This window comes from Citrus sinensis, chromosome 8 (assembly GCF_022201045.2).
Source record: "Citrus sinensis cultivar Valencia sweet orange chromosome 8, DVS_A1.0, whole genome shotgun sequence".
NCBI classification, from domain to species: domain Eukaryota; kingdom Viridiplantae; phylum Streptophyta; class Magnoliopsida; order Sapindales; family Rutaceae; genus Citrus; species Citrus sinensis.
Genome location: NC_068563.1, coordinates 28459349 through 28697483, shown reverse-complemented (window position 1 = coordinate 28697483; position 238135 = coordinate 28459349). Strand labels below are relative to the sequence as shown.

Genomic DNA, 238135 nt, shown 5'->3' with positions numbered 1-238135 from the left:
GCAAACAATTAATAGGGCATTTATTATTTTATTTGTAAAGGAATGGCAACAAATCAAGAATACCTGCCATTCCAATCAAGACATGCCAAATTCATACCAATAAATGTTGTTGTTAAAGTGTTATATTTTCTTAGTACCAAATTAAGCTGTAAAAAACTTTTAAAAATGATTTTAGTCAAGTCAGAAAAATTGAAGAACTGATTATGTAATTGAAAACTTGACTTAATATAATTTATTTTTAAGATAAAAAAGTATACTTTCGTGTAACATATCGAAACATCAAAAGTAAGTATATACAAAATTAAGTTCAAGAAAAAGAAATCTAATCAAGTTGAAATGATAGAAAAAAAAATGATGTTTTAATACAAATAAATTAGCATCAATTTTATTAATTTAAAATATTTTGTAAGTTATAACTTACGTTTGCCTTAACTTTTTAAAAAATAATGTTTTTTGAGAAGCATAGCAATTGGTTGCATCCTTATATGGTATTATTGTTTAAGTTATAACAAATTAAGGAAATTCTTTTAAAAGTAAAGAGAAAGATGAAAATAAATTTATAAGGTTATTTTAAACGTAAATAATTAAAATGGAGAACAATGATTCAAAAGAATTAGAATTTTCTAATTTTTTATTTAAAATTATCATGATCTAAAACTTGAATTTAGACATTTTTTATTTGAAATAGAATTTTATTTTTCAAATTATAAATTTTTCATAGCAAAATGAGAAATGATAAATGAACAAACGTTTGTGTAGAGGTCAAAAGGTCAAGTATGGATAATCAAATTAATTGATTAAAATAATCTCTCAAAATAATTAATAAAGATTTTTTAATCTTTTTTTCTCTTTCAAGTACAAACAAAACATTTTTGCCAACCTTTAAAACTTTGATATAACATATTAATTTTCATGGTTCATGGAATAATCGTATAATAAATATATAATTTATTTGATCATAACAATTTGAAAAATAAAATGTTTGAGGAGTATAACAATTGCGTGCAAAGCTGTTAAAATGAATTTTGGTTGAAGTCAAAGAAATTAATTATTTGAAAATAAATAGAATGACAACAATTTTAAACGAATTGATAAAAAAATTATTTTCCCAAAAGCTTGTAAAAAATTATTATATACAAATGGATGAAAATTTTGATTTGGTTAATTTTTTAGTGCACTGGATAACTTAATAGGGCATGATAATTTCATTTACAATTGCAATCATTCTCAATTGTTATTTATTTATTTACAGTTGAAGTTATGAAAAATTAAAGCATTTAGTTTGAGAAGTAAAGAGAAAGATGGAAATAAATGCATAATTTTTTTTAAATATAACAAAATACTATTAATTAAAATGATTAAATGATAATAAATATGTATAAAGATTAAAAGCTTAAGTATATATAAATTCAAGTTTAGAAGAACTCATGAAGTAACGAAGATTAAAAAAAAGGACTTAAATTAAGGACCCAAAACGTTGAAAATGATAAAGGGTTGCAATAAAAAAATTTCAGTATTGTATAGTAAATTGATATTTGTTAAAATAATAAGGGGTTATATATAATTGGCCTTATTGATATTGTTGTTATTTTAAAAAAGTAATATTATTATTAGTTGAAAAAAGGACATGGAACATGTATCTATAGTGTTGGAATATAATGAAAATAATATGAACATAAAACCATTGTAAGGTGTAAAAGAGTAGGAATAACTTAACCTAGAATTGAGAATAATTTACTAAAAAGTTGAAAAATTATAACGGAAAGCATGAATTTATGAAGTAAACTTGGATCATTAGCCAAAATATTAGAATACACTTAAAAGAGTAAGAATATGTAACCAAAAAATCTTGAAAATAAAGTTGAAATTGATTAAAAGAAACTAGGAATACAAAAAATAAACTTGAAACATCTAATTAAAATATTGTAATTCAATATAAAGAGTGGGAATATAGAACCAAAAAATGGTGGAAAAATGAATGGAAGAGCAGAATTTAAAAGTTGGAATAACTTGATAAGAGTTTGATAAATTCCAATGAAAAGTAGAGATCCGAAAGTTGAACTTGAAACATTCACCTAAATGTTGGAATTTAATAAAAAAAGTAGAAATATAGTATCGTGGAAAAAAGAATTGAAGAGGTTAACACAATAGTTGAAATAACTTACAAAGAATTTGATGAATTCCAATGAGAAGTAGAGATCTTAAAAACGAACTTGAAATATTAACTCAGAATATTGGAATTTAGTATGAAAAAAAGGAGGAATATATAACCAAATCGTGATGGTAATAATAGTTGAAAAACTTAACCCAAAAGTTGTAAGTATCTACCAATAATCTGATAAATTCCAATAGTGAATAGGGATCTGAAAAATAAATTTGAACCATCCACATAAAATATTGAAATTCAATTAAAGAGTAGGAATATAAAACCAATATATTGAGGAAAATGAGTGGAAGTGCTTAACACATAAATTGAAACAACTTGACAAGAATTTAATAAATTCTAATGAAAAGTAGAGAATTAAAAAATAAGTTTGAAACATTTACTCAAATATTGGAATTCAATAAAAAAGAGTAGGAATATAGGACCAAATTTTGGTAAGAAAATAAGTTGAAAACATTGACCCAAAAGTTGGAACAACTTACAAAGAATTTGATAAATTTTAATGGAAAGCATGGTTTGGAAACAGAACTTTATATATTTACCCAAATGTTGGAATTCAATAAAAAGAATAGGAACATAGAACCAATAAATTGTGAAAAAAGAGTGGAAAAGCATAACCCAGAAGTTGGAACGACTTAACAAGAGTTTGATAAATTTCAATAAAAAGTAGAGATCTAAAAAATAAACTTGAAACATTCACCCATATGTTGGAATTCAATAAAAAGAGTAGAAATATCAAACCAAAATTTGATGGGAATAAAAGTTGAAGAGGTTAACCCAAAGGTTGGAAGAACTTACAAAACAAATTGATAAATTTTAATGGAAAGTAGAGACCTAAAAAATGAACTTGATATATTTACCTAAAATATTGGAATTCAATAAAAAGAATAGAAATTTAATACCAAAAAATGGTAGAAATAAAAATTGAAGAGCTTAACCCAAAAGTTGTAAGTACTTACCAATAACTTGATAAACCTCAACAATAAATAGAGATTTAAAAAATGAACTTGAAACATCTATGTAAAATATTAGAATTCAATGAAAAGAGTAGGAATATAAAACCAAAAAGTGCTGGAAAAAAATAGTTAAAGAGCTTAACCTAAAACTCGGAAAGAATTACCAAAAATCTGATAAATCCAACAACAAGCAGGGATCAAAAAATAAACTCGAAACATTCACAAAAAATATTAGAATTCAGTAAAAAGAGTAGAAATATAGAATCAAAAAATGGTGGAAACAAGAGTTGAAGAGCATAACCTAAAAGTTTGAAGAACTTAACAAGAATCTGATAATGTTTAACAAGTAGTCGAGATCTAGAAAATGACCTGAAATATCGAAGCAAAATGTTAGAATTCAATGAAAATAGTTAGAATATAGAACTAAAAAGTGCTGAAAATAAGAGTGGAAGAACTTAACCCAAAAATTGAAATAACTTAACAATAATTTGATAAATTTAAACGCGAAGTAGGGATCTAAAAAGCAAATTTGATACATTTACCCAAAATATTGGAATTCAATAAAAATAGTAGGAATATTGAACCAAAAGTAGTGAAAAAATAAGTTGGAACCACTTAGCAATAACTGGATAAAGTCTAATAGAATATTGAGATTAAAAAATAAACTTGAAATATCAACCTGAAAACTGGAAATTTAATGAAAGAATTGGAAATATAAAACTAATAACTGATGGAAAAATGAGTTGAAACAACTGACCAAGAATTTGATAATTTCCAACGGAAAATAGGGATCTAGAAATTGAACTTGAAATATCCAAACAAAATTTTGGAATTCAATAAAAAGAGTAGGAATATAGAACTAAAAAGTGGTAGGAACAAGAGTTGAAGAAATTAACTCAAAAGTTGAAATAATTTACCAAGAATTTAATAAATTCAAATAAGAAGTAAGGATCTAAAAACTGAACTTGATATATTTACCCAAAATATTGAAATTCAATAAAAATAGTAGCAATATAGAACAAAAAAGTGGTAGAAAAATAAATCGGAATAAGTTACCAAAAACTAGATAAAGTTTAATACATTACAGAGATATAAAAATAACTTGAAATATAGACCTAAAAAGCTGGAAGTTAATGAAAAGAGTGGATGTATGGAACCAAAAACTAGTGGGAAAACGAGTTGAAACAACGTACCAAAATTTAGATAAATAACCACGAAAAATAAGAATTTGAAAAGTAAACTTGAAATATGTATTTTAAATATTGGAATGTGACAAAATAAGTAGGAATGTAACTATTTTGTGACATGTTTATATTTTTTTATATTTTTTGTACTATTTTTAAATTTAAAATTATTACAATCTTTTTTCTCATTTAATAACAATTTTATCCTTTTTTTCCAAATTTTTTCATAATTTTTTCACATTAAAAATAAATAAAAATATAATTTTCATTATATTATCCGGTTAAAAACCGGTTGTACCGGTTGCATGCATGCGCTGTATGAGATACAGCGCTGCATGGTAGGTTGACTCCTCACATAAACTGTGGAAAGACTTCTTAATAAAGTAAAGGCGGCAGAAAATGATTAGTTCGATTTGATGTAATTTTTTTTTTAATTTTTATAATTAAATTGAACCGAACCATCGGTTAAGCTTAGTCTTTTAGTGGGCAATGATTTTTTTGTCCACTCCTACTTTTTAATGCTTAGTACTAATAAATTCATTTTGGTGAGCCCGTATGATAATGAAAATAATTAAAAGCTCTTGCATCCATCTTTAAATTGATTTGCAGAAACAAAAAAACCATAAGTTTAACCGGGAAGATTTTCATTTTTACATTAAAAAGTAGATTTAACTCTTTTTTCTACTCACTTATTCTAGTGTCGAAACGGATGTAAGAAAATTTAAAAGAAAATTGTCATATAAATATTTAGAAGTAAGTAATCTAAATTTTCTAAGTATGGAAAATGAGTCTTGGTAAGCGGAGGTCTTTATAAGCGTTTAATAGAGAAATATTTTCTTCAAATATTTAAAGCCTTTAATAGACCAAATTAGCAAAAGCATAATTTGCATTTGTGTTTACGTCCGGATTATAAAATAGTAATTAACTAATTTAATTCATTGATACAAATTCGAGTGGCAAATTGGTGACATCACACACCGGCTTTTGGCACACGTGGCACCAGACTAGATGCCACAAAGAGTTCGGGAAGACAACTTACGTAGCAGGAACACGAAGCATCCAATTCTGTCTTTATGGAAAGACAAAAGAACCAAAGTTCAATTTGTTTTTTTAATTAGCCTTCTTCAATTTTACGCACTAATAATTTTCTGATTAAACTCTTAACGTTCCTGAATTATCGGTTCACTAATCACATTACTTCCTCGGACTCCCCAAAACACTCACTCCCAACACCGCGGCAAAATAGGTAACACTAACAGTAGAGTTTTTATGTGTTTTTGTTTTTTCGAAATAATTTTTATTTAACGTTTCGTATGGTATATATAATCTGTTTTTATTATGGTTATCGAGCAGCTATCATGAAAGTCCATAACTTTTCGTAATATTGAAGGCTCCAAGTTTGTTAATTTATCTATTGGTTTTTCTTTTTCTTTTTAAATTTGCCATTTGGTGAAAGAAGTTTCGATTTTTAAGGACAGTTTTTGATTCTATAAATAAGGAGTCTCTGATCTTGAGCTTTTGTGGATCAAAACAGCGACTGAGTTCAGGTCTTTTTTCCTCAGAAACGAACGTTCTCTCATTTGTGCTTTCTTATGTTAAATTTGGATCCTGTTTATGAATCTGTGAGGAAAAATTGATGTGGGTGTGTTTGAAAATATTGATAGGTATTGAATTTGATAATTGAGATCTGAACAATGGCTAATGATGGAGAGAATCAAACAACTACTAAGCCGCCACCATTGCCATCTCCATTGAGATTCTCCAAATTCTTTCAGGTAAAGATTGCATCTTCTTTTATAATTTCGGAGCAACATTAATATGATCATTATTATATAATTTTGTTGTTCTTTTATATTTGATATTGATGTGTATGCTACTGGATATTAGCCACTGTTTGTGGGTTCCCCTTGATTACATTTTCTCTTTTATTGGAATGATTTTGCTGATCACTGACAAATTATTTTTGGGATATCTATTAAGACATTGAAAGTATTAAATTATTAATACAAAGAACTTCATTGTTAATGGCATCTGATCGGTTTGGTGATTGATGCTTTTATGGTGTAAGAATATATGATTTTGGAGTAACCACAGTGGAGCAGCGGTCAGGTGTTGTGGTCCAGTTCTATGGTTGAACCTAATGTGTTTCACAAAGTTGAGGAAATTTAATTTGTTGAGGTGGAAGTAAGCATTAGCAGTTATTGCTTGATGGATTCAGCATTACTCTGATTTATGGTGCACAGTATTACATAAGGCCAATAAACCCAGTTAAGGTTCTGTAATTATTCTATCATGCACTTGAAAGAGATGGAAGCTGAGAACTTGTTTGGGGCACTTCTATGGAAAATTGTTCTTAAGTTGTTCTTAAATTAACCAATGTTATGTTTAAATGCTGGTAGTTGGTATATAAATAAATTAATAGAAGTGTAGAACTTCTTTCCAATAAGGGTTGAGAAGACAAATCCTGTTATTATTTCCAGCAACATCTAGATATCATCTTACAGAAGTAATGAGTTGGAATGTCGGATGGATCTGTGATCGGAAGATATGCAGTCCATCTTATTATGATCTAGCTCCTTGAAATTTTAGCTGGATTCTGGCTCCCTTGTTTTATTGTTTTGATTGCTATGAGTTTGTGTGCTTACTCAGAGACGTATTGTTGCATGTTTGGAATAAAAACTTGCTTGTAAAATAAATTTTGTTTTCTAGAATCAACTGTTGAATGATTATCTTCATGTCTTCTTGGTTGTCATTTTAGTTGTGTTTTTATCAATGTTCTCTTGAATAATATTTTTTGTGGCGATGGCAGTCAAATATGAGAATTTTGGTGACTGGAGGAGCTGGATTCATTGGTTCTCACCTTGTTGACAAATTGATGGAAAATGAGAAAAACGAGGTTAGCATGTTTTCTATTACGTCTCTTTTTTTCTTTTTATAAATTAAATAATTAAAAGCAATTGGATGCTTCTGTTTATGACTGGCACTGTACAAATAGGCAAGGGACTGTATACATTGTCTCATCAACAAAGACTTGGCTGCTGCCTTCACGACTAACAGGGTAATAAAATACTAGTATGTTGACAATTTGTGTTTCTCACTCAGGTGATTGTCGCTGATAACTACTTCACTGGCTCGAAGGACAATCTTAAGAAATGGATTGGTCACCCAAGATTTGAGCTCATTCGTCATGGTATGTTCTTAATTTTTAGTCTGTTATGCTAATTCATGGTTTTTAGTTATATACAGTCTTTAGTTGTAGCATGAACTAGCTCTGATGTCATTTTTTTCCTTGTTATGGTTTTTAGTTATATACAGTCTTTAGTTGTAGCATGAACTAGCTCTGATGTCATCTTTTCCCTTGTTATGGTACTCCATGGAGGTAACAATTTAAGTCAGTCTTGAAATACAATCTGGCTAGCACCCTCTGCTCTCTTTGGTCAAGTAAGGATAAATAACATAAAGTGTTGCAATTTAATAAACCCATTTGGCTACTGTACATATAGCATTTAATCAAACACTTCATGACGTAATCATTCACATATAGCTAGGTCGATATGTCAGATTGCGTGATTAATGGATAAAGAAATAAAATATATTGCAATGTCATCTGTTTGAATGTTGAGGCAGATGCCTGCCCATTCTAGGAAAAGTGAGATAGATTGTTTCAATTTTCAGATGATTATATGTCCTTTATTATTATGTTAATTATTCAGATAGCTTGAATGTATCTTTTGTTTTTTGTTACTTCATAGATGTGACAGAGCCATTGTTGATCGAGGTTGATCAGATTTACCACCTTGCATGCCCTGCTTCTCCGATTTTCTACAAGTATAATCCTGTAAAGGTGTGTACATTGATTTTCTTATTTACTGTGTGAACGATCTGTTAACATGCTTGCCACTTGTTGTAGTCCTTGTCAGTCAACAAATTGCTTTCATATGTTTATCTGTTTGTATGCCTCTAAGGTGATCAGTGAACTCGTTAAATCATTTCTTGCACCACTCCGTCTTTTCTGCCTTTCAATACTGTCAGGATGAGGCCTGCCCAGGAAATCACCTCCCCCCACCTTCAATTGCCCATCTAGGTTTAGGAGGATTCAATTCCAGACCTTCTTTACAAAGGAAACTGACATAATCAATGGAATGGTCTACGCCTTCACCTCCATCTTTTCATTCCAAAAGGCCTTGGCCATTTACTGGTTCATTTCACAATTGCCGTAGCATAACACCCAAAATCTCATTATAGTCTGAACAAGAAATGGTAACTAAGTTCTTCATCAAAAAATCCTAATATCAGCCGTTTAATGATCAAAGTGTGAAATTATCTACCTTGTGGATATGACATTTATTCTGGAAAATACAAAATGACCATTAAACTGATGTATGACCATTATTTGGCAACATTTAGTCCATCAATTAAGGAATAAAAAATAGCTGCAGCCAGACTATTTTCGATGCATTTTTTTTTTTGATATTTGTAATTCACATAGTGAATCTCGAGACAGTTTCTCACTGGTATGCTTATGGTGTTTCCACAGACAATTAAGACAAATGTGATTGGCACCCTAAACATGCTAGGACTTGCTAAGCGAGTTGGAGCGAGGTTCTAATCGCCATTTGTGTATATATATACATAGATATTACTGCCTTCAGTTGGTTTAATTGATTATCATATGGTCCAACAGGATTTTACTCACATCAACTTCAGAGGTTTATGGTGATCCTCTTATTCACCCTCAACCTGAGACCTATTGGGGTAATGTCAATCCAATTGGTAAGTTCTCCCAATTGAAAATGTGTCTTCTACATTTTGGTTGATCAAATATGATAAATACTTGTATTCATATGTAAGATCCATAAAGAAATTGTTTTTGAAACATCAACACCTTTCCTCTGCTTTAGTACTTGGTTAATGGTTTATTAAAGTGTAGTCTATATAATTAAAGATTTAAGCAACCTCTTGACAAGATCAGTACTAACACGTCTTCTTTTGTAAAATAGGGGTTCGTAGCTGCTATGATGAGGGAAAGCGTGTGGCTGAGACTTTGATGTTTGATTATCATAGACAGCATGGGATACGTAATTGCTTTCTTTCTCTACTCTGAACAAAGTTTTCTATGTCAATAATTCTATTATATTGATAATTTCTTTTATCTTTGTGGTAGAAATCCGCATTGCTAGAATCTTTAACACTTATGGACCACGCATGAATATTGATGATGGGCGTGTGGTCAGCAATTTCATTGCTCAGGCACTACGGTAAGTGATTGTGCTAATCCGTGGATGACACACCAATCTTGTCTTAGATTAGCTGAAACTTCTTTTTGCACTTTACAGAGGTGAACCTTTGACTGTCCAAAAGCCTGGAACACAAACTCGCAGTTTCTGTTATGTCTCTGATATGGTATGAATATTTAAAAATCTCATTTTCATGCATTGAAATGTTTGAGCACAAATAAGCTGCTTCCAATATTTTAGGTGGATGGCCTTATTCGCCTCATGGAAGGAGAGAACACTGGCCCAGTCAACATTGGAAACCCAGGTTATCTTGCATACTATGATAAGCATTGAAAACATTTTGGTGCTTGGATTAAGTTATGCCTTCACAATATAAACATTATTGGTCAAACACTGACTTAGGTCTGTTCTTCTATGGTTGCAGGTGAATTTACAATGCTTGAGCTTGCTGAGACAGTGAAGGAGGTTAGTTCCATTGTTGTCATTGCTTTGCTTTGATTATATCTTGTTTCTCTGGAATTCCTATCAGTTTACCTATTTTCTTTTATTTACTTGTTTACTTTGTAGCTTATCAATCCTGGGATTGAGATAAAGATGGTTGAGAACACTCCTGATGATCCACGACAAAGAAAACCTGACATCTCAAAAGCAAAGGAATTGCTTGGATGGGAGCCGAAAGTCAAGTTGCGGGATGGACTTCCTCTTATGGAAGAGGATTTCCGATCAAGGCTTGGAGTTCCCAAAAGGAATTAATAAAAACAGCAAGAATTATATCGATACAGGGTGAACACTTGAGTCTTGGATTCTTTCCACCTAATGTGGGAGTGCTTTAGAATTAGAAACACAAGTCCTGTGTTTGGGTTGGTGCTTGCCCTTGCCTCTTTTCATTTTCACCGAGCATGCCATGCAAATAAACACTGAGAAGAATGTTGCTTTTAATGTTATGGATTTACTTCAATTTTTGGCTTTCACAACCATTATATAGTTAACATATGTTTTTTCAGTACTGCAATGCCCCTATTTGTCCCAAATTTTGTTCTTAGTAAATCAATAAAATCTATATACATTCTTTATGTTTCCATCTGGAATTATTCAGTTTTGCTATAGGAGTTGCTATCATTGTGCTCTACCATTGCTTTCTGATTTCTAATACTACTCAGATTACAAGAGCGACAATGCTGTAAGTTTTTCCTATATTTTGAGGTTCTGGTGGCGGATTTATGTTTTATGAGAAAGAGTCACATTCCATGAGATCACTCTCCTTGCTTTTGTAATTTTCCTTTTAATAAATCTCACAAATAATAGACTTTTCTTAATAGTTTTATTAAGCTTAATTATTAGTACAAGAAAGAAATTGCAGGCAGGCAGAACCAAGGTCGTCAAAGTTGTTAATTTTGAGGACGAACAGCAGAGTAAATGGTGAAGAAGGTTTGTGCCACAGTGAGAAACAATAAAATCACTGCACCGCATTGCAGGCGAGCGCGGTAACTATACTTGAAGGCTGCCCACTGGACGCGCCAACTATAGCAATAATAATCGTGCACATCTTTGAACAAAGATGACAAATAGCACCTATCCACATCAAACGCCACGTCCTTCTCCAGATTATAGATGAAACGCTCAACTTCTGCAGGTTTGCCCAGATAATTCGTTATAATGTTTCGATCGCAGAGATGTTCAACATCTGTAGATGTGTTCACCAGAGAACCTAACAAACTAGCATAGACACTGAAGTGCTTGGAGCAGCTCGAGTGGCACTGTTCATATGCCACGCTATTAACCAGAAAACAGGTCATGAAATCATCAATCGTGATGCTGGGCATTTCAAACGCACCGTTCCTGAATTTTACGGCCAAGAAGCTATCTGCGGGCGCTGCATTGAAATTGATTCCCGCGTAGAGAAGCTTGGATATGGGAAGGATTGTATGAGTTACCGGAATGACATCCCTCCTTGGCTCTGCCAGATCGGATGGAATAAAGCTTGAGCGGACCAGGTCAAGTAAATGTACGCCTTCGTGATATTTGTAGTTTGCAATATCATCATAAGGCCTCAGCATAGTGTTGTTGAAGAATCCCAAAGCAAGAGTAGCCAAAGTGTGCCCAGATTCCTCTCCAGGAAGTTTTGATAAATCAAACAAGCATTCAAGAACGAAGTATGGTATTTGATTCTCAAGTCGAAGGAAGTCTTTGTAAAAGGATGATAAGATCCATGTCACGGAGATCAAAGGATCATTGGCCTCAACTGCTACCAATCCCGCTACTAATCGAAACAATTCAATGAGAAAAATGCCATCAAGAACCAACAACTCGACAAATTCATCGGTGTCAAGATGAATAGTTTCTGAATAACATTCTCTTGCCTTCATTTCCAGTGGTTCTACAGCTTTCAAAAAGTCTTCCAATCCCAAACCTTTAGCATTTTTTAATCTATTGAGCAGGTTGCCGAGATATCTCCATTTGTGCTCTTGAATCATTTTAACATGATCTTCACCATGATGATATGGGCCAATAGAGACGATATGAGGTTCATAGGACTTACCATGGACTTCAACAAAGCTCTGCGGGACTCTGAAAATGCAGCAAGATTTCTTACCCGCCGACTTGCTTAACAATCTTGGTGGCTCCTGGATTTTCTTGTGCATCGATTCCAAACGTTCCTTGTTTACTTCCCAAATTCTTATGACATGACTGGTGGCTTCTGCTTCTACGGGAGTGCGACCCATTTCTGCCATAAATTACGTATTTGGAGAAATTTTTGCCCAGAGTGATGTCAAAGTGAAAGCATCGATAAATTTGGGGGAGAATAATCAAAGTCTCATGTCAAGTTGTCAACTCTCACTACCCTTCATTTAACAAAATATCTTGAAAATTGGAAGTTGGAACAAAAGAAGTCAATGCCCATGAACTTGAGAATGGTCCACCCCATTAATAACAAAGGTCCATCGAACATGCGTAGCCCATTTTGAGGTTTTGTTAACAGAACTCTGCTTTATGAGGGCACTTTTTGGGCTCTTGGCCAATCAAAGATTGTGCAAAATAATGGTATTTCATCTCTCACTTTATCTCATCACCCCCACTTTTTAATTAATCATATTTCATTTTAAGATTATTCTTGCAGGCTATGATGAGCACTGAAAAGTGAAAATTTTGGGAAAATTTACAAAATTAATCTTAAAATTTTTTCTTTTTTTGAATTTAACCCCTCAAAATTTTCCATATCATAAGTAGCCAACAAAAAAAAAAACTTGCCCCAAATTACCCTCCACATTTCCACACCCTAAACTATCTCCATCCACACTCAAAACTTTGCTCTTGAACAGGGAATGGCAACGGTGAACTAAAATCTAACTAAATCCACTATAATCTATATGGATCGGAAACAAATCCAAAAAATTGAAAAGAGTTCAAACCCTAGGTAACCAAACTTCAACATTTTTTAATGATTTGCGTGAATTTGATTGGGATTCTAAATGATTATAGGTTATTGGACTGATATAATAAAACAAAATTTAGCTAAAATAATGAGTTATAACTATTTCATATTAGGTGTTTGACGAAATTCCTCTTACATAATTGATGTTTAGTTTTTGTATAATGAAGGTGTGATGGGGGGTTTGTTGAGTTGTGTGCATTGTTTTACGTATACCAAGTGCGATGGAGAGTAAATTTGGTGATCGATGAAAGAATGAAAGGCTCGACCATTGCATGTATCACACGCAGGCGCTCGATAGGAGCCCTGTCGCACATAATCAGCTCTGTGTTTATGTGAGATAGACACTTGTCCGACTTCCTGTCTCACAAAATTAACTTATCTCGTTAAATATGTGTTTCATTTTTACTTTGAATTTCTAGCATTTTCATTTTTTTTTTATTTTCTACTCAAACAAGGCACTTTAACAAATTACATTGTTTTATGAATGAAAAATAACAATATTTACAACAAAATCATATCAATTTTGAATCTAAACACTAATCTTTACATAAAATGTTCATATTGTGCAAGAACATACACTAACTTCAAGAAACTTCTCAATTCTCAATTGATAATTATGTCTTCAGTTATATCATGCTTGTTTGATATGATCTGGTAATTTGTCGAGAGTAATAAGGCTTGGTGATTTGTTGAGAGTGTTGAAAGTGTGAGTAGATTGCAAGAATGACATTTGTTTAAAGTGATGAGGACTATTTGCTCCAAAAAATTAGTAATTTGATTAGTTATGATAGGAAAGAGTTTGGGGGCTAAATTAAAAAAATTAAAAAATTTTATGATTATTTTTGTAAATTTCTCAAAATTTTAAAGCTTGGATTATGTGGAGATCACGTATTCAGGTGATAGCCGACTAGTAGTAGTTGGATGGGCTTTAGAAGGTTAGGCTTGTTTTAATTTGGATCCAACCAATTGCCTTTTCCCTTGCTATAAAGCTGCAAATAAAATAAAGGGAAATTATTAGCCATATATCCTTAAATGACACCCGTATCAAACGTGCTACAATACTGTTCAAGTGTATCACTCGTATACCTTAAATTGACAAAACACTTCTGCTGTCCATCAATCCGTTAACTTTTGTTTGCAAGTGCTGACATCATAAGGGTAATCTAGTCTTTTTTTTAAAAAAAACGTCATCTCATTTACCTAGTAAAAACTGACATGTCATATGATATATATTAATAAACATGACATGTCATCTCATTTATTAGATAATCGTTAATAATTACTTTAAAAAAGTTACTTTACAACTGAATCTACTCCTCCAAAATTTTACCTAAATTTTTGAAGATCTACTCTTCCAAGCTCCAATTGGAATTTTGTATGGTATAATATATATATAATTATAAATGATATGTTGTTAATAATTTTTATGGTGTAATATGAATATTTGTTTATGGATAATTGTTAATAATATGTATCATTAATAATTCATATTTTTTGAATAAAAAATGTATTGTTAATAACAAAAAAAATTGTGTATTAAAATTTTATGTTAATTTTTTGAGTAAATTTATATTTTTATCTTATTTTGAGTTTCAACGGCGAAATAGTCAATTTACCACAATTCTGTTAACTTTCTAACGGAAGTTAACTGATTGGTGGACGGCATAAGTGTTTTGTCAACTTAGGATATACGAGTGATACACTTAAAAAATATTATAGCACGTTTGATACGAGTGTCATTTAATGATATATAGCTGATAATTTCTCTAAAATGAATACAAAATTGGTTTGAAGTAAATTTAGAAAGCCTTTGTTGTGTCGACGAAAGATACTATGTGGTTTCGCGAGGATGAAGGTATAAAAGAGCTTTTGTTTTTTGGAATACTGATTATACATCAGATTACTGTATTGCACAAATATTTACAACTGTTATTATAACAGACATTACACTGATATTTACAATCAAATATATATAACTGAGATTTTCATTATTACATTAAATAAATGAAGTACATGTCCAGACAAGTAAACCTCATAGTATACTCCACTACTATTATAGCAGATATTACACTGATATTTACAATCAAATACATAACTGAGATTTTCATTGTTACATTAAATCTATGAAATAGATGCCCAGACAAATAAACCTTCACAGTCTACTCCACTCACATTTCGTAAGAGAGAAAGACTTGCTAGTAAATTTCACACAATCATACATAATGTTTAATTGAGAGAGTTTTAAGTTCATGAGAACTCGAACTCATACCCTTACAATCCTCCTTAACTGTGAGGGTAGGGGTTTATCGCTGGGCCAAAGGCTTATTGGCACAAAAGAGTTATAATTGCTTATCATTAAAATGGCAATTTTTTTTTTTCTTTTATAAGCCAGCTCTAAAGAGAGGAAATTTTGTCAAAAGATTAAATTGGGTAATATATATATACACACTAGCTGATAAATGATAATAGTATTAGACGCCATAATACTTAGCATATTTTATAAATTAAAATGGCATTTTTTCTAACGATCAAAATTATGAATTATCAAAGTTACCTTAACTACTTATCAAAAAAAAAAATTACCTTAAACTATTTAATCTCTTCAAATTAGCGTGAATGGTGAGAAATTTTTTTTTTTTTAGGAATAAGGTGGATGGTGAGATTTAAAATAACTAATTCGTGATGATATTGGTGATATTTAAATTAAAACTTTAAATTTAATATTGGCTTCCGCACGCCTCCAATCTTTCACGAAATTTTCGTTTCATACATTTTCAAAATTTCCAACTGAAAAATTGGAAAACTTTCAACATTTGCCTCTCTTTGAAACCCGCCAAATAAAATGTCACAAGCATATCTCAACCGTCGATGAACGTATCTACGGCTCATATCTCCTAGCCGTAGAGGAAATCAAGCGAACGACCATCATTCCACAAGCGTAATAGACTTCGAACTATGAAATCCAAGAAAGCACAACGCGCGCGCTTTCACGCGGATCCATCCTTGCAGCCGTCGATAAGACAAGATCTATCGGCCATTATTTAATCCCGCTTTGATCCACCAAAAAACACAAATCTTCCCGCACTACTAATTTTCACGCGGATTGTACCTCTCCACCGTTGATCAAAAACTTAAATCTAACGGTCGAAATCAACCCAAATATCCTATATAAATACTCCCAAATCCGCTCCGTTCTCTCACCAAAGCAACTAATCAAGGCACATTCAAATTTCTCTATCCAAATTCTCTTTCGAGGAACAGCGGAAAGTCTTTTAAGTTCCTCGCTAAAATGTCTGGGCGCGGTAAGGGAGGCAAGGGATTGGGAAAGGGAGGCGCCAAGCGTCACCGTAAGGTGCTTCGCGATAACATTCAGGGTATCACAAAGCCGGCAATCCGGCGTTTGGCTCGTAGAGGTGGAGTCAAGCGTATCAGCGGCTTGATCTACGAGGAGACACGTGGCGTCCTGAAGATATTCTTGGAGAACGTCATCCGTGACGCCGTGACCTACACTGAGCACGCCAGGAGAAAGACCGTGACCGCGATGGACGTCGTTTACGCTCTCAAGAGGCAGGGCAGGACTCTTTATGGATTTGGGGGTTAATTGTCTTAGGGTTCTGGAATTAAATGTTAATAGATCTTGACTCTAGATCTTGATCTGGTAGATGGGGCTCTTAGTAGTTTGTTATTAGGTTGCTGCTTTGTAATTCTATCAAGTTAAATCTTATCTTTATATTTGAGGCAATATAGAACTGTTTTCTTTGAAGGATTGTTCCGTGGTTCTGGATTTTATTTATTAAACTATTTGATGTGCTGTTTGGATACATAGAAAGTTGTAGGCCAATGACAATGATTATACTTGGAATTCATCAATATTTTATCCCTATAACTGTTAATAACCGCTACTCAAATTAATTGGTCATTTAGTTGTATTTTGATTGATTGCGGACCATACGTTTGCTGTAACCTAGAGCTGCATTTTCTTAATACAGTTTTAGCTAGAGAAGTTAGTGTGATTTTTGCAATTACTGTAAAACAGTTTTAAGTTGTTTGGCTTTAAATAGCATGGTTAATTTTAGTTAAAGAGTGTCGAGGTAAGTAAATAGCGTGGTTAATTTTAATTAGAGTGTCGAGGTAAGTTCGGTGATTAATATGGGTCTCCAATTTGTAAGTAAATTGGCAGTATTTGCAACCTCTCGCATTTGTAGAGCTCTCTATCTGTGGTTCTGGATTGGATAATGATCAGAAGCAGGCATCATTAAGATTCCATTTGCCGCTAACACTGTTTAACTTAATCAATGGTTTGTGAGTATTATGAGACGATGATGAATCAGCTCTGGTGTCAATTGTAGAATCGGTGAACTCCTTATGTTTTGATGAAATGATCCTGATTTCTGATTCATGCGAGTTGATGTAAGTTATTTTTCCAATTGGTTAGATGGTGGTGGCTAAGAGCCCGTTTCTTCGGGGATCATGACTCCTTACTCGGGCCGGCTGAGTTCCCTGTTTTCTATAAGCCCATTTACTAGGGTTTGGACAAGTAACTCCAAGCCCATAATTTAGAGTAGATTGAGATACCGTTTTGGTATTACGAGACGACTAGATCGAGATGCACGAGATTAAGCAGAGGTGTTATAATTTTTAAATTACAGTAGTTGTGGTAAAAGAAATTATAATTATAGAATAATAATTTATAATACATGGTAATTATGATTTTTAAATATTTTTTTTAAAAAATAATAAAAATATTATTGATATTTTATTATAATAAAAGATCAACTTTCAAATCACAACCAGTAATATTGAAATTTACAGCTACTTATTCATAATAATAAGGGCTAATCGAAGACATTCAATTAAGTAACAACTAGGGATGGCAAAAATCCCCACAGGGATGGGTACCCTCAGGGATTTACTCCATTCGGGGAGGGTATGGGGATAATTCATACCCAATTTCTTATTCGGGGAGGGGATGGAGAAATTTTTTTATCCAATTTTTTATTCGAGGAGGGGACAGGGATGAGGTGGAATCCCCATCCCCTACCCATTTCCCCATTTTAATTTTTAATTTTATTTTAATTTTTTAAAATTACTAGTAAATAAATAATAAAATTTAAATAATAAAATTATAAATATTGGTAAAAATAAAAAATATCAAAATATTTATATTATTAAACTTTTAGGCCTAATTAACTAATTAAAGTCCTAAATAAAATTTAGGACATTAAAAAGACCGAGTAGATTCTATTAGCCAAACATTTTTTTTAATTTTAATATTCTTTAAATATTTTAAACTTAAATCTATTTTTTTATTTATTTTTAGATGTTATAATTGCCCACAACGAATCACAATTTTAATATCTAATCTAATCTAATTTAATATTTACTTTTGATTTGCTCCTATTTAACTATTGTGTTGTAAAAGGAATAGTCCACATTTATAAAGTGCCCATGCCACCATTGAAAAAGTTAATTTTGAATCTAAATTTGATTTTTTTTTAATTTTGTATTAAACTATTAATTTGTTCATGATAGTTTGTAAAAGAAGTTTGTATTCCTTGCATGTTGCGTTACTTACTAATTTAATATATGTGATTTTTGTAATAGATATTAATATAAGATATATTTCGAACTTTACTTTTATTTGAATTTTTTATTTTAATATGATTAACTCAAAATTAAAAAAAAATGTATTAGTTATTCGGGGATCGGGGACTCTTGGGGATCCCCTGTTATTATTCGGAGAGGGAATGATGATTCTCTCAAGTAATTCTGACAAGGACGGGGAGGAGACGGTGACATACGCAAAATATCAGGGATGGGTACGGAGAGATCGGTCCCCTCCCCTCCTCTCCCCATTGCCATCCCTAGTAACAACTTCCTTTTTCTTTTATTTATTTATTATTTAATTATTATTATTATTGGCTGAAAATGACTCCAGATTTCTCTTCTCGTGAAAATTAAAAAACAAGAAACATTGGGCTATCTCCTTTCTGCCCCTGTGAAACAAATCTCTTCTCCAGTTAAATAGTTAAAAAAGTACCAGCTGAACAGAGGCTCTTGGCCCAAACCTTATCGAATGCACGTGCTCGCTTTGGGATCACTTACCTTAACCTCGTTTTATTAGTTAGTAATATTGTTAAAACTTGATTACAAACTTCTAGTAGTACTTGTTATGTAAAAGGATGAAGGAAATATAGCTAAATTTCAGTTATTTTTTTATTGGTTAGTTACATGGGTCTACGGTCATCGGTTAAAAAGAGAGTGATGATAAAACATTCTATTATATTTTAAATAATATGATATAACTGTTTATTAAGTAAGTAATTAATATTTTTTCACAATATTTTAGTAAATTAAGACATTATCCTGTTATTGAAATAATAAATACCATGTCGTTTATCATCAAAATTTAAAATAAAATTTTAAAATGTGCAGCACTAATCTTAGGGGAAACTTTAGATGTAACTGTGGTACCGTGTCACAGTTGCATTCACTCGTTAAATTTTAATAAATTTTACCAATTTAAATACATCTAACAACTAAATATAATTAAAATATGGTGCCACAATTACACCGTAGTCTAATCCCTAATCTTAAGGAAAAAAAAAAACTAATTAGAAGAAGAAGAAAGTGCTTCTCGACAAAAGGGGTCACGTATTGTTATTACCGACCCGTGATGATAGTAAAAATAGCGTTGTTGAAAAAGAACAACCAACTGAAAACAGTATCATGGTGACACCTGTATGAACCCCACATCTTGGAGTTGGCAATGCAATAGGATGCGAAATCTAATTAATCAGCTACCATAATGCGGCCACGTGTTAATCACACACGCTTCTCGATTGCGGACGACGACCCCCCAACGACGCCAAAGCAAGAAACAGCTGCTCCGCCTCCCATTTTAATCCTCACTTCCCCTGGTCTAGAAAAATAGATAAATAATAATAATAATACTGAAAACTCTCTTCCTCATTCTCACTTCAAAGGCAGAGAAACGCTCAATAGAATCCCCGGTCTAATTTCCGTCAACGGACGGTAGCGCGTTGCATTTAGCTCGTGATTAGTGTACCGGTGCTTGCCGGTTTTCTTTTTTCCTTTATTTTTTTTGTCTTGTTCCAAGTATGGGAGTGCCGAATGACGATGTCGTTTTAATCCAGAAGGGTAAACGACCGGGAGAGCCGCACGTCATTACAGTTAATTGTCCGGATAAAACCGGTCTTGGATGCGATATTTGTAGAATAATTCTTGATTTTGGGCTCTATATTACCAAAGGAGGTAATTTTTCTTTCGATGTTATTGTTGCCGCTGCCGTTAGTTTTACATTCTTTGTTTATGTTTTGACTTACTTAATTGAGTTGTGTTTTTATTGTCTCGAAATGGTGGAAATACATTCATCTGGCTTCTTGGTTTGTTTTAGCGTATTGTTCAACATTTAAATATATTCAACTTTTGTAGTTTATTTGATTGATAAAAATTTTTATTTTAGCGCAATTAAATATCTCATCACATGTGAATGTGGAGCTTTGAATTGTATACTTATATGGAATTTTGTAGCAATTGCAAAATCTGGTATGAAAGAGTAAGAAATTTCATAGGTTCCATAAATTACTTGTTTGATCATTGATCGAATTGGTTGGTTCAATAATGACTCAAAAATATATTATGAGGTTTTTAATTATTAATTGGTTGATGTTGTCGATTTTCCGGATTTTGTATTTGATTATCAGGAAGCTCTGTTAACTGAAGATAGTGGGTTCTTTTTTATTAAATTTTTTGTGGACGCTGGCTTGCTAATAATTTTTTTTTTGGGAATATTTTGGTTTTGGTTCTAGATATTTCAACTGACGGGATATGGTGCTACATAGTACTCTGGGTGGTTCCTCATTCTTCTTCGATTATAAGATGGACAAATTTGAAGAACCGCCTTATGCTGGAATGCCCATCATGTTCAGTGTCATTTTATTTCAACCAGCTGTCTACACGTCCCACATGTTCTCCAGTTTATTTGTTGAAGTTGTTTTGCCTTGACCGGAAAGGGCTATTGCATGGTAATAGAAATAGATGAACTCATACTCTCATAATAAGTTTATGTTGTACAATACACTAGCGTTTTGGTGGTTCTAATGGGTTAATGAATCTTTTCCTTGTAGATGTTACTCAAGTTCTCTGTGAGCTCGAGCTTTCAATTCAAAGGGTGAAAGTGACGACCACACCAGATGGAAGAGTCCTGGACCTGTTCTTCATAACAGATAACAGGTGAGTCTATTTCAAGAATTTGTTTTGATATTTTATGTCCAATTTGTGGGACCTTGAATAAGAGTTTGTTTGATTATATCTGATGAATTATTCATCTTCTTTTTAATTTTGTTTCTATATACTTTGGCTTCTTGTCAGACGTGAAAATGCTGTTCACACGTTACTTGATTTGGACAACCTAAAATGGTCCAGTCTGCCTAAGTTGAACTAAATGTCATGTAGTTTGTTATTTCACTTGTTGTTTATATAAACCTGTTACCAACATGCCTTATTTTGATCTGGTGGAAGTTTTTCTGGTTTATTCTTTTTGTAGGTTTTTGTTTATTGTCTCCAAAAGAGCTAATGAGTCTTTGCTTATCAAATTGATATATCTTTTTTTTGGAACCTATAGTAAAGATGATGCGTCAATATTTAGGTGCTAGGTGTTCAAAAGTTACTGATTAGAGATAGTGAATATTCCAATTGGTTATAAACAGATCTATTATCTATTTGCTTCTCTTTCTTCAAACTCATTTAATTGAGAAGTTGATGCTTTTTTCAAGTTTCTCCCTGAGCTTTTTGTGCACCAATGAAAATAACATGGTTCAAATATTATAATAGAAGAAATGTTAGTTGTGTTCGGAAAGAGGACCAGAAGTGGCTGATCCTGTTCAGCCAGGGTCCTCCATTTCATAGACAAATGTTATTTGGTTGTAATGTGATTTTTTCTTTTTAATATGAACTAATTAAGAAGTTGAGATGTAATTGTGCTCGTTTTTTCATTTATCTTATTCCATAAATTTGTTTCAGGGAACTTCTACACACAAAAAAACGACAAGATGAGACGTGTGAACAATTACATGCTGTGTTGGGTGAGTCATGCATTAATTGTGAGCTTCAGTTGGCGGGTCCTGAGTGTGACTGTCATCAAGGTGTCACTTCTTTGTCTCCTGTGGTGGCTGAAGAATTATTTAGGTTCGAGCTTTCGGATAAAGAAACCCGACTGCAAGCCCTAAGCCCAGATATGACAAAATTGAAGAAAGCAAATGTCGTGGTAGACAATTCGTTAAGCCCTGCTCATACATTGCTGCAAATACATTGCGTTGATCACAAGGGACTTCTTTATGACATAATGAGAACTTTGAAAGATTGCAATATGAAGGTATGGATTTCCATATTCCTTAATTAGATGTCCATATCTTGTCTCGATTAATAATGAACTTTTAATTTAGACCCTATTGTGGGATATCTTAATCTATTACATTACTATGTCGCTCTATATAGGATGCTAGGGTGGAAATTGACAGTTGTAAGTGGCAAATCAGAATTTAAATTGTTACTCTTCGACCTGAACTGTTAACAACAAATTATAAGGTTTTGTACCTTGACTCCTAAAACGTCTCAAATCAGAATTAGGTGATCAAGGCCAGAAGATATTATGTTAGCTATCAACATGTCCTGTTGCTGTGTAGATTTATCTAACTGCAGACTTAACTTCCGTTCTAACTTCACTTGTTTCTGTGAGCCAGTGGAGGTGACACTTTCTCCTGCTGCTAGATTTATAATTGGTTTCCAGGAAAAATCTGGGATAATTTTACAGTTTTTAAATGTTGAATGGTTCCTTTTCAGTTTCTACAAAAAATACCAGTTTTTGATAATTTTCTTCCACAACACCTTGCAGATGTGCATCTTTTGCACTGACAAAATATTATGTTTCTGTTTCTGATATAAACCTATTTTTTCCCCCCTTCTTTTTCAGATATCTTATGGTCGATTCTCACCAAATTCCCAAGGTTATCGTGATTTGGACCTTTTTATTCAGCAGAAGGATGGGAAGAAGATTGTGGATCCTGAGAAGCAAAGTGCAATTTGTTCCCGTTTAAAGATGGAGATGCTTCATCCGTTGCGTGTCATCATTGCAAACCGAGGGCCTGATACTGAACTTTTGGTTGCTAATCCTGTTGAGTTATGTGGAAAGGGAAGACCGCGAGTTTTCTATGATGTAACGCTTGCTCTAAAAGTGCTTGGGATCTGTGTGTTCTCGGTAAGAATCATTACCTCGGAGGTGATTCAAAGACCCATCAGCATGTTGTGCTTCCATGAAACTTGTTATGATATCATTGCTACCACTGCTTTCCATGTATTCATTGGTGGATAATACTAACCAAAGTTAATCATATAAAATGGTAAATCGCAGTTACATGCAAGTCTTAAAAGTGCAGATGGGCTTCTTGAATCATTTTCCATTCTTTTTTCAAGAATTCAAGATGCAAAGTACTCTTTTAACATTTTCCTTTCTTGGCTTTCAGGCTGCAATTGGAAGGTATTCAACTTCAGAACGTGAATGGGAGATTTACAGATTTCTTTTGGATGAGAACTGTAAATTTCAATTATCAAGTATGGTAGCAAGGGAACAGATTGTAGACAGAGTTAGAAGAGCATTGATGGGCTGGTGAGTTGATTTTTATTCTTTCTATCCGGCCAAATTTCTTTTGGGCTGGTGACCATAGTACTTCCGACCTGATGCTTTTTATCTTCCCCTGCATTTTTAGCTCTAATGACCTGTGACTAGTTTGTATGTTGTAATGATTTGCCATTGCGGCTACATTTATAAGCTTGTCTGCTCGTATCACTTTTAAGATATACATCTTCAGCCCAATTTTTTTTCCGAGTAGTTATTGCCTTAATGGCATTGTAGAGCAAGCTGTAAGATTGATGAATCTCCATTTGTATTCTGATGTAAATCATGTAACTCGTACTGGTCTCTTTATTTTCTCTAGTTGGGTAGTGTTCGGGTTGCGAGGAAATTAGTTCCATGATCCTGCTGGAAATCCTAATGGGTATTGTAGATTGGTGTCACTTGTTCATTGCTAGAAGAGAATATGCTGAAAGTGCATTTAGGGTTTATCAAACGAAGGTATAGATTTTGAACCCAAAGGATTTTCTTGAATGAAAAATGGCATTTTAAATTTGAAATCTGAATATCACTTCATCCAAATTTTCAGTCTTTGCTTACGTTTTACATCATCTTAAAATTATTTCTGAACGTGTAAAGCCCAAAATATGGATGTTGAAAACATACCATTGATCACTACGAACGCCATTTAATTATGTCATATTTGATTTAAATAAAAATTGTATATTCAATTAAAGGATTGGCTCCCTTAAAAGATTAACTTAAAGGGTTGCTTAAATTTTCTGTTTGTCGATTTAAAAGTTAAGAATTTAATTCATTATTTTGAGTTGAGAGAGACTTTAATTAATATGTTTAAGTAATACCAATGATAAGAAAGCAGGTTATGCTCGATATGATTAAACTGTCTTTTATAAAATGTAATCTTCTAGATTACTATACATAAAAGTTAGGCTGTGATTGTCAGTGTAGGTTGAAAAAATTAGACGGAAATTATTTAGCACGCAAAAGCTTACGGATGTTATCTAAGCGAGGCTCGGAATTTTTTTTTTTTTTTTTTAATATGTTGGTAGACTGCGGTCTTTTTGTAGGAGAAATTCAAAAATCAAAATCAATAAATATTATTTAATTTTAATTTTGACAATTGCTGCCTCAACTGCCACCAAAAACGTGGAAAGGAGTGATCGCAGGTGGACCTTCCACTCGGACCCACACTGACAACCACAGCCATGCCCGAGCCCACGCCACGCATCAGATTGAAGTCCAAACGCAAACACAATCACCAGGTGCAAGTAAAAACCGAAACCGAAAACGAAAACTCATCCATTACAAACAACACGTGTGAGTAAAAGAGACGAACGCAGCACAGGTAGTTTGCTTTGCTTCCCAGACACAATTACCAGGTGTTGCTTCCCTGCCAAGCCAGATCAACAACTCCTCCTTCCATTTCTTGTTAATTGATTAGACAGCACAATCACTGTGAAAGTTTTTTACTGTCGGTAAAATACCAAAACGCTTTTTAAAGCAAAAATCTAGCGCAGATTTGATATGTTTTGTTTATTAATTACATCGATAGATGATTGAATATTCAGAGAAAACAATAAGATTTAATTTGATTTGATTTGCGTGCCTCGTCAAATGAGATTGAATTTCTCGCGAAATGTCAGAAGCATCCTCAAGTTCAACGCATCGAGGCTCGGCTTATCTGAACGCTCTCACTCAAGAAATCGAAAAGAAACTCCAGCGGGTTCGCTCGATTTCTGTTTTGAAATCCACGTGACTGTCTGTTTGTTCCCTAAGAAAATGCCTTGTTTAGTTGAAATTAAGCAAGTGCCTCGTTGATAAAAATAATATATATATATATATATATGTGTGTGTGTGAAATGAAGATTGAGATTGGAAATTCGAGTCATGCCGATTCTATTAAAATTGCTGACAAAATGACGCCGTATTGCAGGCTTTAGCTTCTCCTTCGCAAAGACGGAACCTGTTGCAAGAGTTGTTTGCTGATATAGCTTTAGAAGTTGATGATCGAGCAAGAGGTGAGTCGAGGTTGCCACGCGCGCAAAAAAATAAAATTTGTTTATTTTTCTATTTTTTATGCTGAAATCAGACATGTGAATCGATGAAGACAGGCCGGTAGTAATTACTGTTTTCTATTTATTAAATTAAGAAGTTTATAAGTATCTTTCCTGTTATGCATGTAGGAATTTGACAAGCATCTGTGCTAGCGATAGGATTCATGTGATTCGAGGCTGATGGCCTGAAAATGGCGTTACTCCATAATTTAATAAGGACATGGAAAAATAGATTTAATGGGTGGGGAATGATACACACGTGAGAATTAAATTGCTTTAAAACTACTTTTTTTTGTTATTGCACCACACAAGTGCAAACTTTGTGACCATACACGCACATGCATCTTTGATACACGCACAAGCAGAGTCCTGCAATTCTGAGGCAATTGAGGTTCACCTGCCATGTACTGTGAGTTTAGGATTCTTATATTTTGCATTGAAATTGAAAACAGATATAATTCTCAGCGGGGAAGAAGGTGGAATTTGTCCTGCAGAGGATGGCATTGACAGTCGACTGTGTTTCTATGATGTGCTTGCCGATCATTATGTTCGGATTCCTGAGAGTGGACAACGTATTCTTGATTTGATTGTCCAGCTCTGGAGCCAGTTATTTGTGTCTCATATTTTCGCCCTCTTGTTCCATAAATGGGTATGTGAGCTTGTGTGAATGTAGCGGTAATTTTTCCCTTGAAAAGGTTTTTTTTTTTTTTTTTTCCAAAAGTGTGACTGTTAATCTTTCAGGATTTTCAATAGAATGAAAGCTTACCACATCTTTTCTGTCCTTACTGCCTATGGAAATGGAACTTTAAAATCAGCTAAACCTTGGTTAACAGGTTTAATTGCATTTGAAATGCACTTTGTTGCTATGCGGTAGTTGAGTTGTTTACTATATTTTCTGCTGAATTACCTATACCTCTTATCCGAGGGATTGCTTTGCCTGCAATACATTTTAGAAATGAAACAAATCTGTTTTTGAATAACAAAGACTGTAGAGAGGTGATACTATATTTTCTTTGCATATCATGGTGTCCATATGTAAATATTTTTCTCTCTTTTACAGATATTTGAAGTTCAACTCAACAATGACGAAGTTCTCCTTCGTTACTCGTCTGCTCTTGTTCAAGGTGCTACCAATGTTTTTTGGTACGAATGTTAAATTACATAAATTTTGATAGTCCTTGAGTGCTTATGTGTTGAGTTGGCCCTGATAGCTCTGGATGCTCAGTCCTGTGTTACTGCTAACCATTTTTGCATGATTGATGCTTTCTGGTGGTCATCCTATCAGAAACATAAGAATAATTAAGCTTAACATAAGAATAATTAAGCTTAAGTTCTCTTTTATCATGTGAGATTTCAAATTTGCTTAGATTTCACTGTCTACTTTGCCCTGTGCCTCTATGCTCAGTAGCGAATGCATGCTTTATGGAAATCATTCCGTGTGAGAGCTAGTGTTGGAGCAGTTGAATGCTAGAAACTAGAATTTAATTGCTGGCGACATGTAGTTTTAATATATTATATCATTTGACATTTTTCTTGAATGTTTGCAAGCAACCCATTTTGCTTAGCTTCTTCTGCTGTGTTTTTCTTTATAGTTTTGCTGCCTGCTAAATGCCCTTCTACTTGCTACAAATCATTGATTGAATTCCAATGTAATGGTGGTACTGTAATTCTTTTTCTTTAGTGAGATTAGTCTGTTTTCTATGAGGCTAGCTTTTAGGTGTACAAGCTGTTGCTTGTGTTTCTTCGGGTTTTAAACAATCTGCATGTGTTAAAACTGTCCTATGAGTGTTTATTGGTCTGATAGAGGTAAATGATACCTAACTTTATTTGGTTGTCATGATTAGTTCTGGCTAGGGAGGTTTGAAGTAAATTGAAGTGGTAGCGTGCGTGTGTGTGTGAGAGAGAGTGTGAAAGAAAGAAGGGGTGGATAGTGTTTTGACATGTATTTATGTGTGTGTAGCCTGACAGTATAACCTTATGTCGGAAGAAACTTCATTAATAATGTAGTGGTTTTCTGTTGACAATCATTGTCTAATCATGCAGGATCGACATCCAGACAAACTCAAGGCACTTCCAGTCCCTCTTTCGGGTAAGAGCTTTCAAGAATAATTGATATTTAGCTATTAAAAAAAAAAGTCTCCTGGAATATTTATTACTAATGATTTTTCTTCTTTTTTCTTTTCTGTTCGATATCTGTCCTTTGAATTGGATACAGTACCTTCTTGAGGAAGTTGCATTGGAACCTGCACGATTAAATAAAATTCCTGTGCAGGTGAGCCATTGATACTGTCCGTCTCAATTTTAAATGCTGTTATTGATTTGGATGGACTATTATATTCTAGTTCCTTGCATGTTTCTTTGGTAATCTTCAGGTCCAAAGAGATCTATTTCTTGTACTTTCAAGGTTCATATTCTTTTACAACTCAGGTAGATGTTACCATCATTTGAACTTTTCCCTTGAATGAGACCTTGCATGTTTTTAAAAGTACATGTGTTCCTTGCAGTTGATAAACTTGAAAGCTTCTTGAAGCAGTTTCCTGTTTTTCCAAATGCCTTTTTGGTTGGTGGTTCAGCTGACTTCTTTGTTATTGAGGTGGCAGATCAGGTAGAGCTGATAACTTGTTCTTCACCAAATTTGTAGTAGGAACAAGTCCTTTATGTTCAATGGTTTCTATTTTAGTTTTTTATTTTTATTTTTTATTTTTAAGTTTCTTTAGTCAGTGTGACTATACTCACACGGTACTATAAATCTCATTTTCAGCTTCAAAAATTGAAGGTGGAACCAGTTCTCTTGCATTATCTTTCACAAATTAAAGTTCTCCAAGGTATTACTATTTCATCCCTTATGAGGATAAATTTTTCCTATATCTGACAAACGTTAGCCGATTGGTTTATGCAGGGATGGAACTGAGAATGACGACAAGTACAAGGTTGAAGACGTGCTTGTATAGCTTTACTTCTCCCGGTGGTCCAATGTATCCCACTAGAGCTGTTCGTCATGCAGCCTGGGATGCTTTGGATTTTCTTTTTCCTGTAAGTTGTTCTCTCTTTTTTTTTTTTTTGATTATTGTTATAATTGTAATGGTTTTGAATCTCTGTGTTGTGACATTATTGTTATGGAACAGGTTGGGCAATACCCACGGCATGTTATAAGTCTGTTTTTTCGACTTCTATATCCGTGGTGCTGGCCTTCTTCGTGTTGGAACTTCATAATGTCTTGGCTTAAAGCAGTATTGCATACCTTGTTGAGGGTGGTCTTTTCCAGCTGGGAGAAAGTGAGAGCGGAAAAGAATTCTTAAAATGCTGATACTAAAATGAATGGTCAAGGTTCTTGCAAGTTCTAAAGCGGCAAACCACCTGATTGCTTATTAGATTGTTTTGGAGATTACAGATTAATTTAATGTGTGCTGTATGTTCATTTGTACTAAGTTGCGTCATAGAGTTATCATTAGCATGGTGATGGTCTTTCCGTTTTAAGTATACATGGATGGAATGACAGTTTCTATCATTCCATATGAGCTTCTCGCTTAGGATTATCCTATTTTTCTGAAATACAACAACAAAGTTCCAAATTACTATTTTATTAATATTATATCAAAGTAATCCTTTGCGAACATCTACCAATATTTACTCCAACTAATGATGAATTAATGAGTGATGAAGTATGGGCGACGACAGTATTTCTTCGCCAACATGTATTATCTAACGATTTTTCTGTAGATACCGCGGAATAAAATCACTTTGGACGCCTTAGTTCACATCTACCTCGTGTCATCTCGCGCAGAGACAATAGAAATCTTAAAAGAGACAACTACCCAACGATGGCGATGATCGCTGAATAACGGCACGGGGAAAGACAAGAAACGGACGCAATTAAAATCCTAAACATAGAAGGCGTACACAACACGGCCATCCGGCGTCGGCCCAAAAGCTAAGTTAAAACGAATGCAAACAATACGGACGCGTACCAAACAGACTGCTTCAGCAGTGTGTCTGATTGTAGAATACTCCCCCTCTAATGTTTAATGTTTACATACTTATTTAAGAATGGATGTTAGAATTTCACTCTATGGACCTCACCGACTTTTGAAGTGTAGGTTGAGTGGAACTGTTCTTTTTTTAACACTTCCCTCTAGTGTTACTATTTATCATAAATGAAGTACTAATTACTATTCTACATTCCCACTCTAGTATAAGTAAACAACTTTTATTCTTACTCTTACTCCACACTCCCAATCTCAAAATTTCCACTCAACATTCCCAATCCATTCCCGAAAATAAACGCTACTGAATAAATAAACGCTACCTTTATTCAGTGCTCTGTATCTGTTCACCATCATGCAATGTAATAGAAGCAAGTTTCCAACTAATGACCAGCCTTACAAAATAAAAAGCAGACCAACAAGATTTTGACCGTGTAAGAATAATATTTACACCGACACGTCATTCTCTCATTAAGCGGCACAAGAATGGATGACAATATCAACTTTTCTTGTTGAATAGAAGCACAAAACATTAATTGTTCAAAGCTTCCAACTAATAACCAGCCTTACAAGATAAAAAGTAGACCAACAAAATGTTGGCCGCGTAAGAGTCCTATTTACACCCAAACGACGTTCTCTCATTAAATCACATAAGAATGGATGACAATATCACTTTTCTTGTTGAGCAGAAGCGAAAAACTAATCAATAGTTCACAGGAATTAGTGTATGCATCTCAAAGGCACACCGGTTGACTACACCAAAATTAAAATATTTCTAAAATTGGCAAATCTCATGATCCAAGCTACAATCTTTCAACGACCAATCCAAGTCACTATTGGGGGAGCTCGAAAAGTGAAATGGAACACGCACAACAATCTATTACATGCGTGCCAAACCACAACGAGACTCGGTGGAAGAAAAAAATATTCAAAGCAATCATGAGATAGATGAATTTATTCGGTGACAAGAGCAACGTCTAGCAGCAGTCAGATTGCAACAGAAGAAAATCAAAGAATATTGCTGATGTGTGTTCTCTAGCACCACTTATCACTCATTAATCAGCACGAGCATAAGTTCCAACCTCTCAAGTCGATCGGTGCACTTAAAACTGCTGGAAGGCTTAAAAATGAATTAACCATCATTACAGAATGAATTGCATAGTAGAAATGGAGTATGGAGCAAAAAAGTAACAGGAATTGTCAGCTCATCTCAGGGTAAATGCATGAAAAGAAGCAGCCACCCAAATGCACTTGTGAAGTGTACATAACAGATAATGCCAGGCCTCCAACCATGCAAGCAAACAGAGGAATTCATTCCACAGACTTTAAAAAACTGAAGCCCATGAAAAGCGGTTCAAAGATGTTGAACTAACTCCTAGAAACATTTTTACTCAAAAACAATCTCCAAGAAAATACTCCTAACTACATCAAAAGGTTAATTCATTCAAGTATCCCACCAATGCATCAACTGGTTGGACCAATGCAACATCAACAGATATTCCAACTAGCTGTACAGGAAATAGAAACAACTCAATAAGAGAAATGCATCACCAATAAAATCAACAGTACAATCAACAGGAGAGACAACTCTTACCAGTAAAATTTAATCCACAGCTAAAGTTAAATTATAGAGATCTACCTAGATTGAAGTCTCCCTTGCCTTAGATGCCAACGCAATCCACAGACATCGCAGCTGTGGGAGAATCTGTTAAGGATCGATCCGCTAATAACTTGCAGCCACACTTTCTTACTGAATGAGAAAGCAATACACAAGTTCCATCTTCTAGACCCGAGCTTGTGGAATATATCAGAAAAGATTAACGAAGCTAACGATAGCGTGAGTGTAGAATACATTCTCACAACTGTCCATTAACCCAAATTTCAAACCGAAGTAAAAGGAACAATAGACAACAATAGCCCAAACTCCACAAACCGAGATATATAGCTCTCCCTACTAGCGTTTCCTTCGTTCTCTAAACAGGGATTTTCGTAAAATGACAAACAAAAGTATTTGACGTCGTTGCTCATCAAGCACAAATTAGTCATAGAAGAAAGATGTAGCTCTAAGCAATTAACACAATAAATGCCTTCAATTTGTCTGCATTGCCTCTGATGCTTCTGAATAATACTTGTCCAAATCAGCATCAAGATCTTCAGCAGATATCTTCTCATTACGTTCTCTTCCACGTCCACGACCTCTTCCAAATCCACGGCCGCCGCCACCCCCACCTCCACGAAGCCTTCTGAATGCACCACCTCTTCCTTGTCCACTGCAAAATTACCATCAATAGTAACCAATCAAAAAGCCTAACTAAAAGATCAGAAATGCAAAAGGAAAAACAATCCCCACCGTAAGAATACTCTGACCTAGAATAGATCTATCAAAAAATGTCTAAAGGAACCACGGGCATGTGCAGTGCCAAATCCAACCCATATAGTAGTAGTACAGCTAAACGACTGCAACTAACATCCCAAACTGGATCTCTTTGACTATATCTCTTATCTATTAATCTGATTGTGTGCAAAGTGCAATGACAAGTATACTAAATGAAAGCACATGCATCAATCACCATAAACTTCCTTCAGGGAAAAAACCATCTGAATAAGATCATTAATGTGTTTTAATAAAGAAAATGAGCTGGTATATTGGTAGCCAAAATTTCGGGAGGGGGCTGGAAGGCACTGCCAAGTCCAGCAGGGAGCATAGCTGCAGTTAAACCAAAATTCGCCATACACATAGCAAACAACTTTGTTCATTCTAAACGAACATATTCAACTCAGAGCAAAAGAGCCATCATAAAGGAGAATTTTATGCAGTTACAACATGAAATCCAACGTCCGGATTCCAATGGAAGGGCTCGTCGATGAAATTAAAAGTCGCAAATATAATTTTAACCACTAACAATTATGATCAACTCACAAGTCAAGAACAGCACAAATCATACAGCTCAGATGATACTGCAAAATTTAATTTTTTAAAAAATCCATAAATAAAATAATTCAACACAAGGGGGAAAAAAATAACACGTCAAAACGCAAAATTTCACACATAAGCGCAAATCGAGAATTCCATGGAATTCAAATAAAAAGCATAAAATAAAAGTAAGGCATACCCTCTAGGAACACCATTTGAATTTCCAAAGTTGACATTAGCAGCTGGAGCTGCAGTACGGGTTGCAATGTTTGTTCCCACAATCTCAATTTTCATCGGCTTCCCATCAAGCTGCACAGTGTTGTATCTCTTGACTGCAGCCACAGCATCTGCTCGTCGTGAATAGACAACCTCTGCCGTTCCCTAAGAAAAAGAGTTTTTGGTTTCTAAACTAGTGGGACACAAAAATTCATCAGAAGGACCAGTTTATGCCAAACTCAATTAGATACCTTTGATCTCCCACTTCTATCATAATGGATTGAGTACCGCTTCAAGTCACCAACTTCAGAAAACAGTTCCTGCATAAAAACAATATCACATTAGAAATATAATCAACAAGATACAAAAGCTGGGAATTTCACTATCCCTCTTCATCCAAACAAAAGAGAAAACTATAGAATTAACACTTGAAACATAGAATCTATTGTCAACCAAATTGACAACAAATTAAAAACAAAAAATACAAAACACAACTCAAATACAGTTATTGGGAAGAAGCATGCATCATTAACCATACAAAAACTCAACCATATCACAAAGTTCCAGTCTAATTATAAAGTTTTTCTATTTCGATAGTCTTATATATAAACAGATAAAGTAAAAAACCCATGGAACAATTTGCAAGAGGCAAACACTTGGAGATCAGCAGAAGAATAACATAAAAGTCACATAAAATAGTTTACATAAATCCAACAAAAAAAAACTACACAAATCTCATGTATATTTAAGTTGGCTAATTCTGTGCGACGATTAAATAATTAAGCAAAAGCATATAGAAATAATTATATACCTTGATGTCTTCATTAGAGACACCGTAATCCAGATTTGATATGTACAGCTTCGTTCCAGTCTCTATAGCTGAAGCCCGCCCCGCCTGCTGTACCGGGAAAGCACTCACCTGATCTGCAAACATATCGTGCTGCCACGTCGTCTCCGGCGCCTGATTTTAACGAAAGAACAAAAATACGTGACTTAAAACGAGTAGAAGTAGCTAGAAGCGAAATCAGCTAGCTGAGTTGACAGATCTAAAACAATAATCTGAAAATTCATATTAATTACTTTGGCGGTGGTATACGGCGCCACACGGTTTGCACCACGATTGGGGATGCGACGAGCAGGGCCGGGTCCGGATCCTCGACCCCGGCCCCGGAAGTTGCCAGATCCAGACTTTTTGTTGTTCTTGATGATATCGTCAAGAGACATATCTAAAGCGCTTGACATTTTTTACTATAACAAAAAATAGAAAATCAAAGATAAAATCGTAATAAGAGAGAGAGAAATTAAGAGGAAAAGTAGAAAGAGAGGAAGGCTGAGGAGGAAATTTAGGGTTTCCTCGAACAGAGGAAAGTTTTTGAGATAATAGGAGAAGAAAGGGTGAGGAAACAAATTGGACCGGGTCAGAGAGGGCTCGTGGGAGATCGGTATCTATCGCGTATGGTTAATTAAAAAGAAATACGTTTGCCAGTCAACAACGGTGTCGTGGTGTAGTTGGTTATCACGTCAGTCTAACACACTGAAGGTCTCCGGTTCGAGTCCGGGCGACGCCATTTTTCATCTTTTTCTTCTTTAGACTTCACAAAATCTCACAATTGCTGCTTTGGTGCTTTTCCCACTCTTCTGTTTTGTACTTTCTTTGTCTTTCAAATAATTTTTAGGACATTCCATAACTGTTTCACATTTCTCGTGGTTCTTCATGACTCCTGAGTAAAACAAAATGAAAAAAAATGTATTGTGATTTGTGAAAATAGAAGACCTCACCTTTGTCAAAATATTACATATTTGACAAATGCTCACAACTTGGTTACAAAGATTTTTAAACTCGTTCATTGAAAAGATTGTTGTGCAACACAAATGGTAATACATAACACTTAATATTGTCAATATTCAATGAGTTGCCATGCTCTAAACTCTAAAGCTAGAAGAGAAATGCTCAATAATTTTCGTGGTGTCCGCTCCTTCAACACTATAAAAATTAGAAAAACCATTACCCACCAAAAAATCTAGTTCACTTCGGTTATAAAAATTAGAAAAGAAAATAAATATAAAAAAAAATAAAAAAGGAAAAAATATAAAGGAAAAGAATTCATGATTTAAAATTGAAAAAATCAAACTGAATTAAACTGAAAACTAAACCAACTTGATTTAGTTTGAATTTTAATTATTTTTAAAAAAATAAATTTGCTCAGTTCAATTCATAATTGAACCGAACTAAACAAATCGATCTTTTGTCATCTCTATTGGGCACATCAACTAATGAGGAGATGAGAGGAACAATAAATTTTTGGAACACAACTAAGGAAATAAGAATTTGGCAACAATTATTAAGAAGGGAAACGTCTATAATGTAGCACTGTTTAGTACAACGTTTCGCACTATCGATTGAAAACCTGTTATAAAATTTTAGGCTAGTATACAAAATACTTCATGTGTCTTTGGGAGAATCAACAACAACCAAAAAAAGGAAATTATAATTTTTAAAAAGAAAGTGCGTGTCATAAGATAATAATAAAGTCATATTCTCACCATATGAGTTTAACCGTTACAAGTTATTAAAGATAAAATATTAAGAAATGGGGTGTTGAGGGGAATAATATCGCCACTCTTCGGACTAAATGGGTGCATTTGACATCACCTAAAGAACAATCAAGGTGCGGTAGGTGGTGTGTGGGAGTGCTTATCAATTATATCACATAATCATTACACTTAAAAAAATTCTCTCCCTTTAGGTTCCGCCAGTTGTGTGGCTTCAATTTCGTGACAACTGAACATTGCACAAACGACCATTCTATTCAAAACGAATAAAGAGTCGCAGAGCTACACGAAGGATGTGCTAAGATCAGAACATTTAGGCTTGTATTGAGGAAGAATCTGAAAACAGAAGAAAGATTCAAAAAGAAAATCTTTGTTTGTCTTAAGGCATTATTGCATGAAAACGATCAAACCAAAAACAGAAGAGATAAATTATCAAATTATGACATGTTGTGTTCTTAAATACACCAGATTCCTTAGCTTTTGCAACTGCGCTGTGCAAGATGAAAAATGAAAAAAAAAAAAAAAAGTTAATAAACTAAAAACAATTGTGGCCGTGAATAATGAATCAAGCTCTGCCACTCTCCCACAAGCCGAGAGAACGAACGGCGAAAGCAGAGCCAGCGACGACAAGAGCTGCAAAAACTGTAGGCACAAAGAAATCCATCTTTGACCTCCTCACCATGTAAGAAGGCAAACACACGCTCTCCCTGGGAAAGTCCAAAGGAATCCTCACAGACCCATCTGCATGACATGACTTTGAAAACGAAGACGAAGGCGATATAGCCGACACAAATGCAAACTCCGGAGCAAATGATGCCAAGGCCACCGTCAACGTTAACAAGATTGTCCATGTTGCAGCGCAGAGAAGAAGCGGCCAATGCGCCGTGACTCGCCGGATAATTGAGTACAGAGAAAGGAAGATGAGCATGATGTTAGGATGATTCCTGAGGTTGGCGATAAATGTGGAAGAAGTGGTGGGTGCGTGATGCGAACTTGGTTTTGATCATGGGATTTTGCAGTTTTGGTGGAAGATTAACACACTGGAGGGGAGGGGGAATGATGCACGTTTAACTAACTTCTTATAATAAGGGAAAATGACTGATTCACCCTTGTTAGTTAATATATATCATTTGGCCTTACAGACGCTCACGTTTTTCTCCTCTTGAGATAAACCGCACACGTGTCGATTTCTCATGAAAATATGCCAACAGTCCAAAAGTAAGATATGAATAAAATATGTAGCTAATACGCTTGGAATCTTGGATGACGATTAGCATATATTATCAATTACGGACATTGAGATTTTGAATTTTGTGACTTAAAATATATAGAAGTGAAGTGTGTGATTTATATTGAGTAATAATTGCAAGCGTTTTTCTTGTATAATGTTTCGATCATATCATACTTCAAACCTCAAACCACAAGCTTTGCCTCAGGGAGAGAAGAAAGAGAACACTGAACACATACGACTATACGAGTATTTCCAATTGCTCTGCCATTCAATCCATATACTGTATCTTCAAAAAATATGCTGGACAAAACTTCTACTCTAACCACAAATGTTATTTTATCTCTAGATGATCAACTGATTCCTCAATTCAATCCTTGCACCACGTCCCCAAAATTTCAGGATCATGATGCAATTCTGGCTTCCACTTCCAGTCTACATACAATTTCGAAACACAGGAATCAGTATCACCAACCTTTGACATTTTGCAGGCCTGTCTATACACTAATGCCTCTACATTCTAGAGATGCATCACCATTACAATCACCATCCATGACAGCACTATTTCATTGAAATGATAGATTTAAACATCAAATTTACTCCGCACGAATTGACAGAGCCTTCCAAATTGATCATCTGTGCACAGCTGCTAGCATGTGGCTAAGCATGTTTGACTCAGCGAGTCACTTCCCAGAAAACCTCCAGAAGCTATATGCAAGCGTAAGCTTCCTGTTCCTGATAAGGATGCAGGACGCATATCAGAGTCCATATTTCAGCATTGGGAGTGATTTCAATGGAAATATCTTAGCAGTTGTCACAGCTCAGCGTCACTCTGTAAATAATGATCTGAACAGCAGAGTTTATTAATCTTCTTGTGGATCTCTTTTCTCTAGGCCTGACAGGTGACACAGGAGGCATCAGCATTCCCTTGGAAGAAATGAATATGATCAACAACACAACAAACATGAGAGAGGCGTAAAATATTCTTCATAGGCCCCAAAACTACACACCAAATAACTATTTTATCTCCAGATAAATAATTGCCCCTTTAATTATCTTATTTATCTAGAGACACATTATTTGAACCTGCACAAGTTGGCTTGAACCTGAAGAAGGAAATCCCATTAAGTATCACCATGGGCACAAACAATACCTAAATAAGAGATCCAAAAAGTTATTGCAAGGGTCGTTTCTGAGGATCAATTCTGATGTCAGCAATCCGACTATCAGTTTTAAGTTTTAACCAGTGTCTACCAAGCTCCATTCAGTTCAATCTTGCAAATACATATTAAAATCTCCATAAAATCATAAACATTCAAAAATCTATCCATGTAAAGATGAGTTTATCTCACCTGAAGCCTCTGGTGAACATACTGAACTATTCACCATGATAAAGCCCTTGCTAAATTTACTAATTAAGGTTCCTGATCCTTAGACAATTAAGCAGGGCTCACACAAATCCAATGATTTGTAGAGCTTTTTTTTTTTTTTCCTTTTTTATTATCTCTCTTGCTATGTCAAACAATCTGTTCTCAGTTTGCAATAGCATTTAGTTATATACACTGCAATAACTTCTTATTTGGTCATAGCCATGTTGGTCTTTGAATCATTTTATCACCATAATGACCATTTTCCCTCATAATTAAAATTAGCAACCGGCAATTAATGTTTTAAGAATCAATGAGAATGTACCAATGTAAATTACAACTGTGATTTAAAAAAATAATAATAAAAATAATTCGGAAACATTCATAATATTTAAGACCATATCTTATAAAACCAGTTGCTAAAATCCGATATCAACACATTGATCGAACATAATAAGGCAATATAAGTCACTTCTATCAGCACCATGCCATTTCATTAATACTAACTACTTACATTATTACTCCAAGAAAGGACACAGCAAACATCACTAACCCCAATTTCATCGCACATAGTGAAACCTAACCCTAATTTAAGACGAGGTGAACTTGGTAACCGCCTTGGTACCCTCAGAAACGGCGTGCTTAGCCAGCTCACCAGGAAGCACAAGTCTCACAGCGGTCTGGATTTCACGAGAAGTTATCGTCGGCTTCTTGTTGTACCTTGCCAGCCTGGAAGATTCCTGAGCAAGCTTCTCGAAAATATCGTTGATGAAACTGTTCATAATTCCCATAGCCTTGCTCGAGATTCCGATATCTGGATGGACTTGCTTCAGGACTTTGAATATGTAGATCTTGTACGTCTCAATGCTCTTCTTCGTGCGCTTCTTCTTCTTGTCACCCGCTGCGGCTTCCTTCGGAAGTTTCTTCCCGGCCTTCGGCTTCTTCTCGGCAGGCGCCTTCTCCGCTACCGGTGTCTTCTTCTCCTCCGCTGGCTTCTTCTCCGCCTTTGGTGCCATCGTCAGAAGAAACTGTGGGTTCGCGAGGAATTGAAAGTAGAAGACAAATTGTTAGATTCGGTGAATACGGGAGATTTTGTTGTGAGATGGAAGAGGAAAGGGCATTGTGGTTTGGTATTTATAGATCGGTTTGATGTGATTTGATTGGTGGATTTTGAAAGATGAGGACTGCTGACGTGGATACATACAGCCGTTGGATTCCATTGGGGAATCGACGACCCATATGAGATGCGTTAGTAATGGTTAAATTAGTCTTGTATTGGAAAATGTGCAGATACACGGATTGACGGCTTGGCTAAGGATACCGTGGATTAGCCTCTCGGAAATCGGATCGACGGCTTTGAATAGACGCGTTAAATTAGTTAATTAATTTTTAAGGGTAATTTTTAGAGACCTCCCCTGAGGTTTATCGTATTGACACATAGAGAGAATGTATCTATGTAATTACAACCACCTCCCCTCCCGTTAGTATCCGGTTAGTTTGACTGTTAGTTGGCTGTTGAAATTACTAAATTACCCTTCCCGCTATTATTTCCCCTCTTAAAGCAGCATATCCTCACTAGTTAATAAATACTCACAGACCTTGTTTGTGGGTCCACTAATTTTGACCAAAAGTCAAATCTGAGGCCTCCTAGTACAAATATACCATTTTCTTTAAATTCTTTTGTCATTTTTCATGGAAGTAATTTCAGTTTGCGAACCTGCAGAATGAAGGCTATGAAGGCTATAGAAGAAACGCAAAAGCCACACCCGCGAGTATTTAAATATCACACTCGCTTTTCACAATTTGTATGCTTTTACATCTTTCGCATCAAACATGCCCACATGAGGTGTCTTCGTCAGGGGCCGTGAGTTGAATTCACACGCGCAGGTACGAACAAAAGAATCTTATCTACACCGTGGCATCATCGTAATTTTCAATAAAACGAGTGTCGTTTTTCAGAGAGTCCATTACCGATCTCTTTGGTAAGACCTTTATCAGAGAGAGAGAGGGAAAGGGAGAGTGAGAGAGAATGAGAGAGACTTCAAAACGAGAGATAAGGACACATGCATGATGCCCCCCTGCTGAACGGTCAAGATTCTCTCAATCTTTTCATCAAAGCAATGCTGACCGTCAGATCTGTAACCCAGTTAATACTCTTAACCACGGTTGAAAACTAACCCTGGTTAATTACCTAAACTCAGAAAAGAGTTTCTTTTTTCCCCTCAAGTCAGAGAGAGAGCTTCACTGAGTTACAAACACAAGCTCTTGCATTGTGTTCTTGTAGGCGCCATCTCTCTTGATCCTTTGGCCTCTCTAGATATGTTGTCTGTTCTTAAATTGTCCTCCAATTTATTAACTCTCAATTCAACTTCTTTGCTTCAACTTCCATTTGGTTTGAAACAGCTTGAGTTTTCTTCAGCTGGTCTTTAAATTGTAATAAATGAGGATTACCTCTTTTTTGCACCAATTCCAGTCGCGATTGAAGGCGTTCGTCGCCGGTACTCACTTCGTTGCACACTTGGGCCACCACCAGAACTCATCTCGTTACCTCTTTTTCGCACCAAATCCTTCAGGCAAATGAAGCTCTCCTTCACAGCTACATAAAGATGAAGATGTTGTTGGGTGTTGTTTACGTGAAAGAGAAGGCTAAGTGTAATATTCATTTCGTGAAAATTTTTATTTGCTTTTGTCCACTGGTTAGTGCAGAGCACTGGTTAATGGAGTAAACTCTTACAATTTTCTCAGACGTCAATCCTCACAAATCTGCACTTTTGATTTCTTTTGAATTTTAAAGGGTAATTTTACATATTTACCCTCATATACTGATGGCATAAGTAACCGGATACTAACGGGAGGGGAGGTGGTTGTAATTACGTGGATACATTCTCTCTATGTGTCAATACTGTAAACCTCAGGGGAGGTCACTAAAAATTACCCTAATTTTTAATTGTAATCCTTGAAAAAAAAAAAATTATTTGTAACTTTTTGAATTCATGCGTTCGCGCTTAAACGCGCGGCGAGTATAACTTTTTCTCTCAGCGCGGGCTCTAAATTTTCAGATGAAAAAAATAATGCCAAATAATTGATGATAACTAAATTAAAAATAATACTAAAGAGTAATAATAAGCCATAAAATTTAGTATAGATTTATTGTGTATAAATTATTGTGACATAATTTTGTTGGTTTCATTCAAACTTTTGAAATTAAGTAAAAAAACAAAAATAATTGGTTAAATAACTTAATGACTGAAAATTTTTGTTAAGCTAAAAAAATAAATGGACTTATGTTGTGTTTACTTGCTGGAGTAGGAGTGAGGAGTGTGGATTCCTCCCACTCCAGCGTTTACTTTCTCTAAATGGGAAGAGAGTGGGAATCCCACTCCGTGGGTCCATCCATTTTTTGAGTGGGGAGTGGGAGTGGGACTCCCATTGGGGGAGGTGGGAGTGGGAATCCACTCCCACCTCTCCCTTTTTTACTCTTTTATTTTTTTTAATTTAATTTAATTTAATATTTTATAATTAATAAAATAAAATAAATATTATTATATTTATTTGAATAATATTATTATATTTGTTTGAATAATAATATTATATTTAACTAAATAATAATTTGCATTGATTCTAAGTTAAAATTATTTTAAAATAATATTATTATATTAATAGAGAATTAATAAATGTAATATTATTATATTTATTTTAAAAATAATAGTATTATATTTATTTATTATTATTAATAATAAATAGTTTATTCTAAGAAAATATTAATTTTGTACTAAATAATATTATATTATTATTTTATATAATAATAAATTGAATAAAATTATATTAAATAAAATAAAATAAGGGATCATTTTGTATTAAAATTAAGAATTTATTGTTCATAATTAAGAATATTAATAATTATAATAAATTTATAAATATAATAAAATAAATATTATTCATTAAATATATTTTTTATTAGTTTTGTAATTAAAAACTATAATTCTTTAAATAAGGATAAAATTGTAATTTGAAACTATTTACTCGCAATCCAAGACAAAGTAAACACATAAATTGGATTCTGATCTCTAATCCATACTTCCATTCCAGTGTAAGTAAACAACCTACTCCCACTCCCACTCCACACTCCTAATCCTAAGATTCTCACTCCTCAGGATTCCCAATCCAATCCAAAAAGTAAACGCTACCTTAATGACTTAACCGATTGAAAGTAATTCAATTAAACCGTTAAGTTTAAAACATAAATGCCCCTAAGATTAAAAACTTGACCAAATTTGTGTAGGTACTAGCATTTTTAAAATTCGAATAGAATAATTGATAACATTCAATTTTTTATATGAGTAATGCTACACATCCCAAATTTTTTATCCCAAAAAATTATCGCAAATGATGTGTCATTTATCAATTGGTTGGTGAGATAATACAATTAATTCACTTAAATCTTGTAAAGAATTATCAACCACTTAATTAATGACACATCATTTGAGATAATTTTTTGGGATGTGTAGCACTACTGTTTTTATATATTGATTTAGCTGTTTGGTTTGATTTTAGGAATTTGTATCCACCTTTAACCAAGCCAAAACATTTATAATAGAGGTGAGCAGACAAATCACTGCCAAGAATGTAGCCAAAGTGATCATTTTGTTAACTTAAGTTTTAAAAATTAACAAAAATCAATCGGTTCATATTTAAAAAATTCAAAAATTGAATAAAACCACAAAATCCAAAGAATCGCTCTAATTCAATTCAGTTTAATTCAGTTTATATATTAAGTAAAAATCAATCAATCCAATTCGATTTAGAATTGAATCGAATTGTGCCCACCCAATTTTATATACAAAAATGTAAACAATAATTTAAATAACAAAAGAATAAACTAAAGATCCGCATTAATATGGGCCAATGATCTTTTAGCCTTTAAGAAACTCAATAGGGTTGAGCTTTTAACACTCCTTTAAAATTTAAGAAATTCTAAAATACATTAGAGGTATTATGTTAGCCATACAACAAATAAATGATATTATGACATGTGTGCATTTAGTTTGAAAAACTATCATGCAAGTTGTGATTATATTAAATTCAACTACATATGACATGCATGCATCAATTGATTATAATACATCAAAAGTATTTTAAAATTTCTCCTAAAACTTTTATAATACCCCTTTTAATTTATTTTCTAAAATATCCTAAGTTAAATTGATAAAATGTAAATTCATATATGAAAATTAATCATATTTCTTTTTAAATTACATACAAATCCTGAAATATTAAATATCTTAAATTTTTTCTTTTTACTGTCTAAAATCCATTTTGATAATTCCAAACTCTTCTAATTTTTTCAAATATATATATTTTATTTAAAATTTAAAATATTAATATTAATTATAAAATAAGTGTGTGTAAAAAACTTGTTAAAAGAATAATTTATGTAAGTTTTAACCAAATTTTCATTGAAAACAAAAAATACATTAATTTATTTAAATAATTGCAATTAAAAAAGATTCTTATGAAAAATTTGAAGGGTGTCAAAAGGCCTACTCAACCCAATAACTCACAATCCATTATTGTGGATCTTTAAAATGTCCCCTCAATGTCTCAAACTCCAAACTGACCGGAAACCCTCAGATCCGGTTTGACCCATTTACAGTCTCACAAGAAGTCCTGAACTGAACTCTTCACTTTCCCATCGCAATTCGCTAGATGAAGCTCACCCTCTCTCAACGACAGGTAACAAGCTTAAAATTCCACTACAAGCGCAGAAATTTATGCACTCACAGACCCTTTTACTCAGATAATGACGAAAAAGAGTCACAATTCATTGACACACTTAAAAAAATCATACGAGGAAAACAGAGCTGGAAGCTAGCATTGGACGATGCCGTTTTATCCACCGCATTAAAGCCTCATCATGTTGAAAAGGTCTTGATCCAGACTCTAGACGATTCCAGGTTAGCTTTAAGATTCTTCAATTTTCTAGGCCTGCATAAAACCTTCAACCATTCAACGGCGTCCTTTTGTATTTTGATTCACGGTTTGGTGCAAAACAATCTCTTTTGGCCTGCAAGTTCGCTATTGCAGACGCTGCTTCTTCGTGGGCTAAGCCCAAAAGAGGCTTTTGATTCTTTATTTGATTGTTATGAGAAATTTGGGTTTTCTTCAAGTTTGGGTTTTGATTTGTTGATTCAAAGTTACGTGCAAAATAAGAGAGTCGCAGATGGTGTTTTCGTATTTCGGTTAATGAGAGAGAAACATTTGATGCCTGAAGTTAGAACCCTGAGTGGGGTTCTAAATGGGCTCGTCAAAATTAGGCAATTTGGGTTAGTGTTGAAATTGTTTGAGGAGGTTGTTAATGTGGGTATATTGCCTGATATTTATATACACTCGGCAGTGATGAGAAGTTTGTGTGAATTAAAAGATTTTGTTAAAGCCAAGGAAATGATTCATTTTATGGATTCAAATGGGAGTGATTTAAATGTTGTGGTCTATAATATTTTGATTCATGGACTTTGCAAGAGTCAAAGAGTTTTTGAGGCTGTTGAGGTCAAGAATGGTTTTGTAAAAAGAGGAGTAAAAGCAGATGTTGTTACCTATTGCACATTAGTGCTCGGATTGTGTAAAGTGCAAGAGTTTGAGTTTGGTGTGTGGTTGATGAATGAGATGATCGAGTTGGGTTTGGTTCCAAGTGAAGCAGCTGTTTCAAGTCTTGTTGAGGGGTTCAGGAGGAAGGGGAAGATTGACGATGCTTTTAACTTGGTAAATAAATTGGGGCCACTCGGGGTGGTACCTAACTTATTTGTATACAACGCGTTGATCAATTCGTTGTGTAAAGAAAGGAAATTCAATGAAGCTGAGTTTCTTTTTAACGAGATGAAACAGAAGGGTTTGTCTCCAAATGTTGTTACTTATTCTATTTTGATTGATTCATTATGCAGAAGGGGAGAAATGGATATTGCAGTTAGTTTTCTTGGTAAAATGGCAGATGAGGGGATAAAAGCAACCATCTATCCTTACAATTCTCTGATAAGTGGGCATTGTAAGTTGGGCAATTTGAGTGCAGCGGAATCGTTCTTTGAAGAGATGATTCATAAAGGATTAACACCAACCGTGATAACATACACTTCCTTAATAAGTGGATATTGCAATGAAGTAAAACTGAATAAGGCATTCAGGCTTTATCATGAGATGACTGGGAAGGGCATTGCACCAAATTCTTACACCTTTACTGCACTTATTTCTGGTCTCTGTCGAGCAAATAAGCTGACTGAGGCAATTAAATGGTTTGATGAAATGCTGGAACGTAATGTTATGCCAAATGAAGTGACTTATAATGTACTGATTGAAGGTTACTGCAGGGAAGGTTGCATGGTAAAGGCATTTGAATTGCTTGATGAAATGGCAGGGAAGGGCCTTGTAGCAGATACATACACTTACAGATCTCTGATAACAGGTCTTTGTTCTGCTGGTAGAGTGTCTGAAGCTAAAGAGTTTGTGGATGGACTTCATAGAGAGCATTGCAAGTTAAATGAGATGTGTTATAGTGCACTTCTACATGGTTATTGCAAAGAAGGGAGATTAAAGGATGCACTGGGTGCTTGTCGTGAGATGGTGGAAAGGGGCGTGAACATGGATCTTGTGTGTTATTCTGTACTTATAGATGGATCTCTAAAACAGTCTGATACAAGGAGATATTTTGGGCTTTTGAAGGAGATGCATGACAAGGGACTGAGGCCTGATAATGTAATATATACAAGCATGATTGATGCCAAGGGCAAAGCAGGTAATCTCAAGGAGGCATTTAGACTTTGGGATATAATGATTGGTGAAGGATGTGTCCCAAATGTTGTGACATATACTGCTCTGATAAATGGCTTATGTAAGGCAGGGTACATGGATAAAGCTGAGCTTCTATGTAAGGAAATGCTGGCTAGCGGTTCTCTTCCAAATCAAATAACATATGGTTGTTTCCTTGACTACTTGACTAGAGAAGGAAAAATGGAGAAAGCTGTACAGCTGCATAATGCAATGCTTGATGGACTTTTAGCAAACACTGTCACATACAATATACTCATTCACGGCTTTTGCACAATGGGGAAATTTGAAGAGGCCACCAAGCTCCTTGGTGGAATGATGGACAATGGCATACTCCCTGATTGTATCACCTATTCAACAATAATCTATCAGTACTGTAAAAGAGGTTATTTACATGAGGCTCTTAAGTTATGGGACTCCATGCTAAATAAAGGTTTAAAACCTGATCCACTGGCATACAACTTTTTGATATATGGATGCTGTATTAGAGGAGAAATCACCAAGGCTTTTGAATTGCGTGATGATATGATGAGAAGGGGCATTTTTCCTTCTCTAGTCAAGTAGTCAAGGAAACAACCATATGTTATTTGATTTGGAAGAGAACCGCTAGCCAGCATTTCCTTACATAGAAGCTCAGCTTTATCCATGTACCCTGCCTTACACTTGTTTCTCTCAATCTTGCAAGTTGCTCAAAGTAGTTTGCCCCTGGATACTTAGTTGTAACATGTATCGGACAGAAAAGCACGGACTCGGAACATGGTTTCACTAAGATATTTTCTTAAATTTAGGCCAGAAGAATGATGCTTCAAGGTAACATTTTTTACCTTGGCTTAATCTGATGGCCGGCATTGCCCATTGAAATATACATTTTTAGACACTCTTCATGTACGTTAGGCATTACCTTTGACCTTGTAAAGTGGGTGAGAGAATATGACTAGCATGATGCTTGCGAGGGAACCCTGTCCTCGTTACAATAGAAACATTAATAAACCTGCAGACTATAAATTAGTTGTAACCATCATTTTTTCTTTGATTCTTCATAGCTATTACTTTCACTGAAATGAAATTTATTACAATATTTTGATTGCCAACTTGGAATTATAGAGGTGGGTTATTCGTTCGCTTCTGACTTTTTGCATTCAAATTCGAAAAATCACATCTATTATGTCAAAAAAGCCTTGTAATTACAAGTGGTAATATTACTAAGACAAATTTCATTCCTGTTTATTTCATATCCAGATTATGACCCTTGCCATGGGCTATGAATGTGCCAATGCAGCCGAGGGCCAAGTGCTCCAGCTTCAGATTTCCATGTTTGGGTAGAGGAAAGATTTAAGATCCCCACTATTTGGTGATGCACTTGATCCTTAAAATCAGGCAATAACTCATACTTCGTTAATTTGATATTCACAAACCATAGTATGCATAATTAGCAAAACTACCACGTATTACCATAGAAAGTAGCTTGGTTGTGTTGACAAAAACCAAAAAGAGGTAACTTCGATCTATTTCATACAAAAGTGTCATTGCACTATCAACTAGAATCGCACAAGAAAAATGAACGGTATTTCTTCACTTGCCAATTATGCATAAGTAACAAGAAAAATGAAACATCCATTTATAAAGTTCAAAATGAAACATCCATTTTCAAAGTAAAAACAACCCTAACAGAGGGTTATCCATCCCCCATCAATTGAAACACCTTAGCTTGACGAAATAGCTATAAGTAGCCACTCATCCCATAACTTCCACACCACAACAAATCAATAAAGACATCATAAAGACCACTGAAATGGTTCTAGACGAGAATACTGCATCGGTGAAACTTGAACAACAAACCAATATCATAATTCAGTTAGATTCAAGCTGCCGCCACAAACTATTAACATTTCACCTTTAGGTAAAGCACAAAAGATAAAAACAATCTCAATTGCTGAGATCAGGAGCCTTTATTTAGTTGGCACGGTCTTTAAATACGTCAAGACCCATCTCAGATGGATCAGTTGCCTGCAGCTCCACTTGAATGCCATCTAGCTCTCTCTTGAACCTGTCCTTGGAGCTTGCATAAATCATCTTGCTTCTTACTCTTGCAGTGTCGGGAGACCTTCATCAGTAAATAAACATTACCAACCGTGATTGGAAGTACATTTTGAAAGAAAGTAAGCTTTAGGAATATGATATTTACCATGCAATGAAGAAAATCCTGCTTTTTTGGCAGTTCTCTGCGGTAACAAAATCATAATCATACACAGCATATCGGCACTCCTCAGCAGGAAGGCTGGCAGCAAAATCTTCATAGGTTTGAGTTGGCTCACCAAGTTTTTCCACAATGACCTGCTTCTGCTTCTCCTCAATCTTAAATACTATGAAGCGGTAGGTTCTCTTGGCTTTCAACTCCAAGAACTTTAGCTTACAGTCATCATGTACAGCCATCCCAGAAGCAGCATTAGCCTGCAGATAGAACGAAAAGGAATTACCCATGAGAAACCTAGAAAAAAAGGTGCAAACAGGCATGAAGTTAACTTAAAACACCTTGCTCATTGTGATTCCATCTTCATTCTAAATAAGTCAAAGGCATTCAGCTCATTAGCAGGGCTACTAAGATCACAATCTGCAATATTTTATTATTATTTTTTTCAACTTCTGTTCCCGATGTACTTGTAAAACTTTTCAAATGTTGAATCACAAATGTTCAGATGAGCCCAAAATAAGCAAGTATACACTCATGCATCACAAAACCAAAATATCCATTACATCCCTTCCATGTATAAATAAAATTACAGTCTCATGTAGTAAACAACATGCGGCATTGAATTTTGCAGTAGTTGGAAGGACACTAGATTATGCTAGTAATGGAAGAAAAACAATCAGAAATTAAAAAAAAAAAAAATTACAAGTCAATGACTTAGTGTCAATGCAAATCCTTTCAAAACAGAACCAAGTCAAGCAAGGCAAACTTGGTGGCAAATCAAACAATATAACATGTCCTATCAAGCACCGTAATCCATATCCACACGTAACGTCCATAATTGCAATACAAAAAAAAACATCTTGAAAGGCAAAATAGCAAGATCAAAACCACTTTCTTTGAGAAACCATGGACACTAAAGAGCAAGGATAGGAAGAAACAAATTACTAATAGGCAAAAAATTTATTCACCAATTATCATTACTTTAATGATAACTAAAAACATGACAAGAATCTTATGATTGCAGAACAAAACACTTGAGGCATCAATATAATATCAGACAAATTATGGCAACTACAACGGAAGGAAAATGGTAGACAATTCCATCCAATCAGCATAGAATCAGAGTGTCGCAAATTAACCCCAGAACTAGAAGATCAATTCTAAGAACATACTACTGAATAACTATTTCATCTTGCTCTGTTAACAATCATGCAATAGCAAAGCTGTTTGAATTGATACAGCATAATATTTACTAAAAACACCTTGGAGAACTAATGAACTATAACACCACCGTTATAGGAAGTGTCTTCAACAATCTGTGAAGTACTTCAGCATCATCACTATGAACAACACTAGCAAAACATAACTCAAAAAAAAAAAACATATTCATGCATTTATAAGAATCAAATACTCACATGGCTAACAAAAATGATCAAATTAACATTAAAACCAACAGAAAAAAAATACCATCTATTTGCCAAACCAAATACTGCAATTTTAGAATTGTACAAGACACGAAAACAGAACAGATCAGATCAGACCCACTACAAAAGTTAGAAATTCCCAAAACAATTAAGCATCCATTTATAAATTTAAAGATCTATAGTCAACGCACAGTGACGATATAAGAAGACCCACATCAGATCTAATCAATCTTTAGCTCCAAAGAAACATATTTCGAACCCAAATAAAAATTATAGGAAAAAGTGAGCAAAAATTTAGTCGTAAAGTTGAAAGAGAACTAACTCACCATGGTTTCTAGGATCAAGATCTAAGAAGCAAAGTACAGAGAAATTTTGCAAGGTGAAGGAAAGTTTGTTGGAGAGGAAATGGAGGTTAAGATAATGAAGGACTCTCTTCTACTTGTTTTATATTGTTTTTATTCTGGTTTTTTTTCTCAAATTTTCTTTTTGCTTTGCTTTTTTAATATTATGAAAAATCTGACTGGTGACTGGTGAATTTGGTGGCTCCACTGTCCGCTAAATATCATGATGGCGGTCATGCGTGACAACGGAGGGAAAGACTGGCTGTCGAATGAGAACATGACGCGTGTAGCGAAAGTGAGATGTCTATTATGCCCTACATTTACATTCCTTTCTCGGTCGGTTTTGGACAAAACATAACAAATTTGACGTATTTGCGCAGTACAAACTTCCTTATTAGAGAAAATTGGTGGTAATTTTCTTAATAATTTTCTAAAAGATTCAACTTGCGTGCTTATTCACAGCGTTCATGTATAGAATTTTTACCTCACGACTCACGGGGCGATCCTTATTTTAATAAAATAAAATATTACTAATAGATTAAAAGAAACAAATTTTAATACATTATCAAAGAAAATATTGGGTCTTTAATGCATTGAAATGTATAATTTTTAATATTTTAATAGTATCCTCATTTTATTATGATTTTATTTTTGAAAAAATTCATGAGCGGGAGATTCTATTAAGACTATATATATATATATTCTTTTAAATGAGGGTATTTGTGCTTGGATGGTGGCTCAAGCTCCATGAAAATCTTATATTGGTTAAGGAGGTTCTACTTCATGGAAAATAAAAGAACTTTAGTTGTAGTAGACTATGACCAAGAAACCATCGGCTTCGCTTGGTGGGCCAAGAATGCCTAGCTTATCAATTTATCTAGTAAATTGTTGGGCGCTTATATAGTCATGTTAGATTAATCGACTCTGGCTAGAGTAATGAACATATTTGAAATGGCTCATTTTTGCACCAAAAAATAATAATAATAAAAACATGTATAAACAATAATTAATTTTACTTCCCTGTTTGCTACTCTAAGATGGGGGTAGGTCTTGATGGAGATGTTATAGATACCTTTTCAAGATGATCATTCTTTCAAACACTTTGGGAGTATTCTAAGGTCTGCATCAAAATAATGAATTAGAGCACACGGAGCTGTTGGATTTCTATTAAATAGTGGTAAAACAAAAACAAAGGAAAGGAAAGAAAAAGTAAGTCATTGAACAATTGCAACTTCTTCCATTAACTTAGAAAACAATTTGAATTGATGAGACACTAAAATAATAAAGTTATATTAGTATATAAGGGATTTGGATGATATTTGCCACATAGAAATCTATATAGACATAGATTATGATTTTGTAATTCAAGAAAAATAAATAGAGTGATTGTTTACTTTTTTATAACTTTGAAACTATCGATAGAGACTATTACGGAATGACGGTTTTGAATTAAGTAACCCAGTTAATAAAAAATCACCATAAATTAGAAAAAAAAATGAAATGGATTTTTTGAAGTATCGAGAAAATTGATCCATTTTTTCATTTATACAAGAACAAGAAAAAAATTAAGTTTACTGAGAACTTAAAGGGCTTTACCCCTCAAATCACACAAAGATGGGAGCAACATGGTAACTTGAGTTCTTACGTGAGCGGTTCATCTAAAGTGAAGATGTTCTCACTAGAAAAGAAATCTCTCTCTCTACACACACAAATATTGAGAGTACATTAAAAATCATATTTTTTATCTTTAAACTTCATCCGCATGTGAGAACAACTTTTCTTTTGGTTTAAAATTATGGAGAACACATTTTGTAATTAATTTATTGTTCACGATCAAGTTAACGATAAAGTTAACAATTTGTTATCCGTTCGAATATTTTTAAAATATGTGTCACTTTTTTAAAATTTATCAAAACATGTGTCACCCAATGATAATTAACCTTTTTTTTTTCATACACTTACACAAACTTGCATATCTATTGTAAGTTTCAGTTGGTAAGGCTAACACTCGAGGTGGGGGTTGTTAAAAGAGTAAAGGATTATTTTTCACAGTGTTATGGTATTATATTACATGTTAGGTAGTGATATTTATTGTAGGTATCTCATATCCTATTTGTCTTTATATTTGCCAGTAAGCTTTTAGCGACTTGACCGATTGTATGGAGTAATATATTAATGGTATATTAACGTAAATGTATGTAATAGACTATATATTTATAGGCTGGAACTTAGGGGTGAGCAAATAACTTGACCTGCAAAATCTGAGTTCGAATTGGATGCGGATGAAGAATCCAACTTGATCATGATCGGATCCAATCAAGAATCTAATACGATCCGAATCACAATGCACACACAAACATAAATTTCTAATCCGATCATAACTATGTTCAAATCAAATTACAAGTTCAACTTGAGTTTGAATCATTTCTTTTTTTTCCAACCCAATTAATCTAAAACTTGATTGAGTTGATTCAAACCCAACCCAAACCTGAATTTGTCCAACCCCATTGAAACCTATATATACTGTTAAAAAAGAAGTGTAAATGATAAGATTAAATCGCTCGTCTTTTTTTTTTTAAAATAAATTTCCACTAGTAGTACCATTATTAGGGGTGAACATGGGTTGGTTTGGATTAGACTTTAAGTTAATTCAAATCAAATTATAAAAATATAGATCCAACCCAAATACTTTTAATACAACCCAAACCAACTCACTTGGGTTTGGTTTGAATTTTATAATCAAAATATTTTTTATTTTGATCAACTTAATTATATCAAAATTATAATAATTAATAATTAATATTAAAATATGAAAAATATTGTGGATAAAAAATTAGAAAAGAACATGACATCAATAATAAACTTCCACAAACATGACATCAAAAAGTAAATTAAAAGAAAAAAAATAAAAATCTAAAAGTATTAACCATATTACAATACAAATAAATAACCAAAAAAGAAAAATTATAATGTTGAATAGTTATAAAGATGAGTAAATTTAGAAAAGAACATGATTCATACCAAAATCATGAGAATAACAACAATTTAAAGTCATCGTCTATGTTATTATATTTGATCCAAACTCTGCATTAAATAAAAAATAAATTAATGGAAAAAAGACTAGTGATAAACAAATATATAATTTTTTTAAACTTATTATGATGAACAGTTACCTGACATCATGACTTCATAAAACTTATTGTTGGTTCATCTTGTAATGGGACAAAAGTCTTACGTAACCAATTTTGTGAGCATATCAAAGCTTCGACCATCTTCAAACTTAAAGAATTACGAAATGAATATATGATGCGTCCTCTAGTACTAAATGCATATTTTTAAGCTAATGTAGATATTGGAATTGCAAACACATCATTTGCAATGTGTGAAAGGACTCAATATTTTATTGAGTTCATTTTCCACCATGCCAAAATCTCAAAGTCATCGTCATCAACATGTTCACATGGCTCCAACAAGTACCTCTCTACTTCATTTTTTTTTTTTATCTCAACACAATCATCTTTTCTTATTTTTTGTTTGAACTTTACAACACTTGAAAGTTTAGAAAACCCAACCTTTTTATCAAATTTCCTACTATCAATGATTGATGACTTACTAGCACTACTAGATGATCCACAACCATCAATCTTAGTGTTAAAATATTTATAGTAATTATAAAGACGTACTAAAAGATTTTTCGCCTCTTTAGTCTTCTTACCAATCTCATCAGTAATAAAAATGTCTTCAAAGCAAAATGTCGCTTATTTTAACTTATAATGTTGATCGAGAATAATTGAAATGAGCAACAAATTATTCAAGTTATGAATTGAACCCCAATATTTATCATATTTATTTTTCATACTTGTTGCCATTTTATATAAGACAAGATTATCACTATTTTCAATTAGTAATGTCAAATTAGAATAAATTGAGCACATTAACACTTAAATATATTCAACATAAAGTGAAAAAATGGCAAAGTATTGCGAAGGAGCCCAAATCTCCATAAAACCAATATAATTTAATCTTCTCATTTAGTTTTTCAACTAAGAAATTGAACGAGTAAAGTTCAAGTCAAGTGGTTTTGGTTCGACTTGAATTTCAATTTTAACCATCTGAAAATGAACAAGTTTTAATTAGATCTTAATTTCTGACAGATGCTTCTAGAGACATAGCGGGAAATTCAAAACGAAAATACTGGATACGGAAGAAAAGCCCTTAAAATTTTCAAAGGGTTAATTTTGTCATGCTCCCAAATGTTTCAACATTTTTCACCACGCACCCATATATTTCGACAATGCTCACTTCACACCCAATTTCGTTAATTTGACCGTTATGTTTAATGGAGCTATTTGAAATTTAAGTAAATATTCGAAATACCCCTTATCTTGAATTAGAGAAAAATAAAATGAGATAAAATGTTAATTTAATAATTAATGTTTACATTAAAAAAAATTATTTAAAGGTTATTAATAATAATTCTATCAATTAAATTATCAAATAAATTTAATTTATCATCATCAAATAATATTTAGGATATAAATTTTCAAATTTACCTTTTGACCGTTAGAATAAACGGTCAAAATAACGGATTTGGGTGTGGAGTGAATATTGTTGAAACATTTGGGGACTCGGTGAAAAATGTTGAAACATTTGGGGGCAGGACAAAATTAACCCATTTTCAAATCGAAGCTCGCTTCCCATTGGTCCTTTTTAAACGACGCAGATCGAAATAAAATCATCTACAACCGTCGATTTCCTCTAAATCCAAAGGTCCAGATCCTACACTCCAAACAATTTCCCACCCTCAAACTCTTTAACACTCATCTATAAAGCAGCGCACCCAACAGCCACTATCTCGCATTCACACCCACGAAACCCGTAACTTTGTTGAAGTAAATCTTTCTGCATTTTGAGGTTGGGTCATGGATACACCAGTCAAAGTGAAGAAGGGAGCCGGCGGAAGGAAGGGAGGAGGACCGAAAAAGCAATCCGTTTCCAGGTCTGTGAAAGCGGGGCTCCAATTCCCAGTAGGTAGAATCGGGCGTTTCTTGAAGAAGGGAAGATATTCGCAGCGTGTGGGTAGCGGTGCTCCAGTTTACATGGCCGCTGTGCTCGAGTACCTAGCTGCTGAAGTAAGATACAAGCTTATCCTTGCTTAAAAATTTGATTAAATCAAAGTTAATAATTTTTTTTTTCCAAAATTGAACCCAGTACCAAGCAAGCCTTTTTCTTTTAAAATATGTCTTAGGTGTTGGAGTTGGCTGGGAACGCGGCACGTGACAACAAGAAGAAGAAGATCATCCCAAGGCACGTGCAATTAGCGGTGAGGAATGATGAGGAGTTGGGGAAATTACTCACAGGTGTGACGATTGCAAGCGGCGGCGTTTTGCCTAATATCAACCCAGTGCTGTTGCCAAAGAAGACTAAGGAAAGTGTTGCGAAGGAGCCCAAATCTCCATCCAAGGCTACCAAGTCCCCAAAGAAAGCCTAGATTAGTTGTATCTTGAGTGCTACCGCATGTAATGTTCAGTCTAGGTTTTCCCATTTTGCTCTTTTTTCTTTTGATATATGCTGTGTGTGTGTTGTTAGCATAGCCTCGGCCTGTTAAATGAATCGAAACAAGTTGTTTTTTGTAACTATAAACCCTTTCAATATGGGGATTTAATTATAGTTTATAAATCTTCTACAAGAATTTGTTATTGATATAATCGAACTCTTTTTCTTTATAATTGAAAGTTGGCGCCTTTAAATTTTAATCGAGATTAATTTACCAAGCTGAAGCCCGGTTTGTTCGTCCTGCTCGCTTCTTTACTATGGAAAACGGTGTCGTTTCGTTGAACATTTTACTTTCCTCTATAATGTAACAGCTCTACTTACTGTAATTGAAACGGTGCCGTTATTTAGTAACACATCACCGCTGGCAACTCTAGTGACCAATGCCCGTGCCTGTCTGGTGCTCTGCGCTTTATGCTATTGTGCACCTCGCTGTCGGCACACGATAAGAGATCATGCAGTGGTTGAACGGCAGCGTTCGTTTTTCCCATTCAGTACGCTTCATCAGATTGCTATCGGATTCAAACTCTCGTACCAAATTATTCATTGGAGGTCTCTTCTCTCGATTTTTTCGCCTTTGATTCCCCTTTTTTTTTTTTTTTTAAATTTTGGGGCATATACATATTATTTTAGAATTAATGAAACTCTTTTAGAGTTACTGATTTTAGGCTATTTCAATGGTGGGTCTTATTATTATTATTATTATTATTATTCACTCTGAAATATATCCTTCATGAGATCGTGTCCAAATTATATGCAAAAACATAAATTGTATCATTACTCTAAGCTAATTCGAAGCTGTAATTTTTTTTTTAAAAAAAAAAAATTGCAGGGCTTTCGTATGACACTAATGAAACTGTTTTGAAGGATGCTTTCGGACAGCATGGTGAAATTATTGAAGGTGATGTCCTTGGTGAATTTTTGGGTGACCATTATGGTTCTTTATAGCCGAAAAGTCTTATCGGGAAATCATTGTTATTTTTAGCAGTTAAGGTTATATGTGATCGTGTGACTGGGCAATCAAGAGGATACGGTTTTGTGAAGTTCGCTTCTGAAGCTGCAGCCGGGGAGGCTATCAAGGAAATGGATGGCCTGGTATGTAGAACTTCAAAAGACATCGATATGTTAAAGTACAGGCTAGTAATGAACTGTTATGTTTCTTTGTAATCCATGTGTGGCTTTATGGTTGTTTCAGTTACTGGATGGCAGAAACATTCGGGTGAATTATGCGCACAAGGATTGATACTTGGACTCAGGTGTAAGCATATAGTGAAATTGGTATAGTTGATTAACTCAGGTGTAAGCATATAGTGAAATTAGTATATTTGATTAACTTTGAGAGAAAAAGGAATCGCAGCTGATGAGATCATTTTTTTTTTTTCAGTTTGGTCAGTGGTTGCTTGGACTTTGTTGGGTTGGTTGGGTTTCAGTTTTGCTCACTTCTTGTTTTACTATTTTTGGTAAGCTTCTGGGTGCTCTAAGATACATGTGATGAAGGCTTGAATGCCTTGCATTAATAAACCAACTCATCATTTGTATTAGTTTGAATAAGTTCTGGGTAGGATGCAGGTTGTAGGCTGTAGGCTGTAGTTAGGACTTTATTGTTTAACATTTGAACAGTTGAAAACTTAGAGTTTAATTTGAACATTCCAGGTTTATTTCACTTAATCAGGCCACATTAGGATCATGGCTTGGCATCAAATGAAATTGAATGAGTAGGGGAATTTGTTTAGATAAACCGTATCTTCTTTTGAGACTACTCGTACTGAATTCTATTTCTAGGCTCATCATGCTTTATTTCATAGTCGATTGATGATCACCCACTGTTCCTAGTTCCTACCATCACCATGAGGTAGGAATTTGGATAAAGGAGATGCCAGGATTCTTTCCGTGGCGTTTTCCATTTCCTTTTCCCCTTACCAGTTGCTGTTCTAGCGCCTATTTTAATCTCAACAGGTAGTGCAGTCCAACAGCAACTGGCTCATCAACATCGACAACCAAAAGGATTTATTTTTCAACAGCGTATGCCACATTCTTGTATTCCAGACATTTTAAAGTATAAACTGCTTCTTCAGTTGTGGAATTTGGAAATAAGAAAACAGAATTTGAAATTAGAAATCATGTGGAAATAATCTTCAAGCATGATTTAGAAACAAAGTTGAATTGCTTTATGGAATGGTGTCGGCAGCAAAACATTGTATGAGCTAATTAAGAAAGCTAGATCACTGTGATCTGTTGCTGCAAAAGCGCCTTCTACTTGTCATTTACAATTTTTAAGCCTTTCAACAACACACTCAATTTTCTGAACATGGTAACAGTTTGGCTCTTGATTTATGCAGGTCTAACGATGCAACAATTGCGTTTAACAAGAACTGCCATGCAACCTAATCATTTTCTAAATGTAACTTTTCACTTTTAGATTATGTCCTTTCAACGACTCAGACTCCTGAATCTTTCTCAACTTCTTCCATCTTTTTGATGATGAAACATGTAACTTGTTTTATTTTTTGATGATGAAACATTTCGAAATCCTGGTTTCCGCGTACATTTTTTTTCTATAATTGAACGGGTCTCTCTATCTTACATGCATGTAAGATACACTCTCCTCACATGAATAGTGTGTGGATTCCACACATATACTATTCATGTGAGGAGAATGTATCTTATATGCATGTAAGATAGAGATTGCCTAATTGAACTGGCTTGAAAGTTCCCAGCAAATCTATATGCATTCTTCTATTCTTTGTTGTGTGATGCTGTGGTTCAAGTAAAGGAACTTGTTTGAATCACCAGGGATGTAATGTCAGCCTCAAAGACTTGAAATGGTTATACTACTAACAGAATGGATGCACGACCACAGACAAAAAAAAATGTTAATTTCAATTTGATCTCATATGACACACAGGTTGACAGGCAGCCATTTGATTACATCTCGGATATCATACAGGCTGCCATGTGATAAAACCTATCACATGTTACACACTATTTTTGGTTGCCGAAGCTAAAAACAGATATAATAAGGACTGACATAGTCAAAACTGCTTAATTTTCAAGGGCTGGCATCCGTTCCAGGACTTCTACTCTTTGCAACCTCAACAAAGATCAGCCTCCCATTCACAATCTGTGCAAAATAACAAGATAAACTGACATTGGTAGGACTCGAGGTCAAGAATTATAATTTCACGACAACAGCAGGCAGCCTAATCACATGCAAAATGCAGCAAAAGTAGTGCATTTTGGCGGCATGTATTGCGGAAATGCTGATGTAAAAATCTGCCATTAGGCAGACTGTAAAGAAAACGAACTAAAATTGCAACAATTCAAAGAGACCATGGAGGGTCAGGAAGTTAGAAATAAATGACACTAGAATTCAAATCGACAAATAGTGTACGAGGGAAGAGTTGCATATAACCCAGAAGTAGATTTTGCTTTTAATACAAAAGAGAAGTTCCAACATAGAATCAGGAAATAAAAATACTGGAGTGAGAAGAGCCACACAGCTATTAACTGCAAATATATATTACCTGTGATTAGGCTGCAACATCAATACCCAACTCTTTCATTAGTAAAAATTGTAAAATTCTTCTTAGCCAACATAACAATTTGGGGGGGGGGGGGGGGGGGAGAGGGGGAAATGATTATGGAACGAAGTTTCTAATAGTATGGTCTTACATCTCAACAAGAATGGATCCTTTATTACAAACAAAATTAACTTGACTAATAAACCCATATGAGTTAAACCAAATTAATTAAGCTATAAATGCAGTGCATGAGAACAAACATCTCAGAAAATGTGAAAACTAATAAGCTTCTATGAGTTGCCATTATTAGCAGTCATACAATGGACAATATAGAAAAACCTAATTCCTATCAAGCATTTTCCACGATTTTGCAAAACTAATTCATAGTGAAATCCTTATACATGAATAAACCTCAAAAAAAAGGTATGTTTATACACACACACACACACACAAAAATAAAACTATAATGCATAAATCAAATCAAAAGGAGCTGGTACCCTGCCATCCATGGTCTTTAATGCTTTCTGTGCATCATCCTCTGACTGAAATGTGATAAAGCCAAACCCCTTCGGTCTTTGAGTCTTTGGGTCCGTTATTAGCTTAGCTGCAGACACCGGCACACGATTTAAAAGCCCCAAAACAATAACAAACTAATCTTGATTTTGAAAATTATAGAATCAATTAAAACATTTGATGAAAATTATGCTAAAATTACCATCCGTAACGACACCAAACCGCGAAAACAAAGCTTTGAATTCTTTAGTTGTGATGTACGACGACAACCCTATAAACGAAATCAGAAATCAAAACCTAGACAAATTCAGAGAAAACATATTAATTTTAATGATTGAGAGAGGACATACTGCTGACGAAGAGTTGCGCGCCTTGTGCTTTCGCCATAATCGCTGCTTCTTCTATGGCCCAAACAGCGGACGGGTTCCCTCCTAAGTTAAAGCGGCTAGGCTTCTCATCTCCAACGACATGTCGTCCTCAAGAATGTGAGTATACGATATGTAGGTTACAATTATTTTAGGAAACGTCTTGACGTTCTTCGTGTGATCAGGCCTTTTACAAATTAGTGGAATGGGAGGGCCCGCCCAATGAAATTAAGCCGTGTTTTAAATCAAGGCTAAATTTTGTGCAATAAATCACTTGTTTCTCTAACCTTCTAGCTGCCTCTGGTCCGCGAACAAAATTTTATTGACAATCCCAACTTAGAGGATCGGAAGTGCGCATCTCTAAAAGATTTAACATATATTATGATAGATCATTAATCCAAAGATTTAACATATAGCAATTTCTTTTTTTCTGTTGAGTATTTAAGGATCTTCTAGCCTATTATACGTGTCTTGTCTCTCTGTGTTAGGATTTTATGTATGTCGATGATGACGAAACCAAGACTAATGCTTAACATCCCAACAATTTTTCTTAATTCAATTTGGGATGAAATATTTCTTAATTATACACTTTAAGCGACTCTTCGGAAAGACAGAATGTAAGAATTCCTAAACCCCATGACACCCCGGTGGAGGCAACGCAAAATCAACAATCTATCCCCGATCCAAGCCGGGGAGAAAGTCTGGCTACCTAGTCTTAGGGGGGCATCTATCTGGTGCACCTATTGGTGAAACCTGAGCGTAACTATGTCACGTGAAGTGAAGAACCTCTGCTTCCTTTTTTAGACACCTTCCCTGATTATTCCCCGGTAGCCATAGGGGAAAGTGGCTGGATCGAATCCATGGCTAGCATGGGTTCAAGCATCTAATCTGTTTTGGTAATGATTGTTGTCGGAAATAACTGCTCCGTCAAAAACAAAAAAATTGCAAATCTAATATTCAAATTATAAATTACATTTTATTACACAATTTATCTTTTCAGAAACTAGTTATCAAAGTTTCAGACTTACAATTGCAAACACACAAATATTATCGCATCAAATTAAGGAGAGAGGAGAGGGGGGGGGGGTGAAGAACAGACACAAGGGGTTTGCTTTCGTACCAAATTTATTGGCAAACCATAGACACAATCTTGAAAACATTTACATTTATCACTTAGCCAGAGATCTCAATGGCCTTAACTTCAGGTTTCTTCTCCTCCTCTTTAGGAACAGTGACTGTGAGCACACCATTCTCCATGCTGGCCTTAACCTGTTCCATCTTAGCATTGTCGGGCAACCTGAACCTCCTCAGGAACTTGCCACTGCTCCTCTCGACGCGATGCCACTTGTCATTCTTCTCTTCTTGCTCCTTGCTCCTCTCTCCGCTTATCTTCAGAATCCTGCCCTCTTCAACCTCAACTTTCACTTCTTCTTTCCTCAGCCCTGGAAGATCAGCTTTGAATACGTGAGCCTGAGGAGTCTCTTTCCAGTCAATTATTGCATTGGCAAATTGGGATGTTTCCCTATCCGAAGACGGCACATTGGTAAGGGCAGAGGAGAAGAACCCGTCAAAAGGATCCCACACATCTAGTGAAGATGGATCGAACACGTTGGTTCTTCGGCCGCCGAAGATGCTTGGAATGAGTGACATGATTGGAAAATTATGAAGCTAAGAAAATGTTCAAGAGTTGGAGTAATCTTTCCTTGAATGCTTTGATCAATTTCAGGATGAAAATGGAGAGTCACAAGAGGCCTATTTATAGGATTTTGAGGAGGATTCTGGTAATCTGGTTGCTTTTTATTAAAGTAAAATGAAATTTCTGGTTCTTTCGTGGGCCTTCGGGATATTTAATAAGATATATATAATATATCTTTCTTTTGTCTTATCCCTTCAATAATCAATATATCACAGTCAATGGTTCTCTCTTCTATAATCTTCCACCATCTTCATAGCTCATAGCTCATAGGCATCAAAGAATCTTTAACAAAGATAAACGCAAAGGTCAAATTTCATTTTTCAGAATTATAAATTACGAATCAATAACATTATCTTGGTTCAGGTATAGAAACCAATGGTGCAGCAAATTTAGAATTATGTTAATTTCTTAAATATGTGTACAAGTTCATGTAGATAAAAATAACTGATGAGGGTGACTTGGTGAGAATCATGTACAACCGATATGTGGTGAAGTATATAGGTTCAACAAAGGGTAATTGACACGGCAGTCCCCGTTGTTTGGAGAAAATACAGAAAAAACCAGTAGTTGGCTAACTAGTTGCCATTATGGAAACCTGGTCATCAGACACAAAATGCCAAACAAACAAGTAAAAGTAACTGGCTCAATCCATTATGAAGCTGGTTCACATTACAAGCAAACATATATACCGAAAGATTTGCGAGTGAAAAAACACCAGAATTTTCAGCGAATAGCAGCTTCTGGTGTTAATTTTGATTGATGTATTTCAAAGCTACCAAAAGTATTCAAGCGCCTCAAATATCTTTGTAGCAACTGTTGTTACAAACAAATAAGCTGCTGTTCTTTGTGTTTGCTCCTGCTAGTACTCTCTGTTTCAGCTTATGATCTTCGGTTTCTTTATGTCTTCTCGGCTGCTGGACTTCTTCTTTGGCTTCTTGGCTTTTTGACTTCTTTATGGCTTCTTGCTTGACTTCCTACTTGCTCTGCTTTCTTCTTTCTTGCTCTGCTTCTATATTCCTTTTTTTTCCTAGTGTTCTTTTATAGTGAATTTAATAGGAGGTGTCAACCAACTATAGTTCTATTTATTACATCTGTCCAGCAACTATTTTTAATTGATATTATCCATTTCAATAATAACCTCACTTATTTTATTCACTAATAGTAACCATGAAAAAACAATTCATCTCCTTATATCATATCCAGAGTACAGAGAAGATTAAACAAATCCGTAAAGAATTGACCTAAATGGAGAAACAGAAACGGAAAAGAATCATGTGGAGCAATTGCATGTTAACCTAGCTACCGCTGCTCTGATGTAATTGAACTATATATGTCATTACCCCGGTTATCGTCTAGTGACTAGTGATTACGTCTCTTATTTTCTCGGCACCACTCCATCTGCTCACCACTCCAGTACAGCAACCTGTCCCTGAAATTAAAAGCCTTCACTCAAAATTCAGAACCCAGTCATAAAACCCACATTCAGGAGCAAGCCCCGTGGCAAAGCTTTGTATGTTCTGAAGTTCCATTATTGATTCACAAACTTACAGATACAGGATGACTCTTATTGATTCACAAACTTACAGATACTCTTATTGATTCACAAACTTACAGATACAGGATGACTCTTCCTTCTTTGATCAAATTAGTGGGAGATTCAACTTCAACCTGAAGAACATAATGCATGAATATTTTGATTCATTTGATGCAGAAGACAGAAACTACAGGTGCAAAATATGATCTTACATATTGCCAGCCCAAGGGTGTTCTGCAGTAAATACAAGACATATATGCCATTTTGGTTCTGCCAGAGGCCACATAATGTTCTGGGATGCTTTTCACCAAGTTCACTCTATATGTCAAACAACAATGGGGTCATACTTTCTAATGGAATAGTACTTCATCACAAAAAAATACAAATTCTAATATATCAAGTTATATTGAAAATATCAATGGATGTCTCATCAAGTGTAGTTGAAGAAAATATCTTACGCGGTCTCCAGGTTGATTGACCAAGTATCCCCATGCTGCAGAATGTATTGTAAGCAAAAATTATTATTAGAACATGGGGTCGCTTCATGTCCAAAGAATCTGGCCTTTCTTGGTAAACAAACTCAAGCAGACTCAATCACGCGCGCAGAGAAAAGAAAAAGCACCCGAATGAAATTATGAAGTACAACAAGATGATTAGAGAGAAAAAGACGTACAGCCATATCATTATCTCCAACCAAAGCAATATGCATTTTGCATTCACGGCACATGTAGAACTTAATGCCTTGCCGAGTATGATCAAAATTAACAATATCAGAGCACTCTGCCATTCCAACTTCAAGTGATCAAAGATCTCAGCAACTCTCTAAATGCTCTTAAAAAGAATCCTCCAAGAAAATCCTGCAGCTTTGAACTAAAAATCAATCTTATAGCAGCTGCAATGGACAAATGGTTGAAAAGAAAGAAAGTGATGGAAGAATTTCAGTTCTTGGTTCTGATATTTCAATTGGGTTATTTGTTGAAAGAGATTAAGAGAAGGAGGGAGGGGTTCTTGAATCTTGATGATCGTGAGTTTTATTTATCACAGAGGAGGAGAAGGAGAAGGAAAAGGGTGGAGGGAAAAGCAGCTTCGGTGATTCTCGGTTGTAACTGTCGTCTTGAGAATGAGGCGACATCGTCTTAATCGTTCGCAAAGTCGAAATAAAGAAGTCCCTAATTGGGACCCACAGTCTACTGTCAAAGTGTCGATGTGTATAATACTCCAAACATCTTATTTTTCTGTCCGCTCATTTAATAATTTTAAAATTTTTATTTTTATTCTACATACTCTTATAAATACTAAAATAGTTCTCAATTAAATTACGTGTAATAAATATTTTATTTTTCTCTCTATAGCCATAAAGTTATTTACTGCACCCAAATAACTTTCCTTCTCCTTCTCTTCTTCTAAAAAAAATAATCTATGACAATTTCTAGATTCCTCTAGAAGAAGTGGTCCATGATTTTTAATTTTCAATTCACTACTACATAAGAAACCAAAGAAGGTGACTTTCTCTAGTCATGATTAGAAAATTATGATAAGAATCAACCGTTAAGTTAAAGGTAAAATAATAAAATAAAATAAAATAAAGTCTTTAAAGATTCATTCACTTCACTAAATAAATTTTAATGAGTGCTCAATATGGGTGTGAAGAGTATAAATTGTCCTTAATAACAATTAAATTATTGACATTTAAGTAATATAAAATTTAATTATATTAAAAGTGTCCAGAGTAGATTTGAAAGTAGAAATAACTTTAGTGCTTTACCATATTCAAAATTCACTATTTTTTGACCTTTCAAAAAAAAAAATAAAATAATTTCTTTGAAGTGAACTGGCCAAACGTACTCATGAAAGGGAACATCAGCAATACCCAAATAAAACGAATCAAATTCTCTTCTGATGTAAGCTTGGATTATACAAATACATTAATTAGTAAAATAATTATAGCAAAAGAGTAGATTTTGATCGGGCGAAGATTATCATTCTATATAAAACATTAGCAAAACCCAAATAAAAAGGGTGTGCATTAGGGATGGCAAAAATTCCCACGGGGACGGGTATCCTCGAGAATTTTCCCCATTCGGGGAGGGTATGGGGATAATTTCATACCCAATTTCTTATTCGGGAAGGGGACGGAAAAATTTTTTTACCCAATTTCTTATTCAAGGAGGAGACGGGGATGAGGTGGAATCCCCATCCCCTACCCATTTCCCCATTTTAATTTTTAATTTTATTTTAATTTTTTAAAATTACTAGTAAATAAATTATAAAATTATAAATATTGGTAAAAATAAAAAATATCAAAATATTTATATTATTAAACTTTTAGATTAACTAATTAAAGTCTTAAATTTTTATTTAGGACATTAAAAAGACCGAGTAGATTCTAATAGCCAAACATTTTTTTTAATTTTAATATTCTTTAAATATTTTAAACTTAAATCTATTTTTTATTTATTTTTAGATGTTATAATTGCCCACAGCGAATCACAATTTTAATATCTAATCTAATCTAATCTAATATTTGCTTTTGATTTGCTCCGATTTAACTATTGTGTTGTAAAGGGAATAGTCCACATTTATAAAGTGCCCACGCCACCATTGAAAAAGTTAATTTTGAATCTAAATTCGATTTTATTTGTAACAATTTTGTATTAGACTATTAATTTGTTCATAATAGTTTATAAAAGAAGTTTGTATCCCTTGCATGTTGCGTTACTTACTAATTTAATGTATGTGACTTTTGTAATAGATATTAATGTAAGATATATTTCGAACTTTACTTTTATTTGAATTTTTTATTTTAATATGATTAACTCAAGATCGAAAAAAAAAATATATTAGTTATTCGGGGATCGGGGACCCTCGGGGATCCCCTGTTATTATTCGGGGAGGGGATGAAGATTCTCTCAAGTAATTCTGACGGAGACGGGGAGGGGATGGGGATTCTCTCAAGTAATTCTGACGGGGACGGAGAGGGGACGGAAACATACACAAAATATCGGGGATAGGTACGGGGAGATCGGTCCCCTCCCCTCCCCTCCCCATTGCCATCCCTAGTGTGCATTGATGACTTTTTGGGATCTTTGGGAGTAAACCAATGTTTGTAAATTTCGTCATATGGGTAAATTGAATTTGACCCAAACATTTTGAGTTTTTTGTTTAGATAATAGATACGCCATAAAACTAAAAAGTGATACTTTTCAGCAATATGCTCGCTTCTTTTTTTTTTTTTTTTTTGGCTTCACAATGTGCTCACTCTTTAGTTTGTTCACTGATATGACCAATTAACATGACAAAGACCAAATTACCCTTACTTTGTATAAAAATAAAAATCCATTTTTCTCAAACTATTTTTTTTTTAATTATGTGACTTTCATCATCAATAAGTTTAGATTAATCAAGTGCTTGTTTGACTCCTTGAAATTAATTAATTATTATAGTTCTTGATAGTATGCTTTTTGGTTCGCCATTATTTACTAAATTCAAAACCCAAAAGGTATAATGGAATCAAAGTTTTTCAATCAAAATTCAAAACCCAAAAGGTATACTGGAATTATGGAACTTGTATATTCTTCAGTGCTTCCACTGTTTCGAAAACTCTTCCTTCTCAGGAATAAAGTAAGATAGCTAGCATTATAACATCAATAAACGACTTGACATATTTCATGGACTTGAAAAGAGATTCTAGGAAGAGATTGATAAATGTCTAGAAGATCTTAAGGTTTTATGGCTTAGAAACCTGCGGCCTACAACACAATGCAACTCTATCCAAGTGTAAATGCGAATCCTCAAATAGTTTCTTGGATAGGGCACCAGCAGATTGAAACTACATGCCAAGAACATAACAAAATCATAGTTTCAGATGGTTCCTTAAGCATCAGTTATCAAAGACAATAAATAATCTTCAAGAAATATATTACCCATTATCTATGATCATTGACCGAGTTGGTACATGCTGCAAAACGAATTGAAAACAACTGTTAGACCAAAGCATTATCTCCAAAACAAGTAAATTAAGGATAAATTCTGAAGCAAAAAGGGTAGTAGTTGAAGCTAATTGACACCAGAGCTACTCTATTATAGATTTATGTAAATTCTTGTTCGAAACGGGCCCTAAATCTAATTCCAGGTTTTTAACAATCCAAGAAACTGTTGCTGTATAAAGTAACCAAATAATTATCACCAGAAACAAATACACAAGGATTCACATTGTACGTGAGAATTATATACGAATTAAGCTGATCAAGGATCTCTTGAATGGCAAGTGCTTTTGAGAAGAAGTGCCTCAAGAAAAGAGAGAGTAAAGAAAGAATTCAAGTTCTTGATTTTGGGCTATCAGTTGAGAGAAATGAGAATCCAAGAAGAAAGAGAGTGATGAAATGAAGGAATTCAAGTGCTTGGTTTTGGGTTATAAGTTGGGAGAAAAGAGAAAGAGCGGTTGTTGATAATTATAAATTTGCAAAATAAAATCTGAGCTTAAGCTAAAAGGTGCACGGCTGATTGGTAGGTTATGCAGGGTTAACAGCGCCAGAGTGCTTCCTTTTCTTTGAGGTCAGGTTCTTCTGATTATCACTCCGATCATACAAGTATTGTTGTTTGAAAATTTTAATTTTGGGGATGGTTTTTTAATTACATGGAATTTCATTATTGTGTACATTTAGTGCAAGATTCTTTATATATATAAATTTGCAGCATACATAAGACAATAATTCAGTTTCTTCATATATAAAAAGCTTTATAAACTTTTTTAATGTGTTGGTATGAGATGTTACATCTTTCAGCTGAACTGGGTGTTTGTTTTCTGGCTGATAGAACTGCGCCTTCAGTTGCTTCTTCACCTTCTCCCATAATCGAATTGGCGCATTTTAATTCCCACTATCGCCTCCAATTTACAATCATCTATGTACACTATGCGCCTTGAACTTAATTATTTAAGCAATCAGTTTCAAACTAGGGCAATGTCAAATAAATTTTCCACACTATTCAACCAATCTTTGAAAAAAAAAGTTTTACATGCAAGAACCCCTTGCCTTTGACCTATAAAACACCCATATATTGACAGATAAAACACCCATATATCCTCATCAGAATCTTCCTCTGATCATGATTCCTAAAATCCTTCCCGCGGCAACGCTCTCTCATCTGTTGGGGCCATCTTCCGCCACCAGAGCCTTCATCCTCTTATCGTCATCAACAAGTCGTTTGTCTCCATCATCTTCCTTTGGTGCCATAGAAAAGGAAAGCGTAGGCTATGATACTAATTTGACCCATAAAAAAAATTGAACAAGACAATTTATTCATAAAAAGTTGAGTAAACAAAAAGTTTTAATCTACTTCTCTTTATACTAAAGGAGCGATTGTTGAAATACCTTGGAATTCCTCACATTTATGCCAGAGTTCAAGAATTTATCTCCAAATATAATACTAATCAAAAGAAACAAAATGCAAAAATGAAAAAGTCAAATCGAGTTTCTTTGAAAAGAAACAAAAGTTTTCTTGTTACACTAATCCAAAATTTCCCCTCACTCCGTATACATGTCCATGTCCTACATTCAGGATTTTCTTTCGGACGAATGCGAACTATATGACCCACCAATCAGCCAATTGCATGGAGTCCAATTTACTTTTTCACATGAATGCATTAACCTCTGAAAGTAAAACTAATGAGAAGTTTGACTTGTACGTAAACTGCTTAATGTTAGGGTCTTGCCAAGTTACAATTACAGCCAACTTAAAATGATCTAAAAATTAAGTGAATTCTATTATTATATTACTTATGTTTACATGTTTTAAATAGGTAAATTATATTAATTGCAACTTAATAAGATCCTTATTGTTACTACAGACAAACATTTCGACACAGTACACTATTAACAAGACAGTCATAGTTGAGTCAATGTTAACAAGACAATCGTGGTTGAATCAATGTATTGAAATTAAAAGTTAATGCTATTTTCAACTCATATTTTTTTAACACAACTTAAACTCCGTTAATTACAGATCGATATTCGAGACACAATTCTTTTGGATATGATTCAAATAAAGACAGTTGTAGGGTTGTAGGTAGTTGAGTCGTATTAAATTATTTCAAGCTGCAAATTAATGTTATTTTCAACAACAGCAATAATAATAATAATAATAATAATAATAATAATATAACTCGAATTCTTTTTTCTTCCACAGGTTAAACTCTTTTTTTTTTCAATTATTAATTACAAATCGAGTAGGAAACATCCTCATGAAATCATTATAAGAGGAGATACTTCTCTAATTAACACATGCAATTCTTGACATAACGATTCTTTGGTTTCCGAGAGATATTTTTGATCAATCAGATTTACAATGGAAGGTGACAGAGAAGCAATTGTTTATGATTGTTTTTCTTCACAGTTCTATTTGTGCCGTAGCTGCCATACCCACATTCTTTTGATTCAAAATTGCATACACACCGTACGTAATATCAATGAATTATATTTGTTATAACAATTGCTTTCAACGTATTTTTGTAGCATGCACAAAATCGTTCAGTTCATGCATCGAATCCGTAAGTAATTTATTTGCTCAGTTACATTTGTTGACATGTTGAATTAAGAAATTAACTCCCCTTAATTTTGCATTGTGATTAATTTCTCGTGCTTGACATCCAGTGACAACTTGGTTGTTCCAACAGAAGGCAATCATTTTAAAATTGGTGATGTGACATTAGCGTATGTAACTTGCACAGGATGCAAGACTGTGGTGGGCTTCAAATGTGTAAGATCATATATATCCTTTGTATTTAAGTTTCTAACTTTCTGTTAAGCTCCAGTGGGAAGAAGCGGCCTTCTTAAAACTTAGGTTTTAGGTTTGACCTTCAACAAATGAGTGAGTTAATAATAATAACCGAGTTATACACATTTTTATAACTGAAAATTGTACTGCGATTTCAGATTCAAGTGAATTATCAAAGTAGTTGTCTCTACCAACAAGGAAACGTTGGACTGTATTTGTAAGTATCCCTTTTTTTTTAAACTGAAAAATACTCTCAAAAAGATTTCTCTTCGTTAGATTTAGTTATTTCCATTTCAATTTTTTGGTTTTAATTGAAGAATCTTAATTCAGGGAGGATTTATTGTTCTGGGATGGTAATCAGATTCTGGATGCCGAAACATTGCAGCCAGTTGAGGAACCTCTTAAGATTTAAGCAGATTTATTGAATGAAAGTCGTCAAGATTTTTTTTTTTTTAATTTGTATTCGTTTAATGTCCCGAGTACTCAAAATCTGTATGTTTATTACAAAATTTGCAAGAGACTGTATGGTTACTTTTTTATTTATTTGTTTTATTACTGTTCTTTTTCCCTTTTAATTTCTCGCGGTCCGAGTACTTGGTTACAAAAAAATTAAAGACGCAAAAAATTGTCTGCAGCTCAGAGTCTTCCACGGCATGAAAAATTATTTGACGACTAGCTATTTTATACGGATTAGAATTCTTTCTCAATGATCTCTTAATTTTATTTGTTCTTTAGTGTTAGTGTATAATTAAAATTTAATTATTTTATTTTTAATTTATTAACCACCAATCCTTTAAGTGAATTTTATCCCATAAAAGATTTAATCATGAGAGGAGATCTCAATAAATACAAACTAAAGTTAGTTCACTTTAGTTTTAAAGTTAGTTTCCCTGGAATGCTAAAATTTTAAGATTTTCGCCTTTTATTTCATGTTCTTGACTTAGTTACTCATGATCTCCCTTTTATTTCACAGACTCTCATTTTTTAGTATTAAATAACTACTGTTGGATTGTTCATGTTATATCTATCATAGCAAGTTTGCATTTCAGCCTATCCTATGCTTATCACTAGTATCATTCATACTATCTACTCATAAGAATCATTATTAAAGCTCATCAATTTACTTGGAACTTTAAAGAAACTCATACATTGTGGATAGAGCGCGCGCGTGCACACACACACACACACACAGTCCCTTGTAGACTTACTAAATCACCTTTAGTAACTACATGTAAAGGTAGTCCAATTACTGACGCCACAAAGTGTGCTTCAAATATCAGTCAAATGTCATTTTTGTAATAAAAATAGACTTACAAGGGAAATTTTAAAATACATTAGAGGTAATACAATCAACTAATGCATATATGATGTGTGTAATTAAATTTAATATAACCACCACTTGTATTGTGGTTTTTTAAAATAAATATATACGTGTTATTACATCATTTACTTGTTGTATAGTTAACATGACGTATTCTTTATTTAAATTTATGATTCGAATCCAGGTAGTTGGCTAAATAAATTTGTTTAACAAATAAAAAAGCTAAATAAATCTACTTAAAAAAATAAAAATCAATTGGTCAGGCCCTTAGGTGCGGCTTCAAATGTCTTTGCCTTTCTATTGCTATTGCTATATGATCCCAATGAGTATTCTGCGTAATTAAGACTTAAATTGTCTTTGCCTTTCTATTGCTATTGCTACATGATCCCAATGAGTATTGTATATAATTAAAGGCCAACTTAAATTGTCTTTGCCTTTCTATTGCTATTGCTATATGATCCCAATGAGTATTTTGTGTAATTAAAGGGCAGCTTAAACTGTCTTTGCCTTTCTATTGCTATTGCTATATGATTCCAATGAGTATTGTTGTAATTAAATAAATGATATACGTTATTCACGTAGAAAGTCAAGCACGGTGGTATGCCTGAATCATAAATGGCAAGTACTCTTAGAATTAATTATTAAATTAGCTTTACTAACTTCATTTAAAGGCAGTCCACGTACTGATACCACAAAGCAATGCAAGCTTCAATCTCTATCAAGGGGCATTTTTGTAAGAAAAATAGACTTCAGGGACAAGTTAGGGACAAAAACTCTATTGCCATTAAACTCCACTTATTCATTACCGCAGGAGAAAGTTGAACAAGAACAGATGTTTTTCAGGACATTTGTTCCATGTTCTTTCTGTGTAAATGCTCTGGTGGTTTTCAAGTTCAAGGAGCAGAAGCTGCTGCAGTTCATCATAATTCTCCACCATATTCCTTGGCGCTGGAAACTCTGCCTGCTGCTGTTACTGGTGAAGTTTGTGGGGAGCCGTTGGATTTGGTGGAGGATGAAGATGATTCGGTTGATCAGAGGGCTGACAAGTTCATTGAATGGTTCTATCAAGAAATGAGACTTCAGAGGCGGGATTCAATTTAGGAGCCACTCATTTCAATGACGGATTTCTTTATAATTTTCTTATACGAATTAACTTTTGTTAGCTTTTTGTTACTTGTCATATTTTCTCCACATGACTTTTACAGATCATGCATGGAGATGCATTTTTTTAAAATTTTATTAATTTTTATTCATTGTCTAGTGCGATTATGTGTTGAAAGTTAATACGTATTCTTTAATTTGAGGGGGAAAAAAAAAAAAAAAAACTCTTGGCACCTAGTTCCTTTGGCCGGCAGATGATTTTCTACCTAGCACGGATGATACAACTGTGCACGTATCAGCTTCCAAGTGGGTGCTGAATAGTAGGGCCCACATTCCCCAATGGAATGCTAACACTCTTGAAGTGGAGCGCCATAACAGTGCACAACTGGGCACACCAGAACAACACCCGTTTCCGCCCGAAATAATTTTGGTTTGTTAAGTCAGTTAAGCACCAGCCCTTTTCACATTGCAATTTTCTTTAAAATGTGTTTCCAGATTTGACTGCATATAAAGTCAGTCCACTTACTGATACACAAAGCGGGCTTCAATCTCTATTAAGGGGAATACGATCAAAATTTCACTTTGAAATTTCTTAATATCAGGATATTAAGCAAAGGTATAAATTATTCAGTTATCTATCGGCACAGTCTGTGACAAAAAGATGGATGACTAAATATTATAAACAATGCCACCTGACAGCTTCTTAGTGGGACCTCCACTTTTTGGCGACGAGCCACGCGGTTAATCCTCGAATAATTTTCGGATAGTCATTTCTATTAGTTTCTTGCACTGTATTCCGAGTCTCGTTTCTCAGCACCTGCAATGGCATACAACCACGAGGTTTTGTACAATCCAGGGCTCGAATACTACCTCTGCCGAAAGTGCAGCACACATATTTGCTTGCTTCGAGATTGCGCTTATGTAGTAAGTAAATGCTTGTTCTTGCCTTGCCTTTACTTTTCTTAGACTTGCGCTTATTCTTCATTGCAGAGGTGGATTGGCACTGCTTTTTCCAGCGCTCTTCCTCAACTAGCTTGATGCCTAATGTACATTTTTTTTCTCATAACTGCCATAAAGGAACTGATGAATAGACAATGGCTCATTACCATAATGAGAGATTTTTTTCTCATAACTGCAGATTCCATGGCGAAACTTGTTGATTCCTTACCCCTTGGACTTCATGTCTTTGAAAACCCTCCCGAGGGTCTTGGTTATTGGTTATATAATGATATATATGGGACCTCTATTCCCTGTTCTGTTTAGCCTAGTTTTACTAGGCTCCAATGTATCAAAAAAATATATATATGTGCACAGACTGCACTTGTCACTGTAGTATAATCTTCTTTAGCTAGTTTTCGTTCACTGTTATTGTCAAGTCATCGTTTTATGTTTTTTAATTCATAAATTGGTAGTAAATGCTCGATTGCTCTCTTCTTCACAATTATGGTATGGGGATAATAATCTCTCACAAATGGATTCTTGGTCATATTTGGTTTAGTGCTTTAAATGGCTCTTCAAATTTTTAATGTGTGTTTGTTGCAAAAGAAGATGCATAGCTTTTATCCAAAACAAGGTATACAATATTATTAGTCCTGATTCCGATTCTTGTTCCATATGAAAAATTAGCAGTTTCAGCATCCTTTTCTTTTGTTTGATGTAAATTTTCTTTATGTGCCAATACGAAAACATAAAGAATGCTTGTTTTAGTAAATAATTGATTTCTTCTCTGAGTTTATCTGTTCTTGATGGTGCTGTAGTGGCCTCAAACTTCCCACTACTGGATTGTTGAAAGTAACATCTTCCTCTGTTCAATTTGTTACATCAACTTTCTTGATCATACTGTTTTTATCTTTTTCCCTATGGTTAGAGAGTAGATAGTCAGCCTTTTATAATTTGCACTTGATTTTATAGATACTTCTTGGCTTTATACACAAAACTGAGTGTTTTAAGGAAATTTCATTGCTGCTTAGGAGAAGGATTTAATCATTATATCCTATGGTCTAACATTTGGTTTCCATTTTATGCATTTTGCAGCACAGAGAATTTAAGACTGTTCACACTGCAACTCTGTAAGTTATTTGTTAGCATATCAATTCTATTTCAGTAACAGAGTTTGGGAATTCTGTATTTTCTTTGTTGGGTTGACGTTAATTTCATTTTATATGAACTTCACCAACTTCTCTTTAATATTCTTTTGTGAGCCACTTTATTTTGTCGATGATTAATTACATTTATGGTTGACGTGCAGAGACAACGTGGTGATTGATACTACTCCAGAAAATCATATTATGCTTGATGGTCATATTTTAGCAGTTGTGCAATGCTCTGGCTGCCACAAGGAATTGGGCAGCAAATGTGTAAGATTTCTTTTAAAGATATTTCACCTCTAGAATTTTAATCGTTCTTTTACATATTAAGTAATTTTTTTTTTGTGCCTTAATGTTCCATTCTTCAGATTCAAGAAGGAAATCACAGCAACTATCTCTATGACTATGAAGAAGGAAAATTTGGTTTGAATTTGTAAGTTCTTTGCTATGTGAAACAAGGGGGCTTATTGCATTATAATATATTTGGTTATGGTTGAAAACTTGTTTTGCAGGAAGAGCCTACTCTTTTGGGATGGTAACCAAATGCTAGAAGCAAAAACACTGCAACCATGGGATGGAAACAACCTTGAAGAATGGGAGATGGAGCTCAATGAAGATGATCTCACTTGAAGATAATGATGCCACCATCAATCTGTAGTGAATTGTGCCGTCTTTCAATTAGAATGCTGCAATATGCTATGGTCTGATCATTGGGATTCAAGCTATTAGCTGTTGGCCGTTCACTTCTTGTTGTAGAGACAATGCTATTTTCTTTCCTTGTTTCTTATTCTAGGAATTGTGTGACTTTTTCTACAATTTGTTGACAGAAATCAGGGCAAAAAACCATACTCTGTTTTTGAATTTTGAATACTTAGAAAGTGAGATGAGACAGGGGATTGCTATCCCGGTTACTGTAAAAAAAAATAAAAAATGTCTTGCTTGTTCACTTGTACACAATATGCTCTGCGGTTGCTTGTAATTTTTTAGCTTCTCATTATCCCTTGTGTCTCCTTTGTCCCATCCCTGATACTTGTTTTGAGCTGGCTATTTTTAATTGGTGAGAAAGTAATTAATCAGCAATGATTAGACCTTTTTATTTAGTCACAGAAGTTTTAAGTTGTCTGATGCATTGCTTAGAGATTAGTAGACAGCTATATATAAGTAGACAAGCCCAAACTGAGTTGAAATGGAGAGTGAGTGGTTTTAGTGTTTTTAACGTCCAAGGAGAGAGTAGCTTTTAGCCAGATCTGGTTTACACTGTGTATAGAAGATTAGTTGAGCTGAAACTTAATGAGCATGGTTTAGACTTTAGAAGAGTATAGCATGCTGATGGCTGATGGAAGCATCTCAAGAGCTGGAGTTGAATACCCTGAAAATGATAGTCAAGTAGCTGAAACTTAATGACTTACTTTCTCTCTTTTTTATGATTTTTTTAATTTTAATTTTTGCTCTCTCACTCTTCGCAAAGACAAATTCATTTGTTTCTAATTTTCAACTCCCAAGTCCCAAAGCTAGCAGGGACGGTAAGAAAATTCGGGCCGGCCCAAATTTGAGTTGGCCCTGGCCATCCTACGAGCTTTGGCTCGGGGCTCCCGTATGAGGATCTGGACAAGAGTTTAGGAAAAAAAGTCCTGGCCAAATCCAAGTCCTCTATTTAAAAAAAAAATTAAATTTATAAATTAGAATAATATGTAAATTAGTCTCATTAATTATCTCATTGTAAATATCAGTAAGTAATTGTCTGATTGTAAATATCAGTTATTATATTATATAAACTAACGGGACTTATCTAGGCAATGTTAGTAAACTAGTCTCAGTGATTATCTAATTGTAAAGAATACAAATAAAGAACATAATCTTTTTCTTGGAAATATTAATAATGAATTAATGGGTTATATAATACTTTTAATTATAGCCCTTTAACATTAAGGTTATTGAATATAAAATTTGTACAAAAATTCTTAATTGTAGCGTAATTATTGATTAAAGAGAGACCTAAAAATTGACTTTCCTATTTCCTATTATCAATTAAAAAGATATTTATTAATTTAAATATATCAAGGAAATAATAAAAAAAAGGTATTCCTAACGTGATCACAATAAGGCCTTCTTAAACACATAGAGCTCAAGGTCGACCGCCTAACTCACTTATGCTTAAAGCCGGCCTTGTGTTCTTTCCCATCTCTTGTTGAAGTAACATCTTTTTAATTTAATTTTTATTGGGCCATTATTTTTTAATATTGTTGTTACTGTTAGCAATGCGACCTGTCAATAAATACAACTTATAAAGAATTAGGACGACTTAAGACAAGGGGTTTTAAGCTTTTCTTGGATGAGTTTTTTTTTTTAATAATCTGCTTAATACTTTGGGGTTTTAGTAAGTTTTTTGTGAAATCTTGATGATAAAAGAAAATCATTGATGAAGAAAACAATTTGTGTTTTATTTGTGGATTTAATTAGATGTATCTTTGTCTTGTCCTTTAATGTAATTTTAACAAAAATTAAAATCATAAAATACTCTAATGGGTTTTAAGAGGGTTTTGAAAGGGTGCCAATAGTCAACCCTCGAAGTATTGAATTCATTGTTGGGTTGTAATTAATCGAGATTATGGTCCAAGTATTATTGGTCTTGGTCCTAAATACATTTCTTGACTTGGGCCTAACATGAGGAAGCAGTTCACAGTTCAGGCCTTCACGACATTAATTATTGTTGTGAGCATGATAAAGTTTATGAGATGTATTTGGTACACTATATTTGTATTATAATATATTATATTAATTAATAAAGGATGTGTTACATTTAGTTATATTACATTAGCATTATATTATATTAATGTTATACAATGTTTGGTGTTATATTATTATATATAATAATTTTGTATGTTATTATTTATATTAAATTAATTTTTATAATTATAAATACATAAAAGTTTTATAATTTATATTTATTAAATTTATTATCTTAATTATAAATAAAAATAAAATTACTCACAGCTGGCATCGTGAGCCACTGGGAACCATTGCCAAGATTCATATTTCGATATATTTTGACTTCAATTTTGGTGCCACTAGAATCTTCATAATGGGATCTACACAACAATACATTTTTCATGAGCAATGGAGTTTCCTATCATTGTAAACATACAATCAAAGTTTTTATTATGAAACTCTGACTATAGACCTACGGTGGACAGTGGACAGTGAACAGCGAATGGAAGCTCCATTTTTTATAGTACATACAGCATTGAGTAGCTCCAGTGATAAGGATTCTATTGGTACTATTATTAAAGTCAAAGGATACCAAAATAATATTGTTGGCGATGAATTGTGGTGGTTGGTGGTAGGCAATGTTTTTGGCATTTAAATTTATTATTTTATAAATTAATAATAAATAAACTAAATATGTTTTAATTGATTAAATAATTTTATCTTTTAAAAGTTACAATACAGCTTATACACAAGGGAGGCACATGTTTTTATAATGCGGCAAAAGTTGTAATAAGGCTTTAGTTAATGCTGCTCAATGCATTTCATTTCAATTGTCAAACATGGGATTATTTCAACAAATACTAGTCCCATAAAGTTTCATTTCAATTGTCAACATACGTATATATTATTATTAATACAATGATGCCACAACACAAATTCATGTTAATTTATTATGTTAATAAATTGCCAAACATGACTTCATTACTACTATACCATTTTGAAAGGAACACACCCATTTTCAAATGCAATAATATTGAAGAAATGTTTAAAAATTACCGAGGATAATTCAGCGTGTATTTTACAGAAGAGAAGTTAAAGATAGCTATGAACAGGGAGGTCAAAAAGAAGCTTGCCATATACAAAAATGTAAATACAACGGACAACAACGGGAAAAAGATGAGGGAAAAGGAGGTTCAGTTTTTTCAGTTTACATCCGCCAACCATTTTGATTTTGAGAAGGAGATGTCATCCGCATAATACATGACATGTCGGTTCTTTGAATATTGTATGTAACACATGTCGTTCCTTAAAGATGGCAAGTTTATTATATAATATGATAAAGGAGACCTCCAAGAAAAGCATAAGGTACTTAGCCCCCATTTGGTATCAAGGCGTTATACTTTTTAAGTTATAATTGTTGAAAAAATTGTAATTATAAAATAAAAATTAATAATATATAATAAATATATATATATATATATATATATATATATATATTCTAATAAAGATATTCTTACTTTGTTAAAGTGAAGGTGTTATTAAAATATTAAAAGAAATTAACATATTAAAAATTATATTTTTTTGAAAAGCCTCAACACACCACGATATTGATGCCCAATTAAATTCTCGCCACTCGAAGAATCAGAGCAAACAAACATTTTTGGTATCATTCTAGTTTCTTGAACAATGCAAGCCGCTTATCATTCAAGAGACTAGATGACGTATTCTTTTGCTTTTCTATTCTATGATATTCTTTCCCCTTAATAAGCTAAGACTATTTAGAGAAGTAAAAAAGAAATACATGATGTAATTGTGTTTCAAACAGCACTTAGTGTGTTATAGTTATCTATGTTCAATGACAGAGTATGAATTACATATATTGCTATTTTAGATACATTTTTCTTACAAAATCATAATCCTTCAACAATAATTTAGAAATTGGAATTTCCCATCATCTCACTTGCATAAAATGAAGTACTCAAGAGAATCATACAAAGAGATTAACTGAAATGGATGAACATTTAAAAAAAAAAAGAAAAAGTCCTTTGCTCCCTTTGTAATTTGTCCTTGAATTATCATTGCTCTGGAAATGCGTCCACAATTGGTTGCATTCTCATTGAGTCCATTATCAGCTGACCATTCCAGAACAACAATTTACGCCTGCAATCAAAACCCAAAAGGCAATATAAAATATTCTACATACTGACAAGCAATTTTGTATAATTTTCAGTCAGAAGCTTACAAATCCATCAGAATTCTTCCTTCTCGAATTATGTCATGCGAGTATTCCACTTGAACCTGAAGAATCTAACATTTTCAGATACAAGAATTTGAATCGGTTACGCTGTTAGGGAAAAATTGTACAGACGATCTTACAAACTTGTAGCCAATTTGCGCGAAGCATCCAACACAGTACAAATTTGCCACAGTGGATCCGTTGACCCTTGAATGAGTTTCTGAGCTGTCAATCACCAAGTTGTCACTGCTTAATTATCAAAAACACATTGAATCATATAAAATTTAAATTTCCAACATATCTATTATCAAACCAAAAAGTAAAATTCAAGCAGCTATCTCACACACTCTCTAGGATGACTGATGCAGTCTGCGTATCCTGCAAAATGCATTCACAAAATTGGTTAGACGACGGGAGAATTAATGTTCGAAATTCATTTCAATCAATCGACAAGGTGCTTGCCGCAATATTAATAATTGAATTTTGTTCTCAAGGTTCGTTCGATGTGTTAAGTGTATGGCATTATGAAATAATAGGTTTTGAAAAGTATGAACACAAACATATATATGATCAAAGAGAAGAAAGTTGAGAGGTGTTACTAAGGAGAACGGTTCTCGCAACAAAGCAATGTGGGTATGACAAGTAGTACACAAGAAAAAACGTGTGTCAGGATTCTGATCATATCGAACAGCAGATCGCTCTGCCACTGCTTCTTTTTGAGCAGGTTTCATTTGTCAAGATCTAGGTTTAGGGTTTTGAGTTTTGAGTTAAATAAAGGGCTCTTTTTTATTTATGTGATACTTTTAAAATATATATGTACACACACATTTATATTTCTGAAATTCTATATGAGCAAGCAAATTGGGTCGGGCAGAATAACGGGCTCAGAAAGAATTATGAAGCTATTGATATTGGCTTCACATAAATGTTTTTGAAAATATACAAAGAGCATTGCGAAAATTACAAGCAATATATTATAGGATTTTCAGTTGAAAAAATAATGGTCAGAATCTAGAGTAAATTGCAACTTCTCTTTATTTCTGAATTTGGGGTATATCTCAAACCTACCTACCAAAATTACTCTCGTGTCTTGAATGTTTTTGAGTAATTAGAGAACCAAACAAATCTGCAATGAGAAGAACTAAGATGGAAAGAGAGTAAAGAAAAAGAATCCTGAGCTGTAAAACGAAATCTTTCTGAGTAAGCCCTGTCCTTATGCAATCTCAAGTTTATCAGAAATATTTACTGTCTCAAAGTTGTTATAATTCTAAGAAAAACAATTCAGCTTCTCATCTCACTTCTGAGTACTAAGACAAACAAGTGAACAACTCTATAATGACAACAACGAAACAAAAGAATAACAAACGAGAATCCTGTGCCGTGTGCAGTAGGTAACCAATGTTAATTGAACTTTGACACAAGTTAGCCCCCCGAGTTGTCCAGGATCTGCCATACTCATTGCCTCACAATGAACAAAGCTCCTACCAAACCGCTTCCTTCCACTATGCTATGACCACCAAGTACTGCAGCTTATCACTATAATCAGATTCATCAATCAAAACCCTGAAAAGTTATAACAGTCACGCCATATCCGTTTTATAAGCTTACATTGCGGTAAGAATTCTTCCTCCTGGGAATAAAGAGTCATCATCAGGTTTGGGTGGATCCAATTGAACCTGAAGAATGGACATTTGAGAAACAAAATTTGAACTCACTTGGGAGTAGAAAGTAATTCTAGAGGAGAAAATATATAGTAGCATTTTCATGTTAATGAACTGTAGCATTTAGTACAGAAACTTGATGGAATATTTTCATTGGAAGACACCAGAAATTTTCAGTAAACTGCAACTTCTATTCTTTGCTTCTTCTATACAGAAACTTGATGGACATTTGAGAAACAACAAGGACAGAAATTGCACTTTCTCATCAGAGATACAAATCTATAAGACGAACTAAAAGGAAAGAAGAAGGAAAATGGACAAGAATCCTGCGCAGCAATTGCATTTTTAATAGGACTTCTAAGAGAGCCCTTCTGTGATATCCTCGAATTAATTATCATTGCTTCACAGTAATTTAGTCGTCCTCTTCAGGCTCAGGCGGAAGCAATGTGATTGCGTCTATCACCTGCTCACCATTCCAGTAAAGCAGCTTCCGCCTACGAACAGAATCTTCAATCAAAACCCACAAAAACTTTGTATACCATACATAAATATATTTCGATAACTTACAATTCAAGCATCAGTCTTCCTTCTATGAGTCTTTCGTGGAATGAATCCACTGCAATCTGAAGAATGTAACATTCATTTACATTATTTGAACCTAATTTGGAGCAGAAAGCCATGCAAAAAGAGGAAAATTGTACAGAATATCTTACAATTGTCTGGCCCAATAGCATGTTGCATCCAACACAATGCACATCTGCCTCTATCATCTCAATGTTGTCGAAGGCGTCTTCCAAGTAATAATGTTCCGGGGTGTCAACCACCACATTGACGCTAGCCACGTCGAGATTATGATTAATCATAATTGTGAAATTTTAAGGCAATTTAAAATAGAACACAAAGTATTACTTAATCTAAGAGGAATAAAAAGTTTATAGTTGGATATTGAAACAGAAACTGATGTGTAATCAAGTATAATTCAACAAATAACTTACGCCTTTTCCAGGAGAAGTGACTCATTCGTTCTAACCTGTAAAATGCATGAAAACAATAGTTAGAACAACAGATCAAGTTTGCAACAGGATTCGTAAGTAAGTAAACAGGATAATCATTGCTGCATGTTATAATTAAGTACTTTTCTGTCAGAGCAATTACATTTTCTTGGACATCATTCACCAGTAAACGTTTCTGTGCAAATAAGAATTGTCTTCTTTGTCACAAAAAGAAACGATGAGGCGCTAAAAAGAAACTCAATTAAGTGGTTACTGGTATTAGTCTTTCTTGTCACTATTGTTGGCATGTAAAAAACGATTGATGCAAACAACCATGAAAAAGCCGAAGTTCAACAAAATATACAGATTGTGCAGACAACGTTCACATGCTTAAGCATAAATCATCCTTACATATTATTACTCAAAAAGTATACACATTGATCAGAGAGAAGAGAGAGAGAGAGATGTTACCATAGAGACTACTTCTTGCCGCAAAGCAAATTGGGTATGGCAAATAGTACACAAGAAGATACGTGAGTCCGGAGTCTGGTCATATTGTATGACAAAAAGCCTTCCCATTGCATACTTGTATGATCAAACAGCTCTTGAAGACTTGTTTCTGTTCACAATAGATGGTCTCAAGAAGATGGTTCTGCCCCAAACCAATGATCAGATTCAAGTTTTATGTGGAGTGGGGAAATGGGTGTAAAGAAAGAAAGTGCTTCTAGTTCTTGATTCTGATTTTCAGAATGGCTTATTTGCTGAGAGATAAAGAAAGGTTCTTGAATCTTGATTGTGAAATTGCCAAGATAAAGCACTTTCAAATAAAGCTGCGAAGAGAATACTGTACAAGAACAGAGTAGGAGCGAGAAACAGGGGAGCGAAAGCAGCTTCAGTTTTTCAGTTTTAGTAACTGTCATCCTGAGGACACCTATAAATACACACGCACACACCCCTGGCTAGAGTAGCCGCGCGCGCTTAAAATAGAATTCACATAGAGAATACGTTGCCTGTTTATTTTAAGAACAACTTCAAAGCATCAATCTTCAATATTCTCATCAATTTTCTTTAAGCTTCTGCTTGATTAAATCACTTCTTCTGAGGTTGATTGGAACATCTTTAGATTACTATAGTCCTTGTAACGACTGAAATTCTCAGTATACTGCGGTGGGCCAGCATTTCAGCAAATGGGTTGTACTGATCACGTGACATCTAATAACTTTCCTTAATTCCAACTTATAATTTTGGGCTCAAGCAAGATTTGAAAATTGAAGAAACCAGCCATGGCCACAATAGACAACTTCAGACGAATCACAATTGAAGCCCCATTTAACCGAGAATTTCATCATAATTGTTCATTATACTATTTTCATTTTCTAACATAATTAACATGCAAAGCACTAGAATTCTAGATCAATTTTTAACACGGATTATGAGTTCAAAGAGGAAGTGATGTTCTTGATTGTGACTGGGATTTGATCAGAATATCTCGGAAAGTATTAAGCGAGAGATATAGAGGTGGGAAAGGTGCCCCGTTACTTGGTTATAATAATAACCGCTTTTCTGTGAAGGATCACCTGTTTTCAGGATGCAGGCAGACTGATTTGTGAAGTTACAGTAATAATATCTTGTCATGCAAAAACTACTCACATTTCTTTTATCCGTTTCTTTTGCCTAAATGCACAAAGGCCTAACGAGATTTGTAGAAATATCAACATGTAAGGAGAACAATAAAACATAAATCGTAGGAGTGCAGTGATCATTTTGGGAAAAAGCGGAGATTTCATGAACTGTGGCAATTGTACAGAAACTTAATGGAATGCATTAGTTTAGAAATCCTGTAATACAGACACCAGGACATCCAGTATATTGCAACTTCTATTCTTTACTTCAATTGCCACGTTTCAAATTCACCAGACATATTACGGTGTACCAGGAATTCCACTTTCACGTGTCACTTTACAGAACTTATGAGAAACAACTCTATAACGGAAGAATTAAAAGGTAAAGGAGGACAATGTGGCCAAGAGAGCCCTTCAGTGACGTCCTCGAAACATCATTGCCTCAGAGTCTCTACTGCCATAACTACTTCAAAAACTTACAATTTAAGTACCAGTCTTCCTTCTCTGAGTTCATCTTGGATGATTTCATTTGAACCTGAAGAATGTATCATTCATTTACTAGTTTTGAACCTAATTTGGAGTGAAAAGAAAAATATATATATAGAGAGAGGAAAATTGCATAGAAGATCCTACAATTTTCTGGCCAAAGAGCATGTTGCATCCAACACACAATACACATCTGCCATTTCCATGTCAAACCCATAGCTGTCATCTTTGTAATGATTTTTTGGGCTTTCAGCCACCACGTTGACACTAGACATTGAAGATATGATTAACCATAGTTATGTAACTTAAAGCCCTACAAAAAAGAACGCTAATCATAATTAATCTAAACAAAACGCTAACAATAATTAATCTAAGAAGAATGAAAATTTATAATTGTCGGTTATTGAAACAAAAATCGATATGTCATCAAGTATAATTCAAAAAATCTTACACATACACAAGGATAACTGGCTGATTTGTTTGTCTGGAAAATGCATATAGACAATGGTTAGAAGTTATAACAAGGGATCGCTTTCTTAAATCAGTAGCACGTTACGGATACACTACTGTAAGTCAACACTCCTCCGTCAAAGCAAGTGCATTGTAAATTTTCTTGGACATCATTCGCAAGCAAAGAATTGTCTTACTCGATTACTCACAAAGAAAATCAGATAATAGGCAATTGAAAAATCTAAAAACAAACATTCAGAAAATACAAACAACTGATCTTATTCTGAAAATAGTGAGTGCCCATCAAGCAAAAAAGATACACATTCAGTAGAAAACAGTCGATCGTAGTAACAAAACCACAAATGATGGAACAGAAATCCAAAATCCAGAGCTTGAAACTCATAATAACCTTGACTAGTTTGTCGTCAAGGGGCACAAATAGTTCCTTGATATCAATCTTTCTTGAAAACAGTGGAAAATCTTAAGTTCAACGGCATGCTGAAAAGTACAATGTTTAGATACTATGTGTGTACACAAGTTTTACACAAGAAGAAACGGAAGCATGGAGTGGGATCATTTTGTAAGACAGAGCCTTCCCATTGCAAATTGGGTGAATCAAACAGCTCCTCTTCACAAGAAATGACCTCAAGAAGATGCTGCACCCAAATAATCAGAGTCAAGTTGCATGTGTGACGGTGAAACGAGTGGGTAGAATGAAATAAAGCGCTTCCAGTTCTTGATTCTGATTTTCGAACTGGATTAGTTGCTGAGACATGAAGATTCTTGAATCTTGATTGTGAAATTGCCGAGATAAGGCAGATTCAAATAAGATGAGAAGAGAACGATGTACAAGATAGGAGCAGGACAGAGAAACAGGGGAGGGAAAGGATTCAGTTTTCAGTTATAATAACTGCCATCATCAGGACACCTGTGCTGTTTGCATACCTGGCTCCTCTTACGATGCACCTTATTAAAATAGAATTGTTATGGTCACTGCACTCTTTCAAAATCTTTCACCTTTTTTCATTGAGCCTAAGATATGTATGTACAAGGTAATTGACCATAAACTGAGAGAAGCTAAAATATTGACTTCACAAAATAGAAACAGCGGCTCCATTCAGCAGAAACTGAAATTGTCTGCCTTTGCCCATGTCTGTTAAGAACTTTGAGAGCATTAATCTTTTCATTTTCTCATCTTGCTTCCAACTTTCCATTAAGGTTTTTCTTGATTAAATCCGCTTTCACAAGGTTGATTGGGAATATTTTCAGATTCACAAAGTTCGGAAAGGAGGCAAATAGGTAAATAAATTGGAATTACTCTAAAGGTAGAGGAAAAGCACAAGCAAGTAATTCACACCAATCAAAATATGTATATACATCTCCAAATCTCTGAACTGGTTAAAAAGGGACTTCTCACAACACAAGAAAGCATCAATTCTGTGCCCTTTTTTTTCACACCAAGCAATTTCACAATAACCTATCACAATTCAGAAAAGAACCAACAAGGGCAATTCCGAAATCATATTTCATTTTCATATTCTAACATAATGAACATGCACATCACCTGGATCAGGTCCAAATTTCTAGTACATCCAAACAAACCCTAAAAATCCACCAAAGATTTGAAAACACAAAACATAAAAACGACTTCATCTAGTAAAATTAAAGGCCTAAACTACTAACTACACAAATCACATAACACCCGAATTCACCGACCGATGCAACAAACTTCCTTCAAGAAGAAGTAAACTTAGTAACAGCTTTGGTACCCTCAGAAACAGCGTGCTTAGCCAGCTCACCAGGAAGTACAAGTCTCACAGCGGTCTGAATTTCCCGAGATGTAATCGTCGGCTTCTTATTGTACCTTGCAAGCCTAGAAGCTTCCTGGGCAAGCTTCTCGAAAATATCGTTGATGAAACTGTTCATGATTCCCATGGCCTTGCTCGAGATTCCGATATCGGGATGTACCTGCTTCAGGACTTTGAAGATGTAAATCTTGTACGTCTCGATGCTCTTCTTCGCGCGCTTCTTCTTCTTGTCGCCAGAGGCGGCTTCTTTGGGAAGCTTCTTGCCGGCCTTCGGCTTCTTCTCCGCCGGCGCCTTCTCGGCCACCGATGTCTTCTTCTCCTCCGCTGGCTTCTTCTCAGCCGGCTTCTTCTCCGCCTTTGGTGCCATTAATTTCGGTTTGGTAGAGAGAGAGAAAGGCAAGGCTTGTAGATATTTTCTTTTCCTTTTACTTCGAAACGATAAGAGTAAAGCTAGGCGTTGTGAAGAAGCGTCAAGTGTTGGAGAGATATATATAGGACGGAGATCTGGAGTTTAATTCGTGGATTTGGATTCACGCGGATTGATGACGTGGAGTGCGTGAACCGTTGATGGGGTAATGGGAAAATAATCGAATCGACGGTGGAGGTTGTTGGAGTCAGAAAGTGTGCTAGTTTGTGTTGCGGATCGCTGACTTGGCATATTTGACAGTCGTTAGATTGTTTAAGATTATTTACAAAGTGGACGGTTTAGAGGAGACTTAAAATTTCGGCTGTCGTGAATATAGTTGAAAATTAAAATCAGATTCGAGCGACATCAAAAAAAAGATCAAACTCGCGCGGGAGGGGGTACCGCCTTCATTATGGCGCCTTTTCCCATTTGGTTCTTTGGTCGCTCAATTACAGAAAGTCGGAAACACCCTTGGATTGCGTAAGAATGCTTCCCATGAATTAGGGGCATGCTTGTGAACCGGGGCAAACAAATCCAAAATTCCAATTCCCTCTAAATCTGAAGAAAATCGCACGCCATAAGTCAATATTTTATTTTTTGAAAATTTTGAAATTCACTCCAACAATATTAAAATGGTGCTTGTCTAGTTGTCTTTCAAAAAATGAAATGATGTTAAAAAAAATTTACATAGATTGAGACAATTATCAATCTCCTTTTTGTTTTTTTCTTTTCTCTTTTTTTTTTCTCCCTTCGCAAGGAGCTTCTCATTTCATAGCTCAAAGGAATTGACATTTACTCAACATCAAGAAAGCTCAAAGCAAGCAAAAGTACATAAAAAATTTTGAAGGCCAGTTCGAATGTTTGATACTGTTGGTCTTGTGGAATAAAATAAAAGTAGTTTTAAACAAGCAAGTGATGCGTAGACATAATCTAGGAAAGTTATTGTTAAACAAAATTAGTTAATTGATACGCTTTTGGATTCAGCTGAAATACAACATTTGCAGAGGAGATCCAAAGATCATGCAACAGTGGATGTGGAAGTAGAGAAACAACAAATTGGCGATGCAGTGTAGAATAAGGTTGATTAAGAAGAGACACAGCACATCAGAACAAATGTGCCATGTCTTCGCCTTCATTCAAGCATCAAACATGCAAGACCAGGAGTCCAACACAAGTAATAAAAGAAACTTAGATATCAATTGTCAAATAAAGCATAATGCTTCAGATAGGCAATGTGTTTCTTGCCAATTAGAGGTCCCTGTGCAATATGTTGGCTGTGGACGGTAAATTATGGACACATCCCCGGTATTTCCTTTTTCCCAGAGAAGTTCCCATGAGAATAGAACCATATCAATCAGAATTTAAATTATAGAATGTATCAGCATAATAGAAAGGTAAAGGAAGAGAGCTTGTTCTTTTGATCTTCAGGCTTGTATGCAACATTTGCAGATGGCAGCTCTCAAATCCTGCAAACAAATTTTAAAGAAGATAATAAGGCAAGGCACGTCTTAATTAGCCCAGTTTCAAACAAAACATTGAGTAAGGATGCGTTATAAAAATATCAAAACCAGCACAAATATGAACATGCTTGAAATCATACTCAGCAAATTAAAAATACTGGTGAATGATACAAATAGAAATTTATGTTCAGATCACCAATTCGAACCAGAGAAAGCTAGGCTCGCCAGAAGGATCTATGACAAAAATTTGTCCAATTGGTTGGGATGTGAAAACTGACACACTCATAAATGGAAACATATGTATTTGCCAAGCACATACTATATGTGTGGGGGGACAAATGAATGAATAGAGAGACAGACAAACAAATTTTATGTGGCTATTATTAACAAGGGTATATTAGAAAACAAATTTAAAGTTTAAACTAGCCGAGCACACTGAAACAACGAAAAAAATAAAGAAAAGAAAGATTCTGATGTGTGAATTAGTGATAAAGATGATCCCAGCAGTAACGCACCAAAGGTAGAAGATTTACAGAGGTGTACCAAAACCCTACATATGAGGTCGGTTCTACCAAGTCAAAAAAACTGTGAGCTAAAATAACATGCTAAGTGGCACTAAATCCCTCGGGGACCCATTAATGAAGGAGGTCAAAAACAATACTCGCAGGTCAAAAACCATTGATATATATATATATATATATAAGGTTAAATATTACAGAACACAGTTTTTCATTGTTCAATTTGAGAGTCATACAATTCATCAATTTACAGAATAAGCAGCATATAAAGTTGTCACTGTTGATCGAGTAATTTTCCTTTTCTTTTATTCTGACTTTTGAGATATAGAAAGTGTTTGTTAATCAGAGAACAAATTGCAATGATGTCCAAAACAAACAGAACAGCAAGAAACTACAAATGAAAAAGTATAACTGGCACATAAGTCAAAACTAATGTCTCTTTGCATCCAACACCTACTCTCTACTAGCAGCTTAATACAAACCATCCAACTAAACTTAATCACATAGTTGGAAATTCCAATTCTCATATTTTCAATAATATTGCTATCACACCGAGACAAATTGGATAACCATATATACAACAATATCAAGCCCCAGTCCAACAGACTAACAGAGAACACCATGAGACACTGTATGTAGTAGTGTATGTGGCATAAATTCCGCAATCATCAAATAAAGAATAAACCATTTACATCCACAGTCACAAATTTAGGCTTTTAGCCACCATATGTAAACAAAAATAAATACATTCCAACCTCAATTAAAAATAATAGATATTACCTTTAAAAAATAATAATGATAATAGATATTCGTGACACAAACGTAAACAAGATTCTAAAATATACATCAATATAGTTTTCATTATAAAATATAAAATCATTACCTCCTCGAATTATCAGTGAAATTTCTGCAAAAGACTCTTCCATCCATCAAATTCATACCACCAATAAACTCTCTCAACCCCAACCCAATCCCCTTCTCCTGCTCACTCTCGCCTTCATCTTCGTCGTCACTAACCACCACTTTCTTCATCATCCTCTCAAAATAACTCCCATACACATACTCCTGAGTGTACCCACGCCCCTCACTATAAGACACCACGTGTCCGTGCCACTCCCACACTCTGCAATCCGACTCCTTTTCCTCGTGAAACGAGACACACACATAGTGCTCCCCTATGGATATCGCTTCGCCCGAATTCGGTTTCAAGGACTCGGGTTTGCCGCTTGTGATTGCCTTAGTGATTTCTCTCTCGATTTTGGCCTCCTCTGTGAGTCTTTGAATGTTACTGTTGGTGGGCTCTTGGGAATGTAAATGGGTTTTTGAGAGGTTTAAGGGAATGAGGGATTGGATTGAAATTGAATCAGAATCGCTGTATTTGCATGAAGCCATTGACTTTATTTACTTATTGTAGTCTTTTGTGATTTGGTTGGCGGGTTTGCTGGCGATCGTGAAAGAGAAAATAACAGGGTTTTCGGCCTTACGCAGACGTCGATGTTTGGGAAAAAAATTAATAATCTAATTTAATATGAATTTTGAGGGTATTTTTCACACAATTAAAGGTCTTTTAATTTTTTTAATAAAAAAAATATATTTTAACTAATTTCTTATCAAAATACTCAATATTAACTTCAAAATCAAACACGGGCTAGTCAGATATTAAAAGAAAGATTGACTTGCTTAACTTGTTTAATATCATGTTAGCTTAGTGGGTTGTTATACCCCCACAACGTACGTTTATGGAAAATGACACAAAATTTCTTAATATTTTTTTAAAAAAATTAAACTTTAATTTGTTAACAAATTCTATTAATTTAAAAAAAATATTTTCGACTTATAATTACTATTATCGCCTTCTAACATAGAAGTCAATATATTGACTTACCCATTTTACTCATAAAATTAATAACAAAATTATAAACAAACCTTTAGTTATAAGAGTTGGAATTTTACAATAGAAATTCAATTTAATATTTTATTTTTCTCAATTGTTTATCTTCAGATTCTAAAAGCAGGCCATGTTCTCTATTATTTATCCGAATCACAGTCAGGAAAAAATTTCGTCTCCTTCTTCACAATCGTTACAATCTACTTCTTCGCCGCCTTATCTCCAACTTCTCCTCTACTGTCATCCCAATGTGATACACTTTCGTCATCAACACGTGCTATGTCTTCATTGTCATCATCAACATTTTGACCAGGGGTGGCCAAATTATCCGACCCGATCCGAAAATTTTCGGGTTCGGATCGGATCGGGTGGTCAACAAAACCCGATCGGGTGAAATTGTCTCAACCCGATCGGATCATGATCGGATCGGGTGAAACCCGATCGGGTTGAGACAAAAAACTTGAGCAAAAATTACAGATTCACACTTACAGTATCACACATACACACACATGACACACTCACATCTCACATGTGTACAGGCACTGAGTCAGTAACTCACTCTCACAGAAACAGAATACAGATCACAGTACAGAGTACAGACTCACGGATTTACAGTAATTCACATTTCACAAAGTATTCACCGCAACAAAAGTTACAAAACAATTCAGTAATTCACCAAGAAAACAACACAAGCGAAGCAAAATAACAAGTAACAACTCACAGTCACAAACCCTCACTCACGGTATCACTATCACAATTCACAAATCCTCACTGTCACACACAAATCACTGAAACCAGCAGCCGTCAAGCACAAGCAGGCAGCAGCCAACCCACAGGCCCACACTCATTCATGCCTCACGGAGTCACGGCCTTCGTCACTCACCACACGCAGCAAACACACACGTACAGTTCACGGAACTAGCTTCAACCGGCCACCACACACAGCCAGCAACCACTTCTGAGAATGGCTGCAACCAAGAGCCGGATCCACGCCTACATATCTACTGCAACCACTTCGCGAAGATCGTGACCCGATCTACAGATCTGCTGCAACCAAGCGCCGGATCCACGCCTTGAATCCGAGAACGGCTGTTGAGTGTTGACATCCGGCCACCACACCCATTCACAGTCACGCCTCACGGGTCACGGATCCAGCCTCCAGTCTCAAAAGGTTTCTGACTCTCTTCACTCTCTGTTTTGGAATTGGAAGTTGGAAAACGTGGAAGTTTGGAATTGGAACTTGAAGGCCTGATGCCCGAATCAGCAAGACAGCAAATCCGGCTTTTAAAGTTATTTAAGAGATGGTATATATTATATAATTATATATGCATTAATGATTAATTATAATTTTTATTTGTTATATGTTATATGAGAAATGTTAATTGTAACTCTGTATGTTAATTATATATAATTATATATTGTTTAATTTTATCAATAAAATGAAAATAATCTGGCATTAATTTTCTGTTATTAATTAATAATTGATTTTTTGTATGAATAGTAATGTTAGACTAAAAATTAAAATTAAATATTATGTTACAATATAAATTATAATTATATATGTCATATGATATGTGTATTTGTACAATAGTTTCAACTTCAACAAAAAATTAACCAATTTAATTGCAGTAGTTTTAATTTTCAACTTCAACAAATAATTAATCAATTTAATTAATTGCATGATAACCATTAACCAATAAGTAAATATTAAGTGGTTAAGTACATATAATGTGGGCATAATAAGAATTAAGAATTTAAGATACGGATATGAATTAATATTATATTATTTTGGCCAATGGATAATTAGATATTATAAATTAAATAATTACATTAATTTCTTGGTTTTCTTTTATGGAACATGCATCTTGAATTCTTGATCATATGTAAACATTATGGTGGAAAATTGGAAATATCGATTTAAAAAAGTTTCATAAAATTAAATTAACAATTATTTGAATCAATTTGTAATACTAACTATTAAGTAGATTTTTTTAATAGTCTTTTTGTGTTTTAATTTATGAATTAATGATTAATAATTATTTTTTAATAGTCTTTTTGGTTTCTTTTAAACGGCTGTATGCCTGTATCTCCCGAGGTCCCCATGGCAAAAAGAATAAAAAAAATAGAAAAAATACAATAAAATTATAATAAATTAATTTCCTTAGTTAGAATGTGACTTTCCAGCACCAAAACCCCTCAGGAAAAAATACAATAAAATTATAATAAATTAATTTCCTAATTTCACCTCCCCAATTGCCAAATTAATTATAACCCGAATTGATCCGAATAACCCGAATTAACCCGAATCCGATCCGATTACACATGACCCGAATTCATCCGAATAACCCGAATTTAATCCGAACCCGAATTAACCCGAATCCGATCCGAACTCCACCCGACTTTTTAACCCGATCCGATCCGAATTTAATTCGGATCGGATCGGATCGGGTTTTAAGTTCGGGTGGAGTTTGGATCAATTTTTATCCAACCCGAAACCCGATCGGGTTGATCCAAACCCAACCCGAACCCGATTTTGCCCACCCCTAATTTTGACGAATTCCGAAATGAGTAGCGGCGCAAGCAGTGATTAGGCACGAGTAACGGTTGGGCATGAGCAATGGCATGAACAGTGGCACTAACAACGAGGTCTACGTGCCGCAAGTTAGGAAATTTTGTTAAATGTTTGTGATTTTTTGATAGGGGAGGAGAGTCTCTAGTTACTAATCAATTAAAATTTACTGCTTTATATCTTCAGTTATATAATTCACTCTACAATGACTTTTCACTATTTGTTAGAAATAATTAGAGTATATGCTAAGTTTAATTAAAAACGGTATAATCAAACATTATTTGATTGTGATCACAGAATTGGCGGATGACAATTTGTGTTGTCGTTCGTGGCCAATACAACAACTTGTTTATTAAGCGAATAACATGATTGGACGCGATCAATGAACTAATTGTTATTGCCTTTAACAATGTCCAATTAAACATAATTAACCTATTTAGCATTATTTGAATTTTGACACAACTGACTATTAAATATGTTTGATATTAAATAATACATAATTACTCAAAACTCAAATACAATAAGAATATAAAACAAATGCAAACTAATACGTAGATCATTTACTTAATGATTTGTGTCATAAATATATTGACGCAACAAGACCTCAGAGATAATTATTTGTATCATATAAATGGGATTGTGATTTATGGTCTTAAACATAAAGCCGACATAAATAAAATGTATACGCGCTTGACATGTTACTTATTATGAATGATATTTCAAATTATCATTGATTCTTCAACATAATGGAAAACAATATATATGAAATATACAATAGGTAATTAATCTCATTTTCAATGTTATTAGGTTACTATTATTGCATCACAATTATTCTTACAAATTGTTTTTAGTTGAGATCAATTAGTTAAAACTATTGCACCACACACAATGTTAAGTTACATATTAATAAACTCACCACCAGTTCTCTACTGGATCCGAATCTTTCCCGCCACTCGCAGTTGCAAAGGCCCATGCTCAGAGTTAGAGCAATCGAATTAGGTCATTTTCGGAAAATCCTCTCCATCCGAGGTCCAAAAGTCCAAAATGCCCCAATAAGATCTTCCATTTGAACGCCGCCGCTTAAAATCAAAACCCTACTTCACTTTTGTCCTTCCCATCTTCTCTCGTTACAAGCCCCAAAAACGCAGCCGCTGTTGTAGAGCTCAGGTAACATCACTGGCCAATCCATCAATTAATTTAACGGATCTGATCTGTTTTTATCTCTGTTCTTCTGTATATGTTCTTGCAAACTTTGCACTAGCTTCGTGTTTTTGTTGCACTTTCACGTTCTATAATCTCTTTCGCTTGAGCTAATGTCGTTTGTTCAAACGCATAGCGTACTGAAATGTGTTTTGATAATCACTAAGAACACAGCGTAAGAAATCGTTCAAATTTAATTTTCTTTAGATATCAGTCATTTGTTTTTTTAAAACTTACGAAGAAAGAAGCGATCGCTGATTGATTAGTCATTTGCATTTAGCATACAAATATTTAGGTCGCATCTGTTCAAGTAGCATTATTGAAATTTCATCACTATATTGTTACTTTAATTTAACAACAGAGCTCTATCAAAGATATAGAGATTTCAGGGCACCTTTTTTCTTTTCTTTTAAATTTTGACTATCTTATATTAGAGAAGTGGACGAATGATTGGCTACTTTGCTTCTGATTTTATTTTTCCTAATGAGTTGGATCTTTTAATGTTTTTTGCAGCTTCATTTTGAAGAATGGTGCGAGTTAGTGTCTTGAATGATGCTCTCAAGAGCATGTATAATGCGGAGAAAAGAGGAAAGCGACAGGTCATGATCAGGCCATCCTCGAAAGTGATTATCAAGTTTCTTTTGGTCATGCAGAAGCATGGTTTGCTCCTTCACTTTGCTATAGATATGTGCTTCTGATTCAAGCTCGAGTAGGGAGCTATTTGGAACTTGAAATATATGTTTCCTTATTATTTTTTGAAAATTGATTTTATAGGTTACATTGGTGAGTTCGAGTATGTAGATGACCACAGAGCTGGTAAGATTGTGGTTGAATTGAATGGAAGGCTGAACAAGTGTGGAGTTATTAGTCCTCGCTTCGATGTTGGTGTGAAAGAGATTGAAGGCTGGACGGCTAGATTGCTTCCTTCAAGACAGGTTAGTGCAGCCTTTAACCATAGTGAATGTTCAAATAACTTATTTTTAGTTATGTAATTGTTATTCATGAGATTTGATTATATCAATATATTAGACACTGATAACATAAGAGAATGGAACAAGGGCTTTTATTGTCGAAACCATGTTTGATGATTTGATAGCATAGCGCATATCCATTTCATATAGGTGTACAAGTAAATCAAAGAAAAGTATACATTCCAAAACTAGTGTGTAGGATCATGCACGTGATATCTCTTATATTCCTGTGCATTGTCTAATATGAACAATTTATACGTTGCTAGTTTTCTTAGTAGTCTTCTGCCTTTTGTGGTTGTATGCATTCTACTAGACAAATTCTCTGCAACTGAAATGATATGACTATGTTCTGACAAATGCAATTAAACTTTGCAGTTCGGATATATTGTCCTGACAACATCTGCTGGTATCATGGATCACGAAGAAGCAAGGAGAAAGAATGTTGGTGGCAAAGTACTTGGTTTCTTTTATTGAAGCAAGATATACGCATGAGAGACACTTTTGGAATTTTTGGCTTATTACCTTAGTATTTTTACCCTTCTAGCGATGGAAATCATGTTTTTTTTCGTGCCGGATGATTATATTTATATTGCATACTTTTTTTGTTATGCTTCATCAATATTATGTTTAAATGCAAATTTGAGATTTTGGTTGTTGGATCCTTCATTTGCAATGATTGTTCTGCCCAGATATTTTGTGTGGAAGTTGGTCTTGCTGTTGATTTTGTTCTCTATCCCACTGTGAAGTCTCCACTCTCTTCTAGTGTGTGCAATTCGGGTTTTATGAAATTTGATGAATTCATTCATATTGATCTTCAGGATTGATGAAGACTTTATGGTGTGTCCAGTGGTTACTACTTATGCATTAAAAATAATTTTCTAGCTTATGGATAAATATGATTACACAAAACGGCGGCATCATTGAATTCAGCAACTTGTGTGGTTGTGATTGCTCTAGTCGTTTTAACAGTTTCCTGCCCATTACGTGGCTTGTAAAGAGATTGTGTTTCGTCATCCTTCAGTCATCTGGGTCTCTATTCAGTTTTGTAATTTGTTTATTTTCAAAGTTGCTGTGGTTATGGTTAAATTAATCGTTCTTCATTTGATATGTGCCGCTGGGTTTGATCCGACGGTGATTGCCTACTGAAGCACTTATTCTAATTCTTAAATTTGTTTAAAGATCATACGACTATTACTTTATCTGGCTTCAAGCCTGATAAATTAAAGCAAGCAGCAAAATATCCATTGTCTATTTTATCACTGGCTTGCCAGATTTGAGAAATTGCGGATCTCACAGGTTCATTTACAGGTCGTTTGCAGAAAGTATAATTTTCTGCATAAATTCGGTCAAAATGCTGTAATTTACAAAAACTAAAAACTCCATAGCCTTTTGGATGCATGATTATAATGGTCCTTTTTCTTCCAAATGGGCAAGTCTTTCTCCTCTTCTCTTGGATGTGAACAGAAAGTAATCCTGAGCTCCGAAATTCGACTATTCCAGTAAGCTTTATATTTAGTTATATGCCTCAGTTAATGTACAATAAGCAAAGACATCAACATAAATCATATTGAGCTTATTTCTTTAATTTGTTAATCACTAGTTCAATAAAAGAAATGAATGCAGTTTTTTAAAGCTAGCAACCTTTGCTTAAACTGAGTTCTGTTAAAAAGGCTTATTTCTTTAATTTCCGGATTGCACAGAAATCTTATAGCAACCTTAGCCCAAATCCGGAGTAACCATCAGCCTTTATAACAGAACTCAGCTGCAACTTGCATTTCCAGATTGCACAGAAAGCTGCCACTTACATTAGCGAAGAAACGAAATTATATTGAACTCAACGTACCATGGATCATATTTTTTTAAGGCTAGTTTCATGGCAAATAAGTGAATAGCACGTACAGGATAGAAAGCAACGAAACACATTTAAATCACAATAACATACAAAGTAAAACAACGAAAAAACTTTGAAATCAATAGCTCGCTTGAGCATCAATAACATTTCATCCAAGCTCGATACGTATTACATAATGAAAAAGTATTTTTTTTCTTATTAATTTTAATTTTTACAAACCTTTCAGATCCTACAAAAACAGCTTAACTGGTGTGGATATGCATGCCTGAGCCGTAAAGCATCTCATCCGAGAAGTACTGCCAAAGGTTCCAAAGTTGCCCATCTGATCAAAGACACGACAAAACTTCAACTGTCAGGAATTAGGACACGATCATCATCCTGATCACTCCCCTCATCACCATTTATCTCGCCTCCGGCGTGAGTAGTACTCGTTGATGCCATTAGAAACATCACATTGAATCGCTGCTGGCCAGCGCCTAGATTTATCAAAGAGAAGAGTGAAAGAGAGGTTTCTCAGCTTTAAAGGGAAAACAAGGAAAAGCTAACTGGGTTAATTAGGTTACTGGGGAGAGGATCTTCCTGGCATATGCTTGAAGCATTAAGTTGCTGGCCCATGCCATTATTTTTTCAATCAACTTTTTGTTATTTTTATGATTATAATGGTGAAAGAATGCATGTAAAGTAGGAATTCCAAGCTAGTTGCACTTTTTAGTCTATTGGCCTGTTGCTCCCGTATTTTTTTTTTAATTTTTTTTTTTTTTTTTTTTGCCTTGTCATTGTATTTTGGACTTGTATAGCCTTCCCCATACACCCAATGACCCAAACTACTAATGTTTGTCTGGTATAATGGACAGTTATACTTTATTTCTATTTGAAAAATTGAGAGCTTTGTCTGGTATAATGGACAGTTATACTTTATTTCTGTTTGAAAAATTGAGAGCTTTTCTACTATTTCAGAAGAGGAACATCTAGGTATCTTTGTTATTGAATTTCGTGTATAAATTTGAGTTGAAATAAGGAAATTATAATATTTTAATTTTGGCGAGCACTTCATCGTATTAATGTCGTTATAATTCATCAACAAGCGCGTAGATCAATTGGCAAGAGATTGTTCTGGCTTAACTAAGATCCTCAATTCGAAACTTGGGAATGCAGCTGCGTTAAATACTTGTTGGGAGAGTTTTGCTGCCCCAGTGGTCCTACCCGGCTCGAATCTGAATTAGTCGAAATCTAATATAATTTTCGGATACTAGATGGTTTAATATAAAAAAAAAATGTCGTCCATTCAAATACACGAAATTAATTTACTAATAAAAGGAGGTCAATTCAAAATTAATGGTCATTTCCAAAATGATGAAGGTTTTAAAACATTAGGGATCTAATTGTGAATTGGAGCAAACATTTTACAACTCTTCTCCGCATGATTTATTGACAAATTTATACTTTATTTCTTAATATAGTAGCTTAAACATTCAGCGGGCAACTTGCATTTGAGAGTACTTGACAGTTGACACGCTGGTAATTAACCATTATTTTAAAGAAAAAATGTGAGTTTGTAGACCAATAAACATGTCATGTGGGGCATTATGATTAGTAATATGTCCGTATTTTATGGAGTAGAATGAATGAGGGCGACCGACGAGTAGCGAAGAGATCATAAATTATCAAGTGCACTACGTAAATTAATAAGACTCAGGAAAAAAAAAAAAAAAACTCACCTTGCATTGGGATTTTTCATTGTGAAGCGGGCACAGGCCACTGTATCTATCTGCAGATCTATCTGTATTTCATTCATTTGGTCCAAAACTCACTCGATCTCACTGTTGTAGAGAAGAGTCTACAAAGGGTTACGTTTTCTTTAATTGTTATTGCCTAATTTAAACTTTAAATGTTATCCATTAATAAGTACGTAAGACTAGAGCGAAGGCAGAGGACATAATCAATAATTAACATAATTTTTGCTTTTGTCTCACACGTCAGGTGTATTAATAATTATGGTGCATTAATTAGTCAATGCTACTTCTCTTAACTAGCTTTAGGTTGTAGCTGTTGAATTGTTAACGAACAATCCTATTGTTTGCATGGGCAGGTTGCCTTTCTTTCGGATTCGGGTTTCTGTGATAATTTCTACACCACCACTTTTATCTGCACCATTGGTTTGGGTGTGCATGGTTCCGTTTGGAAGTGAGGAATTATAATTTTTAAGATGCAGCTGCTGTAAAATAAAAGTTATAATTTTAGAATAAAATTCTTAACTTTTAAAATGCTAAACTGTTAAAGTTTAGTTATAAGGTATAACCAAACACCTTGATAGTTAGATTGTGGTAGTCCAATTATTTCACGTCACTCTCAAACGCACTCTATATATAATTTAAATATCATGAAGTAATAATAATAAAATGCGTAATTTGCGCATGTTGGTGGTGAATATATAATCTCATCTTTTGGTCTTACTAATATTTTAGTAGCATCATTTATATGTATTAGTTTCTTATTAGTTCTTCTTATGTATATATAGCTGAAATATTGTTTTTCACATCTATTTGTGGTTCATTTTTTTTTTTATTCCTTCCAAGAGACTTTCTATCTTCTTATCTTCTTATAAACAGCTTACTATCATGGGAATTTTAATGGCGTATGCACGACGTAATGGATGAATCATGCTTCAACACTAATCCTCATGATAATTCTCTTATCTTCACGGATCAAATTCAGTAGCCAACTGGCTACATGTTAATAAAAAGATGGCCTTGTTTCATTTGAGAGGATGATTAAGAATCTGCAAAAAACTTTATCCCATTCTTTTTTTTAAAAAATTTTATTACTTAAAAAATAAAATTTGCTTCTTAATTACCATGTTCAGATATTAGGAATTGGATTGAGGGCATCGATCAAACTTCAGTTGAAGTTAACAAGATTTTAGTGGTGACTAAAGCTGATGTGGATGAAAACAAAAGGGTGCGTTATTTTACTTGTAATCAAGATCCAGCATGAGTTTGTTCGTGATTTATGAATACCTGCTCAGAAAGCTTGAAGATGGTAACCATTTTCAAGTCATTTTTACTTTTGCATATTGTGCCTGCACAAGTCCGACCCTTGCATGCATTCATAAATCAGTGCTCTGATCATAACCTTTTTATGTGTACTTTCAAGCTTTCGCTGATGAGCTTGTGAACAAATTTTTCGAAACCATAACTATCATCATTTGCCGATTGAGGAATCTAAATGCGGAACAAGTTTTCTTATTCACAGCACATAAAGCAAAGGATTCTTGGTAATGGTACGGACTCGAGAGCTGAGGCATCTAAATTCCTTTCTCTGTTACAATTGAAGGAAATAAATTTCGATATTCATTTTTTGATGCAAGCACACACACACACACACACATATATATAGACATCAAAGAAGTGTCCCCTTCCTTTAATTTAGTTTCTTGTGGAGTGTTAGAGATTTTAAGACTTTTAGCTGCGGATGAAGGTTTCAAACGGCACCAGTCCTCAAAAAATAAAATCAAATTAATTCCAGCTCTCTGCAGATTCTCGTTGCATCCACAAACTTTATTTTGATAGCAGGACCGACAACTGCAAGGCCCCAATGCAATAGTCAAATAAAAGCTCATAAGAGGTTTATCAGCTTTTCGAGTAAATGCTTGCCTGAAAATTATAAGTCGGTGCACCTAAAGCACAGTTCAGCTAAATTATTGTCTACTCCTCTAATGGAATATCCCGCAATCATTTTTGCTTTAGAGGATTGCATGTGCAGGTGGTTGTGTTGCCCGTTGGTGTGAAATCCGTAGCTATTAAATTTTTCTTTTTTGGATATACCGTAGCTATTAAATTTAAAAGGAGCTATATAAGTCCTTAATTGGTTCATGATTTATTAAATCAAGACACAACTAGCTACAGTTCTTGACTGATACTTGTAAGATGATGCTATTAATAGCCGCCAGAGCAGTTAGCAGTACAACAAGAAAGCTTTTGCCATCAATTTCTAGAAGAGCTTTCATAATATTTTGCTAATAGAACTTTCATAATTTATTCTAGAAAATATTTATAAAAAAAAATCATATCAAAACCTCTAGTTCCAGAAATTAAGTAGCTTGTGTGATCATAGGCGTAAAATATATTCACGACCAATCAAGCTACACCCAGGGTGAAATTACTTTCATTTTTAATTTCTTACCCAGAAGATAGAATATTTTTGAAGTCGGGGAATTATAATCGGATGTGGAAGATGATCCTGGTCTAGTATTGGAAAGACCTTCATGTTATTCACACCCATTTAAAAAAAAAAAAAAAAAAAACCCAGCATTGATACGAACACATACAGGCTGTCGTATCCTTAAAAGAGAGAATGAAAATGTTATATGAACGGGCCCAAAATCAATTAATTTGGCATTATCCAAACAAATGTTACGTGAATAACTGAATTCAATTTTTCAACCACTAGCCTAAGTTGCAATACTCTGAGAAAACTTCGTCAAAGTCCTCAAAAAAACCTATTTGGTTTATTGAATTAATAAATAATTATTACAGCGAAAATTTTCTAATCCGAAATTAAAGTTGAGAATTAAGGTTTGAGATGAATTTATAACGTCACAAATCAATTTTTATAATGATATAAATTAATTTATGACATCATAAATCTATCCTAAATCTTAATTCTAAATTTTCATCATGTATTTAAAGTTTACTCATTATTGCATACGCAATACTTTAAAAAAATTTAATTTCAAGTTAAAGTTCGAGACAAATTTACGGTGTCATAAATCGACTTTTATAATATTATAATTTGTTTTATAACACAATAAATCCATCCTGAATCTTTATCCCAAATCTAAGCTTATTCCATTTTTTTTTTTATATTTCACATCTCTATCATTTAAAATCTTTTATGATCGTCGTACTAGACCAATATTATATTATAAGTTTTATATCCAACATTTTTTTTTATATATATATTATAGAAATTAGATGTTTTATTCTACAAGACCACTTGTCAAAAATATTGTATTGTGGTGATGATTAGGATGCCAGCTCACACAAACTTTTTTCATACGCAAGATATCTAAACTCATTGGTCTCTCATAATTGGTGGAAATATAACTCAAAAGTAGCAAACGAGACAGGTGGCCTCTGCGCCTGGAAGTCTTGCTAGCGTGTACTAGGAGTGATCGGCGCACCAGAACGAGGACAAAAAAAAAAAAGCAACTAATTACTTTTAAAAAAATAGAAGGCGCATTTTAGCTACACCCACACCATCATAGTCGGGGAGATCGGAGAAGCTTGATTTGCATTGCAGCCTTCAGGTGGATAAATAAATTATCTCAATTATTTTTTCGTTTTTGCTCAAATTAAAATCAAACGAACCTTTTTTTTAAAAAAAAAAAAAATTCACCTCTCTTTATTTGTAGCTGGCCTTCCGCTGTTTTGATCTGGTACTTTTGAACAATTAAGTTCATTTATATGCATGTAAACAAAGAAAATGAACGTGTGTCGTTTTGCTTAGTGATTTGTGCGTTTTGTTGTTTTGATGTGCAGAGAGGTGTATTGTCTTTGTTTCTAGCTTTGATTTTATTTAATAGATGGCCGCTCCACCTGCGAGAGCAAGAGCTGACTACGATTGTCTCATTAAGCTTCTATTGATCGGAGACAGCGGTGCGTGGTTTTGCTTTTTTCTCTTCCATTTTCTCGAGGAACTAACAGATCTTTGTTTGGCTAGATCGCATTTTCTGATTATATTTTGTCACGTGCATTTTGTGAGATGTTATTTCTTCTAAGGATCTACTTCGAAAGGGGAGGTATTTTAATTTTTTTTAAGTTGTTAAAAGAGTCGAATAATTGAAGAAACAAAGAAATTGCACGTGTTTTAATTTCGCCTTTTGAAATTTGATGCATTGTTGCGATTTGAAGTTGACCTTGTTAATGTCTCGATAATGCCGCGAAATAGATATATACATACTCTATCTCTCTAATGAAAGCATCAGTAGCAGACATGTTGGTGTTGTATATTACTATCCATAAATTTGATGGCTTGCTTTTTAACTCCTTGGATGAAGCTTGTATAGTTTAGTGGTTGATTTCTGAACATGATTTGTTTGGCTGTGCAGGTGTGGGTAAGAGTTGCCTTCTTTTGCGTTTCTCAGATGGTTCCTTCACCACCAGTTTTATCACTACCATAGGGTGTGTGTTCTCTTAACGGCGGAGTAATGTTGCAGTATCTTGATGTTTTGTATTTCTTTTCGTTCATTCATCTCTCAGCCCTTACAAGTTCATTCCTTTTCACACAGCATTGATTTTAAAATAAGAACCATTGAGCTTGATGGGAAACGGATCAAGCTCCAAATTTGGGATACAGCTGGTCAGGAGCGCTTCCGAACAATCACAACCGGTAAGTTTTCTGATCCTTGTGTTTAATTATAGAATTTTGTGTGACGACCGTCCTCCTTAACTGAACAACTGAGAAAGAAATTGGCAATGATTGGTGATTTGTACTTTTGTTGTTTAACTCAGAGATCCCAGGGCTAACATAAACTGTTTTGAGGAGCCTATATACTGTATATTTGTGAATGTTAAAAATTTCTTTGTTGGAATTGCGAAAATGGTTCCTGTAAAGCAACCTAAGAGCAGGAATCGACGATCTACCGCTCCCTCTTAGTTGCAGATGCCCATCAAAACTAGTTGTGTCCAGTTTGAGCTCAGTCAAGGCCTCATTAAAGAATTGCTTGAACCCTATCTATGTATTCTTTCCCTTGCTCTAGTACCCACATGAGCCCTGAGGTTGCTTGCATACTAGTAGACATAAACTAGTTGCTTCGCTTGCATGAGTGAGAAACTTCTTGCTGTCCCTGATGTCTAACAGATGCCTGATCCCACCCTCTTCTCTGCGAGTCGAGATACTGATATTTCTCCTAACTTACCCCGGTACGGAGTGCGAACAATCTACAAGATTATTGGCTCATTGCCATTCTTCCATTTTATTCCAAGGAGGCTGCTGTAGAATAGTAACCTTTAATGTTTAGGGCTGGATGAGAATCTAAGAGTGGATGTGATTGCTTAAAGGCTATAGACAATTTCAGAAAACTGAAAGCTTGATTTTTATTGAGGAATTGTTGCATTAAAATAGCCCTGGTGGGCATGGGGGTGTATGGGTGCCGCATTACACAGCTCCGTACATGGAAGTCGAGCTGGAGATCCTATGTAAGCACAACTCTATGGGAGATTATTGTGAGTGGGACCTTGATGCCTAATAACTATAATGCTGCAGGTTAACTTTAAAGCCAGTTGCCGCATAAGTGGGGATCACTTGGATCTGCACATGCAACATATGTCTTAGAAATAAGAACGCCTTTCTGGTTGGCTCAAGTCTTAGGTAAAGCCTTGGATTATTGTGCACCTGCCTGCCACTTAGCCAATTACCTGAAATTATTCCATCATATTGCCAAATGTCAAAATTCTGTCCTGATGCTATAAACACCGGAGCATGTGGCTGTGGCGTAATATCTAAAATTTTTCATTGCTTTCTTGATACCTCTATTCAGTTAGAGTCTATATCATGTCACTTTAAGAGAGGCAGTGTCCTTTGTCGCCATTAGAAGTACATGAATGCTTGGAGGTCATATGAATTTGAGCTTTGGTCATGCTAAAGTTTTTGTAGAATTGTTTCTCTAATGGATTTTATGTTAGTTTTTTTATGTGTTGGAATTAGTTTCTAAACTCGGTTGTGGTTTATTTCGAATTCTTCCCTATTAACCTTTATTTCTCCCTTTTTCTACAGCTTACTACCGTGGAGCCATGGGAATTTTGCTGGTGTACGATGTTACTGATGAGTCGTCTTTCAACAGTAATCCTCTTATTTTAAATATTTTGAACGCACTTGGAGCCATGCATGTGAAAGGATTCTGTCCTACTTTTCTCTTTTTAAATTCATTTTGCTCTATATTCATGTGTTATTTAAGGTGCCTTTGTTTTATTGGGGTGTATCCTCCTTATTTGGCAGTGCTCTGTCGGTTTAAGTATTGTACTTATAAAATTGCTTCTTATCATTTTTCAGATATTAGGAATTGGATTCGCAACATTGAACAGCATGCTTCAGATAATGTCAACAAGGTTTTGGTAGGAAACAAAGCTGACATGGACGAAAGCAAAAGGGTAAGTTACTTAATTGGTAATCAAGATCCATAATGTGTTTCTTTATGATTTCTGGATCTTTCTTCAGAATGGAAGATGGCACTTTCACAGTATTTCATAAAGCCTCTGTAAAATATATTCTTTTGGATTAATAATTGAGGCAACTCTTTTCTTTATCTCCACCTCCTTGCATGCATTTGTAATTCAGTGTTCTGATCATATCCTTGGTATATATTTTCAGGCTGTGCCTACCTCAAAGGGTCAAGCACTTGCTGATGAGTATGGTATAAAATTTTTTGAAACCGTAAGTATCTCTTGTGGATCGTGGAAGCATATAACATGCAGGTGAAATAGTGTTGGTATGTATTGAAAGATACTGTGTATTGCAGAGTGCAAAGACAAATCTAAATGTGGAGCAAGTTTTCTTTTCAATAGCAAGGGATATTAAACAAAGGCTTGCTGATACTGACTCAAGATCTGAGGTAATTGTTTTATTTGAATTCCTCACTCAATAAGTAAATTTATGAACCATGCACAGTTTCGTTTCTTGACAAGTTTTGGTCTTTAATTTTCAGCCCTCAACAATCAAGATTAATCAACCAGACCAGGCCGGGGGGGTTGGTCAAGCCGCCCAAAAATCGGCTTGCTGTGGTGGTACTTAATAACCCATAACTTCTGAGGCACGTCCAGGTGTAACTCTTGGAAAGGGAAAAGGAAAAAAGAAAAAAAAAAAAAAAGAAACAAAGAAAAGAAAAAACTAATTGTGATGACTGTGATGGATGCTTGTAATTTTTCTTGTCATTCTTTTGAATCTTGTTTTAGCGTGTGAAATGTAGTTTTTAATTATTGAGAATTTCCATTGTGGCAAACAGCTCCTTCTATCTTGTGACTGACATATTTTTCCTTTTTTACCCATTTTCTTTTTCTGAACTTTTTATTTTTATTTTTATTTATTTTTGTTTCTGCTTGTGACATGACATGCTTAGTTTTTTGGGTTTCTGTTGTAGAAAGGCAAATTTTGTTATTGTCAAAATTCCGTTAAAACTTGCTGTGGAATTCCGTTTCTTGATGTGAAAAATTAAGTACCGATTTGTTATTATACTAAAATGACTTGAATATGACCAAGTGTGCCGACCCTGAACCAATGGAGTTTGAAACTGGAATCCAAGTTGCCATGGACGCTGCGGCTGGCTTAATACCTACCGGTATTATTGAATCCGATGCAGCGAATATGTAAGAGTGCCCTGAGATTTTTTTAGTTCTTTGTGTTGAATAAGACAGTATTTCATATTTTGGAAGGTTTCAGAAATTCAGGGCTTAATCAGAGGAAGGAATTATTTAATTAGCTGCAAATTTATTCAAGATGTTGTAATTACAATGATAATAATCTAGGTCAATTAGTCTCTCTTGCTGTGATTGACATTCTAATTTAGCTTAATTAGTAGAAGGTAGGGCTTCTAATACTATTTTAGAAATGTAGGAAAGCCTTTGGTGAATTTCAAGAGTTTCAGAAACCTCCACTTACTGTACAAACATCATCACCACCACCTCCATGAATAAAGAATATTTACATTGAAGCGGTAAAAGTAGGCATGGAGCAAAACAATTTCTATTGCACCTGAAAGGTGACAGAGTTGAGTCTTCACAGATCCTACATCTCAAACCTAAATACACATAAGCTTTGCTCTTGTGTCCTTTACTACACACTTCTTTGTACATCAAAACACATTGTCTCAACGAACTACAAAGCAAGAAACCAAATTCTGGACAATTTGGAGAGCATACGAGTGATTGGGTACATAGGTTAGTAACAACTTGTTACTATGCACACATTTGCAAAATGCTTATTAATAATATCAACTTACAAGTTCAGTTCTTCTCTTCCATAAATTCGCTGAAGCTCACGGGTAGCTGCTTGAAATGATTCTGAGAATAGAGAAGAAGAAAAAAGGTTCAAAAAACAGAACTAGAGAAAAGTATTGAATCCGCCAAACAGAAACCCAAAGACAAGTAAGAGTCATGCACAAGAGTATTTAATGACAGAACTCAGATCAAAGAGTATTTCAATTACCTTTCCAAATCTTAAATGATTTCTGGTTAATAGGTGCACCAAAAACGGTTTGAATGGTATCAAATAACAAGCTCTCAGGAGTGCTCCTTAATTCTTGTACTATCTGATAGATTGTCTTTCCATTCTCAAAGTATATGTGATTGTTCGGATGTTTTGTTTTGCAACCAGCATGGCGTTCAAACTCATAAGCATTTAGCACCTTATACAACCATATATATCCAATCATTAGGTCTATAGAACTTCACAAGAATATCTAGGATATGTTAAAAAAAAGACTCACCTTGGAGTAATTACATGATTGACACCCGCAGAGATAACCCGAACCTTTTATAACACCGCGAAGCTCCTTGTTACAAGCAGGCATATACCATAAGTCATTACAGCAACATCAATGAAAGAAACAGATAAAAGGTTGGGAATTTACCTCCCGTGACAAAGATACATACTTCACAGGAACCCCATCAAGCATACCAGTTGATATCAAGCTTCTGACATTTGAAGGGAAGCTGTTCGGAGCTTCTTTCTTGGATGTTTTAAAATCTAGTTTACTCTTGGAAAGAGATTCAGGCTTTGATTTAGCTGCTCGAGAGGAAGCTGCAATTGCAATGGCATTGTTAGATGTATTCAACTGTTTTTCCGAAGCTGCTTCAGTTTGATCTGAAGATTGATTGTATGAGGAGTCATAGCCACCAATTGGCTGACCCATGGAGATAATTTCATGTTCGTCATGAAATCCAACAAAAGATATTATATTGTTATCATCTTTACTATAGGTGTCAGACAAAGATATGGCACCATCCTCTCCCTTGCAATAGGTGCTACCTGTTGATCTGATATTAGTATCCCCCCGGTTATATGTATGACCCATCAGTGTGACAGTGTCATCCTCCTTATTATATCCCTGTGCCATTGTCATATAACCACTTTGGTTCTCCCTGGTATAGGCTGGAGCAGTAGACAAGTCATTGTTATTTTCACTATCAAAACTATGTACCTTTGGGGCATTCAAACCACCGATCGAGTCCTTAACCTGATTGACTTTCACTTTTCTACACCCACCGTAGTTAAAACATGATGCTTCAGGACCGCCTATTCCATGAGATATTGACAATCCAACCGATGAATCTTCCCCAAAATGGTCCTCAAAACCCTTTCTTCTCGAATCATCTGTTCCAACAGAAGATAAGTTCCTTTCAGCAAAATTGACAGACCTGGCAGACTCAGATTCAAACAAACGGCCAATAAATTGATTTGGGACTGTCTGAAAACTGGAAGTGTTTTCCCAACAAGGAACATTTGAATTTGATACTTCAACTCTTGGTTTGTTGTTTGCAGCTTGTACAGCTAGCTTCTTGTTAGGAAAGAGCTCTGAATCGCCAGCATCGACAAACCACTGATGAGGCCGCTTTGGTTCAATCCTTGAAGGATTATCAAATGCTGCATCTCCATCATGCCCAGTTCCCTTTGCCATCCAAAACCCCTTGTTCTGAAAAGAATGCCAGAAACAAGTACTTTAAAATTGCTAATTTGCTTGGCTCAATGCCCACATGATTCATATATACAAGAACAGAAGGAAAGATTGAACACCTTAATCCATATACCAATAAAAATGAAGCATTATGACTCCAGAATCAACATTTTTCACAACTTATATTCTTCTCCTTACTGTTCCCCTCATTCAACGAAACTGAAAGGGTTACTCTTTCACAAGGATTAGTCTCTTAAGTAGACTATATTTCCAAAACTCATAGGGGTTACTATTTAGTTTCAGAAGAATAACTTAACTTACACTCTCTCAAGTCCTGAGCACTTGCATGTTATACTTTCAATAATGACTAAGCCTACTCCTACATCACGTTATCATGACCCTCCAAAAGGTTTTATTACCTTAAAAGACTAGAAGTTCGCATCTAAAAAAAATCATTCACTGGGGGTTCTAGCATAGCTCTCACTTTATGCCTCAAACCAAAATGCAGCAAATTCATTTATCTCTGTTTGCTTGTTGGTCAAAGTTTGAAAAACAAATATGAAGAATACAAGCTTTACCATGCTAAAAGGATCAAAATTGTACAAGTAACTAACAAAGAACAAGTATATTAAATGTGAAAAAAAAAGAAAAGAAAAAGTAATTACCATATTTCGTCTTCAACTAGTACACTGAATTTCAACTTCTCACTCTGCTTGTTTTCACGATTCCAAAGCAACCTCTGCACAAACAAAAGCAGAACATAAAAACGACAGCCATTTCGTGTACAAACAAAACTTTGTACGTCCTTAAGCACACAAGAGAAAAAGAAACACACACAAACAGAGACACTAACCAAAATTAAAATTTTTCCACAAATTACTAAATTGCAGACATAAAAACCTAAATTTTCATAAAATCATCATTTTACACAAAAAAAAAGAAGGTTATGCTTTTGAAACATATTCGGATGCAATTTATTTTCAGCCCAAAGAAATGTGAGCATCAAAGGTTTTGCTTTTGAAACATATTCGGATGCAATTTATTTTCAGCCCAAAGAAATGTGAGCATCAAAGCTTTAAGGACTCAAAGTCCGTACCGTCGAAAGAAGATCAACGGAAATCCAATCGTACGGCCGATCGCCAGCAGAAACGCCGCGAATTTTCCGGAAAAAACACACCGGCGGCGGAAATTAAGAGGAAACGGTGAGCTAGAAGCACTTGATTTTTTCTCTTGAAGGGAAATGTACTAGAGAATAGGATATAATACACCCGCACGATCACTAAGTCACGGATGCATGGTGTCTTTATCGTACACGTGTGAAGAGGCGCATTGATCTATGCCGTTGATTTTGGCGAAACAACTTTCGTGAGGGTGTTTCAGTCATTCTGGTTTGAGAAGAGTGGAAAATCTTAAACGGGTGGTGGTCAGATAGACTATGTAACATTCGTACGTGGCCGAATAGTAATGGTCATATGTGCACGAGTCAAAGGCAATTTTGTTGTCAGGTGATTGATTTCAAATAAGCTTGTTCCTGTAGGCTGCAGCTTCTGTGATTTTGTCTATGTATTATATTATTACGAAAAAATAAAATCATGCTTCATTTTAAAAAAAAAATTTAGTATTATTTTTTTTTATTTTACACTTGATGAGACTGATAAAAAATATGAATTAATTTTTTTTTAAGATGAGACAGTCTTATAAAAAATAAAAAAAGCTATTAGCCAACAATACAAATAAAGAAGCAATGCAAAATAAAGAATAAAATAAGAGAATATATTATAGAGTGATTTTATTCATTTCAATTGTGTGTGTACAAAATAAAAAGATGAGCTCTCTTTTTATAGTTATATAATCACTCCATGAAATTAATAAAAAATTATGGATCATAATTCCTTGTGAGATAGTGAGAGTTATAGGGAAGCTAAAGGTTGCTAATGGGAGGTGGTGGAAAAGCTAAGAGATATATGTTATGAACATCTATATTTATTTTAATAAATTCATAACACTCTCCCTTAAATGTTCATTACAAAAAATATGTTTTCGTCATTCAGAATTTGATATCCTTCATCATCCCATCCTAAGTACTCTTCCTCATAAACACAAATATATACCAAATTTCTAATTCTTTGTCTTTGTAAACGAGAACAAATTCAGAGCTGTCTATATCCTTCAAGGCCTCACCTAGCAGCATATATCACAAACAATTATTTACATAATTTTTGTTGTCTATGTTTTCTACTTGTGCATTATTTAATCTTGTTTATGTCGTCTCACTTGTTCATTAATTAATTATCTATCTTGATAATCAATTTTATGACAAGCTAGAACATCCATACATATAGTTATCCAATCATCTATTCAATTTTAATTAATTAATATCCTTTTCAAAGAAAATTTCATATAGCTAAATCAACTTTAAACTTCTTTCCATATTTGTATTCCTTTATGAGCTAACACCGAAAAAGTTGTTATTTGTATTGTAACGCATGCATATCAAATAATTATTATTCCTTTACCTTTTAAAACACTTAACAAGCTTAAAGCTTTGTACATACCTGACAGATTGATTTGAGAAGATGAATTTTAATTCAACTACTTTTGACCGGTTAGAAAAATGGGAAAAGGAAAAGTTTAGAGTTGTAGAGAGAAAAAGTTGAAAGGGATTTGGGAAAAAAATAATAGAAAGTTTTTGGGCTTTTTCTTAGGGTGGGAAGAATAGAGCACCAATATGGAAAATTTAGAGCCATTTTAGAGATTTTTTTATATAATAAATTCTATAGCACTTAATAAAAGTTATAAAGTAAATTTTCAATATTTATTTTATAACTTCTTTACAATTACGCTATCCTAAGTATATATTTATTTAGCATTTTAAAAAAATGTCATAATATAATGTTATAATATGGGCGCCAATCTAATGAAATTTGGCGCCTAAAAAAATTTTTTTTAATGATTTTTTTTATTTCTATAGCATTTTAAAAATGTTATTATTTGTTTTTTCCAATAGCTTTTACAAAAAATGTCATAAAAACTATTAAGTAACAATTTATTTTATAATTTTTTTTACAAAATGCTATGCTAACTAACGTTTTTATAACTTTTAAAAAATATGTCATAATAGTAATGTTATACATATAATAAAATTTCAGTTTAATAGCAGTTTTATGAAAAATGCTATAAATATAAAACTGCTATAAATTGTATGATTGTGATGACATTTGATATAAAACGCTATAAATTAGTGATATAATAAATCATATTTGTTGTAGTGTGAAATCATGAATCATTAGTAATTTAGGATCATTAAGAAATTAATTAACTCCAAAGCTTTTACGCTTTAATAATCAGTGGTATTATGCATGATTATTACACTTGAATTCTGATTTCAATAGCTTATAAGTTGGGGTTGTTGACATCAAATTAAAATATTTAATTTTAAGGGTGCACAATAATCTTATTTCCCCAAGACTAAGCAACAGGTTATGTAGTAATGGGGATTCCGGCGATTAGTATAATCAAGACAATGTATTTGTTTCAAGTTTCTTCTCGTTGAATTGGACTTAGTTACCCTTAATTAGTCTGAGAACTTGTAATTTCTTTTAGAAGTTAGCATTTTGAAGCAAAATTCCTGTGAAAGAGTAGGGGTATTCATATGTATGATCATTATATTGATGACATGTAGTGTTTCTTCGAACTGCACTTGTAATTTCTTTTAGAAAGTTAGCATATATTTTGAAGCAAAAATTCTCTGAAAATTTAAAAAAAAAATGATTTTTTTTTTTTGGCAGCTTTTATTGCCCGATAGAATTCAAGCCACAGGAATTTTCATTTTATTATTATTTTCTTTTTCTAGCTTATTTTTTTTTTCACTTTTGCATATGGATCATTCTGTTTTAGAAAAGTTTTGGAGCTGGAGGGCAAAACATGCATCGCATCTAGGGTTTATCCAACCGTAGCGGCCTTTATTGATCCCCATTTGTACGCATTCAACAATGGGACTTAGACTATTACTGTTGACAAACTTAACGTATGGAGCACGAATAAACCAGTGAAGATGAACTCGTGAAAGGTCATGTGCAACCTAAAACATAATTTTATCAGGTCTTCAGATATTACAAAAATTTTTAAAAGTAGGTTAAAAAAACAAAAAAAAAAAATACACACAAAGACAATCGCAGTTGAATCAATATCCTGAAGCTACAAATTAATATTATTTTCAATAGCCGTTACTTCTACTATCATTATTATTATTATTAATTATTAAAATAAATACAAATAATTTCCCTACTAACTTTATTTTATGGTAATTTTATTTTGAAAGGCTATTTATGGGCTTAAGCGGTTATTACTCGACTAAAATTTAGAGATTCGTTGGCCCGATCTCAGATGGGCTCTTGCATGGCCTTAAGAGACCGATAGTGGGGGACGACTGGGGGGAACGGGGGACTGGGGAATATGCTAGAGCTTTGAATCGCCCACAAATTTCTATATAAATTAGTATGATATTAATAATGAGATTGTTGCGTATTTTTAGATTTAAATTAATAATGATAAGGCTATTGTGCAGTGTGCACCCTTAAATTTAAATATTTTAACCTCTACCATTAGTATAAATAAAATTTAGTGTATAATTAATTAATCAATAAGCAGAAGATAATATTGAGGCCGCATATAAAATTTGGCTAATGGATATATTTTTATTTTTAATTAATTGATTAACATTTTCGTGCAAAAATTTATTGGTAATTAATAAGAGTTCAACTAATGGAAAAGGATAGAGATTTAAAATAAGTTGATGAATTCAAATCAAATGAAAAAAAAAATTAAAAAATTCAATAAAAAAGAAAGAGAGGTATTGATCCATTATAACTCTTTTTAAAAAATTTTATGTTAATAAAATCTAACTGTGCACATTTGATACAACTCAAATAGATTTTTTTTTTTTTTGTTGACAACGAGAGTGTGAAATTTTAGAATACATCAGAGATAATACAAATAATTAATATGTATATGGCTGTGTATTATGATGATTATTTAAATTAAATACATATACGTCGTAACATGATTCATTTGTTTATAAATGATATGATCCCGCTGATATATTTTAAAATTTTTAATTGAGCAGCAGCCACAACTTGTTTCCAAATATATTCTAGTTGATTATTGCCGTAGTAGTCGAGTCATTTACAACACAGTCCGGATTGCCAACGCTGCGCAGAGAGTTTCTTTCGAAAATCCGGAACCCCATCTTGACTTTGTTGAAGGGTTTTCTACATTTTTGTTTTTAATATATAAACACACGCACACGGGGTTATCAATAAATATATATATACACACAGACGGTTATTATTATTATTATTTTAATCACACAAGGAATTGACCCAGATTAAAGATTATAATATTCTAATTCCGCCGTTTGGACTTTGGAATAGCCTCAAATTAAAAATTTCAGTATTTGAAAAAAAAAGGGGGGGGGGGGGGGAAGTTCTAATAATAAGCATGAATCAACAGCAAATGGATAACTCGAACAATTGAAAAAAGAAAAAAAAAAAAGAAAAAAAACGAGGAAACGAACTCTATTACATATATGTACAAAAAATGATATCTCATTATCTCTGGAACTGAAAGCAAAGCTGATGATGAGAATCAATAATAAGAATCTTTTTGTTTTAGCAGTGTACAAATAAATGAATCAATCCGAGAACAAAATCCCAATAAATCGGTAAATACAGAGGGCTGAAAATGAAATTATAAAACCAATTATCTAAAAGGCTATAGACTAATTACTAACAATGAAAGTAACTAACTAAGCGACCCATAACTTCAAATCATCCCCAGTAGGCATCAAGTTCAAATCCAAGCACAAAGCTCTTTTACAACTATTGGATTTCTTCAGAACGGGGAGCTGCAAAAGAGGACGAGTCACCAATCCATCGGCGGCGGCGCCCATGGCAGCTGCTGCCCTGTGTCTCCTCATGTGACCGCCGAGCGCTTGCCCAATAGCAAACTCAAGACCACAAATCGAACACTCGTGCGTTTTAGGCTTCTTGGGGGAAGCTGGTGGCATCTGGGCTTGATCAAAATCTTCCCCTGATGAAGCCATCGTCATCAGCTTCGGCTTCTTGTGACTTGCTCTGTGGCCGCCTAAAGCTTGGAACGATGGGAACTCTTTGTTGCATGTTTTGCATGCAAATACACGCTTTCCCTGGTCTGTTTCGCCAACTTTTGAGAGCAGCATCAAGCAATTTGCGGTGTCAATGGCTGCCATTTCTCTATCTCTCTTCATCACAGACTCAAATATGAATGAGCGAATGGATGAATACGGACTTCTGATTTGAGATTTTTTTTTTTCCGAATGTTTTGCTGTCTCAACTGTCTTTTGTTGAATGTGTGGAATGGGAATGTGATACTAGCGGAGGTGGTATATTTATAGTTAATTTTTTAGTTGCTAAGTATGACCTTCAGGTGACTTTGACTAAAATGGCGGACATGGCCCATACTGAATTGGCGATCAAGGTTGGTCTTTTCGTGTAATTTTGGTGAAGGGGAGGGTCGGTTGCGGGGTCGTGACGTTGTTGCCGTGACCGCGTTATTGCTGTACGAACTTGTCAGGAAAGTCACTTTAGGCGAGCAGATTGAAGTCGTCTTCGTTCGACACTTCTAGTATGTGAATCTCTGACTGTTCTAGATGCTTTTTCTATTTATTCGCATTGAAGCGCGTGCAAAACACATGCTATCCAATTTCAGTTGGAAGCTGGAACCATTGTTTTGTCTCAGATGTTAAGAACTTACAACACCGATATTCAGCCCACAATAAGCACCACAGTAAGTCCCGAACGGTGCGTTTTATTTGTAATATAAAAGGGCACTGTTTGAACAAGCAAACACACTGCACGCGCATCTCATCTCACGCATGCATCACTCTCACTCATGCATTTCACACCAAGCAACGAGTTCAATTGCAGCCAGTTCTTTGCCATCTTCAAGCTCTGCTCTTCATCGTGGGATTGCTCTGTCTTTCAGTTTTCTCTCTTTCTCTCTTTCTCTCTCGAGCGTGGGTCTCTCTTCGGTTGTGGCTCTCTCTCTCGCCTTGGGTCTGTCTTCGGCAGTGGCTCTCTCTCTCACCGTGGGTCTCTCTCTCTCGCCTTGGGTCTGTCTTCGGCTGTGGCTCTCTCTCTCACCGCGGGTCTCTCTCATCCGGCCTCTCACTCATCTCGCTGCTCTCTCCTTCGACTTTCTCTCGTCGTGGATCTCTCTCGCGCATCTCGTTGGGTTTCTCTTTCTCTGTCTGCCCTGTAGATAGTTGTAGCCGTCGTAATCAATTCGTGGAGGTAATTGGTTTAATTAATGCCCAATTTTGGTTGTAATAATTCCGAATGTGTGAAGATTCAATTGTGAAGTCAAATTTTTATATATTAAATCAATTGCGCAATAATCTTAAGGGTATCAATTGCGCAATAATCTTTATATATTAAATCAGCATCCATTGGAAAATTAATAAGCACATTGGGTTATATATTAAATAAAAAATCACTAAATTCCAATCAAAGGCATCTCGTATGCTGCAAATTCTGCTGGTATATATTAAATTTGTGTTCACAATTTGCATCACTAGTTAGTTTAGTTGTGTGAGGTTGTGCTGAATTATTTGTATTTTGTTACTTTCATTTTGTCAATGTGAATTATTTCAATTTTGTAGAAATAAATAATATGGAAAAAGACATCGAAGTTGAAGAGTTGGAGAAATTTGAGGAGAACGATGAGCCAATAATTGGGATGTCATTTGATAGTGATGTTGATTTGTTTATTTACTTCAAAGAGTACGGTAAAAGAAAAGGGTTTCCGATTTTGAGGAGAACTAGTAGAAAGGATAGTGATGGGATTCTTAGAAATGTGACTTTTGCTTGTGGGAGAAGTGGTGAAACAAGAAGCAAATCTGTGAATATTTTAAAGCCCCAACCTAATGCAAAAACAGGCTGCAATGCTAGATTGGGAGCTGGTTTAGGGGATGATGGAAAGTGGACAATTCGAAGCTTAAATCTTGAACACAACCATGTGCTGTTAACTCCAACCAAATCCAAGTATTTTCGGTGCAATCGTAGCCTCAATACATATGCAAAAAAAAGGCTTGATGTAAATGATCGAGCAGGAATCAGATTATGTAAGAATTATCAATCACTTGTTATTGAGGCTGGTGGTCATGAAAATGTGACATTCATAGAAAGAGATTGTAGAAATCATGTCCAAAAAGAAAGAAGATTGCGGCTTGGAGATGGGGATGCTGCTGCTCTTCAAAACTATTTTATGAAAATGCAAGTAGAAGATAATAGGTTTTACTTTAGTATGCAAGTGGATGATGAGGGACGATTAAAAAATGTTTTTTGGGCCGAGCCAAGGAATAGGGAAGCGTACAAGGAGTTTGGAGACGTTGTTACATTTGACACCACGTATCTTACAAATAAGTATGATATGCCGTTCGCTCCATTTGTAGGAGTTAATCATCATGGGCATTCTATTCTGTTTGGGTGTGGATTGATTTCACACGAAGATATTGAGACATTCACGTGGTTATTTCGAACATGGCTATCTTGCATGTCTAATTTAGCTCCTAATGGAATCATTACAGATCAAGACAGGGCAATGAAAGTTGCAATTCAGAATGTCTTTCCCAATACTCGACATCGGTGGTGTTTATGGCATATAATGAAGAAAGTTCCAGAGAAGCTAGGGGGTTATAAAGAATATCGTAACATAAGTAATGTCTTGCATTGTGCTGTTTATGATTCCCAGAGTGCTACGAAATTTGAGGAAACTTGGCACCATATGATTACAGAATATGATTTGGGGGATAACGAATGGTTACGAGGCTTATATGACGAGAGGCATCATTGGGTACCTTGTTATCTAAACAATACGTTTTGGGCAGGAATGTCATCTACTCAACGTAGTGAAAGCATGAATGCATTTTTTGATGGTTATGTTAACTCAAAGACTACTTTGAAGCAGTTTGTAGAGCAATACAGTTGTGCATTGAAGAATAAAGTTCAGAAGGAAGTTGAAGAAGATGTCAGGTGTCTTTCCCAACAAATGCCATGTGTAACCGATTACGCAATGGAGAGGCAAGTTCGAGATGTGTACACTATTTCAAAATTTCAAGAATTTCAGCAAGAAATGATTCGGAAAATGTATTGCGAATATGTCAATTCTATGGGTTGTGAAAATATTGTTAGAGAGGATGTCAAAGTTGGAGAGGGTAAAAAGAGAACCTTTTTTGAAGTTTATTTTGAAAAAGAAAATGGTGAAATACGTTGCAGCTGCTCAAGGTTCCAATTTAGAGGTATTCTTTGTAGGCATGCCATTGCAATCATGATCCGCAATGACGTAGAAGTACTTCCAGAAAAATATATTTTACGAAGATGGAGAAAAGATGTGTGGAGATGCCATAGTAGAGTGAAAACGAGTTATGAGCTTCATAGCTGTACGGATGAGCAAAAACGATATGAGAAAATGTGTGCTACTTTTGCGGAGGTTGCAAATATGGCTGCACATACTATTGAAAGCTCTAATCTTGTTTTCAATTGGATTGAGAATGTACGGGGGGATTTATCAAAGGCAATTCTTTGCGGAGATAATGAAGTAACTGTTGTTACAGGCCAAGGAAGTTGTAGTGTGGAAGTAGAAACAGTTAGAGATCCAGCAGCTCGGCGTCGTAAAGGTCGACCACCTTGTCAAAGAAAGAAATCTAATAAATTTTCAAAATCTAAAATAAATTCCTCACGTTCCAATGCAAAGGTACTTTTAAAATGTATTTTGAATTTAATTAAAGTTAAAAAATTTCTAACATAAAAGATGTTCAAATGTATGTTTTGTTGACTTTACAGGATGGACAGGTGAATGAGCAAGTGCCGACTGTGGTCCCAACACACGAGAACAATGTTGTAACGGTAGGTTTTATGGAATTCAAATGCATGTCGTTGATTTTTATTACTTAATCATAGACGTTTTTCTAATATATTATTGATCCACTGTAGGCATTTCAAAATCCTGAAGGAAGTTATATTGATATGAATATGTACCCACATGGAGTTATGGACTATTATAATGTAAGTTTTTCATAGTATGTGTTATGATTTTTTTATTATCTCTTCATTTAATGTATGTTTGTTTTAGGGTCTTATGAGCTTACCTCATATGGTTGGGGATAATGTTTATCTAACACCTACACAAAATTCTTGTACGGTAAGTGGTGATAAATTTAGTATTTATTCATATTATCTACTTTATTCTCTTTTATTATAACAAAATATTTAATTTTCTTTTTAATAGGAACCACAATTCCAGCAGCCTGGACATTTTCAGCAGCTACTCTTTCAGCAAGATAATGAATATGAAGTTGATAAGGAGTTTCGAAGTGATTTCGTAGAATAATCTTGTTTTTGTTCTTGCATGTTCCTTTATTAGATTTATATGCTACAGCTGTGTTATTATTTGGTCATGTGCTATTGGATTGGAATTGAGGGAGATGCTGCAAATCTGTTATTCCTTAATTGTGTGCTACTGGAATGGTGGATGGATAAATGATATTCTGTTATTTTTTAATTCTATGCTACTGGAATTCTGATATTCTTTAAAGTGCAGAAATTGTTTTATGTTATTCTGGAATTCTGGATGTATTCTATGCTACTGGAATTCTGTTATTCTTTAAAGTGCAAAAATTGTTATGCTACTGGAATTCTGGAATTATTTAAAGTGCAGAAGTGCATAAATTGTTATGCTACTGGAAAGTGCAAAAATTGTTTAAAGTGCAGAAGTGCAGAAATTCTGTTATTGTACTGGAATTCTGGAAAGTACAGAAATTGTTATGTTACTGGACTTCTGGAATTATTTAAAGTGCATAAGTGCATAAATTGTTATGCTACTGGAAAGTGCAAAAATTGTTTAAAGTGCAGAAGTGCAGAAATTCTGTTATTGTACTGGAATTCTGGAAAGTACAGAAATTGTTATGTTACTGGACTTCTGGAATTATTTAAAGTGCAGAAGTGAAGAAATTGTTTAAAGTGCAGAAGTGCAGAAATTCTGTTATTGTACTGGAATTCTGGAAAGTGCAGAAATTGTTATGTTACTGGAATTCTGGAATTATTTAAACTGCAGAAGTGCAGAAATTATTATGCTACTGGAAAGTGCAGAAATTGTTTAAAGTGCAGAAGTGCAGAAATTCTGTTATTGTACTGGAATTCTGGAAAGTGCAGAAATTGTTATGCTACTGGAATTTTGGAATTCTTTAAAGTGCAGAAGTGCAGGAATTATGTTATTGCTTTTTATTTGGTCAAAATATTATAATTATAAATGATTATATTTGGCTTTGCAACAGAGGAAAAATTAATTGATTCAAAGAAGCAAATGACACAGGAGTTATGGACTACCAACAAATTTATTGCAAAAAAAGGAATATCATTTCCCCATCAATACCAAAGTTATCTTAAAAACTGGTTCAACAAGTCATTGCACTAACAATACATTAATTAATTACACAACTTAAATATAATACATATTAAAAGAGTTATCATTATTTGCGGGACGTATGTTACAAGAACACTTGGTTGTTGTCTTCGCTGAAATTCTTGCTCAAGCAACTGAAATTTAAGAGATATGCATTCGATTTGATGGCCCAACTTGCGGACTTCTGCTAACAACATGTCAATTTTATTCTGATTTATAATACGATCTTCCATCCCTCTAAAATCATTACATTCACTGCTCTTCCAATCATCATCCCATTCAAAAGCCCCACATCCTTTGCACTTCCAAAACCTACGATTCGGATTTTCTTTTGTTCGTGAAGTTCGCAAGACCTTATTGTTGTTGCAGCATTTATCACAAGCTTTCAGTTGTGTTTGAATTTCGTTTGTGCTTGAAGACATAATGATTGAACAAATTCTGTTCAATATACACTTCAACCCAGATTCCTTCCAGAAAGAAAAAATGGTAGCCAATATATTAAAAACCAGCTTATTGATTTTTTTTCTCCCCCCCAAAAAAAGAAATACATCTTACTGCATTCATTCAGCTCAAATAAAATTATTTAATTTCAACTACAAAGAAAACAAAAAGAAGAAAAATATGGTCAAATGAGAAGAATGGGCATGGCTCTGTTCTTAGAAATGAAAGTGAATTGATGGAGTTGACTAGTTGGGGGTTAGTGTAAGTAACTTTAGACCATCAGCACTTGCAGGATTAGTGTAAGTAATTAAAATATGATGTTATTTTTTATTATCTCTTGTAACTTAAAAATAACTACGGGATAGTAACATAATGGCTAAAGATCTTAATGTTTCAAAACCTTAGTTGCACTATTACAACTCCATAATTAACTTTTTATTTTTCCTACCTGATTTAACATATATATTTGTTTTCCAGAGAAGTATTAAAATATGGTGACTTGATAAACTCAAATATCATGGGTAGAATGTTACTCTACGGCTTTTAACTCAAGTGGGTTGAGTCATGCTGGAGGTCAACCAAAACCCAAAATGTGGAATGAAGAATACTCAGCTCCAAACACACAGCTGACATATGCTTCAGCAGACTCTCGCACTAACTTAATGCGTGCATAGCTTTTTAACATAAATTCACTTCAGGAATAGCTAAAGCTATAATACTTTTAACCTTGATTCAGGACATAAAACCCCAAGCTTAAACAGATTGGTTTCAACTTGCATGACTAACTTCAACACGTGGAGAAAAAATTTCTAATATGGTAAAATTAGAGATTGGAAGTGTTTTTGTCTGTGCTTACTGTAAGTGAATTACCTGGGGGTTTTAAAGGGCTGAAAGAAATTTTTCTTTAGTTCAAAGCTTTGAGTATGCATACTTAATAATCTAGCAATTATTACTTACCAGTATATCAATACAATATTTTCATCTTTTAGTCCTATAACTTGTTGTATTTGTTAGAAATCATGTCAATACGGAAATCTAAATCAAGGGCACTGCAAAATTTCACACATCCGTCATGTAAAACAAAAGGGCCTTCCAACTGAACTAAAGCTATTTTTCCTGCAATTATGACCCAGCAAACATGAGAGGAACTAGGCAATCACATTTACAATCTTTACTAACTGATGTGATGAATAATCGAAATAAACTAGCTTTTGGATAATGCTATCACTCTCTACTCATCTTCAAACATAAAAGAACAAATTTCAAACTTAAATCTCTCTCTATCACTATGAACAGTTGCAATTTCACCCCTTCCAAAAGAAAATCATCCTTGTCCGGTAACACACAAATAAATAATTCACAATAGTCAATGACAAGCAATACTCACGAAATTTGCCATTACCTACACAATTTGAGAGCAGCAGAGACGATAGAGAAGAGAGAAAGCAGACCCACGGTGAGAGACCAACGACGAGAGATCCACGGCCAGAGACAAATGCCAAGCACCACCGCCGAGAAAGTTTGAGAATAGAGACGACAGGGAAGAGAGACAGCAGACCCACGGCCAGAGACCAACGCCGAGCACCCTCAGAAGGTTTGAGAACAGTGAGATTTCTGTGAGAGCAAATGGAGAAAAGTTGTGCGTCGCGTGAGATGGATTGCGCGTGTGTTGGGATTGCTATGTGTATTACACGTGAGTTGGCTCATTTTATAGTATGTCCAAAACGCACCGTTTGGTGCTTATTGTGGTGCTTAACGTGGGAAGAATCTCATTTTCCAAGAACTTATTATCAAAGCAGTCTCTGCAGTTTGAATAGATAACTATCATGCCTACAAGTTAACCACTTCAATCAAATTTATCCACACCATGAAGCCACCTAACTCCGTACAAATTTAACAGATTCTCACACTTTTACCATTATTCTTTGTTTAATGTACAAAAATTCAAAGAATCAATAAACTATTGTGATGTACTATTGGCAATCAAATAGATTTTCAAACTTTTTAATTTGTTTCAAAGTATATTAATGGGCCAACTATTATAAGTTTCTAATTCTATGTATATTTTGATTTTTAAAATTATCATGTCATGTATTTTATTTTAAATATATATATTTTTTAATAATTTCAATCATTGGTCTCCTATTTCTATTTCAAAATTTACATTCAAAAGTCCAATTAAATTTCTAGAACAACTCCCAAAATACACATGGAAGGACTTGAAGCATTATCCACTTGAGTGAAAAAGCATATCACTTACCCTTATCTCATTAGGATATTTTCATTTATAACCCTCATTAAAAGAGTCTTGTGATTTAGAATTTGTAAACAGTCCCTTGAGATTTTCAAGTAATTTTACTTAATTAACCAACCAAGTTTGAATCTCAAAGAGGTAGTGGCTAAAAAAAATTAGTTTGTGCTTTGTCTATTCTTACCTTTTTTTTGTTTTAAACCAAAAAAAAAAAAAGATTTACTGCTTGCAAATAGAGTAAGATGACAGTGATAAATTTGAGATAATGATAAATTTGTTGACCTATTTGTAGTTTTATGCATATACAAGGATAATATTGATAATTACCCGTTTAGTACCTCAATTTATCCTTTGGAAGCGCGTGGGTATCAGTCAATCCGAAAGCGAAAGTGAGAAAGTGCGTAAAACACTAGCACGGGTCGAGGTTAAGGAAACTTGCACGCGAAGTCTAAACTGGATCCAAGTAACGTCCTTTCTTCGCAAGTCACAACTGTAAATTTACGCGGTCCACTATAGTACAACTAGCAAGTTCAGTAGCAGCTTCCTAATTTCACACACACAATTGAGTACTTGTATTAGTTCTTATTCTGTCTACATTCTAGACGGCTGTACTGCCTGAGCCCCCACAAGTTGAAAAACACAGGAAATTTAAAAAAAAAAAAAAAAAAGGGTCATATCATATGGCCACTACCACTAGGTTGTTAGCCTAGTCTTTGTCTTTACAAATGAGGCGACTCAATTACTTTATCGGCGGCCTGCAGTGAAACTATGGGTGGGTATCGGATCGGATTTGGATAGATCTGATCCGATCCGCATTCTGTTTCAAATCCAAATCGATATAATCTGTGCAGTCTGATCAGATTTGATTCGGATCGGATCGGATCAGATTCAGATTAATTCGAATAATCCAATCGGATTGCACTACTCCTTAAAAAAAAAGTAAAAATTAAATGAAAAATTGAAAACTTAAACAGTTAAACTTAATTCCCAAATCACAAAACAACCCAGCCGCACGACCACAAAACAAACCAACCTACGACCACAAACCACACACACAACGACTTACGCCGTCGACAACACAAACCGAACGAACCCAGTCGTATCTTGATCCACGTCCAGCTGCCACTCACGACGAGCAGCTGACAGCAACAGCAACCTCACGACTACTGACTCGTTCATTGTGTAAGGTTCCTGTCTTTATTGCATGATTGTCTAAGGATTTGAATGTGTAGTATTTGATGAGCAAATCAAGAAGACGAAGCGTGAACACTAGATTGAAGGCTGCTGCAGAGAGATAAGCTCTCGGCTTACCCATATTTGGATGTTTAATTATCATATGACACCCTGAGCTTCTGATAATGAAGCTAATGAAAGAATTGTGTAAGGACTTTTGTTTTCATTAATTCTAGATTTCATTAAATTTTTTGTATTGTCAAAAAGGCCCAAATCCGAATTCAATCCGAACCGATTTGAATCCAAACTTAACCGAAATATTCATCTAATCCGAATCCGATCCGAATTATTTCGGATCAGATTAGGTCCGATTTGAAGTTCGAATTAAAATCAGATAATTTTTTTTTTTTTAATCTGAAGTATCCGAAATCTGATTGGATTCATTCAAATTCGATCCGAATTCGAAATTACCCGGCCCTCGGTGAAACTGTGCCTCCTAAGAAATATAAATTATTTGACATAAAATTTTAAAACATCTAATTACTCAATCAAAAAATACATTGAAAACTGATTTATATTCTAGTCTTATAATTTTTTTTTTCCCAGTTAAGGGAATCTAATATGCAGAGTGCTACTTCGTTCCTGACATGTGGTTGATCAATGATCACAGGGCGGCTCCTATCTACCCTGTCTGGATTCAAAGTGATCACATGACGCATGATCGTGTATACACATGATGAAAAAAAACTCATTCATTGAACTTCATGTTCAAGATTTGGTCTTATTCAAGCAAAAATTTCAAATGCACGCGGCCCCTTAAAATGTGGCAAATTATATCACAAAATCTCCAAATATGTCAAAATCTGGACAAATTCAAGCAAAAATTTACGGCCTAATTAACTTTCAAATATGTATTGCATGAAACACGGGCACCTGCCAATAGATTCCGCTGCATGGAGCTTAACCAGCTTTTACGTTCACACTGTCGAGTCTAATAGGGGATTAGTTTACAGCAGCTTAGTTTAATTTATGTCTACATTTAAAAATTGTGACTTGTGAGCCTAACATAAGCACTGACGACGGTGATACGATAACGTCAGTCCTTAGTTAACAAAAACGAAGTTTGATTTATATTTCGAATGATATCACGAATGACCTAACTATTGCCTCATGCTTACTTACACGACAGACAGCTCTTGCGTTTTGTGCAAGAATATATTAAATGTAATCAACTCCTTTCTCAGCACTCCATTGACAGAATAATATAGTGTTTGAACTTTGCACTAGTGCTAAACCATATGAGATTTGTCAACCAAAAGCGGACCGGTTTTATATATTTATTTGGTATTAAATATTGAGTGATGAGAAAGTGATTTAAACTTTGAGTGGGATAAATTTTCCTAAGACACGTAATAAGGGTCTGTTTGGGATTGTTTTTGGGAGGTTTAAAACTGATTTTGAAATGTAAACGGTAATTTTAATGTTTGGTAAGAAAAAATTAAAATCATTTTTGTCAAAACTAGCCCCTCCTACAGTCGATTTTAAAAAGTAAGAAATGAATAGTTTTTAAATTCTGATTTTGAGAATCAATTTTATCCTTTAATGCAATTCTATAAATATCCTTAAAATTATTAAATAAACCCAAAATTATCCTTATTCAAATTGGAAACAAAATTACTATTTTAATATATTTTTATTATAATTCATCAATATCAATTTGTTGGTCAAATTATTATTAAGTTTGTTTCACTGTATCATAAATTTAATTATCGTTTGTTTTAAGATAAAAAAATAAAAAAAATAAAATCAATATATTATAAATTTTATTTTTAATAAAAATTAGTATAACACACAATTAAAAAAATTATATACACATGTTCTTACATGTATAAATAAATAAGAACATGTATATATAATATTTTATCATACATTATCTATATTTTAATCATTAGTTTTCTTTCAGCGGTTTAATAGTAAAATGGGAGATTGCCACTTTCCCCTCTACAGTAATTAACATATACCATTTACTCCCTTATTGTTTTTATAATGGCCAAAAACCCCCATGACAACATAAGTTTACAATATTACCCTTATTTTTAATTACTCTTTTATTTACATTTATTTTAAATTAAATAAATTATATGAATAGAAACTAAATAAAAAAATTAAGTATTAAAAACAAGAAATATATGTTTTGATATAAGCAAAAAAATTAATAATAAATTTTTTTCTTGTAATTATTTATTTTGTGAACATTTTCTTATAATAAACATTTTGTAATATTTTAAAATTAAATGTAAAAAATATAGGTAAAATATTTTATTATTTATCTTATAATAAATTTTTATTTGTCGTTCAAATTTTCTTATAATAAGTTTTTTATCATTTTATAATAACTTTCTTATATATTTATTATAAGAAAATTTTTACAAAATAAATAAGTACAAGAAAAAAAATTATTATTTATTTTTTTCTCATATCAAAACATATATTTCTTGTTTTCAATGCTTAATTTTTTATTTAGTTTCTATTCATGTGATTTGTTTAATTTATAATAAATGAAAATAAAAGAGTAGTTGAAAATAAGGGTAATATTGTAAACTTATACTGTCAGGAGGGGTTTTTGGCCATTATAAAAACAGCATGGGGGAAAATAATATATGTTGATTACTGCAGGGGGGAAATTGACAATCTCCCTAGTAAAATTACGAAACGTCTATAATTATTTTCAAAATTCATAGTATTTCTGAAAATAAAATTTAACAAACAATTAACTGATTATTTCTACAACACAACTAACAACAATTATTTTAGAAGTTACAACATTCTCGAATTGACTCTTAAGTGAAAAAAAATAGGTTTATAAATATGAGCATTATTTAACAAAATAAGAGATTTTTTATTTTAATAAGTTAGAAGACAAAAAAAAATATTTATAGGTGTGCGTCTCTAAAGGATTCTTTATTTTAATAAAGTGCTAGATCTACAGTAAAGACTAATTCAAAATTGATGCTATAATGTTTCTATTAATGCAAAAATACAAATTCCATTCCCACACGTGAATAAAATGTTAGTATGGACTTCCAATATGTTAGAAGACACTTAAAAAAATTTTCGATTCAGAGTGGAGGCGTTAAAGAGTTAAAGACGGAACGACTTGTAGTTTACTAATGTTAGCTTTTGTATTTTGCAACAAGAACGAATAAATAAATGACAAGTTAAATCTTATCCAGATAAAATTATGTGAAATCCAAGTTATATTGACTGTAGAAAGCATTTAATTGACTGTCAGTCTCGGTGATAATGGTGAGTGCCGAGTGCTCTTATCAAAATAAAACTAAAACAGACAGGAGAATGTCGTCAGTGCAGAAGACGAAGAAGAAGAAGAAGGTAGTGGCCTCGCCGTCAAATCTGCAAATCGCGGGAGGAGAAATGCAAGAATCATCAAGGGAAATGGAGTGGCAGCTGGTGGACCGCAACTCTACCTTTTCTAAATCTTCCTTCAAATTGCCACGTGGCTGGTCCGTTGAGGAACGCCCTCGTACTCACTCTCCTACCCGCCCTGACCGGATCGACAAGGTGCTTCAGTTTCTTTATTTACGAAAGACCTACAGTATAATTATAATGGCCTTTCAAGTATTTTAATTTTATAATGCACAAGCTTTCTTTTTTTTTTTTTTAACACAATTAGTGTTTTTAATTTTTACCTTTGGGAATGGTAATTTTGTAGACCTGACAGTCCGAAGAAGTTGCAGAGAAAGAATGATGGAATTGGGTTTGATTCATATAGAAATGAAATCAGCTAGAAATAAATAATGCTCATCATTTACCTTTGATTCTTGGTTAATGAGTCTGTACTCTGTTAAAATCTAGACCAATAAATCTTAACGTTGTCACTCAAGGGGTCAGACAATTTCACTTAGAGAATTGTATTGTTCATGCACTAAATTTGATGTTTTTCTTTGTGCGAGGCTCTATGCCAAATAGTTTATTGGTCCAGATTTTAAGACAATGAGGGCATCCGCACCTGATAATGTTTCTTTCACTTGGTTAATTAGCTAGATGATGAGACCTGTAGCTTAACTTCTTTCTTCTTACACTAAAGTGCTTTTGTGTGAAGCTGTGCATTTATTTTGTCTCCACAAAGGGCTTGAACATTTTAATTAACTTTGGCATCCTTCTGTATGATCCTTTCAATTGGATGTCGTTTCATTTGTTTTCCTTGTTTCATGCAGTACTACTATGAGCCGAGGACTGGACGGCAGTTTCGTTCCTTGTTATCTATTCAGAAATATCTAACAGGGGAAGAAGATACCGTTAGTCCCAAGAGAGTGAAGTATGGTAATGTACAAAACGTAAGTTTTTAAATCATCTTCTTTTTTGTTTATGGCAAAACAACGGTTCTGTTACTATAAGGGTATTATGTCTTGACTTGTCTTTTTGCTGCAAGAACTGGTTGCGTGCATTTTCTGTATGGGTCTTTATCTTTTAATAATTAAATTTAGTCAAGGTAAATCTTATCTATTACATCAATGTTGATGCAGATGCAAATTGTGCCCTGTGCCACTAAGAGTGCTGCATCATTTGGACTGCCTGATAATTGGATTGTTCAGGAGATTCCCCGTAAGAATATCAACTATGCCGGTACTATTGACAGGGTACTTTTCTTTCTTTTCTTCTTTCTCTGCAATGTTGAGTATGTTCTTCATACTAGGTTAGCTTGAGGAGTTTAGATGTGTGTCTATCATGCTAACACACATAGTGATCGACATTATAAATGTCTATTGAAGTACGTAACTGTGCCAGACTGTATGCACAGGGGTAGTCACATAGATACTGCTAAGATTTTGGATGGGTAAATCACCTGGCATTCCATGTATACAGAGATATTTTTTAGGTATAAAGCCTTAGTTGAGTATATGATCACTTGCATTGTTTGGTTATGGTCATTTGACTCATTTCCGTTTTCTACAGATTGAATAAGAGCACTTAAAGCTAAAGGATACTTTCTTTTGGGTTTCATTCAAGTGTCAACTAACGAATACTCTGGTGCCTTTTGAAAACCAAAAGATGCTGTAGTTCTTTGTTAAAATTTTGCATCATCAAAAACAAAAATGCTTAATGCTTCCTGGATGGAAGAGATTCCAAGTTCCCTGTAATTGTTTTGTTCAATTCTTTTGGTTTTGCTTTTGTACAAAATCTGGTCTTTAGAACCCAGACAAGCATTGAAGTAAAGATTTTATCTACAAATGAATACCTGATCAAATTTGGGGGGTGGGGTGGGAGGAGGGAGACTTGGAAAATCCAAATTGATCTATAGCATGATGGAAAATATGTGGATAGAGCTGAATTTAGGTCTTTTTTTTAAGCAGTTCTTCCTTTTAAGTTCTATACTGCAGTATTACATTGAGCCAGGGACTGGATTTCGATTTCGTTCTCGGTTAGCTGCTGAGAGATACCTTCAAGAAGTGAGAAAAAGTAAATCAACGACCAATGCAAAAGAAGGCAATCTGTTAGCCGTGAGTTTAATCTGTAAATTTTTTATTTCAGTTAAACTTTGAATTTTTCCATTCCTGAAAGTTTTATTCAGGGTCACTCTGCTGTCCTTTATCACACCATTGTGGCTTTCAGCTGAAAAATATTTCTGATTAGGACCTTCCACTGAGAATCATTGTGAAGCGACAAAAAGATGCCAAAAAGATTAAAGTCACATCCAAGGAAGGAAAACCAGGCTGTCATTCTGCTGTGAGTTTGAGCAATGAGTGACATCTAACTTCATGTTTAAAAATAACATAATTGCTGTTTTTTTTTTTTTGGTTCATTGAAAAAGGTGGTGAGAACATTTTTTTTTCCCCCTTTTGCAGCATGCAAAGAATTCTGTTTGTTGCGAGAAAGATGTCTTGACCAAGGGGGCAAATGCTTCGACTCTTAATATTGCTAGCCCGCCAGCGAAAGTTAAATGGGTTCTCGGTGGTCCTGGGGGAAATGTATGGAATGCTTTGATGAACGAATCTGTGGTCCCAGATTCTGTAAAGCAAGAATGGTCCGAAATATTTGTATTTTCTATCAACCAAAATTATTGATAAAACCTAGTTCCGAAGTAAGGTAATTTTTCTCTCACATATAATTCCCTGACACTAAGATTATTCACAGTGTCTCTAGTGTTAGTTTATAGGAGCATGCTATCGTTATCAGGGATCTTATTACAAAAGTGTGGATTCATAAAGATAAAAGAGTTTCATCTTCATGATTCGATCAAATGGCTAATCCTCGCAATTGACTTGCTGGTTTTGCAGCTTAATGACTAGAGACAGAGAGATTCAAGAAAATAGCATGGTGTGATCATGGGCAGTGTCCTGGTTGACTCAGAAATGCAGCTTTTTGTATACAAGTAGATAAAACTTTCAGCTCTTGCTTAAGATTTAAGACCTGCATACTTTGCAAAGTTCTAATCGAAATGACGCATGAATGGTCTCTGTCTGAACATTTCTTGCTTTGTTTGGTCGGGAGTTGCAAACCTAATGGATAAATAGATATGTGGGTCGTTCTGAATCTAGACTTGTTTGATGTTTCCACTTCTTCAGGTCGAAGCTTTTATCCTGCTAATTATCTATCACCATCATTGATCTTCATTCTGAAAATTTTGGACTTCAAACTTCAAAGAAGCTATAATACTAGCTTGGAAAATTTAATGAACTTGAAATAATCATGGCATATGAAACCAAATTATCCATCTTAATCATTTCTGTGCCAATACATCATAGCAGCGACATTTGGTTGTCTTAATCAATGCCTTGTTAATTACAAGAGCATTACCCAGTAGTGCGGCAAGCATAGAATTTCAACGAAATAATTTACGAAGAAAGGCAAATTGGCTTTGACTTGCTCTATATAATTTTGATTTTTCACCAAGATTTTGAATCAGAAGTCTAGCTAAATGACAGTTAGAACAATATCAACTATTCAATCCACCATTGTAAATAATCAGGATTAAGGCGGCAATTTTCCAGACAAATAGAGAGACAACTTATCTCTCAAATATTCACCCTCCCTGTCAGCAGTTTCACAAACCTGTTGGTGGTAACCAGAGTCGTGGTCATGAAGCAGAGGTATTTCATCCTGCATCTCGTCCTCTAAATCAATAACAATGTTATGAAGCAAGCAGCAAACGAGAATAATTCTTGGTAACTTGTGCTTGTCAGGTCTCCACATCACACCTTGAATGATCTTCCACTTATCTTTCAATCTTGCCAGTGCCCTTTGTGCCACCAAGTGAGAAGCAGAGTGCCGTCTATTGAACTCAGAGCCCAACTCTGGAAGCTCCTGTCCTTTATAAGGAGTTACAAGATATGGCAGGAAAGGATAGCCGGAATCCCCAATTATATACTCTCTTATTTCTGATCCTCCAGAGAGCTCCAAAATTTTCCCATTCAACCTCTTCCCTTCTTCACACAACTTGTAGAAATTCGAACTCCGAAAGATCAACCGGTCTTCCATTTTTCCTGGCCATCCTGTGACTATATCCCGGAACCTCATTTCAGGGTCCACAATTGCCTGGAGGACCATGCTGTGATTCTTCATGTGATCAAGCCACAGATTATTTGTGGGGTCTGAAGAGGGCAGACACATGAGTATATGGGTGGTATCAATCACACCACAACAATTAGGGAGGCCTTGTATTTTCTCAAATTTGGATTTTATCTCTGCCATTTCGGTTTCAGAAGGCCATTGCAGGTGCTGAAGTCCCTTTTGTTCCATGGCCTCAACAAAACGCCAGGTCACTTGAGACACAGTTGAGTGATGTAGCCCACATGAATCACCAATTGACATCAATGAATCACCAGAACTCAGCCTTCTTAAAGCTATAGCTACTTGATCGCGGAAAGACAAATGTTTGCCACTTGTGAATGAAAAACCTCCTGTCTTGACCACCATTTTTTCTTCCACAAGTGAACATATGTAGTCAAAAGTTCTTCTGGAGATCTTGAAAACAGATTTGAACTTATCTAAACCCTTCAATGGAGATTGAAAACCTGCAGACAGGAAGGGTAAAAGAAGAGAAATTAGATCAGTTTTAAATGTCTAGATTGATATCAAAGCGTGAAGCTGCATAAAGCATCATTAAATTATCGACATCAAAGTAAGAGCGTGTGGATGGAAAATATGACAACAAAATTGATTGAGAAATAGACAGCCATCATAATAAAAATTGAATATTAGCTGACATGCTTCATTTTGAATAAGAGTGACAAATAATTTCAACAATTTTTAGTCACACTAACAGATATCTTGTCTGGCAGACTGAAATAACAACAACGATTTCAATATGCAACACAAAGCATTTGATCACAGCATAGACAACCACATTTTCAAATAACCATAGTTTCAGCAGTACTTGAGCTAACAAAATCTCTGTAGTTTAGTAATTGTGCTTGCTTAGGAACCCAATCAAATTTTAATTGCTACTCCAGTGCAAGCACGTTTCTAAAATCACATACTTAAACCTTTTAAGGAGTTAAGGAGAAATAAACCACCGTACTATATTCATTACCTTTTGGCAAAAGTTTTATTGTTTGTGTGTGTTTATCAAAGTGCCATGGCAAGCACATCATAATCTGAAGGATTATTGCAAGTCGTTGAGCATTACAACTGCTATTCTCATAATAAGTGCAGAAATGATTTGTCTCCACGAGAAACAAAAGGATATAAAGACATCCAAATTTTCAAAAGTGAAACACATGGCAGTGAGGACGTGAGTGTTGAAACAGAGCGTTAGTAGTGGTACACAATACTATATTTGAAGGTTTATCAAGCTTTCATCAATGTGCAATCAGTAAGCAAATGACAAAATTATTTATTTGCAGCAAGGAGGGTCTCGGACATGTATCTGGCAGCGACGGTCAAAATTCACAATAGTTTACAATGCAGATTTCTCATTTTGACAGGTGCATTTGCCACATTATACGTGCAACTGCATTTAACCAGAAAGCTATAAGCAGATAAACTTCTTTTTATCATTCTATCAAACATACCAATGATCCTACACGATAAAATTGCCAAATACTACTTATCTCAATGAATGATCAATATTCGCCCAATCCTTTTAGATAAATTCCTCGCCATATCAAAGTGGAAGACAAAAATTAATTTACATTACAAGCAAATTTAACATTTTGAATTCCTGCAAATGCTCATATAAAAAATGTGTTTAGATAGATAAAGACATAATATAAGAAACTATCCTTTGAAAATTAAGAAATAAACTCTCCACGCAGCACCAAACAAATTGGTTTGAGTTTCTCAACAAATGATATAGAGCCCTCTAGATAAACATTGAAACCTTGAGAAACAGGGCTGATACAGCTAATTTGAGAAGATGCGAAAGAAGCCCCCCCACCACTTCAACTATGTCCAACTCCATAAGAAGCCTTCAATACAGTCAGTTTCTAATCTAAAATAGCAGCAGCTCTATTTCACTTTTCAGCTTCTACAATCTTTCAAAAGTTGGATCAGTTATGCAACTCAGAGGTGAGATGCATGATAATCTGATTTCTGATATAAACCAATAGATATTTTCTTAGCGATACTCCTTTAAGAAGAAGAAGAAACTAAAAATTTCATACTCTCTTGGGCAGGTTACAAAAGTAACTGTTCGAACTTATCGTAATCTGGGTTTCAAATGTATTCTGCAGCAGTCGACAATGAAATTTACATTTCTTGAAGAGAAAATAAGATTAGTATTATTTACTTCCTAATTTCTTTCATTTTCTTCTGAAAGAAGTATTCCATTCTCATTTTCCTCAATGTAAGATAATTGAAATTATTAAGTTCTCTACAGCAACATGAACAGACACCTTCCAGGGATCGAATTTCTTTCAAATCATTAGGTATTGGTGAGTCACATGCTACTTGAATTGGCAAGATACAGTTTTTCTCTAAGATTTTGCTACGTAGCAATTATTAATATATATTTATATGATGGGAAAAAAAATGAAACCTTTCGTCATATCCTCTTCAACATTCGATTAGACAACAAAGGAGAATTTTAGGTGAACAGAACGACTCAAATTTCGGATTGGGGATCCTCCCTATACGCTTTCAAATGCATTTGCAGTATATCAAGAAATAAACTTGAACAATATTATAAGCCGAAGAGAAGAAAAAACAATAAATGTGAATGATATCATAAATGGTCAAGAAGAACAGTATCAACAAACCAAAAACATATAAAAGAATAAACAATCTAATCTGCAAAAACAGCGTGAAAGCCGACAGAGTAAAAGAAGTAAAATTGTGAAAGAGTAGATACCATTAATCCTCTTGGAGTATTCAAGCCACCAAACAAAAGATGCTTCCTGTTCTGAAGACCCAGAAGCAGAAGCATTTCCTTCAGCCTTCTTCTCAATCTTTCTCCTTTTCTTTGACCCTCTTATAGGAGCCATCACATCAGCTAAACAAAACCCAATTGACTCAAAACTCGATACCAAGAAACCCGCTTAGAAACCCACTTAGCTTCTAACAACAACAATCATACACTCCATGCTATATAATTATTCACATAAAAACCAATACCCATTAATCAAATATCATGAGACAATGATGAAAAATTTTACCAGGTTATGACTTATGACATGCAAGACAGCTGTATGATCTAGTAGACAAGGTTAGTTAACACTTCATTTTGTTAATGTCTGTAGAGTTTTCATTATGTGGTTGTGCTTTACAAGCATGCAATGAAAGAACTAAGTATTGAAGAAGCTATAAAGTACAAATGGGTAACGGATGAAAATCAAAGCAACACATGTTGGTTTTTTGTTTGTTGGACGATAATGTGGCCAGAGAAGTGAGAGACATGGGGATTCAACTGTTTGCAATTTTTATTGCAATAGCAAATGGCCAGGAGCCAATAACCAGGAGGGTTTTACTTTTAAAAATAAATATAAACGCTTTTTAGGGGAAAAATTAGTACGCTACACTTACTCTTTTGATAATTCTTTAAATGGTAAAATGGGACAAGATTAGTTATTTGTCAGAATAAACTTAAATGTTATGAATTCTCTGATCAAATCATGCAGCACATGTTTTTGTTGACAGTATTAATTACATCACTTCAAGTAATTTGATTTGCAGAAGGAGAAGTAGCGAGATGAAATCTAAATTCAAACTTACTGATCTACCTGACTGTTCTAAAAGTTATAATGCTCCTGCGTTAAATGAATTAATCATTATAGTTTTATGGCGTCCATTTTCATTAGAAATTAGAAGGATAACGTGTCAAGAGAGTCGAGATGCGTAACGGACAATTTTTTTGCCCCCGACATGATAGGTGTTGATTAACGGGAGGTTTGCATGACGGATTGAACACACCAACATTGGTTTTAAGGGAAATCCTGTTGCTGGTGAATGGTGATGTTGTCTAAATTTAATAATTTATGATAAATTAGTAATTGAATAATTAAAATAGAAAAGTTGAGTAGATCTATCTAAAAAAAAAAAATCTTGATTTTTTAACTTATTTATTTCTCTTTAAAGCAAAGTTTTTTCTTCTTCTTTTTCCCTGAGAAATAATGCTTCGTTTTGCATTGTGGTAACTGTAAAATAGAAACTTTAACCATCAGATGAAATTTGAGTGGCCCATAAACACCACTAATTTTTATTAAAATGTTATTTATTATCATTTTTAGAGAATATTTTTGAGTAAATAGTTATAATAAAAAAAAAATCAATTGTGTTGTCAAAGACGAACTACAAATATTTACCCAACACTTTGACAAATAACTCTTTACAATAAAGGTTGGGGTAGAAACATTCAAGAAGTTTCAAATAATTTTAAGGGCATTTTTTCGAATTACCCCTCGTGAAATGACAATATTTTTTTTAAAAAAAAAAAATCGATACTATTGAAAGCCTCAAATTATCCTCATTTTTATTTTAAAATTAAGAAAAAAGTGGGCGCGTTGATGAAAATTTTTTACCTTCTTAATGGAAATGAGAGGTAAGTTAAAATTTATAATAATATGAGAGATATTTTAAAGACTGTTGTTTTATGAATGGTATTCCGAAATTAACCCTAACTTTGAACCCTGTAACCTTTGACTATGCTGCAGGCAAAACTACCATACCCAATACAGACGCTGGGCATAATTAGCCATGCGGATATACATTCACGGAATCATTAATAAGGCCTAAACCCAAAATGTTTGGGCAGCAGAAACTGCAAGTCACCCAATCATGCTTAGTGCAGACCAAATAAAGATAACAGATTAAATCCAAGAGCTAAACAATCTTTGTTATCTTGGGGGTATGGGAACACAGAGTCTGATAAGGATCGTAGTTATAAAAGCCATAATAATTCTTCAGGCCCAAGTACTAGGTTCTGCTACAGGCCGACAATTATCTAATTTTTTAAATATAAACAAACCGAAGAGTGTTAGTTCTCCCCACCGAATCAAAATTCAAAACCCGATCAAGTCCAAAACGACACAGTTTTGATTTTGAAAATAAACCCACGAATACGACACAGTTAACAGTTTAGCCCGTTATTGAAAATTTAAAAAACAAAAAAAAAAACAAAATCTCATTATCCTTAACCACGATTTTAGAGTAAGAGAAGCCACACAATTAAAACCCATTTTCCTACTCACGACCAAAACTCATCGTATCACTGCATTGAATTTAAAAACGAAGTAAATGCGATTCAATCCGAATGTGATCAGATCGGATCGGATCAACCTGAATTCGATCCGACGCCCACCCCTAAGCAGAATTGGTGGAGAAGGTATCTTCAGTTATTTATATGGATACTTCATAATTTGAAATCAATAAAGTTCAAGATTAAGATGTCTGATCCTATGCCATCAGCTGCAATTAAAATCAATGATAATTTGTAATTTTTCCTAGAGGAAATAGCTAGTAGAATGGAGTTTAGAAATCCACTTTGTGTTACTTTTGAACATGAGGTGAGTTCAGCAATTCTTATACAAGCTTGCCACTAGAGCCAGCCAACTTTAAAATAAATAATTGTAATATATGCAATATAAATAATTACATTTACACAATTTTATTCTTAGTATATTGTTTTGTATTTTAAAATTGGTGTATGAAACTTGTGATGCTGAGACATTTTGTGTTTGAAAAATGAATTTCTTATTTGTAAATGGATGAAGAAATCTATTTTCTTAGCAAGGAGCATTGACAATTTGATTTTTAGATTTTCTTTAAAATTCAACAATATTTAGAATGTTGTGCAAGTTTTCAGAATATAATTAAACATGTTAGTGCATTACAAATAAAATTTGAGGTGTGATTTAAACAACTCTACACTAGCTTGACATATGATAAAATTGTATCAATCAAAACTGCTAGTGAAATAGTAACAATAGTTAATAAAATTAAAATACTAATCCCATTAAAAAATATTTTTCAAGATTTGAATTAGGCTCACCAAAGTTTAGGCTTAAAAGTACAGCTTATTACAATCGCATTATTCATACTTTATTATCTCTAATTGCAATCACATTCTTCATCCTTTCTAGTGTGTCCTCAAAACAAACACGATCCTAAGTATGTTTATTGAAATAATCAAAGTTGTCAATATGGAGAATGTGATTCACAATGCATTACGAATATAATTAAACATGTTAATGCATTACAAGTAAAATTTGAGGTGTCATTTAAACAATTCTACATTAATTTTTCATATAAAAAAAAATTGTATTAGGCAAAAATTCCAGTGAAATAGTAACAGTAGCAGCAAATATTTGAAATATTTACTAAAATTAAGATACTAGTCAAATTAACAAAAAAAATTCAAGATTTGAAGTAGGCTTACAAAAGTTTAGTCTTAAAACCACAACTCATTATAATCGTATTTTTCATACTTTATTATTTCTAAGTGCAATTACATTCTTCATACTTTCCAATGTGACCTCCAAGCAAACACAGTCCCAAGGATATTTATTTAAATATTCAAAGTTGTCAACACGGAAAATGTGATCCACAGTGATAGATGATCTCCACTCATTTCCAAGTAATACAACCTCCAAGAAGTATAATATGGCAAATTTAACCATTTTCATACCATCCCTTGACTTAGTTGATTCTAATGGCTAACCTAGCGTTGTATCTATAAACTTTGTGCAATCGCCCAACAAAACATCACATACCCGACTATTGTCATCAACAATGTCCAAGTCAAGTTTATAAATTTCTCCTAAATTCAATCCAGTAACTAATGCGAATTCAAACATAAAAAATCTGCATACTTTCTTCACTATATTAAAATACATGGCTTTGTTGGATGAATGCAAATGCCTCAATATCAATTTATGCAATGAATGAGTACAAAACCGAATCTCAATTAAGTTAAAAAAGTGCCAAAAATCTGAGTTACGAAAAATCTCAACTTGTTCATCATTAAGTTGTTTTTTTATTATTTTTATTGGTATAATGACGACAAATTAGTAATTTTTAATTTCGGCTTACTATTTTTTTTTAAACATTTTTGTTGACAATTTTTGCATAGCAAAAAGATATAAACTCTTAGCATAAATTAAGTCTTTAAAGAGATAAGTTATTCTTTTGAATTAACAATTACGACAAAAGTCTTGTAATTTTGAGGTCTTACGTCACATGCAATCATGTATTATAAGAAGTCATGTAATACACATCTAAGAGTCATGTGTTACATGTAGTAATGTAACATCACCTTAAATCGTGTATGATTGGACCTTAAGTTGTGTCATGATCGACTAATAATCTACACAACCCATAAAAAATTCACCATTTTCATGAAGAAAAACAATTACAAAGTTTGTTTTTAAATATATATTATGAGAACCCACAACCAATTTCATCTATTTCTTCAACATAAAACCCTAAATTTTTTGCTTTTTCCCTAAGTATCAAAACCCTATCAATTGATTACAAGAAGGAAATTAATTACTTACTTTAAGAAGTTGTCAAATGCGGCAGTAATGAAGTGCTCTGATGACTTGTGCTTCAGATTTTGGCGTTTCAGTGTCAGTGATGATTCCAACTCTTCTCCAAACTCCAAAATCAAATTAGTCATGTACAAGAGTTGTGTAATCCATATCCATTTTGAGTTAAGTATATTTTAGTAACTTCATGTGCGTATTTAGAGAACATTCATGAAATTTTTGGTAAAATTTTATTTTTAGGTTATTAAAATAATTTTAGAGGCATTATAAGGTATCTTCCACAATTACCTTGGCCACCATTACCTTAGCAAATGTGATCTCTCCCAAAGAAAAAAAAATGGTTGTTATTCATATTAAAGATGCTTGCTCAGCTAGCTTGTGATCTCTGGCAAAATACTCTTAGCTCAAACATGCCATCGAAATTCTCTGACTTACTCTTCTCCGCGTGTTTAATCTTTAGTAACAACAGTGTGGTGGCAATAGGTAAAACAACATGTTACAATCTGCTTTGGTTGATTTTGAAGTGTTGCTTTGTGAGTAGTTATGATGGTGGTGGTTGTGATGTGGTTGATTTTGGGAAGTGCTTTTTGCTTTGTGTTATCTGAAATTAAAGGGGGCAATAATGCCGCCTTGACCGAATCCGAACTAGACTCAACCAATGTGGTCTGCGTAAAGTTCTTGCCGATACACTAATAAATTGGTTCCGGGTATTGAAAATGAATACCCGAATATGTTCGGGCACAGGTTTAGGCATGACATCAAAAACATGGAACTCATATTGGTGCCCCTTTTTTTAATAAGTTAAAAAAATATATATAAGTATATAATTACAAACCCTAAATCCCTAATACACACTGAAACAAGCACACCACACCCATGTGGCCGCTATCACACCTCCAACACTCCAAGCCAACAGCCACCATGTCGTGCCTCCACGAGGTATTGACTTTTTTCTAGCTTTAAAAAAAATGATAAAATTATTTTGAGACTCTTCTATGAATTTTTTTGGTTAGATATTGGATATTTTAGAATTTTTATATATTATGTTGATAATTAGTGTCATGATTATGAACTATGATATGTTGGAAGTTATAGTTATTTAGATTTATTTAATGATTATCATGTTGTTAAATTTAAATTTTTGATAAAGATTGAATGAATTTTCAAGTTAGAGATTAAATGAATTTAGTTAGTAGAAAGTAGATTGAAATTTTTTTTTATTTATTATTTATGTAAAATTTGCAGCATTACAATTTTTTTTTTTAAATTTAGTTTGAACATGCGAGAAGGGAAAGCCTAACTTAAAAACCGGTGCCCCCAAGATGTTGAGCTTAACCCGGCCCACATGTGAAAAGTTCGTGCTTGAACCCAAGTCCATGAAGCTGTTTTACCAATTCGAGCTGGTCTCGAGTAGGTCCAAACTCGGCTCAAACTCGGGGTTTTGTGAAGCCTATTTGAAATTGAATTATTATTTTTATATTAGTTTAACTTAAACGATGTATTTTAAATAGGTGAGGATTTGACCAGATTTAAATATCATTTTCCTAAAGATAATGAGAATACATTATTGTCCTTCAACATAAGTTCTCTTTCTGATTGTAGAATGATTAATGGTGCATTTGGAATTGAGGTTGGGCAACTGTAACTTTTAAACTACAGTACTAAAATGTTTGGTAAACACTAGCTGTTATAACTTGAAAATTATATTAATATAAATTTTCACTTGTATAATAGAAAATAAATTATATTTTTAATAATTTTATCAAAATTATTATTTAAAATTTATATTTATGACATATTATTAATTTTAATTTCATAGTCACAGTTTGTTTTCTACATTAACTATAGCTTAAAAGTTACAGCACTTTAATTCCAAACGCACTCTAAATTCAGTGCGCACGAGCGAAAATTGACATGTAGTCAGTTAAATAGAATACTTACGTAAATGATTTATTTTGACCCTATGGTATATGCTTTAAACGGAGGTTTTCATAATTCATTCTTCTACCTCAGGCGACAAACCGTTGTTTCACATTCGGCGAAACGTCGTTGTAATTTAACAAATGCAACAATATTAAGTACTATTTTCTTGAGCTCTCACCGGCATAATTATCCTGCATTGAATTCTGCACGGGGGAAATCGATAAGCAAGAGTCTGAATTACTAGGACGGTGTGGATTTTTTAAGTAGATACATGCTAAGATAGATCAAAAACTGCAACTTTCTTGTAATGAGAGTCTCGAACATCTCAAATCTTTAAAACCCATAAGGTCAAAATGCAATAATTCGCAGTTAAACATAACTCATGTGCATACTCGAAGACGATGAAGCTCAAAAGCAAATGTTAATACCAAGACTAATATATTCTATTTTCCTTACTCCAAAGTCATCATTTAGTAAAAAAGAGTGTTTAAAATTTAAGAAACAGAAGAAAAGGTAATTGGGGTTAGCATCATAGTTCATAAACAATCAAAATTAAAGCAAATTCAACCCCCCACCAACACCAAGGCATCAGCTGCGTTGACTCCATCCCCAAAAACTCCATACAGAAAGTGACAGAGAAAGAAAGAGCCCCACGCCGACCGTGCCGTTTCTTGCAATTCACTAGTCACTGCCCTTATATTTCGCCTATGTTTCTCGGTTTCATTTACATTTTAACACATTGCGGGGCTTGGCTCATTGTGAGACTTCGAGGCTTTTGTTCACATATTGTTGACCATCACTGCTACTGCTTTCTTTGTTACTTGGCACTGGCAGAGCCTTTGGCTTTCTTGGAATGCATTTTGCTCGTACTCCATCATTCTCTTTCTCTGCCAACTGTGACTGCGAGCTTCTGCTTAATCAATAAAATCCAGTTAAAATTCATATTCATCAGATCAATATTTTACACAAGAAGTCAACTCATGCACATTTTTGGTCCCCCTATGTGCTGCAGTATTATATAGTACTGCTACACCACTTAAAGATGCAGCGGCATTCAGTAGATTTATTGGATTGAGATCTCAGTAGTCATTTATTTCAATTTTTGGACTACACATGGGACAACGACAACTTGGGAAGATCTAGATATGCATCATAAATAAATCGACGGCCAGCAATTAATATGATAACGTTCTGTCATAAATGTGAAAGAGAAATGACCGAGACATCGACTATTTTCCACGAAGAAGAAAGTTAAAATGTAGCTGCCTCGGCCTAGCTGGCTTTCTTGTCAAACTTAGCAAAAATTCAAATAAGACCAAATGGGCCAAAGAGAGAATCATAAAGTTTTCTGACTTCGAATCCTTGGAGAGATGGTTCAAGCAAGGAATATAAAATGACACCACTTTCTACGAAAAGAGAGAATATGTTGGCAGTGAAACTTCAAATCATCCATCTTCACAGACACTCCCTTAGCTTTTCAAGTATGAATCAATATAAGGCTACGTTTGGTACCAGTACACTACGTGGATTGTGGCTATTACATAACTGGAATGAAAGCTTTACTTTGTCCTAGAAAATTTGATAATTAATACTAATTTTAGACTACATATTTCATTTCAATTAGTGAAATATAATCAATTGTACTGCCAAAGAGTAAAAAAAAAAAAAATGTAAAATATTAATAAAAAAAATCATTAAACCAACTCATCAATTAGCAAACCTTGTATCTTTTACTTTTGATGTACTGACAAGCTAAAACTTTATCAATGATGGGCAATTTATGCATGGTAAATTCAACTAGTAGGCTGTAGCTCTCTATGATTGCAGCCAAATAATAATAATGAGGAAACGGGGTCCCATTCAACTATTGTAATAAACTGTAGAAGGCCAAACCGTACCGTCTCTACTACAAAAACAGAATCACTGTAATTCTGAAATCTGAAACACAGACCGTAAATTGACAAAACAAAAGGAAAAACAAATTTAAAAAATAGACAAGTAGCTAAAAAATAAAAATGCAAAGAAAATGCCACTCACCGCTCTGCATTGTAAGAATTGGACCGTTTCAAAGTGGACGGAACCTCCTCTTTCCTATTAGTCTCGATCAAGCTGCCGCTAAAATACTCCTTATCTTCCAATCTTACCCTCGGGAAGTTTCGGATTTCCCCATCTGCCACCGCCTCTTTCTTGTCCCCTTGACCACGTGGCAGCCTCGCCTTGTAATGCCCGATCAATGAGAACCCCTGATCTTTCACGTTCCCGGCCCCACAGTCCTTAAACGAGATCGATCCGCATGATATCAACTGCATCAGAACCGTCGACGCCTTCATTCTCCCACTCGGATTGTTATCCGCCGTCCGATTCGATAAAGAATCGTCGTTATTGTTCTTATTGTTACTGCTGGTATCACACAGTATCAGCCGTCCATCGGCTTTCATCAAAGATTCTAAAGTTTCGGGACTCGAATCGGACGGTGGAGGTGAAATCTCCTCCCGGCTCAGCTCGGTAGTTTGGTTCGCATACATTTCTTGACTTGGACTTTGACTTTTTTGTTCTTGCTCTCCTTCCTCATCAACTTTGACCGGCCGCCTTCGCCTTCTCTTATCATCCGTCTGAGTCGACGCGTCAGCAGCGAGCCGCCGGAACGACTCGGAGTTCGGCTCAGCTTTATAAACTTTGTACTCGTTTAAATCAATAGAACTCCAGGACTGGTTTCTCCTACGAGTGATAACAGGGAAATCAGCGGACTCGTCTCCGGATTTGAGCACTCGAAACGACGACGAAGCTGCCATTTCATGAGCTTTTGCGCCGCTCAATGGTGAAGGATCAACTATTTCAGATCCTTTCAGAACGTACTCCTGACCGTGAGCAGGGTAAATAAGGTCGTCTTCCGATAAGTCGTGCCAAACGAAGCCGTTTTTGTAGCTCCTGAATCAAGACGGTGAACGTAAGTATGGTAATTACATCAGACGGCGTTGGAGTCAGTGAATATTTACCGTTTTGATGACCAAGAGTACATGCTTGCCATGCCTTTGCCTCGAAGAAGATTTAAACGGTTGATTACATCTGAAGAAAAAGAAAATATTAAGAAAATATAAAATTTTCATACAACGTTCAATTTTTCTTTTACTTTCTCCGAGTTTTTCGCGGCAGGCTAACAGGGAGGGAAACAAGGAGTTTGGCGGGATGCTAAAAATCGCGTAAAGTTGATGGAATTTGAATTTCAAAACTTTATTATTATTATTATTATTTCCCTAACTTTTACAAGACAGACAACAAAGGAGCTTTTACACTTTTCAGTTTCACCTTAGCTCAAGCCCAAATCAACCAGTTGGCAACTTGGCATGTATCATGCATGTGATTCTAGGAAGCCAAGCCAAAACCAAACAAGGCGGTGGGAAAAAAAAAAAAAAACTGTACATTCCAAATTCAAACAAACAAAAAATTTTCATTTTTCTCGGCGACCAAACAGAAAAACAGATAGTAAATTAAGAAAGTGCAAGATTGATATATATATATATATATATTACCTTTGAGAAAGAGACCTTCAGGTGAAGAAAGAGGGACGTCCATGAAATGCGGGTGCTCAAGTTGGCCATTTCTCGACAAATAGTAAATAACAGGGACTTTTCTGTTGGCCGCAGCAGCACTCGTCTTGTTGTTCTTGTTAGGTTCAGTCCACACTTTGGTCCTCTCAGGACTTATCCTCTGCTGCTGACGATCTCTCCCTTTCCATTTCCTTGAAACCTGCAAGTCCGTCGTCGTTTTTGATGAACTCAACTCCATTTTTTATCTCGATTGAGAACGCGAGAGAAAATGAAGTGGGGATTTTTGGAGTTTTATAGGAGAGTAGTGTGAATGCCCGGATAGAGTTGTTGTTGTTGGGGTTTGGGGAGTTCAGAAATGAGGAACGAGAAGAGTTCAAAATGGGGGTGCTGAAGACAACAGCTACCCAACAAAAGATGGCTGTTTTTTATTTCAGTACTTTCCCGTCCTATGATAGTTTCTATTATTTTGCATTTTTATGCCTAATTAATATGTACTGCCAGTCTCATTTTCTTCTCTCTTTAATTTTTTTTCCCCCTTTTTTCTAATTGTTTTTGTTTTTAGTATTTGAATATTAATTTATTTTCAGCTTTAACATATATTAATTAGCAAACTAGATTGCTAATTTCAGTATTGTACCATGATTTTATGACATTTAAGATTATTTTAATCCTTTCTTTTTCAAAATATTTCCTTCGACAATCCGAATCATGTGAGCGGGCCCGAATCGTGTGAGCGGGCCTGCGAGGTTGAAGAATGAGAACTTAAGCATTTCTTTCTTGCACAACTAGTTAACATTTACCATGAAGTAAAGTTAGATTAGGTCTTGACTTTCATATTTTTTCTTAAGTCTTGATTTTCTTTTCTTTCTTTTTTTTTTTGGGATGAAGCAGACAGATTATGAAGTGATTGAGAAAATTTTGCGTAGAATGATTGCGGAAAATTTGTAATTGCAAAATCCTGCCTTAAGGGTTAGCCCAAATTAATTACAAATTGCAATGATTAAGACAATCATCTTATTTATGTAACTTTTCGTTTTTAGATGCTGTTGAATTTTTCAATTATTCTATTTATGGTAAATTGTCATTTTTTTTAATGTGGTAAATTATCATCCATAATTGTGAGTTAATATTTCTCCTAAATTAATTGTAAATAACAATAATCGACTACTGACTACATGTCCATCACGGGTATTATGGAGTTTTGGAACGAATTAAATAACTTGTCACATTGACAAAGTGACACCGTAAGCCGTAGTTAATAATATTTTAATTGACATCACAAGGTCCATATAATATATGCATCTTCTGACAATCGGGAAAAATAATTTAAAAAAAAAAAAAAAGCAACGCTTTCAGGAGGAGGAAAGAAGAAAATCTCTTTGACATAGTTTCTTTCATTTTCCTATCACATTCAAAAAGATTTCAAGAACAATTCAAATCCATGGGATGAGTTGACTTGCTGCCCATTAATCGATTTGAGTCAACACCTAACTTTGACTGCTAACCGATGATCGCGTTTTTTTTTTAATGTCGTGCCGAACGCTATCCAACGCTTCAAATTAGCTGAAAACAATCCAGTGGGGGCCTGTCCACATGGCACATCTGCGTAGATATATGATCAGAAGAGTTGACTCACTTGAAATAGTCCACCAGAAGTTGAGATGATAGACCCCGTGACAATGGGACAAGCTGCGTTCATCAGAAAATCATTTTGATCAGATTGATCGTGACCATTGGACGGCCCAGATCAATAAGCAACAACACATTTACACGGTACTGCAAGATCTGCAAATAGACGTGGCCAATCTTTTAGCTGGATGTCTTCCAGTACACAGCAGAGATTGCCAAAAGGCCGGATATTAAGAAACGATTCGACCTTACCACGCACGAAAGTTAAATTTCAGGCTCCGCAGCATAGCACAGCACACGTGGATTGCAGGCTATGCCAGCTAGGGATGGCAAAACCCCGAGCCGGGTCTGGGTATTGTCATGACCGGACCTTGCCTGGATGCAACCGGTCTGGGTTTAGGTCCAGGCCGGATTTTAATCCGGGTATCCAGATTTTATATTTTTTAATATTTTATGTGTATGTATTTTTTATTTTTTGGTAATTTTATAAGTTTTAAATTTATTTCAATAAAATTTGACATGAAAATATAAACTTTAAGTGTTTAAAACTTTATATATGTATAATAAATGAGTAAAATAAATATAAAATATTTAAAATAATATATATTTTATAATTTTTTTTAATAAAATATGGATTCCGAGTTTATCAAATGATGCCTAAGACCGACCCGGCTTCATATCCGGACCGAATATTACCCGGCCCGCAACGCCCGGGTCCGGACTGGGCAAGTATTTTTGCCACCTCTAATGACAGCCCATGGGTCTCCATTTTAATTAAAATTTATTTTTAAATTTCGCTTTCCTGTGTCATGATTCTCTTAAACCACATTAAGTTATCAATTAAGTTTAACAGCAATAATAAATATTGATATTCGATAAATGATAAATAATAATAACTTATGAGTTATATAAGATTTTTTTTTTAAATTTTTATTAACTAAACACACACTTACACAAGAACATTAAGACTCAAAGCTGAAATATTAATAATAACGATTCAAATCGTTCAGTTAATTTTTAATTAACTTGGTTAATAGATTTATCAATGCAAAAAAAAAAAAAATCATGACGTAAAGTAAAATTTTAAATTTAATTTTTAAAGTTTGAACTTTAATTTTTTAAATATTTTATTTTACTTTTATAAAAAAATAAAATAAAAATATTTCAAAAAATTTAGAGTGGGTATGTGCGTCCTTAATAGGCTGGTGCTCACGTCATATCAATTTGTCATGCCATACCCAGCATAGTCCATGTCTTGCCTAAGCATGGGATGCCCTATGGATGAAAATTATTCACCCGACACGGCACATTGCTATCTCTGTCATAGAGTCACCTTCTCAACTTGATAATTTGAATAAGTTAAATAATAATATTACAGTGTATTTACGTTATAATCACAGCTCTATCAATATTTAAATGGTTACAGTTATAGCATTATTACAAATATATATGTAAGGAGGGAAGTGAGTCCTTTACATGAGACTTGAACCAGGTACTGTACATGTGCTTGTTGTATACGGCAGGGTACTAAGAGAGAGCCAAGGCCCATCCCGGTCGTATTGTACGTCCAGTCCACCCCATAAAATGATATGATTACATTAGAAAATTTTCATAAACTTGTTTCTGCATCTTATTAATGTAGATAGATCGTACAACTCTCACGAGTTATGAATGAATTTTAAAGGTATTACAATACTTGCATCACGTTCGCACGTGTCTTAAAAATTAAAATTTTAATTTTTTATTCCATTAATCCGTCGGTCATCCTTTTTCCTTGCTTTTTTTTTTTTTTTGGATCATGAATTGAAATCAAGAGGATCCACAATTCCCGATGAAGGGCAAGGCCAAATAAAGTTCCAAAGAAGGGAGCTGAAAAATATGTGTGGAATTTGGTCGGCAGTCTAAGTTATCGGCAAAGAAAGTTTAATTGGATTTTCTTTTACATATTGTTGCCTACAAAGGCAAAAAAAAGTCTAAAGTTGATACTCATTCCCATGCGATGAAACCCAAAATTCCACGTGAAGTTGTACCAGCATTGACTTACAAGCCCACGAGGGTGCTGTCCTGATAAATCAATTTTAAGGTCCCTCGTTCTTAGAAAATTCTCGTGCCATGACTCATCATGAGCGATGGGGGAAAGGAAATTTTTCACAACCGAAGGCCAATAATTAAATTAATTCAATTTAGCGTGAATATATTTTTATGAATTATAAACTTCATGATTACCAAATTACAAAAGAGATGGTTGCTGCTGTCAATTAAAATGTTTAATTTGAAAATGAGAGCTACAGGATTGAAGTTGTTTTTGTTCATCGACAAGACGATGTTGACACGACCATGTACAAATGAAGGACTCGTGACCTTTAGATTTTGATGGATATTAAGGTCGGTAGCGTGGGCTACCCTGTCCTTTTATTTTTATTTTTTGGATTTTTTCATTCCCCACATTATCAGATGACGGCAGAGCTAAAAGAAATTTCAGCATTGGGTCAACGTGCCAAAGCGGCAGAGATCTAAACGGATCAGATGTTGTAAGCCCAAATAGCTCATACGTAAGGGGCCGGCGTTAAGAAAAGTCCAGGGGTACCGAATCCACGTTACCAAAGCCACCCCAGTAATCTCGCGTGTTTTAGTCCCTTTCAGAAGCAGAGAATAAAACAACAATGTCGTCAAATGAAGGATTGGCTGAATAGTGAATAGTCAGGCCACGGTCTGCCTAATTTCACGATCTCAGGGTTGGGGTTTGGTTTCATGCAGAGATGGTCAATGGACTGGACGGCACGTGGCACGGCACGACACGAACACGTTTAGGTGGGGGCACGCGGCACGGCATAGCACGCACGTGGGCAGCACCGAACTTAGAATTTTAGGCACGCGGACCTTAAAAGTACGGTACGATTACAGATAGGTTAAGCTCCGCATGATAAAAAAGCCCGCAGAAAGTAAACTTAAAATTTTATGATTTTACAAATAACTTAAAATTGAATTTTTCAAATTCATTTAATTCTTAATTTAAAAAATACTATAATTGATTTATATTTATAATTTATTAAATAAATAATTGATATCATGATTTTAATGAATAAAATTATAATTATTATGATTTTATAAATATGTATTAATATTATTGTGAACTATGATTTATGACTTTATGTAAGTCCAAGTTAACAATTAAATTAACTCTTAAGAAAAAATTATTATTATTGTTGTTGTTAAGCATTAAAAAAATTCTAATACTATAAGGTCAAACTTAATAATTAATATTATATTTTCTTATTATTATTAAATATGGACTTGAGTTTTGAATTTTCAATTCTGTTAAATTTGAATAAAGGTATAGAGCTAAGAAAAGTACATAAACTTGAAAAAAGTACGCCAACAACTTAGCATGCGCCCTTAAAAATTTTTTTTAAAAAAAGCTTATTGGGCTTTTTTCTTAGGCTAGGCACGGCACGACACAACGTGTGTGCCAGGCCGGGTCTAAGTAAAAAAAATTTAGGCACGAGCATGAGCACGCATGAGCTTTGCTTTTGGTGGTCAGCCCGACCTATTGGCCATCCCTAGTTTCGTGTGACAAAAATTCAGTGGAAATGGATATATACACCAAGGTGCTTAAAGATTGTCTCTATTTTAGAATTACATGTAAAAATGTTCATGAATGACGCAGGGCGGAAGCGATAATAAATTTCATTCTATTATACGTTCTTGAAAACTCAATAAAGGGGCTCTCACAAAGGAGGAAATATCTCAATTGACAATATACTGAACATTATTAATGATAAACTTGTGTGTGTTACCATAAATTATGAATAACAAGCCTATATATATTAGTAGCTAACTTAATCCTAATCTTTTTTAAATAAGAGAAATAATCTCAAATCCTAATAAGACTATAATTACAAACGTGACTCAAATAAACTTAATAAAACAAGATAAATTATAATAAAATAATAAATTCTAAATTGACCCAAACATTATAATTCCTAGTAAACTCTAATTAATTTTATCTAATATGCTTCCTACATCAATGAATTCCAGTGATTAACACTTAAGCAGCATTAATAGCAGTAACATTCTTACAGTGAGAAAGCGATTCAATAATTATCGAGTTGGATCATCTATTGTTACCAAAATAAGATTTTAGAATTGGTCATATGTCGAGAGATTATACTAAAACTATTGATACTTTGAATGAGTTTGCACTTATCTGTTGTCAGTATCATATATGGATGGATGATTTTCCACAATATTTATCTCATTTTTTTTTATTTGTATCTTAAAATAAAAAGACTCTATTTTCCAAAAACAATTATTCCTTTTGAATTAATACAACTCATCTCCTTTTTCAAACCACCACCCTTGTTGAAACCAAACCAGCTTCATGTTTAATTAGTCGCTAGCTCACCCTCCAGGCCAAAATGCTCCGTTTATATATATATATATATATATTATATAACTTTTTTCGAATAATAGTTGTTTGCAATTGGAGAACATCATCATCGTGTGTCTAAATCTCAAATTTGCTGTCCTAAATGACGACTTTTTTGTTGCATTAGCAATACTAAAACAAAGGAAAACAAAATGCGTCGCAGTCGTGGCTTATCTCCTTATCTCATCCAATCTTCCAATTATATAACAATTTACAAATTGCCACGAATTAAAGAACATGATCGTACGTATGCATCTGCGTCAAGTACCAAGAGAAACGTGTGCCATTTTAAGCAAGCATATGGATCCCCACTTGCACTTTCAATTTTCATTCTTTCATTCTGCTCAAAGACTTATCTCAAACCTTGCCCATTAATATTCCATATACATGCTAACACTATCAATTCTTTGATCGCTTCTGATTCTAAATTCAAATTAAAAGGCTGTTGAAATTAAGATTTGATTGCAATTTTATTTTTATTTTTATTTATTATTTTTATCTCATACACTCAGGATTTGACTATAATACACCTATTAATTCTAGAACACAATGTCATATCAAACAATACTCCTCGACCCCTTAAACACTGGAAGCCTCAAATTTTATAATTCTTTGTTTACAATCAAATTGATGATTGAAGAATCTTCCCATAGTTCCTAACTTTATGTTGTGGTGATCATTCTATTGATTCTAATCAGAATTAGTGTCGCGGCAGACAAATAATTACACATCCAAATATGTAGAATTGATTAAGAATATACTGAATATTAATGAAGTTGTATTATATAATTCTTCTTTTTCAATCAAATTGAAAGTTGAAGAATCATCCGAGCCATTATTCACTAGAATTAATTATTTTCTGTTTCTTTTTATTATCAAATATGCAAATTGCTGTAATGAATGAAGGACCATATATATATCAAAATAGAAAGTGACCCACTTGGACTCATCACTTTCTCAATCATTCTAAGTCGATTATCATCACCATGGCTATTTGTCTTTGACTGATCAATATTCCAGAAAAGAAATGGCGATAAAAAAAGAATATCTCCTTTATCTCCAATAGAAAAGGAACAAAAAAAAAAAACTAGAAAAGTTTTGGCTGCTCAAAAGCTTTATAATCCACGTAACAGCATAGCTTAAACAGCTATTAAGTAGTTAAAACCCAACATCATAATTAATCTGCTTTCTAAACTGAGTAAGGGCATCTATAATTAGTAACGGGGCAACTCAATTACATATATGATTACACATAACCTCAAGCTAAGCCTAAATCACAATATAACTATATAAGGCATCCCATAGAATGGGACCTTTGCTCCATTCAATGTGAGACAAGCTTCATCCTTCCCTAGGCCACTAAAACTTGATAAGTTTAGTGCAAACTCTTACATCATCAACCATATTCTCAAGATCTATCTCTATAATAAACCAAATAAAAATGCACAACACCCACATACAAAATGTTATCTTATCACATAATTAAAAATTATCCATCTTACCATACCCACTTATATTATATATATTTCTAGTGATGCATGCATATATAGCCTTACTCCTTCAAAGCATAGTCACGTTGGAGTATATTCTTCCTTAGAGGGGGGGAAAAATAATTGAAAAACTTAGCTTTATTAGCAAGGGGAGAAGAAGAGAAGAAGAAAATAATTTGCGTGTCGAAAGAGATGGCTGTGGGCATTAAACCAAGTGGGGTGGCCATAGAATTTAATTAATGGTGGTGTCCCTGTCACACTGATTCATCCTTTTGCTGCAACACACTCTTTTTATCTTCATTCCATTAGCTCCAAGGTGAAGAAGAAACCCTTAAAACAAGGAGCAAGAATTGACAAATACCATTTTAATTTTCCCTTTCAAAATTGTTTTGTCTTATATATGTACATGGAGCTAAGCTGAAAATTCGAAACCAAATGCTCATGCTGGATACATTCCTAACATTACCACCACATATTTAATTTTTTTTTTTTTTGGGGGGGGGTTAGTATTAGCATGCACAGGCATATGATATGATGCCACATCGCACTTTTAAATATCTCTTTATTTAATTATCATATTAATTTAATGTTTTAGTGCTTATGATTATATGCTACTGAACTACAGTTTCCCCTCTTAATCGAATTTCATTTATCAAAGATATGTCAAGTGAAGTGAAAATGAAATAAGGAGAGAGTTTAGTATTGAAATCTCTCTAAGCCAAGGACTTTAGGACTGATTTTGTGGTCCTGTAAATGACCAGGAGCATGACGATATGTGATGGGATTCATTCATAATCTAGTTCTCTCGATGATTACATTTAATATCATGATATAATAAATAAAGCCACGTTTGCATTCCAATAAACATTGGAGCTTGTTGGTGTCTATAGTGGCATTTTAAGGCTCATATTAAACAAAGGAGTCTGCAGAATTGATGGCTTACATCTTAGTGACGATGAGAAATCTAAAATGTTGATAAATGATGAGAAACAAAATTTCTAAATAATGAAAATATTATTAATAACTCAAAATAAATAAAATTAAGATTTTGAATTTTTTATAGTAATTTTAAATATAGTGAATTTATTAAAAATAGATAAATACAAAATATTATTTTACAAGAAAATTCTCTTAGTATAAATAAGTAAAACAAAACCAACGACACTCAAATTTAATATATATATATAGAAAAAAGATAAAAATCTTAAAAGTGATAGAAAAAATAAAAAAATAATTTAAAACTGCAAAATGATCATAAAAACAACATAATTTTTTATTCCTCCGCGGAGTAGAATGACAATATTATTATATATGTAGTAATCATCATGGCCGGTAAATTCATGGCAAACAATCCCAATTTCAAATTATGTCATTTGACACAAGATATGCAATGATTTCATCTGAACATGAGGGGAATTAATTTATACATTTCATTTTTTGTAATTTCCTTGACGGGCTAAAATACCCCTTGAATTTTTAAGAAATTAAGCATATATAACGTATCGAAAATGAAACGAGCGAGAGATAAAATATGACGAGACAGGTTATTGAACGAGAAGAGATATTACAGAACGACTCAATTAAGTTTGAATAAAGATTCATTATTGATCTGATTATTTTTTTTTTATTGACTTTTAAAAATTTGTGATGGGTAATTATTTAATAAAATAAGTAAATTAATATAAGAGTGCGAAATTAGTGTTTTAAAGTTGTTAATAAAACATACATTAATTAAATAAAAATAATTTATTCATTGATTTAATTAAAAAAAAATTACTTATCAGTTGAAAACAAACAAAATTAATTGTGCTGATGTTCCTCGTTTCCATGACATTTATTTTCTTAGAAGTTAGAACTGTTTGGCGGCATGCTGACGCATAGTTCTGATCTTGGCAGCATGAACCAATATGCTCTCTTTATACATAAACTGGCTCATGAAATTAATTATATGGCCATTAACATATACCAAAAGCCATTTTTAGATGGAGAATGCATCATTATTTGTTATGATCACGGTTTCCCAAATCCTACACATACTGTAAAAGCTTCAAATCGTGCAATAAATTATACAGCTTAACAGCGTGTTCGCATTAAAAATAAGTATAAATACTCAAAATAAAACTTAATTTTAATATTTAGTTAATTCACAGCTTTGTCATCTTTATCTATCTGGCAATTGATTAAAAAAAGTATGCTGCTGTAGTTAAAGCAGTTAATTTATATTTGTTGTGCATAATACTTCATCAATCTCGATACTCCTTTGTTTTTTTTTTCCAAAGTTATTTTCTAATTCAAGGCATCCACGCTGTTCGCAAACCACTTGCAATTTTACTGCCTGAATTAAATTTTACAAAACTTATCAGGTACATATGAATTAGTTGTTCTAATACAAATTAAAAAGAAATTCATAAAAAAAAAAAAAAACTTAGCTTAAAAGATTTCCAAAGGGTAAATGGTGTGAAGATTTAGACCCTCATTTCATACCGCGAAATAAATAAACAAACCCATTCCTTTTCACATTTTCAAGACACTCTCACATCTCTAATACGTTAAGCACTAAATAAAGTAATGACATCGGTTCAAAGAGTTTTCTTCAAGAAGCAATTTGGTGGTCTTCTCCGCAATTAAGAATAATTTTTCCTCGAATAATATCTCAATCCGTTTTCATCGTTGCAAGAGACGGAAAAAAAAAAAGGTTACTTATATGAATGACACCTAAACAGTCGTATTCTCTGCTTTTCAAGTTTTGTCCTCTTATACTTTTTCTGTTTGTTGATTAATTTCTGTTGTTTAATTTACCACTCAGCCTCTCCGTATGTGTGGCCTTTACTAAAGTCAAGGGACACTGCTATCATTTCCTCAACTTGTAATGCATACAAGGAGAAATTCTAGCAACCTCCATTATCCTATTCTTATTGATCCCAATATTTCGTCCTTTTTAGACTTTACTCAGTGTTGCCACTTTTTCCCACTTTAATTTAATGTCCCCAAATTAATAACTTAATACATGAACAAATCTCTACTTTCCCCATTAATTTTAGTGATTAATGTTCAAGTCATTAATATGTGATTGAACAAACACCCATTTGAAGATGGGATCCTATGATTATAATGTAAACAGGAAGAGTTGGGTGTAAAACTACTTTAACAACATATCAGTCTTTGTTAATTAATAATGGTTTGATAAGTAAGAAGAAAGTATGTAATGTTAGAGAGTGATACGATCTTGGTTTTATTATTTGTTATACATATATATATATATTCTTTTTTGGTAATGGGTGACATCGAGATGCATAAAAGGTGGCTATCACAATTAATCAAAACTCGGAGATCAGCCAGCACGCGCACGCGTACCACATGTACGGTGAAGATGCAAAATGAATTTTCGTATGTACTGATATAATTATAATCGGAAAGCACTATCTGATTCTAACATTGGAGTCTTGCATGTATAAATATCACTGAGCGTACACTCAGATTGCCGTGTACTGCCTTAACTAGAAAGCAAAAAAAAACATACCAGCGAAAAAAGTAGAATCAAGAGTCGGGAAGAAGAAGAGATAAGATAGCTCTTGAATTAGTTATACGAAAATGGTACTCCAGCAAGAGGAAGTGCGAAAGGGGCCATGGACAGAGCAGGAGGACATACTGCTGGTGAACTTTGTGCAGCTGTTTGGCGATCGGCGTTGGGATTTTATTGCGAAAGTTTCAGGTTTGAAGGTGGCGGGAGACAATACAATAGAGGTAGGCTCTTTCGGAGATACACGAATTTCCGACGGAGCAACTCTTTTAACTACATGAAATATTTTGTTGTAGGTCTGAACAGAACAGGCAAAAGCTGCAGGCTTCGTTGGGTTAATTACTTGCATCCTGGCCTTAAACGCGGCAAGATGACTCCTCAGGAGGAGCGCCTAGTCCTCGAGCTCCATGCCAAATGGGGAAATAGGTTTGATCATCATCATCATCAATATACCATATACATATATGCTTACGGATTATTGAACTCTGAACAGTTTTTATTTTTTATTTTTTTATTAATTCTTGTTTATTTAAATAGCTTAACGACCCGACCACCCTGTGCAGATGGTCAAGGATTGCTCGCAAGTTACCAGGGCGAACTGATAATGAGATCAAGAACTACTGGAGGACTCATATGAGGAAGAAGGCTCAAGAGAGGAAACGTGCTGTTTCTTCTCCATCCTCTTCGTCCTCTAACTACTCTTCCCCGTCTTCAACTGTCACAACTGTTGATTCGATGCCCTGTCCTCCTCCTCAGGGGAAGGCAAGTTTTTACGACACTGGCGGAAACGATGAAACTCGTGTGGCTGCTGCTTTGGTCGAGGAATATGAGACGAGTTGTTACTCCATGGATGACATTTGGAAGGATATTGAATTGTCTGAAGAAAAGATTATGAAACAGGATGGCAACGGCAATGTCAATTTTGCTTGTCCATCACCAATGGCTTCTCCAGCTTGTTGGGGTTATTCTTCCTGGGATTCGATATGGAAGATGGATGAAGCAGATGAAGAGAGTAAGATGATGATTAATCTGCCTACTGATGATCAATTTATTTCCTCTTGGGCCGCAACTTTAACTGGCTAGCTAATCAAAATTCAATTTATTTAAATTTGTTTATAGCTAATAATATCTCCCTCAGATGATCTCTGGAAGCTATATCTCTCTAACCTGTAAAATATACCATGGGTTTTCTCCAAGCTTTCTGAAATAGTTTTTGCATGTATCAAGTCTCTCCAGGCATACCACTGTAATCATATATATACACATAAGCATCCCCCCGTGTTGTATGCATGACCTTTAGTGTATGTCCTTGTGTTTTTGTTTGTTTACTATTCAGAGAGGAAAAGAGAGGACCTTGTTTGTTGATGTTGCTGTATCTCCCTTGACGATGTGATCGTCTTGTATCTTCGTGGATGTACTTGTATAATACACTTTTTAATTAAGCTCTTGTTTTCAAATCAAACTGGCTCTGTACATAGAATATGTTCGAGACTGAGGAGGTACTGTGATTTTCAGTCCTTAGCAGCAGCAAGTGGGTGAGTTATGTGAAACCAAAAAGTATCCGTTAACCAATTGCTTTTTGTTTGCTCTGAAAATTAAGCAGGAGTAAAAACAGTTACAAACATTCCTTTGGCTTTGTGCCTTGACAACTTTGTCAGGAAAACAACTGTTGATGGTGATGAACATAAGAATCTTCCAGGGAAAGTAAAAATTATTAGGGAATGTATAAGAATCTCTCAGAAAAAAAAAGGGGAAAAAATATATATTCTAGAACACGCTATGCATGCACAAGAATAATTCGCGCTCAGGAATATTTCACTTTCAGTCGTCAAGAGAAACTAAAGAATGTTGTTGGTTGTTAACATTTACCTGCCTGCCAAAAACTAAAACTAGTGAGTACTGGTGGTCAAAAGGTGAGTTGACATCGGTTAACAATTTACAGGTTGTTGTTTCGTAGAAGAGTTGTTAATATGGAAATATTATTATTATTATTATTATTATGATTCTTCTTCTGGTTGCAAAATGGTCCTAGGAGTACCTTTATTGAAAATTTGTAAACAAATACAAGATTAGTGGTTGCCCACCCAAGTCCATTACATTTATTTAATTAATTCCGTTATGGCTAGATGCTAATTATTTTTAGCTGACCCTGAAAAAGTAGCACATAGTTTTAAATGGTATAGATTTTTTTGATTAAAAAAAAAGAAGAATAAGAAAAAAGGTGAGGAAGAAAAATGAATGGACACTAGCATTTTAGCAAACATGATGTGGACATGCAACATCCCCCAAGCTGGTCAATCATATGGCACTGGGTCCAACCGACTAATGGAAACCATCTCCAATCCAGCAATACCATCTTTCAATCCTTTCAAAGACAAAAAACAGCAGTTATGCTTGTAGTGGCTGCGAATTTGTTATCGCCACATCAGGGAAGCGATAAATTGGTCCGCGTTTGTCAGTATTTGAAGCGGAGAAAAGGACAGGAGTCTTTAGTTATGTTGCAACCATTTTCCAGTTGCACAAGTTAAAGAGGAAGTTCGACCAAAGAACGTTGTTTTTTTTTTTTTTTTTTTTTTCATTTTACCTCCTCAATTATTTCCAGATTAAAGTTTTGAGATTATAACACAATAAACATTCATTTTAATATCTTGAGATTATGAGTATTTGATAAGACAAGACGTTTTCTTTTTCCTCCTCACATCTTAAAAAATAAAAATAAAATAAAAAAATTCCACTTTTAAGCTTTTATATCAAGTTATACCACATGAGTTATACGAATGAGTTTATTATATAAATATTATTTACGTGCATATCATTAGTATACCATAATCTCTATATCAACTCTTAAATAGCACAGTTTGTTTATTTGAACTCATAGTAGGTCAGATCTACCTCAAAATTACAGACCATTTATTTATGAAGATTATTCAGTTCTATGTGCACGATACCTAATAGCTAGAATGATATTATTTCCATCCCTCAAAAACTATTATAAACTTCTTTTCCTCTTTAATTATAAGAATACTCCTACATATTTATTTCTTAAAAAAAAAAAGATCTTGATTTTTCTCTCTCTATAAACCTTTTCAACTTCATTAAAAAATTTTTGTGTGACCTATAATATTTTCATTTTGGTTTAGATCTCTCCTTAAAATATAAATTCATTTAAGCAATTCTCATATTATTGATAACCTTGTTTCAGATCATCATCACTCCTTTTTGTTTCTCAACAAAAATCCCATAAGATCTAAAGTTTCTCTCTCTAAAGTGAATTTTAACATCAAATCTTTAAGAATTTTTTAAAAATCTAATATATTTTATTGTGTGGATTGTTAAAATTTCTATTTTAGTTTGGATTGTTCAAAGTTCAATCAGCTTTTCTACCGTAATTTACCGGCATTGAAGAATGAAAAATGGGGTTTGAAAAGATAATTTTTTATTTCATAATATTTCTTAAGGTCAAAATCGTAAACATAAAAATATGAGTTTTATAGAGATGTTTAAAGGGCTGATAGAAGCCCAACTCTACCAAATATTAGTAGGGGGCCGAATTTGGGGTACTCTCTCCTTGCAATTAAATGAAGAAAGGCCGGCCAATTTTTAAGCTTGTGCTATAACTTTGTGGGCCTATTTAAAACTGGACCAAGCTTTTGTTTTGTTAGATTGGGCCACCCAGCCGGCCTAAGCTCACAACGATGGTCTATAAAATAACTGAATATTTTATAAGATATTTAGAGGGGTGATAGAAGCCAAGTCTACCTAAGAGTAGTAGGTGGCCGAAGTTGGGCTACTATCTCTTTGCAATTAAGTGGGTGTTTGCGATTGAGGATAAAGTAGTTGTAATTTAAAAATTATAATATTAAAGTATTTGGTAAATATTAACAGTTGTAACTTAAAAGTTATATTAATATAATTTTTCGTTTGTAAAATAAAAAATCTATTATATTTTTAATAATTTTATTAAAATTATTATTTAAAATTTATATTTTTTATATATTATTAATTTTTATTTAATAGTTACTTAAATCTCAAACAAGACCTAAATAAACATAGGCCGGCCGGTTTTTAAGTTTGTGCAGCTAACTTTGTGGCTCTATTAAAGACTGGACCAATCTTTTGCTTTGTTATTGTTAGATTGAGTCACGCCTTGCCCACAAAAATGGTCTATAAAATATCTGAATATTTTAGATATGATAACAGCGCGGAGATTCACCGACGAAAGCTATAGCCTCGTTGACATATTTACAAAACGGAAGTCCACAATTGATAACAACAATGGCTCATCAACGTCAACCGATTAAGCTCTATCTCTTTGGCTACAACTCTCTTCAAGCAGCTGGCTGGTAATAAAAGTTTACAATCATCTTTCACTTCTCATGATCTCTACTCTCGACTCTAGTTAGTTATGTCTGTCTCTGTCTTTGCTATACTCATGTTTGGTTTATTATTGTTTCTTCTGACAGGATAGTTGCTATCTTTATGTTACTAAGCAACCTTTTGTCAACCAAGTCCATTGCTGGAACCTTTGCTTCTGCCGGAGAAATTATCTGTCAGTCTTGTTTTGGTTTTCTTTTTAATAAACTTTGCTGCCCACATTCATATTTTGCATTGTTCCATCAGACACTTAGGAATCAAATGTTTTTTTTTTTTTCTGTTTGCTAATTTATGGATTTGGAACTGAAGGGATTCTACAAACGGCTGCATTCCTTGAAGTTGTACATGGAGCCGTGGGTACATTCCATTTTTTATTTTTTTTAAATGACAGGAATGTGATCTGGGTTGTGTTGATTTTGATTTCTAAACAAAACCCTGTTTGAATTTTAAGGAATTCTTCCAAGTGGAGTTTGGCTTCCTTTTATGCAATGGTGTGGAAGGACTCTTTTCTTCCTAGTAACTGCTTGTGAAATTGTTCAGGTTATTGACAATATCACCTGATACTTAGATTTAAATCGAGTTGCATTTAACTTTCATTAAATTCCAACAGGTACAGGATCATCCATCACTTTTCATAACTTTTCTTGCTTGGTGTCTAATTGAGGTGAGTTCTGTTATCTTATGTGCCTAGTGCCTACTTAAAAATTCAGTAATTGTTTGCAAATTGTATGGGCTGTTTGCTAAAAGTAAGAAACTTTGACTTGTAATTAACGTTGTCTGATTCCTGGATGAGCTTATTTATTGACATCATTATGAAGAGAATGGCATAATACATCAGTTCACATTGCATTTAAAAACAATTAAATTGATATAACTTAATGTTTCTGATCAGATTGTCAGTATTAAAGCTTTTTTATTGGGAAAAATTGTACCCTTTTAATGTTACCTGAGATTAGGTGTAAATCTTCTTACACATTTTCTTTCAGGCATTCATTTAGTCAGATTTTCTTTCCAGCACTCATTTAGTTTCTTTGATTGTAACTTTCTTACTTTCAGCCGTTTCTTCATGTGTATGTGTATGTGTTTTTTCTGTAAGTGCTTTGGATGCACTCTCTTTCCATTGAACACAATAGAAGTTTTTTGTATCTGTTCTGTGGTCTTTCCTTTTTACGTAACATTTTAGTAGTTAGTAGATATTTTTTGTTTTAATATCGAGTTTGGCTTCATGATCTTAATGGATTGAGATTCAATGACTATCTTCTTGATGCAGGTAATTAGGTATCCGTTTTATGCTCTAAACACCATTGGAGCTTGTCCACATTGGCTAACCTACCTCAGGTATTAATTTACATTTTATTTTCCGCATATATCATATGCACACAACAAAAGTTATAATTGCATAACAGTTTAATATAACTCTTTCGCATATTTGTAGGTACACTATGTTCATTCCACTATATCCTATAGGAGTACTTGGGGAAAGTGAGTCCATCGATACCTATTCATCTTGCTTTTATTCATTAATCAACTGAATGATATAGATGGTGATTCAATATCATTAGGATATAGCTCCCCTTTTCATTCCTTTTATTGTCAGTTTTTAGCATCTAACTTGTTCTATTCTTGCCTCGTTTATTGCAGTGTTACTCCTAAACCAAGCATTTCCATATATGAAAGAGAAAAATATCTTTGCAAATTTCTTTGCTGGCCTCCCTTTCAGCTATTACAATGTTGTCCAGGTACGTCTGATACTAAATTTGTTTTTTAATGCAGAAATTTTAGCTGGCTTTTTATTCCTTGGCACCAAAGCCAATTTCCTTCCTGCAGTGGATATATGTTCCCTTGGACTGATTAATTACACAATCGTCGACTCGTTATGCATTGGAGTTTCTACTTTGTTCCAACACAAGCTCCCCATTTATACTACTTTGCAATCTGAACTGGTAGCCCAAATATCCCTGTTACAGACATAAATACTTCTAGGAACAAACTTTGTGTCAAGAAGTTCAGTTCAGTACTCATTTGACTTGCAACCTTTTTCCCATTCCGTGAGCTGCATATGCACAATACACTACCATCTTCAGAGCCTGATATAACAAACATGCACTTGAAACTGACTCCACATATTTATGCGGACACAAGTTCTCTACCAAATTGATAAAAGGAGTAAATATCTTCAACCATTGTTTTCTGAAACATATGTGTCCCATTTGTTACAAATTCTACAGCACACACAATTTGCTCTATGATAATATTAATAGTCCAGGCAGTTCATTGCTTTGCTTTCCCTTTCTATATACTGACTTTAGCTTGTCTACACTTTCTAACAATATTCCTTTGTTTGGGTCAGGTTGTATTTGTGATGTATCCATTTGCCTGGATCAAACTTTACTCACATATGCTCAAGCAACGGGGTTCAAAACTGGGTAAACGCCAGGAGAAGAAGAAAAAGTGAAGGTTAGAACTGTTCTGGTTACTGATTGACAGTTAGTGACAAATAATTCTAGAAGGTAATTCACAAGATATTGCATCCCATCAACTGGGGAGTAAAAGAAAGATTCAAAATGGACACTGCCTAGCGTGTACCTGCAATTCGCAAATATAGCCTGCCATGTGCTTTACTTGAGCCAGCACTGCTAATTATTTAAACAAAGATGCCACCTTTGTTTGATTTTAGACTTTGATATGTTAAAACCTGGTAATAAGATCCAGACTTATTATTCTGATTACCGTTGTCTCAACGTTAACAAGGCAATACCCTGAATGAAGCTCTATACCTTATCCATGCTCACAAGGAAGCTCTAGATTCACCTATAATGCCCAAAAGTTTCCTATTTCAAGCAGAACTCTGTAATCTACTTCTCCGCACGTCCAAAACTCTTACTTGCTGTTAAACAGCGGTGGCTAATGTAAATAACTTTTCTGTGCATCGAGTGATTACTGAAGTTCACTTCTACCATCTAATATCCATTCTTTATATATATTATTACTTAAGTTATAACATAATTGTTCTTAGCGGGATGGGTATGCACTGACATTGGACATTATTAGCGATTCAGGATCCTTAAACCACCAACAATTTGTGGTTTTGGAGCCTCAGATATAATTTTATATTTTTCATTTTTCTTTGCTTATACTGAGTTGCTGACTGCAAATCTTTAATCAAACAAAGACAACAAATAAACTTGCTCAACCAAATGATTGAAGAAAAACAAGACGATTTCACTGGAGTTGATGATTAACAAAGGCCGAATACAAACAAACATGAAACCGCCCACAATTCGAAAGCCAAATAGACCCATCCAGTAACTCTCATCGTATAACTTTGCATACACTTAAACTAAATAGAAAAAGATTTTTAATTCAATTTTCTTAAAAATCAGTGGATGGGAGTTGCTCATGGGTGTTTGGGCAAATGAAGGCGACGGTGTAGGCAATGGCGGCGATGGCAGCGCCGATGAAGGGGCCAAGCCAGTAGACCCAGTGGTTGTCCCATGTCCAGCTGACAACTGCTGGTCCAAAGGAAACCGCAGGGTTCATCGATGCACCATCAAAGGCACCACCAGCCAAGATGTTGGCACCAACAATGAAACCAATTGCAATTGGTGCAATGATGCCAATGTTTCCCCTCTTTGGGTCAACAGCTGTGGCATAAACCGTGTAGACCAGTCCAAAGGTCATCACAATCTCAAACACAACTGCATTCCATGCGCCAACTCCAGATGACAGGGCAAAAGCAGATGTTTCCTGCAACAAATTGAATAAAATCAAAATTGAAAAAACATTTTTAGTTCATCAAGATATAGAGACAATAATATTTCATTAAAAAATGGTTTGAATGGCATTTACCAATCCACCAGTGGAGAACTTGAGAAGCAAGCAAGCAACAACAGATCCGAGTAACTGGGCAATCCAGTACAAAATACTCCTGACAAATGTAATGTGGCCGCCAACAAAGGCACCGAAAGTAACAGCGGGGTTCACGTGTCCACCGGAGATGTTGGCGCCAACAGAAACCGCCACGAAGAGGGCAAATGCATGAGCTATTGATGCTGACACTAGACCTGCTGGTGTTGCTGCTCCATTGTCCGTGAGCTTGCCTGTCACGGAAATATGGTTTAATTAGTTCCCAACTCCAAAATGTTATTGTGCCTACTAAACTAAGACATTAGGAAACAAATTTTAACAAAAATTGGCCACGTCAAATGTTTTGAAGTAACAAGAGTAGGAGGCTTACTGTAAGCCATGCCAGACCCTTGGCCGGCAAAAACAAAAATGACCATGGAGAAAAACTCAGCGACAGCCGCCCTAAGGGCATCGGGCTGGCCGATCTCAGCCGGGTTTCCGATAGCAATTCCGGGCATTTTTTAATTTTCTTGGCAAGTTTTAGTTTTAGCTTCGAGCTCTAGAACTTATAATAGCCAAACTACAATAACTTTTTTTTTTCTTTTTTTTCTGGGTGGGATCTGTCTGTCTCTTAGTTTTTCATCGCGCTTTGAAGGCAGTTATATATAGTGAATGTTCAAGGTAACGGTTTGTGCGGGAAGAGCCGGTTGCTATCCGGTATTTTCAACGAAAAATGAAAAAGGAGGGAAGCATTTTCTGGCAGCCACCTGTCATTGTCAAGGAAATGTGTTGGGCGGGCCTCCCGTTTGTTCCCAGAATGCCACGTGTACGGCTGGGTGTGACTAAGACGGGCCAATTGAGGGCGGAGAAAATATTGATCAAACCGACTATTAGGCGGGACCGTCAATGATTTTTGTAGTAATCTGCTTAACCGACCGTTGGATTAAATTATGAGAGTGGTTACTTAGTTATGCTGGCTTCATTATCATGCAATAATCAACTTGATGAGCTAAGAGCATCTCCAAAAAGCTCTATAAATTTTACTCTTCAAATATTAATTTGCTTACCTATGTAACAAATAGATGAGTGAAAAAATATATTGTTCTCCAAAAGACTCTTCAAATATAAATGAGTTAATATTATTTTAATTAAATAACTATTTTTAAAAGAAAAAGTCAGTAGTAATTAAAGCACCTTTATATTTTTCTTCAACAAAAAGTAATAAAATATAAATTAAAGAGAGAGAAAGTAAGTCTTCAAATTTGAAGAGAGATGATCATTTCTTATTTGAAGAATATTAATTTGAGTGTCTTTTGGAGCCTTAAATGTTGATGTGACTCTTCAAATAAGTAATAAAATCTTATTTGAAGAGTCTTTTGGTGATGCTATAATAATAAGCATTAGCATCTAGGGCGCTTTTAAGTCCTTTTGTTTTCTCAAATAAGAATATAGTTTACTTACTTGAAACAAATAAGTTCCTAATCAGTATGCACTATTTTAAAAAAAAATTATTGTATATCAATCTATTGGTAGTAAAATTTAGGGTTACCAGAAATCTAATACAAACTATCATAATATAGTTAAGGAGTCTATCCAACATAGCTTATAATTTTTTTTCTAAAATAGATATGATTTATCTCATACTTGTAAATACTTACGAGGATGAGTCACTAATGAAAAATACATTTTAAGGATAATTAGGTCATTTTAGTGTGATGCAAGGACCTGTTTGATACGAATCTACGAGCTATCTTTTTATTTGACAAAATATAAAAAATAGGGACGGAGATGATATTATCTCTCAACTTAATTATGGAAATCAGAATTTAGTTTTGTTTAGCGGGCAATCTTGGAGAGATGATGGTATGGCAGCTCAGATGATGACATAGAAAATTCAATCGTATGATCTGGATCTTTGGGCCCAAGAAGTGGCTAGATGTTAGTATGTTACTGGTTTCTATTACTCGAGTTCTTTCTTTCCTTTTTATGTTTTTCATTTTTTAAAGTTCAGTTGATTAATTGTAATTCAACTCGCTAAACTCATAACACGAGCTTAAAGTTGAAAGTCTCAAACGAGGTAAAGTATACAATGAATGTAGAATGTATAACACGTATACACAAACCATATATATAAATGGAGTCTAAAATATATTTTAAGTATTTCACTCGTATTTGGAATTAATTAGTTGATCCATTCCTTCACATAGATAAATGGAAAAATGAAAATGTCATAATATATCACGTGGATCATCATTCTTGAATAATGACATGTACAAAGATATTCCTATTGAGATTACTCGGTATGCACCGCATGCATACTTAGTTTTGCCGTTTCAGTGCATAAATATTAATCATTTGAGAATTTATTCAACCATTATTCTCAATATCGCCTCACTTTTATATGTGTTTACCCACTTTTTTTCTGGAATAGAAATAAATATACATGAAACCCTAATGCAAAATGAGAGAAACAACTGCTTTTGAACCCACTGGCTAGAGTCATGTAAGGGCCATAATTAATAAGCTATTAGTGGGCTAGAATCATCTCGTGATGACATTAAATTATACATAAGAGCGCTTTTAATCAACTAAATGAAAACAAAATATAGCTGACAAAACAGACAATAACATGTCCATCACATCATTTTTGTTGTATATATACATATTGTATGAACAGTCAATAAGCTACGACGAAGATTCAATATTAAATGGATAATGAGATCAGAAAAAGCTCATGTGAGCTGTTAGTGCCGATTGAAAATGAAGTAGGTAATGCGAGGAGGAGCTAGTGGACTTGGCATTTGTGATTGAAAATATATAAGCACAAGTAACTGTCGATCGAACCGACCTTAGCGTTGCAATTAATAAATAAATAAATAAATAATATTGATTAGCATTCGTTTTTTATCTTGTCCACGAATATAATTGTTTTTAATCTTATCTAGACTAGATTGTGGAGGTTTCATATGAACCATTCAATGGCCGTCTAATAAGAATAGGCGGAGCTTATTTTACATCAGCTGTAAGTTACAGCTATAAATTTTTGAGTCCTCACAAAAGTTAATAATTATGAAAAAATCAATAAGTTTTAAAGTTTTATTTTAAACCCCAAACTACACTACAATAGTACTTCAATTTGTTTAAGTTTTTTATTTATATTTATAGCAAATTCAGTACCAAGTTTTTATTTTATCTAATTGAATCTCTAACTTGTTTAATCTTATATTTATTATTTTTTTTATTATATTAACAATTTCTTACTTTAATATATCATTATCTTCAATGTGAAGTTTTTTATTAATTGTTTAACCTTATTAAATTTTTTACTCATTTGATCTCCTAACTTTTTAATTTGTTTGATGTTTTCTTCATTAAAATTATTAATTTCTAATATTTTGTTTACTTTTTCTATATCATTTATAAATAAATTTGGGTTTCCTAATTTATTTAATAAATATAGTGAAATTTAATTTAATTGATTATTTTCCTGCATGTACAAATCATTGATCAGATTAGAGGATTAAAATCTTTCGTAAAAAAATCCTCTTTGTATATAGCTACAATGTGGTATCGTTTGTTTTTTTCTAAATCATTTATAAATAAATTTGAGTTTCCTAGTTTATTTAATAAATATAGTAAAAATCAATTTAATTGATTATTTTCCCACATATTTGAATCATTGATCGGATCAAATAATTAAAATCTTTCATAAGAAAATCCTCTTTGTATATAGTTAGAATGTGGTAACTCAATAATTTATATATTTTGTAAAATTATTAGAGATTCTAATGATTTATTCATTGTAATATCTTTCTAGTAATTTATTAGAGTCATAACATGTTTATGACATATAATATCTCTTATAATCCAAGATGCTAAATATAAATTTTATATACATACATACATATAATCTACTTTATTCTTAGGAGAGATAAGAAATTATAAATACATATACAAATATATATTCAAAATTTGTAAATATTTATGAATATGATAATTATTTAGATCTTTATAAAAATATAGTAAAAGCTTTAAATTTTTTTAAGAATAAATGTAGAAGAGATGGTTAACAAAGTCATTTAGTTATACAAAATTAATGAGGACTTACTTGAAAAAATAAACAAATATGTGATTCAAAATAAAAATTTTTGTAAAAAACTATTACACACATACCTCGTTTTAGGTTAAAGTTATTTTCATTCGTTGGATTGAAAAATATTAAAATCCAACCACCCAAATGTACTGACTGTTTGTTACAGCAAATGTAACATAAGCTTTGCCATAAGAATAAATTATAACAAAGCAAAGGTGGTTGTTTCTTGCTTTATTGTTTGTACTTTGGATAAAGAAGGTGGCTGGCTGGGATTTACACAACTTTTCGTGTCATAGTGGATCAGATCAAGGTTTCAAATCTGAATCTGAATCCAATTTATTTAGGTAACTAAAATTGGTAAGTATCGTTATAACAATAATAATAATTATTATTATTCGTTAAGTTTCTGAAAAGTGACAGCATGCACCATACATATATAAAATGCATTTATCAGAACCAATAGAGATAACATGGGGCTACTATTTTAAGTGCTAGAAATGGAAAGAATTTCGATTTTAGGAAAGTAGAAGATTTCATTCCTTGCTAAAGTTTGCACTTCTGAAAATAAAATTTTGAATTATCATAGTGGATCTGAGAAAGATGATTGATTAAGGTGCAAATGGCCAGAAAATGCAAATAATGATAATAATTTCCGTTTCTGACCCACCCACTTCAAAGTTAACATTCCCTGAAAATTAACGGCAGGCTGTAGTGTATTAAGTCTTCTTTCTTGTCTCTAAATAGAATAGAAATACAGTTGTGCAAGTAGCTAATAGTCTTCTTTGATCAGTTAAGGAAACGGAAATTATTAGCTAAGAACCAGAAGAGGAGTCCAAGCCAAGATGACTAAACACACAGTAGAGAGGGAATCTAATTGACCGTAATTTTTCGATTTTTGAAAATCTATAAAAAAAAATTATTATTATTATATTTAAGAAAATTGGTAAATTCAAATAGTAAATCTAAATATCCTTTCCTGTAATTTCATTCAAGGACTAAATAATAATTAAAAAAAAAAAGACTATCGGGGGCTGGTGAAATAAATTAAGGGAGTCAAATATCGCTACTTCTACTCGTATGAAAATGTAAACAATCTAATCATAATCCATGTTTATCATTAGACAAAGTAGGTTGTTGAGATTGTTTTGAACTTTTCATTTCCAACCCAAAGCCCCGGATGTTTTGCGGTAGAATGGAGCTTCTTATACCCCTTAAAAATCTTTATAACACCTCTTTTTTAATATTATTTTCTAGAATACCATCAATTTGATTGATAAAATAGAAATTTATATATTAAAATTAACTATCTACTGATAAAATTTTACTAAAAAAATATTTCTTTTTAAATTGCTTACAAATCCTAAATATAATTATCTTAAATTTTTTTCCTTCTCATTATATAATTTATATCTTCATCAATCTAAACTCTCATAATTTTTTTAAAAAAAAATTAATTAAAATATAAATATAAATATAAATTATAAAATGAGATGGGTGTAAAAAATTTATTAAGAAAAAAATTTATCTAAATGTTTAGATAAACTTCAATTTAAAATAATAAATGAATTAATTTGTGTTAGGCTATTTAAGTAATTTCGATTAAAAAGCAGTTGTAATAGGAATTTTAAAGGGTGTCAAAGGGCTTACTCTTTCATGTGTTGGTTGAAGGTCTAAGCCCAAATAACATGAGTTGTTAGCTTGAAGCCCATGTTGACTTCCGAAGTTTTTATTTATTTGTACAAAGCTTTTTTTTAAAAAATATTATTCTCACAATTAGAGAACGCTCAAACCTTCCCACCTTGTAGATAAGAGGAGGAAATTCAAAGCCAAATTAACTAGATAATCATTTTTAAAAAATACACATTAAGAAATTGAGATTTAAAAGTTTTAACAATTCTATGTCTCCATTTAGCCAAAACTATTTTACACTATATATAACACACATCACACATAGAAGTTGCACCCAACAACTCAAAATAATTTCACAACCACATAATTATACCATGAAACTCAAATTAAGGTAAAAAGATAAAATTACCCCAAAAATTAAGGTAAACTTTCAATACATGAATTTTTCTGATTTTATTATTAATGCATATAATTTTTAAAGAAACTATTAATTATTAGTAGTAAATATTATTAATAATTATATAAAAAAATTATATGCATTATACCATAAAAAAATATTAGCAGTACATATTATTAACAGTTATACATATTACACCATAAAAAATTCGAGTTGGAACTTGGAGGAGCATATCATCAAAAATTCAAGTTAAAGCTTGAAGGAGTAGATTTGCTCATGAAACAATAAATTCGGAGTGGCTCTAACTACATGCTGCAGGCTGTATCGATGACTGCAGGGCATGGGTTGCTTCTGTATTTATCGTGCTGTCTCGGATCTAAGTGTTGTCGCTGTGGTGGTGTGCTACTAGCTACCACATTGTTTTTGTGTTATGTATGTGTGTGAAGAGAAGAAGAGGATGAGACAGTGAGATACTGAGATGAGATACGATGTGTGTGTTGTGCATGTTTTTTGTTTCTTGTTTCAATTAGGCTTGCATTTTGTTCTTATTTGAGTTGTTTCAATTTTGATGCAGTGAGTTCAAGTTCCAGTGAAACAATGTTATTTCACAAAGATGAAAACGATGTCGTCGTCCTATAAATAGGACACCAATGTCATTTTTTGTTAGAGTTTCCTTTGTGTTAAAAGACTAAATTACCTTTATAACATTATCATTTACAGACATTAACTAGCGGATTAGTGGTCACTAGATAACTTTTGTTAATTTATGATAGACGACTGATACACCTTCAAAATGTTGTAATATATTTAATAACAGAGTAGATTAAACATATAAGAATGGTAATTTCCTAAAACACTTTGAGAGGGCAAGGGAGACTATAGCCTAGCCTAGCCCTCACTTAGCTTCGCCACTAAACGACCACTTCACAACAAAATTTACAATAAATATATAAAATTTGGTTGGACTAAAAAAAGTCTTGGACTCATCCCTGACTGAATTATCGCCAATCCACCGAAAGTGGCCGTCTAACCGGGCCATCGTCGTAACGCTTGCAACTCACCTTCATCCTCTTTACGTTGGTAAGTCAGCACCATTAAAGGACCATTTGGAATTGCTTTTGGAAGACTTGAAAGTGATTTTGAAAATCTAAAAGTTAATTTTAGTGTTTGGTAAAAAAAATCAAAATACTTTTGTCAAAATCAGTCCCTCCTATAATTGATTTTGAAAAGTAGGAAATGAGTAGCTCTGAAAACTAATTTTACCCTTAATACAATTCTATAAATATCCTTAAATTATTACTTAAAACCAAAATTATCCTTATTCAAATTAGAAACAAAATTAATATTTTAATAATTTTTATTATAATTCATCAATATAAATTAATTAATATCAATTTCTTGGTCGAATTATTATTAAATTTGTTTCACTATATTATAAATTTAATTATCAATTATTATAAGATTAAAAAAATTAAATTAAATTTTTAGGCAAATTTATTATAATATACCATTAAACATGTTATGTGTACATGTTTTTATATGTATAAATAAATTTTATCATACATTATGTACATTTTAATCATTTGTTTGCTCTCAGTAGTTTAACAATAAAATTTACCAAACGTCATAATTGTTTTCAACATTACTTTTGAAAATAAAATTTATCAAGCACTTAGGTAACGTTTACTTTTTGGATTGGATTGGGAATCCTGAGGAGTGGGAATCCTAGGATTGAGAGTGTGGAATGAGAGTGGGAGTATGTTGTTTACTTACACTGGAATGGAAGTATGGATTAGAGATCAGAATCCAATTTATGTGTTTACTTTGTCTTGGATTGGGAGTAAATAGTTTCAAATTACAATTTTATCCTTATTTAAAGAATTATAGTTTTTAATTACAAAACTAATAAAAAATATATTTAATGAATAATATTTATTTTATTATATTTGTAAATTTATTATAATTATTAATATTCTTAATTATGAACAATAAATTATTAATTTGAATACAAAATGAAACCTTATTTTATTTTATTTAATATAAATATATTAAATTTATTATTATATAAAATAATAATATAATATTATTTAGTACAAAATTAATATTTTCTTAGAATAAACTATTTATTATTATTAATATTAAATAAATATAATACTATTATTTTTAAAATAAATATAATAATATTACATTTATTAATTCTCTATTAATATAATAATATTATTTTAAAATAATTTTAACTTAGAATCAATGCAAATTATTATTTAGTTAAATATAATAATATTATTCAAATAAATATAATAATATTTATTTTATTTTATTAATTATAAAATATTAAATTAAATTAAATTAAAAAAAATAAAAGGGTAAAAAAGGGAGAGGTGGGAGTGGATTCCCACTCCCACTCCCCACTCCAAAAATGGGTGGGGCCCACGGAGTGGGATTCCCACTCCCTTCCCATTTAAAGGAAGTAAACGCTGGAGTGGGAGGAATCCACACTCCTCACTCCCACTCCAGCAAGTAAACACAACATTAATTGATTTTTTTTACAACTGATTATTTATACAACATAGTTAACAATAATTATTTTAAAAAATACAATATTCCCAAACTGGTCCTAAGTTTTACAAGTAAAAAAAAAAGAAGAAATATAATTAATTTGTTTATTTTTAATGAAATGAGAGTTGTTAGGCGGATTTTGTATTCCATTGAATATGTTGTTGATTTTGCATATCTTTCGATTTTTTCATTTATTTTAGTTGACACATTGGTCATGGCTAATTGATTCTTTATTTTATTTTTGGCTTATGTTCGTGTTAATTGATATGATTACAATGGGCCATTCAAACAATGAGAAAAATAATGATGGAGACACCAGGGTGGAAATGGAGCTGAGGAAGGATTTCAACAGGATGAATACCTTTTGTGAAGTGAAGAAAGTAAATAAGTTAGAGACAAGAACACGATGCAGAACTCATAATTCGATTTATTATTAACGGATGAATTATTGGGCTTCGATAAAGGAAAATTGACTTCCACATCATTTTGAGTATGAAATTTGATAGATATTTAAATTCTAACTTGATGAGGGGCCATTACTGTCCATAATTATTTGTTCATCGTTCTAATATATTGTCATACTTCTAAAATTCTTTGTTATATCCTTTAAATTCATCCTTAAAATGATCAATTTCAATTTCAATGTCACGTTTTTCCTTTTTTTTGGGGGGGGGGGGGGGGGGGGGGGAGAAAAGCTACAAAGGAAATAGTATTTGGCTAAAATTTCTAATCAGTAATGAAAAAGGTATTAATAACAATTTTAAGGTGATATTTTTCATCAGGGTTAAAATTATTAAACAATTTTAGACAGACAATAGAGTTAATCATGATTGTTTTTGACCCACTATTCCTTTAGACGAGATTTTCAAAGTAATTATTGTACTTGATTCTTTTGATAGCATGGATGTGGATCCCGTTTGAATCCATTAAAATTTAACGGTTTTGATATCATTGCAAGGGAATTATAGATTCTCTCAAGGCTTGAATCACGTGAACTTGAAATAAGATTAGACCCAACTTAACTCACTTGGTCCATCTAAATTAGTCCAGCCCAATCATATTAACACCACAATGATCACACATGTCACATCTGTTAAAAAGAAATAGAGAAAAATCAATGTACATGTTTCTTGATATTAATTTCTAGCTTAGAGCCAAGCTTGAGAAAAATAATACGTCCGGTTCTATTTGATTTATAGTGAATTTTTACAAATGAATAAGTTAATTGAACGAATTGTTAGTTCATTTCATACAATCAATCTCCAAAAGCTGTGGTTTTAAGTTTCCTTAATAAGAAAATATTTGGATGCAGATTTTCTTGCTAGCAATGGCAAAAGAAGCTTGTTAACGAGGGCCCAGTTTCTCTCCATTCCACAGATTCCACGACAAAAGCAGAAAACTCGAGTCAAGCAATTCTCTTTTAAATATCATATGGTTTCAATTAACTAACAACTCATCATTATTATTACAGCAATGATTCGGTTGAAAGCCAATTAGTCCAGAATTGTTCTGACTAAAGGCCCCTTTCCATGCTTTTTTTTTTTCTTTTTTTGTGGGTTAATTAGATTGTCTTCTTCACATCATCATACGGGATATTCCAAAAAATCTCTTTCCAGTTTCTTGCCATGGACCCCAACTAAGGGTGTTCATATATAAAATACGCCATATCAAAATATTTCACACATTTAAGTCAAAGTTCAAAAGCAGGAGACAGCAACAGGCTTAATTGAGTTCATTACCCTTTTGCCGCACATACACCTACTTATACACCAAACTTATTGCTTTCATCATTATTGCATATGCTCATACATATGTATGTATCAAGCTTCAATGGCGTTGCCGATTGCTTTTCATGCGAAAAGAAGATCATTATTATGAACCTATCTTAGCTTATTCAAAGTTAAGAAAATAATAAAAAAAAACATTAATTTGTGTCGCATCAGTCAAAGGAAACCAAATACCAAACCCTCTTGTTGCGTACGTGTTTAGTCAAATATGTTTTCTGTAGCAAAATTGGACTGTTACTTTGATGTTGGGATATAGGGTAGCTAGAGAATCCTAAGAGGATCGACTCGAACATGGCAATGATGTTACTGCATTTCACCTTTTAGAATAAAACAGGCATAACCAATTCTTGTTCTTGTATGTGAAGAAGCAGAGTAGTATCTATAGATTATTATGAGCTAATTAAAGATGTTTAATTTTTTTTCAGCTTCCAGATCTTTCCAGTTTGTTGTGTTTTGAACGTTCTGTTTATGCATGTCAAGTACGTTAACGAATATCGGTATTGGCTGACAAGATGTGTCTTGATAACGGGTCAAGAGCTACACCGCTTTCGGGATTTTCTATAATTGTAATTGACAAAATTTTCTCATGGCATGGAATGCATTAAGTGAGTTCTTACCTAACAAATTTAATTATCAACTCAAACCTCTCATAAGTTCAATATATACTCGCTTAATATTAATTTCTTTGTCATCATGACCAAAGTTTAATTTCAACACATTTGTTATGGAATGAAATCACCTAGTATTGAGAATAATGGTGCGTTCACTTCATAAAATGAGAATGAGTTGGAATGAGAATGAGATTTCAATGTTTACTTGGCAAAAATAAATGGGAATGAGAATCAATTCACCAACATACCCATAGTATTAAATAATGTAATTTTCATTTACTATATACATGTATAAATATTATTATAAAAATTATATTAATTAAAAAAATTAATAAAAATAATAATGAAAATGAAAATAAATGAGAGTGGTTTAAAAAATATGAAAAAATTAGAGAGATACAAAAGTCAGTTCAGAGAATAGAAATCTCCATTCCCAACCCCCCATGGGAATGAGATTTTCATTATTTATTCTCAAATTGTATGTATGAGACCCACACATTTTATTCACATTCTCAAATTACATTTAGCCAAGTAAACATGAGTTTCATTCCCATTCCTTCATTTTCATTCCCTAAACCTTCAAGTAAACAAGTCATAAATGAAATCTTTAGGTACAGAGAATAAAATGGGTGGATGATCGGTGAACATTAGCTGCATGCAAAGTAAATTAAAGCGTGTTTTCATAACTAGGGATATTGAGAAGCTAAGTCAATCACAAACGTGTCATAATACCGCGTGATGAGTTAGTTAGTAATCACACTTTTTCAATCTTAACTAGCTGAAAGCTAAAAGAAGAAGAAGAAGAAGGCTATATATTTTCATCCATCATCATGACAAACTGGAAAAAGCTAGCTAGCAAACATTTGATAGCAATGGCTACTTGAACAAACTTTCTAGGGACCATTTGACTTGCGAACAATATTTCTCAAACCCCACTGCTGCGCATGGTGGAAAATGAAGAAAAATATACAAACGTGTGGACCGGTGATGATGTTACCAGAATTAACATGTCTGCCTACGCAAATCAATTTGAAGTTCAAATCAAGATTGTAAAACCAGTCCACCAGTAGAAGAATATCTACAAGCTAATAAAAGCTTTGGTACATACATGTGTGGCTGTATAGATGTGGATTTAACTCAAAACTGTCGTATTACCCAAATCAGACCGCGCTGAACTAACTTCACATAAAAATCCAATGCCGTGGCCAAATTTTATCTCTGTCTTGTGGCTTACAAACAAAGCTACAATCCTTCACTGCGTAGCAAGCCAATGCCGTTTGTAGACTTGCTTTCTTCGAATCAACCCATCACGAAAAATGAACACAAAATAATAATGGTAATAATAATAAAATAAAATTTTTTTAAAAAAAAAGTGTTTTTCACTTAAACAGATTTTCAATTTTAATTTGCTTGGGTCAAATTTCTGTTGGCAAAGGGTGCGGCACGTGCAAACCCACCAAAGGGTAATCGGATGCATCGCATGTTCCACGCCGCACGGTGGTGTCAATAGTGCAGCGAGGGACACGTACGGCACGTGCAGTGTAAGTTCTCTGACTTCGTCTTTTCGGTCTTCCACGTGTCGCGAAACGGCTTGCCTCCACATGGAATTGCACCTAATCCGCATGTGCAATCTCACTACTGGACAATTCCATTGGCTTGCAACAGCATTTCCTGAAACCCCACCGTATGGATAGAGACAACGTAAATTTTAATTCACTAATTAATACAAAAAAAAAAATCTTTTAATAAGAATTTAAAACTAAATATATATAATCCAACCCACCTGCAGCAACAGGAAAAAAAGTGCTTTGAGCAGAGATAGATTCTTAAACTGGGTGGTGACACGTGGCACCGCCGAATTATGAGAGAACGGTTTATTTTATTTTATTCTATTTTAATAATAAAAATTGAGGGTAAATTACAATTATTTATTTATTTATTGATATTCACGATTTTACATGATTAGGCCGACAGGTAAAGTCGTTACCCGTTAGGAAGCTAGGGAGGTAAAAACTTAAAAAGGGGCAACTGGTCTCTACTTTTATGGACCATTTCTTCAAGCGCAATTACTTCAATACCCCCCCAATTCGGTTGCTCTGCATTGCATGGCCAAGGCCAGCCCCCTATGTCTATCTATTAGGCATCTATAAGGTGACTCTAGCTCCTAGCCTCCTAGGTTAATACTCCACCTTCACCGATTAGAATGTATTAGAAATTTCTACCCAAACACGTTGATTTTATCACATTTGATTGAAGCTAAATTTATGTGATTATCCGGATTAGTCTAGAAAGACGACATTTGGTTAAAGGAAAGACTAATTCAAAATAATATGGTACGTGTGTTGTGTGTCTATATATATCTATGTGTGTGTAGTTTTTTAATTCAGGATCTTAAAGTGTTGGAAAAATTTGAGAAATCTTTAAAACCGCGGGATTTTAAAAACTTATAACTTGAAGTGCTTAAACCACATGGTTTATGCGTTTTTCCTGGATGTTCCTACACTTTATAATTCTAGATTGGAATATATATATATAAGTAAAAATGTTAATAAATTATTTAGCACATTGAATTTTATAACAAGTAAACAAATAGAAACAATGGGAAATGGGAAGCAAATTATAAACAATGGGACCGGCTAGCCTCCTTAGAAGTGGCGGTGCACGTATGTAAATTTAGACATTAAGTAGGACATTATCCCTCAAAGGTGGAAAAAAAATTCAAGATATCAAAAATGTTATAACGAGTGGTTGAACTTTGCAGTCAAAATGATTAACACTTACAAGCAACTGGGACTTTTAAAGTTAGTCTAATATTTTGAATAATGATAGATCTTCTCCTCGAGTGAATCCAAAAGAAAAGAACTGAAGTTTGATTTTCGATCTTAATTTCTTAATTGTCTTTTTATTTTACTTCCCTAAGCTTCGCTTATTATTATTCTAAGTAGAGCTATTAGACTTAGACAACGAGCTAGCTAGCTTATGCGGGTGGCCAAATGATACAGCAAAGATTAAAGAATAATAACACGAACATACACACACTAATACAAGTCACTGGATTCATTGTACTAAGAGGCCCTAAACTTATTTTAATCGAGCAGCTTTGTCCTAATCGATGCACATGCATTTATAAAATTTAGCGGCTTTGTCCGTTTCCTAGTTAAAAGCGAACCCTCTAAATTAATTATTCAACATCGTATAGTATAATTAAGTTAAAAATTATGTGAAACAAATTGAATTACCGAGCTGTTGTACGCTAGATGCATGCTACTTCAAACATAACAGTTGGATTGGGGAGTAATGACACAATCTATTGTCATAATTAATTGATCTAATGGTCGAGATCGAAATAGCTCACAGAATTTCATTTACACGGTGGTTATCTTATTGGTCTTTGATGATGTGTATACATAAAATATGAGATGAGATTAAATAAATTGTGAAGAGTGCCGAAACCGCTTTGTCGGAGAGATAACAAAAGAAATTTAATTGAAATTCTTCATCCATGTTCATTGTCTCTGTCAGAACAAGGTTTTATCAGGTTGGTTTTGTGCTTTAAGATAAATAAATTATATTCATGAATTAGAGGACAAAAGAAAAAAATGAGGTATGCGGATTCTGTTTCGACTAGATAACAAATTGAATATTTTGTTGTGACATAAGGATGTTACTATTGAGCCATGTGGAAGCGTTTTGATTATTTGGAAAAAAAAAATTTTTTCGACAACAGTAGAAATGTTTTACGAGCAGATTCAGAAGTTTGCATGGATACATCCATTTTGTTATGGATGAAGATAAAGAAAATTTGAGAGGATAAAAATGGCATATACGTTTTTGCTTTGACTTGAGTCCCTTTTATCTCTGCTCTATCGATTGCCTAATTCACTCACAGACCATAAATAGATCACGGCTTCGCAAATCTCAATTATTATTATTATTTTATACATATCTTCATCTTTGAGTGGTAATTAAATAAGAATGGTAATGAGTCTAATGACTAATTAGTACCTAAAAGTTTTCCAAGCAAAACCTCTTCATATTTTTGCCAACGTCAGTATCTTTTTTACACGCGGCATAATTAAAAGACAAATAAGATAACTGTGTTATTACAAATATACTATATATAGACTGTTTATAGATAGGCTGCTAAGCAATGGAGGGGAAAAAAATGGTGCTTGGGAAAGATGAGAAGATAAATAGAATAAGAACATTAGATAATAAGTCAACTATAATACAGTTCAGTTTTATTGGGCAGTTCACAAGGCAACCTAGGAGGATAATATAAGAAAATGGGTCCATGATTCATGATATAATTTAAGAACAATCTGAACGCAAAGTAAGTTTTTATAATATATGAGAGCATATTTGAGCCTTGAGAGAACTTTTTTTCTGGTTTTGTCTCCTGTTGATCATCATATACATAATTTATGTTAAAAACATGAAATGTTGTTTCCTTGTTCTCTTATGGAGGCAAAACCACATGGCACTGGTGACTGGTGCCAAATCGCTTGCCGACGTAAAAAGAGTTAGATGAACAAGGAGAATAATTTTACATGCATCATCATTGATCGACCAATAAAAGAGGACACGTCGTGTAAAATGATGGAGTGCCCTTCGTACATAATTATGATTCATGCACACCACCCTCTGCCCTCTGCATTTGATTGACCAATATTCCTCCTCAAAAGCCGCCGGAGGGAAATTTCATTTTTTAAAACAAAAAGGGCATTTATGGAAACTTACCTTAAAAAAACAAAAAACCTAAGAACAAAACCGCGTAAACACATAAATGGAAACCAGCAATTTTCACAAACGCATGTATATGGAAAAATCTAACACATTATAATAATATATAATTATGATATTTTATGTATGTATATATATATAATTTATTTTAAGTAACAGACAAGGGTCCTGAAAGAAAGGGAGGACTTCCAATATTACAACAACAAGAGAAGAGAGAGTTGTAGAAAAAATGGGATCTTTCAAAGCTTTAGTAATTTTGGAAGTTTTTTTAATTTTCTTTCCATGACAAGGACTTGTTTTCTTTTAAAAGTTTTTAATGTGAAATTTATTTTTTCTTTTTGTCCTATGTGAGTCTCCTTGCTCTCTATAAATGAGTCTTCAGTCACCTTTCTTTAAACTCCCTCTCCCTCAAAAAGAAAAAGTTCCTTGAATATTTTTTGTTTCTTGCACTTTATGCTCGTTGTCTCCCAAACAATGGAAGAGCTTGGTTCCTTCTGGAGTTATCAAGAGGTGGGCAGGAAAATATCTTTTTTTTTTTAACTTCATTTCTTCTTCTTGGTTGTGGTTGTTTTTGCATTTATGTCCCTCTGTTTTTCACATTAACCATGTGTTTATTTGCGGTATGATTTTGTCTTACTCAAGATATCATCTGGGTTTCATTTGTTAACTTGTCGTGCTTAGTTCTTTCTTTGTTCTTCTTGTTTCATTTATTCATGCTTCTGTTTCATTTCCATGAAGCAATATTTTTTTTTCCCATTTTTACGAAAATGAAACAATTTTGGTTTCATATTCATATATCATTATTGTTTAAGAAGCACGCAGTTCAGTAGTTGATTTCATTTAGTCCCGTGTTCTTTTTGGTTGCTTTATCTGGCAGAGAAGGGCAGAAGGCTTTTGAAATCTTAAGTCCTTTTTTTTATTTTTTGGGGAAAATAGAATCGGAATAGTGTGAAAACATGTTTTGACAAATTTACTTTCTTCTTGGATGGCTTTGCCTTGCCGTGGGAGAATGGGACGCATTGGTTTATATCATATTAATTACATTATATGTTTGTATGATAAAAGTTCTGTTTTTTAGGAGTCAGGAATGTATGCTATTGTGTCATTTTCTGGGCAGAACATGTACTAGTTAAAACCGGGACTTGTAGTATGCCGGTCTTGATGGGAACTGGGGATATTTCATGGCCAATGGGGACCGCGGGCTATTCAAGTATTGAATTTTGCTTTAATGGTAGTTGGGTCTTTCTATTCTGCCTTTTTTTTTGTGGTTTATTTGCTAGTGCTTATATAATGAATAATCAACAGTTGTTTGACTAGAAAGTTGTTGATGGCATCATGGGCCCAATTTGTGATTATATCATTTCTCCTAACTTGAAAATATTTGTTCATTAGCAGGATTTGTTGGGGGAATATTTTTGTAGCTAAAACGATCTGTAATGTTTCTGGATACTATTTACCTTTTGAGGACTTGAGAATGATTATGTATGTCAATTTGTGTGTTAGATTTGTTCCTTGATTTATTTTTTATTTTGCTTTTTGTCTTACTGATAAATTGATAATGTCCGTCCCACTAACCTAATTGATTTGAATTGACAGAGCGTCGATGATCTGAAACAGAAGCTTCTGTGCACATCCCTTGAACTGGAGACAGTAAAAATGGAAGCAAATGAGGCATTGAAGAAGCAGAAGGAGGAAGTCAAGAACTTGCTCAATCTTCTTAAGGTTGCTTACCAAGAAAGGGATGGAGCAAAAGACCAGTTGCAAAACCTGCTTAACAAGCTCATGCCTTCTAGCACAACAGAACTGAACCCCAGCATTCATCGCCATGTTCAACATGAGAGTCCTCTCGTAGTCCCAGCCAAAGCAAACTCAAGCATAACTGAATCGAATAGTCTATCGGAGACATATAATCCACAATCACATATTTCATCACCTGTGGATTCCTTCTTCGATGCTGTTTCGTCCCCTGAGTTCTCCAATATTAACATGGCCGATTCGGGGAACATGGGTCGTTTTGTAAATCAACCATTTGTTCAAGATATCAATGGCTCTATGCCAACAAGTTTAGTCCCTCCTGCTGCTGTTACCAAGATGGATCCGGGCACTGCTGTTATAGACAGTATTGCTAAGGGAAAAAAATTGCCTCAACATGGGAAACTATTGCAATCTGTGATGGAGGCAGGCCCTCTACTTCAAACACTCCTTGTTGCTGGACCGCTTCCTCGTTGGAGAAATCCTCCTCCCTTGCAACCTTTCAAAATTCCTCCATTTTCCCTTAAAGGTTGTGAGACTATGAATGTTAATCAAACGTCACTGAATTCATCACCATATCATCAGATGTCTCGGATGTCTTCTCAGATGTGTTCAACATCCATGTTGAACTTTTCAAGTTGTCCTGCTGGATCGGGTCCAAGCAACGGGATGCTTTTAACTTCAGGTGCTGGTATTGGCAACCAAAAGCGACAAAGGCTCCAATGAGATCGCAAACATTGTTTTTTGGCTTGTAAAAAATTGATTTTTAGTGGTTTATGGTGTAAATTGGACACACTGATCGGTTTTTGAAATGACATAGCAGTTTAACTTAGTTGTTTATCCAATGTGCTTCTTGTACATCTACGTGGTGATGTTATTGGAGTGGTTTTGAAAGCCCCACTTACCTTGGGATGGTGGTATATCAATATCATGTACACTGCTAAACATTGAATCTGATGCAGATTTGTTTTGGATATATCTCATTAGAACAAAACAACAGAAATTTGAAGCAATATATTATGGTTTAAACAGATTCACAAGATCTGCAATATGATGTGACAAATCTTTGGCATTTTTCCTAGAAACAACGGACTAATGATGAAATTATCTTCACTGAATGTCAACACTTCCCTGTATTTAGTAGGGAGTACAGAGTATAATACTGATGAGGAAACAAAACACCATTTTTTGTGCTGTGGCGGGGGAAGAGAGAAAGTTCACCGAGCCAATCAAATGCTTTTGTATTGCTGTTGCATATTCAGCTCCTATTGCAGTCCATTCTTATTGAACAGCTGGTGTAAAATGGCAAAGTTCTTGAACGAAGCAGATAGGGCCTCAAAATTTCTTCATCCTTGATTTGGATACTCAACCTCTGGGTAGTGGTCAGAAAGGACATAACATATGAACATAATAGTCAATTTACGGGGCGTGGAACTTAGAATAGTAACCTGGTCTCTTGAATTGTTAGGTCTGTTCCTGTTCAAGTTTGTTGGTTAAAACAGTTTTCTTTCAGTTCCTGATGCTTTAGCAGGGTAATGTCAAGATGGGTATAGGTACTCTGTACTAGGCCAAACAATGCGCGGGGATAAGGTTGATCATCAAGAAGATAAAACGAGGAGACTAAACAAAGAAAAGAAATTAGTCCAAATGAGAAGACATTTTTGGAGCGGTGGGTATAGCTGATGCTGATGTTACCCAGTCTTCGGTCTCCATACAATGGCCAAAAAGTTTGGTCATAAACCACTGTGTATCTGGGTGGATTTAGCTGGGCTGGAGCATGTATGCCGTTGCTTATATGCCAAGAAATACTCAGCTGATGTTACGTGTGATTTTGGTAAATCTTCAGCTTGGATAGGCTAGCTGATATACTAATATTTTTTATTATTCGCTTCGTAGATTACGATTCAGATGTTTTTTTTGTTTGTATGCTCTGTGTGTTTAATATAGCACAAAGAAAACGTACAAGCTTGTACTTCTGCAGAAACCCCAGAGCAACACAACAAAAAAATGTATATTTTGAGTTATTACCCTTCGCCACTCGATACATTTTTGACATGCAAGTTGAAAATATTTAAGCAATTTTTCAATTTTCTCAGATGATACTGGCAATATAGGTATACATACACCGGAGAATTTAAGAACGCAAGTTTTTTTCTTTTATTTTTTTGGGATACATGTACGCAAATAGCTCAGATAGTGGCCACTACATACAATGACCTTCCCTTTCAGAATAGAATAGAGAAAGCTTCAAAATTGCAGTATTATGCTTATGTGTCCACTTAATAATTTCAGCAAAACTTGTGTTCACATCATTTCTTCAAGTGCCTGAGCCGGACTTCAGGTATCATCTACATTAAGTAACAAAATGGTTGAAAAGTAAATAAATGGCAATAATTTTAAATATTGGAATATTAACATCACTTCCGGCAGATGACCTTTGACTTAGGTAATATGAATAATATCTCCAAGTTACGTGTCCTTAATCCTCACTTGTTGCGACTTTATAATATTAATTTCCCCGGTCTCCTATCTAGATTCCGATATTCCTAGACGTCCATAAAAGTTATCAGAAACAGACATGAGCATTTTTAATATATGCAACGAAAGCTGTTTAATCGGTTCAAACTCAGTAAGCCATTGGCGATATCCCTTACAGCCGCTTTTAGCATAATCTGCCTCTTCGGTAGCTACCACAAGATACTAAAGCAAATATGGTGCTCAATTAATGGTGTAATCTTCCATGGGAACCTGGATCAAAGGCGGTTCGTAAACGAGGACAGAACGCCAATGAGCCGTCTCTACAGTTTCATAGCCCCCGGATTAGAACCATCAATCGAACATTCTTTCCCAACAGTGAATGTGGGGGTGTGTTTAATTAGGTTGCCCACTATGATTTCAGTTTCTCACCACCCCAATACGAGTCTTAGAGTCTGTTTGGTATAGCTTATTTAAGAGACATAAATATTTATTTAATTCCATAAGCACTTTTAAAATTTTTTATGGTGTTTAGTTATTTTTTTAGTAGAGTTTTTTTAACTTAAATAAGCTAATTTACCTCTACTAAGAAAAGCCCAAAATTTAAGTTTTTTAGAGTAAAAGTTAGAGAGCTTTTCTAAAAATATATATATTATCAAAAATATCCTTAACATATTTTATTAATTACATAATAATTTTTGTATAAAACCTACCCAACGAAAATTTTTGCCGCCATATAAACATATTATTGCCGCCACTTCACTTTCTCTCTCTCTCTCTTTTTTTTTTAAATAACAAACACTTTAATTTTGCAATCCCTACGCATACCCAACACTTGAGAGAGTATTTATCAATGATATAATTTTTAATTTTAAAAATTAAAGAAGTGATTGAACTAATTTTTTCTTATTAATTGATAACTTGAATGCACTTTGTTACATGTTATATAATTATGAATACATATTATTTTTGGTAATTTAATTACACAAAAATACATTTAATTTTACACAACTAAATAATTTACTGGTTCAAAAATATTTTTTTAATTAATAACCAAACACCCAATAACTTTTTATCTAAAAATTTTATTAGTATAACCTCTACTCCTATAAATTCTATTTAATAAGATCCTTAGTCTTCGAGTGTTCGTTCAGTTTGTAAAAACAAAAGGTCACCCGCAGGATTGTAAGCCCCGTTCAGTTGCTTTATTAAAGCATGTGGATAACTGTGTAATCGGCCAAATACCATGAGGAAACTCGGCGGCTCCACACGCGTCTCAGCCGCTCGCACGAGTGCGAGAAGAATTTCCGAATCATGGCTCTCTTGTTACCAAGGATGCTTCTCAGCATAACATGGCCCGGGGACTTTCCTGGGCCCGAACGATGGTGTTCGGCCCAACCACATTATCCTGCGAGTTTGTTGCTGTGGGCTCAAATACTTTATTTTATTAAGCGCAAAACGTTTATACTTTACCGATGTGGGACAATCAGCATCTCACATTAGAAACACATGAAAATATATTTCTGTCACAAGAATCGTAAGAGTTATGGCACCAAATTTTGTTATCCATCTTTTCCTCCAAATTTTTGCTCTCTCTTTGATTTATTTTGTGCTTTTTTAAATATTTTTTTATCTCCATTACTCCTAACATATTTTGTCGAGATTCATTCTTCAAGCCAACCCACATCTATCATATATTATATTGAACGTCATTTCTAAAATCTATTAAATTATGTTATTATGAAGAAAGTCCTCACAATTTCAACTAATACATAAAAATTAATATATTGGAGGAAATTAAATAAATGTAACTTGGAAGGTAAAAATCAAGTTTACATTCTTTAATATTTATTTTTTAATCTCTATCACTCCTAACATTCTTTATAGAGATTTATTCTCCTATATTATTAAAATGAGCAAATAGTTAATAGGCTACCAAGAGAAACCTCTAGTGACCATATGTTCATCCCATCTATGTTAACTTGCGGAGTTGACCTGCGAGCATCGAGTACTTTCTTTTATTAATATAAGAATTTGTATTTTTATCGATGTGGTGAACGCGCTCATTTTCTTTGAAAAAGGAAAAAAAAGAAAAAAAATCCCACATTAAAATCATATCTTTGTTTTCTTTGTGAACGGTGTGTGTGTGTTTTTTTCCTAATTAGAAAACACATGAAAATTTATTTCTTTCACAAGAATCGTAAGAAATATCACAATAATAAGGCTGCCACAAACGAATAATCATATCACGCCAACAATTTTCTCCAAATTTTTACTCTCTCTTTTCATTTATTTTGTGCTTTTTTTAATATATATTTTTTTAACATACGCTTGTTGAGATTTATTCTCCAAGCCAACCCAAATCTAGCTTATATTATATTGAACTTCATTTCTAAAATCTACTAAATTATGTTATTATGAATAAAAAATTATTTTTCGAATATAAAACTTTACATTCATGTCAATATATAACTTTCTCAGCCTATTCACATCATTTTGCGGTCTGTATTGAACAAGTGCTTCATGCTTGCTCTTATCAACCGTCAAAATTTCTGTTTCTTGAATTAAAAAACCCCGCATCAACCATAAACTCTCGCAACCCTCCCTAGTTTTTGACAGAAACACACCCCATACTTAGAATCATGTGATTCATAACACGATTAAACAACTTTACTCTTCCTTGTCCTTATCAATCATTTGGTTACTTGCAATAACACTAATCACCCAAAAAAAAAAAAAAAAAAGAAGATCATTAACCTCTGTTATCCTTATAAACAGCATGTTACCCCCTTTTTTTTTTTAATCAGAAAACACATAATTTTTTTTTTTTTCACAACAACTATTAGAATTATGACATTGATTGGGTTGCCACCAACTGTATCAATCATATCAAACCAACATCACCATACATCGTCCTCTCCAAATTTTTACTCCCCTTTACTAAGATACAGTCTTTTATTCTCCAAGCCAGCCTATATTTTTCTTATATTACATTGAATTTCATTTTTAAAATATATTGGGGAAAATTAAAGGACAATTATCTACCGATAACTTATTTTTTTTGTAAATTTTTAAAAATACACAATTCTTAATTTTTTTTTGCTGAACTTCATCTAAGGTTATATTATTTTGCACATGTCTACTTCTGTTTTCAAACTGTTAAGAGAACTAACTGAATATTATGTAAATGACTTTTTTACTCTCAAATGTAAAAAAGCAATTATCTACCGACCACTTTTTTTCACATTTTTTTTGAAAAATACGCAATTTTTATTTTTATTTTTTTTTTGCTGAACTTCACTTAAAGTTATATTATTTTGCACCTGTCTACTTCTATCTTCAAACAATTTCGTTGTGAAATGACAATTTTACCCTTCTGATGTCAGCAAAAGTTTTAACAGTATTATAACAAGAGTAGACCAGTGAAAAAAAATATTAACTTCAGGTGGAACGCTGAAAAAAAAAATTTATGTATTTTTTTTAAAAATTAGAAAAAACAGATGGTCGAGAGATAATTACCGAAAATTAAATAAATATAATTTTAAAAATTTGATACCAATACTTAATTTCTAAGTTACGCAAATATTACTTATGCTTATTTACATTTATACATAAAATAAATTTGAGCAAATTTGAGCTTTGTTGCAGTAATACCGAATGACAAGCGGAAAACCGCACTAAACCGTATCGCTTTCCCGCCATAAATACAAAACCGTAAAACTTTTCAACCACGAATAGAAACCCCGGTATTCTTAGTTGACTGCATTGTTTTGGGGTTTTAGACTATTTTTGGTCTGCGTAATTCTCTGAATGAATGAGACTTATCATCCACTGTAGTATGAAACTTGTCGTCCTTTTTTGCGGAGTTGTAGTCCCACCAATGCTTATAAATATCTCATCTAATCTTTTGTTTCTTGGCGCAAAAAAAATAAAGAAAAAAATTAATAGCATTATCAGACCAGTGCATTATTTCATGCACCCACCAATTTGTTAATGCAGGGGATAAAATTCATAAACAGTTAACAGGAACAAATTTGGAAATCTTTGTTTGAGGTCTTAACATAACTAACTTTTTGGATTAAAAAATACACAAAAATGTGAATGAAAGATCAATTGTTTAAATGATTCCAATCTTGTTTGCTACGTCCAAAGCATCAGAGTCTGGTGTCAACCTGACATAAGCCTTCTTTGTACCATCGGGCCTGCACCAAAAGAATTAAATTAAAAATGACTAATAGTGAGCTTTAAGAAATAATAAGAAAAAACAAGAGAGCAACACAAGCCTCACTGAAAAAATGTATGTTTGTCATGACGATTCAGACCCAATGGTACACAACAAATGCCTTAGGGCACTATGTTGTTTGGACGGCCATGTGAAAGTCATTGATATTTTATAGATACTTGTAAATAAAAGCAACATGTAAGTCGTCATTTAGATTTTCCATACTAAACTAATATCCATAAATCAGAAGAGATAACCATAATATATAGGACAATGATCAATTTAGAAAAATGAACATGTCCGTCCTAAAATGCACTAGACCGCAACCTCACTCGCATAACTGCCCTACTCCAAGCATTAGGCTCTTGTCATTTAAGATTTACTAATAGTAAAAAAAGGCTCTGAACAATTTTGGACGCATGTTAAATGCATTCATGTACATCCATTTCACTTGACACAAGGTCACATGATTCCTGGAATTGCCAACAGGAATTGGATAAAGAAACCATTTAGTACCATTTGTATCTGACCCCATACTAAATGCCTATTAGAAGCTGCAAGTCTCACAAGCCAATCACAAAAAGCCGAGAAACTATAGTTTTTCAATGCACTAAAGGAAACAATTTAGTAAACCTCATGTATCCAATTAGTGAATCATAAAAGCCACAAACAACAAAGAGTTCATTGTAAAGAATGATAGCAGCGAAGCAAATGTGAAAGGCTCACCTGATCAAGGTATTCACTTTCTTAGCCTGGATATCATACATCTTCTTAACTGCATCCTTTATCTTTTTCTTATCAGCCCGTATGTCAACAATGAAAACCAGAGTATTGTTGTCTTCAATTTTCTTCATTGCTGATTCAGTGGTGAGTGGGTACTTGAGAATCTGATAATGGTCAAGCTTATTCCTAGGTGGAGCGCTGATGCGAGGGTACTTGGGATTCCGGTCCTTCTTTAATGTCTTTGGACGGTGAAATGTAACTGAAGTCCGGATCTTCTTGGCCTTCTTAAAGGTACGGCCAGACTTCACTGCTTTCGCAGTCTTCAAGGCCTGAACCTTTGGATCAGCCTTTTTTGTCTCACCTGCATACACGCCAACCTCATATCGGTATAAAGAATAGCTGGGTTCCATTGAAATAATACAATAATTTCATTTCTAGGAAAAAATTTCAAAATAAATGCACCAAATGTTTCATCAAACCATCCACCATATAATAAAAACTCATCATGTAAAGTACAAATAAAAATAACCAGTGATACCGATAAAACAAAAGTCATCACCTAAGTCCATATCCAATGAACTAAGTCTCCAATTTGCAACTATAATTCATCTAAAGTAGAAAGAGACTTGCATGTCATGAGCCAGAATCAAACAAGAGCTCTTTAACACACATTACACCAAACCACTACCAAGATGCCTTGCCACAATGAGAAGAGATCCAAGAGGCCATCAGGAGGCAGATAGTGTCAAGGTATGTCCCACATTACTCATCCCTAGAACTGACAAAAGGAGGAGAAACTCATCTATTGTTCCACTTACAAACTACATTCACCTCTACCTACGACACAGACCACGTTCCACAGACAGCTGTATCCTCAATGGAGGATACCATCTCTAATTTAAAACATATATAAATTGTACAAGGGCAGAACACTAAAAAGGGCAGTTAAAAAGAAACAATTCACGACCAAGTAATTTGTTTATGGTCCTAAAGAGCCTAATCGGCACAGAACTAAGGTAGCTAATTGTTCACTTTTGGTCTGTTTTCAGCGGCAAACAAGTGGAGGGCCACATCAGAACCAGAATGAACAATCCCAGGAGCTGTAATAATAGAAGCAAAAGTATTCTTTAAGCTATTAAAGCAGGAAAAAAAAAGAAGAGAAATGGACATATTAACTACCTTTTGGAGGAGCCATTGTTCGCCGGCGATGATGAGAACTTACCTTAAACCACAACACAAGCATAAATCATTTTCAGGAGCTATTTGTATGTAAACGAAAGCACAATATTAATGATAGCAGAGTAGGCGAGAGAGATACCTGTAAGTGGGCAGTAGAGGAGCCGGCTCTGGGACTTGGTCTTTGTGAAGAGGAAACTAGGGTTTATAAAAAAGAGAGGGGCATTTGATTGCGAATTTACAATTCGAGGCTTACTTATGAGACGGGTCGGGAAAATGGGCCGGAGCGGTTGATAACTCCAAGATATTCATAGTTTTTTTTTTTTTTTGAAAGGACAAGATATTCATAGTTTTGAACCCAATTTATAAGTGATATTAATTTTTTTTTTTTCAGAAAAAAGTTAAATTATCAATAAAAATATTAGCTATTGTGAAGATAAAATTCGAACGTGACACGCGTAGTTGAGCCTAATTCTATTTTCCGCTAGTTTGTTATAGAATTTTATCAATAATAATGTCAAGTTTAGTTAGCTTTCATTTGAATTTGAAGTTGAAAACTTTGTCAATCATGAATCATGATATCATTTCTTACCTATAGAATATTTTGCTGCATCGGTCGCGTACATCCAATATAAAAACTTTCGTCCACTTAAAAATTTTAAATTATTTTCCTCGTAAATTAATTATTTTTAAATCACCTTATAATTTTAAAAAATCTTTTAAATTATTTTCATTTTATTCAAAACATAATAAAAAAATGGGGTGGGTTAGATATGGCAATGGGCACCACCCGCAGCAGTTTTACTATTACCAAACTCGCACCTGCACAAAATTTAAATTACCAAACCGACACCCGTTGCAGTTTTTAATTTTTTAAGAAAATCCACCTACTAGGGGTTTTGACAATTACCAAACCCGCAATGGTACCCGACATATTTTTTGCAGGTTCTCATATTTAAAACCACAAATGTTCAACATGTAAATTTATATTAATAAGCTAAAATTACACATAACATACTCAATTCTAAATTTAATCACTATAAATAGAAAATTAAAATTTAAATATCAATCCAACACAAATTCTCAAATTTAAATATGAAATATATAAATTTATAAAAAAATAACCACAAATGCTATGAAAAATTAATGGGTATGCGGCTGCGGCTCATGAGTGAAAGGAAAATGAGTGTGTGCGGCTACTGCTCGCAAGTCAAAGGGAAATGGGTGTGCGGCTGCTGCTCATGGGTGAAAAGGAAATACTTTGGAAGGCCAGAGTTTGTGACTGTTGCTCATAGGTAAAAATGAAACATTTTGGGTTTCCTTTAAGTTAGGTTATGAGTTGCAACTTGCACACATCACACGTGACATGTTTGTACTTTATATTTATTTTATTTATATATTTTTAGATTTAATTATTTACATTTAAAATATTTGGGAAAAAAGTTGTGGGTTTAGCGAATATTCATGCGAGTATCTATTGAATATTTAATTAATACCAAATCCACCCGCAAAGTAGTGCAAGTTTCTATTTCTAATATCAAACCTCCCCCCCTCTAGCCTGCAAAATTACCCGCAGCGGGTGAATTTTGGCTGACGGGTTTGAACAAGTTTGCGCATACCATTGCTATCCCTAGGATGGGTTGATAAATTACATTTATCTTTTTAATAAAAGTAAAGAGTAAGTTGAGATTTTCAAATGTAAGAAGGTGATTCACCCGTTTTTGTGGCCTTTTTCCGCTGGACGAATTTGGCGCCCCGGCCTTCGGGCGGTTATTTTTGGGCGCGGCTGTGCCCGCGGCCTATTTTTGGCACACGGAGGGGCCTCGCAAAGTCTCGCGCCATTCCGAGTCCGGCGGACGAAGTTGGCCAGCCCCACCCCCCAAGCCTACAATCAATTCAGAAGGAGTAATCCGAAATTAACCCATTTGACAACTGATCAAGATTCTTTTGTCTCCCATCACATATACATCAAAGATATCCATTATCGATGCCCTTCTCGAACAAAAAATGTGAAGATTTTGGTAAAACAATTTTAAACACAAATGTTTGGTCCTTTACCTTTTGTATGAACCCTTCAAATGAATTGCTTGTTTCAAAACAATGAGTTGAAACAATCAACAAAATCAAAGAACTTAAAATCTCGACTCCTCAAGTCTATAAAGGTACAATTTTAGCAGCCTTGTGGCTTTATAATGACCACGGATCATGAGTCCTTTTGCTCTCCCTCTTGTGATTCTATGTTATTTACAGTTGATCCAAACAACGGTCCTTGTAAATCAGAGCCATAAATATGACCCATCTTGGTACGTTTTGTTTCTAAGTACCTCTGGTTTTCCTCTGTAATGGGAGTTAAGATAGGAACTCTCCCAATGACTGCCAGGCCGTATCCCTTCAGACCAATGAACTTGGCCGGGTTGTTTGTCATCAGCCGCATGGTTCGAACCCCCAAGTCTCTTAAAATCTGCTGGCGTACAAGTTTAAGAAGTTACAAATTATGCTCATCAATTATGACTATATCTGCAGGTAGCGTAATTGAGGGCTTCTGACCTGGGCACCAATGCCATATTCGCGTGCATCAACAGCTAAGCCAAGCTCAATGTTAGCCTGAACTGTGTCATGACCTTGATCCTGTAAATTATAGGCCCGGAGTTTGTGACCTAGGCCAATCCCTCTACCTTCGTGACCTCGAAGGTAAACAACAACTCCTTTGCCTGCTTTTTCTATTATTTGCATTGCCAAATCCAATTGATTTCCACAATCACACCGAGCTGACCCAAATATATCTCCTGTTAAACATTCTGAATGAACTCTTACAAGAACATCTTGTCCATTTCCCATGTTTCCCTGCCGTTTGCAGGACATATAACAGAAGCTTTAAACCTAGTGCAAGTTACTAAGCGAATGAAATGTTTCTTCTTGTACAAAAAAACTTTACCTTCACAACAGCAACATGATCTGTTCCGTCTAGCTTTGAGCGATAGCAGTAAGCTTGAAAGAGACCCCATTTAGTTGGCAAACGAGAAATGGCAGTTCTTTCAACAATGGTTTCTCTCTTTCGTCGATATCTGCAGCCCGGATATAAAACATCATTAGTATTTAGTCAACATGTGCAAAACATAGTTTAGGCAGCAGCATTAATTCGAAGTAATTCCTTCTACAAATCACCTGATCAAATCTGTTATTGACACAATTGGGATGCTGTGCTCCAATGCCAACTTCCTTAAACTAGGCAATGAGGACATGGAACCATCCTCTGGATCAACAACAGCTGATAGAACAGATACTGGATTCAAGCCAGCTAACACTAGCAAATCCACAGAAGCCTCAGTGTGACTAGCCCTCCTTAAAACCCCACCATTTCGATACTTGAGGGGAAACACATGCCCTGGCCTCCTGAAGTTTTCTGGCTTAGAATCTGGAGATGAAAGAGCAAGAACAGTCTTTGCCCTATCTGAAGCCGATACCCCAGTAGTTGTGCCAAATTTTGCATCCTAAAAGGGCAGAAATACGTATTTACTACAATAACCTTCAATTATCCATTTACCTTAAATTATCCATTTGAAGTAAAGCTCAAATAACATTTACGCAGGGGATAAAACCGATGGTGTTTTATTGCAAGACTATGTTTACCACTGTGATTGTGAAAGTTGGGCCACAAGAGTCTTCATTTTCAGCTTCAGGTGACATCAATGGTAGATTCAATCTTTGAAGATCCTCTTCTTTCATGCCTACAGAAACAATTCCTGAACCATGCTTAACCATAAAAGCCACATGCCGAGGACTTGTAAGAGATGCAGCCATGACGAGGTTTCCTTCAACATCTCCATTTTCATCCTCCACAACAATCACAAACTACAAAAATTTTGCACTGATAGTTATCATTTAACTAATCATTGATGCCTATTTCTTCTACATAACTTTCACAAAATAATCACAATCCAATGCATAGATTACTCGGTCCAAATTCATCAACCAATGCAATGGAATTAGACTAGTAGCAGAAGCATAACATACTCATACACATAGATCACTAAAATAACATTCTTGTAATTAAGAAATTTCAATCAAAGTGGATGCAAACCTTTCCTTGGCGCAATGTGTTGAGTGCCTGCTCAATCGAGGAGAATCCTTCAGTTGGGCAATCAGGATCACCTTCAGCATCACTAACGAAGAAATCAATAGTCTCCGGCGTAATTTCAGCATCCACTGTCCCGAATGGTGCTGAAACAGACTCATCAAAGTCTCCCAACAACGATCCATTTTCATTTCCCTTCAAGAAACTATCATCAGACACGTTTCCAGCTCCAAGTCCAGACAACCCAACTGACCAACAAGAAGTACTTTGCCATCTCTGCCTGTATAGCCCCAGTTCTGGACTCTTAGCAGGCATGAAAATTCTATGAAACCTGAAACACAGCACAACCAGCAAGTTAATGTCAGAAAAAATTCGGTTTGAATAAGTTGACGTGCAGGAACCGTACCTTGACTTGATGATGAAATGATGCAACAAGGACTGGGGTAAAATAGTGGAGTCCATGGATTGAAAACTGAGAAAATCTGTCTAGTAGCTCTCCTGATGTATCAGAAATTATGTTATTATTTGTTCGGTTGGTATTTTTGCCTCCATAATTTTGCATGTTATGGGCCATGTGGAGCTTAAAAGCCAACCTCTAGTTTTGGATTTGGATTTCATTATCCAAAATTTTTTATATGTTTGACTTCTTTCTTTGTCTAAGGCCCTAATTCTTTAGTAAAAAGGTTTCGAAGCTAACACATGATACAAATTTGTATAATATTATACTATTTTTATCAAAATTATTATTTAAAATTTATATTTATTATATACTTTCAACATTTATTTCATAATTTATACTTACAGTTTTTATTTCACAGAAATTATATAGCACTTCAAGCCTAAGTGATAATACATAATATAACAACTAACCACAAATTAATAATATTAAATTATTATTATTATTATTTTATATTAATCAAAACCGTAACAAAATTACCACGAACACTTCAATGCAATTAATTAATAACTTTAATAAGCTTACGGTTAATTCAATTTATTAATTATGCCGGGGGGTAATTTTCATTATAAATGGTCGTGAGATGGTAAGCGAAAGCATAGCGTCGTCAAAACCCTTTGATTATGAAAGTAGCTTTTGTCTTTGCTCTTTATTTATTTGGTTTGTAACATAAAACGAAAGTTCTTAATCCTCCTCCTGCCATGTGGCCCACGTCAAAGCAGGATCGTTTCGCGCGGTAAGTGGAGTCGTCAACATCATCAAAGAAAAAAAGGTCGTGACCTAAACTAGACGGTCCAGATTCGTTTGTGTCAAACGCGCGAAACGCCTGATCATTCATTAAACACAATCATGCGCCCCCACCCACGCAAAAGCACCAGCTGACGTGGCCAGATTCTATTAGCTCAACCCCGCAAAAAAGAGAACGAGGAGAAGTCGCCGGCGTAAACGACACTCCGTTGAACTCTGCAAACACCACCACCCCCTTCACTCGCGCCCTCAGCTCAAGCTCGCCCCCACGTGTCCCCGCACAGGCGGCCTTTGCACTTCCGGTCACACTCCACTGCCACTCTCTAAACTTCTCCGTTTGGTTCATTCAATGTCGTTTTTAGTTTTGTTTCGTGTCATTTTTGGTTATGATTTTGGTGTTTTTTGTGATAGTTGATGGGCCATGGCCGAAACATTGATAACGGCAATTGGTGTGAAAGATAGCAGAGTACTGAAAATGATCTTTGCCGTGAGTGGGATCATGACAACGCTCGTCATTTACGGTATTTTACAGGCATGTCTTTTTATCGTCTCGCATTTTTCTGATTGTAATTTTCTTTTTCTTTTGTTCATTTAGATATTGAATAGATGAATTTGTGAACGTTAGATGTAAATTCTAAATTGATAAATGATAATCCTAATTTTGGTTGAAAATAAGAGTAAAGATTACAGAAATGAATATCTAAATTGTGATTGAAAATTTATTCATTTTAAATGCGTTATCGATTTGTAAGTGCTGTTACAGATTTCTAGAATCAGCGTTATATTTTCCTATTAATTGGTAAATTGGAATTTCTTGTTCAATGCATAGGTCTTTCAGCCTGAGTGTGGTTCAATAATATGTATTCAAGGAGTTCGTTACGTTACTTATTTTATTTTGTTCTTTTAGGAGAAAATCATGAGAGTCCCGTATGGGGCAGACAATGAATATTTCAAGTACTCGCTGTTTCTTGTATTTTGCAACCGTTTCATGACATCTGCTGTTTCTGCTGGGACTTTAATTGTAAGTTGTTGTTGTTAAATATATATTTTTATTGGATTATATTCTGTGGGGTAGTTTGGAAATAGGATTATGATTGGGTTCATTTAGATTAAACTGGTAATCATACACTCTGCATTTCAGTTGGATAATGGATTCTTTTTATTCCCTTTTTTAGGCGAGTCGGAAAGCCATCGATCCTGTTGCTCCAGTTTATAAGTACTGCCTTGTATCAATGTCAAACATACTGACAACAACTTGTCAGTATGAGGTAAGCCGTTGCTTATTACGGCATAGTTTGGTCTCCATAGGGATTCCAATATAGAATGTCTGTTCTTCAATATTATCTGCTTGCTGTGTCTTTTAGATGGAAGTTTAAATGAAATATGTTGTAGATGAAACTTCAATTGACCAATACGCTTGTCCAGGCCTTGAAGTATGTTAGCTTTCCAGTTCAGACGCTTGCAAAATGTGCTAAAATGATACCTGTTATGGTGAGTTGAGTATGCATGTTTATTTGGGATAGTCAATTAATGCAGCCACTTCAAAATTTTTGCATGGAAATTTTGTTCTTGTGTTTCAACTGTTTTTAGTAGTCTTATATTGTATTTTTCAACCTTCATTGTTTAATATCCTATTTGTAAAATTATTGCTGTTCTTCCTCAGGCAAAACTGCGGCTCCTCATTGGTACTGAGCTACATGCTCACGTTCGGGCATGCCTGCTATTTGCTTTTTCTAATAGCCATCTATTTTTTATTTACCCTCGTTAAAGAATTGTCTGAGAAATGTCTTTCTATATTTGAAGTTAACAAGATGAAGGCTTTTCTAAATCACTCTTTTTGAGGTCTTTATAATCCATTTTTTATTAAAGTTGGTTCCAAACTTTCCTATACATGGATTATTTCATTTTACAAATGTAGTATTGCTCTCTATTGATAGATGCTCTCTTTGATTTCGATCCTTGTTCTAAAATAAGTTAAGTTTATTACTTTCTTTTTCTGTTATCAGATGAATGCTAACATAATTCTTGTTTTGTTTAAACAGATTTGGGGCACTCTCATCATGCAAAAGAGATACAAAGGCTATGACTATTTTTTGGCTTTGCTTGTGACCCTCGGTTGTTCAATATTTATTCTATTTCCGGTAATGGTTTGTGGTCCTTCTCTGATAGTTTGTTAGATTTCACTACTTTTGGTGATTTTATACTCCTACAATTCTCAGTGTGGCTGTCTTCATGTATGTTTTAGACAAGGCTTCTTCTTCTTCTTCTTGAAAGATACTGTTCACAGTTGATGAGGGGTTGGAATTTCTGTCTTTGAAATAATGCTTGTTTGTCTACCTTGTTGAATGGATTCTATTGTTCTTGATTCATGAATCGTTTGATTGATGTTGTTATCTGTTATGTACGATAATTGAAATTTGATTGTTCTGGATTCTGAGAAAAGTTCAACTGTTTCTGTGTTGTTTCTGATTGTAGTCAGGAGCAGATCTCAGTCCATACAGCAAAGGGAGGGAAAACACTGTTTGGGGTGTTTCCTTGATGGTTGGCTATCTAGGGTATGAACTTGAAATCATTCCTCCTTTCTAAAAATGTTCACATGTTTTAGTGATAATTTGTTTGCCATTGGCTGTTAAATGCTAATCACGATTTCATTCTGCAGCAAGTTCATGTTTAAATGTGTTTGTAGAGAAATTTGTCCTTCTGTTCTACTCCTCACACTTAAATCCTTTGTATTTCTTAACAGGTTTGACGGCTTCACTAGTACATTCCAAGATAAGCTATTTAAAGGCTATGATATGGAAATACACAATCAGATATTCTACACAACATTGTGTTCTTGTGTTCTTAGCTTGAGTGGTAAGTTCTCCGTTTATGCTCAATCTTGAGACTTGAAAATCCATTGTGGTTTACATATGGCTAATTGTTGTTCGGAGTATGTTGTTACTCCGAGTGATTGCCCTTCTGTCTACTTTCTTTGTTTGTGTTTCTTTCTGCCTGAGAAATATCATGGGGTATTTCTTTATTTACATTTGAGCTTTGTTGTGTATTAGTTGTTCGTTACTGACTGTATTTGACTTCTTTTTGGTTTAGGCCTTATACTAGAAGGACATCTATTTCTGGCAATAGATTTTGTTTATCATCACCTTGATTGCTTCTTTGACGTTGCATTGCTTTCTACTGTAAGTGATTTATGTTTTATCATCATAGCTTCATGATATACTACTGATTATATATTTTTTACTTGCCTCAGTGACTTTTCCGTTTTCTTATCCCTATTCATTCGCCCTGCATAACTATTGCTAAATTTTAGCTTCCTGCCCTTCTCTCATCTCTGACTTGGGGACAAAGACATGCCCTGAGTTAGTGAATAATGTAGGAATTATTCCTTGCAGGTAGCAACCACCAGTCAGTTCTTCATTTCTTACACAATTCGTACATTTGGTGCCCTCACGTTTGCCACCATTATGACCACAAGACAGGTTAGTATATGCTTCCACAACAAAATCAATATCCTCTCATTTGCTTCTCAAAGCTATTCTTCTAATTATGGGTTTCTTCTTGTGTTCTCTATATCATTCAAGTTGGTGAGCATTGTGCTGTCATGTGTGTGGTTTCGGCACCCCCTTAGCTGGGAACAGTGCATCGGATCTGTAAGCCTCAGAATCAGTCTCATTCACCAAATCTCGATTTGAAACTCAATAACACTATTTTTCCACATTGTTCAGGTTATTGTTTTTGGTGCCCTGTACACAAGGAGCTTCTTCAAGAAAGTGTCTGAGAAGCCCCGACCTTCTGAACATCCTATGGAAAATATGCATAATGGAGCATCTAGTCTTATGAAAGGTTCAAGTCCCAGAGGAGGAGAACCTTAATACAAAAGTTCGGGCATTATGATTGCTGTGGGCACTGCCTCTAATTTTTCAGGCGATAGAGGGAGAGCATTGGTTTCACGCATGATGCATTTTGGAGATTTTGGACGAGAGCTCGGATCCAATTTAATCTTTTTACATCCGAACGCATTATAGGAAATGGCTTCAACTGGGAAAGAGTTGAGGAGATATAATGGCCCCTCAATTTTTCTGTAGGCTAATTATAGGTTAACCAGAGTCACCAAAAAAATTTCTTTTTCCCATTTCATTTTTCATTTAGTTTCATACAAGGGATTTTAAAGACGTGCAATACATTTACCCATTCTGATGTCTTTGTTTCTGCTTGTTTTGTCATACGAAAGAGGAGACTGTAAATATTTTTTTTTATTGTTAATTTTTTCTTAAATGCTAGATTGATAAGACTATGCTTCCTCACCACGTCTCGTCTATTCGCTTTGTTGATAGCCGCCAACCACGAGTCCATTTTAGACTAATATAAATCAATCTTATTATTATGCAACAACTCAAAATTTTATTCTCATTAATTTTTGAGAGGTATGTATTACACTGTATTCATATTTGTGAAAGAGAATTTCTCTCTTCAATGGATCAATATTTTCTCATGGTTTGATTATGTCCTGAGTAAATAACTCAATTGCTGATTGGTAGTTAATAAATAAAAAAATAAAAGAAGTTAAATTTTACCTATACACTACCATTAAAAGACACATGACAGAAGATCTTGAAAAGTTCCGAAGAGATTGGATCAGGAAAGGATCTTTTTACCTCTTCCCTCTTCAATAATGAGGTAGGATTAAAAATCTTACAGTAATAGAGACCTAAATTTACTCCATCAACTTTGTATATGGAGATTGTAGGTTACTTGATGTACTCTTTTTATTGGAACTTATATTTGATAATAATAAAATAAACGATTCAAGTGATTGTTTATTGTATGGTTTCATCCACAAAAAAAAAAAAAAGTGATTGGTTATCGTATTTTAGTGGATGTATAATGCAGGCTGAAACGATCTCATGAATCATTCAATCCTACCTCTTAACGTAACGTCTCGATATATTTGCAACTATGTGGCTGTAGTTTAGTGGTTAGAATTCTACGTTGTGGCCGTAGAGACCTGGGCTCGAATCCCAGCAGCCACAAAAGAAATAAGTGCTTTCATTTTGTACTACTAGCCTCTGCCCTATTCCAACCGAAATCAGTCGGCGAGATGTATCTCGTGATCCCTGCGAAGTCCCGTTTTCTAAAATTTCATTTATTATTAAGTTGACTTAAGAAATGACATGAAACAATACACATTCATTATGCCATTGCCATTTGCCAAGTTCATCCAGATAAAGAAGGGAGATAAAAAAGATACCATCTAAAATTATGACAACCCACAACGCATTTTCATTGTGACAACCCCACAACGCATTTCATGTTGTTTATGCAGCACGCAGCATAAATGCTTTTACTCATTCTGCAAATCTAGTTAAAGATAAATTCGCTATTTTTAAGGCAATAAAAATCCAAACACAACGAGTAATATGATTCTTCCTTTTATATCCTATTGGTCCAAGGTACAATTTCCAGTTTGCTGCTAACACGTCTCATTCCTAATAATAATAACATTTAAATACAGATATACAACAAATTCAAAGTAATCCGAAATTAAACATAATTCCTTTGCAATCCAAATTTTACTGCACTTGATTCTCTTTAATCCTCCGTAATATTTTTCTGTTGCTCGTGCTTATCTTTTCACTCAGTAACTCCTATTTAAACCCACATCAGTCACCTCTGTTTTGCATTGAAACCAAAAAAGAAGAAAAACAATATATAATCTTCTTCTTGTTTGTTAGTATTTCTTTAGCGAAAGAAAAATATGGAGATTGATTTGACACCAAAGTTGGCAAAGCAAGTTTATGGTGGCAATGGAGGTTCCTATCATGCTTGGTGCCCCAATGAGTTGCCCATGTTGCGTCAGGGTAACATAGGTGCTGCTAAGCTTGCTCTTGAAAAGAATGGCTTTGCTCTCCCTCATTACTGTGATTCCGCTAGAGTCGCTTATGTCCTTCAAGGTATACTTTTTTTTTTTTAATTTGGTTTTTAATCAGTTTTAGAATAGCCATCTGGGTTTTGTTTGGTTACTTTTGTTTGTTGTTTTGTGTTCTTGATGGGACTGTTTCATGAAAGTAGAGTTGATGTACGAGTGTTTTTCGATATTGATACTTGTTTTGATTTTTGATCGCTTACCCTGCAGATTTTTGTGATCTTTTTTTGTTGTGTTTGTTTTCATATGTATAAAGGTGACCTTTTTACGAGACTTTATGTCATGCTGCGTGTATTGAAATTTTCCTCAAGAAAAGGAAATTTGGTTAATCCAGTAAAAAATTAAAAAAATTATCTTTTGTTTCGTTTGGTCAAGTTTAATCAACAAATCCTGGGTCAATTAAAAGGAGATCAGTTTTTACTTAGAGAACTTGTTAGAATTGTGGTACCACTGAACTTGTCTCCATGGTTTCGTTGTTGATCTTTAATTGTAATTAGCTTTTATTTGATGTTGTCTCTCTTCAGGAAGTGGTGTGGCTGGAATTGTCCTTCCTGAGAAGGAAGAGAAGGTTGTGGCAATCAAGAAGGGTGATGGCATTGCTCTTCCCTTTGGTGTTGTTACTTGGTGGTACAACAAGGAGGACACTGAACTGGTAGTTTTGTTCTTGGGTGATACCTCAAAAGGCCACAAAGCTGGTGAATTCACTAACTTCTTTTTGACTGGTGCCAATGGCATCTTCACTGGCTTCTCAACTGAGTTTGTCAGTCGAGCATGGGACTTGGATGTGAATACTGTCAAAACCCTTGTTGGGAATCAAACTGGAAAGGGAATTGTCAAACTCGATGCTAATGCCAAGCTGCCTGAGCCAAAGAAGGAACACCGCGATGGTATGGCCTTTAATTGTGAGGAAGCTCCACTAGATGTCGACATTAAGAATGGTGGAAGGGTTGTGCTTTTGAATACTAAGAACCTTCCTCTTGTTGGTGAGGTTGGATGTGGTGCTGATCTTGTTAGGTTGGATGGCAAAGCCATGTGTTCTCCTGGTTTCTCTTGTGATTCAGCCCTGCAAGTGACTTACATTGTTCGGGGCAGCGGCCGTGCCCAAATTGTTGGTCCTGATGGCAAAAGAGTCTTGGAAACAACTGTAAAGGCTGGTAATCTGTTCATAGTTCCAAGGTTCTATGTTGTTTCTAAGATTGCTGACCCTGATGGCTTGGCTTGGTTCTCAATCATCACCACTCCCAAGTAAGTAAAATTTGCATTCTCATTTGTGCTAATGTGCCAAGAAAAACATTGTAGCTAATCTGTGTTTGTACAATTGCAGTCCTATATTCACACACTTGGCTGGCAGCATTGGAACGTGGAAGTCATTATCTCCTTCAGTGTTGGAGGCAGCTTTCAATGTTCCTTCCGATGTAGAAAAGCAGTTCCGATCAAAGAGGGCCAATGAGGCTATTTTCTTCCCACCGCCGAACTAAGCGAAGCAGCAGCCAGCACCCTTGCATTTTCTCTCTATCTGTTTCAATAAGAGAAATTAAAAGGAAAAAACAAAGAAGTGTTTAGGGTTCTTGTTCGTAGTAGTGGATGTTGTTAGGTGTGGTGCCCGTTTTAAGTTTTCTTTTGTAGTTTTTTAAGTTTTTCTGTTGGATATAAAACTGAATTGTTCTATGGTTCTCTTATAAAATTGCCTTTTGCAAGAATTGCTGCCTCTCTATAGAAAGCTTTTTTTTTTTCCAAATCAATTATAAGCAGCAGTACTTGTGTGCTTAATATGCAAGCAACCAACTAATTTATGCAATACACATGAAACATAAACAGTTTTCCTGTAAATTAGGAGGCAAGGAAAGTGCCATTGAAGTTATATGCAACATAAAAAACCTGTGTTTTTGATGCTGCATTCTACCATAATCAAATTCTGATACAAGCTTCGTAGACCCATCATCATTAATAAATTTAAAAATTTAGTCCTTCGATGGCTTGTACATTTACACACTCGTTATCTACTAGTTTCATTATGTGTGACACTAGTAACATGTATCTCCTCTACTTTCATTATGTATGACACTAATAACATGTATCTCCTCAGCTTGTGGTGCAAGGAGCACTTGGATTTTCAAGTATAATAAACATCTAATCGGAAATTTAGTCCTTTTAGTATAGACACCTAGGTGGGCTTACCAGCAAATTAAGTCATAAACGAGTAAAAGAATCAGCTGATCCGAACTCAATCAGTTTAATGATTACGTTGATATTGGTAATTTTGCTTGGGGTTGGCGGGTGTTGCCACATGCATGATGCCATTATTTCGGTTCAGTTTAGTTTTTTTTCGTGTTATTTAGTTTTGACGAGAAAGAACCAAAGAAATAAACAATTTCTGCTGCAATGTCGATGATTCATTCTAGATCAAAATTCATCAATCAAACGAAATTGGTGCTCCTTCACCAACGGCAATGTATCAATTACATACCCTCTCAACAAAAACACACTTTCACTCCCAAAAAACCCAAACCCAAACCCAGCACAAAACCCAGAAGAAAGCAAAACCCTCAGAATCATAAAACAATCCGAAAGACAAAAGAGCCCATACCATTTGTGAATGATTTGAAAGAAATACGCGACCCAGATGAGGCATTGTCACTCTTTCACCGGCACCACCAAATGGGCTCTAAGCATTCTTACCCTTCATACGCTTCCCTAATTTACAAGCTAGCTCGTGCCCGCGATTTTGACGCCGTTGAAACGGTTCTAGGGTACATTCAAGATTTTAATATTCGTTGCAAAGAAACCCTTTTCATTTCTTTGATTCAGCATTATGGAAAAGCCCATTTGGTTGATAAGGCCATTGAAGTTTTCAATAGAATGACTTCTTTTGATTGTGTCCGTACGTTGCAGTCTTTCAATTCATTACTCGATATTCTTGTTGATAATGATAGGGTTGATGATGCAAAAAGAATGTTTGATGATGCTTATAAAATGGGATTTCGTCCAAATTTGATTTCTTTTAATGTAATGATCAAAGGGCGGCTAAAGAAGGGGGAGTGGGAAGAAGCGTCTAGAGTGTTTGACGAAATGCTTGAGAGAGAAGTTCCACCTACCGTTGTCACTTATAACAGTCTTGTTGGGTTTTTGTGTAGGAAAGGTGAAATGGAGAAAGCCAAGGGCTTATTTGAGGATATGATTAAGAAAGGTACATATCCGAATGCTGTGACATATGCATTGTTGATGGAAGGTTTGTGCTTTAAAGGTGAGTATAATGAAGCTAAAAAGATGATGTTTGATATGGCGTATCGAGGGTGCAAACCACAGCTTGTTAATTTTGGTGTTTTGATGAGTGATCTTGGAAAGAGAGGGAAGATTGAGGAGGCCAAATCATTACTTAGTGAGATGAAGAAACGGCAGTATAAGCCTGATGTTGTGACTTATAATATATTGATTAATTATCTTTGCAAGGAGGATAGAGCAGCTGAGGCTTATAAGGTTTTGACGGAGATGCAGATTGGAGGTTGTAAGCCGAATGCTGCCACATATAGGACGATGGTTGATGGGTTTCTTAGAGTTGAGGATTTTGAGGGCAGTTTGAAGGTTTTGAACGCAATGCTGACAAGTCGGCATTGTCCTCGTTTAGAAACATTTTCTTGTTTGCTTGTGGGACTTTTGAAGGGTGGAAAGGTTGATGATGCTTGTTTTGTTCTGGAAGAAATGGAGAAGAGAAAGATGAGATTTGATTTAAAGGCTTGGGAAGGTCTAGTTACAGATGCTTGCATTGGTGATGGAAATGCAGGTGGGCTTGTGAGTGAACTTATCTCTACCCATTAAGGATCATAGAGAGAGAAAACAATAATGACACCGCAGCTTCTCTTTATAGAACTATGATCTTCGATTGGATGTACTGGTTGGACTTCTCTGCCCAGGTGGAAATCAGAGATATGAGGGATTATTCAATGGCCATAAGTAGTGTCATGAATGTAGTAGATTTGCTGTGGACCTATTTGGGTATGGGAACTTGCGTGGTGATTGATTTGTTCCAGAAGAGGGAAATGGGATGTTGAATCGGTGATTCGTTGGTGCTCAGGCATAGAGGCTACAATCAACTCATGGGATTAATAGTTTGCCTTCTAAGAAGCCATCATTCATGGAGACTGAAGAGTACTTGAAATTAACAGGGTTCAACTCCATGTAATCCTTGACTTAATATTGTTCAGGGAAGTTGAATTTCTAGCTTTGAATTGAATCTTGTATTATTTGTTAATCTTTGAGTTAAAAATATGTATTGGTCAATTTGATGGGAAAATAAATAGGAGTTAAAAAGCACCAGCAAATTTTCTTAGTCCCACTCCTATAGTCATATGGACTCAAGGCTGTGATATGGGACCAAACGAGGATACAACTTCTGATCCGGTATCCAAGTCCTATATTTTCCAATTACCATTTTGATATATGCTTTGCTGTCCTATTATAAAACATATCTCAAAGACCAGGCCTGTTTATTTCAGCTTCTAAGTTCTAACCAACACACCAATACAGTGAATCGCACCCACCTACTCCATTTCATCAACTCCATCTTACACTCCAACTCCACGCCTGCTGTTCACTGTATGTATACACAAACAAACTATCTAAACTTGTCGTCACCGTTCCAGAAGAAGCCTCAAAATCTTCGCATAATCTTATAGAATCTCACAGCATCATGACAAACCGCAAGTCACTCTGTGCTCCATTGAAGCCTCTATTCTTCCTACTGCTATTATCTCTTGCACTAACCTGCACTTCCTCTGCTCGAATCCTTGATGAGGATGAAACACCTGTTCCCACCACTGCACCGGTGACACCCGGTTCAGTTGTAACACCTGCTGGCCCGTCTGCAGCCACCAGTGCTGCTGCTGTGACCAATGCATACACCCACCATCCGTTAATTTTCTTCATGCATGACATACTTGGTGGCTCAAACCCCTCGGCTAGAGCTGTCACTGGGATTGCTGCCAACCCAGCAGTCACTGGTCAAGTTGCCTTTGCCAAACCCAACGGTGCAAACCTCCCACTAAACAATGGTGTTCCTCTCAACAACAACAACAATGGACTTGTTAACAATAACAATGTTCCTTTCCTTACCGGCCTTAGTGGAACCACAGCTGGTGTAGCCCAAAACAATGGAAACAACTTTCCCAATGGTGGGTTTGCCAATATACCAGTCCTGAATGGAGGTCAAGTTCCTGCTGGAAGTACCTTTCAGAAGCTAATGTTTGGGACATTGACTGTGATTGATGATGAACTAACTGAAGATCATGAGCTAGGGTCCGGTCTGGTTGGTAAGGTACAAGGGTTTTATGTGGCAAGTTCTGAAGATGGGACAAGCCAGACCATGGCTTTTACAGCCATGTTTGAGAGTGGTGGTTATGCTGATAGCATCAGCTTCTTTGGAGTCCACAGAACCGCTGTTTCAGAGTCTCAGCTTGCAATCATTGGTGGCACTGGTAAGTATGTCAATGCTAAGGGTTATGCCACTGTTAAGACCTTTCCAGCTACCAATCAGCATAACATTGATGGAGTTGAGACTCTGCTGCAGCTCACTGTGTTTCTTACTTACTAGTTACTGATGTGTTTTGATTTAGAGGAGGTCGTTTTATGCATGTTATTAACTTTGTGTTAGAAATTTAATACTATCTATTTTGTTCCTTGTTTCGATATCAAATGCAAAATTTTTCCCATGTTATATGAATTCCCTGATATGATTAAATTTAGAAGAACAGTCCAGATAGAATTTTCTTTCTCTGGAACTAGATTAAACGATGCTGTAGCTCAATGTAAATAAGATACCACATGCCAAACCTTGTTCACAAGTTCATTTATCTCGTCTCAATGCAGAAAGTGTTTAATTCCACTGTGTTCTTTCTTGAACCTAAGCAAGAATTTAGGAGTTTAAGTTAATCACTCGCATGCCTTGGAACTAATATTAGAAAAACTTTTATGTGCCTTCAGCAGGCTGATAATGTTTGGATGTTGTCGTTGCATACTTCAATGTCAGTTTCCAATATTTTAATTGGAGAGGATTGAAGCTCATATTGAGCTCTCTCCTGAAGAAAGACTGCAGAAGGAGCTTCACCTAACATGGATCATGAAAACCATTTTAGACTATCGAATTAAACATTATGAAGTTCAAGGTGATCAAATTATTATTGGCGCCTCTTTTCTTTCTCCCAACTTTAGTAATTATGTTGATCAAATTTATGTTACTTTTACAGATATAGCCTATCATCAACGGTTCTGTAACCTCCAAATTGTGAATGCAGAAAAGCCTCGAATTGGAAGCCAAGATGAAGAAAAGGGCAAGAAAGGAATTGGAAGATATTTTTCAAGAGAAAGATCAGTTGCCTGTCACACCGAACGCATATATCAGAAATATGTAAAATTTGACCACTAAAATTGTGTCTCTTCTTGTAAAGAAGAACTGTTGTATACTCATCCCAAATAATAATAATAATAATAATAATAATAATAAAAACAGTTGCATATAACTATAGCATGAACCTGAAGATAATTCAACAATCTTTGATAAAAGAGTTTTGATTCAAACAAAGAGACTATTGCAAAATGTGAAAGTTAAAATAGATAAACTTCCAAGCAAATTACAAGACAAGAAATAGTTATTATTAAGTGAGATAGACAGTAAACTCAAGAACTGCTTCAACACCATCAGTAGTGTGTTGATTGGTGAGGTGAAGCGTCTCAATGGTGGCATACCCTTCTGCATTCTCATACTTGCCAGTTCCACCAACCACAGCTATCCCTGATTCATGTGAAGCCGTGCGGTGCACTCCAAAGAAACTGATCGTATCCTCTTCATGATCACCAAAAATAGCAGAAAATGCCATGGTTTGGCTACTGCCATCCAGTGAGCTAGCTAACTAAAACCCCTGTGCTTTGCCAATAACAGAAGCTCCTAGCTCATGCCCTTCAGTTAATTCATCATCAATAACTGTTATTGCCCCAAAGATCGGGTTTTGCAATGCAGCTCCCTGTGGGAGCAGGCCAGCAGTGACAAATAGGAGTGCGTTGCCATTGGTGACAAGATTGTTGTTACCATTGTTGCTAATAACTGTACTGACCGTTGCACCATTTGGGCCACCCAGGAATGGGAGGTTGTTGTTGTTTACAAACCCATTGTTAATATTGATGCCATTGTTAGCAGTGACAAGAGGGACCCCGCCTTTGATTGGGAAGACCCGATTATTGGGTTTCGAGAAAGGCAGACCGTTGATTTGAGTGCTGGCTGTGATCCCAGCTACAACTCTCTCTGAGGGAGCTGATCCACCAAGGATGTCATGAATGAAGAATGACAATGGGGGATGTGCTTCCGGTGGTGGGACAGGTGGGGGAGTTGGAGTGTCAGTGTCGTCATCCTCAGTGAAAATTCTTGCTGCATTGCCACATCTTAAAGTGATGGCTAGCAGCCAGAGTTGAAGAATGGCTCTGAGTGATTTACAATTAGAGCTAAGTGAGAACTTTTTGGTCATTTGGATATGTGAATAGCAAATTGATTTTGACTGAATCAAAGGAAACTTTGAAGATTGTTGTCGCATGGGATTAAAAAGAAGATGAATTTGTTAGTGTATATACATAGTAACGGTGAGTCCATAACCGAAATATTGGAGTAGATGCTATTGGAGTTGTTGCAAATGGACATCGGCATCTTATCTAGGTTTGGTTGGAAACCGGAGCCCCTTGCCTCATTGCATGTGAACTAATATTTTATCACAAGATTGGAAAGACAAGATTGGGCTAATGGGTTTCTAGGTAAGGAGACATATAAAGACTAATGGACTTCAATGTGGCCCATGATATAGACTTTCACCGATTGAAACACCAGCTCAAAAATTCAAATGACACTCAATTTAGACTCAAAGAGCATGCACTGCTGCACCAGTCTTCATCAAAATCCAATTTAGACAATAGAGATTCTCATCTCCATAAAATATAAATTAGTTATTAAAGCACTTATTAGTGGGGTAAGAATAAACAACAGATTTTGTGCGGCATGTTGATGAACAGTTTCAGAGCTCCTGTAAAATTGTTTAAAAGGGAAACCAAGCATACACCATTCTTTCAACGTCGCGAAATGTTAGAATATGATTTCATGTCTGGAAAAGGAGAGAAAACAAACAAATATGTTTCTTTGTCGTATTTATGCTAAATGCATAAGGATATGATTAATCCCAACATGTTAGCCATCATTTTCATTTTTTTTCTTTTCAAAATTTTTCCTTCATATGGTCACATGGTTTGGAACTCATTCAATTGATTCTGTTCTTATATATTATTTGTAGTTGATGGTGTATATGTATTTTTTTTTTATCTTTTATGGTCACTAAGAACAAGTTGGTACGTCTTTAAAAGAAAGAAAAAAAAAAGTTGGAACTTGTAATTTTGAAAAGATGATTGAAGGAGCTCAATCGTTAACGGAAGTTTAGCTTTGAATCATCGGTCACTCTCTCCCGATCTACAATCGTCTTGGTCTAAAATGTTTGATCGTATACTTACAAAAAAGTACTTCGACACTTGAATCAATGTTTGAATATTAAAAAAAATCTCATATAATAATTTTTTTTTTATAAAAATGTTGCGTGATGTAAATATATATAGTATCATCTCAATATTTGTAATGAATTTATAGGTATCACACCACTTAGGCCCCGTTTGAGATTATTTTTGGGAGGGTTAAAAGTGATTTTAAAAATTTAAAAACTAATTTTGGTGTTTGGTAAAAAAAAATCAAAATCACTTTTGTTAAAATCAGCTCCTCCTACAGTTAATTTTGAAAAGCAGGGAAGGAGTAACTTTTAGATTCTGATTTTGAGAATCAATTTTATCATTTAATATAATTCCATAAACATCCTTACAATTATTACTTAAACCCGAAATTATTCTTATTTAAATTGGAAACAAAATCAATATTTTAATAATTTTTTATTGTAATTAACGCACACCTTTCGTTTACCCTATTTCTTCATATTTTGTGTTCTATCAAAACTTCTCTAGTGCAACAAAGCAAGATTCAGTACGTGTTCCATCACCATATTCAATAACAGTAAGTGATTCATCACCCTTTTCATGCATATTCAATGTAATTTTTATTATAATATTTGTTGTTTGTCTTATTTGGGTTTGTTTATATATAAACAATTCTATGCCTATGTAATTTTTATTATAATATTCATTGTTTGTCTTAATTGGATTTTTTATTATAAACGATTCTATGGCTATGCAATTTTTATTATTACAATATTTGTTGTTTGTCTTGCGTTTTTTCCATAAGACGCTTCGTTTTTTCCATAAGAATAGTTTGTGTAACTAAAGATACATGGCACAAAGCTATAGAAAGTGCTACGTTTATGTTGTTCGGCAAGAAGTTAATATGCCAATTCCACATTTTTATAATAAAAAAAATATTGTTTGATTCAACGAGATATTGTACGTGTACATTTTTATATGTATAAGTAAATTTTATCCTACATTATGTACATTTTAGTTATTTATTTTTTTACAGCAGTTTAACAATAAGATTTACCAAGCACCCATAACTGTTTTCAAAATTCACAGTACTTTTAAAAATAAAATTTACCAAATACTTAACTGATTCTCTTCACAGTTAATTATTTTTACAGCACAGCTAACAGCAATTATTTTAAAAGCTGCAGCATTACCAAACTGGCCCTTAATCCGATGTGAGTTGTACCTTTTTACTTTAACGAATTTAGAATAAATCAACAGTTTAAGTGATAAATTTGCGTGTCCTATTTCTTCTTAGAATTGAATTCTCAGACCCCATTTAAATATTTTGTAAGAATGATCCATGCGGTTTTGCGGAGGCACCCACAACAACACATATTATATATAAAATTCAACATTCAGATTCGTTCTGAACACACACGAATTTAAAACAATGTGTGTATAATTTATCGATAATTATAGGAGTACATACATACTTAGTAAAGCAACCTTTTTTTATCACACAATAAAATATTGCAACAGGAGCTAAATTTCTTAATATATATAGAAAATGATCTTATCCATGTCCAAATTAACGCTTCTCACAAAAAGAGAAAAAGATTTTTCAGTTAAGGCCAATTAATGTCGCTACCTATGTGACCAATGGGCCTTTGGTCCAGTGGGAGAATTCTTGCACTTAGAATAATGAGTGAAAGGGTTCGAGCCTTCATAAAAGCATTTATGGGGCTTATTTACAATCCTTCCTCAATTATCAAATAATTGAGTGGAGCCAGTCTATTCCTCACGAAATGTGAGTAGAGTGGACAGCCCTCGAATATTTGAGAAGGTTTGAAGAATTTGGACAGCGCTTCAGAGGAATACATGACGAAATGTGAGTAGAGTGGACAGCCCTCGAATATTTGAGAAGGTTTGAAGAATTTGGGCAGCGCTTCAGAGGAATACATGCCACGAAGAAGATTCCAATTGTAGAATCTATTTGTAAATATTAATTGTAATACCTATAGTCCTGTATAACAATATTAAAAAAAAAATATCACTACCTATATGCGCCGACCGAGATCACCAAATTAAATTGCCTTTTATAATTTTCGCTTAATCATATAATAATCTTTTGATAAGTGGACCCTTTTGGTCAAAGAAACTAAAAGTTATATAACCAAACATCTGGACCAAAGAATAAAATCATTAATTGAAATTCTTATAAATGTGGATGAGGTTTGGAATTTTCCTTGGTTAACTTCACCTAGTGATATTCCAATTCCCCTTTATTTTTGTTTTATTTTTTCCCCTTTTTTTCCCAGCAGTCTCATAATTATTTGGTCCAGAAAGCTTCCAAAAGCAAAAACACAAGAAACAGAAAGAAAGAGGTGGAAGGTAGACCCACAATTGGTAAATTCTGAAATGGACTTGCTACCAAAAGTGTAGGCTTAGTGTCATCATTTGGTTCATTGTGGGGAAGGCATATTTGCACACAACGAAAAAGGAATCACCACCAAAGATTCAAGAACTTGTTTTAGTACGTAATTGCCCGTAACTTTAGAGACTATGCTAAGCTTAATTTACCTTAGATCCAACAACAATCGCTGTATGCTTTAAGGGGTCATTTTTAATCAATTTGGAGTGGACTACTAATGGCCATTGATTGTACACTTAGTATAACTGACTTGTGTACATATTCACTAGTATATGTGAGGATATGATGATCTCCAAATTCTTATGAATTAAATAAAAAAGAGGATTCCGAAATTTCTGACCTTACGAAAAGAACAAATTAAACCACCCACCATATATAGTGACCTTACGAAAAATAATGAAAAGAAAAAGTCGTGGATGTCGTCTCTGTCCCATTTCCTTTCAGAATCAACACAAATTTGAATCCCGAGTACTTGAGTGCCGACCATTAACACCGCATGCACGTTGCCACGGTTTGTCATCATCGCTAAAACATGGAATTCCAATTACTCATCTAATATACTGGGGGATTAATTAACTTGGAATATAGATTATTCTTGGCAATTTTAAATTAATGCAGATTTTAGGCAATATAATTAATGTTGATTTACAGTCACAGATCTGTATATTTATCGGCCATGAATGCATATTAATGAATAGTGGGTGACAGTGCAAATTCCTCTTACGCCCCCACAAGCAGGTTGGCGTCACACGGGAAGCAGTAAGGGAATTCAGAGATGCCAGCTTATTTTGCAGGAGTTTAAGTATAATCAAATGGAAAGAATATTTATAAAGACACATGATCGTTGTTTGCTCCAAGAAATACGATGATGATGACGATGATTCCAAAATACATCTTTTACTTTAAGCAATAAACAACAGATATTTGAGATTCCAATTCCATTAAAAACAGTTTACATTTACATAAACAACAATGACATATCAGACAGTCCATGATTAATTAGTTGTTTAAGCATCTTTAAGCATAATACAACAACACAACGGCACACTCTCTCTGCAGGTGCTTCAAAAACTAGCTTATTAATTAAAGAAATTAAGAAACCCTAGTTTTGTCGGTAACTGGTCATATCAACGAGTGGTGAAGATAGCGATGAAGATGTTGATGTTGAAGATGGCCAAAACTGTGCCTTCTTAACACTAGACACACTTGCTAGCACCCCTGATGGGGTCACGTCTCCGATGATCGTCACCTTCTTTGTCGCCAAATCTATACTGAATGATGTCACTCCTATACATAAAATTATGCAAAATTAATTAAACCCAATCCTTGATTAAATTGTGAAATATGAATGCTTTACGTACAATAAAATATAGCGAGTCATTGTTCAAATATGCTTTGCTGAAAAGGATTCCAATGGAAGATTGTCAATTTTCCCCTAAAATTTTCAATATACTTTTACCAGTTAATCCTTCCGTTATCGTTATATCTCATTAACATTAAAACTTTTGAGCCCTTTTTCTTTTAATTACAAAAATTAAAAGGACAAACTCCTTACAAAATATTGTTTTCTTGTAGAACTCACCTTCCATTTTTGAGATATGCTTTCTCACTTTTCCTTCACAGCCCTTGCAGTGGATTGACACCCTCAAAACTACAACCTGCCAAAACAGACAGAAAGGGGGGGGGGGGGGGGGGGGGGAGCAAGACCCTTAAACTCAAAAAGATATAAAACTAATAAATGAGAGAAATTAATTTGGAGGACAAAGAAATTACTAGGACATGACACAAACCTTGTCACGCGACTTATTAGTGGAAGAGGACTTTAAAGAAGGAGAGTCATTTGATGAGGTTACAAGCTTAGGCTTTGCACTTTGAGAACGAACCAATGCCGTGGCATGATGATCGGATTCTGACTTCCAATCAGTGAAGGGTTTGTCACTTAGAAGGTATCTAGAGGAACCATAAGAGCTATCTCCATTGAGATCAGTTATGTCAGCTGAGCTTTTTCGGCGTAAATGATCAGTTTGCTTAGCGGAAATTTTTCTACTACTCTTTTGATGATGATCATGATTACTAATACTGTAAGGCTTTGGGATAATGGGCAATTGTGATGAGCAAGGTGCATAAGGTTTACGGTTATGGCGATGATGATGATGATCAATGGGTCTATGGCCATTGTGACGGACCATCGAACGGTGGTCTATGCTTGAGCAAATGGCTGTTGATGCTGGAGAAGCACATAAAAGATCCATCCGTTTCATATTGAATAGTTTATGAAAATATGAAGCTGCTTTTGGCTTAAGAAAAATTAACAAGGAGGAGTAGTAATGCTGAAAGATCTTGCTAATGAGGCCAACTAATCTGCATTTAAAGCAGCAAAAAGCTAGCTAGGAGGAGAGGACCCACTAGAAGTTTTTGAATAATTATACACCATGTATGATGTGTGATTAATCTGGATTGTGGACCTTCAAAGTTGTCATTAACTTTTATTTAACTTTATTTTTAAAAATTAATTGTGGGGTTAACAAGTTCATATAATTAATTAAACATTTCTGTGACACGAATGAATTAATAATACTACTACCACTGGGACCAGGTTGGGAAAGTAGCTATTCGCTCATAATTAAGACATAATTATGTTAATAAGCGTTCATAAGTATATAAATTAGCTATATTTGTGGATTTTAGTGTAGTATTTCGCCTAATATCTATAGCTGTAGTATCTCGAAATCTATAATTTCCTAATCATGGACTCTCTTTCTATAGTATCATGCAAAATTGCAAATGAAGTTATATTAAATCAATGATTTATTACATACTTACACTATTGAAATATAGGTTTATTTGTTTACATACTAAGTGAAGTCAACTACCCAAAGTAGTAGTAGGGTATATAAATTTAAGTTGTGCCGCAATAAAACTAATTTAAGTTAGTTTCAATAGATTCCTAAATTTATGTTAATCTCCATCAACGGTCTAATTTTTTTTTTATAATTATCAACTTATTTTTACAATTAAAAATCTATTAAATTTCTAATATACCAATTTTATTATGGGGCAGCCTAAATTCTCGGCTTAGTTTAAAATACAACTAGTGGCTCAGAAATATCAAACCTTGCAAACCCAGAAGTGCCTCCAAGAACTGCTTTTTCTTATGAAAGTGCCTGCTCTCACTTCTCACTCCCTTAGGCTCTGATGCATATTATTCTGAAAGTGTATATAAGATGAGGTCTTGTAATTAAACTGTAAACGGTCATGAATGTACTATATTATGGTAATTAGAAAGTAGCCTATAATCTTTCCTTAATATAATAATAATTCCCTCTGATTTGAATACTCATGAGTATAATAAAGATGGGATCGGCGGAGCACAAGCATAATCGCAGATCATACATTTATACTCCTATATATTCCGGAAGTTACTCGGCTTATAGGCATATATTGGTTAACTAAGAGGCCCGCTATATACATTTATTTTCTTGTTTAATTTGATTGTCATCTTCCTCTAAACAATTTATGATAAGACATTGATAATTTCGTTAAAAAAACTTATATTTTTGGCTTTTTGAGTTAAAAGCATATATGACTACAAACTTTAATCTAACATCACAAATGAATTAGGTATGGAGAAAGTTGTTTTCTTGTTGAAAAATTGAACCAAAATTCCGGGATTTCGATTATATACAAGACAAAGAACAGTCAAGAGCTAGTAATGGTCTTGTCTGCTATATTTAATCCAATATAAAGACAACAATTTTCCGAAAATAATCGTGCATTATAAGACAAAATAAAGATGATCCAAGGCCGGTGCACATGTAAATAAACAGTAGTAAACTCAATTATTAGGTACCTTGGATTTTAATATTTTATTAGTTACAATATACGCAAATTATAGGTCATTTGCATGTTCTTTTAGGCATTGCATTAACAAAAATATTTTTTTTTTTTTTGCACATATATCAAGCAAGTTCAAAACTCAAAATCTCTTTTTATCATTTGATAAAATATTTTATCAATTGAATCCGTTAACATAATATTTTTTCATACAAACAAGTTGGGTTCAAAACTCAAAATTTCTTTTATTGTTTGATAAATATTTTAGCAGTTCAATCTGTCAGCATCCATAAATATATTCTTTACTTCTAAAATTACCCTATATATATATATAGCGACCAGATCAGGTCCCTGTGGAATGGATATATCACAACTAAGCTGATACTACTGTTTCTTTGATTTGAAAGTAATATTCATGCATTATCCTATGAAGCTGGCAAGAAAAAAACTTAAATCTTCTTGTGATCTTGTCAAAAGAAGGATATGAGATTCAATCAACAAGATAGAGATAAAAAGACTATGAATTGAATATTGTTTTTAATTGATATGCGAAAAGTAGACAAGATTGCATAATGATGATTTTTGCCATTACTTACCTGCTAGCTCCAAATAATTAATCTCCTTTTTACTGGACTAATTTTTCTTTTTAACATTTCATATTAATAATGTCGACTTTATTGCAATGGATGATCTTCAAACAAATGGGTGTAATGATTATACCTAGAAAATGGTTGAGGTGTGATCCATCAGATGGGTCCTAACATTTTGAATGGGTGTTGAAATTTAAAGCCACAAAGTACAAATCATCATCGATTGCCCACTGATTAACATTTAACTTTTTAATATCAACTTGATCACATGAAACATGGATTAATTGTCTGTGTGTTCTAGGAAGCATAAGCACATCCACGATTGATTTAACTAACTAAACCCTTTAATTGCCGTTGATTGTTCGATGGAAAGGCCCCCCTTTCTGACACATTCGATCTATCAACCCCACAAGATTACAAATTCGTTGTTGTTTTTGTTTTTTAAGGTCAAATTCAACTGTTCAATGCTTCAATAGATTATGAATATTCTAATCATATTTCTTATGAAGAATTATCATTGTGCAGTCACATACTTCATATTTACATTTTAATGGTAGAGATGTCGGTAAGAGAAAGGATGATTGATGTGAAACGTGTTAATTTTGTTGAGCTAGTAATCTTACCTTGTTTATCAGTATCATAAGCTTAAGCCTAGTATTCATGTAAGAATAAATATGACAGACATTTCTGCTAATTTATCCATTTACGTATAGTTATATACTTTTATTATATCCCATGTATGGTCTCTTTTTTCCTTTCATTTTTCCTGATGCTTCTTTATTATTATCCATGATCCCTTCTATTTTACGGCTTTATCCAATTCTCTGGTTCTTGTATATAATATGATAATATCTCTGATGGTCGGGTGGGTGAAGTCTGAATCAAGCCATTTGTTTTATAATCACGCGTTTAAAGATGTGGGGTTTTTCACTCATTCTAATTTCTCTTTTGCTCTTTTCTTTTGGTAACTTTTCCTTTGTTTATTTAGTTTCTAATTCTCTCTTCATCTTCTTTAAATATCTTTTTCAAGTCTCTACACGTTCCCCGGCGTCCTTGTTGCGATTTTGTCCCACAGTCACACAGCAAAAGAATTTAGTTACCTACTTTTCTTTTGATCTGTTTTCTACTTAATAATCTGATGAATAGTTTGCTAGATATATGCTTTCACCATACTGACCAGCCAGATTTTTATTTCTTTTTAACGATAATGTAGTTAAGATTTTTCGTGTTACTTTCTTTAGTGAGCTTTTCCAGGAAGGAAAATTCTTAATTAGATATTTAGACGTATTGCATATCTCACTAGATTTTTGTTATGTATATCTTTAACTAATTGTAAAAAGAAAAAATTAATATACACTTAATACTTGCCAGAGAAAATGTAATATGGGTAGTGCAATACATTGAGAGTTCCTATGAATCTAGGCATCAGTCTTCGAAAGGATTTCTCTGCGTTCAGCTAATTTACACGGGCTAGTAATTGATCATAAACTTTCAATATGTTTTGTAATTATTGAACTTGGAATTTATTTTTGAACCGTTTTCATTTAACAGCTATTTATATGTACTTGCCAACTACTAATTTCATTAACAAGTTAAAAGCTACAGTATGCCTCAGATTCTCCAATATATCCATGTTGTATAAAAGTAAAAAGAGAAATAAAAAAAGGCATGTCAATGTTGGATTTATCCGCAAGAGATATATGCATATGAAATCTTTGGGATTCTAGCTAGACAATGAATTTAGTACACTCTTGGATGATATAAGATGGCACTCAATTACAACCAAATGATACAAATTAAGGAGGAAGCATACATCGCGGAGACAAGCGGAGCCGAAAGGTTAATTTGCAGTAGTGGATTGAACCCTTTTGCTTTTCTTGCTATAGAGTAAAGAACATTCAATGTGTATGATTCCAATTTGCCATGTTTCTTTTCTTTTTGGTATAGTGAAAGTTGTACTGAACGATACGTCTGTTTGTCCTTCTGATACCAAAGAGTCACTACCAAAATCCTGTTATGGTGCTTTTTTTGCAAATGCAGACGCATTAAGAGTCGAAAACAGAAATAATAGATCATTTATTTTCCATCAAAACTAAGTACATAATTTGTCAATACAAGAAAGAAAACAACCATGACCATTGACAAATTATTAATTTATAAGATCAGTTAATGTTAAAGTTATGATATAAAGTTTATATTTTGATATTACATTAATGTTGTCCTCGTAAAATTCATCATATGTCAATGAAATGATAAAATAAGTAATCACTTAACACTAACAATTTTTTATAACATAATGTGATATATCACTTACATTGTTATTAGCACTCAAGTCCAATTTCAAATGATTAAAATTTGTCCAACTATCAAACTCTTATTAAAATCCATGTTTCTAATTTTCATATCAAGTCTATCTTCTATTCTAAAAGGCAACAGCTTGTAGAGAATTTTTAAGTGTATATGTCGTGGCTGATATATCAACAATTATCAAACACATAATAGTTATTTTCTATTCCAGCCAACCATAAGCGTATCACTATTCCTAATATGTATTTGGTTTTTCTTACTTTACCCACACAAAGGATTTGCTTACACTACATCAATGAAGGCTTGAACAAAAGTTACCAACCAAGCACATTTAACTAAAATAGCCCACCACACTATCAAGCCCCATACATATAGCCCATTGAACAAACTGGTAGAAGAGTTAGATCCAAGACTTGAACTATTGGCACCCCTCCAATGTCCTCATGAAATACTTTTTACACATCGCTTTTATTTAATTCCATGAAATCACTTTCTAATTATTTTTCTCAACAAACCCCAGTAAACCTCATTTCTCTTTTTATAAAACTCTACCACGGTCAACGTGAAATTTTTGTTTCATTTTAAATTTTTAATGATTGTGCTTTCGTACTATTCAACATTGTAAGTACAATACTTAAATTGATCAAATTCAGTTTTAGAGTGATTTCATTTCACACTTATTAGGTCTATATTTTATGCTTTAAATAAGAGTAAGATCTTTTTTTTCCTCTCACAAACAATTGTATGTTTTTGGAGTTTTTTTTTTTTTTACATTAGTCTCTGTCTTTTATTGAAAATGGTTCCTTTGAAGAATCCGTTTGATACTAGTTAATGAATAGTTTGTAATTGAAATTCTATATTTGGGTCATAAACAACAACCCTGATTGTTGACGATATTATTGAGGAAGATGGGTGGGTTTAATTAAATTTTATATAAAATACATCAAATTAAGGTTAAAATCTAAAATTTATTAAGAAAAGGGTTTGATAAGAGTTCTAAAGGGTGCCAATAGCTCCACTCTAGATCAAAAGGCTGGCCCAAAGTTGCCCCCCAATCAATCTGATCTGACTGGGCTAGTTCACAACAATAAGCAACCAAGACTTATTTATTGCACACGTGAGCAACACTCGTGTGCCTCAAACTAGGGTTTTGCAAAACTAACTTAAAAACCGCACACAACTGGGCTAGGGTTTCGATGACATAAGTCTTCTTCTTCTTCACACACTGACAGAAAGAGTCGAATAACCAGCAGCCATGGGTAAGAAATTAATTTAAAAAATTAACTGTATAACAGTATTGTATTGCATTTCAAATTTTTCATCTTTATCTAATTTTTTTCTTCCTTTTTTTTCCTCCTTGTAAACCGAATTAGCAAGAGTCAAGGTTCATGAACTGCGGACCAAATCCAAGACGGATTTATTGAGCCAGTTGAAAGATCTGAAGGCGGAGCTCGCTCTTCTGCGGGTCGCCAAAGTCACCGGTGGCGCGCCCAATAAGCTTTCCAAAATGTAATTCTTTTTAATCTCTTCGTATGCTATACATATATTTAAATGTATAAAATTTTGTTATTTTATTAAAGCAAATGGGGTTTTTCTTAATGGGTTTGGGATATGTGATGCATTTGCAGTAAAGTGGTGAGGCTATCGATTGCCCAAGTGTTGACTGTGATATCGCAGAAGCAGAAGGCGGCTTTGAGAGAAGCATACAAGAACAAGAAGTTTTTGCCACTTGATCTTCGTCCCAAGAAGACCAGAGCTATCCGAAGGCGCCTCACCAAGCATCAGGTAATTACTATTTGGTTCTTTGCAATGATTTCCTGTTCTGGGATTTTGTTATATTTTAGTTATGTTTAATATTTGGGCATTTTGTTCTGGATTGTATTATGGTTTTGTGTGATGCATGACTTGGGATTCCCTGTTTGATATTTACAATGTCGTTGAAAATGTGAGTGAAAAGAATTTCTTGTATTAACAGTTTATGTTTGTAGCAGTTTAGTTTGTTCTTGCTTTCTGCTTATATATTTGATAAGATGGCAACTTTTTAAGCATTGTATTGAAAATTTTACTACTGATTTTGCTGCATGGCTTCGAGAATTGAGATTTGGTTGTCTATTATTTTTTTTAGTTGAGTTTTTAAATATTGAAATGTAAGAACATATACTGTATCAATTATTTCTGAACCAAATTTAAGATCTATGGCAAAAAGTTAACATTGAAATCTGTATCTGTCATATTTAAATGGTTAAGTCCTTGGGCTGAAGTGCTGGAAGGCAGGATTGGTTGAAGAACATAAGTTCAAATCTCAATGGGGGAAGAAACAGGGGACGCAATGTGGATGTTGGGAAGAAGAGGCAGAATTGTTAATGTTATCTAAGATGAACAGCTTGTTTTTGCCTTGGTTTATTATTTTGGTTGAACTTGTTAGTGTTCTACATTTTTGGACTCAATGGACTATGTTAATGCTGCCTACTTTCATTATATGTTATTTGATATAATGTGAAGAATTCGGTTTTAAGGGAATAGAACACATTGAACAATTGGCATTGACGTGTTCTCTTTTGATGGTTATTGTTCTGCTTACTTTTTTATGCATATTTCTTGTTGTTCTCTTAACTTATGATTAATTCCCCTTTTTCGTTTTGTTTTGTATAGGCATCTTTGAAGACTGAACGTGAGAAGAAGAGGGAAATGTACTTTCCAATGAGGAAATACGCCATTAAGGTGTAAGATCAAATTGAATTGGGAAGGAGACAATGATGTTAAACTTGTCAAATGCTATCAAAGATTTTTTTGTTCTGTTGAATTTTAAGTTTAGTTTTTCTTATCTTCCATTTGTGTTACTAGTATGGATTTTGGACTTCGATGAGAGTATTCAGGTTTTAATTCTATATACTTGAAGGTTTGGTCTCATTTCATCAAAGCATGGTTCAAGCGGTTTTCTGTTCCATCCTTGCTCAGCATGTCATGAAACCCCATCTTGTTACCTTCTGCATAAAGCCATAAAGAAATGTCGTTAACATTTGTGTGCTACCTGCTGACGCCAAAATGCGATTAATAATCATGCTAAGTTGCTAACCAATTGATATTTCAGCTTGTCAATTGATTGGGCGGATTACTTACTCTGCACTTAGTATTCAAAGCAAGCAACTCAATTAATTGCTTTGGAAGCTCATTAGAGGCCTCATATGGGGCAACGATATGGAACGATCCATAAATTAGTTTTGCGTACGACGTACATGCGTTTGCTGTGTGTTCAACCTGGATTCATAATGTAACTTAACATGGTCCTTCATTTGGTGTCTATATTTGATCAAATTATATAGGTTGCTTTACGTGAGAAATTTTCAGCTCTTGTTACTGGTAACCGACGAAACTTGCTCCAACAATCATATTTAATAGTTGTTGCCTATCATCTTTCGATTGTATCACCCGGAAAACACTGAGAGTGAGATTTCAGTGTGGTGAGCCATTCACTTCCCTTGTGTTTTGTTGAATGAAATCGCAATTCTTAAGAGGAGTTAAGCACATCAAATTTCTTTCGTTCTATTTCTGAATCCATGGCCCGAAACCAAGCAGCAAGAATTTAATCACACTTGTAAAAAATGCAAACTGAATCAGACTTGAGGGTGAGGAGTGCAGTACCCACTTTTTCAGTAGGTCATTATCATTTTCGTATGTGTATCCCCCCGATGCCCCAATAGCATGCGTAAGCGTAAACGAAAAAGGCATCGACCACAGTGGGAGTCGAACCCACGACCTTTTGATCCGAAGTCAAACGCGCTAATCCACTGCGCTATGCGGTCACTTTGCTGTTGTTGTTTCACAGAACTGGTGATGGTATTGCTTTCTCATCCAATGATCTATAAAGGCCATAATTTCAAGGTCATCGCATGTAGCTTCTTAATTAAGACCACAATTTGAATGGCAGGCAGACACGGATGATTAAAAATGTGAGAGACCAAAAATCTACCGCGGTGAGTTTGTTGTTTATGCACACAAGACTAATTTGATTTAGAACCCACAGAACTGGAAAATCTCGGCCACCATTTTTTTTTTTGGAAAAACATACGTCAATTGCACGGCACTTTTGTTTAAAATTTCAAGTACTTGTGCTTCTGACAATGTCGGTCACCCACCACAAAGGCCACAACAAACTCACTTTTTGAAGTCATATTAAGATTAAAGTAACGTCATTGATTATGGAAGCTGGTATATATGACCAGTTGGCCATGAACAAAAAGCACCGGACCGATTCTTCCAAATACTGAGTGACCAGGGCAGTATTGATGCATGGTTTTGGAAAAACTTCGCTTGTTTTTTCTCAAATGATACGATGCTTTTAACTGTGACGCAAAACTTTTAATCATTTTTAACGAGGAATGACCACTTGCCTCCTGTTTTTTTGAAAGCTTGTGATGATTCAACAACATAATATTGGAAATGACAGTTGTCGATTAACAAATTTTTGTATTGATTCTTGACGACACATGAGAATGAGATCGAACTTGACTCTTATGCCCACTAATTAGTGACACGAAGATAGTAGTTGTATCGCATGCAGCACAGAAGATGAAAGCAAAAAACGAAATTCATTTTTATAACTGTACATTCGTATGATTGAACTAACTAACTGTTACGTACTCAATATTATTATACCCACCACCAATCTTGTCCGATACTCTAATAATTACAAGACCAAATTGACTTTGTTAATGTTATTTTGTAACCTTAATTTATACCCAATAATACTTTATATAAAGCGCGTGAAAGGAAAATTGAATGTATTCTTTGATTAAATCTTCTCTAGAAGAGGTCTAAGTAGCGGTCTCATTAATTCAAAGAAAACCAGTGGTTGAGTGGCAGTAATTTAAGGCAGCTCATCAACTGTATTTGACATAATTTGCAAGTACGCCATAATTGGGTTCGTGGATCGAGTTCTCGTACTTGTATAGTTGTATAAATGTGATGAATTTACCTTTTCAAACTTTTTCTCTAGAAAGATAAAAGATTTTCATAACGACTGCATTGACAAAAGAAAAGGGACGAAAAAGAAGAAGATGGATTTATTATTTATGAAGGATACTTTCATTAAAAGAAAGAAAGAAAGAAAGAAAGAATCCTATGCTGAGTGTCATTCATCAATGCCGGTCCAAAAGTTGTGTTCACATAAAAGAAAAATAGGTCATGATTGAGTAACAATAATGAAAATTATACATTCCTTATTTCTTCAGCATCTTGTAACTTATGGGCATATATTATAGAAGCAAACTCTGTACACTTGAGTCTAAAAATAACATGTAAAATATGGAAGCAAAATGTTAAACTTTAACTAGTTAAAGGGGATAAATCATTAAAGAAGAAATTTATTGTTTTTTTTTTTAATTTTTTTTTTTTTTGTGGGTGCCAACTGGTTGTGCTGCTTCTCTTGCTTGAATGTAAGAATTTTGGATTTTGAACTTGCCGTTTATTTGTGTTTACGGCAAGTTCAAAACAAATAAAAGAAGAAATTTACTTTTTTGCTGACCTTGTCGTTTTACCCTTGTAGTTGTTTGATTTTAAGGATATAAATATCTTTAATTTTAATTAATTAAAAAATTAAATGAAAAATTATTAGAAAAAGTAAGGGAATTGTGAATTTTTTAATTGTCAAATGCCCATATGTACGTGGTGTTTCGCCCAATGTTGGCCCGTCCTTTGATTAATTAGTTAATCAAATAAATCCAACCGTAAACGACAAGCAAAACTTTCCAATTCATCAATGAGACAGCACATAGCGTATCAATACTTAATTTGATTCAATAATATAGCAAATCTCATTGTAATCGCAATATCTTAGCATTCAAATACGTATGTGAGAATATATTCGATTAAGATCATATAAATATATGATGGATTTCATTTAATTGAAGTTGAATGCATGTGGCTTAATGGTCACATATTTTGTGGCTTTAAACTTAATTATACTAATTATAAATTAGTCAATTTGTACATGTGTGTCGATCAAATGAAGAAGAAGAAGATGATAATAATAATAATAATAATAATTTCGGCATGTTTGAGAAGTGGAATGAGTCACTGGATTAAAAGACTAATAGTTCTCGTAGGCATTGATAAAAGAATAAAATAAAGTGATGTAGTTGCCGCGTTGAGGTATTTAATTAGTTGGATATATTCTGAGAGTAATATTTGGAGTGTGCATAACATAACTACATCGGCCGATCGCTGCCAAGAGATAATAAACTTCATATTTAATTACCCGAATTCCGAATGATATTTCCATATCAATTTCCAAAACTACGTCAGCTATGTGCTTTCTGTAGAAACTACTGAGTAGCCACATGTGATATGAGACAAATTAACGTCATGGATTATGGAAGTTCAATGGCCATGAAGAAAAAGTGCCAGATTCCTCAAAGATTGAGTGACTGGGGCAAGTTCATGCATGAAAAGAATCACTTGCTTTTTCTTCACAAGGTTGATAACTATAGATGGTCAAAGAAACTTTAATCATTCTTCAATATCAGCCTGGTGCTTCCTTTATATTTGATTGCGACATTAAGATATGTAATCTTACCCAATTCGATTTTGATAGGGTAACTTGGGTAACAACAGAACAAATATATATATATATAAGGCGAATAGAGAATTCTGTTAATGAATTTTATTATTATTCCGAATAGAGAACTTGTCCAATACATATAAAAGACGATTCTAGCGAGCTACCTGCTGCTTCAGCCACTAAGAGGCACCATGACAATCATTATATAAATTAAAAAAAAAAAGGAAAAAATAAATTTTTTTAAAAAAAGGAAGCAAAAACGAATTCATTTGTGTAAATTGTATTACAGCTAGCTAATAACATAACAAAAATTATGTCCACCAATATTGACGTATCCTCTAGCAATTACAAGACCGATGATACCGACCTTGTTAATTAATATTATTTCTATATTATAATCATTTTCTACCCAATATAAATTTAATAAAGCTTGTGAAAGAAAAGTTATTTTTTTCTTCTCTAATTAAAGCTCCTCTACAAGTGGTCCAATGATCTTATTAAATAAAAAAATTGGAAAAAAAAAACAATACTATTACTTTAAAAAAAAAAATTGGGTTAAAAATTTTGACGAAATATATGAAGAGACTAAATTAAACAACTTGCAATAAGGTAAAAGGCAGTTTAGTCTTTTCATACGTTGGGTCAAAATTTTGTAACCCAAAAATCTGTGGCAATAAATTAAGGGAGCTCATAAAACTATATTTGACCACAATTGGTTAGTACACGGTTAGTTAATGGATCCACATTTCTCGTCCTTTCATAAATGTGATAAATGGTCTTTTTATTTTTCATTTCTACAAATAACGGGGAATAAAAGAGTGTACATATTGATTTTATATATCTCGTATGAAAATGAATACCGAGTATATTGACCAAAGCAATGGAAGAAAAGGCGGGGGGGGGGGGGGAGAGAGAGAGAGAGAGAGAGAGAGAGAGAGATAGGTTCATTTATTTTTTAAAAATGATTCATTAAAAAAAAATTGAATTTATACTGTCATGCATTAATGGTAATCCAAAAGTTATGTTCACACTCAGGCAAAAAGGTCTATAAACTAAGAGTGGCGATCGGGATTGCACACGTGTCAAATTATTATTGATGGGGTTATGGAACTCACAACACAATTTGACTAATAATAATCTTACAGGTACATAATTATAAATTAATTAATAGTAAGGATAAAAATCTAAGAAGTATTTCATAAGATTTCGTGTAAATTAATTACAGTAATAATCTGATTGTAATATCAGTATCAACAAAAAAAAAGGTATCTCCAAAATTATTAGTGGCGCAAATAAAATAAATAAGAATATGATTCCTTACGAACACAAAATAAATGTAATGTTATTTCCTTTCATGTTTTTTTTTTTTCTTTCTCAGTTTATAAAATAGTGGTCTTTGATTCTATTCTATCTTTTAAAAGGGAAAATACCGAGCATATATGTTTATCAAAGAAAATGAAAAAAATAAAGTTGACAGAAAGATAAAGGTGTAGATTTATTTGATTTTTTTTTTATATAAAAAAAAAGTTCTCTTTCATTTAATAGAAAAAGGTATTGTTCCATAGTCACATAATGGAGGTCCACAGCTACTAACCCTATTAGAAATTAATCACATGCCAAATGGGAAACAGAAACTTTGTATAAAATGAAGAGTGTCTCGCGTTACGCTACTAACCCTATTAGCAAACATTTCTACAAGACCGAGTATCGACGAGTCTCATCGAAGCACCCTTGTCTGTTACTACTGTTAACAACTGTAATTGAGCGCGACGTGAATGCATGCAAGGCATTGAAAAACGAGAATCCGTGTCATTCAGGATTTAATGACCTCAAAATAGCCATAGCTAGATAAAGCAAATTGCCTCAATACAACAACAAGGCAAGATCCATACAACAATGTCCAATTGTACCTATTGTGACGTTCAAGATGCGATGATTTTGGCCGGCGAGGCAAGTCGCGCGCGTCACATAAAGATTTGGAGACTGCACAAAATTTCAACTCCGTTGTTGTCAATCGTTTGGTGCGTTTTGATTCGGTATTAGCCGAGAAGTTCTTTTTCTTTTTCTTTTTTTCTTTTTTGGGGCGTTGAAATTGATTGAATGAGAACAACAACACAAATGAAACGTCGATTGCATTTTCAACTTTAATTAAAGATCAATAGCGGCGACGATTACCCATACACGCGGTACGCGGCGACTCTTTGTGTAATAAGAACACAAGTGACAACGACCGTTGGAGGCGCAACGTCCTTGCATCGTATACATGTAAATGTATAATTCTTTTCTTCCACGAAATACCAACGTTGTCTAAAAAAGTTCGGCTTAATAAGAGTCATTGCTAGCTAGTAATACTAATCTGCATCATCACTTGTTACGTGTCCGTACACTTGATGTGCAAACTAACTTCTGTTTTCAGGAGAAGTCTAGGTATCCAACCCAAAAGACTAATTTTTTAGGTGGAGTGACCTACCACCTTATAAATCCAAATATCTTCTCTTTACTAGCTAATGTAGGACACAACTCAACATGTATTTTGACTCGCACCGACAAAGAATTGCATAATCAATGCATTTGGGCCGACAATTAAACAAACTTAATGTAGATGTTCGCACCTACGAAATTTTATGTTATTTCGTTCAAAATGTTAGCACTCAACTATATATTCATCAACTGAAGACGTCAGCATTAAGTGGTTCAATTTTTTTTTGGTTCACGCAATCCACCAATATTGATTGGCCAGCCGGCAGAAGCCTGATTAAACTAATATAGGATTCTTCGTCCAATAAGGAAGCTCATCAAGGCCTAATTTTTAATTAAATATAGTGCTTAACTTATAATATAAAATAAGAGACTTTTGAGTCAGCCTCCGAAAACCCCGACGACAAAGCAACTTGTGAAGAATTTCAAAAGCTGAATATGATTGGCCAAATTAACTATATTGCATTTCTGACCTTATTATATAAACTACTCTAACAAATGCCGTATGAGGGCCGCGCTTCTTTCTGGGAATATATAAAACTCACCGAGTTAAAAGAATAAATTAAATTGGTTGCTAATAAACAATATGTTTTGCAGTTTGAGTTATTCCACATTGATTAGAAAAGAGATGATATGGCTTAGCGTATTTACTTTGTATATATTGACCTAATCAACTCAATTATAGGCACCAATGCAGCATTTTATAATCTCGATTCATTAAGATAACATTAAGTGATCAATATTAATTAATGTCAGTTGCAAGTTTAATTATAATGAACTTAGCTAACAATCTCCTAAAATTTGGTAGATGTGCACTAAAATATGACAGCATTTCAATTCTAGCGGACAATTTATGCATTTCTATCACTCTTTCTGCTAGGAGACAAGCAATAACAAGAAGATGATGAAATCTACTAATACATGATTAAATAAGTTAAACATTAAGAATATAAATTGAAAAGACATCTCATTATCCAAATTAACTTTTATATTTCAGTTAGATTAGCAGTGTTTTCTCCATTTTTTTAATATTATATTATATAATTCATACAACATAAATACATTAAAATAAGATCTACTAGAACTTCGAATGTAACTAAATGTTTGCTGAGACCTGCCTCGATATATCAAAGTTGAAGTCCAATTCAAAAAACTCACTTTCAAAAAAAGAATGAAAATTTACTCTCACACACACAGATAGACTCAAGCCCTTAATATCAAGAATAAAATAAAAGATCGAGTTTTCTTTTGAGAATATTTTCCATGAAATTGCCTGTTTAAAGCAAACTCAATATATGTAATTAGTTTGATATCACAAATCCTCAAACAAGGCATGATTTAACGGTGCAAGTCACAGTTATAAACGAAGAGTCAATTATTTAATGTAATTTTATACTTTTGAAAATACGTTCAAGAAAAATACACGAAAAAAATATTTGATGAAACCTCTATAATGAGAATTTATCTAATTTGAAGTTGAGTATACGTGCCTCGAGACTTGTATATTCTTATTGTTTTTTTAGTTTTCCGCTTATAAATTAGTCAATATTTTATTTCTTATATCCGATCAAAGATTCATAACACGCTAATCAATTAAATAATATAAGCTATCAAATATAAATTAGAATATCTACAATTACATATTGATCTTGTTTTTATACTTTTAATTTTAAATATTTAGTAATAACTTTCAGCCAGTTTCAGGAAGTGATCAGAACGAGTAGTATACGATTCGTTTGAGGAATGGGTCTAATAGTACTTCTTGTCTGCATTACTATATAGAAGTCAATTAACTGCGCTATATATATATATATATATAGAGAGAGAGAGAGAGAGAGAGAGAGAGAGAGAGTTTCCTATTGTGTATATGTAGAGTTTCCTACTTTATTCTGGGTTATTATGTTGGCCACAATTGACTATGAATTTTCAATTCATTTTGATTATTTAAAATTACAAATAAAACTTGAGATGTGTCAAATTAACAAGAAGCTATATAAGCGAGCTCACAGTTTTGGTTGATCGGGTTATATGTTAAGGGAAAGTAGAAAAAACGATGAGCTAACCGCGTTAGAACTTTTCTTTTGCAGTCAGTCTTTAAGGTTTTTTTGCATTAAGTACTCAAAGTAACGGTGGAAAGATATATCATATCCCCAACATTCTTAAGAATTTGTTGACTTTTATCATGATAATTAATATTAATGTTAGAAGGAAAATAATAATAATAATAATAATAAATGATTTGGGTGCAAAGAAAAAGTAAATATATTAAAGATTAATGTTTCTCTGATAATATGATTTTGAAGCATATATTTAATATCAAACTAATTAATTTATTGATTTTTACAAAATTCATTGTAGTCCAACCATTCGACTTCTTGGTTAATGATGGGTCAATTTTCTCAACATTATTGACCGAGAAATTCTAAAGTACTTCTATTGTATTATACCTATTTAATCCATATATGATATATATGTATTTATTTTTAAAAAATTATTATATAATTGATAATTAACTTAATTCATGCACACACGTTATGCATATATTAAGTGGATACAATACAACAACAGAAGTATTCAACAATCTCTCTCATACGAAGGTTCTTAATTCATACTCTTACTTACTGGGGATTCTTTCTAGAATTGACCTTTTCATAATATTATTTGTGGAGTATATTTTCAAACTAATTTCAAAAAGAATAATTTTAAATTATTGTATAAGTCTATGTATCTAGAGTTTCGAGAAACCCGGCCGAATTATAATATTTAATTCATTTTTTTTTTCCTCTCTTGATAACATCATTATTACTCTCATAGAGTTTCAAACTTTCAATAAGCCCGGCCGCGTAACCTTTTGTCAACGTCACTGCATATGTACAAGCACAAAGGCAATTAATTATACAATCCACTAATTAAAAACAAACAGTAACAATCTATCATTAAAAAGACAAAGATTGTGATTTAATTTTCAGCCATGCGCTTTTTGAAGGACGAAGCCATCAAGAAAACGAGAGTGTTAAACCGATGATTGATAACACCGCGTAGACTAATGAGACAAAGTCAAAACTATTAACCGGGCGTGGCTTCCATAAAGCACAACTCTCCCGTTATGTCTAGCATTTTCGTTTATAAATAACCCACCTTCACCCTCTCGACTCTCTCAAGAGACTCCCAAAGTCCAACAACAACATTTTACAATCTCTCTCAATTTTTTCTCGATTCAGTTCACCATATCATATATCCTCGAACACGAACACAAACTTACTTTTTCCTGTTTCTACCCGTGTGATTAAGCTACAATAATCATCGTCATACATTTACATTACAGATGCCGAGAAAGGGAATGAGAACCATATTCTTCAAACCATCCACATCTCCGACGGCGGGCACACCTTCATCGTCGCCTCAACGGGTCACATTCTCCGATTCTTTAATGGACGAGAACATCCAAATTGCCCGCTCTCTCATCACCAAATGGGACGATACCTCTCAATCATGCAGCATCTCTTCTCTCTTCTCCTCCGACAACCGCCAAGACGCCAAGGACTACCTCAAAGCCGTCTACGACTTGCAGACCGCCATGCACTATTTCATCACCCATCACTCTACTTCTGACAAGCTCGTCCTCGCCCAAACCCTAATGCAAACCGCCATGAAAAGACTCGAAAGAGAGTTTTATCAGATGCTGAAGATCAACGGAGAGTATCTCGACCATGAGTCTGTCTCCGTCTCCTCTTCCAGGGCCTCCAGAGCGAGCTTCTCTGATCTTGAAGATTACGAGGTCAGCGAAACCGAGTCCAGAATCTCTGACGACGCCATTTCCGAAATGGAGCGTGTTTCTACTGCCGCCATGGCTGATTTAAAAGCCATCGCCGACTGCATGATATCGGCCGGCTACGGGAAGGAGTGTGCCAGGATTTACAAGATTATCAGAAAGTCTGTTGTCGATGAAGCCTTGTATCATTTAGGCGTTGAGAGATTGAATTTCAACGTCATTCAGAAAATGGACTGGGACGTCCTTGAGATTAAGATCAAGAACTGGTTACGAGCCGTTAGAACCGCCGTTAAGACGGTGTTTGCCGGCGAGAGGATTTTGTGCGACACCGTGTTCTCGGGTCCGTCTTCCGCTTCCATCAGAGTCTCCTGCTTCTCGCAGATTGTTAAAGAGGGAGCTTTGGATCTGCTTGTTTTCCCCGAAAATGTCGCCAAGTGCAAGAAAACTCCGGAGAAAATGTTCCGTACCTTGGACCTCTACGAAGCAATTTCTGATCTCTCGCCTGACATTGCATCCATTTTCAGCTTTGAATCAACCTCCGCCGTCCGATCTCAAGCTGCTAATTCCTTGATCAGGCTAGGCGAGGCCGTCCGTACGATGCTAGCCGATTTCGAAGCTGCGATTCATAAAGATACCTCGAAGACGCCGGTTCCCGGCGGCGGGGTCCACCCGTTAACTCGCTACGTAATGAATTACATCGCTTTCCTCGCCGACTATTCCGGATCACTTGCCGAAATAGACGCCGAGTGGCCGTTAACGAGCAATTCTCCGCTACCAGAAGCTTACTTCGGCAGTCCAGAGTCGAGCGACAGCATTTCCTCGCCGATAGCAGTACGGCTGGCGTGGCTAATCCTCGTTGTCCTGTGCAAACTCGACGGCAAGGCGGAGCTGTACAAGGAAGTGGCGCAGTCTTACTTGTTCTTAGCAAACAACCTCCAATACGTCGTCGTAAAGGTTCGCTCATCGAATTTAAAATTTCTCCTCGGCGAGGAATGGATTGTCAAGCACGAGGCAAAGGTGAGGCAATACGCAGCGAATTACGAGCGCATGGGATGGGACAAAGTGTTTGCGTCACTGCCTGAGAATCCAACGGCTGAGATCCCAATCCCACAAGTGAGAAACTGTTTCCGAAGATTTAATTTGTCCTTTGAAGACACGTGTAAGAGACACAGTTCGTGGATCGTATCCGACCCGAAGCTAAGGGACGAGATTAAAATATCGCTGGCGAAGAGGATCGCGCCGGTTTATCGAGATTTTTACGAGAAATATCGAGTCAGGGTGTTGAGGGATCCGAGTACAGGGAATGAGCCTTTGGTCAGATTTGCCCCTGATGATCTGGGTAATCACTTGTCCGATTTATTTCATGGAACCATTGGGTCCGGGAGTGTTTCGTCTCATTCAACGGCGCCGTATTCTAGGACAAATGGATCAGGTAGTGTTTCGTCTCATTCAACGTCGCCGTATTCCAGCCACGGCGGGCGGAGTCCTTGAAAAGATTATTCATGCTTGGGGCAATTCAAGCTCCTCTTCCGGCCTTTTGTGCAAATAGGGAAAGAAAGATTCTACAAATTTTGAATGAGAACCACATAAATTCGACACGTTTATGGAAGTGTATGCGTACAGAGTCTACAGACCAAAGAGATTTGACTTTTTTATTTTTCCGAAAGAGGATTTGACATTTGTACAGTGACACGTGTAGCAAAAATTCTTTGATTTTTCAATTCAAACTGGAGAGTGGAGAGTTCGTTTTGATCTTTGTTTTGATTTTTTTGAAATGCATTTGTGCACAACAAGTAACACTGTCTCTCAGGGATAATATCTATCAATAAATAATTTGTCTAAATTATACATGATTAGAGAATTTGAAGGAAGAACGATAAATTTTAAGCAATGGAAAGAAAAGTGAAGACGAGAGAAATGTTTCATTCTGTGAATATTTTTGTTTTTAAGATAAATGCCGTGTAAGAATACTTAGTCTTCATCTCCATGGCGTGTAAAGGATCGAAAGCTTGGCATCCATCCTACTCCTAGCCTAGGGGCGGTCATTTTTGTTCAGATGGGACATAACCGACCGAATTTGATCATGCCTAAGAATGGTTCTAACATATTTTTTTTAATTGAATAGTTTCATGTTATTGGGCTCTTCAAATAAATAAGTGGAGATGCTATATCTCAAATTTTTTATTTCAAAAGTCTCTTTTAAGTAATATGACATTCATCAATTAATTGATGAAATAATGTAATTAATTTACTTAAATTATTTAAAGTATTACTCATCACTCAATCGATAACACATTATTTAGAACAAAATGTGAGATGTTTATCAATACTCTATATTCAATAAATCAATTTCATATTAAAAAAAAAAAAAAAGGCAAATGATTAGAAAGAAATGGCACAATTATTTGATGAAGCTATGAAACCCTGTTATCTAATAAGAAAGAAATGCAAGAATCATATACGCCTGTTCATGAAGGAAGTTAAATTCTTCAAATTTACATAATGAAGTAAACTAAAGTCTAATAGGCTAAGATCGATATTTTCCCAATCGAACAAAAGAAACATCCTCATCATTCTTTAACAATTTCTAATCTCCAACGGACCTCTCAATAGGATTCGAACTCATATGAAGTTCTGACCATTTGTTAAAGAAAAAATAATAAATGGATCTTTTAGGATTCTCCAAAAAAATTTTGATTTATTCAGAAAGAAGTGTTTATTCATTTGCCTTTCACATTTCATGAAAAGCCGAGACACTCAGGGATATTCAGAACGATACTTATCAGGGAATATGTTGAATTCTATCTCTTCTTTTTCCGTTTTAAATAAAGGAAAAATATCTTTCTTTTAATTGTTGAATCTCTCTTTATTTGATCAATGCGTGATATCTCGAACCCTCATTACTAATGAAACTGAAATGATCTATAGATTTTAAGAAGATCCTTTTAATTGGCTAAAATCTGTTATTTGAACAAAACTACATGTTGTGGAATCAAATTGAATATTTGGTAATACATTTCTTACCTTTGTTAAAAAATTGATCCTTGTTTACCAACCACACATTGTAGATTATAAATGACTTAAATTGTTCTTAAACTTAATTATCTCCTAACATTCGGGGTTTTGGTTTGAAATTTAATAATTAAAAAGTCTGCTAATTTTTTTTAAAAAAAATCAGTCAATTAACTTGTCTTGGCTGGGCCGGCAGTTCGGCTCACCTACTTGGCTACTTCCGTCTTCCTAATATAAGACAAAGAAGAAAAGTTTTTTCTCTCCGTGAATGGTGCGATGCTCGTGCATCTCTCAATTCTCATGGGCTGTAAACGCTGCAGCACCACAAATTTTGTATGGGAACCACCTATTTTCTTCCTTTTGTGGTTTATAAATAAAAAAGCGAGTTTATTTTGTTTGTGGATTGAAATAAGGATGACAACAGTTCGCGACACCACCATTCAAATCTGATACGAATACAAATTATACAATATGTTACCGTATGAAATCAAATTCAAAAACCATAAAATTTCCACGACAGTTGGTCTGTCGAAGTTGCTACTGTGTTTTTTTTTTCACTTCGTGGTCAACTCTCAACCCACCAATGTCATTATCTGATTTTTTTTTCCCTATAAATTGTCACTTGTAAGCGAAACTCTAGTGTTTTTTTTTTCCCCTATTGCCACGCAGATAAAAGTTAAACCTGATAAATGACAATGAAATGAGTTTCATTAACTAATGCAGGCACCAAAAGGGCTGATCAAATTCAAAGGCCTGTCTGATTGCAGACACAGAAAGGGCCGGTCAAGTTTATAGGCCCGTTTGATTTACGGGCTCAGTAGTGATATTTAACCGTTTGGCCCTTTCAATTTATTCCACTAACCCCTTTTTTTTTAATTAATATACTCCATTTCATAATTATCCTCATTGAAAAATAAAAAATAATTAAAAAGAAATATATTTTTTCTTATCTCTCAACATCTCAATAGATTAACTCCTCATCTCTCATTTTTTTAAATTGATTGATAATTTAAATGAAATATTAACCCGATCTAATCAAATCCCAAATTGAAATTAAACGAAATCTTAGATTATCACATAGAAATCAAAAACCAATAATATCATCAACAACAGCAAAATCCACCACTTGTTTATAAAATTTAACAAAAATCCAATAATAAAACTCATCATATGATGGTGCAGGTAATGGATTGATGGCCAAGAAGATAGGTGGTGGTGAACTTGTTGTTGATGAAAATAGGTGGGAGGGATGATGATTATGCTGGAAAGAGAATAAAACAAAATAGTAATAATTTTTTTTTTAATTTTTACTAAGAGTAATTCTAAAAAAAAAGAAACTGATGAGATAATTTAAGATGTTAAATATCACTACTCTTACAGGCTCGTGAACATCCCACAAATTTTAAAGGCCCCAAATAGAGGCCAGAAGATGTTGTTGGGCTATCGAACTTAGGTTCCACGATGTGGTTGGCACGTGGTGCAGATTTGGTCTGTACTACAATATTTTGTGAGCACCACCCATGGTTGATGAGCACAAGGGTCTGGATAAAGATGGCGAATTGGCCTCCTAATGATGAGCCAGAATGAGACTCACGCTCCATAATGGTGGTAATATCATTAGGAACGAAGCTTCCATCGCCACAGATCCACAGTTGGAAATTTTTAAATTTCAAAACTTTAGATGCATATATGGGGCGAAGGAGAGCTCCATTGCCGACGGTTATTAGAACCCTTGTCCAGAGTTCAAGAAGAGTATTCCAATAGTATTAAATTTAACTTAAATGGTTGCCTGTTGACTGTGTGGCCGACAGTGGTTGATTAAAAAATAATAATTTAATATTATTAATAATAATATAAAATATTATAACACATAATACAACCCATTTTCATACCAAACATGATGCTGCATTAAATACACTACACATTATTAGTAACGAGTAATGATACAGTCACAAACTCTTGTGCAAATTGATATGGTATGATAAGATTGGTTGAATGAAAATATAAATTAATAAAAACAAATCATGTGAGCCAAGTGATATTTAATTCAACCAATCTTATCATGGCACGTCAGTTTGTACAAAATAAGTTTGTACAAGAGTTTTTGACTGTATCATTACTTATTAGTAACACATTACAATCCATTTCATGTGCGTGCGGCGAAGCAAACGCACCTTCATCTATAGTGCTATTTAAACCCCTTTGTTTATCTAAACAAGCACCATGGCATCATAAATTAATTAGACTTGACCGACTCTTAATTTCTACAGGACAGCCACCGAAAGAAAAGCTAAATCAGATTTGTAGTAGTAAATTTTTGCTTTTGAGCGACACTCGTGTGGCCAATTAATAGCTCGCAAAGGATTAATTTCAAAGAACTAAAAATTAGTTGCATGTGGCTACCGCTCGACGGGACCGTTGGGATCTTATCACACATGGCTTCAATTATCGCGATCGATCAAATAATTTTATTTTTCGCATTATTGCAGGATGAAAGAAAAAAAAAAAAAACTTAAAATTGAAGAAAGAGAATTATTCCAGAAAAAATATAGTAGCATCGATTACATTTTTGGTGAAAAGTGTTGAATTGAATAATTTATAGAAGAATAACTTTATGTAATTTTATACATACGATCGAATAAGTTTACATGCATGATTGTCACGTAATACGGATAATATTAATTGCCGATCGACAAAGGCATGCATGCAACAACCTAGAACTTAATTTAATAATTTCATGTTGACGATGCACGTCCTTTATCTCCACCAGCATTAACCGGCTCATTAAGAGTATGCTTTTGATATGTATATTAATTGATTATCATCCAAGTTCTATACAAATATTAAAAAATAATAATAATAATAATTGGGAATATTAATGATGCCTACTTCAACATATCGCTCTCTGTTTCTGTCTCATAATTTTTCATTAATTTACTTTTTGCTGTTCTAAATTGTTGTGCTTGGGAGTGAAATCTCAAAACAGAGTCATTGTATCCTGAAGATCAAATTGTTTTGTTTCTACACTTGGAATTATTCTTTTGAGGTGTGAAATTTGATTTTAAGAACAATGTTCTTACACACCTTCGCAGATCCTCTATTTGCTGGTCAGGAAACAACTGCATTATTATGATATGCAACCTTCACATTTACCATTGCAAATTCTCGTTTACTGGATGCAACTTCTGCTTTAACATTTATGTTATTAGCCTCAAGCCATTGTTCATCAAATTTTGTGTTTTATGACTGGAATTACTATTCCATTTTGGAGTTTAAAGAAGCAATATTAAATCATATTTTCAACAATCTTAAGACCAAATCTTATAAGTTTTGATTGTTGTTTCAAATAAGGTATACAAACATAAGCTTATGATCTTTTTATTTCCTATAAAAAATACTTCTAAGATTTGAGATTTATTAAAAATAAACATTAGAATTTCCTAAATCTCAATAGTATTTTATTGTTAATTTCTTTAATATTATGCGTGTTCAGATAAGAAATATTAGCCACCTAAGGTTTTGTAGAGATTTATAATGAGAGTAG

The 238135-nt window shown here is 34.1% G+C and overlaps 39 protein-coding genes, 1 long non-coding RNA gene and 3 other non-coding genes across 65 annotated transcripts; 21 read left to right on the top strand and 22 right to left on the bottom strand.

The window, feature by feature from the left end:
- Nucleotides 1-5356: 5356 nt before the first annotated feature.
- On the top strand, nt 5357-10620 carry LOC102630895 (UDP-glucuronic acid decarboxylase 6). 3 transcript variants are annotated; one of them, XM_025102174.2, is made up of 14 exons: nt 5357-5550; nt 5764-5845; nt 5969-6079; nt 7114-7200; nt 7407-7494; nt 8057-8148; nt 8842-8906; nt 8989-9077; nt 9305-9382; nt 9469-9562; nt 9641-9707; nt 9782-9845; nt 9966-10006; nt 10109-10620. In XM_025102174.2, exons 3-14 carry the CDS (start codon nt 5999-6001, stop codon nt 10292-10294), a joined length of 1032 nt encoding a protein of 343 aa, XP_024957942.1. In that variant the 5' UTR covers nt 5357-5550; nt 5764-5845; nt 5969-5998; the 3' UTR covers nt 10295-10620. The 3 variants fall into 3 exon arrangements, with proteins under 3 accessions (XP_024957942.1, XP_006488286.1, XP_006488287.1); XM_006488223.4 differs by having other exon boundaries at nt 5764-5851; XM_006488224.4 differs by lacking the exon at nt 5764-5845.
- A 309-nt stretch (nt 10621-10929) lies between these two features.
- On the bottom strand, nt 10930-12264 carry LOC107178340 (UPF0481 protein At3g47200-like). Its single transcript, XM_015533308.3, has one exon. It carries the CDS (start codon nt 12262-12264, stop codon nt 10930-10932), a length of 1335 nt encoding a protein of 444 aa, XP_015388794.3.
- Nucleotides 12265-16062: 3798 nt separating this feature from the next.
- Nucleotides 16063-16737, top strand: LOC102630591 (histone H4). Its single transcript, XM_006488222.4, has one exon. It carries the CDS (start codon nt 16264-16266, stop codon nt 16573-16575), a length of 312 nt encoding a protein of 103 aa, XP_006488285.1. The 5' UTR covers nt 16063-16263; the 3' UTR covers nt 16576-16737.
- A 3079-nt stretch (nt 16738-19816) lies between these two features.
- Nucleotides 19817-24076, top strand: LOC102630286 (ACT domain-containing protein ACR9-like). Its single transcript, XM_006488221.4, has 6 exons — nt 19817-20249; nt 20807-21022; nt 21125-21230; nt 22020-22371; nt 22969-23253; nt 23519-24076. Exons 1-6 carry the CDS (start codon nt 20096-20098, stop codon nt 23663-23665), a joined length of 1260 nt encoding a protein of 419 aa, XP_006488284.1. The 5' UTR covers nt 19817-20095; the 3' UTR covers nt 23666-24076.
- Nucleotides 24077-25079: 1003 nt separating this feature from the next.
- On the top strand, nt 25080-29275 carry LOC102629989 (uncharacterized). 2 transcript variants are annotated; one of them, XM_015533374.2, is made up of 11 exons: nt 25080-25404; nt 25580-25664; nt 26153-26349; nt 26761-26843; nt 27744-27789; nt 27916-27972; nt 28073-28127; nt 28205-28305; nt 28462-28525; nt 28600-28733; nt 28826-29275. In XM_015533374.2, the coding sequence occupies exons 1-11, from the start codon at nt 25261-25263 to the stop codon at nt 28997-28999; spliced, it is 1140 nt and encodes a 379-aa protein (XP_015388860.1). In that variant the 5' UTR covers nt 25080-25260; the 3' UTR covers nt 29000-29275. The 2 variants fall into 2 exon arrangements, with proteins under 2 accessions (XP_015388860.1, XP_006488283.1); XM_006488220.4 differs by having other exon boundaries at nt 25082-25369.
- Nucleotides 29276-31500: 2225 nt separating this feature from the next.
- On the bottom strand, nt 31501-34236 carry LOC102629336 (THO complex subunit 4A). The gene is made up of 5 exons (XM_006488219.4): nt 33894-34236; nt 33625-33774; nt 33065-33133; nt 32797-32978; nt 31501-31953 (listed from the first exon to the last, which is right to left on the bottom strand). Exons 1-5 carry the CDS (start codon nt 34053-34055, stop codon nt 31773-31775), a joined length of 744 nt encoding a protein of 247 aa, XP_006488282.1. The 5' UTR covers nt 34056-34236; the 3' UTR covers nt 31501-31772.
- A 71-nt stretch (nt 34237-34307) lies between these two features.
- Nucleotides 34308-34381, top strand: TRNAV-AAC (transfer RNA valine (anticodon AAC)). Its single transcript has one exon. It is a non-coding gene; the product is annotated as a tRNA-Val (tRNA).
- Nucleotides 34382-35719: 1338 nt separating this feature from the next.
- Nucleotides 35720-38194, bottom strand: LOC102613217 (hypothetical protein). Its single transcript, XM_052432428.1, has one exon. It carries the CDS (start codon nt 36292-36294, stop codon nt 35932-35934), a length of 363 nt encoding a protein of 120 aa, XP_052288388.1. The 5' UTR covers nt 36295-38194; the 3' UTR covers nt 35720-35931.
- Nucleotides 38195-38346: 152 nt separating this feature from the next.
- Nucleotides 38347-39078, bottom strand: LOC102629049 (histone H2B.3). Its single transcript, XM_006488218.4, has one exon. The coding sequence runs from the start codon at nt 38975-38977 to the stop codon at nt 38552-38554; it is 426 nt and encodes a 141-aa protein (XP_006488281.1). The 5' UTR covers nt 38978-39078; the 3' UTR covers nt 38347-38551.
- Nucleotides 39079-43528: 4450 nt separating this feature from the next.
- Nucleotides 43529-46854, top strand: LOC102628281 (putative pentatricopeptide repeat-containing protein At5g59900). 2 transcript variants are annotated; one of them, XM_025101911.2, is made up of 2 exons: nt 43529-43694; nt 43821-46854. In XM_025101911.2, the coding sequence occupies exons 1-2, from the start codon at nt 43668-43670 to the stop codon at nt 46338-46340; spliced, it is 2547 nt and encodes an 848-aa protein (XP_024957679.1). In that variant the 5' UTR covers nt 43529-43667; the 3' UTR covers nt 46341-46854. The 2 variants fall into 2 exon arrangements, with proteins under 2 accessions (XP_024957679.1, XP_015388832.1); XM_015533346.3 differs by having other exon boundaries at nt 43529-46854.
- A 516-nt stretch (nt 46855-47370) lies between these two features.
- Nucleotides 47371-91621, bottom strand: LOC102628579 (actin-depolymerizing factor 1). 3 transcript variants are annotated; one of them, XM_052432426.1, is made up of 4 exons: nt 91611-91621; nt 49718-49814; nt 47962-48227; nt 47371-47880 (listed from the first exon to the last, which is right to left on the bottom strand). In XM_052432426.1, the coding sequence occupies exons 2-4, from the start codon at nt 49718-49720 to the stop codon at nt 47730-47732; spliced, it is 420 nt and encodes a 139-aa protein (XP_052288386.1). In that variant the 5' UTR covers nt 49721-49814; nt 91611-91621; the 3' UTR covers nt 47371-47729. The 3 variants fall into 3 exon arrangements, with proteins under 3 accessions (XP_052288386.1, XP_024957680.1, XP_006488280.1); XM_025101912.2 differs by lacking the exon at nt 91611-91621 and adding an exon at nt 48309-48387 and having other exon boundaries at nt 49718-49895; XM_006488217.4 differs by lacking the exon at nt 91611-91621 and having other exon boundaries at nt 49718-49889.
- LOC102626838 (histone H2A) lies at nt 54577-57814 on the top strand. Of its 6 annotated transcripts, XR_008051140.1 has the most exons (8): nt 54579-54864; nt 54981-55837; nt 56153-56186; nt 56271-56380; nt 56481-56541; nt 56670-56745; nt 57242-57307; nt 57625-57814. XR_008051140.1 is itself a non-coding variant. In XM_015533349.3 (6 exons), exons 1-5 carry the CDS (start codon nt 54655-54657, stop codon nt 56526-56528), a joined length of 654 nt encoding a protein of 217 aa, XP_015388835.1. In that variant the 5' UTR covers nt 54577-54654; the 3' UTR covers nt 56529-56541; nt 56670-57072. The 6 variants fall into 6 exon arrangements, 1 of the variants encoding a protein (XP_015388835.1); XR_008051139.1 differs by lacking the exon at nt 57242-57307 and having other exon boundaries at nt 56274-56380; nt 56481-56543; XR_008051138.1 differs by lacking the exon at nt 57242-57307 and having other exon boundaries at nt 56274-56380; nt 56481-56563.
- LOC102626540 (small RNA-binding protein 11, chloroplastic) lies at nt 58145-59880 on the bottom strand. The gene is made up of 4 exons (XM_006488208.4): nt 59670-59880; nt 59522-59590; nt 59304-59410; nt 58145-58406 (listed from the first exon to the last, which is right to left on the bottom strand). Exons 1-4 carry the CDS (start codon nt 59704-59706, stop codon nt 58335-58337), a joined length of 285 nt encoding a protein of 94 aa, XP_006488271.1. The 5' UTR covers nt 59707-59880; the 3' UTR covers nt 58145-58334.
- LOC102626248 (17.4 kDa class I heat shock protein-like) lies at nt 60617-61425 on the bottom strand. The gene has a single exon (XM_006488207.4). The coding sequence runs from the start codon at nt 61332-61334 to the stop codon at nt 60858-60860; it is 477 nt and encodes a 158-aa protein (XP_006488270.1). The 5' UTR covers nt 61335-61425; the 3' UTR covers nt 60617-60857.
- On the bottom strand, nt 62010-64021 carry LOC102625958 (protein yippee-like At4g27745). Its single transcript, XM_006488206.4, has 5 exons — nt 63588-64021; nt 63373-63407; nt 63127-63232; nt 62993-63048; nt 62010-62809 (listed from the first exon to the last, which is right to left on the bottom strand). The coding sequence occupies exons 1-5, from the start codon at nt 63699-63701 to the stop codon at nt 62740-62742; spliced, it is 381 nt and encodes a 126-aa protein (XP_006488269.1). The 5' UTR covers nt 63702-64021; the 3' UTR covers nt 62010-62739.
- Nucleotides 78729-83542, bottom strand: LOC127899187 (uncharacterized). Its single transcript, XM_052432427.1, has 7 exons — nt 82267-83542; nt 81799-81833; nt 81517-81637; nt 81371-81426; nt 79742-81297; nt 79149-79520; nt 78729-79066 (listed from the first exon to the last, which is right to left on the bottom strand). Exons 1-5 carry the CDS (start codon nt 82372-82374, stop codon nt 81216-81218), a joined length of 402 nt encoding a protein of 133 aa, XP_052288387.1. The 5' UTR covers nt 82375-83542; the 3' UTR covers nt 78729-79066; nt 79149-79520; nt 79742-81215.
- On the bottom strand, nt 85865-86636 carry LOC102625669 (histone H2B.3). Its single transcript, XM_006488205.4, has one exon. It carries the CDS (start codon nt 86526-86528, stop codon nt 86088-86090), a length of 441 nt encoding a protein of 146 aa, XP_006488268.1. The 5' UTR covers nt 86529-86636; the 3' UTR covers nt 85865-86087.
- On the bottom strand, nt 87743-90100 carry LOC102625393 (hypothetical protein). Its single transcript, XM_006488204.4, has 2 exons — nt 89429-90100; nt 87743-88033 (listed from the first exon to the last, which is right to left on the bottom strand). The coding sequence occupies exons 1-2, from the start codon at nt 89935-89937 to the stop codon at nt 88027-88029; spliced, it is 516 nt and encodes a 171-aa protein (XP_006488267.1). The 5' UTR covers nt 89938-90100; the 3' UTR covers nt 87743-88026.
- Nucleotides 91622-94002: 2381 nt separating the features above from the next.
- LOC102625104 (40S ribosomal protein S15a-1) lies at nt 94003-95832 on the top strand. The gene is made up of 4 exons (XM_006488203.4): nt 94003-94169; nt 94716-94862; nt 94977-95137; nt 95549-95832. Exons 2-4 carry the CDS (start codon nt 94730-94732, stop codon nt 95645-95647), a joined length of 393 nt encoding a protein of 130 aa, XP_006488266.1. The 5' UTR covers nt 94003-94169; nt 94716-94729; the 3' UTR covers nt 95648-95832.
- Nucleotides 95833-102162: 6330 nt separating this feature from the next.
- LOC102624647 (ras-related protein RABE1c) lies at nt 102163-106084 on the top strand. 2 transcript variants are annotated; one of them, XM_006488201.4, is made up of 9 exons: nt 102163-102333; nt 102566-102682; nt 103135-103207; nt 103315-103415; nt 104802-104867; nt 105078-105175; nt 105396-105458; nt 105544-105636; nt 105730-106084. In XM_006488201.4, exons 2-9 carry the CDS (start codon nt 102610-102612, stop codon nt 105814-105816), a joined length of 654 nt encoding a protein of 217 aa, XP_006488264.1. In that variant the 5' UTR covers nt 102163-102333; nt 102566-102609; the 3' UTR covers nt 105817-106084. The 2 variants fall into 2 exon arrangements, with proteins under 2 accessions (XP_006488264.1, XP_006488265.1); XM_006488202.4 differs by having other exon boundaries at nt 102175-102462.
- Nucleotides 106085-106707: 623 nt separating this feature from the next.
- On the bottom strand, nt 106708-109954 carry LOC102624362 (uncharacterized). Its single transcript, XM_006488200.4, has 6 exons — nt 109790-109954; nt 109359-109432; nt 107650-108711; nt 107506-107571; nt 107226-107424; nt 106708-107080 (listed from the first exon to the last, which is right to left on the bottom strand). Exons 2-6 carry the CDS (start codon nt 109359-109361, stop codon nt 107016-107018), a joined length of 1395 nt encoding a protein of 464 aa, XP_006488263.1. The 5' UTR covers nt 109362-109432; nt 109790-109954; the 3' UTR covers nt 106708-107015.
- A 4506-nt stretch (nt 109955-114460) lies between these two features.
- On the bottom strand, nt 114461-115111 carry LOC102624071 (zinc finger protein ZAT12). Its single transcript, XM_006488199.4, has one exon. The coding sequence runs from the start codon at nt 114977-114979 to the stop codon at nt 114500-114502; it is 480 nt and encodes a 159-aa protein (XP_006488262.1). The 5' UTR covers nt 114980-115111; the 3' UTR covers nt 114461-114499.
- Nucleotides 115112-115504: 393 nt separating this feature from the next.
- LOC127899208 (protein FAR1-RELATED SEQUENCE 5-like) lies at nt 115505-119316 on the top strand. Of its 2 annotated transcripts, XM_052432507.1 has the most exons (6): nt 115507-116024; nt 116393-118485; nt 118575-118637; nt 118725-118796; nt 118864-118932; nt 119020-119316. In XM_052432507.1, exons 2-6 carry the CDS (start codon nt 116404-116406, stop codon nt 119119-119121), a joined length of 2388 nt encoding a protein of 795 aa, XP_052288467.1. In that variant the 5' UTR covers nt 115507-116024; nt 116393-116403; the 3' UTR covers nt 119122-119316. The 2 variants fall into 2 exon arrangements, with proteins under 2 accessions (XP_052288468.1, XP_052288467.1); XM_052432508.1 differs by lacking the exon at nt 118864-118932 and having other exon boundaries at nt 115505-116024.
- Nucleotides 119317-120105: 789 nt separating this feature from the next.
- LOC127899209 (uncharacterized) lies at nt 120106-122608 on the bottom strand. Its single transcript, XR_008051170.1, has 2 exons — nt 122036-122608; nt 120106-120659 (listed from the first exon to the last, which is right to left on the bottom strand). It is a non-coding gene; the product is annotated as an uncharacterized LOC127899209 (long non-coding RNA).
- Nucleotides 122609-127185: 4577 nt separating this feature from the next.
- LOC102623206 (methyl-CpG-binding domain-containing protein 7) lies at nt 127186-130613 on the top strand. Of its 2 annotated transcripts, none has more exons than XM_015533282.3 (7): nt 127186-127636; nt 128293-128412; nt 128602-128715; nt 129430-129576; nt 129710-129802; nt 129922-130162; nt 130354-130613. In XM_015533282.3, exons 1-6 carry the CDS (start codon nt 127361-127363, stop codon nt 130138-130140), a joined length of 969 nt encoding a protein of 322 aa, XP_015388768.1. In that variant the 5' UTR covers nt 127186-127360; the 3' UTR covers nt 130141-130162; nt 130354-130613. The 2 variants fall into 2 exon arrangements, with proteins under 2 accessions (XP_015388768.1, XP_006488261.1); XM_006488198.4 differs by having other exon boundaries at nt 127187-127636; nt 129457-129576.
- A 297-nt stretch (nt 130614-130910) lies between these two features.
- LOC102622708 (protein ALP1-like) lies at nt 130911-134977 on the bottom strand. Of its 2 annotated transcripts, XM_006488197.4 has the most exons (3): nt 134671-134977; nt 134367-134507; nt 130911-132090 (listed from the first exon to the last, which is right to left on the bottom strand). In XM_006488197.4, the coding sequence occupies exons 2-3, from the start codon at nt 134497-134499 to the stop codon at nt 131048-131050; spliced, it is 1176 nt and encodes a 391-aa protein (XP_006488260.1). In that variant the 5' UTR covers nt 134500-134507; nt 134671-134977; the 3' UTR covers nt 130911-131047. The 2 variants fall into 2 exon arrangements, with proteins under 2 accessions (XP_006488260.1, XP_006488259.1); XM_006488196.4 differs by having other exon boundaries at nt 134367-134977.
- A 6363-nt stretch (nt 134978-141340) lies between these two features.
- Nucleotides 141341-145033, bottom strand: LOC102622408 (protein SOSEKI 5). Its single transcript, XM_006488195.4, has 4 exons — nt 144450-145033; nt 143916-143985; nt 142957-143847; nt 141341-141829 (listed from the first exon to the last, which is right to left on the bottom strand). The coding sequence occupies exons 1-4, from the start codon at nt 144703-144705 to the stop codon at nt 141673-141675; spliced, it is 1374 nt and encodes a 457-aa protein (XP_006488258.1). The 5' UTR covers nt 144706-145033; the 3' UTR covers nt 141341-141672.
- Nucleotides 145034-155432: 10399 nt separating this feature from the next.
- LOC102621723 (transcription factor MYB59) lies at nt 155433-156997 on the top strand. 3 transcript variants are annotated; one of them, XM_006488193.3, is made up of 3 exons: nt 155433-155727; nt 155832-155961; nt 156099-156997. In XM_006488193.3, exons 1-3 carry the CDS (start codon nt 155607-155609, stop codon nt 156616-156618), a joined length of 771 nt encoding a protein of 256 aa, XP_006488256.1. In that variant the 5' UTR covers nt 155433-155606; the 3' UTR covers nt 156619-156997. The 3 variants fall into 3 exon arrangements, with proteins under 3 accessions (XP_006488256.1, XP_006488257.1, XP_006488255.1); XM_006488194.4 differs by having other exon boundaries at nt 155436-155759; XM_006488192.4 differs by having other exon boundaries at nt 155436-155961.
- A 2662-nt stretch (nt 156998-159659) lies between these two features.
- On the top strand, nt 159660-162873 carry LOC102621321 (uncharacterized). The gene is made up of 9 exons (XM_006488191.4): nt 159660-159878; nt 159999-160084; nt 160219-160266; nt 160361-160449; nt 160520-160573; nt 161180-161247; nt 161345-161391; nt 161551-161648; nt 162260-162873. Exons 1-9 carry the CDS (start codon nt 159811-159813, stop codon nt 162362-162364), a joined length of 663 nt encoding a protein of 220 aa, XP_006488254.1. The 5' UTR covers nt 159660-159810; the 3' UTR covers nt 162365-162873.
- Nucleotides 162874-163111: 238 nt separating this feature from the next.
- On the bottom strand, nt 163112-164409 carry LOC102621052 (aquaporin TIP1-3). Its single transcript, XM_006488190.4, has 3 exons — nt 164147-164409; nt 163759-164009; nt 163112-163656 (listed from the first exon to the last, which is right to left on the bottom strand). Exons 1-3 carry the CDS (start codon nt 164271-164273, stop codon nt 163282-163284), a joined length of 753 nt encoding a protein of 250 aa, XP_006488253.1. The 5' UTR covers nt 164274-164409; the 3' UTR covers nt 163112-163281.
- A 15343-nt stretch (nt 164410-179752) lies between these two features.
- On the top strand, nt 179753-182258 carry LOC102620597 (uncharacterized). 3 transcript variants are annotated; one of them, XM_025101697.2, is made up of 3 exons: nt 179753-180081; nt 180967-181053; nt 181168-182258. In XM_025101697.2, exon 3 carries the CDS (start codon nt 181228-181230, stop codon nt 182047-182049), a length of 822 nt encoding a protein of 273 aa, XP_024957465.1. In that variant the 5' UTR covers nt 179753-180081; nt 180967-181053; nt 181168-181227; the 3' UTR covers nt 182050-182258. The 3 variants fall into 3 exon arrangements, with proteins under 3 accessions (XP_024957465.1, XP_006488251.1, XP_024957464.1); XM_006488188.4 differs by lacking the exon at nt 180967-181053; XM_025101696.2 differs by lacking the exons at nt 179753-180081; nt 180967-181053 and adding an exon at nt 180092-180802.
- A 5469-nt stretch (nt 182259-187727) lies between these two features.
- Nucleotides 187728-190188, bottom strand: LOC102620310 (60S ribosomal protein L23A). Of its 2 annotated transcripts, none has more exons than XM_006488187.4 (4): nt 190062-190188; nt 189923-189965; nt 188747-189104; nt 187728-188000 (listed from the first exon to the last, which is right to left on the bottom strand). In XM_006488187.4, the coding sequence occupies exons 2-4, from the start codon at nt 189936-189938 to the stop codon at nt 187916-187918; spliced, it is 459 nt and encodes a 152-aa protein (XP_006488250.1). In that variant the 5' UTR covers nt 189939-189965; nt 190062-190188; the 3' UTR covers nt 187728-187915. The 2 variants fall into 2 exon arrangements, with proteins under 2 accessions (XP_006488250.1, XP_015388763.1); XM_015533277.3 differs by having other exon boundaries at nt 189923-189960; nt 190062-190171.
- A 1761-nt stretch (nt 190189-191949) lies between these two features.
- Nucleotides 191950-194566, bottom strand: LOC102620026 (monofunctional riboflavin biosynthesis protein RIBA 3, chloroplastic). Its single transcript, XM_006488186.4, has 7 exons — nt 194401-194566; nt 194001-194325; nt 193550-193771; nt 193085-193410; nt 192855-192984; nt 192467-192763; nt 191950-192380 (listed from the first exon to the last, which is right to left on the bottom strand). Exons 1-7 carry the CDS (start codon nt 194454-194456, stop codon nt 192123-192125), a joined length of 1614 nt encoding a protein of 537 aa, XP_006488249.1. The 5' UTR covers nt 194457-194566; the 3' UTR covers nt 191950-192122.
- Nucleotides 194567-195179: 613 nt separating this feature from the next.
- LOC102619545 (UDP-galactose/UDP-glucose transporter 5B) lies at nt 195180-199505 on the top strand. Of its 3 annotated transcripts, none has more exons than XM_006488185.3 (12): nt 195180-195500; nt 195610-195719; nt 196106-196219; nt 196374-196466; nt 196624-196689; nt 197241-197339; nt 197674-197753; nt 197942-198054; nt 198289-198377; nt 198591-198677; nt 198780-198848; nt 198924-199505. In XM_006488185.3, the coding sequence occupies exons 3-12, from the start codon at nt 196115-196117 to the stop codon at nt 199068-199070; spliced, it is 948 nt and encodes a 315-aa protein (XP_006488248.1). In that variant the 5' UTR covers nt 195180-195500; nt 195610-195719; nt 196106-196114; the 3' UTR covers nt 199071-199505. The 3 variants fall into 3 exon arrangements, with proteins under 3 accessions (XP_006488248.1, XP_006488247.1, XP_024958215.1); XM_006488184.4 differs by having other exon boundaries at nt 195185-195500; nt 195610-195730; XM_025102447.2 differs by lacking the exons at nt 195180-195500; nt 195610-195719 and adding an exon at nt 195770-195945.
- A 651-nt stretch (nt 199506-200156) lies between these two features.
- Nucleotides 200157-200228, top strand: TRNAH-GUG (transfer RNA histidin (anticodon GUG)). Its single transcript has one exon. It is a non-coding gene; the product is annotated as a tRNA-His (tRNA).
- A 508-nt stretch (nt 200229-200736) lies between these two features.
- On the top strand, nt 200737-202821 carry LOC102619250 (12S seed storage globulin 1-like). Its single transcript, XM_006488183.4, has 3 exons — nt 200737-201149; nt 201646-202366; nt 202446-202821. Exons 1-3 carry the CDS (start codon nt 200954-200956, stop codon nt 202597-202599), a joined length of 1071 nt encoding a protein of 356 aa, XP_006488246.1. The 5' UTR covers nt 200737-200953; the 3' UTR covers nt 202600-202821.
- Nucleotides 202822-203250: 429 nt separating this feature from the next.
- Nucleotides 203251-205399, top strand: LOC102618950 (pentatricopeptide repeat-containing protein At1g07740, mitochondrial). Its single transcript, XM_006488182.4, has one exon. The coding sequence runs from the start codon at nt 203504-203506 to the stop codon at nt 204935-204937; it is 1434 nt and encodes a 477-aa protein (XP_006488245.1). The 5' UTR covers nt 203251-203503; the 3' UTR covers nt 204938-205399.
- Nucleotides 205400-205586: 187 nt separating this feature from the next.
- On the top strand, nt 205587-207243 carry LOC102618652 (dirigent protein 25-like). The gene has a single exon (XM_006488181.4). It carries the CDS (start codon nt 205809-205811, stop codon nt 206706-206708), a length of 900 nt encoding a protein of 299 aa, XP_006488244.2. The 5' UTR covers nt 205587-205808; the 3' UTR covers nt 206709-207243.
- A 413-nt stretch (nt 207244-207656) lies between these two features.
- Nucleotides 207657-208751, bottom strand: LOC102612607 (dirigent protein 9-like). Its single transcript, XM_015533342.3, has one exon. It carries the CDS (start codon nt 208696-208698, stop codon nt 208024-208026), a length of 675 nt encoding a protein of 224 aa, XP_015388828.2. The 5' UTR covers nt 208699-208751; the 3' UTR covers nt 207657-208023.
- Nucleotides 208752-212949: 4198 nt separating this feature from the next.
- On the bottom strand, nt 212950-214394 carry LOC102618369 (protein SODIUM POTASSIUM ROOT DEFECTIVE 2). Its single transcript, XM_006488180.4, has 3 exons — nt 213830-214394; nt 213622-213697; nt 212950-213326 (listed from the first exon to the last, which is right to left on the bottom strand). The coding sequence occupies exons 1-3, from the start codon at nt 214298-214300 to the stop codon at nt 213142-213144; spliced, it is 732 nt and encodes a 243-aa protein (XP_006488243.1). The 5' UTR covers nt 214301-214394; the 3' UTR covers nt 212950-213141.
- A 5480-nt stretch (nt 214395-219874) lies between these two features.
- On the top strand, nt 219875-221690 carry LOC102618082 (60S ribosomal protein L35-like). Its single transcript, XM_006488179.3, has 4 exons — nt 219875-220029; nt 220144-220279; nt 220399-220555; nt 221423-221690. The coding sequence occupies exons 1-4, from the start codon at nt 220026-220028 to the stop codon at nt 221495-221497; spliced, it is 372 nt and encodes a 123-aa protein (XP_006488242.1). The 5' UTR covers nt 219875-220025; the 3' UTR covers nt 221498-221690.
- An 809-nt stretch (nt 221691-222499) lies between these two features.
- TRNAR-UCG (transfer RNA arginine (anticodon UCG)) lies at nt 222500-222573 on the bottom strand. The gene has a single exon. It is a non-coding gene; the product is annotated as a tRNA-Arg (tRNA).
- Nucleotides 222574-230926: 8353 nt separating this feature from the next.
- On the top strand, nt 230927-233329 carry LOC102617807 (exocyst complex component EXO70H1). The gene has a single exon (XM_052432825.1). The coding sequence runs from the start codon at nt 231133-231135 to the stop codon at nt 233068-233070; it is 1938 nt and encodes a 645-aa protein (XP_052288785.1). The 5' UTR covers nt 230927-231132; the 3' UTR covers nt 233071-233329.
- The last annotated feature ends 4806 nt before the right edge of the window (nt 233330-238135 follow it).

Bases quoted from the DNA above. Each gene is read 5' to 3' on its own strand.
- LOC102624647 (XM_006488201.4), top strand. From the start codon at position 102,610: ATGGCCGCTCCACCTGCGAGAGCAAGAGCTGACTACGATTGTCTCATT. The intron at 102,683-103,134 runs GTGCGTGGTTTT...TTGGCTGTGCAG, and splicing joins TCTATTGATCGGAGACAGCG to GTGTGGGTAAGAGTTGCCTT. The intron at 103,416-104,801 runs GTAAGTTTTCTG...CTTTTTCTACAG, and splicing joins CTTCCGAACAATCACAACCG to CTTACTACCGTGGAGCCATG.
- LOC102622408 (XM_006488195.4), bottom strand. From the start codon at position 144,705: ATGGAGTTGAGTTCATCAAAAACGACGACGGACTTGCAGGTTTCAAGG. The intron at 143,986-144,449 runs GTAATATATATA...CTTTTTCTTCAG, and splicing joins TGAAGGTCTCTTTCTCAAAG to ATGTAATCAACCGTTTAAAT. The intron at 143,848-143,915 runs GTAAATATTCAC...GTCTTGATTCAG, and splicing joins TACTCTTGGTCATCAAAACG to GAGCTACAAAAACGGCTTCG.
- LOC102618950 (XM_006488182.4), top strand. From the start codon at position 203,504: ATGTCGATGATTCATTCTAGATCAAAATTCATCAATCAAACGAAATTG.
- LOC102630286 (XM_006488221.4), top strand. From the start codon at position 20,096: ATGGGAGTGCCGAATGACGATGTCGTTTTAATCCAGAAGGGTAAACGA. The intron at 21,023-21,124 runs GTAATAGAAATA...TTTTCCTTGTAG, and splicing joins CCGGAAAGGGCTATTGCATG to ATGTTACTCAAGTTCTCTGT. The intron at 23,254-23,518 runs GTAAGAATCATT...CTTGGCTTTCAG, and splicing joins TTGGGATCTGTGTGTTCTCG to GCTGCAATTGGAAGGTATTC.
- LOC102626248 (XM_006488207.4), bottom strand. From the start codon at position 61,334: ATGTCACTCATTCCAAGCATCTTCGGCGGCCGAAGAACCAACGTGTTC.
- LOC102618082 (XM_006488179.3), top strand. The intron at 220,280-220,398 runs GTAATTCTTTTT...ATGCATTTGCAG, and splicing joins CCCAATAAGCTTTCCAAAAT to TAAAGTGGTGAGGCTATCGA. The intron at 220,556-221,422 runs GTAATTACTATT...TGTTTTGTATAG, and splicing joins GGCGCCTCACCAAGCATCAG to GCATCTTTGAAGACTGAACG.
- LOC127899208 (XM_052432507.1), top strand. From the start codon at position 116,404: ATGGAAAAAGACATCGAAGTTGAAGAGTTGGAGAAATTTGAGGAGAAC. The intron at 118,486-118,574 runs GTACTTTTAAAA...TTGACTTTACAG, and splicing joins CCTCACGTTCCAATGCAAAG to GATGGACAGGTGAATGAGCA. The intron at 118,797-118,863 runs GTAAGTTTTTCA...TGTTTGTTTTAG, and splicing joins GAGTTATGGACTATTATAAT to GGTCTTATGAGCTTACCTCA.
- LOC107178340 (XM_015533308.3), bottom strand. From the start codon at position 12,264: ATGGGTCGCACTCCCGTAGAAGCAGAAGCCACCAGTCATGTCATAAGA.
- LOC102620597 (XM_006488188.4), top strand. From the start codon at position 180,025: ATGCTCGTTGTCTCCCAAACAATGGAAGAGCTTGGTTCCTTCTGGAGT. The intron at 180,082-181,167 runs GTGGGCAGGAAA...TTGAATTGACAG, and splicing joins CCTTCTGGAGTTATCAAGAG to AGCGTCGATGATCTGAAACA.
- LOC102628579 (XM_025101912.2), bottom strand. The intron at 47,881-47,961 runs GTAAATATCATA...TTACTGATGAAG, and splicing joins AGGATTTTCTTCATTGCATG to GTCTCCCGACACTGCAAGAG.
- LOC102621321 (XM_006488191.4), top strand. From the start codon at position 159,811: ATGGCTCATCAACGTCAACCGATTAAGCTCTATCTCTTTGGCTACAAC. The intron at 160,450-160,519 runs GTTATTGACAAT...AAATTCCAACAG, and splicing joins CTGCTTGTGAAATTGTTCAG to GTACAGGATCATCCATCACT. The intron at 161,248-161,344 runs GTATTAATTTAC...GCATATTTGTAG, and splicing joins CATTGGCTAACCTACCTCAG to GTACACTATGTTCATTCCAC.
- LOC102625104 (XM_006488203.4), top strand. From the start codon at position 94,730: ATGGTGCGAGTTAGTGTCTTGAATGATGCTCTCAAGAGCATGTATAAT. The intron at 94,863-94,976 runs GTTTGCTCCTTC...TTGATTTTATAG, and splicing joins TTTGGTCATGCAGAAGCATG to GTTACATTGGTGAGTTCGAG. The intron at 95,138-95,548 runs GTTAGTGCAGCC...TAAACTTTGCAG, and splicing joins GATTGCTTCCTTCAAGACAG to TTCGGATATATTGTCCTGAC.
- LOC102619545 (XM_006488184.4), top strand. From the start codon at position 195,620: ATGGCCGAAACATTGATAACGGCAATTGGTGTGAAAGATAGCAGAGTA. The intron at 196,690-197,240 runs GTGAGTTGAGTA...TTGTTTAAACAG, and splicing joins CTAAAATGATACCTGTTATG to ATTTGGGGCACTCTCATCAT. The intron at 198,055-198,288 runs GTAAGTTCTCCG...TTTTTGGTTTAG, and splicing joins TTGTGTTCTTAGCTTGAGTG to GCCTTATACTAGAAGGACAT.
- LOC102612607 (XM_015533342.3), bottom strand. From the start codon at position 208,698: ATGCGACAACAATCTTCAAAGTTTCCTTTGATTCAGTCAAAATCAATT.
- LOC102623206 (XM_015533282.3), top strand. From the start codon at position 127,361: ATGGTGAGTGCCGAGTGCTCTTATCAAAATAAAACTAAAACAGACAGG. The intron at 128,413-128,601 runs GTAAGTTTTTAA...ATGTTGATGCAG, and splicing joins AGTATGGTAATGTACAAAAC to ATGCAAATTGTGCCCTGTGC. The intron at 129,577-129,709 runs GTGAGTTTAATC...ATTTCTGATTAG, and splicing joins AAGAAGGCAATCTGTTAGCC to GACCTTCCACTGAGAATCAT.
- LOC102626838 (XM_015533349.3), top strand. From the start codon at position 54,655: ATGGATACACCAGTCAAAGTGAAGAAGGGAGCCGGCGGAAGGAAGGGA. The intron at 54,865-54,980 runs GTAAGATACAAG...AATATGTCTTAG, and splicing joins TCGAGTACCTAGCTGCTGAA to GTGTTGGAGTTGGCTGGGAA. The intron at 55,193-56,109 runs CAAGGCTACCAA...TTAAAAAAAAAA, and splicing joins AAGGAGCCCAAATCTCCATC to AATTGCAGGGCTTTCGTATG.
- LOC102620310 (XM_006488187.4), bottom strand. The intron at 188,001-188,746 runs GTGAGCCTTTCA...CTTTTGGTGCAG, and splicing joins AAAGTGAATACCTTGATCAG to GCCCGATGGTACAAAGAAGG.
- LOC102626540 (XM_006488208.4), bottom strand. From the start codon at position 59,706: ATGGCGAAAGCACAAGGCGCGCAACTCTTCGTCAGCA. The intron at 59,411-59,521 runs GTAATTTTAGCA...CGGTGTCTGCAG, and splicing joins GTTTGGTGTCGTTACGGATG to CTAAGCTAATAACGGACCCA. The intron at 58,407-59,303 runs GTACCAGCTCCT...TATTTTGCACAG, and splicing joins TAAAGACCATGGATGGCAGG to ATTGTGAATGGGAGGCTGAT.
- LOC102619250 (XM_006488183.4), top strand. From the start codon at position 200,954: ATGGAGATTGATTTGACACCAAAGTTGGCAAAGCAAGTTTATGGTGGC. The intron at 201,150-201,645 runs GTATACTTTTTT...GTCTCTCTTCAG, and splicing joins AGTCGCTTATGTCCTTCAAG to GAAGTGGTGTGGCTGGAATT. The intron at 202,367-202,445 runs GTAAGTAAAATT...GTACAATTGCAG, and splicing joins TCAATCATCACCACTCCCAA to TCCTATATTCACACACTTGG.
- LOC102629049 (XM_006488218.4), bottom strand. From the start codon at position 38,977: ATGGCACCAAAGGCGGAGAAGAAGCCAGCGGAGGAGAAGAAGACACCG.
- LOC102625393 (XM_006488204.4), bottom strand. From the start codon at position 89,937: ATGGCTTCATGCAAATACAGCGATTCTGATTCAATTTCAATCCAATCC.
- LOC127899187 (XM_052432427.1), bottom strand. From the start codon at position 82,374: ATGGGAAGGCTTTTTGTCATACAATATGACCAGACTCCGGACTCACGT. The intron at 81,427-81,516 runs GTAAGATATTCT...TACATTCTTCAG, and splicing joins TGCTATTGGGCCAGACAATT to ATTGCAGTGGATTCATTCCA. The intron at 81,298-81,370 runs GTAAGTTATCGA...TTCTGTTCGTAG, and splicing joins GGAAGACTGATGCTTGAATT to GCGGAAGCTGCTTTACTGGA.
- LOC102613217 (XM_052432428.1), bottom strand. From the start codon at position 36,294: ATGCTCATCTTCCTTTCTCTGTACTCAATTATCCGGCGAGTCACGGCG.
- LOC102630895 (XM_006488224.4), top strand. From the start codon at position 5,999: ATGGCTAATGATGGAGAGAATCAAACAACTACTAAGCCGCCACCATTG. The intron at 6,080-7,113 runs GTAAAGATTGCA...TGGCGATGGCAG, and splicing joins GATTCTCCAAATTCTTTCAG to TCAAATATGAGAATTTTGGT. The intron at 8,907-8,988 runs GTTCTAATCGCC...ATGGTCCAACAG, and splicing joins GCTAAGCGAGTTGGAGCGAG to GATTTTACTCACATCAACTT.
- LOC102621723 (XM_006488192.4), top strand. From the start codon at position 155,642: ATGGACAGAGCAGGAGGACATACTGCTGGTGAACTTTGTGCAGCTGTT. The intron at 155,962-156,098 runs GTTTGATCATCA...CACCCTGTGCAG, and splicing joins CATGCCAAATGGGGAAATAG to ATGGTCAAGGATTGCTCGCA.
- LOC102620026 (XM_006488186.4), bottom strand. From the start codon at position 194,456: ATGGACTCCACTATTTTACCCCAGTCCTTGTTGCATCATTTCATCATC. The intron at 194,326-194,400 runs GTACGGTTCCTG...GCTGTGTTTCAG, and splicing joins CATTTCATCATCAAGTCAAG to GTTTCATAGAATTTTCATGC. The intron at 193,772-194,000 runs GTTTGCATCCAC...AAATTTTTGTAG, and splicing joins ACACATTGCGCCAAGGAAAG to TTTGTGATTGTTGTGGAGGA.
- LOC102622708 (XM_006488196.4), bottom strand. From the start codon at position 134,499: ATGGCTCCTATAAGAGGGTCAAAGAAAAGGAGAAAGATTGAGAAGAAG. The intron at 132,091-134,366 runs GTATCTACTCTT...TCCTGTCTGCAG, and splicing joins ATACTCCAAGAGGATTAATG to GTTTTCAATCTCCATTGAAG.
- LOC102618652 (XM_006488181.4), top strand. From the start codon at position 205,809: ATGACAAACCGCAAGTCACTCTGTGCTCCATTGAAGCCTCTATTCTTC.
- LOC102621052 (XM_006488190.4), bottom strand. From the start codon at position 164,273: ATGCCCGGAATTGCTATCGGAAACCCGGCTGAGATCGGCCAGCCCGAT. The intron at 164,010-164,146 runs GTAAGCCTCCTA...TTTCCGTGACAG, and splicing joins AGGGTCTGGCATGGCTTACA to GCAAGCTCACGGACAATGGA. The intron at 163,657-163,758 runs GTAAATGCCATT...AATTTGTTGCAG, and splicing joins AGTTCTCCACTGGTGGATTG to GAAACATCTGCTTTTGCCCT.
- LOC102630591 (XM_006488222.4), top strand. From the start codon at position 16,264: ATGTCTGGGCGCGGTAAGGGAGGCAAGGGATTGGGAAAGGGAGGCGCC.
- LOC102624362 (XM_006488200.4), bottom strand. The intron at 107,572-107,649 runs GTAAATTCCCAA...GCTTGTAACAAG, and splicing joins ATGTATCTTTGTCACGGGAG to GAGCTTCGCGGTGTTATAAA. The intron at 107,425-107,505 runs GTGAGTCTTTTT...TGGTTGTATAAG, and splicing joins AATCATGTAATTACTCCAAG to GTGCTAAATGCTTATGAGTT.
- LOC102617807 (XM_052432825.1), top strand. From the start codon at position 231,133: ATGCCGAGAAAGGGAATGAGAACCATATTCTTCAAACCATCCACATCT.
- LOC102629336 (XM_006488219.4), bottom strand. From the start codon at position 34,055: ATGTCAAGCGCTTTAGATATGTCTCTTGACGATATCATCAAGAACAAC. The intron at 33,775-33,893 runs GTAATTAATATG...CGTTAAAATCAG, and splicing joins CGCCGTATACCACCGCCAAA to GCGCCGGAGACGACGTGGCA. The intron at 33,134-33,624 runs GTATATAATTAT...GTTTTTATGCAG, and splicing joins TCTCTAATGAAGACATCAAG to GAACTGTTTTCTGAAGTTGG.
- LOC102628281 (XM_015533346.3), top strand. From the start codon at position 43,668: ATGAAGCTCACCCTCTCTCAACGACAGGTAACAAGCTTAAAATTCCAC.
- LOC102629989 (XM_015533374.2), top strand. From the start codon at position 25,261: ATGAGATTGAATTTCTCGCGAAATGTCAGAAGCATCCTCAAGTTCAAC. The intron at 25,405-25,579 runs GTCTGTTTGTTC...GCCGTATTGCAG, and splicing joins GTTTTGAAATCCACGTGACT to GCTTTAGCTTCTCCTTCGCA. The intron at 28,526-28,599 runs GTATTACTATTT...TGGTTTATGCAG, and splicing joins ACAAATTAAAGTTCTCCAAG to GGATGGAACTGAGAATGACG.
- LOC102625669 (XM_006488205.4), bottom strand. From the start codon at position 86,528: ATGGCACCAAAGGCGGAGAAGAAGCCGGCTGAGAAGAAGCCAGCGGAG.
- LOC102625958 (XM_006488206.4), bottom strand. From the start codon at position 63,701: ATGGCAGAGTGCTCTGATATTGTTAATTTTGATCATACTCGGCAAGGC. The intron at 63,049-63,126 runs GTAAGATCATAT...TATGTTCTTCAG, and splicing joins CACCCTTGGGCTGGCAATAT to GTTGAAGTTGAATCTCCCAC. The intron at 62,810-62,992 runs GTAAGTTTGTGA...TTTTAATTTCAG, and splicing joins GGAAGAGTCATCCTGTATCT to GGACAGGTTGCTGTACTGGA.
- LOC102618369 (XM_006488180.4), bottom strand. From the start codon at position 214,300: ATGAAACGGATGGATCTTTTATGTGCTTCTCCAGCATCAACAGCCATT. The intron at 213,698-213,829 runs GTTTGTGTCATG...CTGTTTTGGCAG, and splicing joins CTAATAAGTCGCGTGACAAG to GTTGTAGTTTTGAGGGTGTC. The intron at 213,327-213,621 runs GTGAGTTCTACA...TTTTATGTATAG, and splicing joins GCATATCTCAAAAATGGAAG to GAGTGACATCATTCAGTATA.
- LOC102624071 (XM_006488199.4), bottom strand. From the start codon at position 114,979: ATGAAGAGAGATAGAGAAATGGCAGCCATTGACACCGCAAATTGCTTG.